This window comes from Phacochoerus africanus, chromosome 2, assembly GCF_016906955.1.
Source record: "Phacochoerus africanus isolate WHEZ1 chromosome 2, ROS_Pafr_v1, whole genome shotgun sequence".
NCBI classification, from domain to species: domain Eukaryota; kingdom Metazoa; phylum Chordata; class Mammalia; order Artiodactyla; family Suidae; genus Phacochoerus; species Phacochoerus africanus.
This window is the reverse complement of record NC_062545.1, coordinates 248,509,139-248,746,130: the sequence shown is the minus strand read 5'-3', so window position 1 is coordinate 248,746,130 and position 236,992 is coordinate 248,509,139. Positions and strand designations below refer to the sequence as shown.

Sequence of the window (236,992 nt, the reverse complement as noted above, 5' to 3'; positions counted from 1 at the left end):
CAGGCCTTGAGATGGATCATTGGGCTTCTTCCAGCAGCCAGGTCCATGGGGAGGGCGCGGGGACTGCAGGGGGGAGCTCTGGCCCTGGAGATACATCAGCCCCCATCCATCCTGAAAGCATCTGAATCTCTCCACACTAGCGTTGGAGGAGCAGCCAGGTTAGACCGGGCCCAGCGGCCCAGTGAGAAGCAAAGGGCTGGGAAAGGGATTTAGTGGAAACATGGGGAAAGCCTACAGGAATGTGACAGAAACTTGGGTAGACTGGAGCCTGGTAGACCTTTCCCAGATAGCCCCCTGGGAAATTTTGAGCAAGTATTCTCCCTGAGCCTGTTTCATCTTCCGTAAAATAAGAGAAATAATGCTAACTTTGCAAGAACATTTTGAAGATTAAATAACATAGTGGAAGTGCCCAATGCATAGTTAATTCTCAAAAATTACAGTTATTAGTGGAAAACTAGAATCTGCTCAATCTGGACCTAGGGAACAAAGCAGACTAGAAAGCTTGGGAAGGTAGGCTTGAAAATGTTCTTCCCCAAAGCAAACAGGCCTCATCCTGCATTTCGATGACTCCAGAGAGGCTCAAAAAAGTTCGACTGGGCAATCACGATAAATGAACAAAAGGGAAGTATATATTGAGTATCTATTAGGTACGAATTCAGTGGACTGAGAATCAGCAGTGACAAGCCATTATATATATATATATAATATATATGGTGCATTATATATATATATAAAATATATATGGTGATTAGAAGTTTTATAAAGAAAAATTACATGGGATAAATGGACTAAAAGAATTGTGGGGGCTCCACTTTCTGTAGGAGGGTGTGGGAAGGTCTCTCTCAGGAGTGACCTGAGTCAAGTGAGAGAATAACTGCACAAAGATCTAGAAAAAAACATTCTAGACAGAAAAAAATAGCAAATACAAAGGTCCTGAGAGGGCATGATCTTTATGTTTAAGAAACAGCCTTTATCCTACAAGGCCGTATTTATATTTGTACATGGGTCTCTCCAACTACTTTGTGGGTTGAGATTTATTTTACCTATGTCTGTATCCCCAGTACAGGGCCTGCCATCTAGTTCAATAAATCCTTTTTTAACTGGACAGACACATACAACAAATGGGATGAAGTGAAAAAAAGGAAAAACAAGGTCAGGCTTGAAGGCCAGGGTCCAGGGAACTCCTATGTGTACAATTTCACTCCTGCATCTGAAAGAAGTAGTGGCATGGGGTCTTCCAGAAAGATGCTCCCTCTCTTGGTACCAAGGGAAAGGAGCCTTCTCTCCAAGCTGCCCCAGTTCCATGAGGAGCTGTAAGAGCAGCCAGGCACTCAGCCACCAGCAGACTGCGCACTGCGTATGCACTGCAGCTGAGTCAGTTTCCCAAGAGGGAAAAATGCAACATAGGGGACGAAGAACATCAGAGGTCAAACCACTGATCGTGAGCTACCCAGCCCTGCCCCAACGTGCCACAGTGGGACCCGTGACTAAGGGGAAGAGACAGCATTTACTGCTGTCCCCAGTTATCTTGCTGCAAGGACTTCACCTCATTACTGTCAGAGGGCAACTCCTGGGCATACTATGACTGATGGGCTTAACCACAGGAGGAGGCAGAGAGAAGCTTTGGAGACAGTGAGTCACGGCTGAAATGTGATCGCCAGATTCTGTCCCAGGCCACATCCCAGGAGCTCACACCTGGCCCCTTGCCTCCGGGCTCCTCTAGTTCTTTCCCTGCAGCCTAGCCAAGAGCCTGCAGCTTTTTGACAAGAGCGCTACCCGATTTGACTTCTGCCCTCACCACATCTCTGTCTCTTTCACCAGCTTCCCAGACTTCTGCTTTCCCTCATTCTCACTCAGGAACAGCTCACAGTCTCTTCTAGCTGTGCCTTCTATCCTCCTCAGCGCATACAGCGGGCACACACCCAGCTGCCTGTTAAATCTGCACACCAACCCACTCTCGCTGCTCTGGCCTGTGGGCAAGTCCTTTGCCTTTTCACAGCCAAGTCAGCTTAGAAATATTCAAAAACAGCTTTTCTAATAAAGCCTTTGTTCTCAAATGTAATCCTCAGACCAGCTACATCAACACCACCTGGTAACTCAGTGGTGCAAATGCTCAGGTGTCATCCCCAGACCTACTAAATCAGAATCTCTGGGGGCCGGGGTCCAGTAATCAGGGCTTTAACAAGCCTTCCTGGTAATTCTGATGCCTACTCAAGGTTGATCATCATTGAGCTGAAGAAGAGCAAATTGATTTTTAAAAACAGGGAGGAACTACAAGAGGCATAAAAACAGATGGCTTTTCAACACTTGGGTTTCTGGTTCTGAGATAGCATATCTGGGCATAGATATTTATTTGAATGAGGTTCCTGGGCCTCCAGGACTGCATTTCTGACTAAATCTCAACTTAGGATAGCCTCAGGGTTGGCACTGCTGATTTAAAGAGTTTGGCAAAATTGTCTCTTCCAAAACCAGGTTTCCTGTTCTCTCTTGCCAGGCATTGCCTGCATCCCCGAGTTCCCTAGTAAGTTCTGGGATCCCCCATCTCCTGGGAGAGACGTTTTCTTCCCTTATGTTTTTTGCCAAGTCTTTCCCTTTAAGAGTCAGTATAGGGCCATCGCCTTGGAGTGAGCCTTCTTAATTTAAATCCTGACACTACCAGCTGTGTAGCCTGCAGTGAGTCATTTAACCTCAATAAGCCTCGATTTCCTCATCCATAACATAGCGATCATATTGGTAGTTGTTCCCAGTTAGGGTTGTTGTGAGGATTAGAGACTGTGAAGGCAAAACGCCTGCTGAGCCCACATTTCACAAATAGTAGCTGTTACTGTTATTACTCCCCTGTACAACTTATCCTTCTGTGCCACCCTGCCATGGCTTTCTCTCTCTTAATGTCTGGGGCCTTAGTAGTCCTAGTCTCACCCCTAATGCCACTTTTCACTGTTGTATATACCTGGCTTTTCTGAAGCGTCACTGGCCAGATGCTGCTCTTGGTTGAAGCCAAATCTTCACCTGTTGCTCCCTTCTAATAACTGGCCTGAGTCTTGGCATATACCACATATCCGGGGGAAACCCTGAGCTTCTCTAAGCCTCAGTTTCTTCAGCTGTGAAATGAGCATCATAATAGTACCACCTGTGAGGGGAGTTGAGTGGATTAAATGAGATCATTCATGTCAAGTGTTTAACACAGTGTCTGGCTTGTAATAGCAATAAAAAGTATATGGGCTATTATCATCTCTTCCCAACCACAGAAACCTAACTCATTCCTTTTTTCTGCCCCCTCCCCCTCTTCTGACTAAAACCAAACTCACCCCAAAGCTCTGGAATCCCTTGGAACAGAGGACCAATTTCTGATCCTAGAAATTCTCAGGGTACGAAAAAGATGGTTCTGGTCTGATGTGAGCTGGTGCTCTGTGGAGTGGTCTAGCTTCATACTTGGAGAGCTCTAAGCAAAGGAGGAAACAATCAGTGGACACAAATATGACAAAAGGCCCGGAAGGCGTTTGAGAAGAAACGCAGTTAAAGCCACTGTGAGTATTTAACCTAGAGAGGAAAAACTCGGGGAGGGCAGAGTCATTTACTTCAACTCTCTCTAGGGCTGTTGTATGGAAGAGAAAGCTGGCTTGATCTCTAGCCTCCCACAGGTAGAATTAGACCCAATTTGGTGGAAGCTACAGAAAGATAGATTTCCACTCAAGAACAACAGCAGCAACAAAAATTCAAATTTTCCAACAGAGCCATACAAAACCAGAGTAGATTTTTTTTATTTTTATTTTTATTTTTATTTTTGGTAATGAGGTCCCCATCAGTGGAAGTATCCAGTCAGAGGCTGGGCATTTGTTGTCAGAGCTGTCCTAGGGGGATCAGGCACTGGAAAGATATCTGGCAGAGATAACCTTTAATGTCTTTGTGAAACATGAGGTTCTTTCATTTGAATGTTCACCTTTGGAATGTGCTCTGAATCTCTTCTCCCCTCCCCCACTCTCATATGATCCATTGCCAGAGGTCCCACTCCTTCCTGGGGGAGGGCATGAGAGGGACAGTTAACTAAACTGTAGTCATTATGATGCTACTATGTCACAATCCCTTCTCCATGAATGATGGCCTGCTTTATGCTAGGCGCCCAGGGACAGTGAGATAAGTGAGGTCTGGAAGACAGGTGCTTCCATCACATCCTGCTCTGGCTCTGGAAATGCCCCTGGACTCATCGTGGAGAATGACCAAAGATACAGCAAACTTATCTGCCTCTTGATCCTCTCTTTGAGAAAGGATGCTGGCCCCCAGCCAGGTCTCTCCAGCACAGAGGAAAAGGCTTGCTCTTCCTAGTAAGAACACTCCTCAGCAGCCCCTCTCCCTCTGCATATACTCCAAAAATGGTATGGGCTGGATTGAGACTGGGTGATTGAAACTAGGGGGAGAAAGGGCCCTAGTTGACTGTACTTCTATTTCACTGGCTAAGCACCCGGGCTCTGATACCAGACTGTCTGAATTCAAATTCCGAATCTCCAACTTAGCAGTTGTGTGGCCTTGGGTGATTTCTTAACCTCTCCATACATCAATTTTCTTATTGGTACAATGAGAGATTAACAGTCCCCACTTGGAAGGGAAGTTGTAAAGATAAATGGCAATGTATGTAAAATGCTTACAATAATGCCTGATACATACATATATAGACATAATATATGTCTGCTATCTATTATTCTTTTCTAAAATAAACCATTCTCCTGAGTACAGCACCAGTAAATGATGGTTTCTGTGAACATTTGATACTGCAATGCCACTGCGTCAAGTTTAGATTGTACCATGTCAGCACTTCTAAGGAAGTAAGTCTCTTGAAATCCAACTCCTATTCTGAAGTTCAATCTATACTTCCCTCTAGCAAGGAGATTGAAGAAGGAAGGTGACAGGACTTAAGCTACAAGGGTGTGACTTAAGCAGACGGGAAGGGAAGATAAGGTCCCTTCCAAGCCAAGAAAACAGCCTGAGCAAAGGTGAGAAAGAATGAGAACTTGAGGAAATGGCGATAGGAGTTGAAACAAGTGGAAAGCACCCTTCAAAGCCCAAATACTGGGGCAGTATTAGGAAAACTCTGGAACATACAGGAGATGAAATATTCTGGAACCATGAAAAATTACCTTTATGAAAATTACACAGCAATGTGGGAGAAAGCTTACAATTACACAATTTAAAAACAAAACAAAAACTTTACCTGAAATTTTTTTTTGTAAACACAATTGGATAATGTCTACTGTCTAAAAGGAACTAGAACATTTATAATTTTTCTTTCATTTATAACATTTAGCTTAAGTGAAAGACATCATATATGAAAGCTCAGCCTTCCTACTATCGCCTACAAGTATTATATATTTTTCTCTTACATGAGAGTGAGTCAAAGATAAGTACATTGGCTTTGAAAGAGAAACTCAAATTGGATGTGACTTCCTTATGATTAAAAAAAAAAAGAATCAGGGGTGAGGAGCAAGATTAGTAGTGATCAGATTGTTATGGTCTCTAAATTTCATGCTGGGGGTGTTGGAATTTGAACGTTTTCCAAGTGGGAAGCTACTTACACAAGTTTATGAGCAGAATTATTTTAGGAAACTTGATTGGGCAGGGGAAATAGGAAGGACACGCGTGGGAGAGTCTGGGGTGAGGAGCAGACAAGGACCCAGAGGCCCAGACCTCTCTTAACCTTCCTGGGTTGGATTCCCCACACCCCCACCCCCGTTCCCCACTCCACCACCACCACCAGTGACGACCTTCGAAATACCAATTTTTAAGTCATTTTTCAGCCAAATGGAAAGAAATAATCAATTGGCCTTAATGAAACCTATTGGCTCTCTCTCAGGGTCATCTTTTTTTTTTTCTTTTTTTGCCTTTTCTTGAGCTGCTCCTGCAGCATATGGAGGTTTCCAGGCTAGGGGTCTAATCCGAGCTGTAGCTGCCAGCCTACACCACAGCCACAGCAACATGGGATCTGAGCCGCATCTGCAACCCACACCACAGCTCATGGCAACGATGGATCCTTAACCCACTGAGCGAGGTCAGGGATTGAACCCACCACCTCATGGTCTCTAGTTGGATTCGTTAACCACTGAGCCATGATGAGAACTCCTCTAGGTCTTCTTTTATTTTTATTAAAGTATAGTTGACTTATAGCATTGTGCCAATTTCTGCTGTATAGCATAGTAACCTAGTCATACATACACACACACGCACATGTATACACATACATTCTTTTTCTGATAGTATCTTCCAACATGTTCTAGCCCAAGAGATTGGATATAGTTCCCTATGCTATACAGTGGGATCTCATTGCCTATCCATTCTAAATGTAATGGTTTGCATCTACTAACCCCAAATTCCCACTCCATCCCACACCCTCCCCCTCCCCCTTGGCAACCACAAATCATTTCTCCATGTCTGTGAGTCTGTTTCTGTTTTGTCAGTAAGTTCATTTGTGCCATATATTTTATATTCCACATATAAGTGATATCATACGGTGTTTGTCTTTCTCCTTCTGACTTACTTAGTATGAGAGCCCTAAGTCATCATAAAACAGGTGTCAGCAAACTTTTTCTATGCAATCCTGCCATTGTGGAGAAAAAGCAACCATCAGCAGTACATAAAGGATTGAGTGTAGCTATGTTCCCACAAAACTTGATTTACAAAAAGAGGCTGGGGGCTGGATTTGACTCACGGGCCAGAGTTTATCAACCTCTGGTCTAAAAGGACACTGTGATATTTTTCTTAGGAAAGAATTCTGCAGTTCTTCAGTGCCTCTAAAGCCTCCCTGACCCTCCCTCTCAAACACTTCCAGTCACACCCACTGCCACCCACACCTCTATTTATGAGAGAAATGCCAGTGATGATATAATGGGCTAGTGACCTTTGGAGCAATGATAGGCAAAGCTGCATGTTAAAGCAGAAGGGTTTTGGATCTCATCTCAGTTTGAGCCCTGACTCTGAAAACTGTGTGACATTATACACAGTACACAACCTCTCTGAGCTTCCATTTGCTTGTGGGCAAAGTGAAGATAATAGGTGCAACCTTATAGGGCTTTTGTGAGGATTACATGTTTGTAAAGCAGCCAGCCTAACAATTGGCATGGACCTGGCACGCAGTAAATAGTTATTAACCCACTCTAGCTCTATAAATAGCAACCAAACAGAACAGACCCAGCCTGCATGAAGAGAATTCCACTATGGATCCAGCCTTCAGTCCAGTACTGGCACTGGAGTGAGAGGTGCACACAAAGCCAGATAAGAAGGCCACACTAAATTTGAAGCCGCTGCCACAAGACAAATTTGTATCAAATGCTTCTGATGAATCATTTATTAGGCAGCCCCACTATACCAAATCCACTTGGCTGTTGGTGGTTAGGAATATGGTCGCAGGCTTCCATTGAAGTAATAAGATCTTGCTCTTCATCCACAGTCTCTCAACAGCTGGTGAGTAGGAGAACCTCATGTAAACAGCCCCCTCTGAGTTCATTCTTCTGGGCTCATGGGACCAGTCACCTTCGCCTCAGCTGAAAAATAAACACATCAAGAAAATGAATGGGTCTCTCCTAGGGGAACTCGACACAATGAGAAGCAATCAATAACAAGAAATAGTGTGGGATCATCTTTAGAGAAGACATTGAAATGTAAGAAGGCTAAACACACACACACACTGTGCTTGCACGCATGCATGACACACACACACACACACTTTTAGGTTAACAGATAAGAAAGAGATCTGAGAGCCTGGGTTCAAACTCTGATTTCAACTCCGTATCAGCTCATTTCTGAGCAAGTTGTTCAACTTCGGTGCCCGTATTTCCCCACATATAAAATATAATCATGGTATGCTCCTTTAAGCTTGTTGTGAGGATTAAATGCATTAGTAGGTAGAAAGTGCTTAGAACAGTGCCTGACACATGGTAATGAACCCTAGTGTTTACCATCATTGATATCATTGTCACTCTTTCGCAAGGATGTTTTCAGAAGAGCTAAATAACTGAGTGAAACAAAATGAATCAAATTCAAAACTAATATGAAAAAAATCTGCTTCGGTGGTACCCTCAAAGACCCAAACTTGAAATTCCAATAAAACTTTGGATTTTTCACTCCCATGACTCAGCAGTGGGACAGGTCAGACCAGGATAATGCCTGCTCCCATAGTTCAATTCAAGAAACAGTGACTGAGTAAATCTTTCAAAGCTGACAGCTATACTGTGGTTTGTATGAGGATATCCTATTTCTTAGGAAATATACAATGAAGTAGTTAAGACTAAAGGGCCGCTGTGCCATATGTAAATTGTTCTTGAATAATTAAAAGTATTAGATGGTCATACATTCATATATATATATATTCATATACATACATAAAGTTTTTAACACTAGGTTAACAAGAGTCTATGATGTTCCGTGTACTAGTCTTATTCTTGAAGCTTTTCTGTAAGTTATGATCAAAAATAAACAAATAAACAAAAGCAAAAAAAACCCCATGGAGTTCCTGTGATAGCTCAGCAGTTAACGAACCCAACTAGTATCCATGAGGACTCAGGTTCAATCCCTGGCCTCGATCAGTGGGTTAAAGATCAGGTGTTGCAGTCAGCTGTGGCGGAGGTCACAGATGGGGCTCTGGGATCCTGTGTTGCTGTGGCTGTGGTGTAGGCTGATAGCTACAGCTCCGATTTGACCCCTAGCCTGAGAACTTCCATGTACTGCAGGTCCAACCCTAAAAAGACAAAAAGAAAGAAAGAAGAAATCGTTTCCAAATAAAAATTTTTTAAAAACCCATTCTGGGAGATTCTGTTGTGGCTCAGCAGGTTAAGAACCCAAAATAGTGTCCATAAGGATGCAGGTTCGATCCCTGGCCTCTAGCATTGCCATAAGCCATGGCGCAGGTCGCAGACGTGGCTTGGATCTGGTGTTGCTGTGGCTGTGCCACAGTCCTCAACTGCAGCTCCGATTCGACCCCTAGCCTGGAACTTCCATATGCCTCAGGTACAGCCCTGAAAAGAAAAAATAAATAAATAAATAAATAAATAAATATAAAAAAATAAAAACCCATTCAGAAGGGTTAAAAATAAAAAAGAAGCATTAACACAAGTTGGACTATCAAACAAGCATTGGACTGCTGCCGGACAAATGGAGGTGGCAAAACACAGTCCTGACAAGATACCAAGAGAGGATGGACATGGAACAAGGAAAGTGGTTCTACGAGTTCAAACATCTAATGGAGCTGAGCTAGGATCGCCTGATACACCTGTCTCCACAAAGGCTCTGCCTGTCCCCCTTGGTGCCTAAAACAGGTCGTATGTGGCACTAAGAATAACATTGCCTGAAACTTTTGCCATAAATTTCATTTTAGGGCTATAGTCTTGAGACTTTTTTCCACATGGCAGTATTGCCTGTTTGATGATCTCCCTGCCTCAACTTCTCTCCAACTTCAATCCATTTTGCAAACTGCTCATAGAATGAATCTCTCACCTATTCTCCCTACATCACTTCCTCACTCAAGAAATTACAAGGGCAGAGAAAGAGAAATATCATATGAGATCACTAATATGTGGAACCTAATCAAAATGATACAAAAGAGCTTATTCATGAAATGGAAACAGACCCAAAGACTTCAAAACCAAACTTATGGTTACCTAAGGGGAAACACTGGGAGAGGGGGGAAAGTGAGAGGTTGGGCTTGACATATACACACTACCACAAATGGAATGGATGAGTAACAAGGACCTATTGCATAGAGTGAGGTACTCTACTCAGTACTCTGTAGTGACCTATATGGGAAAAGAATCTGAAAAGCAATGGGTATATGCACATGTATAACTGAATCATGCTGTACACCTGAAACTAATACAACATTGTAAGTTAACTATACTCCAATAAACATTTTTCAAAAATAAATTACAATGGCTTCCTATTTTCTACAACTAAAATCCAAACTAAAATCCAAACTGTCTTAATCAGTTCCATGTTTTATGATCTTTACATATTTTGCTTTGCAGTTTCAACTTTTCTCCCCATAGCTGAAAATAACCACGCCTGGGATTCGACTGATATCTAAGAGTGGTTGCTGCTTAGGGCCTGCAGCCTGAACACTAGGCTTGTGCCGAAGATGTGATTTTTCTGAGATTCAGAAAATAGTCCTTTCCTCCTACACATCCATATTATCTGTCTATCTATCTATCTATCTATCTATCTATCTATCTGTCTGTCTATCTATGTCTGGAGGGGCACCCACAGCATGTGAAAGTTCCCAGGCGAGGGATCGAACCTGCGCCCAGGCAGTGACCCAAGCCACTGCAGTGATAACACCAGGTCCTTAACTTGCTGTGCCATAAGGGAACTCCCTATATATATTTTTTTTAATTTAAAGAACTTTAAAATTTTTAAATAGATTTAGGTTTACAGAAAAGTTGCAAAGATACTACAGACAGTTTCCATATTCTCCACACCTAGTTTCCCCTATTGTTAACATCGCTATGGTAATTTGTCACAATTAATGAACCCACACTGGTACATAGTTATCAACCAAACTTTACATTTTATTCATGTTTCTTTAATTTCCCCTAGTGTCCTTTTCTAGTCCAGGATTCCATCCAGGAAACCACATTACAGTTAGCGTTTCTCTTATTTTCAAATTTTCGAAGATTATTTTAAAAGCCAAATGTAAATGAATTGTATTATCTAACTAAGATTGTATATGACACTTTGATGCCATACCTTTCCTACTACACTTGAACACGAAACAATTCACAGCATCTAACTCATCCCAAGATGTGATTCGAACACTCATTTTGAAGCTTCCTGAATTTTCTCTTTGTGTCAGATCCCTTGGGAATCCGGAACACCCTTCTCAGATTTCATTTCCAAGGCTACATCTAATTTTTAGCTAGTTCAAGAAAACTTTGCTTCCTACACAGTATAAGGAAATTCTCTACATGGTAACTCACACGGAAAAGTCTGAAAACTTGTGTTTGGCACAAACACATGGTGGTAAACTGGGCTTTCACCACCACCTGTGGAAAGTTCCTCAGAGACATCGCCCCTGGAATTACTCCCTCAAGAGCCCACAGCATATGGAAGTTCCCAGGTTAAGGGTCAAATCGGAGCTACAGCTGCCGGCCTACGCCACAGCCACAGCAACATGGTACCTGCGACCTACACCACAGCTCACAGCAATGCTGGATCCTTAACCCACTGAGCGAGGCCAGGTATCCATCCTGCAGCCACACAGTTCCTAGTCAGTTTGGTTTCCACAACAGGAACTCCCTCTTTCTTTCTTTCTTTTTCTTTCCTTTTCTTTTCTTCCTCCCTCCCTTCTTTTCTTTCTTTCCTTTTTGGCCCTGCCTGTGGCATGTGGAAGTTCCCAGGCCAGGGAGTAAATCCATGCCACAGCATTGTCCCAAACCATGGCAGTGTGACAACACCAGATCCTTAACCCACTGCACTACAAAAGGGAATTCCTCACTGCTTTCTAGCCTCTGATTTGACACTGGATCTGCATTCTTCCAACATCCTCATCTTTCTCTGCACAGCTGGAGTACAAAGAAAAAAGTTCATCTAAGCAAGTGGCCAAGTTTTTCCCACCAGGAGTGGGTAATTTCCCATTCTCTTTCTTAAGGAAGAGAGATAATATCACTTCTTAGAAGAATTTCTTAGATGGCACCTGACTTTTAAGCACAATATCCTGGAGCATCCTGCTAAGGGCTAATAGGTATAAAGATTTCAGATAATAAAAATATTTGAAAAGCAACAGTAAATCCAAATGAAATACTTAGCATGGAATTTTAAACAGGCAGCATAGCATTTTTATCCATTTTATTTTAAAAAAATTTTGATGTTTCCCTTGTCTTTTAGAAAACCCAGTATAAAAGGGAATTTTGAAAAAAAATTAATTCATAATTTTGCCATCCTTGCATACCTGTTTTCGGGTTTATGACTTCCCTTTTGTCCACAGCAGGTATTCTTGTCATATTGCATTATATATATTTCCTGTGTTCCTGATGTTCACATATTTTTCAATGGTTACGTAATACTTCATCAAGTAGTTGTATAATTATTATTTAAACGTTTCCCTAATACACTGTCTGAGGGCAAAGACCTCTGTTTTCTTCACCACTGCACCCTCAGCGTTTAAAATAGTGCTGGCGAAAAGTAGACAGGATACATTTGTTAAATAAAAAGTAAATTCAAATGGTTTCAAATTCTTACTCTCATTTACTATTTTTTAAAAATTTCATTATGTCCTCTTTTGACTTGTTAATTTTTTCTCACTCTGCCTCCCTGAAATAAAAAGTTTATCATGATTATTTTTTCTTTCTTATGTAGAAAACATTTAGAGTGATCAATTTTTGTTGACTTTGATTGGTATGATTCCATGTGAATCCCTTGCATATCTGAAATGTTTTATTCTACCCTCACATTTATTTCATAGTTTGGATGGATGATAGAGTTCCACAGTGGAAATCATTTTCGCTCAGAATTTTGAAACTGTCTTTTCATTGTCTTTTAGCCGTCAGAACATTATGTTCTGATTATTGATCCTTTTTCTATGTATAATGTTTTTCCTCTCCTCTTCTCTTTCTCTCCCTCCCTCTATCCCTCCCCCCAACCTCTTTTCTGTGACTCTTCCTCTTTTAAATAACAAATCTTATTAATGAATACAATCTCTTCTGTTATCTACCCGAAGCTAGTATTATTTTTTTTAAGTGTTCTTCCACCATATAGTCTGTCTTCTCCAAGTCTTTTTATTGTCTCTTTGCTTTAATCTCTGTCTTTCAGGGTAGAGACTTGCCTCAAGGGTCTGATAATTCTTATTTAAGAATGGGCCACTATGGGAATCCCTGTTGTGGCTCAGTGGGTTAAGAACCCAATGTGGTATCTCTGAGGGTGCAGGTTTGATCCCTGGCCTGGCTCAGTGGGTTAAGGATCCAGTTTTTGCCACAAGCTGTGGTGTAAGTCGCAGATGAGGCTCCAATCCAGTGTTGCCCTTCTGGGGGTGGGTAGTAGTTATCTTGTTGTGGTTTTAATTTGCATGTCACTGATAACTGAAAATGTTAAGCATCATTTTATATGCTCATTGGGCATCTGACTTTCCTCTTTTGTGAAGTGTCTATTCAAGTCTTTTACCCATTTGGGTTATCTGTCTTTTTCTCACTGATTTGCAGACGTTCTTTATACATTTTAGCTAAGTCCTTTTTCAGATAAGTTTTGCAAATATCATTTTCCCAGTCTGTGGATTACCTTTTCTCTCTTTTAATGGTGTCTTTTGATGAACAGAAGTTCTTGATTTTTCTAACATCAAATGGAAGGCTCAATTTTAAACAACTTAAAAAGGAATAATTTCATTTAAAAGTCTGGTCCATCTTTCTGAGTTCACTTTAATGCACTGTAATAGAACTTAGGCTGAGCAAAAAACCATCTTTGTTCCAGGGTTCAGGGTGATGATTCTTGTTTCAGCTGTCATCACGACTGAACAATTACCAGACATGAACTATACTGTGCTGCTATAGGATCTCTGGCATCAGTAATGAGGAAGAGAGGCTCAATCTGTGGTTACTCTAGCAGGCCATATTGCAACAAATCTTTGATCCCTAAAGACAGACAGACAAAGCTTCCAGGCCCAGAGAATCACTCTCTCTGCCCCACTTCTTTATACATCTCCTGTTAATAATCTGATATCATCTTGGATTAGTTTTACGCAATCCTGCGGATTCCCCTTCCCCCATCTCCAACAAAGCAGAACAGAAAAATAAGTCTTTTATTATACACAATGATAAGACTTTATTACCTTTAACAAGGAGTGGCCTGAACAGATGCTGTAGTTGGCCTACTAGCTAATTATTGACAGAGAAGGGCTATAATCAACTGTTCACAAACTAGAGCCATCATTCAACTGTTTTTGACCAAAAAAAAAAAAAAAAAGGCAATTTCATACAGTCAACTTACTGTTTTTGGTAACTTTGCAAATAGTTTATGTTGGAGGTATGCCAGAAATAAAAGTCCTTAAATCGAAGCTACTTTATTGTGCATGGTACAGAGGAAGACTTCAATCAATATTTACCAGATCAATCTGAGGATGCTGAGATGAGTGTATGGAATTATATTTTCCTAAAATTGACTAGGCTTCAGAGTTCCCTCATGGCACAGTGGCTTAAGGATCTGGCATTGTCACTTCAGTGGCTTGGGTCCCTGCTGTGGCGTGGGTTCAGTCCCTGACCCGGGAATTTCCACATGCCACAGGCACAGTGAAAAAATAAATAAGTAAAATAAAAAATAAATAAAAATAAACTAAAATTGACTAGGTTTCAAATTCTTTTAGCCACACTATATGGGCTGGAATTTGGGCCTAATTCATCCGTTTGTCTCTAAGCAGACTCTTGGAATTAGAGCTCCAGGTTCTTTTCAGGTGCGTGTCCTTCTTATGCTCTTCATGTCTCAGAGGTCAGAGATGTCAGTCCTTACCCATGCCGGGTGACAGGTAAGAAGCATGGGCCAGTGTTCAACTATACTCCAAGTATTGTTAGAAAACAAAATGTACTCATTTCACTCCAGTATTTATCAAAAGGTCAGCTAAGACATAAAAACCAATGGAATAGAATTATAAGTCCAGTGATAAACCTATACACTAATAATCAATTGATTCAGACCTTGACAAGAATACCAAGCCCATTTCACGGGGAGAATAGCCTTTCAAAGAAGGGAAACTGGATGACTAGATAGCCACAAGCAAAAGAAGAAAATTGAACATATACCCCATACTGTGTACAAAATTAACTGAAAATAGTCAAAATCTGAATATACAAGTTAAACTATAAAATTCTTGGAAGGACAAAAAAGACTACATCTGTACAACCTTGGATTAGGTAATAATTTCTTACATATGACAAGAAAAGAACATGCAACCAAGGAAAAGATAGACAATCAGACTTCATCAAAATTAAAAAATTTATGCTTGGAGTTCCCATTGTGGCTCAGTGGAAACAAATCTGACTAGCATCCATGAGGACTCAGGTTTGATCCCTGGCCTTGTGAGCTGTGGTGTAGGTCACAGATGTGGCTTGGATCCTGCATTGCTGTGGCTATGGAGTAGGCCGGCAGCTGTAGCTCCAATTGACTCCTAGCCTGGGAACGTCCATATGCTGCAGGTACAGCCCTAAAAAACAAAAAGACAAAAAAAATTTTAAGACTTCTGTGCTTTAAAGGACACTACAAGGAGTTCCCGTCGTGGCGCAGTGGTTAAGGAATCTGAATAGAAACCATGAGGTTGCAGGTTCGATCCCTGGCTTTGCTCAGTGGGATAAGGATCCGGCATTGCCATGAGCTGTGGTGTAGGTCGCAGACACGGCTCGGATCCTGCGTTGCTGTGGCTCTGGCGTAGGCTGGTGGCTACAGCTCCGATTAGACCCCTAGCCTGGGAACCTCCATATGCCGCGGGAGCAGCTCAAGAAATAGCAAAAAGACAAAAAAATAAATAAATAAAAATAAAAAAAATAAAGGACACTACAAGAAAGAGAAAAGACAACTCACAGAGTAGAAGAAAATATGTCCAAATCATATACCTGTTAAGGATCCAGTACCCATAAAATATGAACAAAAACACCCAACAACAAAGAAGCAAACTACTCAAATGGAAAAAGACCTGAATCGACAATTCTCTTAAGAAGATATACAAATGGCCAATAAACATGTGGAAAGGTGCTTAAAATCAATAGTAATTAGGAAAATGCAAAACAAAACCAAAGTGAGATACTATTTCACACCCATTAGGATGTCTACAATCAAAAAGCTGACAAATGGAGTTCCCTTCCTGGTGCAGCAGAAATGAATCCGATTAGAAACCATGAGGTTGCGGGTTCAATCCCTGGCCTGGCTCAGTGGGTTAAGGATCCAGTGTTGCCGTGAGCTGTGGTGTAGGTCGCAGATGCAGCTCGGATCTGGTGTTGCTGTGGCTGTGGTGTAGGCTGGTGGCTGCAGCTCTGATTCAACCTCTAGCCTGGGAACCTCCTTTTGCTGAGGGTGTGGCCCTAAAAAGCAAAACCAAAAAAAAAAAAAATGAAAAATGACACATCGGCAAAGATATGGAGAAATTGGAACTTTTATACATAGCTGTTGGGAATGTAAAATGGTACAGTTGCTGCATGATATGGTTTGGCAGTTCCTCAAAAGTTAAATACAGTTACCATATAACCTAGCAATTCCATGCCTAGGTATATACCCAAGATAACTGAAAACATATATCCACACAAAAATTCATGCCCAAAAATTCATGGTGGCATTACTCATAATAGTTGAAAGATGCAAACAACCTAAATATCCACTAGTTGATGGATGAATAGAATAATATGTGGTATATTATACAATGAAATATTATTCAGTCATGAAAAACAGTGAAGTACTAGTATATAATACAACTTGGTTAAACCTCAAAACATTATGCTAAGTGAAAGAAGCCAGACACAAGAGTCTACGTGTTGTATGATTCCATTTACATGAAATAGCCAGAATAGGCAAATCCGTAGAGAGAAAAAGTAGATTGGTAGTTGCCAGATGCTGAGTAAGGGGAATAGTCATAGACTGCTAAAAAGTATGGGGTTTCTTTGGCAGATGAGGAAAATGTTTTGGAGTTAGATCACAGTCATTGTTGCACAGCTTTGTGACTATTCTAAAAAACATGAATTGTATGCTAAAATGGTAAATATTATGATATAGAAATTATATCTTAATAAAAAAGAAAGAAAATGAATGTGGCAAATTTTAATAAGAAATGATTTAACCCCACATGATAAGAATGGTAGTTCAGGCAAACACACACTAAGAGATAACAAAAAAAGATTTAAACAAAATTGAGATCACATCCAAGTTCTGCAGGGGAAGAATTATTGTAAAAAAATATTTTCTCCAAATTAATTTATACATAATGTCCTCATATTAAAATTGCATAGACTTTTTTGGAAGACAGTAAACAGTTAATAAGTGATTTTAATACGTCAAAGGATAACAAATACTATATAGGAAAAATAAAGGATATTAACCAAGACAGAGAATGTGGTGGTGGAGTTAGTTACCCTTTTGTATAAGTAGTTCAAGGAAGTCTCACTGATAAAGTAACATTTGTCCTGAGACTTTAAGCAAGTGAGTGCAGGAGACATGTGGCAACGAGGACAAAGGCCCTGAGATGTGCTTGTTCATAGGAAGAACAGCAAGGCCAAGAGGTTTGGTGGCTGGGGAAGCATGAAGGAAAGGAGAGTAGCAGGAAATGACTTGAGAGCGTTAATAGATAGGTGAGTGGATGTGAATCACGTAGGGACTTTGAAATTTATTCTGGATGAGTTGGCAAGACCTTGTAGACTTTTGAGCAGAGGAGTAATGGGATCTGACGTAGACTTTCAAAGGATTACTCTGACTCCTGTGTTGAGAATATATAAGGGAACAAAACTGGAATACGGAAGACAAATTGGGAACCTATTGCAATTACGCAGGCAAGAAATGAGGTGGTAGTCCTGAAGGAGGTGAGAAGTGATTGCATTAGGAATCTCTATGGAGTCCAGACTGCTGCTGGACTGGATGTGTGGTATGACAGGAACAGAGTAGTCAAGGATCACTCCCATGGTTTTCACTCTCAACAGATGGAAAGTCCATGTTGCTGTTTACGGAGAAGGGAGTCCAGTTTGGGAATGTTAAGTGGAACATGCTTATTATCCAAGTGGAGATGGCAGGTAGGCCATTGGAAAGGCCTAAAGTGAATCTAAATTTCATCTGGTAGAAAGGTGGGAAGAGTTGCTAAGCAAAATTTCAGGAGGAAGACTAAAATTTCAGATATGATATTGCCATCTAAAACTACAGTAAATAAAACTGGCACAAAAAAAATCCATGAGATGAATGAAAAAAGAGATATACTTTGAAATGGTTCCCAAAGGCCTCTCTACATTTGCAGATTTAAGTGTGATGCTTTCACTATTTATAATGAAATCTTGGATGATTAATCTCTAACTCTGTTGAGTTATGTACTTTTTTCCAGTAACATTGTTATCGTTTTTCCCTCAATATACATAATTATTGTCAAAATATTAAAGTGATATGGAAAACCCTACCTTCTAATCTAACCTTTGAGATAATCTGGTTTCGTATCCTTCCAGACCTTCCTTCTAAGGCGTGATATGAATCCTGAGCTCTGTGGATCTGGAAGCGTATCACTTAGCTGTGAGTGAGACAAGGTAATGCCCATTGTGGACGTGTAACTGCAGCTTCGTTTCGTTTTTCAATCAAATTCCCAGTAACGCGTTAAAGCCCTACACTGTTCAAGAACGTCAAGATTTACTAAAGTATGGAATACTTTTTATCAATACTATAGTCATAGTAGCTAATATGTACTGTACTGGATGTTTCCCAGGGGATATACCACAGCCAAATGCTCTATATGCACCATATAATAGAGTTCTCCCTATAATCTTTCTTTTATATATGGGGAAACTAAGGAACTGAGGATTTAATGGGCCAGGAACTTGCCTAAGGCCAAAAAAACAGCAGAGCCAGGATCTGAACCCAGATGTGCCTGATCACAAAGTCTAACCATTAGCTACCATATGTCTTGGAATATTAAGACTCTACTGCATATGATGAAATATCTTCAGAGGAGTTCCCGTCGTAGCTCAGGGGTTAACAAATCTGACTAGCATTCATGAGGATGCAGGTTTGATCCCTGGACTTGCTAAGTGGGTTAAGGATCCGGCGTTGCCTTGAGCTGTGGTGTAGGCCACAGATGTGGCTTGGATCCCATATTGGTGTGACTGGCGTAGGCCGGCAGCTACAGTTCCAATCTGGCCCCTAACCTGGGAACCTCCATATACTTCAGGTGCGGCCCTAAAAAGCAAACAAAACAGAACAAAAAACTTCACAAATCAATGAAAGAAGGGAGAAATTACTTTAAAAATTGGTGAAAACTTGTTAAATATTCAATACAGGCCTGACTTCATATTATACTCTAATATAATAATATATATTACCTTAATAATATATATCACCTTCGTCTATATCTCTGCCCATACTTAAGGATACATTCCTAGAAATTGAATGACTTATTAGACAAAAAGAAATGAACTTGTGACAGGCTCTTGTTAGCTAAATTATCATTTTTACCCTGCTCATTAAAACAGTACATTTCCAATTATTAATAAATATGAAAAATAGAAAGATAAAATCATTAAAATATAATATGAATTATACCTCATTTTTGAAAAGAAATAAACTGAAAAAAGCAAAGAAAACAGAAAAGTATTGTACTGATTTAGAGGGTTAAGGAAAGTATTTTGAACAAAAAGAAAGAAAAAATAAAAAATAATCAATTTGTTTATCATAAAATTTAAATCACTTAGAGATAAAATATCACTAACACTATTGAGACAAATTATATGGAATGAAAAATATTTTCCATAAATGTGACTGAAAAAGTGCTAATAGGAGTTCCTGTCGTGACTCAGTGGTTAACGAATCTGACTGGGAACCATGAGGCTGCGAGTTCGATCTCTGACCTTGCTCAGTGGGTTAACGATCCGGCGTTGCCATGAGCTGTGGTGTATGTTGCAGACGTGGCTCGGATCCCGCGTTGCTGTGGCTCTGGCGTAGGCCGGTGGCTACAGCTCCGATTAGACCCCTAGCCTGGGAACCTCCATGTGCCGCGGGAGCGGCCCAAGAAATAGCAAAAAGACAAAAAAAAAAGTGCTAATATATAAAAATCTTCTTTCCAACAGTAAGAAAAGTAGTAATATCTCAGTAATAAAATTGGCAAAGGACATGAACAAAGAATTTACAGAGAGGAAATAAAAGCGCTGATAAATAAATGCAAAATATTTGATTCACGAACAAAAAATGTAAATGAAAACAACCAGGGACTGTAATCTTTTGCTTAGGTGTATCAAACATAAATGAGAATGACATCATGAGTATTTGACAGGTGTGGGGAAACAGGGACATTCATACACTTTAGTACAAATGCAAAGCTGTAGAACCTTTCTAGAGAGTGATTTGGCAATACATATCAACCTTCAGAAAGAGATACCCTCACCTCTTGATCTAGCAATGCTATCTGCAGAAGTCTATTTAAGGAAATAATCAGCAGTTTGACAAATAAATCTCTACGATAGAAAGATTATAAGTAATCTAAAAGTTTAATAAAAAACATTAATATGAGACTATAAATCCACTAGTAAAAATCATGGGGTTTTTTTGTTTTTTGGTCCTTTTTGTTTTTGTTTTTTGCTTTTTAGGGCCACACCCATGGCATATGGAAATTCCCAAGCTAAGGGGTGAATCAGAGCTACAGCTGCTGGCCTATGCCACAGCTACAGGAACACCAGATCCAAGCTGTGTCTGCAACCTACACCACAAACTCATGACAACAGTGGATCCCTGACCCACTGAGTGAGGCCAGGCATCGAACCCTCATCCTCATGGTCACTTGTCAGATTTCACTGTGCCATAACAGGAACTCTTAAAGATCATGTTTTTGAAGAACATTCATTATGTGAAATGCTTTATACATATACAGACATATATAATGTTATACAATGTTAAATGACAAGGACAAGATATGGAAATTTTTGTATGTCTGTATTTTATTATCATCTCTGTGAAAATTGGTATAGATATATATATTATACACATATGGTAGGAAATACTATATATAAACACTATATATATATAGTAGGAAATACTATATACATACTATATATAGTAGAAAATACTATATATATACTATACATATGGTTGAAAATACTATATATATATACACACACTATATATAGGTAGGAAATACTATATATATACACACTATATATAGAGTAGGAAATTCTATATATGTATATGTGTGTGTATACACACACACACACACATTATATATAGTAGGAAATACACAAAAATCATAAAAGCAGTTATCTGGTTAGAGGGATACAGCATAGTTTTTCTCTCTTTTCTGGAAATACTTGCTACATATTTTAAAATGAAAGTGTGGGAGTTCCCATTGTGGCTCAGTGGTTAACAAATCCAACTAGGAACCATGAGGTTGCAGGTTCAATCCCTGGCCTCCCTCAGTGGGTTAAGGATCCAGTGTTGCCATGAGCTGTGGTGTAGGTCACAGACACGGCTCGGATCCCGTGTTGCTGTGGCTGTGGTGTAGGCCAGTGGCTACAGCTCCAATTAGACCCCTGTTCTGGGAACCTCCATATGCTGTGGGTGCGGCCCAAGAAAAAGACAAAAAATAAATAAATAAATAAAAATAAAATAAAGTGAAAGTGTGCTACTTTAATGATTGGGATTAAAAATGATAATTTAGCAAACAAGAGCCTTTCAAAAGTTCATTTCTTTTTGTCTAATAAGTCATTCAAGTTGCAGCAATGTATCCTTAACAATGGGCAGAGATATAGACAAAGATATCTATACAAAGATGATCACTTTAAGCATTGTTAATAATCCCCTAATTTTGAGATGCAACTGCTAAACTCAATTATAGAAGAAAAACAAATAAAACATAGTATATTCAAATGAAAAAAATAGTATTAATTTTTTAGTCCAGCTTCAAAGAATTTTTAATAGTACAGGAGAGATTCTCATATATCATGTCAAGCAGAAGACAGAAATTATTTAATAGATATCTTATTTACTATAACCTTTTATTTATTTTTATTGTAGTTGATCTACAAAGTTATATTAACTTCATATAACCTTTTATTTTTCGTATAATTTGAATCAGATAGATAGTAGACAGATAGGCAGGCACTTTGCTTATTTTCCAGTTTACCCATTTAACAATTTCTTTACAGAGACTGGGTTTGAATTCTGACTCTGGCAAAAAAATAACTGTGTGACTTTGGGCAAATTACCAATCATCACTTAGATTTTGTTTTCTGTAAAATGGGAAGCACATATACTTTTGCAAGAGTAAATGAGGGAATGTATATAAAGACTCAGCATGATAAGTCACTCATAAGAGGCTTTTAAGAAATAGAAGTTGTTATTATTTGATCATTGTTTTTAAAAATGGAAAAAAATTTTGGAAGCAAAGCAGTAATGAAGGAGGAAACCTCCATAATTTCCAGGCCAGGGGAATTATTTAAATTATAATTTAAAAACAAACCAAGATACCTACGGTCAAACCCAGACACCTAAAGTCAATTAATCTTCAACAAAGGATGCAAGAATAAAAAATAGGCAAGTAGTGCTGGGAAAACTGGACAGTGGCATGTAAATCAATGAAACTGGAACACACTCTCACATCATGCACAAAAATAAACTCAAAATGGCTTAAAGACTTAAACATAAGACAAGACACCATCAAACTCCTAGAAGAGAACATAGGCAAAACATTCTCTGACATCAACCTTACAAATGTTTTCTCAGGTCAGTCTCCCAAAGCAACAGAAACTAAAGTGAAAATAAACCAATGGGGCCTAATCAAACTGACAAGCTTTTGCACAACAAAGGAAACCACTGAAAAAAAACCCAAAAAGACAACCTATGGAATTTGAGAAAATAGTTTCAAATGATGCAACTGACAAGGGCTTAATCTCTAAAATATACAAACAACTTACACAACTAAACATAAAAAAACCAAAACCAAACAAACAAAAAATTGAAAAATGGGCAAAAGACCTGAATGACATATCTCCAAAGAAGTTATACAGATGGCCAACAAGCAGATGAAAAAATGCTCAACATCACTGATTATTAGAGATATGCAAATAAAAACTACTGTGAGGTACCACCTCACACCAGTCAGAATGGCCATCATTAACAAGTCCACAAATAACAAATGCTAGAGAGAGTGTGGAGAAAAGGGAACCCTCCTACACTGTGGGTGGGAATGTAAATTGGTACGACCACTACAGAAGACAGTATAGAGGTAACTCAGGAAACTAAATATAGAACTACCATTTGACCCAGCATATATCCACTCGGGCATATATCCAGACAAAACTTTCTTTGAAATAGACATATGCACCTGTATGTTCATTGCAGCACTATTAACAATAGCCAAGACATGGACACAACCTAAATGTCCATCACCAGTTGAATGGATTAAGAAGCTGTGGTATGGAGTTCCCGTTGTGGCGTAGTAGAAATGAATCCAACTGGGAACCGTGAGGTTGCAGGTTCCATCCCAGGCCTCACTCAGTGGGTCAAGCATCTGGCATTGCCGTGAGGTGTGGTGTAGATCGCAGATGTGACTCAGATCCTGTGTTGCTGTGGCTATGGTGTAGGCCGGCAGCTGTAGTTCTGATTAGACCCCTAGCCTGGGAACCTCCACATGCCGTGGGTGCAGCTCTAAAAAGCAAAACAAACAAACAAAAAACAAGAAAAAGAAGCTGTGGTATATATATATACACAATGGAATTTCATCCATAAAAAAGAACAAAATAATGCCATTTGCAGCAACATGCATGGAACTAGAGACTCTCATACTAAGTGAAGTAAGTCAGAAAGAGACAAATACCATATGATATCACATATCTTGAACATAATACATAGCACAAATAAATATTTTCACAGAAAATAAGCTCATGGACTTGGAGAACAGACTTGTGGTTGCCAAGGGGGAGGGAGTGGGATGGACTGGGAATCTAGGGTTAGTAGATGCAAACTATTGCATTTGAAATGGATAAACAATGAAATCCTGCTGTATAGCACTAGGAACTATACCTAGTCACTTATGATAGAACATGATGGAGGATAATGTGACAAAAACAATATACATATATATGTGTGACTGGATCACTTTGCTGTACAATAGAAAACTGATGGAACACTGTAAACCACCTATAATGGAAAAATTAAAAAATCATTAAAATTTTTAATATAAAATAATAAACTATAAAAGATATTATAAACCTGGGACATAAGAGGAATTTAAGTGTCAGTCTAAATCAAAGATCAAACATAAGGAAAAACAACATTAGGAATATTGCCGTGCACTAGGTAACCCCAACAAATTCTCCAAAGCTGTTTAATAACTATGACATTGCCACCTTGTGGAAATAGTGATGCATTACATAGCTCAGGAAATCATTATTTTGATGTGATGGGTATAGAAAGACTAAATTACATAAAGATTCTTACCAAAAAAAATTCACTTATAACAAGGTAAGATTATACATAAATTGTTCAAGCACATATTTTCTTTTTTCTTTTTGTCTTTTTGCCATTTCTTGGGCCGCTCCCACAGCATATGGAGGTTCCCAGCCTAGGGGTCCAATTGGAGCTGTAGCTGCCGGCCTACACCAGAGCCACAGCAATGCAGGATCCAAGACAGGTCTGTGACCTACACCACAGCTCACGGCAACGCCGGATCCCCAACCCACTGAGCAAGACCAGGGATCGAACCCGCAACCTCATGGTTCCTAGTCGGATTCGCCAACCACTGTGCCACGACAGGAACTCCATATTTTCTTTAACAATAAAAAATTTAAATATAGAAAGTGATGTTATAGGAAGTTTGATGAACAACAACAACAACAAAAATCACCAGAATTCTATTACTCCAAAGCCAGATATCATTTAAAAATTATTTCTATTATTTCAGCCCATTTTCTTTTTTTTTTGTTTGGCCACATCTGCGGCATATGGCAATTCCTGGGGCCAGGGATCAAACCCATGCGACAACAGTGACCAGAGGCAAAGCAATGACAACAGTGGATCCTTAACCCACTGAGCCACCAAGGAATTCCATTCATCACATTTTCTATTCATTCTTAAGTTAAAATCATATAATTGGAATTTTTCATTCTGTAACATCCTTCACAATGAATTTTCATAGCTGTCTAGCATTTTGTTGAATGGAAGCACCATACCATGGCTCAACATTCCCTTAATTCTGGACATCTAAACTACTTCCAAGTAAAATGTGAGTTTACTGTGATAGTTTCTGTATAGGCAGACATGAGTGTATTTATTTAGTTATAAAGGTTAAAATACGTTCTTTTGAAGATATAAAATTAATATGTGTGTATCTATTTATCTTTTTAGGGCTGCACTAATGGCATACGGAGGTTCCAGGCCAGGAGTCCAACTGGAGCTGTAGCTACCAGCCTGCACCACAGCCACAGCAATGCTAGATCCAAGCCATGTCTGCAACCTACACCCCAGCTCATGGCAGTGCTGGATCCTTAACCCATTAATCAAGACTAGGAATCAAACCCACGTGGCTTCCTCATGGATACTAGTCAGATTCGTTTCTGCTGAGCCATGACAGGAACTTCCATTATTTTGAAAGATTAGCAAAACTAAGAAAATAAACTACACTCATAATTTTCCAACCCAAATAATCACTGTTACACCTGGCAGATTTTTATTATTTTTTAATTTTTTAAATTTTTATTTATTTATTTATTTTGTCTTTTTGCTATTTCTTGGGCCGCTCCCGTGGCACATGGAGGTTCCCAGCCTAGGGGTCTAATCGGAGCTATAGCCGCCAGCCTACGCCAGAGGCACAGCAACGCAGGATCTGAGCCATGTCTGCGACATACGCCACAGCTCACGGCAACGCCGGATCCTTAACCCACTGAGCAAGGGCAGGGACCGAACCCGCAACCTCATGGTTCCGAGTCGGATTCATTAACCACTGCGCCACAACAGGAACTCCTATTTTTTTATTTTTTATATTTTTGTCTTTTGAGGGCCACACCCGCAGCATATGGAGGTTCCCAGGCTAGGGGTCTAATCAGAGCTGTAGCTGCCAGCCTACGCCAGAGCCACAGCAATGCCAGATCTGAGCCGTGTCTGTGACCTACACCACAGCTTATGACAACACCGGATCCTTAACCCACTGAGAGAGGCCAGGGATCGAACTCGCAACCTCATGGTTCCTAGTCGGATTCATTTCTGCTGTGCCACAATGGGAACTCCTACCTAGCAGATTTTTAAAACACACATATGTACATAAAATATATGCAAACATATGTAGTATACACTCACATTTTTAAAAGAAAAATGGCATTATATCATTATATAACCTTTTTTCATTTAAAATTATATCATGGGCAATTTTTTATGCCAGTAATATCCATAGGAAACATTATATTTATTGACTAAAAAGTATTCCATTATATAGATTAACTAGTTGCACACATGTACGATGCATTCTAAGTTCTGGTATATACATTATGAACACGGTGCTTACAATTTGATAGGGGAGGAATAGGCATTATATAAACAAATAGGGAAAAGAAATAAGAAGGCTGATTTGTCATGAATGCCATGAAGGAAAAACATGGATACTAGGAGAAAAAAATAGGGGTACTCAAGTTGGTTGCAGGTCTGCTTGAAGAAATAAATTTGGACTTGAAGGACGAAGAATCTGGCATGGGAAAACTGAGAAAGAACGTTCTAGACAGAGAGAACAGTGTATTTGAAAGCCCTGAGGTGGAAACTAGACACTGAAGGATGGTCACTGTGGTTTTCACTTAGCGAGGCTGGGACAGATGGAGCTGGAGGGCTTTCCTGCCATGACAAGGGGTCTGTACTGTACCTTCAGTCTGTGGCAGTTAACGTGGTCTGATTTCTGTTTCAGAAAAGTTACTCTGCCTGTTCTGGGTGGAAGGAGGGGTTGGGGGGCAGGAGTGTAAGATGAGAGACTCGTTAGGGGAGTGCAGTCAAACCCCAAGCAGGAGATGCTGGGCCTTGGAGTCATTTAGAGGTAGGCGTTGGATATGAGCTGTAATGGCGGGAGTAGTTTAGTCCCAATAGTCAGCAGTAGGCACTACATCAGGGTGGCTGCTAACATATGCTGGCCTGAGGCAAGAAGACAAATGTAAACCCTGCTCCCATTCTCTCCCCACCCCTTGCTCCAGCGCACACAGAGAGGGGTCTCTAACACTCGCCTATGGGACACCTGAGCCCACTAATCCAAGCTCCATCCACACCACCTGCCAGAGCCAGGCTCCACACTGAGAAGGAAGAACCTGGAGAAGAGACCCATGCAGGCCTGGGGGGAGGGGGGAGTTCTAGGGATCTGTGTGGTCTCAGGAGAAGGAAGTGGACTTTGGGGGGACTCCTTGCTCTGAAGGGGTCCAGAGGGAGAAGGACCCCAAGGCTCAGGGTCTTGGTGATAATGACCCCATCTGGTCAAAATTAACTTTGAAAAATCACCCATAAATTATAGTATTGCATATAGGTTTTATGTGTACAATCCTATATCACTGTTTTCTAATCTTCCTTGTCCATGTTTTGCTATGGCTCCCAGTTCGATTAATTTCATCTTCCATGATATTTGTGGAGCCATCAATACCCATTCACCTAGCTACTTAAGCAATGACTTCTGCAGCTCTTTCTTTTTCCCTAGTCACCTCCCAGGGATATGCAGAAGATACATCTTCCCCTATTGTGCTGAGTAAACCCTCGAAAGCATTCAACCTTCTTTACACATTGGCATTTAGGCTTGATGGCATCTATTACCTGCTTAAGTTAATACATCCACAAGACGATACCCCGTATATTCTGGAAAACGGTAGGACTCAGAATGACAAGTGGAAAGAGAGGAGGGAAGTTTTTAAATGATTCTAGGTTTCCAGCTTGAGGAAGGGGTGCTGTTTACTGAGATGGGAAAGACCTGGGGAAGAACAGGTTTTGATGTAATGTAATTTGTTGATCTGATTCCTGATTGTTGGATATTTAGGTTGGTTGCAAGATTTGATCATTAGGAACAATACTCTGACTTATGGAAAGATCTTTTCACACATCCTTAACTTCTAAATGCACAATTGCTGGGTGCACCTTCTTTAGATTTTTAATACACATTGCCAGATAACTTTAAAAAGAGCTGTTTCCTCACTCTGTTAATATTAGGGAAGACTTTGAATACTGAGGTTCTAAGCTTCCCTCCCTCTTTCTCTTTCCTTATCTCCCTCCCACTTTTCCTTTCTCCACTCAATAACTAAACTTGTGTCAAGTACCTACTGTGTCCCACACAGGGCCTGAGATAAATCCAGCTTTGTTCCTTGTTGGGGCTGGGAGGTGACTGGGAGAGGAAGAGCTATGGAATATTCTAGATTTTTGAATTTGGATGGCTTGGATATCCTATCCACAAACTTCTTCTTTCACTGTGGATGTCAGGCCAAATAAGTTAAAATTACTTCTTCATTTGGGTTGGTGATGCCACTCTAAGAATTTGGAAGAAAAAAATGTTTACTTTTGTGCAGACCACAAATAGGACCCTGAGACCAGGCTATAACCCCAGGGAACCATAACTTAGAGGGTGTGTTTCACAATGAACTTTTAAAATATTATGCAGGAATTCCCTTGTGGCATAGCAGGTTAAGGATCTGGCATTGTCACTGAAGTGGCCAGGGATGCTGCTGTGGCATGGGTTCAATCCCTCACCTGGGAACATCCACATGGTGTGAGTGCCACACACACAAAAATGCAAATTTTACACATTAGCCAATGGACACATCACCTCTCCAGGCCTTAAGGCCGGACTGCCCTAGCCAGGGGTCTGTATCCTGGGAGCTGATAGGGAAGGATGGAGCAGGAGACCCAAGGTCAGGGCAAGAGTTCCTAGCAGCAACCTCTTTGTGCAACCTCTTTGCTCCTAGCAGCAAGCTCCATGGTCTTGATTTGAGAGTACATTCCATACGACTTGGTTTGAACACCTGAGTGTCTAGATTTAACTCTGACCTTGAGTTAAAACAGGCACTGGTGGACTTCCTTATTGTTGTAACTCAGAGAGTCCAACCCAAGAACAATCTCTCTTCCCTTCTCAACTGGCACTTAGTGAAAGACTTCAGCGCACTCAACACCACATTCATTACCAGTTATTGGAAGACTTAGGCCCCTTGCAAGGCTGGAAAATAATGGCGTGTACCCATGTGCCGAAGGAATTAAAAGGAGATTGTCTGAAGTATTGTGAATCTAAGGCAAGACTTGATTATGAGTTTCATTGCTCTCTTGTTTAAACATGGGCCATTCTAAAACCCTTGTAAACCAGAGCTCTGTTGATGACTGTGGCTCTAACCTTTACTAAAGTAACTTTCTTGGAGACTCTTTGACCTCTAGTAAGTTACCAAAGTTTCTGAGTCATTGTGTTCTCATCTTTAGCACAGAAACAACATTTCTTTTATTTTTTTGGCTTTTGTCCTTTTAGGGCCACACCCACAGCATATGGAGGTTCCCAGGCTAGGGGTGGTCTAAACGGAGCTGTTGCTGCCGGCCTACACCAGAGCCACAGCAACGCCACATCCGAGCTGTGTCTGTGACCTACATCGCAGCTCACAGCAACCCGGATCCTTGACCCACTGAGTGAGGCCAGAGATTGAACCCACGTCCTCAGGGTTACTAGTCAGATTCGTTTCCGCTGCACCACGATGGGAACTCCGGAAACAACATTTCTAGTCTCATGATTCTTATGGGCATTTAAAGAGATAATGCACATAAAGCCCCTAGTTCAGGGCTTTCACTTAGTGCTTACTAAGTGGTGGCTGCTTCTAGAATAGAGCGCACAAGTATACACCATCCTACCATGTCTGAATTAGAAAATATTAGTGCATTTTATTAATCAGACTGTCTATTTGAAAGCCAGAAGAATCATTTCCAGGTATTGTTTTATAATGAAAAATAGAGTATAATTGATCTTTTTAAAGAATTAAGATCTGCCTTTTTAAAATACATGATATGGTTACATCTTTGGAACTCTAGATATTTGTTAGTTTATTTCACATTTACTGAACACTTTTTATTTACTAAAATCATGCTATCTATCTGTGTCTTTCTGAATGTGCTCTTGCAGTCCTTTGCTCAGTAGTATATTGAAGTGATACAGAAGCAGATCAATCTAGATCATCCCACTCAAATGAGCATTGCACTGACTATAATCAGCTCAACATTCTGGCACTTTGCATACTTCCTTACTGTGGAAGAAAAGAAAGAGATGTATTTAAAAAAGGAATATGGGATTCCCCAGGGGAAGGAAAGAGTCCTTCTAACTCTCTCCCAACCCACTGTGCACCCATCTCCAGGACAAATTAAAGGATGTTGTGATAACTTTAATTTTCAATTCTGGAGTTCCCATCGTGGCACAGTGGAAATGAATCCGACTAGGAACCATGAGGTTGCAGGTTTGATCCCTGGCCTCGCTCAGTGGGTTAAGGATCCGGTGTTGTCGTGAGCTGTGATGTAGCTTGCAGACACGGCTCGGATCTGGCATTGCTGTGGTGTAGGTTGCATCCGGCTCAGATCTGGAGTGGCTGTGGCCATGGCATAGGCCAACAACGATAGCTCCGACTGAACTCCTAGCCTGGGAACCTCCACATGCTGCAGGTGCAGCCCTAAAAAGCAAAAAAAGAATAAAAATTTTTCTCTTTCGATTCCCAACAGGAGGCCAAGATTTCTTAAATAGTAAAAGGTACAGATGACCATGGCTCTTATTTAACCAAGTGCCTTAACATTTTCCCTTGTCCTGGGAATCTAACAGGAAGTAAAACAGGTCATTCAGTCCCTCTGCTCTCCTCTTGCAAAAATGCTGGGGAGTGATGCAGGCAACAGGGTGTATTCCACCAGGGTCAGGGGCTCCTGGATGGGAAGGGCTCTGGAAATGGTGGCATCTGTCCTGAATAGTGCAGATCAAAGAGACTCCTGATCACATGAGGGAAGGGCTGTCAGAGAGCACAGGCACTGGCTGTTGCAGAAGACAGAGCAGGGAGCCCTGCACAGGGGGCAGAGCAGCAGACTCTGTTCTCTAACCAGCAGAGCTGCCAGCAGGGAAACAGGTCACTTCTGAACTGGTTAAAAGATAGGGGTTACTAAATTAATTTCTACTCATAATTAGCAGTTAGCTGTACTTGTGAGTTAGGAGATCCAAAGCAAACAAGAAGCTTCCTGGAGTATAGCCTCTAAATCCCAGATTGGGACAGATCATCCATCCAAAAGCTTTTTCTCTTGTGTATTTGTCGAAAGATATCCCCTTTGTAAAATTCCAATGTAGGTACAATTTTCTTTCCTACTATTTGAGCTTATTAAACACCAAACGAAAAATTACTTCAAACACACTTTAAAATTCTTTGAGTACAAATAAAGCAGAGTAATATGTATATATATTTTGTCCTTTGGGGCTGCACCCTCGGCATATGGAAGTTCCCAGGCTAGGGGTCGAATCAGAGCTGTAGCTGCCAGCCTACAGCATAGCCACAGCAATGCCAGATCCAAGCCACTTTTGTGGGCTACACCACAACTCATGGCAATGTCAGATCCTTAACCTACTGAGCATGGCCAGGGATTGAACCTGCGTCCTCATGGATGCTAGTCAGATTCATTTCTGCTGAGCCACGAGGGGAACTCCTGAAGCAGAGTAATATTTCGGCATCATCATGATCTCCCCAGATCAGTCACTGGCTTTGTCTTGCATCCACCCTTGGGCAGACATTGATGCCAGCGCTAGTCAGAAATACGAAAGATTTCCCATCACACATTTCTATGCTAAGACAAGGGTTCTTCCGCTTGTGGGTCTTTTTCTGTGTGTGTGTGTGGCTTTTCAATGTGTTGTCACTTGGCTCTTTTGTGACTGTCGTGTTCACTGCCATGCTGAATTTAGGCACAATTTGCCAATATATCAGCATGTCCAGTCAGAGTAGATGAGTACAATAGAGCAGAATATGTGCGGTGGGAACTGCCCCCCGACATGTCCCTTTAAGTCAAAGATTAACTTTGGACCAAATCTTTGGGAGTAATGTTCTTTAGGCTGTTGATGTCATTGAGTAAGAAACCTCAGTCTGTTAGGTAATATTTAGCAACAAGAAAGTCATGCTTCAGCACAAGTGGCTAAGAGCCCCTCTCCTGATTTGGGGTGGGGCCAGTAAGGCATAAGCTGCTTATCTGTGCAGATGGGGCAGCCCCGCCCACAGGTCAGGAGAGCCTGGCTGTGGGCATCACATCAGGGTTGTGGCCCATGACCAGTGGTTGAGCAAATATTGACAGAACTGGATTCCTTTCGGAACTGCAAGTATGTAGGGAAGGTAGGTGGCTAGTTAATAACCGTCAGACTCCATTATTAAAAGAGTTCAAAATCTTTATAGAGAGCTTGGGACAGAAAATCTGTAAGCTAAGAAAAGGTCTCTTATTTAATTAACCTGTTTCAGAGGCAAACCCCATAGAAGTGCACAGAACAGCATGAACTAATGGCCACTGACACTGTTGCAGTCTGAAGGCTGTGTGCTTCCCAGTCTTTTGATGACTCACTGGTATCAAGGGAAGGATAGAAAAAGAAGGGGAAAGCTAACATTTATTAAGCTCCTGCTGTGTGTTGGGCACTGGTTTCAGGCATCCTATACATAATTTTTCTCACTCAATCCTCAAAAGAAGCTATTATTAGCTCCCTTTGCCAGGTGAAAAAAGAGGAAAAGTGAAGTGACTTGCCAACATAATGGGGTGGGGTGGGGGTGGGGCTAGGGAAGGGCAAGATTCACATTCAAGACCTTCTGATTCCACATTCCATGCCAAGTGCGTAAGGCTATGCAGAGCATGGCTTAAGACCAAGCAGAAGGGGGAGTTCCCATCATGGCGCAGTGGTTAACGAATCCAACTTGGAACCATGAGGTTGCGGGTTCGGTCCCTGCCCTTGCTCAGTGGGTTAACGATCCGGCGTTGCCATGAGCTGTGGTGTAGGTTGCAGATGCGGCTCGGATCCCGAGTTGCTGTGGCTCTGCCGTAGGCCAGAGACTACAGCTCTGATTAGACCCCTAGCCTGGGAACCTACATATGCTGTGGGAGTGGCCCAAAGAAATAGCAAAAAGAAAAAAAAAAGACCAAGCAGAAGGGAGGGAGAAGAAACAAAGATATGGTTTGTCCCTCCTTCTTGAGGGAAGGTCTTGATTGTGTAGCATGACCTCAAGGTGAGCACCTCACCCTGTTTGAGAAGCAACATGAACACATATCCATTATTACTTATTATATTTTACTTATTATATTTTAAAGGTGAAAAATTGTGCACAATTCTGCACAATACATTGATGTATTTCATGCCTCAGGGTCTGAATATAAAGCAGTGCCCCGGCTTTGGGTCCTAATAAGGACACCTGGGGGATTTTCCTGGAACCTGTGTGATGGGCACTGCAGGGGGTGGGGGTGGGGTTCTTAGCACAGGAAAAGGAGGCAGTGCAGATGCTCCAAAATTAAAGACAGGGAGAGCCAGCTCTGCCAAATAGCTACATTAAAAAACAAACAAAAAAACAAAACCAAAAAACAACCCCCCCCCAAAAAAAAAACCCTGTTACAGCACTCAGGCTAAATCTAATTATCCAAATGCTAGAAGGCTTTTCAAATAAATGGGGACAGTTTTGGTGTTGCATCTGCATGAAATTCTCAAGTATTAGGTACAACTCTTCTCAGAAATTTGGACTCAGATTTGAGCACCATCAGATTAAAAGGAGTTGCTCTGCTTTATGTATTGATACTCTAATCGAATAAACAATCTGATAAAAAGCAGATATTAAATTTAAACTCTTCAGTGGTTCACCACCACCCACAGGATGAAATCTAATCTTGGCAAGTGGGTGAGGTTTGGCCTGACCCTGAAACCCATCACTTGCGGCCTCAAATTTTATGAGGACAAATTATCTGGAGGTTACCCCTTTGCCGGGGCATTCACCCCAAATGCTGCTGTACATTTCTGTTTCTGTGTTTCAGCACATACCAGTTTCTCTTCTGGGAACATGGGACCTGGTAATGTCTGTATAGGATTTGAAAGAATGAATTTTTCCCAGTTCTCACTTTATTCTTTGGCCACCACCTCCCCTACACACACACACACACACACACACACACACACACACACACTGCTTCTTCACATGACACACTCTTACTGTGCGGACCACGATTTTGCCCTCTCCATCCCTGAGCCATGAGTTCCCTGAGAGTCAGGTAGCTGGCATACAGTAGGTGCTCAGTAAAGAGAAAGTTCTCAGGTTCTCAGTAAAGAGAAGGAACCAAGATATCATGAAACATTTTTTCTTTACCTTGCCTGGAGTCATCAAGGAAAGATAAAAGTTGGCTTTTCATTATTTCTCTAAAGCAACCACAAAGAATAAGTTCCCTTGCCAAAGAGTTGGGTAAATCCTTTCAGAGGAAATCCAAAAGTTGGTAGTTTCAAGAGAATGAAAGTAAGACCATCTGTTTTAAGAAACATGTAAAATAATAGAAGAATAATATCCTTCAAATAGATACTGATTCTTCTTGCACCTAGTGAAAAGAGGATATAGACATAAGCATATCTCCCAAATACCTGGGGCTTTGGGTGTGTTAATCATCCCTGTTAGAACTCAAACACTGAAACGCAGCAGCACGCTCAGTATCTGGGCCCAGGAAGAAAAACCTCTTACGCAGTTTGAGGGGTTGAGTGTTTGCTAATTGTCACTCTCAACCAGCAGGTGTCGTTAGAGACAAGCGCATTTGCACTGGCTGCCTTCACCAAAATTCTGCGGGAATTCCTGCTGCCTCTCAAGACCCCATCCCTGGATGGAAGCTTCAGCTGGAAGAGTTACCCTACACACCTATAGTTCTCAAAATGTCTTAGAGAGGAGCATCAACTTTCAGGGGAAGGGTTCAAAAATGCAGATTCCTGGGCCCCAGCTGCAAAGATTCTGATTTGGTAGGTTTGGAGTGGGGCCCAGAGTAATTTTCATCTTAAGCACCACCTTCTTATCCTCCCTTCCACTCCCTTTGTGAAGCACTTGGAAAAACACTGATTTGCACCCACATACACTGTACAAAATCATTTCATAGCCTCAACTTAGAGACAGGCTGGAAAGGAACTCATTTGTTCATTCATTCATCAAACACCTGTTGAGTCCTTATGACCTGCCAATCACACGGTCACACAGCTTGTCTTCCTCTCTCAGGTTTGAGATCACCAACAAGAGCTCAACATAGAATCCAGTAAAGACTCAGCCTATCCTTTTTTATGTTCACACCATCAAAGAATTTGGCTTCCACCATGAGAAGGAAAAAGTCCCCTTTTCCAACAAAGAACACTACCAATGTTTACAGAAATTCTGACCATAAATTGATCCCTAATGGTTATTTTATAGGACGTAAACATTCCAACGATATAGTTAGGAAGGAATCTTGTTACCAAAATCCATTCTTTACAACACGGACAAAAATAATAAATCCATGGCTTTAAAAATACAGGCAATAATAATTAATCCATTAGTATTTGAAAATCAAAATGCTGCTTAGTGAAAGTTTCACTGCCGAGTTAACTTTGTAAGTTCAAGAGAAATAAAAGTCCTAGTAGTAATAGCAAGATAAGTTACATTACTACAATTAAAAGATAAACTAAAATTCCATTAGAAATTATGATACAGTTACATGGGGGGGGGGGGAAGCTTTCTTAGAAACTGTAATGAATATTGCATGACCCACTGTAGACTATAGCTGAAAAACACCATCTGTTGTGACCAAAACTTACTATGTCAGAGTCTACACATTTTTTTTTAAATTTCTGACCATTAGAAAAGTTTTTGTTCTAGAAAGGACTCTAAAGGTCATTGGATCCAGCCTTTCACTCCACACTCAATACTGCTTTGTAACATCTCAGCTGCAGAAGGGCACTACAGCCTCTGCACACATTCCTCTTGGGTCAAGAGGATCACTTCCTCCCTGGAGCTCCGCCCATCTTGGAATGGTTCCAGTTTTTAGGACATTCTACCTCACATCTTGCTGATAAGCAGGAAAAGCTGGTGGTTCCACAAGCAAGACTTTCCCCTCCTAGAACTGAGCAGGGTGCCTGAATTAAGACTGCATCTCAACTGCATTAACAAGAAACCTGTTCCAGTGCCTTGAACAAGGAAAGGCTTAATTCTTATGTAACAGGAAGCCCAGAAGACAACCCAAGTGAGAGAAGCTATGCAAGGATGTCCTCCAGAAACCAGGCTCCTTCTATCTTACTGTTCTACCATCTTTCACATGTAGTTTCTGTTCCCGTTTGTAGGATGACCACTGCTTCTTCAGCTTCACACCTGTGTTCCAGACAGGCCAGGGAGAGGAAAGCCAGGAGAGGTCATGACACCTGTATCCAGAAGGCAAAACCTTCTTGGATCTCCCCATTTGGCTTCAGCTTACATCTTGTTGGCCACAACTGTCACATGGCCACCTCAAACTTCACCTCAAAGTCACACGGTCACTTAGTTGGTGACCCGAACAACATCTGATATATTCATGAGGAAGAAGGCTGGGACAGATAATGGGGTGGCAAGGAGCAGTCACCACCACAGCCTGAGATTAATAACATAGGACAAATATGCCAATTGACTAATTGTCTTTCCAAACATTAGAACCCTTTAATAACTTAGGACAAGGTTATAGACACTTTTTTTTTTCTGTAACATCCCTTCAGATACGTGCATACAGTGATCATTTCATACCTTTTCCCCACCCCAAGGTGTCTCTTTTTCAAATGATGTCCTTTCCAGGCTTGTCTCTGAAAATACTCCCATTTGTTTATATTCCAGGTGTGGAATGACCTATAAAAAGTAATGCAGAGTCATCTCCTTCCTCCTGCTGTACACCATGCTATTATTAACAGAGCCTAAAATCCCTTGAATTGAAACATCCCACTGTCAACTCATATAGAGCATACCTTGAACTCAGATGATTGTGGGGAAGGAATGGGGCCAAGGCGACACACACCATGAATATCTACCCTGTGACAGGCACCCCACCATCTCCTTTATAGGACATCCATTCAGAAGACACCCGCCTCCAGGCCATACCAACCTCATTTGGCCATTGCAAGTCTGCTTTTATGGACCCAAGGAAGTTCTTTATATTCCCACAGCTAAACTCCATTCTCCATGCTGTCCGATTTTTTAGTTCATTCCTCCTGACCTCTGATTGTTACCTCCTGGACTACATATATCTTGCATTTTTAGCTCTAAGTTACCTTAAAATATATCTCTGGCATTAGTTAGGATTGTGTTCAACTGTAATGGAGAAAAAAAAAACATAAATAATAGTTGCTAATATAAGACAGAATTTATCCAAGATGTCTGGAAGTTTATAGCCCAGAGGTGACATGATGAGTCAAAGTATCAGAGATACAGGCACCTTCTATCTTCTTGTTCCATCATGCAGTCTCAAGGTCACCTTGTTGTCCAAAATGGCTGCTGAACCTCTAGCCATCACATCTGAAATCCAGCTGGCAGGGAGAGTAAATCCAGGAAGGGGCAATGACCTTTCCCTTTAAGGACATTTCCTGGTAAGTTACATGTCATTTCCATGTACATCCCATTGGCCAGAACTGAGTCACATGGTCATAACTTAGCTGCAAGGGGTTGGGAGGGGCTAAGAAATGTAGTCTTTGATCAGGATGGCTATATTTCCGATAAAAACCAGGTAACTGTTATCAGCAAAGACTGAGAAGAAAGATACTGGGAGATAACTTATAGTCTTGGCCACTCCTTCCATTCTTCAGTCACATCAGTGGTAAAAACAATAATAAGAAATAATATTTATTGACCATTTACTATAAGCCAGGCACTTCTCTATGTACTTTACAGGTAATAATCTAATCATCACAAAAATTCTCTTAAGTTGGGGACTATTATTACTATTATTACATAGGTGGAAAAACAGAGGCATAAAGAGGCTAAAGCCCAAGGTCATGTAGCTCATAAGGGATACAGGTGTGCTTGAATTGAAGCTCATACTCCTAATTAATCACTATAATGCATTGTCTTTGGGCAATGGGTGAAAGATGTAAACTTCTGTCTTATTTTAGCAACTGATATTTGGGGATTTTTGTTTTGTTTTGTTTTGTTTACTTGCATCTAGAGGCTGCCCTAGGGTTGAAATTAACTAGCAAGCCCTGGGCTTGGACTTTCAATTAATGACTATTCCACTTGTATTTCGTCTCAGGTCTACCTATCTCCTAAGAGCTTTTTCCTTTGTAATTTGGATAAAGAGGATTAGCTCCCAGATCCAGGCTTAGGCTGAAGAAAAATGGAAAATATGAGCTCAGAGAGAGGAAGGCAGGTGTGGCAGCCCACCAAATACCATCATGGCAGTGTGGAGTGCTGTATGTGGGAGAGTTCAAAGGTGTTGGGTTGTTTGTCCTTGTTGTTCAGTGTAAGAGTTCTTTATATATTCTGAATGACAGATCCTTATCAGATACATGATTCTCAAGTATTTTCTCCTATTCTCTTCCTTCTTTTTTTTTTTCTTTTTCTTTTTCTTTTTTGGCTACCTTGTGGTATATGTAAGCTCCCAAGCCAGGGATCAAATTTGAGCCAGAGCTTCAACCTATGACACAGCTGTAGTAATGCCAGATCCTTAACACTCTGTGCTGGGCCGGGGATTGAACTGGAGCCTCCAGAGACAAGCGGGATCATCAACCCACTGTGCCACAGTGGGAGTTCCCCTCTGTCTTCTCATACTTTAAAAAATAGCATCCTTTGAAGCAAAATTTTTTAACTTTGATGAAGTCCAATTTACCTATTTTTCTTTTGTTGTTTGTGTTTTGGTTTCATATCATATCCAAGAAACTACTGCCAAATACAAGATCATGAAGATTCTCCTGTTTTCTTCTAAGAGGTTTATAATCTTAGCTCTTATACTTACATCTTTGATCCATTTTAGTTAATTTTTGTATATGAGATGAGGTAGAAGTCCAGCCTCTTTTTATGCATTAACCAAGTTGTACAAGCATCAGTTATTGAAAAGACTCTTCCTTCCTCATTGAATAGTCTTGGAAATCTTGCTGAAAAGTCATTGACAACAGACATATGCTTTTTATTTCTGTACTTTTAATTCTATTGCATTGATTTCCATTTCCATTGATCTGTACATCAGTACCACATTGTTTCAATTGCCATAACTTTTGAAATCAGGACTTATTGCCATAAGTTTTGAAATCAGGAAATTGTAGCTCTCCAATTTTGTTCTTATTCATGATTATTTTGGCTATATGTGATTCCTTGCAATTCCATATGAATTTCTGAATTACCATTTCCATTTCTACAAAAAAAAAAAAAAGACCACTGGGATTTTGATAGGGATTAACGCACTAAATCTGCAGATCACTTTGGGTAGTGCTACCATCCTAATAATATTCTCTTCCAATCCACAAATGTTCATGTCTTCTTATTATGTCTTTATTCATTTCTTTCAATAGTATTTTGTAGCTTTCAATGTAAACACCTTGCACCTCCCTGGTGAAATTTACTTCTCAATATTTTATTTTTGGTACCCTTGTGAATAGAATTGTTTTCTTCATTTCCTTTTTGGATTGCTCATTGCTAGTGCACGGAAATAAACCTGATTTTTGTGTGTGTCTGTATGAGTTGTTATGATTTTTTATCTATAAGATGTCATCTGGTAAAAGAGATTTTACTTCTTTCTAGTTTGGGTGCCTTTCATTTCTTTTTCTTATCTAATTACTCTGGCTTGAGCCTTCAGTGCAATATCGAATAGAAATGGCTCGAGAGGACTGCTTGTCTTGTTATTGATCTAAGCAGGTGGGAGGAAGCTTTTGGACTTTCACAATGTTAGCTGTGGGTTTTTCCTAAACAAACACACTTTATCAAGTTGAGTAAGTAGCCCCTCGCACCCGTCACAGTGATTTTCTTTTCCTCCTGAAATGCAAAGATCATCAAGCATTTCTTTGTTAAAAATCCTGCAGTGAGTCCCCATTTTTCTCAGTATAAAATCAAGACCCTTAGTTCAGCACAAAGACTCTCAAGATCTGATACCCATTGGAGTTCCCTGGTGGCCTAGCTGTTAAGGATCTAGCATTGTTGCTGATGTGGTTTGGGTCACTGCTGTGGCATGGGTTTGATCCCTAGCCTGGGAACTTCTACATGATGTAGGCACAGCCAGGGGAAAAAAAAAAAGATCCGACACCTGTTGACTTCTCCAGTTTCATGTCCCCACACTCATTCTTCAGTACAGATTCATAGACATATCACCTCTTCACACCTGCTGTTCCCTCTGCTTGGAACACCACCTCCCTTTCTCAAAAGGCTTCTTTAAGTTATCACACACCTGTCTTCCTGCCCTCCCCACTTCAGGCAGTGTTTGTGTTACTCCTGAGTTAACTCTGTTAAAGCAGCTGGTACATACACTATATGACAATAATCTGCTTACCCCCTGCCTTCCTAAAGGGCAAAGACCAAGTCTCTCATTTCTGTATCCTTAGTGAATACAGGACTCCATGTATGTCTTTGGAATAAACAAAGGCTACATTTCTGTTTCATTCATATTTACAAACATGTCCTCTAAGTCCTAAGAAAGGCAGATCTGGATAAGGATGAGGAAACAAATTCAGTTAAAGAATCAGGAAGTTACATGCTCAGACTTTACCTGTTCAGCTCCCCCAAACCCTAATTTGAGAGTCATAGGTAGATTATTTTTTTTTCACAGTTACCTGAACAATGCATATTACCTCTATCCATCAAAGGATAAAATTCTATAAATTTTGTTGTTCTTTCGTTTTAGGTTGCTAGGAAGTTCAAAGCATTTAATGCTTCATTGTCCTGTAATCATATTAGTCCTGGAGTTTAGTATATTTGTTTCTTCCTGTTTATGTCTTTGCTTTTCATTTTAACAACCTTATTGTACACAAGCCTTTCTGGAAAAAAAGTGGAGCATAAATACGTATGTATATATGCATATTTTGTGTATATACTAAAAATACGCTGTATGTCTTTTTTGTTAGTAGAGAAGCTAACACAGATCGTTAAGTTGACAATGTAGAAAAGCAGAGTTAGAGCCACTGAGAAAACGTGTCTGTAGTTACCTTAGCCAGACAAGCCATTGTTAGGTTGGTGTCTCTTAAATGAAAATCAGAAAGCAGGTAGATTTCCTTCATCAGAGAGTGTGAAAAAAATTTGGTGGCACAGCGAAATATTTTCAGACCCTCAAAACTCTTTCCCACATGGCTCCTATCACTACAAAGATTTTGCATCTGGTGGCACTGAGAAGAAAAGGTGAACATTTCCAACATTCAGTGACTTAAGAGAATCAGAGCCTGGATGAACTTGACCATGTGGAGCAAGCCCCTATCTTTAAATGGCACAGCCCAGACTGAATGGAGGCCTCCACATTCCTTTTCTCCTCCCCTAGTCACCAGATCTGTAGGTTTTCCACTGGAATCTCCCCCTTCCCTCTTTCAAGTCTCCCACAGGCTCTTGACAACTCTGGATTTAGGTTGAAATGCCCATGTCCTCTCCAGGGTCACCTCTCACTGCCCATCCACGTGTTCTTGGCTCTGGACTTTATCTGAAGACTGCGGTTTCCTCGTGCCACTGTATGATGGCCCATGCTGCTCCTCTGGGTAGTCGTCTTTCTTCCCTCCTTCACTCTCGTCTCCTGGCTCGTTCCTGCTCATCCTTCTAGACTCAGCTCAGACAGTGTCTCCTAATAGCCCAGTGCTTCCCTGTGTGCTCCCAGCATACCCTCCCTGCTGTCCGTCTCCTTCATTAGGCTGTGAGTTACTTCAGATCAGGGAGGGAATATCTACCACTGAGTCCCCAGAAAATAAATCCTACTGACCAGAGGAGGTCTCAGGAAACGTTTGTTGAGTGGACATGGATAGGCTTAGCATACTGCTGCAGATGCGTTTAGGAAACACATCTGAAATGGGCCTCACTCATCACACTTCGCACAAAATGTGAGAGGTGGATCTCATAACTCCCACTAGTCTATCATTTTTTTTTCTCACCTGATTCTTCTAAATTTATTAAGATCTCCCCACTCCTTCCCCTGACTTTTCCCTTGTCTAACTTAAAAAAAAAAAAAAAATCAAGAGTTCCCATCGTGGCTCAGTGGTTAACGAATCCGACTAGGAACCTTGCTCAGTGGATTAAGGATCTAGTGTTGCTGTGAGCTGCGGTGTAGGTTGTAGACACAGCTTGGATCCTGTGTTGCTGTGGCTCTGGCATAGGCCAGTGGCTACAGCTCCCACTCGATCCCTAGCCTGAGAACCTCCGTGTGCTGTAGGAGCGGCCCTAGAAAAGGCAAAAAGACAAAAAAAAAAAAAAAAGTCCTTATTCCATTTGGATTTGACTTAGATTTGTTTTCACACTGAAGGTCAATTGTCCTAGACACCACTTATTAATCATTTGAGGTACAGCCTTAGTTTTTATTACATTCTTATAAATAATAGGTTTTGTTTTCTATCTATTGGCCTACTTTCACACAGCTTTAGTTACAGTCATTTTATTACACATACCTGGATATTTGCGTGGTTTTTTTCCCTTTTTTTTTCTTGTCATGACTGTTGCTTGCCGAAGTTTTCCTGGGCCAGGCATCCAACCAGAGCAGCAGCCCAAGCTGCTGCAATGACAAGGCCAGATCCTCAACCCGCTAGGAAACTCCTGGATATTCGCTTTTTAACTCAGCCATATTTTTTTTCATGTTAAAAACTACAGACATTCTCCTGTGGTGCAGTGGGTTAAGGATCCAGATGTTGTCACTGCAGCAGCTCTGGTCACTGCTGTCGCACAGGTTTGATCCCTGACCTGGGAACTTCCACATCATGGACTTGGCCAAAAAAAAAAGAAAAGAAAAGAAAAAAGAAACTATAGCAGTTACTTCAATTAAAAAAATAACTCTAGAGGGAGATTTTAAACATACAGAGAAGCAAAGAAAAAATTATATTACCCTGATGCCATATATTGCAGATAACATCATTATCATTTTGATGTAAAAATGGTGGCTTTCTTAGCTGACTTCAACTTGACCACCTTGACAGATTAACTGACATGTTCCAGTCCTCTGTAGAACGAGCTGGCTGATGTCCACAGAAGGCTGAATGGTCTGGGAGAGGGGCTTACCCACTCTCAGCATCAGTGGAATGCGCTTTTTGCCAGAGTCACACATATTTATTCCAACAGGTTATGCCAAGTGCAGTGGTTATTCAAATGGTCTGATGAAATATTATGTATATTTATAAAAACGAGTATGAAGAGAATAATTTCTATGAAAACTAAATTGTATGCTTTGGAAAGACTCTAAAGATAAGAAACTCAAACTATTACTCTTGAATTACTTGTGCATGAGACTTATAATCATTGGAAAGAAATTACAAAAATCTAGGAGTCTATACTCAGTTTACTTCATTATTGAGCATCTCTAAATCCCTTTTTTTTTTTTTTTCTTTTTTGGGCCACATCCACAGCATATGGAGGTTCTCAGGCTAGGGGTCAAATCAGAGCTGTAGCTGCTGGCCTACGCCACAGCCACAGCAATGTGGGATCCGAGCTGTGACCTACACCATTGCTCTCGGCAACACCAGATCCCAGACCCACTGAGTGAGGCCAGGGATTGAATCGGCATCCTCATGGATACTAGTTGGATTTGTCTGCTGCACCACAGTGGGAACTCCCAGAGCATGTCTAAATTCTTGATCCATTTTAGAGAAGTCAACATTTCACATTATTTCATTTTTTGGTGGTGACATTATTGGCATATTTAATGTCAAAAAAAAAAAGAAAATAAGACAACTTCAGATGACTCAGAGTCATAAATAGAACCAATGCATATGTCAAAGATTGGGCAATGATTATTTACTTGTAGTTTTAAAAAACATTTCATTTATAATGATTCTCCTCTTTAACCAAGCCTTTCAATTAACCGATCAACGACCAGTGCCTACAGAATTGGTTAAGAGCTTTAAATGACCTTCCGTCATTTAAAAATATATAAAAATATTGATTTTACATAAATGAGGTTATGCTATAAATACTGCTTTATCTCCTTGTGCATTGACTATACTATAGACATTACTCCAAGTCATTAAAGATTCCTTTTTTAATGACTGCCCAGTCCCTTCTGTAACATTTCCTTTTATTAGACATTTAAAACTACATACCATTAGTGGATACACACTACTATATACAAAATAAATACAGACTTATGGTATAGCACAGGGAACTATATTCAATATCATATATATATAAAACTGAATCACTTTGTTGTATCCTTAAAACACCATAAATTAATTTTACTTCAATTAAAAAATTTTAAACTATTAAGATGAAAAAAATAAGAACTGTGTACCTTTCTTCATTTCCTCTTTGCAGGGCTGACAGAAAACTTGGAGTTTAATCTTATGCCCTGAATCTCCTTTTCTCAATTTTCACGTGCCTATTTTTTTTTTAATTTAAATTTCTATGTTAAAATTCTTTTGGTTATAAGCTGTGAGAATCCCTTCTGGAGTAGACCAAACACAAACCCTTAATAACCTGTCTTGAAGTGTGAGGTTAGAGTATGAATTTGGTTGATTGAAAGCCGTTTTGTCTTTCCTTACTGTCACATCTCTAGTCTGACATACCTGGCTGGGATCTTTATAACTACTCAGAGAGCATTAAGTCTTGTAGCGAAATTGCTGATAAGTCCAGGAAATGGTCTAATAGCTTTGCTTTGCATCTTCTGGAATCCTAAATGTAACCTAGGCACACCTTCTAAAGTTATTTTTCTCAGGATTTGGACAGTAAGGGAGACCTACTATCAAATTAAAGGCACGAAGCATTACTTACTTTCATTGCTACTTGCCAGGACTAAAAAAAAAAAAAAAATAATGTGAAGAGACCTGGCCTCATGGGTTAGTTCCACAGCACCTGGTCAGAGATCTGAGGCCAAAGGGCCTCTTAGGACGCTGGCTTCTTTCTGAGCCACTTAACACCAGCTGAAGCTTTGAGCGCTATTTGAAGCTGAAATTTCAATCACAACTTATATATTATCCTAGAGTGTATAGGCAGTATGCCTCCTAAAAGAAACCCTCTAGATTTTTCTTTATTTTCTAAAATGTGAGGTTGAAATATAGATCATATTTTCATAGCCAAAGAGAGAGAATAGATTTCTCGGTACCTTTCAGATGTGAGGCTTTACACTGGCTTTTTAATCACTAGGTGGTCTGCAAGGACTTGTATAAATCTGCATCAGAACCACCCCCTAAAAAGAATTAACAGTCCAGATTCATTAACTTTCTTCAGTATTTCAAACACTTGGCATATTTGAGGACTTCTCACAAATCTTCCATAGCAGCTTCTTTGGGGAGGGTGGTACAGATGAACCACTAAGGCTATGATCTGGACATGACTCATATTGTTCAGGGAAAGCCATCTTTATAGCAGCCTCTTGAGAAAAATCCAAAATTACAAAACAAATTGGAGATTTATTGGTACTGTAAAAGGCCTTCCACTTAAGAACTCCTCTTCCTCAGTACTCAATATCATTTAAAAAAGGATTTGTTTTAAAGAAGATTGATTTTTCCAAATTTTAATGGGGGCAGAACAACTGCCTAAATTATGGCACACCACAGTTTCACAACCTCACCAACAGCACAGATCCAGGCTTCAAGTTATGTACAGGGCACTGCATCAAGCACAGCGAGTGCTTTCCATAGTAAACTTTACCTAACGGGTTTTCCATTCTGCCTGATGACTGAATTCAGCTGCAACCTTAGCATTTACAGGGTGACTCAGACTCCAGTGAGGAAGCCTGGCCAGTCAGTGGATGAACTTTGTACCTTGGAAATTAGATTTTCTTTAGTACATTTATGATTCATGCTTCAAGGATCCTAGAACATGCTGAGAGATGCTGGAAAGAAAAAACTGGGAAATTCTAGGGCACCCTTGCTGCAGCATACTGACCCAGTTGGAAAACAAGATGCTGCCCGTGATCACTTTCTATCGCAGAGCAGCAGAATATGCCACCCCAAAGGATAACTGCAGGAATTTAGGATGTGCCACCTCAAAAAAAACAAAAACAAACAACCCTCCCAGACCCCCGCCACCGCTTTATTACATTGATTATTTTGTACTGTAGGCTCTTGAAAAACGGCAAAGGCAGGGTGAGATATTCTCTGAACGCTCCTTATCTCCCTAGACAAATCCTGAAAAAGAACAAAAATGTCATAAATCTCCTCAGGAGTTTCATCAACCAAGGGAGATTGACTCTTATCACAGGAAAAGAGACTAGAAACCAACACCACATCCAGACACACTTTGTCACAAACTATCATGCTGCCCATCGATTCTTCTAAGGACCCATTTATCTTTTCTAAAAATCACTTGCTCTCCCCTAAGAGGCCTCCATCCTCTTTCCCCTTTCCCTATTAAGATGTCATTTATATTTGAATTCTAAGCACCTAAAGGATCATTTCCCCCTGTGTTTCTCCCACAGATACATAAGCTATACCTGTTAATAAGCATCTGTGTTTTCCACTAGTTAACCTTCTATTACAGAGTCACAGCTAAGAACTCAGAAGGGTTGGGTGTGGGGGCAGGGGAGAACGACAATTCTTTTTCCCCCCCTACACTATTCATCACCACCCTGGGCATGGGAAATTGTTACAACACAGTAGACAGTGACATTCTTTCCTATAAAATTTTATTTATTACATAAAAAATTCTATACATTTGTTAGACTAAAATACAATTTTCATTATAATTCTGGCAACTGAGTCAGTACACAGAAAACTTAGCATTAGATCAGCACTTTTTTTTTTCTAGTTCATATTTCTGCACAAGGAAAACATTTCAAAGCTCCATTTCATATAGGCTCATTGTACTCTGACGTCGGATGGTATTCCATCCAATTCAGAGCTCTTGGAAGTTAATTTCCCAGCAAGACTTGATAACTCCAGAAAGTTAATTGCTTAATACACATATTTTTAAAGTCCTCTGAGAGAATAACACTCTGTAAAGTCTGTACTGTGTCAATGACAGTCACAAATACTACATACAGGGCTACGACCGTGTCTGTGGGGCATGTTCAAGCACCTACATGTTTGTTTCCCCACCTGAACACAGTGTAGTGACACTGTAACAAGGAAAAACTGAAAAATCATGCTAAGATAGAAGATCCCAAAGCAGGGAATTCATGGAAGGCTCAACTGTGATCCTACAGTTCCTAATGGACAAAGACAGGGACCAGTATAAAATTCATTTTGACACTATGAAATAGGATGCAAATGGCAAAACAAAACAAAAACAAAGACAAAAAAGGCATCAGATTGAGAAATATGCGGCACCACAACATACTTCTCATGCCGGATTATACAGCAGTGAGAAGTTGAAACACACTGATGGGTTTTTCTCTTCCTATCACCCCGTACACTGGGCTGGATCTGACCTTGGATGTAAGGCTCAGAGCCTGAGAGATGAATAGCAGGTCCCTTTGCATTGACTGACCTTTGAAACTTGGCTGCTTTATTCTATCTAGGAGCCTATTCTGAACTTAGTTCAGAAAGGCTGTGCCAAAAAATAAAGTTGGACCTTTGGTCTTCAGAAGATATGCTCTTGTCTTTGGTTGTTTTCCCAGAGCCCCTGTCATTTTGTTAGGTGCCCTCCAGGCTTTTCTCCCCCCTTCTTGTTGTAACAAATCAAATCAGCTAACAACCCACTGAATTTCCTCCACTGGGTACAAGACCTATTAGAATCTGATCTATTGCATTCAATGGTCAAGAATGTTCTGAGACAGTATAGCTGAAATGTTGTTATGGAGCCCCCAGTACCCTTTTCTAGGATGGAAGAAATCAAGAGAACCTCAAAAGCAACATAATCTAATAGCACTAAGGCAACAGAGTAGAAGAAAAGTAGCTTCCCTGCTGTGATATTTGGAAACCAAAACTAGCCAAAACCAGAGGGCCAAAAAGAAGTTCTGAGAACATATTACTAGAACCCAGAGAATGCAAGAAATTTACTCAATAGTCTCTGTATCAAATCATCAGTCCCAAGGCTGTCCTATTATTGTTTCAGCCTGGTGAAGTACCTAATACAATTTTTTGAAAAAAAAAAAAAAAAAATCCCGACCTAAATGATCACCATGGTAAATGAAGGAGGTGATCACATTTTCGGGGGGCGGGGGGCAGGATGGTCCTCAGGATGCTGGCAGGAAGTTCATTCCAGTCCTGGGCCCATTTATTTCTCAAGACTTCCTCTCAATGCTTACTTTACTCATGCGGAATGATTTAACACATATTCCTCAAAAAATAACAAATTCCAACTAATTTCCCAGCTGATGGGGTGGTTGGATCAGATTCATGTGTCAAAGGCAGGACATTCCCTTGAGGGCATACACTTTTATAACAAAAAACATTATCACAGGTAGATACTCACACAACACTGTAAGTCAACTATAACCCCCCCCCCCCAATTTTTTTTTTTTCAATGTAGATACTTACACTGGAATTACTCTTTCCCACCCAATATGGGAACCCACCCTGTGGTCTCTCCCTTTGCCATTGTGGAAGGTTCAATCAGGCTTTTCTGGGGGTGTGGGGTGGGGAAGGGAGCTGATTTTTCTTTCTACTTTCTTCACCAGCCAAATATGGCATCTCTACTGCTTTCTTCAGCTTGAAAATGTAGGTAGTCATTTGATGCCTGATTATAAGTCATGGCCCACTGGAATCAAACCTTAGAACAACTTCAAATTCTTTGAGAATGTTTGCCTACTTTTTCAAGGGCCCAGAGGACCCTCCGTATAGTTGCAGCACCCTTACCTAATAGTAAGGTATAAATGTGAAGAAATCCACATGCTCCCTATAGAAGGAAGGTGAGGTGAATGTGGGAAGAGGATGCACAGTCACACTGGCAGTGGTCCAAGGCTGCTCTCATGGTAACTGGAAAACACTCAAAACAACAAGAAACACCTGCTGATTTATGCAGGGAGAAGAACAACTTTTGAATCCCACCCTCACCCCCAGCATCTGCTCCTTCAACTTTCCACTCAGTTTTTGTCAACTATGGACTAAACTGAGTTTGCTGATTTGCCATCATCTTGAAATGTTCCTGGTCATGCTGACTGATAAATTTTTAGATGGTAACCTACTGATGACACCATGCCACAGACATCATTACCTGAGTGACAGTAATAAAGGATCAAGTGTTTTTGATAGATGGATAATTACAGGGATTCCCTATTCATTTCTTCTTGGATTTTCTTGTTCCTTGTAAATAATTTGGTGCCTTGACAAAAATGTATCCCTGGACACACACATCCTCACACCTCCAAGGAAAGAAATGTTATCGTCTTGAAGATTCAGTGTTGACTGTCCTGTTTTTCATTCAGATTACTGTGGTTTCTTCTTCTTCTTCTTTTTTTTTTTAGTCTTTTTGCCTTTTCTGGGGCCACTCTCACGGCATATGGAGGTTCCCAGGCTAGGGGTCTAATCGGACCTGCAGCCATTGGCCTACACCACAGCCACAGCAACACGGGATCCAAGCCGCATCTGTGACTTACACACCACAGCTCATGGCAACGCTGGATCCCTAACCCACTGAGCAAGGCCAGGTATCGAACCCGCAACCTCATGGTTTCTAGTTGGATTCGTTAACCACTGAGCCACGATGGGAACTCCAGATTACTGTGGTTTCTATTTTCCACGCTGGTATTAAATTGAAGTTGTCAAGTTTTGAAAAATGATTCTAGGTCTAAAGTTGGCAAGTATCATCTGAAAAGTATCTTCAATGGAGGCCTAAGCATGACTTCATTTCCAAATACACTATCAAACCAGATTTAGAGCAGCCTGAGTGGTGATCATTAGGCCCCATGGGGGATGGGGTTGGAGGCTGGCAGTCCAAGGGCCTTGAAATTCTACTGTTATTTTAAATTTTCATAGATAGGTTATGTGGTATAGAGAGAAAGATAGTTCACTGCTTTCATTAGTTTCTCAAATGGGCCCTTGTTGCCCTTAAAAGATTAAGAACCTGCTTTTGAATATCAAATATTAAACTCAGGTTTTAGCAAATAAAAGTGAAAGATTTCTAAAACATTTGGAAATTAGGACATTTTCATGCTCAGCTAGATCTTGACTAGACCATAGGTAACCTAGAAGTTTTATTATTCTGAATTTCCTGGTCTATGATGTTTAGTCCAGGTCTAGATTTCTTCAGGAAATCACTTAGGTTGTAAGACTGAGTATCAAAACAGAATAAAATAGCTTAATATTTGGGTCCCTACCAATTTCATGTCTTGCACAAGTTTATTAATGAATTCCTTTAGAAAATATCAAACTTAAATCCTGCTCACTTAATTTAGAAAAGTGAGAGCTGTTCATGTTGATATTGAAATGAAAAGCATCATTTGTCTTTTTTTACACATATAAAAATCAAGAAGATGAAGAGTATTTCCACAGAAAAGAAAGGTTTTCTACAGGAATTCTCAAGTTTAAAAAACCTAGCATTGATGTTTTTATAAGAAAGACATTTTCAAAGATTTAAAACTTGGATTAAAATTTCACTCAAGTTAAAACTTGGAGAATAAGAATTTGGCTCAAATTTATGAAATGTGAATGGGGGAAAGGGCGCTATTCAAAAATTTTAGGTGTATACGACATGTTTAATTTTTAATTTTGTTTTTTGTAAGTTTGCTAGTTTTATATTTTCTCTTGGCACATTCAAGGGCCCAGCTTTTTCACAGTTTGGGCTATGTGCCATTAAAAAGATGAGCTAATTCTGAAAGTAGCTACTGTATATGAAGACTGCGTATTTTTCAAATGGACCAACATGTATTACTTAGTACATAAAGATGCATGAATATGTATTTAAAGCAAAAGTCATTCTACATTGTGAATATACAAAGCTCTGCTTTATGCATTTACTTATGAACCCACAATTTTCCAGTATATATTCACAGACCACATCTAACAACTCTAGGCAAGCCATTATAGTGCACTTTTATCTATCAGATGAAACACATGAAAAGAATACAGAAATCAAGTGTCAGGTGCACTGATAAGCCTCCAGACTCTGAGGACTTTTTTTTTTTTTTAAGTAGTGGTCAAAAAGCAGCACAGGACTTATTGAGAGGAAAGTGTACAAAGACCTTTCTGAAAGAAACATCTCAGAAACTATGTTAAGGCTACTGGAAACTCCAAAAATTCAACTGAGGTTACTGATCAAAAATAAAATAGGAAATTCCTTTACGGTGCAGCGAAATAAGGATCCTGCATAGCCACAGCTATGGCATAGGTCACAAGTATGGCACGGGTTCAATCCCTGGCCTGGGAAACTTCCACATGCCACAGGTGCAGCCTAAATAAATAAATAAAACAAAATGTTCAGGTTACCATAACTGGCAGCTCTAGTTTTGGAACTGACCCCAGAATTCTACTTTGAAAGCCGGGGGACCTCTTGAGATGGCCTTTATTAGCTAAAAGTGGTGCATGGTGGAAATAGTTGGGGTCTTGGGCACACTAATATGGCTTCACTAATATTGGGGGTCTGTCATTTCCACAGCTGTTTCAAGGAAGAGGGTGGGAGGAGCACTACTCTGGTTTCAAGCAGCTCAAGACCATGATAATGGAAGGAGTTCTCTCTGCACTACTTCCTACCAGGATGAAATCTTGAAGCTGAACCGGGAAGACAAGGGGGCCCTTAGCAGACACCCAGGTCAGTGGTATTGGGCTGAATGCCCTTTACTGAGAAAAAGAATAAACAAGAGTAAGGAAGCATCTCTACAAAGGAAAAACTTATTTCTGGCATACCATTTAAATAGACTCTGTGAGTATCCCCATCCTTAACCACTGTGGAAGAAGTTTAGGGACCAACATATAGTTAAGATACTTAAATTACAGTAACTTAGGAATTAATTATGCTATAGGATAGGATAAAACCCTTAAACATTAAACACTGCATTAAATGGTTTAAAGGAAAAACTTGCCTTGAGCTGTGCTCATCTGTGCAAGGATTATACAATCTCAGCGCTCTAGCTAAATTCCTAATGTTTACCTAACACACTGGTGAGCCGCCCATAGATGATGGGTCTCTTGGATTTATACTGAAATAGAATCTTTTGCCTTCCATATCACACACGGCAGAGCTTACTCTTGTGGCAGGAACCTAGAAAGTCTAAATCGGGCAACAGAGCTTGAATTTTCTTGTGGCAACCACCATCAGATCCTCTGCTCACTGTGGTCATCATGTACCGTAGAGGGCGCTTACTGTAACTCTGGAGACAGGAGTTCTGAACACAGTTTTGAAGATCCACCACAGAAAAAAACAAAAACCACAACATAGAGTCAATGGTTTATAAGAGTATTCAGGTAACCTCATTTCACAGATGATTTCTGTTCTTCATCTAGTCTTCTCACTTGGGCAGAGATGGAGGCAGTGAGCGAAGAGCAATAAGGCAGCCCAGAGCTAGCTGACGAATGACTCGCGATGAATGAAAGTGGCAGCAAGACCAGCTGAACATAACCTCAAAAACATTCGAATATTGCTGAAAGGCCTCTGTGAGCCTCTCTAAGATGAATCAAGGAATGAAGCTCATGAAAGAGTGATATTCCATAAACCAAATATCTCTCTGTGTGTGCCTGTGTGATATATATGCACATCTGCATATAGCCACCTCCAAGGCACACACATTTACTTAGCGGAAACAGCTGGCAATTAATTTGGAACTCAGATGACATGGTTACACATAGACCAACATTTCTAAACACAACGTTAGTAAAACAAAATTTATTTGTAAAACAGGACCTGTTATATAAAATGGCACACAATCAAGTTATACAAAAATACAAAATTTCTTTCGGATTACAGTTCTAGTTGCAAATGATAATTAGAAAGCATTCCTGGTGGTTTCCAAATAGCTGAGATTGCAAGCATATGGAACAGGGAGCGGCAAGAGTCCGTGGTGCTGGGATGTCCAAGTGAGTAGAACCTAATTTCCAAATTCAAGACTTCCATCAGGTCACTTTGGAGGAATACCTCCCAAAAGAACTAGCTCCCGGAATGTCTTCTCTTTTGATACCCATCTTCCAGACTTTTGCCAACCCTAAATTTAGTTCCCAATGTCTCTTGGGATGTCCAAAATCTGTGTGGCTATGAAATCGAAGGTATTCTGAATTTTCTTACATGATTTGCTCTCTCACCTATTTGGACAATTGTTAGTTAACATAATTATATTTATGCCATCTCAAGCGATTTAAAAGTGATACTGTTTAGAACATCAGATGTTAGATGTTAACTTCTGGAGAATTATTGTTTCAAAACAGCTACTCTTACAATGTTGTTTTCTGAGATCTTGCCAAGACATGAGCTCTTATTTATTTCTTAAAAAAAAAAAAAAATCCAGACTCTTATTGCAAATATTCTGAAAAATCAGAAATATTACATGAGCTTTGAAAAGAAACCAAGGCATTTAGCAAATTTTAGCCTAGCTAAAGAACACGGATACTTAAAAAAAAATACAATTTACCTTTTGCAGCAATTTAAAGGTCCAACCCTTTGAAAGGAAGCACATTAGCAAACAGCTGCTTATTAAGCCCTAGTGACATTAACTGTATGCATTTCCATAATGCCGGTCTAATTCACTGTCTAATTCTGGTAGGAGGCAATGCTTTCTTTCAAAAGATTGTCCTTCCATGGAATGATAAAATGCTGAGGCTTTTTTTTTTTTTTTGTACAGAGCCTGTATTTAGTGCAATAAGTTTAAAAAATCTGCTCTGAAATATTTACTTTACATTAACAAAAATAGCTTTTTTTAAAAAAATTGTAACAAAAAGGAGTTATCGCATAAACAGATCATGAATTATTCTTAGCAAATTACACTTTTTTTTTCTTAAAGCATTCACCATTACAATAAGCAGAACAATGGAATATTAGCCATTCATATCTGGTAAGCTTCAGGAATTAAAAAACCCCCCAAAACCCAAAACCCAGCCCTAAAGACAAAGAACGTTCAACACTTGAGGATTGAAACACTAACCAATTCTTCAGTTAAACACTGTAGGATTCTGGATACGAAATGAATTGCCAAGGAGAGGAGCACCTGCCAGTATGTTTTCAGATTTTATAGCAAGCGTTTGAATAAAATGGCCATGTAGCCCTAAGCCACTGAAGTTCCCATGAAGCAGAAGCCCAAGCACCGGAATTTTCAATGCTGTGTGTTCCATGTTTCTCTCCCTTTTTACTTCCTCCCAGCATTACTTAGTCTACAAACCAATACACAGAAACTTAAAGGCTAAACTCGCTGGGTGCCCCAGCCTCCTTTCAAATCAGGCACACAAATGTGTGAAGGATGCTACTAACATCAAAAATGAAAGAAAGACAAAATATAAGAAAAAAGTTTGCATAAGAAAGATTATCTACCCTTTTCTTTTTTACCTACTTTCTTATAGAAGCATTAGGGTAAACTACAAATACCTGAGGAGTTGGTTACTTTTTAATGTTGGCTGACAGATGCATGAGCTATTATGAAAATTCCCACATTGGGTCCACTTGTATGTTTTTAAAAGGAAAATGACATGGCTTCTTTGATTGGGGAAAACTGACTGGAGTAATTCCTTATTTCCCTGAAAGCATATGCCTAGTCTCATCCCGCTAGGACTTATGCATCAGTAAAATAAGGTCTTGATTTTATGCACACATCAGGGAAATCACCCCTGAATAAACTTTAGACAGAGATTTCGGTACAATAATTTTACCTAATTTAAATAACTAAAGTTAAAATCTCCTCTAAGTTATTAAAAATGTTAATCATATATGAATTTAACATTTCCATTAAGACAATTACAATTGAAAACATTAAATGACGGCAGTTGCCTTGTAAAAGCCACCCGTATGAAAGGAGTACATGTTTGACAAAAATAAGCATAAAAAAGGTATTAAATCCCTGTTCCTTTTCTCTGATTTTGGCTGATTATGTGTGTGTGTGTATATACATATACATATATATACACACATACATATACATATATACACACACCCACACACACAAATACATAGTTATGTGTATATATTGTTTTGGAATGTCAATGGGTTCCATAACGGTCGGCTAGGTTCAAGCAGAACTTGCTCCCGAAGCCTAGAAAACAAAGTCATACAGAGTATCATCTTAGACAATTTCCATTAAAAGGAAGATCATGAATGATGTTACAAATACACAGATAGTCACAAACAGAAATGAAGCAAAATGGATTGAGAATCTTTCTCCCCAAACCTGTATTCCCGGGGCTGAAATTCCCATGACTGTTCAAAGTCACACTTTCTTCTGGGTTATCTTTGAGATATGCTGAGAATATGTCTCTAGAGTATGTTGCTACAGTGCCCAGGTTTTTCCTTCCTTTTCTCTGTAAGTTTTTCCTGTATGATAGCAACCTGATGGCCAGAATGTCTCTTTCTTAAACCTCTACATCACCGTGGGTAAATTTTTCTCAAATAGCTTTGAGATGTACAGAAAGACCTCACAAATCTTCAAAGTTTCCTTAACTAGTGAGGCTCTCTCAAAAAATGTCTAAAAGGGAAACTGGAAGTAACTATATTTAGTTCAATGATCCCTTGTCAAAGGAAAATTTTAAAACCTTAGTTTTCTGAAGGTGATTTTACAGGCTAAAAATAAACCCTGTATTAAAATATCCCATTAAGGAGAAAGACTGAACTTAAAATAGCAGTGTTTCTACAGACACAGCCAAATAGTTACAATGCTCTGCTAACAGAACTCTCTTCTAAGGGAATAACAGGTAAATCAAACCAAGCAAATACAAATAATTTTAAATTCTACCAACCCCCAAACTTCAGGAGGGAATTTCTTAGGGACATATACAAGAAGGTGACGGCAGTAGAGGTCAACTCTTATCATGCATATTGAGAAAGAGAGATAAGAATGAGAGTAATGGAGGGCTTAAAAAGTTTAACTACCCTGTGAGGAACATTTCACACTTTGCTCATGGAGCATTTCTGAACCACTTAAAACATCATTCTTAGAGACCAAATGCTAGGAAGGTTCAAAGCACCAGAAGAACAATGCACAGAAGAGATGTATTTTGGGAGACAGCAGAGGGCTTTGACATTAATTAAGCAATGAACTGGTGAACAACATAAAATAAAAGCAAAAGTGGAATAAAGATTATAATGCATTATTTGAGTTAAAGGGACGTTAATTTAAAACTAAAAGTAATATGGGGGGAACACTTTCTACATTTTTGGCCTCTGGTAGCATGGCACAATAACCTAGGCAATTCTCATAGTATTAATACCTGTGAATTAGGGTTTTAGGTAAGAGAAAGTATATTTGTATTTTGGTTTACCAGAATTCAGCTATCTTTCCTTTAAGAATAATACAGAAATAGATGGCCATTCATGATCAAAGTAGCTAGTTCTAAACCTTCCAAAATTTCTCCCTGCCTTTAAATGCTTATTACTGAAAAAGGGATTTCATAGAAACTACAACCACTGAAAAGACAGAAAAGGGGGAAAGGATGGTTTACATTTTAAGGCTTTATATGTCTTTTAAAGTTATAGGTTTAGAACCTTATGTTCTGAACAATTGGGAAAACAAAGCATTGACAAAAAGAAAGCTTTCCTCCTTTTTCCAGACCACTTCTGTTTTGGCAGAATCTTCACTATCATCCCCTCGGCCTCTGAGAAGTAAGAGGGATGCAGTAAGAAGCGGGAGGAGATGAGGAACCTGACTGGAGAATCTGGGGATCAGTGCCCCTTTCCCACTCAATCCAGTTCTGGCTGATGCACACTTAAAACTAAGAGTTACATAGCCGTTCTATATCCTTTCACCTATGATTAGAGTGACCTGTGCCCTGGGAATAGAAACAATGACATCTGGATTTTATCATCATCAATGCTATTAAGAGTTAATACCAAAATAGGCACTGGATGGGGTTACAGGGAAGAGTTTATATCTAAACATTTGGTTGGGGCTCTAATGTAAGCTGAATATACAATTATTTTGCATATGCATAAGTGTGCCCTACCCCTTGCCAATTGAACCCATTTCCTTTATTCTTAAACACTTAAATGGGCTTGTTTTATACTATAGCTTTCTTAATTTGGAATTTTATAAATCAAACCATTTATTAATGTATAAAGAAGAAAAGAGAGTCCTCACCTCACCTTTTTTTGGACATGATACGCAATTAGAAGTGACATTTTAAATTAACTATTTAAGGATGTAAGCAATTATATAACATTTTGAAATAAACATGCTATTTAAGAACAATACATTTATAACATAGCAGTAATTAGACGAATATAACTAAAGACATCTGTTGTTACACAGCAGTAAGACTATCTATAGAAAAAGCTACTCAGGATTCTCTTAACACTGATTAACTTTAAGTTTCTTTCTCAAATGAAAGTAGAGTGATTTATATATATCACTGACCAGAGACGGTTTATCTTTCTCACAATTAAGCAGAGGCTGGAGAAGACCAGATTGTCTTATTGAGTGGGAATGTGGGTGTTGATGGAAATAGCCTTGTTTGCTACAGAAAAATAGCTTAAGAAACAAAAGTACAATCCAGGCAACAGAAGAAAGTCAGCAAAAGGGGAAAGACAGCCACATAAACAAATCAATATTTAAAAAAGAGGGAATGTGAATTTCAGTAAGTTGAAAGGAATTGCTATCATCACTTCTTAAAATGACAAGTATCAAACTGTCAGTTCAAGTGCACAACCAAATGCTCAGTCCATGAAAACTAAACACTGACAGTTAAAAGGGAAAAAATAGAAACAGCTTTACCTCAGGGACAAAAATATCCCCTACCCCGCCATGAACACTGTTCCTTTCAGCTTACTTTTACAGAAGGTGGTCTCAGCTGTGACAAGAATTCTGCCATCCAAGTGATGGGTAAACACACAAACAGAAAGAGCAGCACATCCTGAGTGATACACGTCACAAAAGCTTCTCCTGAAGAAGTGCAGTCAGTGAAGAGAGAGAGAGAGAGGAAGTGAAAGTGAAATTCTTGGAGGGAAGCCACCTCCTCATCTCCACCTACCATCGGTTTTAGCTCTCGGGCATCAGCTACGCCTCCCTTACCAGCTTCTTTCATTGCTTTCCTACTGTTTTCCACAAACTCCTGCAAAGAAGAGACAGAATTACATAAATTCTTGGGTCCTTTCAGGCTTCAGTGGATAGATGATTTCTAAAGAATATTTACATTTTTGGCTCAATAACAGTAAATAGATGGCTTAACATAATAATAAATAATAGTTGGCAACACACATAAGAGCAGCTAAATTTGGAAGGATGGACTGCAACCTGTTGATATAAAATCTTTTTTCCACCATTCCTTGTGACAATTCCACTTGAGCTCAAAGTGACAATGTTAATTTTATCTGAAAGAGAAAGTACCTTTCATTTGTTTTATTTTAAAATAATATTTTCCCACACTTAGAATATTGCTTTATTTGTTGTTTTACTTTTCCATATCAAACTTAAATGGACATTTAAACATTTTACTCTATAAACCTCCTCTTTAAAATAACCCTGGAGGGAGTTCCTTGGTTGCTCAGTGGGTTAAAGATCCAGCATTGAATCCTGGTTCAATCTCTGGCCTGGAAACTTTCACATGCCATGGGTGCAGCCAAAAAATAAGTGAAAATTTAAAAAAATAAAATAAAATAACCCTGGAAGGTAAAAGAAAGCATTGATACTACTGATCGTAATAAACTGTTTTTACCAAACCATAAATAAGCTACTGTGTAAAAAAAAAAAAAAAAGAAAAAGAAAAAAAAAGTCTATCTGGCCTTGAAATTACTTCATAAAATAGGAAGACACGGAGTAACAATCAGAACCAGTGGTCAGAAGTAGTTAAACAGGATGATACCCTGAAGGAAACATTTCTATCCTGTCAAAATTAATGGAGCACTTCCCCATTCAATATCCTCATCATTCTTATAGAGAAAACTAAAATAAGAAAAACTGTATTTTTTACTCTACTTTTCATCAATGGTTGAAAAAACAAAAACACTCCTCGTCAATGCCTTAATCACAAAAGAGATGCAATACTCATGAGTCAAATTCCATTACAAAAATAACCAGTTAGGGAGTTCCTGTCATGGCTCAGTGGTTAATGAATCCGACTAGGAACCATGAGGTTAAGAGTTCGATCCCTGGCCTTGCTCAGTGGGTTAAGGATCCGGCGTTACCGTGAGCTGTGGTGTAGGTAGGTTGCAGACATGGTTTGGATCCTAAGTTGCTGTGGCTCTGGTGTAGGCTGGAGGCTACAGGCTCCTGTGGTGTAGGTAGGTTGCAGACATGGTTTGGATCCTAAGTTGCTGTGGCTCTGGTGTAGGCTGGAGGCTACAGACCCCTAGCCTGGGAACCTCCATACACTGCGGGAGCGGCCCAAGGAATGGCAAAAAGACAAAAAAAAAAAGAAAAAGAAAGGAAAATAACCAGTGAGGAGTTCCTGTAGTGGCTCAGCAGAAACGAATCTGATTAGTATCCATGAGGACGCAGGTTCGATCCTGGCCTTGCTCAGTGGGTTAAGGATCTGGCGTTGCTGTGGCTGTGGTGTAGGCAGGTGGCTATAGCTCTGATTGGACCCCTAGCCTGGGAACTTCCATATGTTGCAGGTGTGGCCCTAAAAAGGCAAAAGACAAAAAAAAGAAAATAACCAGTTAGGATTATCATTGAGACGTTATGAAAATGTCCAAAATTTAGTTGGTGATGTTCTTAGTAAAAAATACAGTAAGTACCAACTAGGTCAGTTAAATCATTTGGAATTTTTGAGAGTGAAAAAAAAGCATCTAGATTATTTATTAATATATTTATTTTAGACTTAATAGAATAAAACATGTTCCTGGAAGATGGTTTGTTATTTTAATGGCTAATGTTTAATCTTCACTATTACCCATTCTTAAAACAGGAATATTTCACAGTAAAGTACCATTATTAAAAAGCATCTTTGGAGTTCCCGTCGTGGCGCAGTGGTTAACGAATCCGACTAGGAACCATGAGGTTGCGGTTCAGTCCCTGCCCTTGCTCAGTGGGTTAACGATCCGGCGTTGCCGTGAGCTGTGGTGTAGGTTGCAGACGCGGTTCGGATCCCGAGTTGCTGTGGCTCTGGAGTAGGCCGGTGGCTACAGCTCCGATTCAACCCCTAGCCTGGGGACCTCCATATGCCGCGAGAGCGGCCCAAGAAATAGCAACAACAACAAAAGACAAAAAAAGACAAAAAAAAAGCATCTTTAATTTGGTAGTATTTGACACTGATACTGGTATTTAAACCATTTTAATATAATTTATAAATTTTTTTAAAAATTTAATTGAGGTTCTAATATAGGGAAACTGCAGAGGCTACATAACTATGAAGAATCTGAATATAGTATCTGTGTAAAGGTTCAGATCTTGACTAATGGAAAACAATACAATCTACCAGTCATGGATCTGATCATTTGTATTCATTACAAAATACCTTCGGAGTCCCCATCATGGAGCAGCGGAAACGAATCCAGCTAGGAACCATGAGGATGCGGGTTCCATCCCTGGCCTCACTCAGTGGGTTAAGGTTCTGGCATTGTTGTGAGCTGTGGTGTAGATCCTGCATTGCTGTGCCTGTGATGTAGGCCGGGAGCTATAGCTCCGATTAGACCCATAGCCTGGGAACTTGGGTATGCTGCAAGTGCGGCTCTAAAAAGCAAAAAACAAACAAAAAAATGCCTTCAATTTGGCCTGGAATACTTAGGATAATGAGTTTTAACAGAGTTGACAGCAAAAATATCTGGAAAGGTAGTGGATGGAGAAATATGGGTAGGTCCTACAACCTAGGAAATAAGACTTTTTGTCTTTGAGTCCTGATTCAGGAAAAGGTATACAGAATATCAGTGGTCCAATGTTTTCAGTTCAAGGGCTTAAAAAGTCCATTCAAATCTATCTAACTGCAGAGACAGGGAGAGCAATATGGAATAGTGTGAACGCAGGACTGTTAGTGGAACCCTGCACTAGCTAGAAGGATTTGAAATGGCCCCATTATGCCAAGACTAAACTCATTCCTGAGTGCTACAGGTTTTTTTGGGCCTTTTTGTCTTTTTGCCTTTTCTAGGGGCCACTTCCGTGGCATATAGAGGTTCCCAGGCTAGGGGTCCAATCGGAGCTGTGGCTGCCAGCCTATACCACAGCCACAGCAATGCCAGATCCAAGCCGCGTCTGTGACCTACACCACAGCTCACGGCAATGCCGGATCCTTAACCCACTGAGCAAGGCCAGGAACCGAAGCCGCAACCTCATGGTTCCTAGTCGGATTTGTCAACCACTGAGCCATGATGGGAACTCCGAGTGTTACAGGTTTAATTCTGAGTTACTCAGCTGCAAATAATGGGAATCAAATAAATATTTATATTAGTATTTTTATTCTTAAAGCAGTAGGGGACATTTGAAGTACTTACCATCAGCACTTTATCCATATAAAATTCTCTGCCTGGGCTTCCATCATTGTATTTCGTATCAATGGCAAAACACAAGAATAATACATCCACTACCATTTCATAAATGGACAGGAAGCAATGAGCGACTAGGAAAGCAAAGAGGCAGACGATGATCAGAGGCAGCACCCATACTGTGTAATCTTGCTGGTAGTTGAGCAGCATTATCCCAGCCAAACCTGTGCTGCAGACTATCAGCACCTGAAGCAGAGAGAACAAAGACCACATGTAATAACCTACTGCAGAAAACCATTATTTCTTCATCATTTGCAGACTTAAAATCCTTTTTACTACTTATAAATGAGGATTACATGAGTCCATTCCACCTAAAATTAGAAAGCACAGTCCATAAATACCCATGCACATGTACATAACATAAATAAAATACCATCCTTGTTGACATTAAAAATAATTAAGTTTTCCAAATGTTATATTTATTCCCTAAGACTTCTCTTATTTAGCATCTGTGACAATTTTTAAAATAAATGTATACATAGCTTAGAAAAAAATTATACACAGTCTTAGCACTCAGAAGAAAATTACTGACATTTCAGGGTATTGCTATGTACCTGTACCTAATTTTTTTCTAAACATTTTTACATATATGAAATAGTATTACATAAACAAATCATTAAAAGCTCTTTATTAATATTTATATTTATAAATGTTTCATAAATAAATATTCAGCTACATAATTTCAGTTTATGGGCGATTTAAAATTTATTTAACCATTCTCCTTCATTTGGAGACTTACATTGTTTTCAGATATAAATAATGTTGCAACAAACATTTCTAGGAGCTTTTTCTTTGGTTCATATTTTATTTCACATAGAATATGTGATCAGTTTAATATGGTTTGCCACCAAGCGTTGATTTGGACTATTTGTGAAGAAAAGAGGCTGCTAAACAATTCACCCTGTAAGCATAAGAGAAATAGCCATTTGCTCACTGTCAAGAACCACCTGCTCTGATGCTTCATCACCACACATGCAGCACTTTTTTTGTGGTCCTTTTAATACTTTTTATTTCAGCTTTTCAATAACCCTATGAGTGGTTTATGGCAAACATAATCACTCTCATTTTATAGACTGGGAAACATGCTTAGATAGGCTAGCTGACCTGCCCAAGGCCAGAGAATAGAATAAAGAGCAGAATGTCACTCAAAAAATGGTCTTACAATGCCAACTCCAGTACTTTTTCCAGGTAAAAATTCAAGAAATATTTGGATACTAATATAACACAGTAGTAGGTTATACTGACTCCTAGACACACTCTCGCCCAACGGTAAAATAATTTCACAGAGCAGCAAAAAGAAACAAGATTTGGGGGAGTTTGGAGTATAGTTTTATTGGCAGAAATACACAATAAGTATTAAAATTTTAAATGTTTAAATAGCTTCGAAGTCTTTATTCTTAACCTTTGAGGACCCTATTGGCCAGTGATTACAGGTCACAAACAACTAAACTAGAGGCGTTAAGGTTTCTTCTGAATCTAATTTACCATTCCATAAAATCATTGGGGCTTCACAGTAATAGAATCTGTGATATTGTCTTTCCTTTTTAAAAATCAAGGTTTTGAGGATGTCCCATCTTGGCACAGCGGAAATGAATCTAAGAACCGCGAGGTTGAGGGTTCGATCCCTGGATTTGTGGGTTAAGGATCTGGTGAGCTGTGGTACAGGTCACAGACACAGCTGGGATCCTGTGTTGCTGTGGCTGTGGGGCAGGCCAGCAGCTGTAGCTCCGACTGGACCCCTAGCCTGGGAACCTCCATATGCCATGGGTTTGGTTCTAAAAAAGCAAATAAATAAATAAATAGTAAAAATAAAATCAAGGTTTTGAAAATTAAATTTTAAATTTTGAGATAATTATCAATTCATGTACACTTGTAAGGAGTTAATAGAGTAATTCCAGGTCCCCCATACTGAGTTTCCTTCAATGGTAACATCTTGCAAAACTAAAGTACAATATCACAACCCAGATACTGACATCAGTAAAGATACAGAACATTTCCATCATCACAAGCATCCTTCACTCTAACTTTTCATAGCTATCTCTGTTTCCCTTCACCTCCATCACTAACTGGGCAACCACATCTAGTCTCCATTTCTACAACGTTGTCATTTCAAGAATGTTATATAAATGGAATTATACAGCACTTAATCATCTGGGATTGGCATTTTTCACTCAGCATAGATCCCTCAAAGTTTATCCAAGTTGTTGCATGTATTAATAATCTGTTCCTGATACTGCCTTTTAATAATGTTTATTATGATCTGTCTAGTTGAGCTACCTGATTAAAAACTGTATGTGACTATTAGCACTTAAGTGCAGTGAAAAAAACTCTTCAAAAGATTCATTGTCGTCTACGATCAGAACTATATTTTTGAAAAAAGAAAACTAAAGAATGTTCTCAGTAAGTAGGAAATCCAGAATTTTTTTTTCTTATTTTTATCCTTTTTGGATTTCTCAATTAAGAAAAAAATGTTTATCTTTCATGGTTTTAAAAGTCTCTTTTAACAATACTTTAAATATTATATTCTTCAAAATTATATTTTTCTGGAAAGCAACTTGAAAATATATATCAAAAATCCTATTATGTACTCAAACTCATTAACTCCACTACTAGGATTCTGGCCTCAAGAAATAAGTATTAATGTGGGCAAGGATCTGTACACAAAAGTTTCACTGCAGCACATTTTATAATGGTAAAAAATTGAGAAAAGTTCAACTGTAAAAAGAAAAACCCAAGGGCTTTGTTAAGTAAATGATACAACAACTGTATGACCATGTTTAAAACATTTTTAATAAAATGAGAAATGCTCATAATATAACATGAAGCAAAAAGAGGGATATAAAACTGCTTTTTTCTACCAGATTTTAAATTCTTTTTCCTGGCTAGTATATAACCAGCATCCAGAATAGCCCCTAGCACATTGCTAGTGGATGTTCTATAAATAATTGTTGAATGACTAAAAGGTTGTGTTAAATCTAAAGAAAAAAATTTTGACAGGTCACTAGGCTGCTGAAAAACTCAAAGCCAATTTTAAAACACTATTTTATTGTGTACGTATTTTTTCATTATGAAAGGAATGCATACTTAATTTAGAAAACTTTATCAGATCATGGTAAAGCAGGAGAAAGGGTTTGGAATCACTCATATTTTCAATATCCAAAAACCAATCATTATTAACATTTTGAGATATTAATTTTTTCTTTTTCTTATGCACATTTTAAACAGTTCTGTGCTAGTCTAACGGTTTTACTCAGCCTTTCTCCTTACCACATTATACACATTATTACCTTATAAACTCTTAACAAAAAAAAAATGGTTTAATAGATGAATAATAGTCTGTTGACATTTATTTCCAAGCATTTTTCTATTGTTAGGCAGTAGATTGCTTACATTTTCTCACTATTATAAATAATGATGCATTTTCCTGTATTTAGAATTATCTCTAAGAGTAGTTTACTATCATAAGAATCACTGAATCAAAAGGCTTTAGGGGAAAAAAAATGGCCCAAGGACAAAATTTATGTCAGTTGAGACAATTATAGCACACAGTGATTAAAAACTTAGAAGTCAGACAGATCTGAGTTTGAACTCCAGCTCTGCCACATTCTAGTTTTCTAAATTTGGGCAACCTACTTAGCTCTCTAAACTTTGATTTCCTTTGCTGTGAGATGAATATAACAGTAGTAGTTCACCTTACAGGGGAGGACCAAATATAACACTTTACATAAAGCACTGCCCTCCATGCCTGGTACTCAGCAAGCATCTCAAGAGTTACTAAAATCATCATTGTGATCAAATGCTGCCACTTGGCATAATTTTCTCCCTGTTCTTCATATAGTTTCTTATTTCTCTTTTATTTTAATTGCTCTGGGTACATATGTTTTTAAGTTGCCCCATATCTTTCTTGGGGATAAACTATAAATATGAAAAATAAAATATCTGAGGCCTTCCTGAGTCATATAGCACATAAATAATGTAATAATAAGTAACAGTATCAGACACTGTACTCAGTGCTTAATATGAATGAACTCAATCAATTCTCACTATAAAATATTTCCTTCTGGAGTTCCCGCTGTGGTGCAATGGGACCACATCTTGGGACCACTGGGATGCAGGTTCCATCCCTGTCCCAGCACAGTGGGTTAAGGATCCAGGGCTGCTGCAGCTGTGGCTTAGGTTGAAACTGCAGCTTGGATCTGATCCAAATGTCCTGGATCTGAACTCCAAATGCCCTGGAGGGCCAAAAAAAAAAAAAAATTTCCTCGTATTGTAAAAACATGACAATAACAAATCCAGCAGTCATAATGTACATTTAATTATGAATTTTCAAAATAGCTATCTGTACAGTTCCCCCCCCCCAGGGCTGCACCTGCAGCATATGGAAGTTCCTGGGCCAGGGGTTGAATCAGAGCTGCAGCCACCAGCCTACACCACAGCCACATTAACAAGGGATCTGAGCCTCGCCTGTGGCCTACACCATAGCACACAACAATGACTGATCCTTAACCCACTGAATGGGGCCAGGGATTGAACCTGTGTCCTCATGGATACTAGTTGGGTTCATTACTGCTGAGCCATGACAGGGACTCCCTGTACAGTTTTATAATTTTTTTTAATCTTGTTTTTTATTAATTTTTTAATAATGATTTTTATTTTTTCCACTATAGCTGGTTTACAGCATTCTGTCAATTTTCTACTGTACAACAGGGTGACCCAGTCACACATACACATATACATTCTTTTTTCTCACATTATCATGCTCCCCCACAAGTGACTAGATAGAGTTCCCATTCTTTTTAGATGACAGTTGCCTGAGAACTTAAAACTATAGAGTGCTAACCAATGCGCCTCTATACCAAATATTTTTTTCCTTTTCAAACACATTTTAAAAGCACTGCAGCTGAAATAACCCAAGTGTTCAATAGTAAGAGAATGTTTAAGAATAGCATTTGATGGACTACTGGCCATCACAATAACAAATAACCATGAAGATTATTAAAGCAATGCAAAAAATATATACGATATAAATGTAAAGTGAAAAGGGCAGAATGGCCAGATACATATACTAGGATTGTTATACCAAAGAAATGTAAGCCTATGAAAAAACACTGGCAGGGAATATAAAAATAAATTATTAACTTATAGCAGTGGTATCTTTTTCTTAACTCAATTTTTCAGAATTTCTGCATATTTATAGTTTGAGATACAGATTTGATGAATCCCAATTATAATATTATCTTATATTTTGCAGATTTTAGTAGTAGAGAATAAATTACCTATACCAGACACTTTTGAGGATGGTTAAGTCTCATTCCCTAACAGCTCTGTTTTAAAGGAGTTTATATACAGTAACAATGACAACTAAGAGTCATCGAGAACCTGCAATGTGTCAAGCACTATCTTAGGTACACTATGTGTATTAATCAGTCTAATCCTTACAACTCTAGGGGTCTGGCACTATTATTATCCCAAATCCATAGCTGGGTAAACTGAGGCACAGAGTGGTTGTATAACCTGCCTCAGGTTACACAGCTAGTAAGGCTAGGATTTAAATCCAGTCAGGCAGGCTCCAGATGCAGAACCTTAACCACTACACAGACTATTTCTTAAGTCAAAATACATAAGAAGAAACATAGGCAAACTGTTTAACTGCTCCATCCCTCAATTTCTCCATCTGTGACATGAAGATAATAATAGAATTTTCTCTACAAATTTGTTACAGGGATTAAATGAGCACAATCCAAATAAAGTATTTAGAACACTGCTGGACACACAGAGAGGGCTTTATGAGTGCTGGCTTTATATCATGCTACTTCTCGTTTTTTTGGTGGGCTGCATATATTTTTTAAATTAAAGAGCAACTATGTTCATATGCAAATATTTACCGTATGTCTCAGATTATACACTTGGTCTTATTACCTTGCCTAGGAATAACATGAAATCCCCCACTGTGTTGATGGCAGCCACTCGCAAAGCATTCTCCACGAGAATGACAAAGGCATCCTTCGCTGAAGTGCAGAAGTTGGTGCTGTTGATAGCTGTGGCTGTGTATGCATTCTGGACAAAAGCAAAAACAATTTTTCATCAGTAAATGTAATCTTGAAGACTTAAACATCATTAAAGCATAGCTTATAAAAATATTTCACAATTAAATCCATGGCTTTGGTGAGGCACAGACTTAGATTAGCACAAGGTTACTATGAGATATTAAAAAGAAAAAGCCCCCTCATATGCTAAACACAGCTTTTCAGTCAGGCTAGTTTGGGGCCTTAAAAATATTGATATTTATTAAAACATACATAAACCTTTCCAACATCCACTAACTTCTTCCCTATCTTAGTAAATCAAATGTAATTTAACCTTTCATTGATATCTTGGGTTCATCACTGTGAATATCAGTGATGCATTATTACCATTTCAGGACTGATTTAAAAGCTACACACACATATAAAGGCATCAGATTGTTGTGCTGTTTTATGTGGAACACCTACTAACTTCTCCTTGGTGCTTTCACTTTTCATAGTTCTTGCAGGAGACAGATGCCTGTTGTTGATTTTAAACACCACCCTCCTGGGGCAGGAACCCAAGTCCCCTTTGAGAAAACAGTCCTTCTCCCTTCCCTTAGGGTCTGAGTGAGCAGCTCTGGAGGTGGGTCCTGATTGATGTAAGCCAAACAGCATGTTTTACCCACAATAACTGGTTCAGGGATTGGTACATAAACTAATCAAAGCCAGTGGAAGTAAAAGATGTTCCTTGGGGCTTCTGGAGGAAAAAAGGGAAGTTTCCTTTCTCTTCCATAGGTGATCCTGACAGAGCAGCCTCACATTCTCCTGAACAGCAAGGTGTGAGGGATCAAATTGCCACAGCTGTTTTGCCAACATAATGGGAAGTACCTGGAGCTGCTGGAGGTCACAGTGTGAAACTGAGAGGGAAACTAACATCAGGGTCCCAGAGCAGAAAAAAACTAGGTACCTGCACTTGGCAACAATGTCTGCATGATTGGGGAGTAGCCAGATTCTGGACTTCTCCCTTATAGAAGCTAATAAATCGCTAAGAATCTCTCCCCTCCCCTCCCTCCCCCACCCCCTTATCATCTTCTCCTTTTTAGGCCAGAGTGGGCTGGCATTCTGCCCCTTGCAGTACAGCTGACACACTTTTAGGCGATTATACCTGCTTCTGCTGCCCCATGTTTTCTTTGACCCACTACTCACTCTGATGTTTTTCCTTATTTTTTATATTACATTCTAGAAGAGCCCTGGCATTGTCTAGGAAATGTGAATAAGTACTATAACATGAAATATGTCTGAGTCTTAGGAAGGGAAAGTATATGGACTTTGTAACTCGAACTTATGGTCCTGAGAAATCTTTGGTTTAGTGCTGACCTAGGAAATTGTTGGTGAGCTCAGGAGAGAGAGTCTTTAATGTATGAATGTTCCAATTGTATGCTTGTTAGTTATTAGGAACTTGGTATAAAGATGAGGTTCAAGTTATCAAAGATTTAATTTGCCATTATATGATTAAATTCATTGATCAAAAATGCAGAAGACTGTAGGGTCAAGGAGAGGGTACTGTATGAGTAGGTCACTACTTGTGGTTCATAAACCTTTTTCGGTAATAGAGAAGCAGGCAATTATGGTGCTCCTTGAGAAACACAAAGGATTTTAATATATGAGATTCCATCATACAAATTGGCACAACATCACAATATATTACTATATTATGTTTGCAGGTCTTCTTATCTCAAAAGCTAATATGTACATTACTTTAAGGAAAGCATGCTATTAAACTGTCCCGGGGCATGCACTTATGCTCACATATACTGTCATCTGCGGGTACTTCTATCAGTTAAAAGATAGCAGGCACCGAAGAGTTAACTACCTAACTGCAGTGCTTCATGTTTCTTCATCTTCCACAAAGCTTCTTTTGAAACATTCTGCAGAATGCCTCATGACATCAAAATAAACTATACTTTTGATCTTGGGTAGCAGTAACTCAGGTGAACAATGAAAGAAAAGAACTTTCCAACCTTGATCTATTCTCAAAGAACTCAGATTAGTTCCCAGTTCTCACCAGTTCCCTCTGTACTCACCAAAAATAAGTAATAAGCAAACAAATAAACAATTTGTTCTAGAGCAGAACTTTTCCAACTACCACCTAGGAGCCAAATCCATACTTTGGCACATAAAGCTTTATTGGAACATAGCTGTGTTCATTTGCTTATAAACTTTTGGGGGCTGTTTTCATGTTACGATGGCAGAATGGAGCAACTGTGACACAGACTAATATGGCCCACAAAGCCAAAAATATTCACCATCTGATCCTTTAGAGAAACACTTTGCTGACCCTTGTTCTAGAGTAATGCCAAGGATCAATTCCAAACTTGTTTACAGTCTATGGGACCCACTATCTCATCCTTTTCAAAATATAAACCTCATTTGCTCATTTCCAGTCTTTTAGTACCTTTCTCCACAACTTCCCTTTAGCATTTTTCATTATAATTCTTCAGGTCAACAACTGATAAATGTCTTTAGCGATCTGCGATATTACTTCCCTGATAAGAAATACTTTTATTTCCCCTATTTTGAGCCATGATCCAGAGATACATGAACGAGTTATTTAGCAACAGGTTTCCAGGGGAAAATACTTTACCATATTAACTATATATATACACTATATAACATATTAACATTGATACAAAAAAGCATCATTGTGATGTCTGAAATCAAGGATACTGGACAACCCATTTAAATCAACACGGAGCTTTTTTTTTTTTTTTTTTTTGGTCTTTTTGCCATTTCTAGGGCCACTCCCTCGGCACATGGAGGTTCCCAGGCCAGGGGTCTACACCAGAGCCACAGCAACGCGGGATCCGAGCCGCGTCTGCAAACTACACCACAGCTCATGGCGACGCCGGATCGTTAACACACTGAGCAAGGGCAGGGACGGAACCCGAAACCTCATGGTTCCTAGTCAGATTCGTTAACCACTGCGCCATGACGGGAACTCCTTTTTGTTTTTGTTTTTTTTGGAGCTGTCTTAAATCCCACTCCCTCACAGTGAGGACCAACACTCTTAACTATGCTGTTCCCTGCTTTCCAGTTTGAAGGTAACTTTCCTTGAAAGAAGAAATAGAAGCGAAGAAGGACCCACATACCTGCAATTCCTTTCCTCTGTTACCATCCAACCAGCTGAGTCGAGGAGCAGACCCAATGCTTCCAAACTAAACTACGAAAGCTTTTTTGTGGCTCTCACTAATTTTCAGAAGTACTTCAGTTTATTTGAGAATTATTATTCCTCCTCTTCTGCTTCTTTCTTCTCCCCCGCACCTCCCCAGTTCCACCCATTCCATCTACTTTTAGAGCAAAAGGCTATTTATCTGTAGACATGAAAGGAGGCAGCAGTAATTTCTTTTCTCCACTCCTCAGTTCCAGGGTTGGATGTGCTCACAGAAATTTTTGCCTTCTGGGTGATATTCCTACAGATCTACGCAACTCCTTTATATTTAACCTAACTAAAAAAAATAAGTGGATATTTTATAAACTTTCTTCTACTTCTAAGGCAGGAAGATAAGCTGCAAGTGATACACAAAGCTCAAGATGACCTCTTCCGGAGGAAAAATGTGCTACAGATCATAGCAGGCCAGTGAAATTTCCCTCTGCTCCTATACCTCTTAGTCTAAAGGATTTACGCTAAGGTTCTCAAGAAATTCAGAGTCCTTTGTGGCTTTCCTTCATAACTGTTCTCTGAGCTTTCTGTAGACTATTTAGCTGAGATTTTTGGAGTCCACCCACCTTCTTTCCAGACAGTCTTCCCAATCTTGAGCTAAGCTACCCACAGAGAGGCATCAATGATTAATATTTAGCCTGTGCCCAACATCTGTTCAGCCAAGACAAAGGTCTTAAAGACTATTCAATTCTCGGAAGCAAGACAAAAAGATGATCACTATCTAGGAATCTCTTTAAAAGGATGTCTATTAGCCCAAGTGCTCCCTGGTGTATACATTTTTGTGTGAGAGGTTATTGTGAAAAAGTACTGGGAAGGTGGAAGAAAATATGTTAGGGCAGAGGGCTGCCATGCAGGTAACCCAGGCCTGTCTACAGAGCTTAGCATCTACATTTTTCACACCTTCTTTCTTTTCTTCACTTAAGGACCTAGACATTCTCTTAAAGCTTGAAATCTTTATGGAGTTCTCTTGTGGCACAGTGGGTTAAGGATCTGGTGTTGTCACTGCAGTGGCTTGGGTAGCTGCCATGACATGGGGTTTAATCCCTGGCCCAGGAACTTCTGCATACTGAGGGCATGGCCAAAAAAAAACCCAAAAAACAAAAAACAAACAACAACAACAAAAAAAACTTTACAGAATTACCCAATAGGGGCAAGCTAGACAGCAATGATAGGAAAAGGGGAAGAGGTATGTGCAACTCTTATGTGTGGACAGTTACAAACTAAATGAGGGAAATGGTAATGAAAATGATCCCTTTCCTATTCGGAGTGAAGGATGGAGAAGGCAGAAATTCCAATCTATATTTCATTCAGTTTGATTCTAAATACTTAGATTTTTAAGGGGCATAAGAATTAAAAATGTTACAAATCTAATTTTAATTTAAAAACCATCACTTGTCTTAGTTTACAGCATGGAACATGAAAGTTTGAGATGTTCGCATATACTTTATAGTAAATTATACTTTAGTTTTCTTTAAGTTGTACAAAAGCAGATTCAACCAACAGTGAACTGTGTAGCACTGGAGTATTTATTTTTAGAAATTCGTGTACAGGCAGACCCACACGATTTTTGGCCGTGCCCGCAGCATACGTAAGTTTCTGGGCCAGGTAGTGAACCCATGTCACAGCTGTAACCAGAGCCATGGCAGTGACCATGCTGGATCCCTAACCTACTGAACCATGAGGGAAATACTTTTTCTTAAAAGACACACAATTTAAAACTGTGTTGTTCAAGGGTTAAGTGCAGGAAGTAGTACATTATGGTACGATCTAGGCAAACTTAGACTTGGAACTTTCCTCTGCCTCTAGGTCATATTATCTGAACCAAGATACCAGGCTCAAGTTCCTCAGGTATAAAACAGAGGAAATGTGCCTTCCATACAGAGTTGTGGAGAGAAAGTTATAATATATATATAAAGTTCTTTGTGTAGTATCACAGATTTAAGTAGGTCCTCAAAAAATAACTCCCACTAATACTATATAGAGAGAAGCTTTATAATCTTGAGCTTATCAGCCAGAGAGCAGATAGCCTCCAGTGTTAAATGTACTATCTTCAAATAGTGTCTAAGTAAACCAAGGCCTGAGTAATCCAATGCCCTGTAGAAACAGATTCTAGTTGTAACAATCTCTCTACCTAAAGCAAATTCTCTATGTTAGATTAGATATATAATCACTGACCTATCACATTAAGATAAGCACCTGCAGAAACAAAGAGCAGTTCACACTTCACTCTGTATATTTGCAAAACTCCAGCACATATGCCATGAATACTTCATGGCTTATCTTTAAAACTTACAGCTCTTTTTTTGAAGCCAGCTGTATTTTCCACACGTTTTGGCACTGGAGCATGGTTTGGGATTGTGGAATTTCATATGGTGCTGCACAATAACTCATCTACTCTAGCTCCAGGTCAACATTCCTCTATTATCCTCTACATTCTCCAAAGCAGTGGCAACAAATTGGTGGCATATGGACAACTGACATTGTGTGGCCCAAAGACTACTCAGGGTCATTAATTTGCTCATTGTTACCACATCCAAAGAATACTACAAAACAGACTATAATGAGAGACTCTGCATGTTAAATGTGAACCACAGTGCCTGGAATATGTTAAGTGCTCAATAAGTTAGCTGGCATTATAATTAGTATTATTATTTCACTGGACTTTACTGAGTACTCAAGATAACCTCAGAGAATAAACAGGTGATTAGACAAGAAATCTTTGAAAAATAATGAGAGAGATTTGTACCCTGGGACACGTGAAATATATAATGAAGCCATAACACTTCTAGACTGTATACCTATAGCTTTTATAATATCGTACTTCAATTACACTTCAATAAAAATGTTTTTAAAATTAAAAAACAAAACAAAACAAGACAGTATTGGTAGAAGACGAGACAGATCAACAGTACAGAAAAGAAAGCCCAAAGACAGACTCAAGTATGATATGTAAGAATTTAATAGATGATTAAATTGACAATTCACAGCAGACGAAAAGATAGATTAACCATTAACTGGTCCTGGGACAACTGATTAAATCCCAGATAAACCAAAGAGTTAAGTATTTAGGAGTTCCCATCATGGCTCAGTGGCTAATGAACCCAGCAAGAGTCCATGAGAATGCAGGTTCGATCCCTGACCTTGCTCAGTGGGTTAAGGATCCGGTGTCACCATGAGCTGTGGTGTAGGTCACAGATGCAGCTCGGATCCTGCACTGCTGTGGCTCTGGAGTAGGTCGGGAGCTACAGCTCCGATTGGACCTCTAGCCTGGGAACCTCCGTGTGCCATGGGTGCGGCTCTAAAAAGACCAAAAAAAAAAAAAAAGTATTTTTAAAAAAGAGAAAAAAAGGAAACCTCTGAAGGACTGTAAGTAAAAAAATGCTAGAAAAATTATTTGACCTTGAGGTAGGGAAAACCTTTCCAGGTAGTAAAAAAAAAAAAAGAAAGAAAAGTTGAACAGACCTGACATGAAATAAATCTGCTGCACACTGTAAAAATGTAAAATATATTAACTGTGGAAAGTCCTGTAGAATGAATCAACACTCACTGTGTCTAGGTTTGTGCTCGGAGCATTGCAAACTCTCTTCATCCTCAAGATACTGGGCACTATCAATACTGCCAATACAGCCCCATTTTACAGGAGAGGTTTAGAGTTTATCAGACATTGCTACACGGAAGTCAAGTACTGAAAACTTTTTCTCAAAGTTATTTTAATGAAAGTTAAGTGTTAGGTTAGCATGATGAAATCATGTTTTTTGTTCTTGCCTTGGTTTTCCAAACTCTTCAATATTTTATATTACATTTATTTTTAAAGAAAACAGATACATTCTTAGAACAGCCTTATGAATGATCTTTGCCATATCCCTGTTATCTTAGAGTAAAACATGGGAGTTCTTTATAAAAAATTAAAATGGGGTTGGGGGAGAGCAATAACGATACTTACTAGGCGCCCGCCAAGAGCTAGACACTGTAAGAGCTGATTTACCTGCATTATATTTCATCCTTATCTAAAGCCTATGAGGGTAAATAAATTTTTCTCCACTTACTGAGGAAGGCAACTGAGAATCAGAGGTTCCACTGAGCTTGCCAAACAGTCACACTGTTGGGGAGTGAAACACACCTTCAACATCTGGGCTCTCTCTACTGTACAAATTATCCATTGTCCCTTCTCCAAAAAGGCTATAAAAGTGTGGACTCAATTCCATGTGTATGGAAAAAGGAATTTCATCTTCAGAAAGCAATGATAAATACAGGAGACAAAACCAAAGGTGTGAGCCAACTCTAGTATTTTGTGCCAGCAATAGCTTGCTCTCTAGCAGAGCACTCAGCTTATAACTGCCGAATGTGTGTGATAGCCCCTTCTTGCCCTAGGAGACCATACTCTTAGACCCTACTGTTTTCTCAAATTTTAGAAAAATCCCTGGAGTCCATTTATTCAGTTCCCCCATCATCTTGAATACTTCAAACAGATGATGTCCACTCAAACAGATGGACGCCCACCCAGCTCTGAAAAATTTCACGGGAACAAGAGTTTAAAAAAAATTCCATTGGCAACTGGTTCTCAGGCTTAACCTGTCGTGGCAGGAAGTTTTCTATTGTCTTCACTATGGTGACCTTATTTCAAATAAAATTTCTATGAAAACAGGAGACATAAAGTTCCAGTGGTCGTCAGTCCCCACATCGCAACACTTCATATTCCCAAATAGAAGCACCAAGTATGAGTTCAGAAATCACTTTCCATAAACCCTTGCTCACATATTTGATTTATGACTTTTTTTTTTTTTTTTTTTTGCTTTTTAGGGCCACACCTGGAGCATATGGAGGTTCCCGGCCTAGGGACTGAATCAGAGCTATAGCTGCTGGCCTACACCACAGCCTTGGCAACAAGGGATCCGAGCCAATATTCCACCTACACCACAGCCCACAGCAATGCCGTATCCTTTACCCACTGAGCAAGGCCAGGGATCGAACCCGAGTCCTCATGGATACTAGTCAGATTTGTTTCCACAATGGGAAGTCCGATTTACTACTATTTTGCTGCTTCCCTTGAATTGTCAAACATCATGCCTACCCAATGAAGCTCCAAAATGGACAAAACCTATACAAGAAAAACCAGTTTGTAGTTTGGATACACAACTCAGGATTGTTGAGACTAAAGTGATGACTAATATTTAGTTTGAAATGAGCTGAAAACTTTGGACTTTTCTACCTGGTTACTGACCATCTCGATATCACGTGATTTGTTTTCTTCCTTCAGTATAACTGTGCATCTCCTTTTTAAGATTTTTATAGTTTTATGTCACCTGTTTTTTTTTTTTAAATCCAAATATTTGCTGATTAAGGAATCATCCATTCAGAAAACATTTAAAGATCACCTATTGTGTACTAGGCACTGTGACAGTTCCTGGGGAGGCAAAAATAAGATCTTGCCTTTAAGGAGCTAAAAGCCAAAAGGATGAGATGAAGAAGTAAACAGAAAACTTCCATATAGCATTCTTAGTGTTTTCACAGAGGTATGAACTAGCCTTGTAGAAAGTCAGAGGAGGGGCTGGGGTAATAAGGGAAAGCTTCTCGGAGGTGATGCTCAGGCAGAATCATTAAGGATAGGTAGGAGTTAGTCAAGAGCTGGAAGGGAGTCACTCCAGGCATATCTGAAAAACTGCAAGAACAAAAAGTGCCTGTGGGAAGGTGACAGGAACTAAGAACAGAAAGCTGGGGTTAGCGCATATCTCTGAGAATAAGCTATTTCATGACGGATACCAAAAGTAATGATGATTATCTTTAGTGCATCCATCAACTTTGCTGATATAGAGAACTTGGCCCCAAAACAAATTTTAAAGAACATAATTTTTCAGATGGTTGTGGCCATTACTAATTATTTTAACAATGACCTTCTGCATACTTTGCATATGGATTGTGAGCAATATGAATATATTTTGCTAATGAAATGCCATCCCTCCTTTTTCATATCAACCATAGAACTCCAACAAAGCAACTCTGGGCAAGCTCAAAACATCGCCTCGGGAATCTCACCCGTTGACTACTCATGAGTGAATGGAAAATGCAATGCTACTCTTCAATCACTTAAAAGTAAATGGAGAGAAAGCCAATTTTTATCTTTGGTCTATTAGATGAGGGCATCAGTACATTAGAATTGATTTTCAGGGACTGAAGAAAAGTGGTTAAAAAAAACCCCAAGATGAAAAGAGTGCTTCACAGCAAGAGTCCTACATGCCTAGATACAGAAAGTGGACCAACCCACTCCCCAAAGAACTGTTTTCTCAGAAGTACCAATTCCTCCATTTGACCTTAGAAGAAAATAGCACTTCCGTTAACATTTTCCAGGCCAGTCCCATAGTTTTCAGGAGTTGGACAAAACAAAAACAAAAACAAACCAAAAAACCAAAAACCCACAGCATACAGAGTATCCTTTTTTTTTTTCTTTTCTTTTTTTGGTTTGTTTTTTGTTTGCTTTTTAGGGCCACAACTGCAGCATATGGAAGTTCTTAGGCCAGGGGTCGAACTGCAGTTGTAGCTGCTGGCCTACATCACAACCACAACAACGAGGGATCTGAGCCTCATTTGTAACCTACAGCACAGCTCATGGCAATGCCAGATCCTTAACCCACTGAGCAAGGCCGGAGATCAAATCCATATCCTCATGGATACTAGTCAGGTTCATTACCACTGAGCCACAATGGGAACTCCCACAACAACTTTTCACTAAAGCTTTAAAACAACATTAAAGGAATTAAAGAACTACAGCTAGAGTAGACAGATTCTTAGAGAAAATCAAAGATGAAAGGATGTGAATTAAGGGATAAAAGATAAATAAATGTCTTTCTTAAAAGATGGACCCTAATGATATTTTACCTATATATTACAATTAATTAATAAGCCTTGGAAAGAACATATATTAAAATGTTAATATAAGAATTTATTTTTAAAGAATTTTTTATAGTAAAGAATTCTTTAAAAATAAGAATATGATTGAAATAGTTGTATTTGACCAAGGTACAATGTACAACACCATGAGAAAAACAAAATATCTTTCAAATGAGCTCAATTAACTTTATCTTGGAAGAAGAAACAATGAACCTATCTTTGAAAGTGAATGTTAGATGTGTTTTTAAAATACTTTACCTGATTTAAATAATTTAGGCACTTTTCAAGACACCAAAGGCAACAAATGCAAGATTTCAGCACACAACGAGCACAAGCATTTTCCTGGAAAGAAAGAAAAATTGAAATAATTATAGACCAAAGGATTGAACCATATCATATAGAATCCTCTAAGTATTATAAAAATAAAAATTAGGTAGATGCAAACTATTACATTTAGAATGGGGAAGCAATGAGGTCCTACTGTACAGCACAGGGACCTATATCCAGTCTCTTGGGATAGAACACGATGGAAGATAATATAAGAAAAGAAATGTGTATTTATTTATGACTTGGTCACTTTGCTGTACAGCATTAATGGCACAACACTGTAAAGCAATTATACTTTAATACAAAAAAATTAAGAAAAATCAAAACCTATGCTTAAAAGCACCCACCCTCAACTTTTTTCCCTTAAAATATAATGGCTGAATTATTTTTAATTAGTTTGGTTTAACATTTACTTAGTACCTATTGCATATAAAATAGAGTAAGGTATATAAGACCAATAAGGGACTTATAACCTAGTAGGTGGAAAAAAAAAAAGCATGAAATATAACCAAGGTTAGAATCAGAATATGATATAGATATAGAGCTATGAGGGTGGGGAAGAGAGAGAAGACCTCACTTGGGAGGTGAGAGGAATCAGGGGAGGTTTCTAGGAAGAGGTGGCATTCGAACTAAGCTATGTTGAAATGCATGTTATTTCCACCATCAAGGATAGGAAGGAGGTTCCCAGGAGGAAGGAGTGTGAGTCCACACAGAGGAAGAGAAGCACAGGACATCTGGGGAAACCTGATGTCAGGACAGATGCTGTCAGGACTTACAGAGCGCAAGAGAGAGACGGTAGGGAAGAACCAGATCCTACTTGGCAGGGACTCTGAAGAAAACATTCACACTTGGACATAACATCTTTGGGAGCTTTGCTACATGTGAAAGTGAGGTCTAGAATGGCCCAGAGAAAGTCCAGAAAAATATCTTTCCTTACCTTTCCTTTGAGCTGACTGTGAATATACATAAGGATCATTCGTGGAATTTTGACTAATGTGATAATGAAAGATCCTTTTGCCACAGTACCAAGGTGGTAACGAATAAGGCGATTCACTGATGCCAAAATAGGTGCAAATGGCAAATTCCTTTTATCCCTATTTTAAAAATGACCAGAGAAAGACAATTAAAGGCTAGACCAGGATGGAAACACAGAATGGTCAGAGTCCAAGCAAGTTAAAAATTAGTTCATTTTTCTTATTCTAGCTCTGTGACAAAGATGGCAAATACAAATGCTACATATGTACCAAATGAAACTAATGTTTCATTTCTTTCTTTCTTTTTTTTTTTTTTGTCTTTTTAGAGCCACACCCACGGCATATGGAGGTTTCCAGGCTAGGGATGGAATCAGAGCTGTAGCCTCCTGCCTACACCACAATCACAGCAACAGCAACATGGGACCTGAGCCATGTCTGCAACCTACACCACAGCTTATGGCAACGCCAGATCCTTAACCCACTGAGCGAGGCCAGGGATCGAACCTGCATCCTCATGGATGCTAGTCGGGTTCATTAACCACTGAGCTGCGACAAGAACTCTTCATCTCTTTATGGTAGTTTCACAAGGTTCTTATGCTCTAATACTTTAAGTTAAATAAAACTGTGCTTTGGAAGCTCTTATTAGTAAATAGTTATGAGGTTAATTGTACAATCAGATAATGGAACGAAAAAGATGTTACACCTGGCACCTCATTGTAGTAGAAAACTATAAGGCCTATAGCGTATATTCAGCTCTGAAGTCAGGAAAGGAAGTCACAACACTTGTCCTGATCCACACAAAAGACTTGCTGGAGTTCCTGTCGTGGCTCAGCAGAAACAATCCAACTAGTAACCATGAGGTTGAGGGTCGATCCCTGGCCTCACTCAGTGGGTTAAGGATCCGGCATTGCCGTGAGCTGTGGTGTAGGTAGCAGACGCGGCTTCAATCCTTCGGTGCTGTGTTGTGGCACAGGCTGGCGGCTACAGCTCTGATTCCACCCTTAGCCTGGGAACCTCCATAAGTGGCAGGTACAGCCCTAAAAAGCCAAAAAAACAAAACAAAAAAAAAGACTTGTTATCCTTTGATGGATGTTTGTATAAAGCAAAAGTACAGAAGACATTACTATAAGATTTATTCTTCTGCTAAACATAATTTAGGTTATAGCATGACCTGCCACTCTAACTCATTTTTTAAGAAAGTTATAGAAGAGTAAAAAGATTAAAATAATAACCTCCCGGGAGTTCCCTTCATAGCTCAGCTACATCTCAGATTGGACCCCTAGCCTGGGAACCTCCCTATGCTGTGGGTGTGGCCTTAAAAAGCAAAATAAATATATAAATAATAATAATAACCTCCCATTGTCTTATCTCACAAAATCATTAACTACACATTTTGTCATATTCACTTCCAATTTATTTTTCAAAGAAATGAAACTCTTGCCAGCCTCAGTTCTATTTCTCTCAGACACAATCACTTAGATGATCTTAAGTTTTCTTTTGTTCTTTTTTAAGTGAAATTTAAATGACATATAACACTATGTTAGTTCTGGGTGTACAATATAGTGATTCAATATTTCTATACACCACAGAGTGATTCCCACAGTAAGTCTAGTTATCATCTGTGACCATACAAATTTATTACAGTATTACTGACTACTGCCTGTGGCATACTTTTCATTACCATGACTCATGTATTTTGTAACTGAAGGTTGTACTTCTTAATCTCCCTCACCTATTTCACTCATCCAACTCCCCCCCTACTCTAACAACCAACTGATTATTCTCTGTATCTATGAGTCTGTTTATTTGTTTTATTTTTTAGAGTCCACATATAAGTGAAAACATATGGTATTTGTCTTTGTCTGACTTACATCACTTAGCATAATGCCCTCTAAGTCCATCCACATTGTCACAAACTAAGTTTCCGGACAAGTATAAATGCTCACCTAGTAAAATAGTATGTTACCACAGCTCCCGCCACCGTCATCTGCTGACACGCTAGAATAAATTCACTGATCCAAATCAGGCCCACCACATGGTACCACCACATGTACTGCAGAGGCCCAGAAACTCTGAACTCCACAAAGCCTTGGTCGTTCTGAACAGCGCTGCCTAGGAAAATATCAAGGAAGAAAAGAAGCAGCACATAAAGTATAAATCAATAAATACGGCTATTAAATATAAGAGATTTATTTCATTAAGGGACAAAAATAATTAAAAAGTTGTGAAGCCAAACACTGTACAAATAAGCTTTTTTTTTTTTTTTTCCTTCTCAAAGGTATCATATATAGCTTTTAAAAGTTGTCCTATTTGGAGTTCTCTTGTAGCACAGTGGGTTAAGGATCCAGTGTTGTCACTGCAGTGGGACGGGTTTGATCCTTGGCCCAGGAACTTCCACATACTGCTCTATTTGAATATAGTTCTCACCACATTATCAGTTATTAACTTAGGCATGAACTTTCAAACACACTTCAATTTTTTCAGAGCTATTACTTGTTCAATAATTATAGACCTAAATCATTAGCCAAGTACAGAAATTAATATTATTTTTTAATATCCTTATATTACTCCTCACAATTAATCCCATTCAGGCATAACCTCTGATATTAAGTGTGGTTCCAAGCAAGTCTGAGAATCTATGAACTGTATCATCACTAGCTCTACATAGGTTCAGATCATTTCCAGCCAGAAAATCCCATGGAAGTAAGTTGATGTTTGGCTATAACTGGGGTCTGAGGCAACCCCAGAGCAGCACTGCCTTCATTTGTTCATCACAGAATGGACCCAAATGTCTGACTCAGTACAGGGTCTCACTTCAAATCCACAACCATCTCACACCTGAAACAATGTAAACGAACCATACCTCAATTAAAAAAAAAAAAAAAAAAGATCTGCACGAACAAACAAAAGTCCACAAACATCTCAAAACTAGGATGTGATTTCGCTTTGCTAGGATGATCTAAAAATCATGACTGGACAATGCGTTATTGAAGAGCTATAACCACTGCTAGTTCTGATGGCTACGAGACCTTAGGCAACACATATCTTAAGAATGATTACTTCTCTGATATTTCAAAATATTTTAATGCAAATCAGATTCATCACTAAAGGAAAAAAGCAACATGTCTTCTTACCGGTAGTGCCAAGAAAAAGAAGCGTCATGATCCAGTACACCCAAAACAGGACAAGAGCAAAGAAAGTCCAAAAGGGTTGGAAGACTAGCAGTGGCAAGTGAATGAAGACCTTGCCGGCCACGTGGAACAAGGCGATGGTGAGAGCAACCCGTTTGCGCATAACCAGCATGATGAGGAACAAGATAACCTGTACGGAGAGAAGGGAGGAAGGGGTTCCAGCCAATGTTTTAAGCAGTAAAAGCAGAACGTGAACAATGATGGAAGACTTTAACATAACTCCTCATTCCAAAAGGGGGAAGTATCGTTCTCTGAATCCCCATAATACTTTATCAGTCTGTATCTCTCTTGCAGCACTTATCATTTTAAATGACATATTGAAAACATCCTTTAAGGCTAAAAAATAAAAGGATTTTGCAATTTATTAATACATCCTAGAATTCTTCTACTTTTCACGCTTTATGAATCAAAATGTGTTGCTTATCATCACGATGAAACTCTTGATTTATTAGTCTATAAATATGCTCGCCACTCTGACGAAAGGGGAAAAGACCATGTACCATGACCACAAAGGCACAGGGTTATGTTGTACCTCATTTCCCTTATTGGACGAAGAGCAATGCCAATAAGAGCAGGGTCTGTGTCACATTTACCCTTTGCTACTTCCCAGTCTGTGCCGGCACCTGGCACAGAGAATTGTACTTAAAAGACAATTAATAAATATTTGTACAATGATAGCAAACAAAAATCTTTTGGTGCCTTTCTTTTTTTTTTTTTTTGGCTTTTTAGGGCTGTACCTGCACCATATGGAAGCTCCCAGGCTAGCAGTCTTATAGGAGCTACAACTGCCAGCCTACACCACAGCCCCAGCAACTTGGGATCTGAGGCCCCTTTGCAATCTACACCACGGCTCGTGGCAACACCAGATCCTTAACCCACTGAGGGAGGCCAGGGATTGAACCCATATCCTCATGGATTCTAGTCAGTTTTGTTACCACTGAGCCACGACAGGAACTCCCTCTTTTTAGTTTCAAATGCTCAATGCAAAGCTTAGGATTACTCTAAGAAGTGGACTGAGAATTTTATTTTTTTCATGTTTTTCAGAAAGGAGATGGAGATGAACCAAAAATATGAATATAGATTACTGAACCACATGTTAATTAATAATTTTACTGTAATTATTATAATAATGATACTAGTTAGTGAAGTTCACCTATGTTTTTGAAATGATGTTACTAAAAGTTAAAAAGAAATGGAGAAATGATTAGTGAATAAGTAAATGGAATGACATGAAATGGCCTATTTCTTAATATATTTTTCTAGGAGTTCCCATTGTGGTCCAGCAGAAATGAATCTGACTAATATTCACGAAGATGCAGGTTTAATTCCTGGCCTTGCTCAGTGCGTCAGGGATCCGGTGTTGCCGTGAGCTGTGGGGTAGGCTGGCAGCTGCAGCTCCAATTCAACTTCTAGCCTGAGAACTTCCATATGCTGTGGGTGTGGGCCCCTAAAAAAGCCAAACAAAAACAAAACAAACAAACAAAATATGTGTATATTTTCTACAGTAAAGAGAATTATTTTTTAAAAATAATTATACTATCTTATAACAATAATATATATGTTCTTGCTAGAAAATTATAATATAATATTCTCGGTGAAACTTCCCTCTCAAAAGCAGGCAGTGTTGAATAAAATGTTGTACCAGATAGCACTCGTCAATTAGGGAAGCCTTTTGAAGACTTGTGGGACAGAGATTTTATCTAACAGGGATTAGGGTTAAGCATGCAATAGCTAGGGGTGAGTTTCTGCATCATGATCTGTAAACAAAAACATAAACCTAAAAGATACACCTAGGCCTGTACTCACTGTGAACACTGTAGCTGCAATGGCATAGATAAGGAGGGCTCGAAGATTGTCTTCAGCTATCTGAAGCTGTTCAGGAATCACTGCCTCTTTGGGAGACTTTCTCTGTTTTGCATACAGCCACCACAGTACACCTGTGCCACCTGGAGATGAAAAACAATTGTTTTTGCAGTAATTAGCATAAGAAAATGTGTAACATAATACCTCAATTTTCCAGACCCTTCCTACATGTCACTGTGGACTAAGGCAGCAAAAATCCATTTGCCTGGGAGGTGTATGCCTCCTTTTTGCCAGCATAGCAGGAGTTCCATGACTCCACTATCACCTTCCACATTAGCCACTTATGAATCTTTCAAATAAACTTCCTTCAACCATATTTATTACCAACTCTGAAGCTGAAAGAGAGTCAGCAAGGAGAGATACCCCTGAGGGGAACTGATCACAAAGACAGCCTCCATGCCTGTTTAAGCTATGCAGCCCGTAGGAAGCAACTAAGAGTCATAGGAATCAGCAATGAAGCTGAGGCTGGCAAAGATCTTCTCTGTTATGTAACCCCAGTGCTTAGAGATAAAATATTTGTGCAATGAATAAATAAAGATCAAAAGGCGTTCCTGCTGTGGCGCAACAGAATCAGTGGCATCTTGGGAGCGCTAGCATGTAGGTTTGAGCCCCAGCCCGGCACAGTGGGTTAAGGATCTGCCTCTGCCGAAGCTGCAGCTTAGGTCACAACTGTGGTTTGGATCTGATCTCTGGCCAGGAACTTCATGTGCCACAGGGTGGCCAAAAAAAGAAAAGAAAAAAAAAAAAAAAGATCAAAGAGTATTTCCCACCAAAAGCAGAACTCAAAATGGGAAATCTTTGATAGCATGAAATGGTGGGTGCTACAGATGGGAAATTTTCATCTCCATCACTGGGTCAGAGATTCGGAGATCTAGACTGAAGAGGGAGGCGGACCTGCTTCCAAGTAAGAGAGATGAACCAGGCACCTTCATTAAATCCATTCAACAAAGATTTTGAGTGCCTGCAGCTCTACTGTTCCAGGTACCAAGGACAGAGCAATGAACAAAATCAAGTCTCCACTCTCACCTCTCATGGAGCTTACATAGTAATGGGGAAATTTTAAAAAATGAAAAGAAAAGGAAACAAATTAAAAAATAGTATATTAAGCCTAAGAAAAAAGCTGCCTAGTAAGTAGGATAGAAAGTGCTGGGATTGGAGGAGTTCCCATTGTGGCACAGGGTGTTAAGGATCTGGCGTTTTCCCTGCAGTGGCTTAGGTCACTGCTGAAGCACAGGTTGGATCTCCAGCCCAACACAGTGGGCTAAGGATCCACCGTTGCCCCAGCTGTGGTGTAGGTCGCAGCTGTGGCTCAGATTCAGTCATGGCCAGGAACTTCCACATGCTGCAGATGCAGTCAAAAACAAAACAAACAAAAAAGAAAGTGCTGGGGGTGGGAAAGCATTACAATTTTATATAAGATGAGTAAGAAAGGCCTCACTGTGGTGAGATGATTTAACAAGAGCTAAAACGTGGGAGAGGGCAGAAGGAGGTAGGGCTGGAGAGGAAGAAAAGTTTACGCTAAATTTAAAGAAGGAGAAAACTCAACAAATATTGCTTCATTTCAGCACTTTAATAATCATGATATTCAAGATTGAAGAATATTTTCTGAAAATGTATAGGCTACCAAATGTAGAAGTAAAAATAAAATGTATACCATCTGAAGCAGGGGTGAAAATAACCAGAAACCTAATTCATAGATCAAAGATAGGGAAAACAAAATAAGAAAGCATAAATTTAAGGGAAACATAAAGGAGATGTCAACAGTTAAGACTAAAGAGAGCAAGTAAATGTAATGGTGGCAAATTCTCCTACAGGAAAAGATTCATATGGGGTTAAAATGTTTAATATATGTTTGCATTACAAATGCTAACAGTGGTGAACTGAGGGGAGGCAGGTCCCTATGATTATAAGTTTTTTAAAGGCAAAAGAAAACACTCTTTTAAGAGAAGATGTATTATATGAAATAAATCATTTCTTTTCTTTCCTATTATTTCTATTTTCTACTATGATCAGGTATAACATTTATAGTTGGGAGGGGGAAATTTTTTTTAAGACAATAAACACAGAAAACCCAGAAGATTTCATTAAAAACTCTAAAACAGAAACAGAAACTACAATGTCAGTAGACAGATAATAGCATTTTAAATACACTCACACATACAGACACACCCATATGCGTGCATGTGCGCGCGCGTGCGCGCACACACACACAGAGCTATCCTGCCAGGAACACTTTTCAACCTGAAAGAACTTCAACGCCTTAGAATGGCTGACTCTGGCCTTAAAAAAGCACAAGATAAAAAGATAGGGTCCCTTCACTTGCCAGGCAGGGAGCACTGGAAGAATTAAGTGAAAATTCAAGAGCAAGAAGCAGAACAGAGCCTCAATCACTTTTTTTCTCTTGTGCTCTTCCCCTAAAACTGATACTGACAGAAAAATGTTAGCCCCCTTTTAAAAATATCCCCACTTGCTTTTATACTAAAGGCCACTGACCTTGCCATTTTACTTGATTTAATGATCTCAGTGAACCAACTTAAATATAATTCATTCACCAGTCTTTCCTTTTTATAAATGAATTCATGGGCTTTACATGAACATTATTGACAATAACCAAAATGGCACTGAACTGAGGGACTGTTAAAAGCAAATTCTAACTCTCAATTCTAATTACTAAAAAACAAAGGAATAAGCATCTTTCTTACCAAGTGAACCGAGGATGACCAGAATTGTTAAGATCCACACAAGTATTCTCGATATGTACCTGATTATCACCATCAAAATCATGGATAGAACTGCAGGGAAGATAAATAGAGAACAGACAGAAAATCATTTGAAAACATTAGAAAATATAAAGAGAAACTCTCTTAATTGTTTTATCCTAGGAAAGGAATTCAATGCTATTGACAAGTTCATGATCCCAATTTAGGTAAGAAAGGAAACTGGCTACTTTTGTACTTGGACTTTGGCACTTGTCATTTGAACAGCACCCCTTAAAACCAAAGGCACCTAAATGCGGGTTTATAAATGACAGAGAAAAATACATGCAAATGTACATGGTGACTCAAAAACAGCACAAAACTGTTGTGGATTCACCACCAGAAAACATCAGAGCTCACATGCAAACATATATGCCAACACACAAAGTGTAGAGAATGACATGCCATGTTGGTGATCAGAAAAAAATACCACAGGTAGACAGAGATCAGTCAAATTAGATGCTACACTTCCTAGAATCATCTATGTACTTCAGGATCAACTTCTCTGACGTTTGGTCAACAAGCTAGATGTTATATTATCTTTTTCTGGTTACTTTTCCTCTAAAACTCCAGGTGATAGTCTGACCCTATAGAATAATATCCTGGAAACTACTGAAGCCAAAATTCCTCTGACCTTACTTCTCAACTGGGGTCAGGGCTCCTGATTGAGAAGCACTTCAAAAAAGGAGTAAAGCTTAGCTTGAGTTGTTTAGCCAACTCCCCTATCCATTCCAAGCTAAATTCCAACATGCCAAAACGTTGAGTGAAAATCTCAAAAGAAACTGAGATTTAACCCTTGCATGGGGAGATTCATTTCTGAAATCTGTTCATCTTTAATTAGCTAAAGTACCATTTCATAAATAAATGAATACAGATATTAAACCTCAAAAGGGAACCGTGTTGATAAAAAAAAAATAGAAGTCTACTTTAAGGACTTTTTGAAAAGTAATAAAATATAAATAAAAATTTTAAAAAATGGCAGTCCAATATCCTAACAACATTATTAGGACTCTTTTTAAGGTTTGGATTTTTCTCTTCCTTGGTTAAAGTATTCATCTATTTCAGAAACCAAATAATTTCTATCTAAAGCTAGATTAGTAGTCTAGTTTCCCTGGGCCATTTGCAAACCAAATAAACAGTTGGGATCTGTGACTAGATAACATTATTAAGATACTCACATTTGCAATAAATGTACAGGAACCAAAAACAGATGGGAGTGTTTCAAATATCACAGAAATAGCTTTTCATATGGACAGCATTATTTCAACTGAGTCAAGTACTACCTAAGCAAAAAGAAAATACTCTCTAATGACAAGACAGAAATACAGCTAGTCTTCTCAATGACTATAGTTGGTGCTAAATGGGCACACATACTCATTTTACTTATATAATGAAATAGTTGTTTGGTTTCTACCACAGTTTACTTCTCCCAACTAAAAGTCTATAAGTTATAATGTGGCTACAGATAGTTCTAGGATAATACAGGGAGTTTACATCTTAAAAATAACATTTATTTTATTATCTATTTATTGACCAAAAAACCCCCAATGGCTAACAAGTGGAGATTTCCAAATTTTTTCCAGCAATACAGTGATATTATGAACTGTAGTAATGAAAAAAATTACATAATTTAAATGTAATATATCAGAAATCTATGTTCTTTGATGGAAATAAGTAAGAGACGATGTGGCCTCGTTTTATAAGCAAGAAAGCCTTTTGGAATCATAACTAAAAACAAAGGGGTGTTGACTCATTAAAGGAAGCCTCCTGTTATCGTATTAAAGGTTATTACAGACTTAGCAACCATAATTGGGGAAAACACCCATTTTCTCCAGTGAGAGAAAAAGAAGGGAAATGAGTTTCAGATATATATTTTTTAATATGTATATATGTATAACCATATATAATCTGAAACAATTATTTCGGTTATGGGAAGTTAACCAATTTACAAGTATCCCCAGCAGTATTCATATTTTGGTTAAAAGACAGAACAGTCTTCTACTGCAGTACTATGTAATAGCTAATAATGAGAAAAACAATTACCTAGTGACAACAAGCAAAGTCCCAATATAATTTCTTTGCTGGTCATTACTCCACTAATCAGCCTGTGTAAGACACTATTGTCACTGACAAAGGTGATCAGGGCCTCTGCAAACTTGGCATAGCAGGAAATGTTCACAGGAGCACAGCGATGGAAGAATGGAATAGGTGCACTGGTGACACAAGAAAAAAAATCAGAAAAAAAATTACTCCTACTTAATATAAATGCCACATCAAACACACAAATGAAAGGTGAATATGACTGCAATACACTCCACCCTCCACACACCACATGGGAGCTAAGAGCTGTGAGCTTAATGCTATGAAGATGACTGTCATGGGGCATGATGCAAATCTTACCACAAGCCTTATCAAAGAGGGTGGAGTGCATATTCCAACAGAAGACATTACCCTCCCCTTCTGAAAATAAACACACATACATATACACACACATACACAACTACCAAAAGCAAAACCAAACACTTAAACTCCTCCGCCTATACATCTATCAATCAAAGGGCAGACGACAAAACTTACAAACATATACTTCATTGAACTGAAAATGAATTTTTGCCATAAGCTATTTAAAAATAAAAAAAAACATGCTTTTTTTGCTTTAAGTGTAGCACCATTAATAGAATATTTCCTCTATCAGAACAGCATTCAAAACCTTAGATTAAAAAAGGTATTTGGGGCACAAGCTTAATAACTCTCATACAAAGTAGTCATACTGAGTCATCAACATATAGCATAATATGCAGCTGTTTGAAACAATAACTATGAATACTAATGCATGGAAGGACTTAGTACAAGAGAAATAGTACAAGAGAAAAAAATCCCCCAAATTTATATATAATGTGATGATTACATCTCTGTATAAAAGACATATATACATAAGAATAAGAACATAAAAATATAAAGAAGTGAAAGATCTCTGATTTGTTAGAGTAACAGAGTAATGGGATTCTGAACTATTTTCTTTTCTTTTTATATGTTATTATTATTATGAAATTATTTCTGTCCAAAAAAGAGGGAATCGATTATATCAGGCTTATGCCAACCACAGGTTTTACTTGTGAAGGAACATAGCTATGTATGAACTGTGCCATAAATATGGTTTGTTATAACATACTCCTACTTGAACTTCTGAGAGCATGTATATACACTTAATCATTAAAAGATTTTAAGTAAAGCTCTATGAACACGCCCTTGTGATTTGTTTGGATTCTAAAAGAGCATCCTCACAGATACTAGTCAGGTTTGTAACCCATTGAGCAACAATGGGAACTCCAATTGTCTGCATCTTCCTCTGCTTTATTTACTACCCTAATATCTCTGATGTCATCTCTGTTTAACTCACTTGCTTCCAACCTTGAACATAAAATACATCCACTTTAAGGATACTGACGTCTTGTTTATAATATCCACCAATTTTCTTGGCCCCGTTCCCCTCTTTCCTTTTTCTTGTCATATAACCATAAACTTTAATCTCTGTCCAGATGCTCCATCTAAATCTCCCATATCCTAACAGGATGTTGATTTGTTTTTATACTCAAAAGGAAATACTTATCATTTCCAAAAGAGAGGAGAACCTGTGATAAAGAAAAGAAACCTGGACTTGGGTTCAAAAGCCCTGGGTGATTCTAACATTACACAGCTGTGTGTCACTTCATCTCTTTCTCAGTCCCTCCATCTGTTAGCTGAAAGGGAAGGAGTAAGTCCTCTGTAAGTGCTTTTATTTTTTATTAAAAAAATTTTTTTCACAGCTGCACCTGAGGCATATGGAAGTTCCCAGTCTTGGGATCAAATTGGAACTGCAGCTGAGACCTATGCCACAGCTTACAGCCAGGCCGGGGATCCAACCCACATCCTCATAGAGACAACGTCAAGTCACTTAGGCACAATAGGACCTCTGACTCTAAGTCTTTCATATCTTAAATAAAAAATAAATAATGATAATAATAATAATAATGCTCACCCATAAATCAATGATTCTAAATTAATAGAGGCAGGATGCCCAGAAGCTTTACTATTTTTCTGCTTTTCAGACTTATAATGAGGATAGATGATTTGAAATGGGAAGGATTATAGTCTTTACATTCTAATCCTTCATTTTTATTTAAGAGGAAATGCTAAGTAATTTCAGTTTTGAATTCACCCTTTCAAGTCATTTATGTATAATGTATATAACCACTTGACCAATTGCAAAGAGTATTTTTACAAGTGTCCTTTAAAGAACCGGAGCAAAATAACAACAGTCCTATATCTTATAATTCAATCTGTCACCTGACAGCTCCGAATTTGAAGGTATAAAAATAGCACAAGCTGATTAACTACATTGTCTAGCTGATTGTCAAAATGGTCAAAAACTGCTCTTATTGGTAAGTAATATCAGAAATAAAAGGCAAACAAAAGAGAAGATAATATTTGGACACAGTATCAAAAATGAAATTAAATACCTGGCTTTAAAGTAAAAAGTACTAGATTCCCTTGTGATCATTCTTCCCAATTCAGCTTTTCCCCAAACAAAAACTAGTCATGAGTTTTAACACCTGAATTATTTTCTTATTTAAAAATATAAGTACTATGGCATTGAAATGGTTTGCTTATATTTTACTATTTAAATTCCATGATGAGTTCCCCGATTTTGTACACCTCTCAGACAATAATACTTTTGAGAACCAAGAATATGACATCATTTCTACTTGAGTATCTAACCTAAATGACACATTCTGTGCTTCTTAATTAAGAGCACAAGCATAAAGAATTCTATTTATAGTAAATTTTTGTACCTTTAGAATATTTATAGTAAATTTTTGTACCTTTAGAAGCCCATAGAATACTGAATCTTTAAGAAGTCAATGTTGTCCCATTAGGAACTGGTGGTGCTCCACATTATTGAAACAGTAGTCAATAAGAACAAAATGAATTTATAATGAACCTTTTAAAGATTTTTTTTTAAAATTAGCCATCCATAGGAAAATTGTGTCTTACCTTGACAAACATACTGTCCATTTGTCTCTAAGTCCAGACTAGCACAGTTAATGAGCTCCCTCAAAGTATGATGACAAACAAGGCCTACTATCTCTTGTCCATATGCCTTCATAAGAGAGGACAGGAGGTTTGCATCTCGCACAATTATTTTAATACTTCAGGTCATAAATAAGCAATTACATATGATTTCTAATTAAAAGGTTTATTTAAGAAAGAATAACAATAAAGCGTTCTAGCAGTATCTGTACAGCACAGCAAAGGCAAGAAATAAGTAACCAAAAATCTAATGGTAGTATGCAATGATTTTCACACATTTCATTTTATTTCTTTTCCTTCTTCTTTTTCTCCTCTACTTGTTTTATTTTTCCCCTTTAAACTAAATGTGGTATAGACTTTACAAAATCTTTAGTTTCAAATTCTGATTCCCAACAATTAGTTGTGTGACCTTGGGTAATCCATTTAACATCTCTTATCTTCCATTTCCTCATCTATAAATTAGAGACAATATCCTTTTTTTCTTTTTTGTGAGGGTTAAATGAAAATAATACGAGAAATTTAACATGGTGGCTGACAAACAAAGGGTGATTTATAAATGTTAGTTTACTTTGACTCCTTCATTTAAAAATATGAATACATAATTTTTCTCTTGGCTATTGGTTTCTCATTTCCATATCATGTTATTAATTCTCCAACACCTAGTATCCTTTCTGGCATCCAGAAGTACCAAAATAAATGTTTGATGAATAAACTGAACTTACATAATCTGTTTTGAATATTGCAGTTTTCCCTTGGTAATATCCAAACCTTTAAGTATTCTAAATATATGGGCTGGCTAGTTTCCTTATTACTACCATGCTTATTAGCATGTTGCCAATAGAGTTATGAATTTGGATGCAGTATGGCCCTTTCTAGGCATTTGCTTTTAAAATTCAAAAGTTCTTAGGAATAGTACCCATTTGGCAATTACGTAACACTAACATTTTACTACAAATTAGTTTATAACAACTTTTCTCTAAAACAGGCATTACCTTCAGCTGCAAAAGGTGCCAGTAAGGTTGGGGGAAAGGGGAGAAATAGAAATAATATTCCTTAAGCCAAATGCCAAGCACAAGAATGAGTGTTAATGTACGCTATCCTATTTAACTCTTACGACAATTCCATAGGAGAGATACTGATATTCCTGTTTTATATATGAGGAAATGTGGTTTACTGAGAGCTTAACAGATTTGCTTAAACAGACAAGCAGAAAGTGGTCGCAGAGATTTCAGCCCCAGGTCTATCTGGACTCAAAGTTTAGTCCTTTCTGTCTGCTGCTATGCTCCAAAAAAGACAGCAAAGGAGCCATAAAAGATACCATCTGCCTGCATCACAGGTGTCCCTAGTGCTGGTCTTTAGGTGCATGCAAAAAAGGCAACCAAAGCATAGTCCTTACTTTTTGTATGGACAAAGTTTCTTAAAGACAAAGACTAGACCTTACTCACCGTTGGAGATTTGGTATCTAGTACTATGGGTGGAAACAGATAGCGCCCCAAAATTTTTTATTAAAACTTATTCATTCTTGCTTTCTGATCCTTTCACTTTGTTTGCCATATACTAGATGATGGTATTTACAAAGTCCTGATTTGCTTTCTTTCTATCAACTATTCCTTCTCTTTTACTTTCCAACAGGCTGAGTTCAGACAAAAGTGTTGATACTTAGATGGTGAAATACTAAGATAAGTAAAACATGAGATTCTTTATAATATCAACATAGTATATAGCCAGTTTTCAGATGGCGAAGGTTCAGCATTACATCTTGGATTACTGAGACAGTGGATAAACCTTGTTAGAAGCAAATCCAAAGCCAGGCCTATCCATCTCTAAAACCAAAGCCCTCCCCACTCCGCACCCCCACGATACTACGCTTTGTCTCCTAGTGAATGCCCTTAGGATGCTACATGTGAGATGTAAGTGAGCATGCGGCCAGGACTGGATCATCCAGTATAACCAGAAATAGGCAGTCCTCAACCTGGTAAAGTCAGAGGTCAGAGGTGGAAGAGGAATTGCAGTATGAACTCTTTCCCACCCCCAGCCCCATATTACACAAGAGCAGAGCAACCTCATTCTCATACCATGGCCGTCTGGTTATCCTTTTATAACACATTTATCCTTATAATCGTGACTCTATATTCAAAGTATGCGTTTAAGACAGGCTTTGGCAATTGAACAGATACAAGAACAGAGATTTTCTTGTTTTTACACTGATAATTTTCTCTACTCAATGAACCTCCTTTCTTTACTGTCATAGCCTCCCTAATATTCTCGATTTTCAGGAATAGAGTCTCCCCACCTTTTGGTCTAAGCCTATAATTTGTAGGTCCCTCCTACGTAGTATCTTTTAAAACAGTCCCACTATTTTTATGACTGTAGGCTTTAAATTTTAATTTCAATAGCAACTTGACAAGACTAAAAGAGCTGGAAATCAATTAAACTGATATATCCTTTGTCGACTTTTCAACAGAAAATTTCAAATTCTGGTTTAATAAAGCACACGTAACACCCATAAGCAAGCTGAAGGAAAGGAAATACAAGATTAAGTCTCAGAATTTTAACTTGTTATAATGTACTGAGACACAATAAAAAGTGGTTTTGATTCAGTACTCCTGGGGAATATGCGTGTTCATGGTTAGTGATACATACTGAAGTTCTCAAGATCAGACATGCTCCAAATACTATACATCTAATTCTGAAGATTTATTCTACAATGCTTGAGAATTTCTTTCTTTTTTTTTTTTTTTTTTCTGGTCTTTTTAAGGCCATACTAGCAGCACATGGAGGTTCCCAGGCTAGGGACAGAGCCGGAGATATAGCTGCTGGCCTATGCCACAGCAATGCCAGATCTGAGCTGTGTCTGCAAGGCAACGGTGGATCCTTAACCCACTGAGCAAGGCCAGGGATCAAACCCAAGTCCTCATGGATACTAGGCAGGTTTGTTAACCACTGAGCCACGACAGGAATGCTAAGAACTTACTTCCTTTCTAAAAAATCAATTTATAATTTTAAAATCTGCTTTACTTATAACTCCTATGAGATCCTTCCAAACAAAAAACATTTCTTGTTTCATCTTTGTATCTACTACATGGAATAGGTACTTAACATTGTCTATTGAGTGAGACAAACAGCTTATTATAGACATGGCAAACAGTTTATTATAGAGAGTATACCTAAAGGATATAGCCTGAAATAAATAATGGAGAATAATCACTGGCATAATTTTTAAATTTACAAAGAACTTTTTAAAATAATCCCAGTAGGTTATTAGTACAATCAACTTCAAAGAATCTCTGGAGAATGAGACTTGGCTTTTAATTTTGTTGTAGATTTTATGATGATTCAGCACCTTTGTATACTTAAACATTATGGCATTAAAAAAGAAGAGAGCCCCCCAAAGAAATTTAAAATATCTGAGAATGAGAAAAATTGTTTGCCTTGTGTGTGTGTGTGTGTTTAAAAATGATGTGAAATTCATGTTGTCATTTCTATGACTATGTTAAAAATTTTATTGTAAAAGTACTGGACCTGAGCAACAAGTACCATCAAGTGACTCTTTTCTGAGAATAACATATACCAGTTTAAAATCTCCCTACAAAAACAAATGTCACAAGTTAACAAAACACAATAAAATTTACCTCGCTGGAACAGGTAGCTTGGGGCAAAGAACAGGAGCTTTTGAAGACGTGGTGTATTCAGAAGGCTTTAGGCTGTAGCTGCACAGTGCAGAGCCTGTTGAAAGAAAAGCTATGAGTTAGCTAGCAGGACACAGTCTAAATACATCCTTTTATTAAGTCACTTTAATTTTAAAGTTAATGTTAACAGATACAACTTTCAAACAGTAGAGAATTAATAAAAGTCTGATTTAGTCTATAGGATCAGTTCTCAATCATCTGCAGCAGATTGTTCTCTGGTAACTTAAGTACAAATTTTAATTCATAATATTAAAGGTAATAACAACAAGTACTAGAACTACCTTTACAGAGTGCCATATGTCAGGCCCTATACAAGATGACATATATATATGCACTTTTTTTCTTTAATAAAGCGTCAACTTTTCATTGAAACTAACCAAACTGTGTTTAGGAAAGTCTCCAAACAAGGGAACAAAAGAAACATAATAAAATTCTCCTCTAGGAGTTCTCTTGTGGCACAGCAGGTTAAGGATCCAGTGCGGTCACCTGTGGTTTAGGTCATTGCTGTTGCATGGGTTCAATTCCTGGCCCGGGAACTTTCACATGCCTTGGGTGCAGCCAAAAGAAAATTCTCCTCTTGAAGAAACCAAGGGTTTTTGCCAGCCCCAGTGCTTCTAAGGGTCAGACTGAGAGCAGCCAATTCCTAAGGCTAGTTGTGTTCCCCACACAAGTTTCTCATCTCAAGAGGAGGGCTGAGATAGGCAAAGGAACTATCCCCTCCTCCTATCATGCCAGGAACTCATTGGTGGGATGAGCCCCTCATCGTATATATAAATTATATCATTTACTGTAACCCTATTAGGCAGGCATTATTAAGCCCATTTTAAAGAGGAGAAAAGAGTGGCTAAGAGATAAAGCAGATAACCTGCCCACGATGACAGAGCTACTAAGCAGTAAAGCTGAGATCAAACCCTAGAACTCTTTGACTACAAAACCCATCTTCAACTGCATATGCCATCTCTCCTTTCCAGGCTTTCCATTACTAAATATTTAAAATAATTTGATATAGCACATATGTACTCAGTTAATGCATTACTTTTTTCTAATTTAAAAGGTATGAAACAGTAACTGTAAATAAACTGAACTAATTGATAAAAACCAATAAATTGGGAGTTCCCGTCGTGGCGCAGTGGTTAACGAATCCGACTAGGAACCATGAGGTTGCGGGTTCGGTCCCTGCCCTTGCTCAGTGGGTTAACGCTACAGCTCCGATTCGACCCCTAGCCTGGAAACCTCCATATGCCGCGGGAGCGGCCCAAGAAATAGCTAAAAAGACACACACACACAAAAAAAACCAATAAATTGATCAAAGGACTCCCAGGTTTCAGACAGTTAAAAGAGCTTACATTCAGTCCTGGATTGGTTATTCTCTATATGCCTAATATATTATCTAAATAATATATAAAATCTAGATGGATACAGTACATCAAATCCTTGTTAAGTCTTATTTAACCTGCTAATTTTATAAAACAGCACAAGAATACTGTAAAGGTCTATTGTACAACAGGTGCTATTAACTAAGGAGATCTAGGCTTTAGTTCTAATTTTGCTGGTACCTACTACGTTATATCATGTAAACTGTTTGTATTTCATTAAAGTTCCTACTAGGTTACTAATTTCATCAAATATTTTATTATTAAATACAAATAGAAGAGCTTTGCGTTTGTATTATAGCAACAACGAGATATTACACTATACTACTGTGGAAAATATTTAAAATATCATGTGGAGGCAGATTTTTTTCTTTTTTTTTTCTGGCCCCACCTGTAGCATATGGAAGTGCCCAAGCCAGGGGTCGAGCCACAGCCACTGTAGAAGCAATGCCGTGTAGTTATGTTGTGAGCCACAAGGGAAGTCCGGAGGCAGATTTTAACATTGAATTAATTATGGAAACATCATGTCGAGGATGTGAGAAGGAACTAAAAGGGAGTGTAGAAAAAAGATTTGGGGAGTTCCTGTTGTGGCGCCTCAGAAAGGAATCTGACTAGGAACCATGAGGTTGTGGGTTCGATGCCTGGCCTCGCTCAGGGGTTCGAAGATCCCGAAGTTGCTGCGAACTGTGCTGTACGTCACAGATGTGGCTCGGATCTGGCATTGCTGTGGCTGTGACATAGGCCAGCAGCTACAGCTCCAATTAGACCCCTAGCCTAGGAACCTCCATATGCCAAGTATGCAGCCTAAAAAGACAAAAGAAAAAAAAAAAGATCAAAAAAAAAAAAAAAAGAGAGAGAGAGAGATTTGGGAATTCCCATTGTGGCTCTGCAGCAACCAATGTGACAAGTATCCCTGAGGACACAGGTTCAACCCCTGGCCCTTCTTAGTGGGGTGAGGATCCAGCATTGCCATGGGCTGTGGTATATGTCTCAAACATAGCTCTGGTATTGCTGCAGCTGTAGCTCCAATTTGACCCCTAGCCTGGGAACCTCCATATGCCAAGGGTGCAACCCTAAAAAGACAAAAAAAAGAAAAGAAGAAAAAAGATTTGTTGGGGAGTTGCCACTGTGGCACAAAGGGCTAAGGATCTGGTGTTGTCTCTGTGGCAGAGACATGGCTACAGCTCAGATTCAATCCCTGGCACAGGAACTTTCATATCCTGTGGGTGCACCCACAAAAGGAAAAAAAAAAAGGAAAAAAGATTTGTTGGGACAATAAAATTGGCAGATGTTATTTCATTCATTTTGTCCTTTCAATCAAAAGAATTTTTAGAAAGCCACAAACCTGCATTTAACTCAGTAATGCTGCCCCCAAACCAGCAACTAACTTGCTAAGTGTGTGACCATGTGGGCCTTAATAACATATTTACATAAATACATGTAGCATCTATTTTTCTGAAAGAATTTTATTGTAGTTGACTTACAGTTTCAAGTGTAGAGCAAAGTGAATCAGTCATACATATACATGAATATACATATATTCATTCCTTTTCAGATTCTTTATCCATATAGATTATTACACACTATTGAGATTTCTCTGTAGTATCTATTTTAAATAAAAATAATTTGTGTAAAATATTTTTATTTATTTGGTCTTTTTAGGGCCATACTGAGGGCATACGGCAGTTCCCAGACTAGGGGTTGAATAGAGCTGCAGCTGCCGGCCTACACCACAGCCACAGCAATGCAGGGTCTGAGCCTCATCTGTGACCTACACCACAGCGCATGGCAATGCCGGATCTTTAACCCACTGATTGAGGGCAGGGATGGAACCTGCATCCTCGTGGATTCATTTCCACTGTGCCACAACAGGAACTCTGATAGTGTAAAATATTTCTAGACTCAATAAGAAACTAAGTTTCTGAAATTGTATTTGATCATGCTCTTCCATTTTAATGACATTTTTTTAAGTTAAACATGAATATTAAATATCTAAGTCTTCTAAAATTAGGCTTTCATGTTTAAAGATAATGCCACTAGGTTCTATTTACAGCAATTTTAAGAGAAAACATGATAGCAACGACAAGCAAACATGTTAGATTAATTCTGAAATAGTTGGGAGTCGTATTATAGAACTGCTTGTGAAAACAATAGCCACTGTGCCAATAACTACAGAGCACCCAATGTGATCAACTTCCTGATCTGAATTGACAACTTACTTCTTTCAGAGTCCAAGATGGAATCGATTTGCACAATATAAAAGGGCCTAACTAAAACATTTTGTGTCAGTCCTGTCAAACACAGGCTCCATCTGAATTCAGTGAGCATAATCCCCATCCCCGCCCCTTTTTCATTTAAAAAAGGAGGTCAGCAGGTGCAACAAAGTTCAATTTTATAAAGACTTTCTCAGGATGATGCTCAATGAAAGGATAATAGTCTTATCTCTGATGGTATTCTGGGACAGAGGCCAGTACTAAATAGATCCTGTACTAAATAGATTAAAGGAAAAAGATCTTTACAAAGTGTTAGTAGTAACAATCAGAAGAAACCTTATATTGCTTCCTGCTCAAAGGGTCGATGGGCAAAGAAGCCTCAGTGGAGGACATTAAAACAACCCAGAAAGGGTCAATGTTTTAAAGTTGTTTTGCTTTTCATGTTTATTAGCTAATGCATTTTCAGTGAACACTTTTAAGGTAGTATATGCTTTATTTTTGCAATAGTAGAAGTATAAGCAGTACTTAGCATAGAATGGTTATAAACAGGGAGACAACATTTTTCTTCTAATGCAAAAAGCAGGAAAAAACCATGCTAGAGTAAAGAAAAGTCTAAAACAAAAAAATAAAAACTTATCTAGGCCACACCAGAGGCAATCCATGCAATGCAGCCAATGTTATTCAAAGGCCATCAAAATGAGTGATCTTAGGAACCTAACTTGGGTATATAAACATTTATCTTGGTAAACGGTTGCTATTGGCCCCAGAATGTTTAACTACAACAATATTTCAAATGCCTTATAATACTCAATTATTTATTCTTTAGCTCAATATCACTTATAACAACTCCCTTAAGAAGTATGTTTCTATCACCATGCTCCAAACACTACAGATGAAAAAAATAAGTCATATTCTAGGGCCTTTTAAGCAATCACTGGCAAACTACAAAACAGAATTCTGTACTCCAAGGCCACAATGCTTCTTCTGTATCATTCTGAATAATCTTAATCAGACAAGTATTCAATAAGCTCCTGGGTTTAAAAAAAAAAAATCTATGTTTCATAGACACCACAAAGATAATATGTTTGAAAAAAATTTTTTTCCATCCCCCACTCTCCAAATCTGCTCTGCCTCCTCCCGCATTTGTTCTACCCTGCTTAACAGCTCCCCCATCCATGAAATCCCCACAATGAAGTGTGGGAGTTATCCTATATCTTATTTATCTTCGTCTTTCCATACTATTCAAGAATTCAAGATACCAAGTCCTGACAATCAGACAATTATTAGTTATTTCAGACAATCATGATCTCTTATTAGGTCAGTTAAACTACTCTCTCAAAGGGTTTCTTACCTCCACTCAGCACACAACCTTCAGAACAATTTCTACAAACTGGGCATTAGTTGTATTACACCCCTGCCCTCAGGATAAATTGCAACCTCCTTGGTTTCCAGGCCCTCCTAAAGCAGGCCTCTACCTAAACCTCCAGCCTCATTCAAACACAATAAACTTATAATTCTTGCTATTTAACAAGTTTCCAGGAGTTCGTGTTTTGGTTCCAAGGGTTAAGAACCCACATACCGTCCATGAGGATGCGGGTTCAATCCCTGGCCTCACTCAGTGGGTTAGGATCCAGCATTGCCGAAAGCTGTGGAGTAGGTTGCAGATGCAGCTTGGATTGGATCCCTAGCCCAGGAATCTCCATAGGCTGTAGGTATGGCCATCAAAAGAAAAGAAAAAAAAAAAAAAAAAAAAAAAAAAACAAGAAAAGAAAAAACCAAAACGAAACAAAACAAACTTCTAGGCTTTTCCACGTGCTGGTCCCTCTGCTTGGGCTCTCCTTTCCTAACTCGCACCTGAAGGAGTGTCCAAGTTTGACTGGAATTTCCACAAACTACTCAAGCTTCACCTTCTCCATCAAGTTTTCTCTGATGCATCCAGACAAAGCTATTTACTGCTTAGCTCTATTATAAAGCTTAGTATATTATTTCATAATTTTTTTTTAGTTTACATATCATCTCTATCTTTAGAATGTAAGTTCTTTGAGAACTGGGGCCTTATGCCTTCAAAATATCTCCAACTCCTATCTCCTGGCACACAGCACTCAAAAGCCATCTGCTCAAGAAAAGAGACACCCTGATTTTAAAAAAAGAAAGAAAGAAGTACCTATTTTTAATCGCATGTTTTTGTGTTACATGTTATATACAATGTTATATGCTTTTCACGATTCAATACAAAGAATACTAAAACAAGATTGCTAAGCCTTGGTATTAATAAAATTCTTAGGCAATTCTCAGTTGTAGGGGGGCTGTCCTGTGCATTCACAGGATGTTTAGCAGCAACCCTGGTCTCTATCCACTAGATGCCGGCAGCCTCCCTGCAACCTCTCAGCCAGCTGGGGTAACCAAAAATGTCTCCTGACACTACTCAATGTCCTGGGGGGGGGGGTGGGCACCACTGGCAGATGTAAATTTACCCTGAGTTAAGAACCACTAGTCTAAAACATCAAATTATTTGAAACAAAGAGTAGGTTAAGTAGAAGACGAAGTCTTGCTTTAAAATTTTGTTTGATTTGCTACCACAGTAATATTCATAGGATACACTAAAATTAAGAGAAAAAAGATTCCTTAATAAACATCCTTTAGAAAACTGTAGTTAATAAAAAAAGAAAATCTTTCAATGCAGAGAAGTTTCCATTATGAAAAACAAATTACACTACTATGTGAAGTTCAATGAATTTAACCCCTTTCTCTCTAATTAGGAAAGCATTATATATATTTATATGCCAGAAGAATGCAAGACAATTTTCCAGTTTCAATATCTAGTAACCAACTGGACAAATTTGCAATTTCTAAGAAGCACCATTAATCAGGTGGAGATATGACATCACCTGTCAACAACTACTGGCACATATTAGGCACACAGTAAATATTTGCTGAGTGAATTAACTGTGGATACCTATGCACAAGACTTCTTCTAGATATCGTGAGGACAAAGAGAAGTTTGACCGTCTCCTTGATACAAGTTCCTTAAACACGGGGACTATTACTTGTTTTTGTCTCTCTGGCAATATTTAATGGGTGCTATCTAATTATTTGTTGAATGAAGGAATTAATTGAAATTGTATTACCAAATTTAAGGATTTTTTTCCCTCCTTCCTCCCTCCCTCCCTTTCCCTCTTTCTTTCGTTCTCTCTTTCTTTTTCTTTCTCTCTCTCTCTCTCTGCCTCCCCTATGGCATGTGGAAGTGTTCCTGGGCCAAGGATCTAACCTGTACCACAGCAGTGACCCAAGTGGTTGCAGTGACAATGTCAGATCCTTAACCTGCTGTGCCACAAGGGAACTCCTTTTTTCTCTGATGTGTAGGCAACTAAATCAGTTGCAATTTCATTTACTTATTAATGATGGCAAGTCCAATCTTTTAATTCACTATGGCTAATAAGAATCCATACTAATTCTGTGGTTTAACTTGTAGTGTTACTGACTGGTTAAAAAAAAAAGGGTAATAATCTAATCATCTATTCCTACTAACTCTAAACTTACCAACTAGATAACAATAATCAAAAGGCTTGTTACTATTCACCTATTTTATCTGAACGGATCACACAATCTCTCAAGGTTTTCAACTAAAATCACTGAGTCAGTCACCAAGTTGCATGGCTCTACTCAAAATGTGAACCCAGTCCAAATGGCAGGCCAGAAGGCTCTCAGAATGTACACAACTACAGCACAGTGAAAAGCACTCTTCAATGGGAGTGCCTAGTTCACATGCTATGTATGGGACACGAGCAAAAGGAAAGTAAGATTTCTGCCATTTTACCCCTGTGTTAGGGAAAACAAAATACTCATTATACAATAGTTTGATAAGAGCAATAGAAAAGATAATAAGGAATTCCACATAAAATATCAGCACCAACTGAGAACATGCAGTCAGGATACAGGTTGTCCTCATTTCTGAGGATAATGAGAATTTAAACTGCATGTAGAAAGAATAAAATGACAGGTGAAGCATTTGGCACAGGGCATGGTACAAAGCAGGTACCAATAAATGGTACATTGGTTTACCTATTCAGACTCAGATACCCAGGATGAACAATGGGGACAGTAGAGTCAAGTGAATGGTGGACTATGGGCCAGAGGTGGTGGTAGGGCCAGAATCAAGAACGGGAGAGAGAGGGAAGGAACTCTGAGCAGGCATTATCTTCCCTTCTCTCACCACTGTTGTGATCTAGCTGGGCTGAGATCAAAGTCTCAAGTAAAACTGAAGTTAGCTTCAGAGGGAGGGCGATTCTTTGTCCCTCTAACCTCACTTGAGTTTTCAAAAATAATGATAATAAGGGAGGAAAGAAACTTATTCATCAGAAACTAGAAGGAAGGAAAGCTGATGGATTCATGCTCTGCTGAAAATGATGAGAGCTCCCACCAGATGGTTTTAGTTTCTTCTCCAGGGCATAAGGTTAGGAAGGAGAAAGAACAAGAGAGCTTAAGAGAAGAAAAGGCATGAATAATCACTTGGAGAGCATGTATAAGAGAGATAAATGAATGAATGAATAAGATGAATTATTTAGAGGTGAATAAAAATAGCCAATTTCACAGCAATTCTAGTTAGACTGTAGCTAAACAATTTACCTGCTGGTGGCAACTCACATGGACACAGAATTGAGCAAAAGACAGTGTGTTAAGAGAATGAGAAATTATTAAGTAGCAATAGAGATGAAGAGGGAAATTCAGTCTATCATTCTTGAATAGCTGCTATGTGAGGTCATATATTGGGGCTTGGATATTCAGAGATGAATAAAGCATGATACTGCCCCCTGGAAACGCATGCACCACTGCAGCAAGATGATACCGAGTCTTTGTGATATTTGACAGCTCTAATTTTTTAACAGCAACTATTAAATTGCTTCATTCTCTAGCATTGTATATTTATGATATTTGTGTCATATATACACTATGAACCAAAATAATAAAATGCACATTTGGATGCCTACCACTCAATTCATGTACTAAAACTTACTCTTTTATATGCATCTGAAATCTTCTGCCTGTCTTTTAAAGCTCTTTGGAATATGGCAGCATCTCCAAGCAACCAATCTAATTTCCAACTATTTTTTCCAAGCTTTCTATTCTAGTCAGACACACTTGACAGAAGCATTCCAAAAATTAAGTGTCCAAGAAAACAACTCCTCTTTCTTGTCCAAAAGAGACAAAGAATTAAGGAAATATTACTTGCCAAATAAATGCATTTCTTACATTACTATAGGAAATAAGAGCTTTCCCCTCTAAAGATTTCAAATAATTTGTAAAGGTAATAAAAGTTCACATGAATGGATGGTAAGTGCTAAAAGTACCTTCAGATGTTGTCATGGAAACTTAAAACTAAAAATGATTTATATTATCTTTCCATTCTGGTTTAAAAAAAAGTGCATTTTACAATAAGATTTAAAATTATCATTTAAAAAGTTAATACCTCAAATAGTATCTTTCTTTTTCATAAACCTTTTAACTGTCGTAAAATACACCCAACAACAAATTTACCATCTTAACCATTTCAAAGTGTACAGTTCAGTAGATCAAGTATATTCACTCTGTTGTGCAACCATCACCATCATCCATCTCCAGACCTTTACATCTTGCAAAATTGAAACTCTTATATATAAAACAGTAACTTCCCATTCCTCTCTCCCCACAGCCTGTGCCAACTACCATTCTACTTTCTGTCTCTGTGAATTTGACTCTAAGTATCTCATTTAAGGGGAATCACAGTATTTGTCCTTTTGTGACTGGCTTATTTAATTTAACATAATATCTTCAAGGTCCATCTATGTTGTAGCATGGGTAAGAATTTCCTTCCTTTTTAAAAAAAAAAGATGGTAAAAACACATAACATACAATTTACCATCTTAAGCATTTTTTAAAGTGTATGCTAACGTTAACTCTATGCACACTATTGTGCAATAGATCTCAAGTTTTTTCATCTTGCAAAGCAAGCAAAACTGAAATTCTATACCCACTGAACAGTGCCTTCCCATTTCCTCCCCCTCTCGGGCCCTGGCAATCACAGTTTTACCTTCAAAGAGTCTACTCTGTAGATATCTCATGTAATTATACAGTATTTGCTTTTCTGTTACTGGCTTACTTCATCCAGCATAATGTTCTCCAGGTTCATCTGTGTTACAGCATATGACAGGATTTCTTTATTGTTGAAGACTAACATTCCACGGTATGTAGAGACCACATTTGTATAGCCATTCAACTGTCAGTGGACATTTAGATTGTTTCTACCTCTTTGCAGAATAATGCTACAGGATTATGAGTCATAAGCGTGCACATATTGCTTCAAAATCCTGTTATCAATTATTCTGGATATATACCTAAAAGTGAGATTTCTGGGTCACAGAGCAATCTATTTTTTTCAACGATTTAATTTTTTTAGAGCAGTTTTATTCCACAGCAAAACTGAAGGAAAGGTAGATATTTCCCATATACCTTGTCCCCCCACATATATATGGCTTCCCCCATTATCAACATTCTCCCACTAGAGTGGTATGTTTGATACAACTGATAAATGTACATTGACAAATCATAATGACCCAAAGTCCATACTTTACAGAAGGGTTCATTCTTGGTGCTATACATTCTATGAGCATTGACAAGCATGTAATGACATGAATCCATCATTGCAGTATCATACAAAGTATTTTCCCTGCCCTAAAAAATCCTCTTCATAATTTCAGTTTTTAATTTTTGAAGAACTTCCCAGTTTTCCACAGTGGATGCACCATTTTACATTCCTACCAACAGTACACAATTTCTCCATATCCTCACCAACATTTGTTATTTTCTGGATTTTGTTTGTTTGTCTGTTTGCTTATTAGTACCCATCCCAAGGGGTGTGAGGTGGTACCTCCCTGTGGTTTCAATTTGCACTTCTCTTGTGATTAGTGATGTTCATCATCTTTTCATATTCTTATTATTGACCAATCATATATCTTCTTTGCAGAAATGTCTACTCAAGTCCTTTGCCCATTTTTTAATTAGGTTGTGTATTTCTTCTTGTTCTTGAGCTGTAGGAGTTCTTTATATATTCTGGATATTAACCCCTTATCAGATATGAGACTTGCAAATATTTCCTCCTATTGCATGTTGCCTTCCATTCTGCTGATTTTGTCTTAATATTTTGAGTCCAATTTATCTACTTTTTCTTTCATTGCCTGTGCTTTTGGTTCACATCCAAGAAATTGTTGCCAATTCCAATATCAAGAAGCTTTCCCTTGAGTTTTCTTCTAGGAGATTTACAGTTTGCTCCTACATGAGGGCTCGTTCATGGACTTATAAAAATTCTCTTACAGATTTGGAAATATTCCACTAAAACTCAAATTATCTCTTACAGATAGTCCTCTCTGGAATTAATGATTGATATCTATATACTTGAGGTCAAAGAACTGTATTTTCTAACAGAAACAGATAACAAGAAATAAGCACAGATAACAATAAAAATTATCTGCTCCTTCCAAATCAATTTGTTTTTTGTTTTGTTTTGTTTCGTTTTGCTTTTTAGGGCTGCACCTGCAGCATATGGAATTCCCCAGGCAAGGGGTCAAATTGGAGCTGCAGCTACCAGCCTACACACAATCACAGCAACGCCAGATCCGAGCCATGTCTGTAACCTACACCACAGCTTACCGCAACGCCGGATCCTTAACCCACAATGGAACCCGCATCCTTGTGGATACTAGTCGGGTTTGTAACCACTGAGTCATGACGGGAACTCCCCAAATCAATTTGTACTTCTAGTTTTAAGTCAGCAATCCAAACAATACAGGTTCTTTTGAGAAATTCAGAAATTTCAACTTAGGGTTGCTATTAAATTAAGATGTTTAGTACCCTACACCAAAGGCTCCCTCTCTACTGCAATTTTATTTTATTATTTTTTAAATTATTATTATTATTTTTTTTTGTCTTTTTGCCTTTTCTAGGGCCGCACCCACGGCATGTGGAGGTTCCCAGGCTAGGGGTCGAATCGGAGCTATAGCCACCAGCCTACGCCAGAGCCACAGCAATGCAGGATCTGAGCCATGTCTGTGACCTACACCACAGCTCACGGCAACACCGGATCGTTAACCCAGTGAGCAAGGCCAGGGATGGAACCCGCGACCTCAGGGTTCCTAGTCGGATTTGTTAACCACCGAGCCACGATGGGAACTCCACTACTGCAATTTTATAGTTTTCTCTTTGCCTTTTAAAATTAGTATCTTCTCCATCCTCCACTGCCGTGCTTTTTGATGCTGCCATTATTATTACTTTTTAAATGCCTAATCTGTTAACTTATTTTGTAAACAGCTGCCTTTGAAGCTAGATCTAATAGGTCTGTTTTCTGAAATAATATTTATTCATTAATATTTTTGAACACCTACTTTGTGCATGACACTATGGGTAATACAAAGCTATAAAACTTAGCAGAAGGGTCTTCTCAACAGGACCTGGTAAGGCCACACTCAGTATCATATTCACTTATAAGGATAGGGGCCTGGAAACAAAGTGTGAAAGCAGGGCAGAGTGGGGCATTTCTCCCTAATAGATCATTACAGCAGGCAATACAGCTGACAAGGAACTAGCTCTCTTCTGGCCCTCCAGATGATATGTCAGGTTCAAGGGATCAAGACTCACATTCAGTAGGTCCAAGAGAAGATGTTAGAAGCTAGTTCAATACTAGATCATACTTTTGAATGCCAAGGCAAGACATATAGAGTTGTTGGTTTTTTTTCCAACTAATTTCTGAACAAGAGACTAAAGCTCTAGGAATATTAATATGGCATCCATATATAAGGCAGCTAGAAGTTAGAGACTTGTAACTGTAAGAGTATTACACTCTACTGGTAGAATAACAATGACAACCATGACAATAATATAAAGCAGTAGCCAACACTTTTTTAAAAAATAATTTATATTTGCCAAATACTGTTCTAATCATTTTTCAATGCATTAACTCCTCATATCTACTCTATGAGGTAGTTCAGGTGCAAATATCATCCCTATTTCATAGATAGGGAAATTGAGGTATGGAGAGATCAAGTAACTTTCCCGGTGTCTCATAGATATGAAGTACTAGGACCATCATTTGAACACAGATAATCTGACTCCACAGTCTATACTTTTTCTTTTATTTTTTTTTTGTCTTTTTAGGGCCTCACCTGCAGCATATGGAGGTTTCCAGGCTGGGGTCCAACTGGAGCTGTATCTGAAGGCTTACACCACAGCCACAGCAACGCGGGATCTGAGCCGAGTCTGCAACCTACACCACAGCTCATGGCAACACCAGATCCTTAACCCACTGAGCGAGGCTAGGGATGGAACCTGCATCCTCATGGATACTAGTCAGGTTTGTTAACCACTGAGTCACGACGGGAACTCCCATACTCTTAACTATTCAACACCACCACCTCCCAGAGTACACTGAGTATGCTCACACTGTCCAAAGTTTTAAGAAAACCCTTAAGGAATAACTCATCCCTCCCTGAAACCTGATATGACAGACCTGAGAGTTCTAGTGTTAGACTCAGCAAATCAATACCTGTGAGGATATCATGTAGGACCAGAAAATGAGTATTAGATCACATCAGTTCTCTTCAGAGAAATTTTTTTAAAACCTCTCACAACAGTATTCTTCTTTAGGACTAATATCCTTCAGGCATCATTTCACTGAATCCTCACAACTTAAGAGAGAGGCATTATTTTAAATCTAAATTTTTTTTCAGATGAGGAAATCTAGGCTCCAAGAGGCTATACCTTCTGTCCTTCATTACAGAACCAGACAGTGACAGAAGGAGAGTTAGAATCTAGATCCGAGTCAGTCTCATGTTGGGAGTTCCCATTGTGGCTCAGTGGTAATCTGACTAGAATCTGTGAGGATGCAGGTTCCATCCCTGGCTTTGCTCAGTGGATTAAGGAGCCAGTGTTGCTGTGAGCTGTGGTGTAGGTTGCAGACGCGGCTCAGATCCCACATGGCTGTGGCAATGGTGTAGACCAGCAGCTGCAGCACCGATTCGACCCCTAGCCTGGGAACTTCCATATGCAGTAAGTGCAGCCCTAAAACAAAAATGAAAACAAAAACAAAAACAAAAACTAAATCAGTCCCATGTTCTTCCCACCATCCTATGCTGAGGACATGAAGTGATGGGACAGGAATACTGCCAGTCTGGAAGGCTGCAGTCCTGCTACCCTCAGAAGACTAGCACCCCAGCTGAAATGATCTGTAGCCATGGTGGGGTGTGTCTAGCCATGGCCCCAGGGTGTTCCAGCCAGACATTATACCTGGAGGATTCCTGAGTCAGCCCATGTTCCAAAGCTAGAACCAGCCTGTGAATCTGGGCGGGACTGAGGCAGCTCTGAGGATTCTTACACAAAATACAAACATGAAACCTCATGGAAAAATACAGGCTTGAAGGACTATCGCTATGCAGCCCTCCACAGAGAGAGGTTTTTAAAAAATTTCTCTGAAGAGATCTGATGTGAGTCATACAGAGCTGAAGACAGCACCTGGAGATTAGCAACCCGAAAGAAGAGAGCTAGGGTTCAGAAAACTGACAGGCTGTTTTCTCAGCTAATTCCCGTATGTTTAACCTCAAAGTTTCTCAAAACTTATTTCTTATAAAAATGTTTAAGACATAATGTCTAATTACAAAAGTAAAATTATATACACACTAACACATGAAAAATGGTGGAATTTTAGTTTTTACGTCATTATTATTTTCTAAATTTTTAAAATCTCCTGTAATAAATACATATTATATCCAAGGATAAAAATAAAATAAACTATTTTAAGTTCCCGTTGTGGCGCAATGGTTAATGAATCCGACTAGGAACCATGAGATTTCGGGTTGGATCCCTGGCCTTGCTCAGTGGGTTAAGGATCCGGCGTTGCTGAGAGCTGTGGTGTAGGTCACAGACATGGCTCGGATCCCGTGTTGCTGTGGCTCTGGTGTAGGCCGGCAGCTACAGCTCTGATTAGACCCCTAGCCTGGGAACCACCATATGCCACGGCAGTGGGCCCAGAAAAGGCAAAAAATAAAAATAAAAATATATAAAATAAAATTTAGGAGTTCCTGTCGTGGCTCAGTGGTTAATGAATCCGACTAGGAACCATGAGGTTGCAGGTTCAATCCCTGGCCTTGCTCAGTGGGTTGGGGATCCGGCATTGCCGTGAACTGTGGTGTAGATTGCAGATGCAGCTCAGATCCTGCATTGCTGTGGCTCTGGTGTAGGCCAGCAGCTACAGCTCCAATTCGACCCCTAGCCTGGGAACCTCCATATGCCGTGGGAGCAGCCCAAGAAATGGCAAAAAGACCAAAATAAATAAATTAATTAATTAATTAGATTAAATAAACTATTTTAAAATAACCTATGCTTAGGAATAGGGAAAAAAAAAAAACCCAAAATTTACACTTAGTCTAATAATTCCTAAATACTCAAACAGGCTATATCAAAATCACCTGAAATATTTGTAAAAAAAAAATGCAAATTTCCAGACCCCAAAGACCTACTCAGTCAGAATTTCCCTGGGAGGGGCCCAGATATCTGGAGTTTCAACAAGCTCCTTAGGTGACAATAGCAAGTTTATATCAAGGAAGTCCAAAAGTACTTTCACTTCTCTTTGTCTTTCTAAGGTTCTTCAATGATTTATTTAATGCTAGGACAAATTTATTCTGAAAGGCAAACACATAATATTTAACAGTGAGAATGAGGGACTGGGGAATAGAATCGGATGGCCTAATGTCTCACCATTTATCTCGGCAAACTTCTGAACATCACTTAGGGTTTTCAGTTCTTGTCTTGGACATGCTGCTACACACAGTGCTACAGACTTGATCTTCCGGTTTATCAAGTCCAGATTGCATGGATCCAAAAAGAATACATACCTAAACCATGAAGAAAAATAGTGAGACGTTATTTCACAAAACACAGTCTAGTTCACTGTGTATATGAAGAAACCTAAGAGCAAAGAACATCTTATTCCATACTCCTTCCAAATTCAATCACAGATGAACAACCACATCAAAAATATAATCATATATGAATATAAAAAATTGCTTATAAATATACTGTTAACAGTGGGGATGGAGGAACTATAGGACTCATATTTTTCATGATCTATTTTTCTAATTTAAAATTTTGTAATGTATATTTTATCATAAGATTATATATTTTGGTGTTTTTTTAAATAATTAATTTTAATTTTTTGACAAAGCTGTACCAAAAAATTACTGGAATACTGCTATATAACAAGAATTCTATTTTATACATAAACTTTCATTAATGAATATATAATCATATAAAAAGAGTACAATAAAAATGAACATATATACACACACATATAAGGTGTGGCCAAGATGACTGAGTAGGAAGACCCTGAGTTTGTCTCCTCCTATTGGCACACAAAGACTACAACTATTTACAGAGCAACTATTGATGAGAATGACCTGAAGACTAGAAGAAAAGATTCCCCACAACTAAAGATATAAAGAAGGAATCGCAATTAAATGAAATGGGAGGCAGAGACATGGTACAAGCAAGATCCACACCACTGGATAGGCAACCCACAAATGGGAGGATAATCACAATTGCAGAGGTTCTCCCCAAGAAGAGAGGAATCTGCCCCATAATAAGCCCCCAGCCCAGGGACCCTGTAGCAGAAATACAAGCCCCCAGAACATCTGGCTTTGAAGGCCAGCAGAGTCTGCACACAGGAGAGTCAGAGGGCTGCAGGAAACAGAGACTTCAGGCTTAAAGGATACACATAAAATCTCACATGATCCAAAACCCAACACAGATACAGTAATTTGACATGTGCCTGGGTCAGACCCACTTTCTTATTTCTTTTCATAGACAGGCAGGAGGCAGCTGTGACCCATCTGTGGACATGAATGCTGGCCACAGGCATTTTGAGGAGCTCGTCCTACCACAAGGACACTGTCACTGACATTCTGGAGTCCTTCCTCTAGACTACTAGTGCCAGAAGCTTACCCACCCACCAGAGGACGTCCTGGTTGCTCCAGTTGCCGGACGCCCCAGGACCAGCAGCCAGCCATGCATAGACACAATCTCACCATCCAGTGGGCCAACACCAGCCCCAGGCACCACAGAGATCTAACCTAGGACCCATTCCCACCTACCAGAGGACTGGAACCTAATGCAAGTGATGTTGGGACACAGACCCAACCACCAGCAGGCTGGCACCAGACCCAGGACTCAAATAGTGCAGCTGCTCAGGACCTAGCCCCACCCACAAAAAACATTAAACATTTCAGCAATGGCTGGAGGCAGGGTGGATAAGAGTGTGTTACAATGGCAAGGTTGTTAGAATGTCTTTGAGCTTAAGAGATCATCAACTTAAAATCATCATATATAAATATATGTTGTTATATATACATCTCATAACAACCACATGTTAATAATCTATAATAGATACACACAAAAAGAGAAAGGAATCCAAATAAGAATCTAAACATAACACTAAATGTAGGCATCAAACAACAAGGGAAGAGAGCAAAGGAAGAAGTGATAAAAACTAGAAAACGATTAAAAAAATGGCAATGAGTACATACCTACCAATAATTATTTAAATGTAAATGGACTAAATCCTCTAATCAAAAGACACAGTGTCTAAATAGATAAAAATAATAACAAACAAAACAAAACGAAACAAACAAAAAACCCAAGACCCAAATCCCACAAAAGATGCACTTCAGATCTAAAGACACAAACAGCCTGCAAATGGGGGGATGGAAAAAGGTATTTCATACAAATGGAACCAAAAAGAAAGTTGGAGTAGCAATTCTTTGGTCAAAATAGACTTTAAAACAAAGACCATAACAGGCTGGCAGCTTTAGCTCTGATTCAACCCCTGGCCTGAGAACCTCCATATGCTGTGGGTGTGGCTCTAAAAAGACAAAACAAACAAACAAACAAACAAAAAACCCACAGAAAGACTGTAACAAGAAACAAAGAAGCATATTACATAATGATCAAGGGATTAATCCAAGAAGCAGACAGAACAATTGTAAATAATCTGTGCACCCAACAGAGGAGCACTTAAATACATAAAGCAAATATTAACAGATAAAGGGAAAAACTGACAGTAATACAATAATAGTAGGGGACTTCACTCCACTTCTATCAATGGACAAACCATTCAAACAAAATCAGTAAGGATACACTCGCCTAAAATGACATCTTAGACCAGATGGACTTAACTGATATTTGTTTATTATTCCATCCAAAAGCTGCAGAATATATATCCTTTCCAAGGGCACAGAGAACATTCTCTAGGACAGATCACATGCTAGGCCACAAAACAAGTCTCAATAAATTTAAGAAGACCGAAATCACACCAAGCATCTTTTCCAACCACAGTGGTATGAGACTAGAAATCAACTAAAAGGAAAAAATCACGCAAAACCCACAAACATATGGAGGATAAACAATATGCTACTAAATAAGAAGTGAGTCACTAAAGAAATCAAAGAGGAAAATTTTAAATACCTGAGACGAATGAGAATATAAACACATCAATCCAAAATCTATGGAATGCAGCAAAAGCAGTTCTATGATACAAGTTTACCTCAGAAAACAAGAAAAATCTCAAAAAACAAAAACAAAAACAAACAAACAAAAAACCCCAAACAGGAGTTAACGAATCTGACTAGGAACCATGAGGTTGCGGGTTTGGTCCCTGGCCTTGCTCAGTGGGTTAACGATCCGGCATTGCCGTGAGCTGTGGTGTAGGTTGCAGATGCAGCTCGGATCCTGTGTTGCTGTGGCTCTGGCGTAGGCTGGTGGCTACAGCTCCGATTCGACCCCTAGCCTGGGAACCTCCATATGCCACGGGAGCAGCCCAAGAAATGGCAAAAAGACAAAAAAAAAAAAAAATAACCTAACCGTACACCTAAAGTAAAGGAACTGTAAAAGAACAAACAAAACCCCAAAGTTAATAAAAGGAAAGAAATAATAAAGATTAGAGCAAAAATAAATAAAATAGTGACTAAGAAAAAGAAAGAAAAGATCAGTGAAAATAAGAGTGGGTTCTTTTAAAAATTATCGAATTTGATAAGTCTTTAGCCAGACTAAGCAAGAAAAAAAGAGAAAGCTCAAATAAATCAGAAATGAAAGAGAAGTTACAACTAACACCACAGAAATACAAAGGATCACAAGAGATTACTAAAACAATTATATGCCAATAAAATGCACAAATTTCTAGAAACATAAAATCTCCCATGACTGAATCAGGAAGGAACAGAAAATAGACTGATTACCAGTAAGGAAACTGAATCAGTAAAAAAAACCCAAAAAACTCCCAAACAATCAAAGGCTAGAACCAGGTAGCTTCACAGCTGAATTCTACCAAATACTTAAAGAAGAATTAACATCCATTTTTCTCAAACTATACAAACTGAAAAGAAAAGAATGCTTCCAAACTTATTCTATGAAGCCAGCATCACCTTGCTACCAAAACCAGACAAAGATATCAAAAAAAAAAAAAAGAAAATTATAGGCTAATATCACTGTTGAACACAGATATTAAAATTCTCAACAAAATATCAGCAAACCAGATTCAATACATTACAAGGATTATATGCTATGATCAAATGGCATTTATCCCATGGAAGCAAAGATGATTTAACATCTCTAAATCAATCAATGTGATATACCACATTAACAATTTGAAAAATAAAAATCACATGGTCATCTCAATAGATGTGGAAAAAAAACTTTTGGCAAAATTCAACACTCATTTGTGATTTAAAAAAAAAACAAAAAACTGTCCACAAAGTGGGCATAGAAGGAACATACCTCAATATAATAAAGGCTATATATGACAAACCCACAATCAATATTACACTCAATGGCGAAAAGCTGAAAGCATTTCCTCTAAAATCAGGAACAAGACAAGGGTAGCCACTCTAAATACTATTATTCAACATAGTGTTGGAAGTCCCAGCTACAGAAATCAGACAAGAAAAAGAAATAAAAGGAATCCAAACTGGAAAGAAAGAAGTAAAATTGTCACTGTTAACAGGTAGCTTGATACTATGTACAGAAAATCCTTAAGATGCCACCAAAACACTATTAGAACTCATCAATGAATTCAATAAAGTTTCAGGATAATGTAATTAATATATAGAACAAATAATTCTAAAATTTGTATGAAAATACAAAGGGACACAAATAGCCAAAATAATGTGAGAAAAGAAGAACAAAGCTAGAGGTTTCATATCCCCTCATTTCAAATTGTACTACAAACCTACAGTAATCAAAACAGTATGGTACTTGCACAAAAACAAACAGAAAAATGGAACAGAATAGAGAGTGCAGAAATAAGCCTACACACTTATAGCCAATTAACTTGCAACAAATGAGGCAAGACTATACATTGGGGGAAGGTAGCCTCTTCAATAAATGGTGTTAGGAAAACTGGACAACCACATGCAAAAGAATCAAACTGGACTACTTTGTCATACCACATGTAAAAATAAACTCAAAATGGACTAAAGACTGAACCCATAAAACCTCTAAAAGAAAACGTAGGCACTATGTTCTTTGATATTGGTCTTAACAATTTCTTGGATATATCTCTTTAAGCAAGAATAACAAAAGGAAAATAAACAAATGGAACTATATCCAACTAAAAAGCTTTTGCACAGTAAAGGAATTATCAACAAAATGAAAAGGTCACCTACTGAATGGAAGAAGACATTTGAAAAGGAAGTATCCAATAAGGGGTTAAAATTCAATATACAGGAGTTCCTGTCGTGGTGCAGTGGTTAACGAATCCGACTAAGAACCATGAGGTTGAGGGTTCGATCCCTGGCCTTGCTTAGTGGGTTAAGGATCCAGCATTGCCATGAGCTGTAGTGTAGCTTGCAGACGAGGCTTGGATCCCGCCTTGCTGTGGCTCTGGCATAGGCCGGTGGCTACAGTTCCGATTCGACCCCTAACCTGGGAATCTCCACATGCTGCAGGAGCAGCCCAAGAAATGGTAAAAAGACAAAAAAAAAAAAAATTTCAACGTACAAAGAACTCATTTAACTCAACATCAGGAAAACAAAAAACCCAATTTAAAATGGGCGAGTACCTGAACATTTTCCTAAGAAGACATTCAGAGGGCCAACAGGGACATGAAAAGATGCGCAACGTCACTAATCATCAGTGAAATGCAGATCAAAACCATAATATATGGTTTTAATGTCAGAATGGCTATTAACACCTGTCAGAATGGCATTAACAGAAAGACAACAAGTGTTGGCAAGGATGTGGAAAAAAGGGAACCCTCATGCACTATTGCGGGATATAACTGAGCCACTATGGAAAACAGTATGGAGGCTCCTCAAAAAATTAAAAACAGGAGTTCCCATCATGGCGCAGTGGTTAACGAATCCGACTAGGAACCATGAGGTTGCGGGTTCGGTCCCTGCCCTTGCTCAGTGGGATAAGGATCCGGCATTGCCATGAGCTGTGGTGTAGGTTGCAGACATGGCTCAGATCTGGTGTTGCTGTGGCTCTGGCGTAGGCTGGCGGCTACAGCTCTGATTAGACCCCTAGCCTGGAAACCTCCATATGCCGAGGGAGCGGCCCAAAAAATGGCAAAAAAAGACAAAAAAAAATTAAAAAAATAAAAATAAATAAAAAAATTAAAAACAGGAGTTCCCACTGTGGTGCAGTGGAAATGAAACAGACTAGGATCCACGAGGTTGCAGGTTTGATCCATCGTTGCCATGAGCTGTGGTTTAGGTGGCAGATGTGGCTGGCTCAGATCTGATGTTGCTGTGGCTGTGGCTGGCAGCTGTAGCTCCGAATGGACCCCTAGCCTGGGAACCTCCATATTCCATGGGTGTGGCCCTAAAAAGCAAATAAAATTAAAAATTAAAAATTAAAAACAGAATTACCATATGATCCAGCAATTCCACTTCTGGGTATTTTTCCAAAGAAAACAAAATCATTAATTCAAAAAGATATATGCACTTCTATGTTCACGTCAGCATTATTCACAATGGCCAAGATATGCAAGCAACCTAAGTGCCCATACATAGACAGATAAAGAAGATGTAATAAAAATGTATATATAATGAAATATATATACTCAGCTATTAAAAAAGAACAAAATCTTGCCAGTTGTGACAACATGGATGAACCTAAAGGGTATTATGCTAAGTGAAATAAGTCAGACAGACAAAGACAATTACCATACAATTTCACCTACACATGGAACCTAAAAAACAAAACAATTGAACCAATAAAACAGAAATAGGCTCACAGACACAGAGAACAAACAGGTGCTTTCCAGATGGGACAGGAAAGGTGGGTGGAATGAGTGAAATAGGTGAGGGAGAGTAAAAGGTACAAACTTCCAATTATAAAATAAATGAGTCACAGGAATGAAGTGTATGGCACGGAGAATAGAGTTAATATTATTGTAATATCTTTGTATGGTGATAGAAAGTAACTGCTTATCATGGTGCTCATTCTGTAATGCACAGAAATATTATTACATTACGATGTTGTGCACCATGAAATAATACAGTGTTGTAGGTCGATTATAAAAAAAGAAAAGAAAAAATAGATAAAAAACAGATAAAAATAATCTTATTGTTTTAGCAGCATTTTTTATGAGTTCAAACATTATTTCATACATTGTTCATTTGCATTTTTTAAATTTTTTGTATCTTTTGCTTATTTTCAAAGTAGAGGTATTCTACTACTCACTGAATTACAAACACTTTGTATATGAAGGGTATTAAATTTCTGTTAAGGCTGATACAAGTATTTTTCATGATTTGCCAACTGTCGTTTGGGAAAAGTTTTCTGTTTTTGTCATCAAATCTATTCTGTTTTATTTTTGTGATTAGTTCACTATTTTTTTATGCTTCAAAAAGTAGCTCCCCATTCCCATATTAAATGTTTCATAGATACATTTTGGTGTGTGGAAAAGAGGGAAAAAATATGACTTTAATTTTCTAAGTAATTAACCAATTGCCCTAGTGCTGCTTTAAAAATATTATTTCTCATTCCTTCATAGTGTGTTGCCACTCTTCTACACTAGAGGAAACAGGTTTACGCTTTTTGTTTCACTGACTCATCTGAATATTCTAGTGTAAGTTAAAAAAAAAAAAGGACATGAGCTAATGAATATATAATTACAAAAATGCATTATAAAACTACATAAAATTTAATACATAAAGTTGAATGTAGACTAGAGAGAAATACACAGTTCAATTACAGTCATCACTGGGTGTTAGAAAAAAATGATTTTAATTTTTTTTCTTCTACTTTTTAGAATTCATATGTTCTAGAACGAAAGCAATTACTTCCAACTTGAGATAACTACAACATTGTTTACTAAAAAGGCCTAATTCATATTAACAAAATAATCCCCAAATCCTATATCATACTTTGTGTTTCCTGTATGTTTATATTTTTGGAATGGGAAAATTAATTAGAAATTACACTAAAACTTTTTTTTTTTTTTTTGGCTGCACCCACAGATTGTGGAAGTTCACAGGCCAGGGATCAAACCTGCGCCACAACAGTAACCAGGGCCACAGCAATGACAACACCAGATCTTTAACCCAGATCTTTAACCCACTGAGCCACCAGGAACTCCTGAAACTTTTTTTTAATGTTAGAATGTAGAAGAGATGACAGAGATTGCATTTACCTAAAGAGAAAGTAAGAGTCAAACACTCTTTTTTTTTTTTACTTCTGCTTTTTAGGGCCATACCTGCAGCATATGGAAGTTCCCAGACTAGGGTTTGAATTGGAGCTGCAGCTGTCAGCCTACAGCACAGCCACAGCAACGCAGGATCCAAGCTAAGTCTGCAACCTATACCACAACTCATGGCAATTCCAGATCCTCAACCCACTGATCGAGGCCAGGGATCGAACCCACATCCTCATGGACACTAGTCAGATTTGTTACCGCTGAGCCACACTGGGAACTTCCGCAGTCAAACACTCTTAACTGAGATAAGCAAAATCTAAGACTATGGTTTCAGGGAAAGAGCACAAGTAGGAATACTTTCTCCCAAGATAAGAGTTAACGAACCTCCAGCCCTGGGTTCTATTCCACTGGGTCCACAGAAAGTTTTATAAAATAATGTATCTTCCAATAACCTTTCCCATGTTGTTAAATTCTGTTGGTATACAAAACGTGATTCAAATCAGGAAATATAACAAAATGCAAGAATTGGGTGAGAAAACTGAAAAGCAAAAAAGTGAAGTCAATCTATGGGTAAGATGGACCATATAAAGAAACATCAGGTGGGAGTTCCCGTCATGGCTCAACGGAAACGAATCCGACTAGTATCCATGAGGATGTGGGTTCGATCGCTGGCCTTGCTCAGTGGGTTAAGGATCCAGCATTGCCATGTGCATGGCTTGGATCTGGCATTGCTGGGGCTGTGGCTGTGGCCAGCAGCTGTAGCTCTGATTCAATCCCTAGCCTGTGGACTTCCAAATGCCAAGGGTGTGGCCCTAAAAAGGGGAAAAAAAAAAAAAGAGAGAGAGAGATCAGAAAAAAAATTAGACAGGAAAAAAAAAAAAGTTGGGAGGGAGGTATGTCAGACCAGAGAGGCAGAGTAACTTACTGACCACTTTGGTGGAGCTGGGGACCAGGAACACAGCATGAAGGCCAAGTATAAGCTACAAACCACCAAACTTAAAAAAAAAATGAATTTTTTGTTATCCTGTTAGTGACTCCAATACCATTAATACATAGATAAAAGGAAAGAAAAGAAGTCAGGCAGAAAGATCTGGTTCTCTGATAACAAGGATCTAGGGCACAGAGAAAACTTTCTGGAAACCTTTGTGTAGAAGTAATCATCTCCTCACTAATTCTCCCTCCATCTGTCCTATACATCTTATAGAGCATACCCACCCCTGGGACCCTCTGCAATGAACTGCATGAAGCCAGCCCCTGGGCAGGGAACATGGTGGTCCATGAGGTAGGTGTCCTAGAATTGTTGAATCATTTGCTAACATTAGCGCAACCAACACCGCTAATAATAACACAATCAACAATGGAAATAATTGAGTACTTATTAGGTACCAGACACTGTATTAAACCACTTTATACATATGAACTCATCTGTTCTCACAACAACCCTGTTGTGTGTTTCTATGTGTGCTGGGGTGGGGTGGACAGTAGAACTGGGGTGGGATAGAGGTGTTTAAGTGTACAGTTCTAAGTGATGAGCAATGTCTTAAGAAATATCTAAAGACTCTTATGATAGTAAAAAAAAAAAAAAAGCACACGCCTGTGGAAAAGGAAGGAAGGCCAGAGGTTCAGGGACCTGCAGACAGCTGGGCCTAAGCTGGATCAATGACAGTGCCTTTTACAGCTTCCTGAGAACAGATGCCTTATCTGACTGTCCTGCAAGCTTCTGTCCCCTCCAAGGCCACAAGTGCCCTCTTTATTTCCAACTTTTTTATACCTTAAAGCACCACTCCCTTGAATTATACTAATGACTAGGCAGCAGCCTTACACCATACCTGGACCAAATGAATCTGAGCTTGCTTTCTGGTTCTCTTTCTTATTAGTTCTCTGACCTTGGAGAATATATTTATCCTTCTGAGTATCAGTTTCCTTACCTGTAAAACTGCATACCACCTGTTTTACAGTTTGTTATAATGTTGTTGATAATGTACACAAAGCATCTAAGATGCAGTGTATACTCAGGGATTTATATCATTAAGAAACCAACTTGCCTTTCCCAAATTTTACATTTCATAGTAAGGCACTAAATTCAACACTTTCTATGTGGGCATAAAATAAGACTATAATACTAGTATTTAGCTTTCATTTGGAAGAAAAATCTGTGTAGGTGTATTCATGACTGTTAAGGCATTAGCCTTAAGAAGCACTAAGTAGGTCTCCAGAACTGATCTAGCACAGGAAAACAATATAAGAAGGAAAGGAGAATTCTAAAATGATTATAATACTATAAAATTAACACTGCATATTTTTTATCCTGTGTATATTGTTTGGAAGAATCTGCTTCGATAGAACTACAAAAATAATTTTAAATGGTATCCTCAGGAAATACACTCACATACACACACACCATTAAATTCAAAAATCACCCACCTCCACAGTCTAAGAACACAATAAACTTAATTCCCTATGTATTTCCCATATTCAGATGCACACATACAAAACACGTGCACACGTGAACATATACACAATGTTTAAAATAATTTATTGGCCTTAGATTTACAGTCTATTAACACTTACTGAATGTCTGAATGGTGGGAACTGTCACATGAATGACTTTATTTGATCCTCACAACAATTTCATGAGACAAAGGCCTTAACCTTCCAGAGATGACTAAACAGAGACCCCAAGGGACTAACTATGTGGCCTAAGAGAGATAGTAGGTAGGTACCAGAGTTAAGAAGTCAAACCTATTCCTTCTGATTCTGAGTTTCATTCTATTTCCAACCTGCTCTATTCTCAAAATACTTCCCACAAATACAATTAATAATTTTAATTGTTCTATCTTAACTTTGAATATTTTTTCCAGCATTCTGAAGTTCATCTAACCCATGGCAACATGTCTACAAATAATTATACTTCAGCTAATTGGCATTTAACTGAATATTTACAGAGTAGGAAAAGTGCTTATATTAAACAGACAAATTTAGGATTCATTAAAACTGCACTTTCTTGCCTTTTGATTTGCAAATGCCCTTAGCCTGGTAAAAAAAATCCTTACATTAGTTTCAGTTTTCACTTTAAACAAAATGAACTATATGTGGCAATTTTGTTTTTTGAAATGAAACAAATAACCAACTCTCAAATAAGCATTGCCCTGGCAGACCAGAGTTTTATAACTAACAAATCAACAGGGGCAGAGTTCCTGTCATGGTGCAGCAGAAACGAATCTGACCAGGAACCATGAGGTTGCGGGTTCAATCCCTGGCCTTGCTCAGTAGGTTAAGGATCCCACATTGCCAATGAGCTGTGGTGTAGGCTGCAGATGCGGCTTGGCTCCTGCATTGCTGTGGCTGTGGTGTAGACTGGCAGCTACAGCTTCAATTTGACCCCTAGCCTGGGAACCTCCATATGCCACAGGTGTGGCCCTCAAAAGACAAAAGACAAAAAAAAAATCAACAGAGGCATGTTTTTCAACAGAGAGGAGGCAAGAGCTACTGGGTAAGAGACTGCAAAATATTCTAGAAAGGTTTCTTAAAACAGCCTACTTCCACTCTATCACCGGGCAAACAGGGGGGAAAAGGATGGGGCATATGAATTTGAGAAAGCATCTTAGGCAACTCTAATTACATGCTTTGGCTCATGCCCCATCCTTTTAGGATGGAAAACTGCCATAATAGATAACCTTTAAACCTGAGTTAAAAACAAATTTTCACTGTTATCCTCAGTGAATCTTTTACCAGACCTAGTATAACTTAAAAACAGCTTGGTATAAGCTTCCCACTCTTTAGAGGAGCTGGAATGACTAAAATAGCAAAAGTGGAAATGAGAGAAGCACCAAGAGAAAAATGCTCCACAAACGAAACAGCCAAGACACCTGCAGACACTGGCCTATACAACACGCACACAGCATGATCACATGATACTGAGAAGAACACATTTGCAAAGAGAATTGTAAAGCGGTCTAAGCGAGCTTTGAACTTAAAAGTGAGGGGGATGGATGAAAATGTTCAAACCAAATGGTAACACGAATATTAGAGACAGCAGGTAGGATGTAAATCTGTATCACAGACATGGCTTCTGACAATTATGAAGGAGAAAAAAAGATAAATCCATTTTAAACTGAAATTCTTGGAGTTCTTCAGTGGTCCAGTAGTTAAGATTCAGTGTTGTCATTTCTGTGGGTCAGGTTTGATTCCTGACCTGGGAACTTCTGCAACCAAAAATTTTTCTAAGAAATAAAGATACCAGATTGTCATTTAAGGGAAAAAAAAAAACAAAACTGAAATTCTTGACATATAATAGCAAGGTAGTCCCAAAAAGGCAGGAAAGGAGAGAAATTCCCTTGTGGTACAGTGGGTTATGGCTCCAGCATTGTCACTGTAGCAGCTTGGGTGGCTGCTATGGCACAGGTACAATCCCTGGCTCAGGAACTTCCACATGCTTTAGGCACAGCCAAAAGGAAAAAGGCAGAAAAGGAGAGATAACTAAATAAATTGTCTATCTACATTGTAAACTCAAGGGGACAGATGCACCAAAATTGAAAACAGGGCTCTGGGGCAAAGGAAGGACTAACACATGGAAGCTTAAGGAAAAGGGACAAAAGGCACAGAAAGGGGTGACTTTCAGAGCTCTGCTCAGAGCAAGAAGATGAACATTGAACGATCTGATGCAGATAAAGATGCCAAGGTTCAAATCTAATTTAAAATTCTATTTTGCTGTCATTTTCCTCCTGGAAGACAGGACAGGTAAGATTTACTGAGAATTTACTTTGGGCCACAAGGCATGTAGGCACTATCCTTACACATTCTAATTCAACAAGAGGGAACTAAGACTAGTTGGGCAAGTAACCAAAGGCTACTCTGATGTGAGCCCCAGGAAGACTGACACCCAAGTGTTGCTCTTCCTGCCACTGCTGTTTCAATTCAAACTGGAAAGTGAGAATAAAAGCAATGGACAGAATGGGAGAAAATCTTTGCAAATGAATCGACTGACAAGGGATTGATCTCCAAAATTTATAAACAACTTCTGCAGCTCCATACCAAAAAAACAAACAATCCCATCAAAAAAATGGGCAGAAGATCTAAACAGACAATTCTCCAAAGAAGACATACAGATGGCCGAGAAACACATGAAAAGATGTTCAGCATCACTCATTATTAGAGAAATGCAAATCAAAACCACTCTGAGGTACCACCTTACACCAGCCAGAATGGCCATCATCCAAAAGTCTACAAAGGGTAAGTGCTGGAGAGGGTGTGGAGAAAAAGGAACCCTAGTATACTGTTGGTGGGATTGTAAATTGGTGCAACCACTGTGGAAAGCAGTATGGAGATGCCTCAGAAAACTAAACATAGAAGTACCATTTGATCCAGCAATCCCACTCCTGGGCATCTATCCAGAGAAAACAACTCGCAAAGACACATGTACTCCAATGTTCATTGCAGCACTATTTACAATAGCCAAGACATGGAAACAACCTAAATGTCCATCGACAGAGGAGTTGATCCAGAAGATGTGGTACATATACACAATGGAACATTACTCAGCTATCAAAAAGAACGAAATGCCAGCATTTTTAGCAACATGGATGGACCTAGAAACTATCATGCTAAGTGAAGTCAGCCATACAATGAGACACCAACATCAAATGCTTTCACTGACATGTGGAATCTGAAAAAAGGATAGACTGAACTTCTTTGCAGAACAGATGCTGACTCACAGACATTGAAAAACTTATGGTCTCCGGTGGAGACAGTTTGGGGGGTGGGGGGATGTGCTTGGGCTGTGGGATGGAAATCCTGTGAAATCAGATTGTTATGATCACTATACAACTACAGATGTGATAAATTCATTTGAGTAATAAAAAAAATGAAAAAAAAAAAAAAAGCAATGGAAAGTGAATTATACAGCAATCAAATCAGCAGATTAAATCAGGTTAATCCTCTGGGATCCCAGAACAGAAGAAGCCCTACTTGGACATGACAGGGTTGGCCACTACATGGTATGTAAACCCTCCCTTGACAAGGATTAAATAGACTGATATGAAAACACTTCATTCATTCAACCAACGTTTAAGTGTTTACTATGTGCCCACTCCTGGGCCAGGGCCTGGGGATATGAAATTCACAAAAAGAAGCTCTTGAATGCAGACAAAACTACAGAGTCATTTCAAAATCAGGATATGTGGCAAGGTTGGGAGGAAACAGGGTAATTCTGCAGAGGATATGGGGTTCAAGGAAGCATAATAGAGCAGGAGGCTGTAGCTGAGCCACATTTTGAAAGTGAGTAGGAATTTTCCAGACAGATGGGCAAGGGAACATTCTAGCCAGAGGAAACTGCATGTATAAAAGCACAGAAGCATGAAAGAGCATATTTAAGGAACTGCACACAATTTGAGAAGGTAGACTACAGGATGGGCCATCAAAGGGCTATGCATCAAGGAGAGGCAGGTGACGGAAGAAGCAGCCATTCTCAGGCTCGGGAGCATCTTACAACTCTACTCCATTAGACAACATGCTTTCAAATGGCCCCAGCAGAGTGATGCTCTGGTATAACCAGCCTCTTGGGTTGAAGGCCAGAGAGGGGAAGGCTGGGATACCAGCAGCGCGCTGCTCCAGAGATGAGCCTTTACCATTAAATTCCCTCCCGCTGCCATGGCAACTCTCTGCGGCAAGGCTTTTTGGAGCACAAGGTGGCAAGCAGATACTAGGTCTGCTGGCCGCCTCCTGCCGAATTTGGCTTCTCTCTTCTCTAATCAGGATGGAAGCACCGCAGCACTAAAACTGGAAAGCCGGCTGAAAAATCCCTCTGTCACCTTCTGCTTTAGTGATTCCTGACACGTGTTTTCCCCAGAGGGGAATAAAAATGGAGTCTGATCATTTCTCCAATTATTACCTCATATCAATTTACAATTTATAGCCCCGTTCCAGAGAGTATGCTGCCAGAAGTGAGTCACACCAAAAGGAAAACACGACAGCCTAGCATAGGCTTCGGCTACTGCTAAATACAGAGTCCGAGAGCCCTGGATCTCTCCACTCACAGTGGAATTCTCCCCAGAGGAGATCTCTTATTTTCTGCAGGGGGTACCAGCAAGGCAAGTCTAGTCATCCCAGCCATTCAGGGCTGTGTTATACAAGGACAGAGCTATGTGGCCAGCACATTAACATCAGTGAAACCCAACCAACCTAACCTAACACAACTAAGTGCAACACACAATTAACTACAATTTTATTGGCCCTCAAGTTTCTGGGACACAGCTAAGGAGGGAAAGAGAAACAAGCTGGGAGCAATTTGTCTTTGAATTGTAACTCTTGATAGTAGCTGAGAGCTGTACAATCTTTATAAGGTCCCTGAGACTGCAGAGACACAGAGAGTTCCCATGTGGCCCAGGAGGTTAAGGATCTGGTGTTTTCACTGCTGCAGCTGGGATCACTTATGTGGCTCAGGTTCAACCCCCGGCATGGCCAAAGAGACTGCAAAAACACAGCTTAGAGAACAGAAGAGGACTAAGGTGAGTTGTGGGGAGCCTGACCTATGAGGCTGATGACAGTGTGTCCCACTCTCCCCCTGCCTTCTCAGACCTAATGAGGAAGAAGAGGTAGTACTTGTTAAAGAAATGCCTAAGCACGCACCTCACCAACCTCCAGAGAAGCAACTGAAGCCCCACCAGCATGGCAGCCTCCTATACCAGCTCCACTGCAGCCCTTGATTTGCAGGTCACTTCTAAGAAGAGAAATTTTCATAATCCTTTCTGGTAAATCCATAGCACTGAGAGTTGGAGAAAAAATTAAAACTAAGGAGGAAGCTCAGGGATTGGATTAAGGAGGAGATATTCAGAGAATACTTACCTCTCTGACCTCATTCACTTCCCCCTGGTCTCCAGTCTGTTCCTGAAATACTCTGGCACACTCTCACACTGGGCCCTTCACACTTCTGTCTGCCTGGAAGGTTCCTTCCCCAGACAGCAGGACGGCTATTGTTAGCTCCCACACTTGCTTCACCCTATCTAAAACGCCCTCTCTCTAGTCTAATGGGCCTTATCCATCTTTCTTGCTTTGTTTCTCTTCAGCACTTACACTCAACAACGCAACTTATTTATCTGTTTATTATCTGTCTCTATTGGTGGAGTATCAGCTCCCAGGAGGCAGAGATGTACATCTGCCTAATTCATCACTTCATCCTCAGTGCCTAAAATAGTGCCTGGAAGAACAAAAGAGCTCTACTCTTATTTGTTGAATTAACAAATGGATGGTATGTGTGTAAGATTTTACCAGGCAGGAGAGTGGTAGTGGGAAGGTAAGGAAGAAGATATTCTAGGTAGAAGGAAGTAACTCTCATTCATTCAACAGAAAATTTATTGAACACTCTGCCAGGTGCAGGGCTAAATACACACCAGCAATACAGTGAAAAATAAGACTAACACAAACAAGTGCCTCCCTTCTTAGCATTTACAGCCCAGACAGTGGGGAGGCAATTTCAAAACTGTGTGTAAATGCTTTCGCAGAGAAAAGAAGACAGCAGGGGAAGCATCATAAGGGCCCTATGAAGAGCGAGTCAGGATAGGAGTTCAGAAAAAGGAGTACCTAAAGCCAGGACCTAAGGAATGTACAAGAGTTCGCAAGGTGTGGAGGAAGAAGGATAGGAGCAGGGAGGGAACAGAGCATGCAGAGGCTTATGAAGTCAGAGACAGCATGGCCTACCTGAGAAAATGGAAAAGGTCAGGTTGGTTGAGATGGACTATGATGCAAGAGACAGACGGCTGGACAGGCAAGCTGGAACTACATCATGCAGTTTTGGTTTTGGTATTAAAGATGCTGGAAAGCTCAGAGCTCATTCTAAAGACACTGGGAAGCCATTGAAAGTTCACCAGCTGCCATATGGAGACTGAATTAAAGGTGAGCAAGAGAGATAGTATGGACACTGATCAGGAGTCTACTGAATACCCACCAACTGAGGCTACTATAACATAATATATAATTATACATATATTATGTATTTTACATTAAATATATAATTCAATTCATTATTTTAAAGTGTATTTTACCAAGGTGTTCACCCTTCCCCAATCTAATTTTAGAACATTGTCACCTCAAAAGAAACCTCATATCCCTCATCAACCACTCCCAATCTTCCCACACTCCCTAACCACCAGCCCTAGGGAACCACTTAATCTACTTTCTGTTTCACAGATTTCATTCCACATAAATGAAATCATATAATACATGGCCTACTGCAACTGGCTTCTTTTACTTGATATGTTTTCGAGGTTCATCCATGCTACAGCATATATCTGTACTTCATTCCTTTTAATGGCTAAATAACATTCCACTGTATGGTTATACAACATTTTACTTATCCATTCAATAACTGACACACATGTATTGTTTTCCCTTTTGGCTACTAAGAATAATACTGCTATGAGCATCTGTATGCAAGTCTTTGTGTGGACATACAGATTTATTTCTCTTGGCTAGATACCAAAGAGTGGAATTGTTAGGTCATATGTTAACTTTATGTTTACTATTTTGAGGAACTGCCAAACTATTTCCCAGAGTGAGTGACTGCATCATTTTATGTTCCTACCAATAGTGTACGAGGGATCCAATTTCTCTACATCTTGTCAACACTTGTAACTGCATGTCCTTTTTTTTTAAAATAAATTTTATTGGAGTATAGTTGTATGTCTTTTTTTTATTATAACTACTCTAGTGGATGTGAAGCGGTAACTGTGATTTCGATTTGTATTTCCTTGATGACTAAAGGTATTAGCATTTCTTCATGTGCTTGTTGGCCATTCCTCTCTCTTCTTTATAGACATATCCATTCAAATCCTTTGCCTATCATAGATTTCTTTTTAATCTTTGAGAAAGACAGAGTAAGGAAGAGATAACCACTAGATACTGTGACAACATTATGAAAAATTATATTAGAAGAAAAAAGAAGGGTAAAATTAGAGAAAGAAGAACACTTAGAAAGTACAGAAGTCAAAAGACTAAAGGCTCCAGTGGGCAAAGAAAAACACACAAGCTGTGGTGAGAATGAGGAATTCTTTTTTGAGGGGGATCATTTATTATGTTTCATATTAAAATATAATTGATTTACGATGTTGTGTCAAGTTCTGCTGTATAGCAAGGTGACTATTCTTTTTTTTTTTTTTTTAATATTCTTGTCCATTATGGTCTATCTCAGGAGATTGGGTAGAGTTCCCTGTGCTATACAGCAGGACCTCATTGCTTATCTATTCTAAATGTAATAGTGTGCAACTACCAATCCCAAACTCCCAGTCCATTCCACTTCCTTTCTTCTCCCTCTTGGCAACCCCAAGTTTATTCTATATGTCCGTGAGTCTGTTCCTGTTTTGAAGAATGTTTCATTTGTGCTATATTTTAGATTCCACATGTAAGTGATATCATATGGTATTAGTTCTTCTCTTTCTGACTTAGTTCACTTAGTATGATAATCTAGTTGCATCCATGCTGCTGCAAAAGGCATTATTTTGTTTTTTTATGGCTGAGTAGTATTCCACAGTATCTATGTACCATATCTTCTTCATCCGTTCATCTGTCCATAGCCATTTAGGTTGTTTACTATTGTGAAGAGTGCTGAAATGAACACAGAGGTGGGTGCGTGTATCTTTTTTTTTTTTTTTTTTTTTGGCTATACCTGTGGCACTTGCAACTTCCCATTGAGAAGAAACTAAAGCAGTTCTCAGGGCTAGAGTGAAAATCAATGAGATAGACCATGTGAAAGTGCTTTGTAAACTACACAAAAGTCAAGTTGGTTAAAATAGCTGTGTTTTCCCCAACTGGGTTAAAAAGGAAAGAAGCTTTGATAAGTAACTTTGAAACTTGTTTTGGAAGATGGTAATAATGAAGATGATTACAATAAATAGCAATTAACACTTATGGTTCCAGGCAATATGCTAAGTAGCATACATCATTTATCATACTTATGCCTCCAGAACAACCTAGGAAGTAGATGTTACTATTACCCTCACTTTACAAATGAAGATCTTTAAGCTAAACATGTTCATGTTACTTTCTCTAGTGTAAACCATCCTTGTTTATAGTGCAAACCATCACTAGTTACCTGCCTACTGGCTCTACCCTTATGGATACATCCCCATGACATGGAAAAATCTTACCCATTAGAAAAAAATTACAAATACTATTCTCATTGTATTGCTTTTAGCTTTATGTCAGAGAATCAAAGCTTCTGATAATCAAACATGTCTACCTTGGTACTATTTTATTTCTTTACTGCTTCAACAATGTATAAATATAAATGATCTCCCTTCCGTAACAAAGGTAAGTGTATAATGTTTGTTTAAAAATATTTAACTCATCTTGGAGTTCCCATCCTGGCTCAGTGGTTAATGAATCTGACTAGGAATCATGAGGTTGAGGGTTTGATCCCTGGCCTTGCTCAGTGGGTTAAGGATCCAGTGTTACCGTGAGCTGTGGTGTAGGTCGCAGACGCAGCTGGGATCCCTCAGCTGTGGCTGTGGTATAGGGTGGCGGCTACAGTTCCAATTAGATCCCTAGCCTGGGAACCTCTGTATGCCACGGGAGCAGCCCTAAAAAAGACCAAAAAGAAAAAAAAGAAAAAAAAATTAACTCATCTGGAATTTATTCTGCATGGTATGAGGTTAAAATAGATCTAAATATGGTTTTCTTCCACAGTGATCTTTCTTAAACACTGACTGCATTTCTCAAATATTAAACCACTATCAGTTTATTTCTGGTGTTTCTATTTTATTTCTATCATTGCTATTAACCCATATTCATTTCAGGTAGTCTTGTTAATAATACTCTGGAATAAGTAAACCAGCTATAATGGAAAAAATAAAAATCATTTAAAACAAAAAATTAAGAAAAAAAATACTTTGGAATAAGTTTTGGTCTAGAATGCCAAACTCCCTGTGTTCCCCTCTAAGCTACACAATCCTGAATTAGACAATGGCAACTATACACACAAAACCCTTCCTCAGACAATGAGTAACACCTCCTCCTACAGTTTGGCTAGTACACTAATTACCAGTACTTCAAAATCAGTAGATGATAGATGCTATGGTCTGTGTCCCCTAAAATTCATATGCTGAATTCTAGCCTTCAAAGGTTGATGGTATCAGGAGGTACGGGGGGTCTTTGGGGGTTGCTTGGGTCATAAGGGTGCCTTATAAATTTCTGGCTTCTCTTGAATAATCAGTATCATTGGGTCCCTGTACTCACATGCCAAAACTTATCAGCTAGAACCCAACAGCCACTAGCTCCCCTCCTTTTTATGGGCACACACATATATAAAATTCAAAGTGTCCAAAATCCCCTCAAGTCTCATTTCCAGTTGACCTAAGTGATGAACAGTGTCTGCCTAAAGGCCTTTGAACTGCAACTTCTGGCAAAAAACCTCTGCCTTCAAAACCAGAAAGTTCACAAGTAATTTGGTGATGAACTTCAGTAACTATATTTAACCTAGATTTCCGGTATAATCTCCTCTGTACTTCTATGGTGTGGCTCCTGATTTTTTTTTTTTTTTTTAATGGCAGCACCTGCAACATATGGACGTCCCGGGTAAGGGGTTAATCAGAGCTGCAGCTGTCGGCCTACACCACAGCCACAGCAATGCCAAATCTGAGGAGCACCTGTGACCTACATAGCAACTTGGGGCAACAGCAAGCCACTGAGCAAGGCCAGAGATTGAACCCAAATCCTCATGGTTACTAGTCAGATTCTTAACCCACTGAGCCACAGTGGGAACGCTGTGTGGCTTCTGATCTTTTATCTTCATTTAATTATCTTACAATGTACGAACTTAATTCTAATCCTCTCAAGTAATTTTGTGAACAAGAATAATTTTTAAAAACGTTTGCCACCTGAAGTTCTTGCCTGCTCCTTTACTGTGTGATTTATACTATCAATCAAGTTCAATTCAACATCCTATTTAGATCTTAACTGGTATTGTATTAAATCTGTAAATTAACTTTGTTAGTATTGTCATCTTCATTATATTAGGACTATCAACCATGAACAGATTATATTTCTCTTATTATTTGTTTTCCTTTTTTTCTATTAAAGCATAATTGTCTGAGTTTGGCCCTATATCTTGTTAGATTTTATTTTTTAATAAAACAAATATTATCTTTTTCATTATATTGTGTCTACTGATAAAATAAATGAGTGAATTCAGTTAGGCGTATGTTTTATAACCCATGATTCAAGCATCTCATTTCAGGATATGTTTTTGTTGAATCTCCTATAGCATTCCGGTTACAGTCCCTTTTCACTGACAAACAGCATTATTTTTCTCTTCTACTGACCTTCGCACATTTCATTTATCTCTTTTATATGATTTGTTGCAACTAGTTATTTTACAAAATGATATAAAAAGGTTACATCCTCATTTTGTTTGATTTTAAATAGACTACTTCCCCATAATATTGATACCTGTCACTACTAGAAACTCCATCAACTTTCTTTCACGTCCTCAGACTTAAAATGAAATCTGTTTTTTTTTTTTTTTTTGCTATTTCTTGGGCCGCTCCCGCGGCATATGGAGGCTCCCAGGCTAGGGGTCGAATCGGAGCTGTAGCCACCCGCCTACGCCAGAGCCACAGCAACACGGGATCCAAGCTGTGTCTGCAAACTACACCACAGCTCACAGCAACGCTGGATCGTTAACCCACTGAGCAAGGGCAGGGACCGAACCCACAACCTCATGGTTCCTAGTCGGATTCGTTAACCACTACACCACGACGGGAACTCCGAAATCTGTTTTTGACAAAGATGCCAAAGTAATTCAATGGGGGAGACAGTCTTTCAATAAATGCTGCTAGAATAACTGGAAATTTTTTTCTAAGGGCCACAGGTGCAGCATATGGAAGTTCCCAGGCTAGGGGTCGAATTGGAGCTACAGCTGCTGGCCTACACCACAGCCACAGCAACACCAGATCTGAGTCTGTGACCTAACCACAGCTCACAGCAAGGCCAGATCCTTAACCTACCAAGCTGGGCCAGGGATGAAACTTGTATCCTCATGGATATTAGTCAGGTTCATTTCCTCTAAGCCATGATGGGAACTCCTGACTTGATTTTTTCTGTGAAAAACAAATAAACTTTGACCTCTTCACACTGTATACAAATGTTTAAATATAAGTGCTAAATAAGAAAAACTTCTAGAAGAAAACAAAATATAAGTGCTGATTTGGGTACAGCAATGATTGCTTAGCACACAAAAAGCATGAACCATTAAAAGGACACATTTTGTGTGATGTTTTAAAATTTTATCTCAGGGATAAATTATAGACTTCATCAAAATTAAAAACTTTTTATTTGTGGAAAGATACCATGAAGAAAATAAAAAGATGAACCACCTTCTATATCAGAGAAATATTTACAAACCATGCCCAGCAAAGGTCTTTTACCTAGAATATATAAAGAACTCATAACTTATTAAAACAAACAAGCCAATATATTTACAAATGGGTGAATGATTTAAATACATACTTAGCGAAAGAAGTTTTATGGATGGAAGGAAAGAAGATATGTGGATAGTCAACTAACACTTAAAAAGATGCTCAACATCATCAGTCACTAGCAATATGCAAATTAAAACCACAGTGAGATACATCTATACATGCACGAGGATAGTTAAGATTAAAAAGAGTTACCGTTGTGGCTCAGCGGAAGCCAATCTGACTAGTATCCATGAGGATGCATGTTTGATCCCTAGCCTCGAGTTTGATCTCCTTGGGTTGGGGATCCGGCATTGCTGTGAGCTGTGGTGTAGGTTGCAGACACAGCTAGGATCCCACTTTGCTGTGGCTGTCACAAAGGCTACAGCTTTGATTCAACCCCTAGCCTGGGAACCTCCATATGCCAGGGGTACAGCCCTAAAAAAAAAAAAAAAAAAAAAAAAGACTGGAAAATAATAAGTATGGAAAAAAACATACATCCAAAAACAGGTGAATAGATAAACAAAATGTGGTATATGCACACAATGAAATACTACACAGCAATTAAAAAGGCACAAACCAAGATATATTTAACAATATGGATGAATCACACATTACTATGCTATATGAACAAAAGTGGCACAAAATACTACACCCTGTATGACTCCATGTACATGCAATTCTAGAAAAGACAAAACTATACTAACAGAAAGCAGCTCAGTGGTTTTTTGGGGACAAGGATGGGGCAAGGACTGACTGCAATGAGCATAAGGTAATCTTCTGGGGGCAAAAGAAGTAGTGATTATGACGGAGGCACAGGATTGTATACAGTTACCAAAATTCTAACGTACCCTTAAAAAGGGTAAATCACTATATATAAGTTATATCTCAGTAAGACTGTTAGATATTTTAAATTTCACCTTGGAAATGCATTTTATAAAATCTAAAGAGTGCCAGTGGGTTGTAAAAAATTTAATCCACTCAGAAGTTGGGACTTTGTCCTGGGCTTTTGCAAATTAATCTCTAAGTCTTGTAAAGAGGGTCTTTATTTGCCTAGGGATTTAGGTAGGTCATGGCAGGTGGTGTAACAAAGTGAAGGTAGGAGGTCAGGTTAGGGTGGAATCTGACCGCTCTTAGAAAGATCAGCAATGTTGGATCATATGGTGTCAGCCTGACCACAGTGGCTGAGATTGAGTCAGCCACACAGGCAATGAATCATGCTTGCATAGTTTAGAAGCCCTAGTAAAAATTCTAAATGCTGAAGCCTGGGTGAGGTCCGCAGCTGGCAATACTCATGTGTATTATCACACATCAATGCCAGGCAAGTTACATTCCCTGATTCCAGGGGGAAAGAACAAGACTGTACGAGTCTCGTTAGCTCCTTTTTTAATCTCTTTGCTTTTCCTTGTAATAAACTATAACTGAGTGTAATAGATTTCAGTGAGTTCGGTGAGGCTTTCTGGAAAATTATCAAACCTAAGAGTGACTTTGTGGACCCCTGAACTTGCATTTAGTGTCAAAGGTAAGGCTGATTTGCAATGACATGGATGGACCTAGACATTATCATACTAAGTGAAGTAAGTCAGACAAATAATCATATGCTATCACTTATATGTGGAATCTAATAAAATGATACCAAAAAAACTTTTTTTCCTTCTTTTTTTTCTAAGGCCGCACCCATGGCATATGGAGGTTCCCAGGCTAGGAGTTGAATCGGAGCTGTAGCTGCTGGCCTACACCACAGCCACAGCAATGCAGGATCTGAGCCCCATCTGTGACCTACACCACAGCTCACAGCAATACCGGATCCTTAACCCACTGAGTGAGGCCAGGGATCGAAACTGAGTCCTCATGGATGCTAGTCAGATTCATTTCCACTGAGCCACAATGGACTCCCCCCAAAAAACTTACTTAAAAAACAGAAACAGGAGTTCTCATTGTGGCTCAGCAGTAATAAACCCGACTAGTACCCATGAGGATGTGGGTTCGATTCCTGGCCTCGCTCAGTGGGTTGAGGATCCAGCCTTGCTGTGAGCTGTGGTGTAGGTCACAGATGAGGCTTGGATCCCACATTCTTGTGGCTGTGGTGTAGCCTAGCAGCTGTAGCTCTGATTCGACCCCTAACCTGGGAACCTTCACATGCCATGGGTGCAGCCCTAAAAAGACAAAAAAATTAAAATAAAAAAAAAACAGGAGCTCTCATCATAGCTCAGTGGTACTGAACCCAACTAGTATGCATGAAGATATGAGTTAGATTCCCAGCCTCACTCAGTGGACTAAGGATCTGGCAGTGCTGTGAGCTGGGGGGTAGGTGGCAGATGCAGCTCAGATCTCCGGTTGCTAGGACTGTGGCTGTGGCCAGCAGCTACAGCTCCAATTTGACCCCTAGCCTGGGAATTTCCATATGCTGTGGATGTAGCCCCAAAGAGACAAAAATAAAAGAAAAATAAAAAACAGAAACAAAGTTACAGATTTCAAAACCAATCTTATGCTGTAGGGGGAGGGAAGAATTGCAAGGGTGGGAATACATTCATACTACTGTATAAAACAGATGATTAATGAGAACCTACTCTATAGCACAGGAAAATCTACTCAGTAGTCTATAATAACTGAGCAATGTGAGAAAAAGGAATGGATATATTTACATGTACAACTGATTTACTTTGCTGAACCTCTGAAACTAATACAATATTGTAAATCAACTATACTCAAGTAAAATTAAATTTTAAAAAAGTGAGGCTGGTTATGTGTTAGAGGGACTGTGTACCCTCTAACTTCTCAGTTGTCTTCAACTCTCATATCCAGATATATAAAGAGGTGGCAAATTGATGACCATAAAATTCATAGTTGAATTAATAATTACCTAAAGTATATTACTAAGGTCATATCTATAAGCTGTGTACAATGACAAAACGACAAAAATTTTGCTGCTGTCTGGTTAATCTGGAACCAACCCAAGTAGTAAGACTCTGGATAAGTAGTAGTAAGCATATTTAACTTAGATATGTTAAGTATATAACCTAGGCAGGTAACACATAGAAAAACCAACCATCCCTTCCTTGTGTAGGTGCACAGCTATCATCAAATTCTGTTGGGTGGCTTTTTATTTCTTTATTTAGAATCTGCCTAACGTTTCAACTTTCGACTCCTGATTTTTCTATGTTATGCAGGTGGATCTCTTCTTTCAAACTGCTAAGTAGTAATATCCAAAGCAAGCATTATCCTAGAGGTAGAATCTTACTAGCAATACAGATGTTACTTTGTAAAAAGTTTTTGTAAAATTCAGGCTAAAGAGGGTGTGGTCATGAAAGGACAAAAAATATTTTCCAAAGATGCCTCCGTAAATTTGCCTTCTGAAAGAAAATTCAGCTGTGATTTTTACAACTTCTAACATAGTCCATGAAAGAAAAATGAAAGATTAGGAAAAACTGCATAAATAAACCAAAAAGTTTCCAGAGAGTATCATGAATGTTACTCTTCCCAAATGCTTGTAAATGAGTCCACAAGTGCAAGTTCTAGTGAAGTATTCACCAAGGCTGCTCTTTTTCATGTTGAGCCAAACTAGAGAGGCGGTAAGTTAATGTCAGAATCAGAGAGTGTTTGACAGGAGGGCAAACTCATCAAAGGCTCAGGGTATCTCTCTTTGTACAAACTTATCTCTAAGTGTGGGAAGGAGCAGACAATCTACTGGGCTGCTCTGAATAATACTCTGGTCACTGCAAAACTCAAACCAGCACAATGCATAAATGCACTCCCTCTGTTCTCCTAAGCCTGTACAGCTCCACAGAACAGAGCTGGGAGGGCCTTACTGTGTGCACCCAGCTTTTACCAGGCTAATTTAGGCTGTCCAGCAGAACTCCCTCCAACCTGCGGATGATGTTCTTCAGCCAAAAAGAACCAAGCTTGGCATTCTAATCGGAATCCCACCCTCATTTCAGATGGCCTCTTGGAGGTGCCTCTTGGCCCAAGAACCCACATGACCATCCACCCCCAGCTTCCCCCACCTCCAGCCCCCACCCCCCTGGCCTCATCACCACCATGCGTTCCCTCCTTCCACAGGGCTGCATGATTTGATTTTCCCCTGCTGGGATGCAGGTCCCTCACCTAAATGGGGCTCCAAATCTGGACTTTAAATGATTCTGTTCCTGAACCCCCAATCACTGGCTGAGAGATTCTTCAACCCACATGGACAATGCAACCCTCAAGAAGGGAAGGTCAAACAGACTGAGGCCTAAGAAGGTTCTGACTCACTGTTGTTGAAGTAATGGGACCATGAGCCACAGAATATAGGCTAGAGAATACATGGGTTGCCTCTGGAAGCTGAAAATGACCCCTGGCTGATAGCCAGCAAGGAAATGGAACCTTGTCCTACAGCCATGTGGAACTGAACTCTGCCACAAGCCTGAATGAACGTAGAAAAAGATTCATTCCCCAGAGTCCCTGGTAAGGAACACAGCCCTGCCAACATTTTGATTTCAGCCTTGTGACACCCGGAGCAGGAAACCAGCTGAGCCATGCTGTGCACAGACTTCTGATTTACAGAACTTGTTCTTTTAAGGCACTTAGTTTGTGGTAATTTGTTACAGAAGCAGTAGAACTGAACACCATGGTGGTTCCAGTGCTACCATCAAATTGCCTTATTTTCCTGTGCCTACCAGCCTGCAGTTAGGAACCCAGGAAACTGGAGTCACCCAGCTTTCAATATACATTTTCCCACACTGCAATGGAATAGTTTATCTATGCATTTTGTCTTCCTCACTAGAATGCAAGCTCTTCAACAACAGACAGTGAATGCCTCTTTTTACTCTCTAATTTTTTTATTGCCCAGATAATAAAGTGTGGAAAACTTAAGACAAAAAAAGAAATGAGTATAAAAGAAAATTGAAAAGATCCATAATTCAATAGTTAACTATACTGTTAATATTTTGATGTCATTCTATACTTTTCTAGGTACATGTGTATATATAAATCACACACTAAATATAGATTTTTAACTATTTTTTTCCTTAAAAATGTTCTATAGATAATCCACATCAATGGACATAATTCTATGCAATCATTTTATCATTCCATAGTACTCAGAGTGGGCCAGGTCCTGCATAACAGGAGGTACCTCTCTGGTACCCTTATATTTCACCTTTCATAATACTTTTGACAGCCTTATAACATTTGTGATCATTTGGTGATTTTAAGCTGTTTTCTCCACTAGATAGTCATTTCCATGAAATAAAAGAATGTGCCTATTTTTCCCAAGAGTATAGTCTCCAGGAGTTCCCATCGTGACTCAGTGGTTAACGAATCTGACTAGCATCCATGAGGACTCAGGTTCGATCCATGGCCTTGCTCAGTGGGTTAAGGATCCAGCATTGCTGTGAGTTGAGGTGTAGCTCGCACACTTGGCTCGGATCCTGCGTTACTGTGGCTGTGGTGTAGGCTGGCAGCTCCAATTTGACCACTAGCCTGGGAATCTCCCTATGCCTCAGGTGTGGCACTAAAAAGCCCCCCCCCCCAAAAAAAAGGGAGAGCGTATAGTCTCCATAGTCACCTCTTTTTTCAGCCATTCAGATTGTCTCCTAGTTTGTTATTCTTAATACAGGTTTCCAGCACACAGCAGATTTTCAATTAATGTTTGCTGAGGACTAAATAAATAATAAATAGAATTTTCAAGAATGGTAAAGGATAATCATCAGTAAGTAGTAATTTTATTAATGTCACTGGGCAGAAAAGAAACATGTTCTAGTCACACAAAGATGGAGAACTATTTATACGGCGCTGAAAAAAGGATTCTCAAAGTGAATATTCTAGGAAATTTTAACTTTACTTTTCTAAATCTTTATTTTTTTTTCAGAGACAGGTATGTATAATCAACAAGGTTTGATAACTCTTTAAAAGTCTTCAAAAGAGGTATGTTTACCTAAGAACTAATCTTTTTTTAAGTTCTTCCTAAAAACATGCTTATACAGTATTGGATAGGTCCAAAAAGCTTGGCAATCTGCTCAAGAGTACTTTAAAGAGTGAATACATTCTTAATGTTGGTATAACACCACTACCAGTCCCCTAAATAATAAATAAGTCAGAGTTCCTGTCATAGCTCAGCGGAAATGAATCTATCATCCATGAGGACGCAGGTTCGATCCCTGGCCTTGCTCAGTAGGTTAAGGATCTGGTGTTGCGTGAGCTGTGGTGTAGGTCGCAGACGTGGCTCGGATCCCGCACTGCTGTGGCTGTGGTGCAGGCCAGCGGTGTATAGCTCCAATTCAACCCCTAGCCTGGGAACTTCCATATGCCACAGGTGCAGTCATAAAAAGAAAAAAATTGTGGGTTAAGGATCAGGCATTGGTTGTCACTGTCACTGGAGTGGCCTGGGTTGCTGCTGAAGCACAGGTTCTATCGCTGGCCCAGGAACTTCCACATGCCAAAAAAATAAATAAATAAATAAAAAGAAAGAAAGTAACCAAAAATGGGGGAAATCGTAAACAAGCTAATTAGCAATAATGGGGTAGACTGAACAGACCCTAAACCTACAGAATTCTCAGCCTTAGGGAAGGTAATCAATGGCCACTAAAGTCGTATTCTGTACCTACGTAGAGATTATAAAAATAGAGTTTCTTGGAGATCCTTTTGCGGCTCAGCGGGTTACAAACCCAACTAGCATCCATGAGGATGCAGGTGTGATCCCTGGCCTCATTCAATGAGTTAAGGATCTGGCGTTGTTGAGAGTTTTGGTGTAGGTCACAGATGTGGCTCAGATCCTTTGTTGCTGTGGCTGTGGCATAGGCCAGCAGCTGCAGCTCTGATTCAGCCCCTAGCCTGGGAACTTCCATAGGCAGAAGGTGCAGCCCTTAAAAGTGTAGGAAAAAAAAAAAGTTTCTTTAAAGTAAAACTATTGCATATTAAGCAATCGTCTAAGTGAGTAACATTGTCAGTTTAAGCTACATGTTTTTGTTTTTCAATGTCTATTCGAAACCTATAAAATGGTAAAAAGTATCCAAATGTGAAATGAGAATAATGTATTTCACCATTAAAATTCATATTCTCTATCTGACAGAGAAAGAAATAGGTAAGACTACCTGCAAATTCTTCAGAGATTGTATAGGTGCTTTGGTTCCTCTCAAAGTTTCTTTAGTTATAAACATATTGATTTATATAACCTGACCTTTCTTCTCTGCATGTTCTAGTAAAAGTTTATTTCATCTTGAAATGCAGGGAGGGAGAGGCCCCAAAAGTGAAAATGCTGGGGAAATGGAATTACTGTGTAGCTTACCAGAGACAGTGTAGCACACAATGCAAAGGGCACTAGACTGAGCGTGGAGGGTGGAGGGCTAGTCTTGACATTACTGTCTTCGTCAAGTCACTGCTCCTTCCTAGACCCCAGATTTTTCACCTGGAAAATGAAGGGGCTCAGTGATCTCAAGGCCCTTTCAGTACCAACATTCAAAGCTCTGGATTTTTGGGGGATGAGACAGTTAAAGAAAAGAAGTACAACTCACACTAGACATTTTGCTAAAGGTTATGAAGGTAATTGAAAAAGGTCTCAAATAAAATGCCCCCTATAGATTTTACTCACACGTGCAAGCCATCAACTTCCTCACACCTCTACTTCCTGTACATCTCGTTAGCACTGATTTATGTGAGATCTGAGAGGCATTTTAGAGCCACAGAGCCTTTATCAGTGATTGGGACTTTAATGGCTTCCTTAGAGAAAAGACAAAAAGATAAAGAATAAAGTTAGATTTGCACACACAAAAAATACACCTTTAGAAGCTCTGTGGAAAAAAATCAATACTGATAAGTAAGATACACTAGGAAAATTTCTTAGAGTAACAAAGAAAGTGGAGCATTGTGTGTTAGTCCTAAGCTGTGTGTTAGGACTGTTTGCAGGATAGAGAACAAAGTTTTATTAATAACATAATACCTATATCATGGAGTTCCCTTTGTGGCTCAGTGGTTAATGAACCCAACAGGTATCCATGAGGATACAGATTCTATCCCTGCCCTTGCTCAGTGGGTTAAGGATCTGGCGTTGCCGTGAGCTGTGGTGTAAGTGGCAGACGCAGCTCGGATCCCGCATTGCTGTGGCTATGGTGTAGGCTGATAGCTGCAGCTCCGATTCGACCCCTAGCCTGGGAACCTCCATATGCCGTGGGTGCAGCCCTAAAAAAGACAAATAATAATAAAAATAATAATACTTATATCAAAAAGATTGAAAGCAGTTCCCTACATATCCTTACCCGGCTTTACAATAGCCTGTGTAACACTAAGAGCTACTGCCACCTTGCCCAAGCCCCTCTCATCCCAGGCACTCAGGAAAAAGGACTATCCATGTTAGAAACACAGTACCTCCCCCCTCCTCCAATCATCTCACCAGGGGGCAACAGAGCTAGATGCTTTGGCCCCATATAGACCTCATATACACTAATTCCAGTATCTTAGAATTAGAAGCCTCTCTGCTTTATCCAAATTGATATGGAAGAGGGAGCTTCCTTTCTGGGAACGATTTCTATAATAATAATGATTCTCTGTCTAAAAATTGGCACATATACTCTAACCATAAACCATAAAGCTATGGTTTTGAAAATGACAGGCAATCTAGAATGTGGCAGAAGAGAGATGTTTTTGGAATTGCCAATCAGAGTTCAAAATATATTATTACCATCTTACTCCTCACCACCAAAAAAAACGGGCTATACAACACTCCCATGTTCTATAGTACCATTACACCATGGCTCAGCTATAAATACAAGTCACTCTCTTCTCTGGGCTTCAGGTGGCACTCGCAAATAGGTGAAGCGATGCTTTAAGGAGGTTACATACTAGATAATCTTAAAGATCCCTTTCATCTCTGGCATTGTATGGTTCTAAGATAAATGAGCTTTCCTAGGTTGACCCAGCCTTAGACCCTTATTCATAGCCCTGGATCTAAGTGGAAAAGTTTTACGCATCTCAAGCAACTGACTTAAAAATCCACTTTGGCAACACAGTCCGTCTGAGGTTGGAGCCTTCTGGTATCTTATAAAATATTGGCTGCCATGTTCCTATACATCTTTATTACTGCAGGTAATATATTATCAGGTCAAAAAATTATTTGGAAAAAAACACACTATAATTAGAATGATAAAAGAAATAAAACACAGCCTATTATTTGCTACCAATACAATTCTTATTTTCACTTTATTTTTTTTCTTTTCAGGGCTGCAGCTGTGGTATATGGCAGTTCCCAGGCTAGGGGTCGAATTAAAGCTGCAGCTGTAGGCCCACACCACAGCCAAGGCAATGCTGGATTTGAGCTGCAGCGACCTACGCCACAGCTTGTGGCAACACTGGATCCTTAACACACTAAGAAAGGCCAGGGATCAAACCCACATCCTCACAGACATTATGTCGGGTTCTTAACCTGCTGAGCCACAATGGGGACTCCTACTGATAGAATTCTTATAGTCATCTTGGTATCTTAAATTTTCTGGTGAGAATAAGTGAAAGGATTCCTCTTCCCATGTCTCTCCTGACCTACCTCCTTATTTTATTGCAATTCATTAGGCCCTTACAAAGTAACCCTTGGGTGCTGAAATATGGGAGTTATAAAAACATGGTGCTCCAGGGAGGTAAGAATTGAGCAATGTGGCATTCAGACTCTAAGATGCCCCAATTATCCCTACCTCCTATAATTGAGACCCTTCCCCTTAAGTTTGGGTGGGACCCACGACTCGCTTTTAACCATTAGAATGCGGCAAAGGTGAGGGGATAGCACTTCCATAGCCATACTGCATAAGATTCTAACTTCCATCATGCTAGCAGATTCTGTATTGACACCCTCCCTGTTGGCTTTGAAGTAAGCCACCATATAGAGAGGCCCACATAACATGCACTGAGGATGGCCTCTGGCTAAGAACCAGTAAAGAGCTAAGGATCTTGGCCCAACAATCCTCAAGGACTATGTGCCGCTAATAACCACTTGAGCTTAGAAGTGGGACTTTCCCAGTAGCACCCCAGCTCTAACACCTTGACTGCAGCCTCATGAGAGACTCTGAAGCAAGAGTCCAAACTAAGTCACCTGCAGACTGAACTGAGATAATAAACACCTCCTGTTTTGAGCCACTAAGTTTATGGAAATATTGTTACCTAGCAACTGATCAGGAATACAAGCGGATGAGAAACACAATATAATTAGAGCACCACTTAAAGGCAAGAGAAATTCAAGTATAAGGTTCTGGGATAAAGTTAATTTTGAAATATTCCTTGAAACCCACATTAAGTCTTCTAAGAATTCAGATTGCAGAGAGTTAGAGAGACAGCACAGAGGTAGGATCCACTGACTATCACAGACAATAGTACTACCACACTGAGAAACAGTGAGGGGAGACTGAAGAGGTACAATGGGTCTAGGTCATGGTGGGGCTGTGTGGGCCTCTCTTTGATCCTATAGGCAACAACACACACAAAAAGGCTCTTGACAGGCAAATGACAGTAAAAAGTGTTTTCAAGAATTTAACCCTGTCATGGTATAAAGGACGGAGAAGATTAGAGATAAGAAGACCAAGAATAGATATGCTGGCACAACAATCTTCACAAGAGGCCAACAAACCTATGTAGGCAGGAGGGGATGGCAGAAGGTTCACACTCTGGAATAAACAAAGGCAAACAAATTAAGACTATAGAACACCATTTTGTGGTCGATCAAATTACTCATAATACTAGCAAAGAGAAAGCAATCTCAAACACAGTTGGTAGGAATGTAAATGGAATTGCCTTTATGGAAAGCCAGGCAGTGATATGCCTTAATAATCTTGAAATATGCATATTCTCAGGCTCAGAAATTCATTCTGAGAACATATTCAAAAACATAAATTTATGTATCAACAAACATTTAATTGAGTACCTACTATGTTCTAGGTACTGAGGATATGGCAGTGAACCAAACAGACCTCACCTCTGCTTTCAAGGAACTTAAAAGAGACAATCATTTAACAAATAATCACAAAATCAATGTATAATTACGGGACACATGAGACAAATTATAAGCTTAAAAAAGACCTTTCTGGGAAGTAACATTTATACTGAGAGCTGAAGAATGAATAGAATTTAGCCAAGTGAAGAATAGGAGGATTTTTTTTTTTTCTGATAAAGGAAATAATTATTGTGAAGGCAAGAGAGAGTTGTATTCAAGATTTTACAGGATTCTTTCATTAACTTATTCACCAACTACATATGGAGGTCCTAGTAAGTATCAGGTACTAGGGGCTAAGGGTAAAGGACGAGATAAAATGACTAAGGTCAGGTTTACCTAATAACAGACAAAACAGGTATAAAAAAATGCCATAGGAATGGAAGGGCATGATATCCATAATCATATGTGGAAAAGTAGGAAACCAATGCCTTTGGCAGGAAAAAGAAGAGGATGGAGTAAAGATAACAAAGACGTTCTATCTCCCTTCAAATTAAAATAGTATAGACTTACCTGAGAAATGTATGGGCCATTCATTTTTAAAAAATTATCATTTACAGACAGAAACATGTATATGGGTCACCATTAAAAGGCTCATTTGCAAAGTAAAAGTAGTAGAGACCAAAAATAAATGTCAAATATGTATACATGAGTTAAGGCAGAGTGATACCTGGGACAATACCCTACAGCTATCCATAACATGTCCCAACTATGCTAAGCATTCAGGGAGAAGGAACCACTTCTTTGGAATAAGAAGCAGGCTCTCTTTGCAAGAGGCCAAAATGTACATGGAATAATCCAAGGATGTGAAATTAAAAATTGACCAAATGAACCTCCATAAGGTTAAGTATGAAGTGACATTTACGCAAACCTTACAGTAAGAATACGCTTGGAGTTATTAGCAAGTTACAGCAAGTTAAAAAGGGAGCCATAAAAATGATCATGGCCTCATGTGAGCAGGAGACCTCAGGGAGGAAAGCCCTCTTCCTCCTGTCTCCTCGGTTTTCTACATGGCAATATTTTATCCTTGGCACATGTCAACAGCTTGAAAGAGTTCCAAAATATTTAATGCTACATCCAAAAGAAAAAAAGTATGTGGAAGGCTACTATTTTTGCAGCTACTGTGAATCTAAGATTATTTACAAATAAGTTAAAAAAATTCATGGGTAGATTTACTACAACAAATAACACAAAGCCTAAAATTGGTGTTGATTTCAAGAAGCAATCAAAAAGGACAGACGGGAGTTCCCGTCGTGGCGCAGTGGTTAATGAATACGACTAGGAACCATGAGGTTGCGGGTTAGGTCCCTGCCCTTGCTCAGTGGGTTAACGATCCGGCGTTGCCGTGAGCTGTGTTGTAGGTTGCAGACGCGGCTCGGATCCTGCGTTGCTGTGGCTCTGGCGTAGGCTGGTGGCTATAGCTCTGATTCGACCCCTAGCCTGGGAACCTCCATATGCAGCGGGAGCAGCCCAAAGAAATAGCAAAAAGACAAAAAAAAAAAAAAAAAGGACAGACGAAGCAATCCTCCAAATTACTCTCTGAGAGTCCAGTTTCATATCTCCTGTTAAGATATGCAGGTACCGAGAGTTCCCGTCATGGCGCAGTGGTTAACGAATCCGACTAGGAACCATGAGGTTGCGGGTTCGGTCCCTGCCCTTGCTCAGTGGGTTAACGATCCGGCATTGCCGTGAGCTGTGGTGTAGGCTGCAGACGCAGCTCGGATCCTGCGTTGCTGTGGCTCTGGCGTAGGCTGGTGGCTACAACTCCGATTCGACCCCTAGCCTGGGAACCTCCATATGCCGCGGGAGCAGCCCAAGAAATAGCAAAAAAAGACAAAAATAAATAAATAAATAAATAAGATATGCAGGTACCTATTAAGAGAAAAGCTCATGCATGGTCTCTGCTGGACTTTTGGAGAAGTCATTTCAATCTCTCTAAGCCTCTGCTACTCCCATCCAACAGGCTGCTATCATAATACTTGCTGACTATGGCATGCAATACAATTATTCATTAGCATGATTTAAATTTTTATTTATCTGAACTGCATTACTCCATTAAATGGAAGAATATCTCTAAGATATGATGAACTATTTGGATTTTTTTTCAAGATTTTAAATTTATTAAATTAATCTTCTTTCCAGTAGGGGCCCACATCTAACCAGCAGATTTACCTACCAATAAATATAATTATTACATTCTACAAAATATAATAGAACTACAGTCTAAAAATGCTTTCATCTGCTTTAGCCTTTTCCTATAAAGTTCATTCATGGAATTAATTAACCTGTTGCCTTAAAATCAGCTGAATTAATTCTAAAGACCTGTCTTTATTTATTAGACCTGTTTAATAAAGCTTGATGGGTATAAATATACAATTTGAACAAATACATTGACATTATACATAAAATATATTTGATAAAATATATTTTCCCCATAAACATTAAAAATGAAATAATAGCTCTGTTGAAGAAAAGATGTGATTAAAAATTTCATGAAATCCAAAAGCTGAACCTTGAGAACCCAAAAACTGAACCCAAAAGACTTTAAAGTCTGACAAAGAAAATACATCTTTTATGAAATTGGAAATTGATGTGTACTTATAAGTGATGCACCACAAATGTTTCATTATAACTTTAATGTATCAAAATCCATTATCATCCCTCTGTCTTTCATCAAGTACAATCTTAGGAAGAAAAACACTGTTATTTTCTGTGTTGAAACTTAAGTGTACAGCCTAAAGTCAAAAGAGAGTACAAGAGTAATTCGCTCAGATAATGTATTTACTCATTAAAACCTCAAAGTAGGCCATTTTAACATGCACCTAATTTTGCTTCCTGGAAATTGTATTTCTGGACCAAAACCGGAAATGATTCAAGTGGACAGTTAAAAAATAAATAAGTAAAAACACCAATGGGAGGCATACAGAACCAAAATTCAGTAAGATATTATCCTTATAACAGTTATAAAAGCAGGATGCCCCCTCCCCCCATCAACGTTTCCATAGTGTTCACCATTCAGCCACAGTCTACTCACTTCCGATGGGTGTGGTCCATGCCACTGTTTGGTATTGCTTCCAACTTTGCATTTTTCTGCCCACAGATATTTCCATAGCTGTCGTATCCTGACACTAGTCTTGCAGCTGCACCTGTTGCTACTGAAAAGCCACAAATAAATCCCTAGGGGGGAAAAAAACAGAAAAAAAAAAACATACAAATAAATCATTTCAATAGCAACAGTCACTACTTGATACGATATAATGAGCTTCTTTTGTCCACTGAAGGGAACAAAGAGCTATCTTTCCTTATTGCAAACACTATTCCACTGTTTTCCTGGGATTTCACATAAGCTGTACAAAGAAGTCCACAGGGAAACACGATTTACTACAATAACAAAACAAATCTCAACCTTTTACGTCATAAGATTGTCTTTACATTTTATAATAATCGTAGAGCTTCTCTGTTTCAAACATCTGTTCTGTGCCAGGATCTGTAGCAGATGCTTATCAAAATTATCTCTAATCCTCATGATGGGGAAACTGAGGCCCAGAGAGGGTAAGTATCCCAAGGCCACAGACACTAGTAAAGATCAGAGCATAGACTCAAACCCAGATTTCTTCATTCTTTAATTGCATTTGTTGTAAAGGAGTGCTGTTAAATGAACAACAGCAACAGATGAAAGAAAAAAATTCAAAGAACAAAAGGTATGTGGGTTTTGAATTATTATCACTTCAGTACACAAAACACTTCTGTTTCCTTCCTGCAATAAAGATGTATACAAGCCAAAGAATTATATACCATGAAACACCACCACACTCTTAATATTGGAGACTTGAGGACAGTGAGGCACTGGGTCTATGTACCACAAAGGTCACTTTGTTTCATGGGAATATGGTTCACCACAGGGCCAAAGGCAAATGGTCCTTGCCTCAGAACCACACTGTGCTTGCTAAATCAAGGATGCACTGACCAAAACAAAGCAGTAAAACCCTACACTACTATATATCATAAGGAACTATATTCAATATCCTGTGATAAACCACAATGGAAAAGAACATGAAAAAGAATGTGTGTATATATATATATATATATATATATATTTGAATCACTGAGCTATACAGTAGAAATTAACATTGTACATCAACTATACTTTAATAAATTAAAAAAAAAACAACCCTATACTCAACTGCAGGTTACTGAGCATAAGAACAGGAAGTAAGGTGAATCACTACTAATAAACTGAATTGAAAGAAAAGACTGGAGTTAAGAAATATTCTTGGAACTTGGTCATTAAGAGGCTAAGGTTCTGTTATCTTTTCATTAAAGTGATGAATGAAGACAGATTATCACTGTTTAACTCCTCAGAGCCAAGTATCATGAGTAGTACTTATCTAAGCAGTCCTGCTAGAGCTCAGGTCTACAGTGGTAAATACTCATATGCAATGCCTCAAAGAAAAGGCTCTCCCCCTAAATCTTCCTAAAAAGGCAAACAAACTCTTTTTTCTAAATAACTCTTCTGTTTATCACGCAGGTAGGGAAAATGAAGGGATAAGAGTAGAGAGCCTGGGTCTACTCACAGAAGCCTCTTGAAACTACACTTTGTAAGAATGTGGACTCGGAATAAAGACTACACCTGATTTGCAATGCTCTCACTCTTGGATCCTTGCCAAGTTACTTAACTCTCTGTGCCTCAATTTACTCACCTGTAAAATGGAGATAATGAATGTAGCTCTTCAGGTTGCTGTAAGGATTTTTAAAAATAATCTAGTAAAGAGATGAGAATCCTGTCTGGCACGTAGTAAGAGCTCAGTAAATGCTGGCTGTTGTGGTTGCTAGAAATGAGGACATGTTGTAAGGGAAAGACCACAGGCTTTGGGTTCAGATACACCTGCACTGATCACTGGAATCCTGGTGAGTCATTTTCTACTCCTGCGACCTTGGACAGACTTGCTTAATTCTCCATGCCTCACTTTACCCATCTACAAAGTTGGGGCTAAAACCACTTACCACAAAGGCTGCTGTGAGAATTACATGAGATAATACATGTAAAGTGTCTGTCTCAATAAACGTTAGTACCCTTCTGCCTCAGAGCACAGCTAATTGCTAGCACTAGGGTGAGGCAAAGGCTAGTGAATATTTACTCATTCACCTTCATCCTGGTTTCTCTCTCTCTTCTCTCCTCACTCCTCCAAGGAGACTACAGGGCCATCAGTCCCATCTCAGAACCTCAAGCAAACATTAAGATATGAGAAAAAATACCTACCACTTAGTACCTGTATAACTTTGATCCTTTTACCTACTTAGACTGTTTCCTCCTCATCCATGATACAAAGTAATATCAACTATCTCACAGCCTAATGATGAGGACTCAATGAGATAATGCATCTCTAACTTCTAGCAGGTCAGGTACAAGGCAGGTGATCGATATAGTGTGGCTGCTTAGTGGTAAACTTGAATGAGCTAGTCAGACTAAATAGACTGACAGCAGCGATTGGGGACTGACCCAAAACCCCTTTGGTTCTCTATTTTAGAACAAAAATTTCGGGGGGGGGGGGCGAGTGAGAAATATTGTCAGTAATCTTGTTACTACATAGAACATTCAGACCACAATTATAATCTTCTTTCACTACTAGTCTAAAATAGCAAAGCCCTTGCATAGTTAAAAGGTTATGTTCTTCTTTCACTTTTTATAGAAATTTTCTTATGGTTGATAACTACTTTGTGTTACATATTCCTTTAAATGGTTTCTGATTTCCCTTTATGACTATTTTTAACAGGACTGTTGGACATGTGGTTTTTATGTGTGTGTGCATGCGCATGTGTGCGTGTGTGTTTAATCATAAGCCACCTCAAAGCCCTCTGGAGGGTATAAATTACAAATGTTACATATATATGGTAAAAGGACACTGACATATTTTCACATAGGCCATTTAAACATCTTAGTAATTTCCCAAAGCATTAGAGCAGAGAGGGTGAGAAGCTGCAAGGGAGAAAGAAAGGAGAACAGTAAGCTAATAAGATAGGAGGAAACCATGACTGTTATCTCAGGGATTTCCCACATGGTATAACTAGTGACAAAAGAGAACTAGGCCAAATATGATTTAAAAGACAATCTCTTTTTTTTTTTTTTTTTAAGTGAAATCCAAAGGCAGGAGGTCAGTTTCATATGAGAAAAAAACATGGTACATGAAATTAGAGAGAAATTTTACAGAATGCACTCAAAACTTTAATGGTTCCACAAGGCAGCTGGTAGAGGAGTACTCAACAGAAGGAAATCACATTAATGAAACAAATGATAACGGGGGTGAGGAAAGCTTTTATACACCTATAGCAGGGAGTAATCACAAGAGAGAAAGTAAGCCTATTAGTAAGGAAGAGAATCGTGGCTAAAATCTTGAAATCACTGAGCTATTGAAGTGGTTTCAGAACTCTATTTTAAGAGAGAGAGCCTCTGAGAGAGAAAGAACCAACAAATCTAATCACAAACAGGAGGTGACTCAAATCAGATAAAAAGATACAAGGATGGTGGATCAAAGGCAAGATCTGGCAACTAATAAATGCGTATTGCCTACATGGGAGGAAGACAATTTGCTAATTAATGAACTGTGCTTATTTCGCCTTCACATCACAAGGTTTAGTTCAACTTAAGCAAGAGCTTTGGCTTAATTTCACTCACTCTTAGTGAAGAAAAGGGACACATTTTATTTCATAAGCCTGGCTGAATCTCACACATGAAGCCTTTACTGTGCAAGTGAGCAAGGCCAAAGGCCTTAGGTTCGCTTTAAAGAAAAAAAAAAAAAGTCAACAGAACATTCATATGGCATGGGGTTGGAGTAAGGATATGGCAACATATTTCCAGCTAAAAATATGAGGGGAGGGAGTTCCCATTGTGGCTCAGCAGAAATGAATCTGACCAGTATCCATGAGGTCACAGGTTCAATTCCTGGCCTTGCTCAGTGGGTTAAGGATCTAGCGTTGCCACGAGCTGTGGTGTAGGTCTCGGACACAGCTGGGATCCAGCATTGGTGTGGCTGTGGCATAGGCCAGTGGCTATAGCTCCGATTCGACCCCTAGCCTTGGAACCTCCATGTGCCTTGGGTGTGGCCCTAAAAAGACAAAAAAATATATATATATATATTTATATTAAAAAATTATATATATTTATATATTTATAATATATATATCATATATATATATGAGGGGAGGGGGAAGACTTAGGCTTACAGCCCTCTCCTAGACCTATCTTTAAGACTTTCTCCTCAGAGCTCCCTTCACAGCTTAGTGGTTAACGAACCTGACTAGCATCCATGAAGATGCGGGTTTGGTCCCTGGCCTTGCTCAGTGGGTTAAGGATCTGGCATTGCCATGTGGCGTGTAGGTCGCAGACACAGCTCAGACCCCAAGTTGTTGTGGCTGTGGCTTAGGCTGGCAGCTGTAACTCCCATTCAACCCCTAGCCTGGGAACTTCCATATGACTCAGGGTGCAGCCCTAAAAACAAAAAAGACTTTCACCTCAAAGACTACCTCCCTTATCTCAATTAACACTTGGAGTCAGTCTGCTAATTACTAATTTGTCAAACCTTAGAGTAATACTTGGCCTCTGTTCCTCTTCTGAGAACCCTGAGACAAGGAGGCTATTAAGACCCAGAAGACAGGGTGGGACTAGAATGCCTGATGAAGAACTAATACTTATGCAAACAAATTTCAAAAATAAAAGTTTTGCCAATTGGCCAAATTTCTAATTTCTTTCAAGTTTAATAGGATACACTATTCAAAGAAAGAACAGAGGAAAGAAAAAAAAAAGAAGTCTAGGAAATATCCACTCAATAAGCATTATATTAAGCACATAAAAACCCAAGATGCCACAGCAGGTACAAAGGGCTATAACACATAAAGTTCACCCTGAAAGGACTGAAATGTTCTCAAAAGGAGAAAAAAATAATAATGGGGCATGAGGGCAAAATCAGAGAAGCACAGTGTCATTTCAGCTCAAGCAATGAAAAAGAAAACACAGGCAAGGAATGCATACTGAGAACTGAACCTAGCTCTGCCACAAATACTCCTTATGATCCTGGGCAAATCACTTTAAATTCTCTGAGCCTGTTTCCTTACCCGTCCCTGGGAGTGGACCAGATTAATCTCAAAAGCCCTTTCCTCCTCCGAAATGTTATGATTCTAAGGGAAGGTAGATACAAAGTACATTTTTTTAAGATATACTTTCAGGGAGAAGTATAGGCCCATTTGATCCACTACAGTGACTGCATGGGAAAGAAAAAAAAAAGACAAAAGAGTAGATTAAAAACAAATGGATTTGGAGTTCCTGCTGTGGCATAGTGGGTTAAGAATCTGACTGCAGTGGAGGTGTGGGTTCAATCCTGGGCCCGGTGCAGTGGGTTAAAGAATCTAATGTTTCTGCAGTTGTGGCTTGGATTCAATCCCATGGCCATAAAATGGAAAATAAAAAAGTTGATTTACACAGGGAATGCCACCCAATATTCTGTGATGGTCTATATGGGAAAATAATCTGAAAAAGGAAGAATGTGTGTACATGCGAAACTGAGTAACTTTGCTATACAACAATTATCACAACATTGTAAATCAACTATACTTCAATAACACTGTTTTTTTTTGGGGGGGGGGGTCTTTTTAGGGCTGCATCTGTGGCATATGAAAGTTCCCAGGCTAGGGGTTGAATCCAAGCTGTAGCTGCTGTCCTATACCACAGGCACAGCAAGATGGGATCCAAGCCCCATCTGAGACCTACACCACAGCTCACGGCAATGCCAGATCCTTAACCCACTGAATGAGGCGGCAAGGGATGGGACCTGCATCCTCACGGATTCTAGTCGGGTTTCTTACCGCAGAGCCACAATGGGAACTCCCAATAAAACTTTAAAAAATGAAAAAATGAACAAATGGATTTAACTGAATGGTACATTTAAAAATAGTTACAAGAGTAAATTTTAAGTTATGTATATTTTCCCACACTGAATGAAAAAAGAAGAACCAAAGGACTTGACAGCAAGTAGGTAGTCATTTGGTCATTTCTGGCATGCTGTTCGTGCTGTTCTTCCTATTCTGTGATCCTGCCAAAAGCACAGCCCATCAGACAGGTGACTAAAGACTGCAGAGAGTCTTTGAGTCTTTCACTTTGTGCTGCATGCTCCACAATAGTTAATGAGGTAGAAACACTACGCTCTGAGAACTAGACTAAGGCTGTAAAATAAAAAAGGTCCTTGAAAGCAGTCTGAAGGGACAACCTATGCAATAGTGTCTCCTAAATCCAGTTCTAGTCCAGATCATTCTCCAAATTCTCACCTCTGTACTTCCAGCTGCTTATCCCTGTCTACACACTCCATGTGTCCAAAACTCATCTCCTTCTACATTTCCCCAAACCACTTCCCCTTCCCACATACACCCTACCTCCATCCAGCTGCACCATTACCAAGTAGACTGCACATCTAAGATATGGAGTGAGAAGGCTCCAGCTTCCTAACTCTGTACTAGAGGAAGCAGCAATGCTAAACTCTTTGTTCAGAGTCTGAAATATTGATTAGACCACATTTTACTGGCATGTGAGCTGACTGTGTCCTATAGGTCCCTTAATCTCAACAATAACTTCTGTTCTTCCCAATTTCAGGCAACAAGAAGGGACTATCTCTTGAGGCCTTGCCTTCTTCCTCTTCTCTCCTGGGTTCAACGCTGCCACTGTGTAATCTTAGACAAGTTATTTACTGTATCTCTGTGCCTCTGTTTCTTCACCTGTTAAAGAGAATAATGATATCAATAGTATCTAATCATTGAGCATCTGTGAAAATTAAATCTGTGTCAGTGGCAGAGAACAGTCTCTAGGCTATAGCAAGGGATAAGTTGTATTTTCCACAGTATGTTAGAACCATCCAGCCCCCTCTTCCTCCTGACTTTTGTGGTAAGATGATCTAGGCAGACTTGGTCCAAGTGGATCTCTTTTCTCTTCTCTTTTCACATATACCTATCCTTGGAACAGAATGAAGCCAGAATTATCAAGATGGGAAGAACCTTGAACCCATGAACCCATGTGGCCCAATCTTCATTAGTCATATTTACCAAGGATTTCTTTCTTTTTTTTTTTTTTTTTAAACTTCTTTTTCCCCCAGAGAATTCTTTACTGGGCATAATCAAATGACTGCCTGGTTACTAACAAAGTAGTATATGTTCATCCATTCCCCTCTTGTTCCTTCACATGCACAAAAACTGTGGTCTGGAACCTACAAGGAGCTGGAGTTAAGAACTGAGCTGAGGAGTTCCCATTGTGGTGCAATGGAAACGAATCCAACTAGGAACCATGAGGTTGCAGGTTCGATCCCTGGCCTTGCTCAGTAGGTTAAGGATCTGGCATTGCTGTGAGCTGTAGTGTAGGCCGCAGACACAGCTCAGACCCTGAGTTGCTGTGGCTGAGGCATAGGCTGGCAACTACAGCTCAGATTTGACCCCTAGCCTACGAACCTCTATATGCCTTGGGTACGGCCCTAAAAACCAAAAAAAAAAAAAAAAGAAAAGAAAGAAAGAACTGAGCTGAGAAAACTAACCCTGAGCCCACAACACAGGAATCTCTTGGTCAGGGTTCCCATTGTAGCTCAGTGATGAGGAACCCAACTAGTAACTGTGAGGATGCAGGTTCAATCCCTGGCCTCGCTTAGTGGGTTAAGGATCCGGCATTGCCAAGAGCTCTGGTGTATGTTGCAGACCTGGCGTTGCTGTGGCTATGGTGTAGGCTGGAAGCTACCGCTTCGATTCCACCCCTACCCTGGGAATTTCCATATACCACACACACGTGGCCCTAAAAAGCAAAAAAAAAAAAAAAGGAGAGAGCGAATCTCTTAGTCAATCTGAATCTGTTTCCCACTTGCTTGTAACACTGATGACACCTTTTTTTTTTTTTGTATTTTTGCCATTTCTTGGGCCGCTCCTGAGGCATATGGAGGTTCCCAGGCTAGGGGTGGAATCAGAGCTGTAGCCACCGGCCTACACCAGAGCCACAGCAATGCAGGATCTGAGCTGCATGTGCAACCTACACCACAGCTCACAGCAACGCCAGATCCTTAACCCACTGAGCAAGGCCAGGGATCGAACCTGCAACCTCATGGTTCCTAGTCGGATTCCTTAACCACTGAGCCATGACGGGAACTCTGACACCAAATATTATTGATCCCATTTTTTCAATCTCTCTCCTGCTCTGCTTTACTACTACCTTATTTCAGATTTTCTGCCTCTTATCTGGACTCATTGAACTATGACATCAACCTCCGAAGTGGTGGCCTGAAATCTCTCCCTCTTTTACAAAGCTTTACATCAACACTGGCTACCAGGGCCATCTTTCTAAGTCTAGTCAAATCGTTTCTGGCTTAAAACTCTTGAGTACTTTATCAGTGCCTACAACAGTGGGTCCCAGCCAGAGCTCAACATCAGAACACAGCGATTAAATCAGATTCACTGAGGTGGGACACAGGAATGAGCATTTTTAGTTTATTTTATTTTATTTTTTTGTCTTTTTGCCTTTTCTAGGGCCGCACCCATGGCATATGGAAATCCCCAGGCTAGGGGTCTAATGGGTGCTGTAGCCACTACCCTATACCAGAGCCACAGCAATACAGGATCCGAGCCACAACTGCAACCTACACCACAGCTCACGGCAATGCTGGATCTTTAACCCACTGAGCAAGGCCAGGGATCGAACCCTCAACCTCATAGTTCCTAGTCGGATTCATTAACCACTGAGCCACGACGGGAACTCCCTGAGCATTTTTATTTTAATCTCAGCTAATTTTAACATGGTGCTAGTGCTGAGAACCACTTGTCTGGCCCTTAATGAAAAATAGACATTTAGAAGTATAGTGTTACATGTAATTTTTTTAGAACAGGGTAAGACAATGTCCCATAATTTCAAAAGATTGAATAGGTTCAAATCTGGAAGATGATAGCTCTCAAGAAGGCTGATAGCAATTTACTTTTAAAAAAATACCCTAAATTCTACACCATTCAAGCATGGGAAAAGTAAGGGAAGAAATAAAAGAGAAATAGAAGTATTTATGACATGATGAACACCTGCAAATAAAAAGATTTCATGGTGACGATGAATGAAAGATGACAAGATCTAAATGTATTTTAGAACTAGAGAATAAATAGCAAGGAGTGAGCAAAGAATTGCAAGTAAGGGCAGTGAGTAAAGATATGATTTGAACAATAGGCTGCAAGAGGATTGAGAAAGAAGATGACCATAAAAGCAGAAGCAAGTGGCAGAAAGTTCCGGTTCCTGTTTTATCTTTGCCTCTCAGGGGCAGCAGTATATTTGTAGACAAGCTAGTATTTAACCTCACTATTCTTTGCGTGTAAATTGGGGATAAAAGCCCTTTCATAGAGTAATTGAGAGAATTTAGTCATATAAATATATATAGAAAGCATCAAGCCCATGATAATGCTCAAAAAAAAATGTGTTGAATGTTTCTCTTAAAGATACTACAGCATAAAATCCAAAGGTAAAGACAAAACAAAACTTTTAAAAAACATACCAAAAAAAAAAAAAAAGCCTTAGAAGACAAAAAAACTTTGGTCTACTGTTGTACCCACTTGGTGGGCAAGAGAATTTTGAGATCTCTCCATTTTCCACATGGCAAAATCTGATATAAGCTCACCTCCAAGAAGGTAACCCATAAAAAGAATCATTCCGAAGAAAATAACACTATGCCTGCATTGAAAAGTACACACAGTGGGTCTTAATTACCATCCCACTGAAATAACATTATATTAATTACCATTGCATTAAAACGTTTCAGTAAACAAATAGCTCCTTACTCTCTAGTCACTCCCAAATCAACCTATTAACATTAATGATTGCACTTTCCTGAGCTATTTTAGAAATAGCAAAAAAAATCAAAAGCACCTCGGGTGGCAGGTACATATTTTTATAAACATAATTTTGAAAGGTCAGCTGCTATTTGTCCCAGGGTGAAATTCAGGGGGCAGAAAGTCGCTGTGGCTAATTCTGTTAGCAAAGAATGTTCTCCACCCTCTGCATACTGCACTTCAGTTGCTACTCCATTAAACTAAGTAGCCTCTTGAACAGTGTCTACAAATCCTAAGGTAGGAAATGGATATTTTGATGCTTTCTAAATGTCCTAGAGTTGGTGAAACTGAGCTGTTTATTATCTTTAACTTTCAGAAGTTCCCGTTGTGGTACAGGAGAAACGAATCCGACTAGTATATCCAAGAAGACACGAGTTCGATCCCTGGCTTCACTCAGTGGGTCAGGGATCTGACATCGCCATGAGCTGTGATGTAGGTCACAGACGCAGCTCCGATCCTGCTTTGCTGTGGCTGTGGCACAGGCCAGCAGCTGCAGCTCTGTTTCAATCCTTATGTCACTGATTTATTATACCACATCAAAGTTCGCTGCTTTCTTTTCCTTGATTCAAGAGCTGGACTGGTACCTACACTTATGCCCTTTAGCCACGATGAGGGTTGTTCTGTGATTTTCAAATGACCTTGGTGAGGTGGGGCAGCCACAGACACGGAAAAAGATTACTTTAAAAAAAGTAATAATAAATAAAAAATAATAAGATTCCTAAAAAAAAATAATAAAAAGTATGGGGAAAAGCAGGTTAAATATACTCACACTGGAGTAACAAGAAGGGTGCCTAAAGTAACATAACTGCGTTTTGAGTCGCAAAGACAAAGGAAGGGCAAACAATACTGTCTGTGCAGCCCCCTCGAGGGAGAGGAAACAAGGTGGGAGGAAAGAGCACTGGCCTGGAAGGTAAGAGGCCTGAGCTCTGTCCCCAGCTCGGCCATTAACTAGCAGTGTGGCCTCGGGATGGTCATTTTCTTCTCCAGGATTTGATGTTCTTAATGTGTGTGATGAGGGTGACGCCTAGATGAGAATTTCTAAGTCCTTTCTAGCTCGAAATAATCAGCTAGCTCTAAAATAGCTGTTTTCTACTTTTTGTATAGTGTGCCATCACACTGGCAGTGACACGCTAAAGTCCCTGAAGCCTGTGGGGAAACTCCTACAGAGAAGAGTGGGAAAAAAAAAAAAATAATAAGCACAGCCCCAACACTTTGTACCAGAGATTCTGCTTCCCCATCCTCCACCCCACTGGAAAATCACGAGCTCCCTTGCCCTCCAACTGAGAGATCCACTTACTACAGTGGACACAGCAGGCAGCAGGAGCTTAGTGTGGGGTAAGAGAAAGAAGCAGTGAGCAACCAGCCTCCCCTCTAGGAAGAACTAAAAAATGTCAAACTAGAAGTACTGTAGATATCAGTGAGCAAAACCTCTAATTTTAGTAGTTCCCCATGTGGCTCAGCAGTAACAAATCCGACTAGTATCCATGAGGATAGGGGTTCGATCCCTGGCCTCGCTCAGTGGGTTACATATTTTGGTGATGCTGCAAGCTGTGGTGTAGGTCACAGATACAGCTCGGGTCTGGCGTTGCTATGGCTGTGATATAGGCCAGCAACTGCAGCTCCGATTCAGTCCCTAGCCTAGGAACTTCCATATGCCTCAGGTACAGCCCTAAAAAGCAAAAAAAAAAAAAAAAAAAAAAAACCAAACCAAACAAACAAAATAAAAAACCTCTCTAATTTTATAGAAAGGTCCACCAAGTCTCTGAAAGGAAACTGACTGACACAAAAATAAACATCACGTTCATGTGACTAGGTTGGATAAATACTCAGACTCCATAACCATCACTCTGCTCACCACCCCATCAAGATCACATTTCACAGACATCTATGTCAAATGACTTGCCTTTCTGAAATGATCTAGTCAAGAGACAGAGTTTCAATTGTTCCTTAACTTTGACCTCAGTTTTCATGCAAACCAAAAAAAAGAGGGGTGGGTACCAAACACCACTTAATTGTATGGGAAAAAAAAATTACCTGCTTCAATGGTATCCTTGGACTTCTAGTTATAAGCAATTCAAGAAGAATTATTTATTTACTTATTTTTGTAAATAAATATATTTGTAAGTAAATATTTGTAAGTAATATTTATTACTCACAAATACAAGTAAATAAATAATGAGCTCCCTCTTAAAGCCAACTCTCCCTCATACCCTTATATCATGAGTTCTGATTCTGTGAGTTTCTTACCATCCCAATGCAGAAGAGGATAAAAAGCAGCAGCCAAGGTATGTCTGTGCAGCTACGGTCCTCCAGTGGCTTCCATTCTCGTTTGGAGCTCTGATTGAAAATACAAAATAAGAGAGTGGTGAATGTAAATTTTAGTTAAGATTAGGAAGGCAAAAACACACCACTGCTACCCAGATCATCTGACAATTCCTACAATATCTTTAAGATGCAAACTCGAATATATGTCATTTTTCTGTGTATTTTACCCTAACACCCACTTCTCTTCCTGGCCAGGCAGAGTACTGATCCCAATGCTTTTCTGGTACCTCTATCAGAGCAGTTAGTATGCTGAGTGATTACTGATTGATCCATGTCTCCAACAGATTGTGAGCTTTGCAAGGGAAGAGACCCCTTCTCATTTCTCAGCATCTAACATGATGCCTAAGGATGCAAGGTGAGAGTTTTTGTTTTTGTTTCTTCCTTTTTGGCTACACCCTCAGGATGTGGACGTTCCCAGGCCAGGGATTAAATCCAAGCCACAGCAGCAACCCCAGCCTCAGCAGTGACAATGCCAGATCTTTAACCTGTTAAACCACAGAGGAACTCCCAGTAAGATCTTTTTAAAATGAATAAACAAAGGAACAAATTCTTCTTAACGTCAATCTTAGCGATAGCTTTTTCTTTGTGTGTCTAGATGCTAGACTTAAAAATGTAGAATGTTGATTTCTATATGCTCTCATCTGGGAAGGAAGCCCATTAAAATCAATTCCTATTGGGGGTAGAGTCATCTAAGTCTAATAAAATTCAGGAACAGAAAAACAAAATTAAAATACTTTTACTGATAGGTCTGGGCAACTCCTAAACCACTATGCACAGACTTCTTCTGTTTCTAGAAACTCTAGGGAGTTTCAGAGATTCCCTAACTAAATAACTAGAGGCATCCTAAAAGTCAACTTGCAAAGTATTGACTGAAATTCTGAGTGCATTTTTTTTTTCATACAGCAACAGTCTTAGACTTTCAAGTCAGCTCACAAATTCCCTTTTAACTATAAAGTAACTGATACAACACTCCAGAACTATCTAATGAACAAAAGTTCCTAAGTCTCCACCCTTTCCGGCAAACAGTAGACACAGAAGGGAGAGAGAAGGTACCCTTGGGAAACTTATGGTGAAAGTTCCTGGAAAAAGAAGGCTGGGGCCTCCAGTGGCTTCCATGACAAGATCCAAGAAGGCCTGTCAGCAGGAAGGGGGACCAGCAGAAGGCGGCTCTAGATAAGGAAGCCCCACAGTAAAATTGGTATTTAGAATTCAGGAGTAGGGACTCAATTCTCAATGAGGTTTGCTCAGCTTTCCCTCCTTCAAAAACAGTTTTTAACTCTGACAACCTGATAAAAGCTACTGATTCTTTTCTCAGGAGATAAGGACATAGTTGCATAATTTCCTTAAATGTTTAGGGAATTCAGAGCCCAGATTATGAAACTCAACTTTAAAATACCTGCCTATTGACATTGAGGGCAAAGAGCTGGAGCTACAACCACTCCTTTCTGACCCCTAAATGTTAACCAAAGGTCTTTTCCTTAAAAAAAAAAAAAACCACCACCCTTGAGAGCTTGTTCCCAGACACCCACACAAGCAAACAAAAGAGCACTAGTTAGTCATGGAAAAAACCTCACCCCCAGACTCTAACTAGCATTAAAAATCAAGAGTGAGTAGGCAGTTTTTTCCCAGAGGAATGTAACAGTGTGGCAAATGGATTAAGGATTCTGTTCTCCCCTTGGCCCTATCATTAGTTAGCGACATGCCTTTAGATAAATCACTTCATCTCTCTGGGTGGCAGGAAGGAGTGAGATTAAATCTCCAAGGTTCCTTCCAACTCTAAAAAATCTATGATCAGAAATGCAGTTTTGTGAACATTTTTGCTATGACAACAACAACAACAAAAACCCTGCAAAAATAATTTGACATTATTCCCTGTGTTATTCCAATAAGAATGCCTGTATTGTGGTCTGTGTTTTGGAAGATAGTTGCTCTCAGTTTGAATAAAGAATGTTTCTTTGTATTAAATAGTTTCAATCTTGAATAATCACCAGGACAGTAAAATTACTTACAAACATAGAACTTTAACACCCCTGTGGAATTAATTACATTTACTCTAAGATGATTTCTAGAACAACTGGCTACTCTGAAATACTGTATCTGTTTATCTTAACAAACAGTATATATGGGGGGAGGGGGAGAGTTCAGACTGATTGAGCATTTTCTTGTATTTTTACCTCAGACCAACATCCAGCTTTTAATGCTTACATTTTCACCTATACCATAAAGAAAGTAGAATTTCATTTTGACCAGAAAAACACTACAATTCAATATCTCAACGGTGGGCCACTCCTGGGCCAAACGCACAGAAAACCTTTCACTGAGGATGAGAAGTGGAGAAGGGGGGAGGGGCTACATATTAAGAAATAGTCACGGAGTACAAAGCAGAGCAGAGAAATACTAAGAAGGGGGTGGTCACCCCGACTCAGACAAAGAAAGCCTCTTTGAGAAGGATCAACTTACCTCACGGACTGTTCTGAGGATTAAATGAAGCACCTGTCACACACTGGGCATTAATTCCTGGTTACAGTTTTTATTTACCAATACTCAGTTTTCAGTTAAAATAACCCTATACCAGGTGGACCTTTTCACTAAAAGTATAAAAAGAACATTAAACTTACTGTTCCCCTTCTGTTTACTTAACTTTGAACTTAATGGTGGCATCTTTCACCTTGGCTGCTATTTTCAGTACTATTAATTATTGATTACTATTACCTAGGCACTATACCCAAAGCTTTACACACATTATGTTTTCTACCTTCAAACTGCCCTCTGATGTAGGGACCATCCCTATTCCACAGGTAAGGAAACTCAGGCTCCAAAGTTAAATAAGGTTTCACAGCTGTGCAACCAGGATTTGAACCCAAAATTGTGACTGCAAAGCAAAATCTGATGAGAATAAAAAGTAAAAAACTTCCATTAGTTTCTCCTCACACTGCAAAATTTGGGAGTCAACCCAATAATTTAAAATCCTATAGGCACAGAGAAAATGAGTGAGATGTTTGATGAGCCACGAAATTTCTCAAGTGAGTCAGGAAACCCAACAGTTGAAAAAATGTAATGATTCTTCAACAGACTTAACCAAGTGGTAACTGGATTTAATGCTGTCTGTTTCTTGCAATTAAAATCCACATAAACCTACCAAAAGTAAACTGTTTTGCAAAAGCACTTTTTAAATGTGATTTTTTATCCCTTTCTCAAATTCTTCATGAGGTTAATACAGGCTGTCAGTCAGTGTTAGGTCCCTTCCCACTTACAGAAACTTATAATCTAGAAACTAAATAGGATCAAAGTAATCATCCAGTCCAAGCCTTTCATGTGACCCAGGGAAGGGAAAGGAAGAGACCTGCCTGACTTACCCAAGGGACTTCATTTAATCTTCAAAACAATCCTGTTAGTTAGTATTATATGTTCCCAATTGTTCTGCTTTGTAAAAGAGAAATCTAAGGCTCAGAGAAAATAAGTGGAAAACTCATTACTGAAACCTAAGTCCTCAAACTCTAGCAGAGAGATAGAAACTTTAAGAAAGAGTTAAGGAAATGGTAAAAAATAAAAATTATGGTAACGGAGATGAAGAACGCCTTTGTCGGGCTCCTCTGTAGATTAAACATTGCCCAGCAAAGAATCAATAACCTCCAGGATAGGTCAATAGAAATTACCCAAAGTGAAACAGAAGGAAAAGGGAATGAAAATTAAAAACCAGAACAGAACATCCAAGAACTACAGGATAATATCAAATAGTCTAACATATGTGTAATTGGAATTCCAGAAGATAAAATGGAGCAGAGGAAATAGTAGAAGAAAAAAATGACTGAGAATTTTTCAAAAATGACAAAAGAAATCAAAGCACAGATCCAAGAAGCTCAGAGAACCCCCAAGTAGGATAAATACAACACACACAACGGTACATACACACACATACACACCCTACACATACTATATTCAGACTGTTGAAAACCAAAGATAGAGATATCATCAAGACAGCAGCAAGAGGGAGGGAATGGCACACTACATATGGAGAAGCAAAGACCAAGTAAACTTTTGGTCAGAAACTATGCAAAGCAGGAGTTCCCGTCGTGGCACAGCAGAAACGAGTCCAACTAGGAACTATGAGGTTGCAGGTTCAATCCCCAGCCTCACTCAGTGGGTTAAGGATCCGGCATTGCCATGAGCTGTGGTGTAGGTTGCAAACTTGGCTTGGATCTGACATAGCTGTGGCTGTGGCTGTGATGTAGGCCAGCAGCTACGGCTGTGATTAGACCCCTAGTCTGGGAACCTCCATGTACCGCGGGCACAGCCCCCAAAAAAAAGCAAAATAAAAAAAAGAAAGAAATTATGCAAAGAAAACAAACAAGCAAACAAAAACAAAAAAATGGACTGACATCTTTAAATTACTGAAAGAATTAAAAAAGAAAACAAAAAAATATTAACTCAGAATTTTACAACCAGAGGAAATGTCTCAGAAATGATGACTTTTTCATAGCTCCCCTTGTGGTGCAGCAGAAATGAATCTGACAAGGAACCATGAGGTTGAGGGTTCGATCTCTGGCCTTGAGCAGTGGGTTAAGGATCTGGCGTTGCTGTGAGCTGTGGTGTAGGTCGCAGATGTGGCTTGGATCTGACATTGCTATGGCTGTGGTGTAGGCCTGAGGCTACAGCTCCGATTCGACCCCTAGCCTGGGAACTTCCATATGCCACGGGTGCAGCCCTAAAAAGATAAAAAATAAAAAAATTAAAAAAAAACGAAATGACTTTTTCAAACAAAACCTAAGAGAATTTGTCAGTAGCAAACCTGAAGTACAAAAAAATCTTAAAGATCTTCAGGCAGAAAGCATGATACAAAACAAACACAGATGTACACAAAGACTTCCCAAAGTAGGTAAAATGAAGTTTTGAAAGTTTCCATAATAAAAGTATTTTAAAAATAAGGGTGTGGGAATTCCTATAATGGCTCAGTGGGTTAAGGACCTGATATTGTCTCTGAGGATGTAGGTTTGATCCCTAGCCTTGCTCAGTGGATTAAGGACCCAGAACTGCCACTAGCTGTGTTATATGTCACAGATGAAGCTCAGATCCAGTGTTGCTGTGGCTGTGGTGTAGGCCTCAGCTGCAGCTTTAATTCAACCCCTACACCAGGAACCTCCATATGTCCACGGTGCAGTCATAAAAAGAAAAAAACAAAGACAATAAGAGCGTGAATGTATGTGTGTTAAAAACATGCACATTATATAGTCTTCTTGCACACACTACAAAATTAATAACCTAGAAAACAGAATTACATTTTTCCCCTTTTTATCTGACTACACCTGCAGCATGCAAAAGTTCCCAGGCCAGGGACTGAACCCACACCAGAGCAGTAACCAGAATCACAACACTGACAATGCCAGATCCTTAATCCACTAAGCCACCAGGGAACTCCCAGAATTACAATTTTTAATACTAATATTACCAGACCTTAAAAAACTAAGTCGGACCACAGCTGATGTCTGCCTTATATTTGTATTATATTCATATCTTTGAAGTTAGGGAGGAACAATGTTTAACATTTTCACATTCCTTCCTACATTTTACACATCGTAGATTAAAAAAAGAAGAAAGCAAATCCTTCCATAGTATCTCTTACAGAAGTCATAGTACAGCCAGCTATATCCTAGACTCCACATTCATTCATGAGCCCTAATAGCTAAAACCAAGGCCTTATGGCAAATTTGATATATACTCTAGTAGGGGTATGTATTTTCTAGCAAATAAACCTATAAAAAGTTTTGTCTTAAAATTCTATTCATTTCTAATAAAGAAATAGCTGTTGAGTAAATGGATTTGTAGATAACAGTCATGCACAAAGGTTTTGACAAGTTCTATGTTACAACCAGTTAGTCAAATAAGGAATCACTGGAGGGCATCAATAGGGTAGGCAGGGTGGGCCAAGGCAGGGGACCAACCAGGTAGCAAGAAAAGGTCTGGCAGATGTGAATCTGGTTCTCAGAAGTAAGCAGGGCTGGATGAACTACGAATATGTAGCAAGACTAGAGAGGCAACAGGAATAATCCAGAATTAAGACAAAAAAGAGTCAGACAGGTTTCAAATGTGGAACCAAGTAGGGTCCAAAATCCAGGAAGTCAAAAGATCCAGTCTAATGGCAAAGATCAAATGCTCCCTGCCCCTTTTATACTCTGCATCCTGCCTGTGTGACTCTCTCCTAATTAAAACAGAACTTCAAAGATTCCTGAAAGACTCTCATTGTAATCCACTAACAGTATTACCTAACATTTTGAGTCATTCCTTGATAGACCAGATTTATTTGAAAATAATGAAAAATACACTTTAAAAATAGTAGAATCAATCATACTAAGTCAAATTAAGTTAATTTTTCAGGTAAGGCTCTTTCTTCTTCTTTTTTTCTATTCTTTTTTTTTTTTTTTTCTTTTTAGGGCTGCACCTGCAGCATATGGAAGTTCCCAGGCTAGGGGTTGAATCGGAGCTACAGCTACCAGCCTACACCACAGCCACAGCAAGGCCAGATCTGAGCCGCATCTGTGACCTACATGACAGCTGATGGCAACGCCTGATCCTTAACCCACTGAGAGGCCCACTGAGAGGGATCTAACCTGCAACCTTATGGTTCCTAGTCGGATTTGCTTCCGCTGGGCCACAACAGGAACTCCTCTTTTTTATTTTTAAAGCTACACACGCAGCATATGGAAGTTCCCAGGCTAGGGGTCAAATCGGAGCTGCAGATACAGGCCATAGCCATGGCAACATCGGATCCAAGCCGCATATGCAACCCACTCTGCAGCTTGCTTAGGTATCAATCAGTATCCTTAACCCACTGAGTGAGGCCAGGGATCTAACCTGCATCCTCACAGATACTATGTCAGGTTTTTAACCTGCTGAACCACAATGGGAACATTCCTTATTACTCTGTTGGTTCTTCAAATAAATACTGAGATCCAAAATCAAGTAAGACAACCCCTACCCTCACAGAGCTCTAGTTTAGTGAGGGAGGCAAAATAAGGACTGATAACGTGAGTGATGCCAAAATAAAGATGTGTAAAAAGTACTGCAGAAATAGAGATGTGAAACCACTAAGCAAACATTTGTAAGATTTGTTGAAATTACCTCATAAACTTCTGAAGTAAACACTAAAAAATGATCCTCTGTTGTCTAAAATAGAATGTGTTTTGTGCCCAAAACATACTAAAAATTCTTGCTAGCTATGAAGGAGAAATATTGACTGCCAAATAAGAATTATTCCTCTCAGAAATGTTCAGTAGTAAACAAACAGAACATTAAGTTGATGAAGAAAAAAAATCAGCCATTTTTCTCACTTCGTATCCATTAAGATTTCTTCATTCTGGATTTTACGGCTGCTCCAGTTAGAAAGGGACCTTTTGGTTTTGGAAAAGAAAAAACATATCTTCCTCTATTTTCTGGCATAATTATTGCAGGGCTATATTTACCAAGCTACTGGAATAATATTTTCATGTGGATGTCATTGGTGAGATTCCCACGAATGCTAAGTTAAGTATTATCTGGTCACATATATCCAGAGTTGCTATAGGTTGGAATTTCTGATGGGCTAAAGGACTACTGGCTCCCTTGTCATTTCCCCAGAGCAAGCAAGGGAACTTTGTTCTCCTTCCTTCAGGACAACAAACAATAAGTGTCACCGTGGGAGCTTGATCCAAAGAAAGAAAAGTGGGGGTATGGGCAATGTTAACCCTGCAAAGAAAGGACAAACCAGAGTCGATTCCAACACCATTTGAGCCAGCAATTCATAACTACAAGACTGCCCATACCTCTGTGCTTTTATCAGGTAGGAGGTATCCCCACAAGTATTCATCGCTAACAGTTAGGTACTGAAGCTTAGAAATGTAAGCAGAATCTAGATTGTCCTTACAAGGTCATCGACACATGTTTATGCTCCTGCAGGCCAGCAATAAGGAAAGTTAAACTGGTAAGTCAGGAAGTGCAGTAAACTGAAGCCCACACCAAATGACAGGCATACACATGCCATCCTTCCTGTGGGCTTACATCTCTACAGCACAGACCTATCCACGCTGCCTTTCCAAGACTCCAGTGAAAAGCCAATCTTGTGTGTAAAGGCTAAAGCATGCTAAGATGTGGTCTTTCACCCACCAGATTCCCAGGATGTATCCTTGGGAAGTGTATGGTAATTTTTGAAAAAAAATCAAACCCCTCCCTCAATTTTTTTTTTTTAATATCACAATCTCTACTCCCTGGGTAAACAGACTACCTCCAAAACAGGTTCATAGTTCCAGCAGCTCTACTTTAGTTTTCATTGTCACAACTACTCCTTGGCACAACCAGAAAGCCTCTGAATACATGTCCAAGGTCATTGCCCCACAGACATTTGTGATTTAAGTACATATGTTGGAAGGATTGGTCTATATATAAGGACTTTATTTTGTTCATGCCAATCTGTTTTACACAAAAACCTCCAGTATTAAAGACAAATAGTCATATACTTCAAATCTCCCTCCAAGGACATACTGGTTCATTAAATTCCCCAATATGCTTTTATTTGCACAGAGTAGCAACAAAAGTATAAAAGAGCTGATGTGTATCATTTTTGCCACAATTTTCAATAGAGTGAGCAGACCTGACGAAGTTGGGTAGCAATAAAACATGGAGGCTTTCAGCCTTCTGTTCATAGCACCTGAAAATAAAATCTCGTAATAGGATTTTGAAAGACATTGCCTGTCCTTTGGGAAAGCTCTCTCAAGGATTTGGAGTGCATAACTACTTACAGTTACCATAAGTAATCCGTTTCATTTGCTAAGCCTGGTGAAGGCAATTCATATTTGAAAGGTAAAAATAAAACCATGATTTTAACAGGCAGTTAAAGGTAATAAGATACATTGAGTGGAAAGATACAGGAATCTGTGTCCAATGGCTTTTCTTAGTTCACGAACTTTATGCTAAACCAAAAACACTCATCCGTTTAAGGAAAAAGGGGGAAATAGCAACTAGAGCTAAGTTACGTATTTATACAGTGACAGAAAGACCACGGAGAAAGATATTGCCAATGACTTCATTCTTCCCCAAATGCCCTAAAAAATAATTAAGTAAATAAATAAATAACTGTGGCTCTGTTACAAAGACATCCTTCTTATATCAGACTTCTCAGAGGTTGTCATTCTTACACATGAGCATGTGATAATTACTGGGCAGAGGCCATGTTCCCTCTGCCTGCAACATAGCTAAAAGCATCTTTTATCTCCATCACCAATGAAACATGATCAAAATTACACAGACAAGCCTTGTCTATAATTCTCAAAAAGCATTTCTAACTTGCCTTTCTTCTGAATCAGTGGTAAGCAATGTTTTAAATTTAAGATTACTATTTCAGTTTTTTGTTTATAAATCATACAGTTTTTATGGGCTTCATTTCTCCCTATCACCTTCTACAAGTGTGAGAACATCTTTAGTACTTCAGGACACCAAGGGCAGACTGATAGGACCAAAGCTGTACTTTGCACCTCATACCTGCTACAGTTTCCAGATGGCAAATGGATTTACCGACTTTTCTTGCTATACTGGAACCATTTCTTTCAAAGCTGGAATTCATAGGTACTCAAAATAGGATTCTCATTCCAATCTTGCTTTCTTTCCTTAATGGAATGGCTAAGAACTGACTTATGAAGAATATGATGACTTAGGGAAAAGAAACATGGGAACTACACTGACCATAACATAGCTAGTGAGTGAGTAAATTTATGTCTTAAATCAAAATTAAATACTGTCTTTGCCAATGAAGATGTTTTTATCCTACAGCAATTGTGCATAGAAATAAATATATATTCAGTTCTGTGACAGTGCCTAAGAACTCTTAAGGGAACAAATCCTTATTATAGCTAAACAACTTACAAAGATATAGATTACATTCCTTTCTTTTGTGTTCCTATAGCACATTATATACATACCACCATCACAATTATTATCATTTCACATTATAATTATTTGATTACCAACTCTGAGGATGAGGATGTTTCTATTTTTTGTTTAAATTAAGGATCAGTAAGCACTTAAAATTCTTCAAGTGAAAGCCTATTCCACAAGAAACAATGTGTACAGAATCTTCCCTTTAGTGGCTGAACATATAATGTCCATTTTTCCCACCTTACTGTCTACTTCTCGGCAAGGATGTGTTGGTTTTATTCACTGCTATATCCCCAGCAGATGCACAGTGTCTGGCACATAATAGGCTCTCAGTAAATTTATTTAATGGATGAATGAACAAGGCTCTTATTCGAGTAGCATAATGTTAAAGCAAACATCCTCACTGCCTCTCCTGCATGAGATCATTTCCCAAAAAGCATTCTATTGCATCACACGCTGGCTCCTTTTCCCACACTACAATGAGGAGAGCATTTCCCAAAGATGTTTGTCAGTAGGTTCCATGAGAAAAATAAATTGCAGATTTAAATAAGTTTTGGAAATGCTAGGTAACAAAGTCTATTCTTTTGAGTAGGCCTTCTCTGAGACCTTTTTGTGATCCTCTCCAAAACGTATCCAGTCACACACCCACTGGGAGACATGAATACAGACAGTGCCAGCCTCTCTCACAATACATTTCTGGAAACCAGAGCATAAAGGTTCATGGTTAGAATGATGCTATCACTGAAAAACACATTCAGAATAAAGGCTGGTTAAGACTATGCTGAAACTCATAAAAAAGAATGAAACTGCCATTTGCAACAACATGGATAGGTATTATGCTAAGTGAAATAAGTCAGACAGAGAAAGATAAATACTTTATAATGTTTATATATGGAATCTAAAGAATACAATAAACTAGTGAGTGGAACAAAAAAGGAGACACAGATATATAGAGCAAACTAGTGGTTATCAGTGGGAAGAAGGGAGGAAGGGGGCTGGAAATACCAATTGTTAGGTATAAAAAAAGCTACAAGGCTATACTGCACAACACAGGGAATATAGCCAATGTTTTGAAATAACTATAAATGGAGTACAACCTTTAAAAATTGTGAATCACTTCTATAATGCCATACATCAACTATACTTGAATTTAAAAAAAAAAGACTATGCTGAAATTGAAAGCAGTGTACACTGATTAGGCACTTTCGGAAAGTAATTTGGCAATACATTTTAAAAAACCCAAGGAAATAATCTGAAACATTAAAATAGCTGCATGTTAGAAGTCTCATATGGTACTATTATGAGAAAAAATTAGAAATTAACTATCTAATAGTAGAAAAGTTAAAAATAAGAATGGAATATTAAACAATCATAAGAATAATTATGAAGACTTTGCACAGTAACATATAAAAATGATAATGACAAAAAGTTGTGTTCAAAAACATGGTATGAAATTATACCATGTTCCAGTTATACTATTTATAAAAGAGCATTTGCAAATGCACAAGCAATAGAAGAGGATAGCGTAATTTTTAAATAGTTAGACTTATAATGCATTTTTCTCATTTTGAGTTCCATTAATGCTACTTAATTATGGAGGGTATAACAAAAAAGAGAAATATTAGCCCCCATTACTCCAGATTACGCTGTTTCTACTTCCTCAGTATAGTGTCAGCTATAAATAGATGAAGTATAAAAACTACCAGAAAATAGTCAAGTCATTCTATCTGACACTTACTGACAGGAGATCAGAACATTTCAAACTTCACTAAAAGCTGTATGCTAAGAATCACCTAACAGAAGCAAGATTTCTCCTCAAAAATGCAGAAGAAGAGTTCCCAGATCCACAAGGATGCAGGTTTAATCCCTGGCCTGGCTCAGTGGGTTAAGAATCCAGCGTTGTCGTGAGCTGTGGTGTAGGCTGCAGACTCGGCCTGGATCTTGCATCACTGTGGCTGTGGTGTAGGCTGGCAGCTGCAGCTCCGGTTCAGCCCCTAGCCTGGGAACCTCCATATGCTGCAGATGCGGCCCTAAAAAGAAAAAGAAAAAGAAAAAAAAAAAAGAGGAGAACTGGCAACATCAGAGAGGTAATGCATTCTAATAAACATTAGGGAGGAAATGGAAATACAGCAGAGTAGTGAGAGGGAGGAACACATACTGGGGTGTGACTCCTAGCTCCTCTTTTAAATGGGAGTATGATTAGCTAATATGAGCTTCCCAATTGTAAGGTAAAGATGACTCCCCCTATACTGTGTACTGTTGTTTCCAGGATTAAATGATTTTAAGTAAAGCTCCTGACTAGACCCAGGCCCTAAGCCATTAACAGCCTTTCTCAAAGGGCTATGAGAAAAATCTCTCCTATGAACCATCTTAAAAAGTAAATTCTCACAAATATTCATCTTATTTTTAAAATGCTCCCATACTGTATTCATTCTAAAATGTGTGCTTGAAAAGTGAAAAATAAGATATATAAGAATTACAGCTGGAAGATATTAATGAATGCACAGCTGTATAGGTAATCAAGGTAAACATAAGAAAACATAATAGAGTTCCATTGTGGCTCAGTGGGTTAAGGATTGGGTGCTGTCACTGACATAGCTCTCGTTACAGCTGTGGCATAGGTTTAGTCCCTGGCCTGGGGACTTACGCATGCCACAGACTCAGGCAAAATTTAAAAAAAAAAAATTTTTTTGAAAGAAGGGATGGAGGGCAGGGGAAGGAAGGAAACGAAGGAAAGAAAGGAAAACAATCAGAGTAACTTCTAAATGATATAAAAATAAGAGCAACTGAAATGACTTCCTATATCTTAAACTTTTTTGGCCATATCCACAGCATGCAGGAGTTCCACTTGAGATCGAACCCACACCACAGCAGCAACCCTAGCTACAGCAGTGACAATGCCGATCTTTAACCTGCGTACCACCAAAGAACTCTTTGTCTATCTTAAATTTTTAAAGGAGTTGAAGAAAATGTCAATTCTGAAATCCACAGTCAACCAAACTATAAAAAAAAAAAAAAAAGGGGGTTCCCGTCGTGGCGCAGTGGTTAACGAATCCAACTAGGAACCATGAGGTTGCAGGTTCGGTCCCTGCCCTTGCTCAGCGGGTTAACGATCCAGCCTTGCCATGAGCTGTGGTGTAGGTTGCAGACGCGGCTCGGATCCTGCGTTGCTGTGCCTCTGGCGTAGGCCGGTGGCTACAGCTCCGATTCAACCCCTGGCCTGGGAACCTCCATGTGCCCCGGGAGCGGCCCAAGAAATAGCAACAACAACAAAAGACCAAAAAAAAAAAAAAAAAAGTCTAAAGCCCATTCATTCAATAAATAATCATTCCACATGAAGAACTAACCTGGGACTCAGAAAGTCCATTAGTTTACTTGCACCTGTCTACTGTTCTCCTTTGGCTAATTTACTTTTTTCACCTCTATGTTCTACCTTTTCTCTCCTCCCCTTCTATATAATAAATTTATTTTTTATAAATTTATTATTTAAACAATTTGTTTGTGTTCAAACGTGAAGGTTGCTGAAACGATAGTCCAAAATGCACATGTTTACTGAAGGTGGAAAAAGGTCAAAACCTTAAGAAGATTACCAAAATAATCTGTTTCATTTGGAGTACTTAGTTAACGATTATAACACTAAGTGCAGACTACAACTACTGTTACTGAGCATAATCCACGTGTCAGATACTTTACCCATATTAACTCAATTAATTTTCACAGTGAGCTGATCCTCTTATGCTGTTCCCCTTTTACTGATGAGGAAACTAGACAAAGAGGGGTTAAGTAAATTGCCCAGGTCATACAGCCAATAAGCACTAAAAAAGCAGGGCTCTGAAGCAGGTAGTTGGGCCCTAGGGTCCATGATTACTCTGCTCTGCTTTGCTTACTGTCATTAACATATCCCATGGGGAATCTGGACAGATATACATGGGAAGGAGGAGGAAAAGGAAGAAAATGAGAATTACAGTTGACCCTTAAACAATGCAAAGGTTAGGGGCAACTCTCTTCACAAAGTCAAAAATCCTCATATAACTACAGTCAGCGCTTTCCCCCATCCATGTTCCCTCAGCCTCCAAGACTCCCAACTGAGGATTAAACATCCATGAATCAAACAGAACTGTGGTATTTACTATTGAAAAAAATCCAAGAATAAGTGGATCTACACAGTTCAAACCTGTGTTATTTAGGGGTTGAGAGTACAGCAAAAATACTATAGGACATTCTGGAGCTTACTTCATCTAATTGATTTTTTTTTTTTGGCATGGTTAATATTTCTTCTTACAGGAAAATTATAGGACATAACCAAGAATAACATATTATTAACATATTTTGTATTTTGCTTTCAAAGATCACTTCCAAATGTCCAAATATTACTGTTCGTATTTGAAGAAAACACCTGCAGTGGTGTTTTACAGGTGGAAACAAACTGTTGTTTCCTCCTACCCTTCTGTAACTTCTCTCTATAGTAACACTTGTTTAGATTTCAAAAGTAAGGATACTTAAAATGCTACTGTGCTATTAGGAAATCACATACAAATGCCCATCTACTAATGAAGAGATACATACAATGAGGTCCATCCATAGCATGGAATATATATTTTGTAATAAAAAGGAATGGATACTTATTATAACATGGATGAACACTGAAAACACTATAAGTGAAAGAAGCCAAACACAGTCCACATATTATATAGCTCTATTTAAATGAAATGTCCAGAACAAGCAAGTCTACAGAAACAGAAAGTAGATTAGTGTTTGCCAAGGGTTGGATGGGAGTTGAGGGAAAATGGGGAATGACTGCTAATAGGTATGAGGTTTCTTTTGCGGATGATGAAAATATTCTAAAATTGGCTGTAGTGATCAAAATTCTGTGAACATTCTCAAAACCAATAAATAGTACACTTTAGTTGGATAAACTGTATGGTCTGAATTACATCTCAATAAAGTTGTCATGTGCATAACAAAAATCACAAGAAAAGGGGGCCATTCTGGTCACTTCACATATGTTCTACTGACTGCATGAGAGACTCCACATGAACACTTTTACTACTGGCTGCATTCGGTATACAAGATAAAAAGCAGAATAGTTTAACTAAGATAAAGAGTTGGGTAATAGTGAAATCTGATAAAAGAAAACATTTTTTTCTGAGAAATCAGAAGTTACAAGAATTACTAGATAGGAGTTCCCGTCATGGCGCAGTGGTTAACGAATCTGACTAGGAACCATGAGGTTGCAGGTTCGATCCCTGGCCTTGCTCAGTGGGTTAAGGATCTGGCGTTGCCGTGAGCTGTGGTGTAGGTCACAGACGTGGCTAGGATCCCGCGTTGCTATGGCTCTGGCGTAGGCCGCTGGCCACAGCTCCGATTAGACCCCTAGCCTGGGAACCTCCATATGCCACAGGAGTGGCCCTAGAAAAGGCAAAAAGACAAAAAAAAAAGAATTACTAGATAAAGTGCTGATTTTCATAGAATAGTTCAATCCCTCCATGGGTAGCATAAGGAGAAAAGAGAAATAAGATTGCAGAAAACTGAAATAAAAGGCAAAACAGACCAAAGTTGAGACAGAAAGTCCTCTTTTACAAAGACCAAAGGACACACATGCCAAGGCAAAACTAGACTGTGGTATAAACACAGCTACAAAAAGGATGCACTTCTCAGAAAAAAAAAGGGGCCAAACAGGGAAGGCACACACAGCTACTACTTGTTTATTTAGCACCTCTTAGGTGCCAGGATCTGAAATCAGTTATGCTGAGAGGTAACTGTCTGAGAGATGTGCATTGGCATTGTCCTTCCTAACCATCTTGGGGAAGAGGTGCCAGGGCAGCAGACTCCAGAATGCTGAATAGACAATTCAGGTTACTGAGCGGCTGCGGCCCCGTGAGTCCCCTAGCCTACTCCCCTTCATTTGATTCCATGTGATTAGGCGACCTTCTCACTGTCCTCGGCTTCCCACAAGTTGACAAGCAGCATGCATAACATAACTAGAGAGTTATAGAAAATACAGCAGTGGAGCAATAAAGGTCATTGTATGTGCAAGGAGTCTGGATGAATATATACATACAGACTAAGCTGTGAGCAATTGCTATCTCATGAGGTGGGATCAGAAAGCACTCTTACTTATACATGTTCATATTTGGATTGGATTTTGTTAATAACCATACTACTTTTATAAGAGGAATAAATATGATAATTCTTAAATAATAATTTGGCTTTACCTTAATACTAGCTAAGCTGACAAAAATCGTCTGGCCTGTACATCAGTTTAATAAATTAGCCTCCTGAGTTGATGCATGTGTCCTATGCCTTTGGTTTACATGAATCGACTATTAAGAAAAGGATGCACTCTTAATGTACTAGCAAAATCAGGTTTCTGAGCCTCCACAGCCCCAGGGCTTGGTGATTTCTAAAAACAATACTTGGTCAAGTCTCCTGGCAGCCCTCAACGAGGCTTCCTTGGTAAAACCTGAACTACACTAAGGACTCTGCATACAAACTCTATAAGCAGAAAATATTAAAGAGCTGTAATTTTGAACCTTTACAAATAACTTTGCCTAGCATTTCAACATCATATATAAACAGGCAGCTCTGAGAACTGCAGACTGGCCTTAGCCAACTAACTTTGGAAGAAAAGAGACTGGTTCTATAGTACCACCAACCATTACCCTCTTCCTGCCCGTGAACAGATCAAAACCATGGAGTAAGCCCTGGGAACTGAATAGACAGCTCCTAGGGTCCTAGGTTTAGCCTGCCTTAGAGTCTGGGTGTCATGACCAACTACATTCCAGGGTTTAAAATTAAAGGTCAGAATACCTACCTGTAGTAGGTACCACTGGAAGGTGCCAACACTTCAGCATCAGGTAACTAGCTGGCCCTCAGCTACCCCAAAATATGGCCAAGTGGTTATCTCCAAATGACTGCTGGGTCTAAGAAGGTTTATATGGTCGCAAAGTCCACAAATCCTACTTCAGGTACATCTAACTACTAAAAACCAAGGTATCAATTTTTTAAGTCAGAAATGGAAAAGAACAATACAAGGAAATCAAGCATTAAATTAACTGTCTATTACAGTCCCTTCCAATCCTGAGATGCAATGGTTCCACAATCAGCAAAGGTTTTCAGGAGAAGCAGAATTAATGAAAGCCAGTTAAAGTAACTAAAGAAAACTCTGACAAAAAGGCTAGAAACACCCAAATAAGTGAGGAAGAACATTGAATCATCAAATCAACAGCCCTATAAATGACAGATACTAAACTTACTCTTAAAAAAAAAAAAAACCAACCAAGAATAATGAATGTTAATGGACCAACCTTGAATAAATAAATGCTCTAAAAACATGAGCATCTGTAAATCTTTATGCCCAATGAGTCATTAAAACTTCCCACTCATAAGAAACCATTTTTGGCCATCTCCAAAGCTGAGTCTCAAGCCCTGGCAGACCTCTTTTACATGTTACCTGGTTTGTATCTTTCTTTCCCATCAGCCAGGCCTCTATGCACCCGTTAAAGCTACTTGTCTCTGTACAATCTCTATGGAAAACAGTATGGAGGTGCCTCAGAAAACCAAATATAGAACTACCATATGACCCAGCAATCCCATTCCTGGACACATACCCAGACAAAACTTTCACTGAAAAAGATACATGCACCCCTATATTCACTACAGCACTATTCATAACAGCCAAGACATGGAAACAACCTAACTGTCCATCAACAGATGAATGGATTAAGATGTGGTATACATACACAATGGAATACTACTCAGCCATAAAAAGAACAAAATAATGCCATTTGCAGCAACATGGGTGGAACTAGAGACTCTTATACTGAGTGAAGTAAGTCAGAAAGAGAAAAACAAATACCATATGAGATCACTTATATCTGGAATGTAATATACAGCACAAATGAACCTTTATACAGAAAAGAAACAAACTCACAGACTTGGAGAACAGACTTGTGGTTGTCAAGGGGAGTGGGAGGGAGTGGGATGGACTGGGAGTTTGGGGTTAGTAGATGCAAACTCTTGCATTTGGAGTGGATAAGCAATGAGATCCTGCTGTATAGCACAGGGAACTATATCTAGTCACTTGTGATGGAACATGATGGAAAATAATGTGAGAAGAAGAATGTGTATATGTATATGTGTGTGTGTACATATATACACACATTACTGGGTCACTTTGCTCTGCAGCAGAAACTGACAGAACAAGGTAAATCTACTACAATAGAAAAAATAAAAACCTAAAAAAATCCAAAAAAGGAAGAAAAAAGCTACTTGTCTCATAAGAGTCATTATTTATTAGCCCCTTAAAAGTAACTACTTTTTTTTTTTTCTTCTTTCTCTATACCTCCACCAGTTGGCCCCCATGCCAACTGGTTCTTTCTGAGTTGCCCAAAGCAACAAATCTCAATTGCAGTCTTCAAACAACAATACAACTTCTAACAACATTCCTCCCATTTTCAGTAGACCTTCACTTCTCTGAAATCCAATTAAATCCTGCTTCTTTGCACAAAGTCGACATTATGATAGACCAATCTTCTATTAGGACTTGATATGATCACAAAGAAACAACCTAGCCTAAGATGGTACATTTAAAACTGGGCTTCAAAATGACCAGTTGGTAGTCCATTGTGGGACAAAAGGGCAAGCCCTGATAGAATCCCTGCATCCCACAAACACTGAGTCAGGACTCCAAGGCTCCATACTTTACAGCTTCCTATCCTGATAATATCATGGTTCCTTGGCCGCAATGAGACCCATCTCCCAGTCATCATTTGGTCATAAATATCATTTGGGTCACCTTATCACTGTCTAGACACAAGCTTTGGTGCTTTCACATATAACCACTCCTCTATGACTGATTTTTCTAGTGATCATACTTATGAAAATGATCATGGTAAGTAAACAGTATCAAAGAGAGAATAAAAAACAGAGAGATGAGAATACGAAAATGCAGAGATAGCAAAACACATGCACTACCGCCAAAAAGTATCATGGGCTTTAGAAGGAGAAGAAATCAAGGGAAAAAAAACACTCTCTGCTCTGGTCCAGCTGTTCCTTTTCTGCTGTTTGTCTAGTAACATCTCTCCCCTTCGTCCTCAGCCACTGGATGATTTGGCCCCAAACAGACTACTTCCAGGGTAGGCCCCAACCATCCCAGGGATCTTTCAACTCCAGAGACCCTTTGCAAGTCCACCTCAAGGGATCCTCCATGTTAGAATACTGTGTATTTTTATTCTCTACTCTGTGCTTTCCGGAGAAGGCAGCTTCAATCAGAAGTGTGCTCTGGCCTGAACTTGATCTCCAGGTGGTTCCTCAGCATGCTCTGCCATGTCTGTGCAAGGGGTGTGCTGCAGCTGGTATCTACCAGCTCCTAAGCACCAGCAAACACATCTCTTCCCAACTCTGCTCTCCGACTTCATGTTGGCAGCCTGATAGGAATATTTATACCATGGAAATCTGCAAACGTGACAAATCTGGGCATCTTCTTTCTTCCCTTGCAGAGCTGGTGGTTAAACATTTATCAGTACACCACTACTTGTGCCTCAGTCTGTCATCCAATTTTTGAGTATTTCTTTTATATAGAAATAAGTTTTTGTATCACCAAGTCAACTTGACTTTGGATGTTTTCTCACTGCTTTTAAACTCTTCAATTACTTGATAAATTTATTTTTTTTCTTCTGTTCGCTTGTGGTTTCAAGAAATTATTTTGAACTATGAGTTATCCAAAAACCTTTAATTACATATCTAATCAACTGTCTGTGATTCAAAAAGGCTCCTTTAACAAATAACAAATTCTTATTTATACTACGGTCTTATGTTTTACACTATTCTCTTTCACTGACCTACTCTACTCTTCTGTCAATAACAAAATAGCAGCTAACATTTTTTGAGTATTTCCCATGTACCAGCAATTTGCTCAATTCTTTAATTACATCATCTCATTTAATCTCACACTTCACAGGTAAGGAAACTCCTGCTTGGAGAGGTAAGTAACCGAGCCATAGTCGCACATCTTTTCAGGTCTCTGAAACCCAAGTCGTCTTACCTCCAACACCTAAACTCATGACCACTCTGCAACTGTAACACATTACTGATTCCTGTACCCTTATTATCTGATGTTAACCTCTCCTTTATATTTATTGCTTTGTCAAGCCCCTCTAAAAATATATGTATTTTTCACTCAGGCCATGTTAAATTTATAAATTAATTGGGAAAAAAGTGACATCATCTCAATATTCCACTTTTTGTATCCAGGAACAAAGTATGTCCCTCTAGTTCATTCAAGCTTTATTTTACAAATCAAGGAAAGTTTTATGGTTTTCTTCATTTCAATGGCACATATTTCCTCATAGGGCTCTTTCTAGGTATTTTGTATCTGCTGTTACCATGAGGAATGGGATATTTTTCTGATTATATGTTTCTAACTAGTTATTGTGGACACATGGGAATCTACTGGGTTTTGTATACGTACTAAAGATAGCCCTTATTAACAATTTTTAGTTGCTTTTCTTGTTTTTTTGTATTTTGTCTCCTTTCTGATCATTATGCTTTTTTCTTCTTATTATTATTTTAGGGCCGCAACTACAACATATGGAAATTCCCAGGCTAGGGGTCGAATCAGAGTTACAGCTGCCAGCCTACGCCACAGCCACAGAAACTTGGGATCTGAGCTGCAGCTGCCAGCCACAGCTACAGCAATGCCAGATCCAAGCCACATCTGCAACCCATACCACAGCATGTGGCCAGATCCTTAACCCACTGAGCAAGGCCAGGGATCAAACCCACATCCTCATGGATACTAGTCGGGTTCTTAACCCGATAAGCCACAATGGGAACTCCCATTATACGTATTTTTGTTTTATGGTTTGTTGCACCAGTCAGAACTTCTACAACAACGCTAATGGTGACAGAAGGCTTGCTTTACATTCTTGAAATAAACAGAAGATCTTTTCGTGTGTCACTGTCAAGTATGACATTGGCTCTTTGTTCAAATCAGAGGATGTTTTAAAGATGTAGTTTTTACTTTCTAGCTTTAAAATAGCTTTTAAAAGGAGGAGACATGAGTTTTCACATGATTTTGAACATACCGTTGAGATAGTTTTAGGGTTTTTCTTACTATCAGTAACAGAGAAATTCTATTCTATTTAATGAGGTAGGTTTGAGTTTGGTTTTAGGGTGTATGTCAGCTTTAAGGCAGTTCAGGTCAATAATACAGTCTGTTCTGCAAAAAAAAAAAAAAAAAAAAGTTTCTTGGACATGCATTACCTCATACACAATTGGCAAAGAGATGAATGATGTCAGTATAATGAAAAAGTCACATTGGCTCGAATGCAATTTTTCCCCATCATGTAAATGTTTCCAAGGAGCCAGACTCAAATTGTCTCATTATTTTTAAAGAGAAAGCCTTAGCAATATAAGAAGACCTTCAGCAGAGCAAAAAAAAAAAAAAAAAAAAAAAAAAAGCTGAAAAACCTACAGAAATAACTCTTAAATGGTGGATGATTCAGTGACTTCAAACACCATCACACTTTTCTCCTTTTAAGTGACCTGGCAAAGTTGTAAGTGCTGCTGAACAAGCTGCAGGGACATCTCTCCCTGTATTAAAACAATGGATTAATTAAGAAGGTTATATCTTGGATCAGATTTTCAATTCTGATTAAAAAAAAAAGTCTCTGTTAGAAGTAAATACGCTCCAAGACTTACTAAAGAAGAAAGCAAAAACTCCAGGATTGAAGGCTACAAGAATTTCTGAGATACTGGGTGCCAACACAGGTAAACTGTACTAGTTTTTTTTTTTTTTTTTTTTTTGTCCCTTAGTACTTCTACTAGGACCATACCTGGTTACAAAGTTCTTTTAAGTGGTCTGTCCCAACTTTATATTTCTCATCAGCCCTATTGTTTTTAGCACCTGAATTTTTACAACATGAGGTTATTTTATTTTTAAATTGTTAAGTTTTAAATCTTGCTCTGTTTTTCTTTTCTTCTATCTTCCAGGTTCACCTGTATGGGGTGGCAAAGAAACATCTGTATTCCTCCCAGAACCACTGGGTCTAATGCAACCTGCTTATCACAGTGCAGCCCACTCCAGATGGAGGTTTGTTTTTGTTTTTGTTTTTAACCCAGGCGGCTAATAGATACAAAGTACCTTTCATCAAGGAGTTTAAAATACTTGACATTTTTTTTCTTTTCTTTTCTTTTTCTCTTGGCCATTAGATCACCAGGAAACTCCCTAAGATAATTGATTTAACTACTGATAAGTGTAAATAATTTTTCACAAATGGAAGACCTATGAAGAGAGGGAGTGTGCAAATGTCTGAAGCAAATTTCTGAGGAGACTGCCCATACTCAAGTTTTCACTGTCTTGTTTACAATGCACATCCATCACCAAACTCCTATAATTCTTCTACACTACTTGCTCCACTAACAGCCTTTCCCTTCTCTGTAAACAGTAATTGCACCATCACAGGCATTCAGACTAAAAGCTTTACGGCTTCTCTTCTTCATGGTACCCCCTCATCAAGAAACGCTAATGTCTCAACATTCCAACTATGTCCAGAATCTGTCTCCTCACTTCTCCACTATTATCTCTCAACCTGAGTTACTGCAACAGTTTTCTGTCTGCTCCTATTCTTGGCCCCTAACCATTAGTTTCAATAAAATGAAACCCTCTTCCTCAGAAAGCCAGATCACATTATTCCAAAGTCTTCTCAGAACCCTCCAAAGTCTTCCAACCTCACTCAGAGCAAAAGCCAAAGTTTTTAATAACGGTCTACACCACCATACATGCTCTGCCACCTCCTACCTGTCCCCTTCCCTCCATACTCCTCCAACCACTCTGGTCTTACAGCCTTTCAGGTCTGCTTCCTATCTCCTAACTTTTGCACTGGCTGTTCTCTCTGCCTAGAACGCTCCTTTCCTAAGTATCCAAGCTGGCTTGCCCCCTCACTGCCTTTAGGTTTTTGCTTAAATGTCATCTCAGTGAGGCTTTTTCTGATCACTACTTTGTAAAGTGCAAACACATACACCCACACTCCCCATCCCCCTTCTCTAACTCATTTTTCTCCACAGCAGAACATAACTTCATCTGATAAAACAGTGCATTTCCCTTATTTGGGTACCTGTCCTATTCACTAAAAAAAAGAAGTCTGCTGTTCTGTGCTATATCCCCAGTACCCAGAAGAATTCCTGCTCAATAACTACTCACTGAACGAAGAAACGAGGTTCACTGTGTGATGTGATGAAGGAAGTAACAAAGATGGCTCAAGGCTAAGGCTTCCTCATCCCAAATTCAAGGAATACTTGCAAGGAGGTGAGCAGTACATAGAAGTTTACTTATTTTAATGCAGTCATATGCCTAGGTTGTGAAAACTTGTTTACTGAACTGCTTTCTCAGATCAAGGACACTTGAAATTAAAGGGTTTTGAGTGGCTCAACTTGTCAGACCCCCCAGCAACTCACAAGACTGTTCCTCTGTGATGTGAGAAGACATCTGAACACATTAAAACTGAGACTGCAGGGGGCAAAAAAAAAAAGAAGCACTGCTGATATAACCAAGGAAATATGAGCATTCTGACTCAAACTGGACATGCTAGCCAAGCAACTAGAGACAGCTTTCACCTTCCACAGCGGACCAGCCCCCACATTCCTCGGAATCACTGCATTTAAAAAGCAGAGAATTTTATAAATCAATTTCAGAAAGAAATTCACACATTTCTAAAAGAAGAAATCACACTTTCAGTATCTGTGGTTGCCTCTGAAGGTCATCCCTTGAGGATAGGCCTGAATCATCAAGCATGTGTCCCACCGGCATGGCTCACATTTTCATGAACAAAAATGCAAGAGCTGAAGGCAAAATCCAACCAACAAAAAGTTGATATTTATGACATTTTGAAGATGAATTTGCAAAGCTTAGAATAATCCCCCCCCCCCTTTTTTTTTTTTGCTTTTTAAGGCTGCACCAGAGGCATATGGAAGTTCCCAGGCTAGGGGTTGAATCAGAGCTGCAGCTGCCGGCCTACACCACAGCCACAGCAACTTGGGATCTGAGTATCATCTGCAACCTACACCACAGCTCACAGCAACGCCCAGATCCCCGACCCACTGAGCGAAGCCAGGTATCAAAACTGTATCCTCATGGATACTAGTCAGATGTTTCTGCTACGCCACAACGGGAACTCCCCCTTAGAATAATTCTAAAACCTCAACTGTACTCAACTCAGATGTATGTGTTTTCTATCCCTGATACTGTGAAAGCATATTATTTTTCACAAAAGTGCTGAAATCAACACTGGAGCTCCCATTTGTGATGTAAACTTAGAGTCATGATAAACTGAAATATGCCTGACTGTCCTCTTATAGTTGCAGAATATAGTTGCTTCTTAAGTGCCATTTTCCTACCATTTGTGATGTTACGTGAGTAGTTCCAAGCCTATAACTGTACTTTTGGGGTTAATAAGTTTATTAAATTATTTTTCAAACTGACTTTGAATTAATTTTGAAATCTGAATATTACAGATCTGTTTGACATCATTACCATTAAGAGTTTAAACTTACCATTGGTCCACAAAGGTGTGGATTTCAACTTATATAGTTGATTACTTTACAAGGATAGTGGCGTACTTTTCAGTAGGGACAAGGGAGTGAAATAGAAGGAATGCCTGAGAAATATAAGGAGTAAGGATTGAAGGAGTTAACTAAAGAAACATGATGGGAGTTCCCGTCATGGCGCAGTGGTTAACGAATCCAACTAGGAACCATGAGGTTGCAGGTTCGATCCCTGCCCTTGCTCAGTGGGTTAACGATCCGGCGTTGCCATGAGCTGTGATGTAGGTCGAAGACGTGGCTCAGATCCTGCGTTGCTGTGGCTCTGGCGTAGGCTGGCAGCTACAGCTCCGATTCGACCCCTAGCCTGGGAACCTCCAATATGCCGAGGGAGCGGCCCAAGAAATGGCAAAAAGACAAAAAAAAAAAAAAAGAAACATGATGGCTTGATGCAATGTGGAATCCTGGATTGAATCTTGGGGTAGAAAAAGGACAATCATGGAAAAATTAGGAAAAACTGAATGAAAGCTATAGTTTAATGGTATTTGTACCAATGTTAATTTCTTAGTTTTGATAAATGTACCTTATGTAAGATGTTAACATTAGGATGAAGGCAATAAAGGAACATTTAATACTCTCTGCAACTCTTCTGTAAATCTAAAATTATTTCAAAATAAAAATTAGAAAGGTGCTAATTCTAGAAACACGACAAAAATTTTAGCCATTTTAGGATGATCTATTAAAAAAAAAAAGTTATGGTTCCCATTGCGGCTCAGTGGGTTAAGAACCTGACTAGTATCCATGAGGATGCAGGTTTGATCCCTGGCCTTGCTCAGTGGGTTAAGGATCCAGCGTTGCCATGGGCTGTGTTGTAGGTAGGTCACAGACTCAGCTTGGATCTGGCATTGCTGTGGCTGTGGGGTAGACCAGCAGCTGCAGCTCCGATTTGACTGTTAGCCTGAGAACTTCCATATGCTGCAGGTGAGGCCCTAAAAAGAAAAAGAAAAAAAAGCCAATGCCACAAAGTTGGTTTCATTTTTTTTTTTATTTTTGTTGTTGTTGTTGTTGTTGTTGTTGTTGTTGCTATTTCTTGGGCCGCTCCCTCGGCATATGGAGGTTCCCAGGTTAGGGGTTGAATCGGAGCTGTAGCCACCGGCCTACGCCAGAGCCACAGCAACGCGGGATCCGAGCTGCGTCTGCAACCTACACAGCTCACGGCAACGCCGGATCGTTAACCCACTGAGCAAGGGCAGGGACCGAACCCGCAACCTCATGGTTCCTAGTCGGATTCGTTAACCACTGCGCCACGACGGGAACTCCTGGTTTCATTTATTGATACAAAATAAAGGCTATAGAAATCTGGAATTTCAGCTACTCTCAATATGTAAATTGTCAAAAATAGATTCAGTGAACAAAAAAAAAGTCTTCCACTTCTCTGTCACAACAAAATATAATACCCCAAAACAAATAAAGGAAAAGCACCTCAAGATAATAACAATGATCACATTTATACAGACTTGAAGTGACACTGAAGATTAGATTACACCGTTACTTCAACTAATTCCAAGCATGAAGGACACAGTAAATTTGGAAGAGACTCATCATATAGTGGTTGTTTCCATGTGTTGGAATTATAAAGGATTATCTTATTCTTTGAGCTTTTCTCTACAATGGGCATATAAAGATTTAGAATCTGTATAATAAGCATAATACATTTTGGTGCTGAGAGAAAGAAAAAGGAAGTTACTTCAGCTCCTGCAAGCTCTCACACTCTGGCTCCCCACCTGTCCCCTCCCACCTGCCCTGGCATGGGCTCTAATTAGTTCTCTCGTCATCCACAGCTTATCAACAGTCTCCCTATACCCTTCCACTCAACTTCAGTCTATTTCTCCATTCTTACAAGTTACTTCCTAAAATTCAGGTTATAACACATCAATTCTCTGTCAAAACAAAAACAAAACCTCCAATGGCTCTACCTAATGTCTAAAAAAGAGGAAACAATATTCTAAGGGTGAAATGATTCACTGAAGCCATAATTTCAAAATCTACCTTCCAAGGCTCAGCCCACATGCCCAATGATATTTAGTGCCAAAGAGACTAAATCCTTCCACAAACTCAATACCCACCATCAAGCTTCCTCCAAGCATGTTGATGCTTTCTCATTAATAAAATTATTGACCTCAGCTAATAGCTGCTGAGTGCTTATAATGTGCTAGGCACAATGCTAAGAAATTTACGTGTAATTGTTTCCTATAGTCAGTCTTCTCCCCAACCCTTAAGGGTAAGTACTATTAAGTGAAGAAAAGTCAAAGCTATTAGCTAATTTTTCCAAGGTTACCTGACTGGTAAGTGGTGGTGGAAGAACTTGAACTCCAGTCTCCAAGGTCCAAAGTGCAAACTCTAAACACAATCTTTTTGTCAATTTCTATCATTTCATCAGTCCCAGAACAAATGCTGACTTCTACAACCATCCCTAATTGCTCCAGTTGGAAATGATAATCTTTTCCAAGGATCCACATGCCTATTTAATTTCCTTTTATATGTCTTATTTCATCCTGCCTGGTATGTAGGAAATAATATACATGTCTGTATTACCCATTAGATTCAAAAGCTTTCAGAACAGGAAGGACTAAGTTACTATCCTTCACAATCTCGACTCATTATGTTGTAGGGTAGCAGAACTCACTACATGTCTGTCAAAGAAGAAAACCATGTTTGGAGAAACTGAGACTTCTACTTAATTCTCTACTTAAACGTGTTCATACTTCCCACACAAAAACATTCGAAATACAGACACCGAGAATTTTGCAGAGTACAAAGAACACAGGTTTTGAAGCTCAGAAAACCCGTTTACAAATCCTGGGTCTACTACAAAGAAACTATTACCTGAACTCGGAGGCAACTCGCTTAACGAATGTGTTTGGAATTCTTCATCTGTAACATTGTGAGACTAACAGTAATATGTGTAAAATACATAGCACTAAGTAAACTCTTTAATAGTTAGTGTCTTTTTTGAGAACTTGTTTCATGCACTAAGTAAACTCTTAATAGTTAGTGTCTTTTTTGAGAACTTGTTTCATGCCCAGAATGACAGGGCCTCGGGTTTTTACATAGATGACATGAAACACCTAAATAACAATACTCAGGAGAGTGTAAGATTAAGTGCTAGTTGTTCAGAGACGGGAATGATCAGTGTGGATCAAAAAGAAAGACTTCTTGAAAGAAAGGAATATGAGCTGGCTCATCAGAACAGGATTAGGACAGAAGGGAGAAAAATTCCAAACAAAAACACCGTTAAGTCAAAGCAGGGAGGCTGGAGTAAAGAGGCTTATTCAAAAAGTATGATCCAGTACAATTCTTGCTCGGTGGAATAATGCCAGATGAATAAACTCAGGGCAGGGTCCAGAGTAAACTTTGAATCTAATGCTGGTATAGAAGATATGCTACTAAACAGAATGAAAATGGGAAAGGAGAATCTTCATACTGCTTATACATGCAGTAAAATGAAAATCAGTGGTTTTTCTAATGAATGTATGAATAGGAGTTTGCCATAATGAACACAAGCAAGATCTTACTGGTATATATAAACTTTTTTATTAGCTTTATTCACTATTTTTATCTCTCACATCAATGCAGTATTCCCACCCAATCCTGGCTTTTAACACCATGAAGCATATGTGTATGAATACAGAAATAATAACTTAGAAAACTAGTGTATTCATTCACATGTGAGTACAGATAAAGTATGAAGACATGGGGCTGAGTGTTCCTTATAACTTAAAAATGCTGTTTGATCCTAAAGACCGTCAGAACCAGGAAAAGTAGTTTATTATGAATACCACTAAGAAAAAATTTAGGCACATTCAGTTGAGGGGAAAACAAAGCCATGCCCAGCTGTTAATAAGCTATGACATGGACATGTATGATAATATGCACTATCCCTGCTCTGTGATGTCAGGTAAAGAATCAGACAATATACAGAGAACGTAACACTTTTTCCAAATGGGCTCACACCTTCAAGACTCCTACTGCTTGAATGAAAGAAAACTCAGTTTTGCAATTTTACACATCATCCACCACGGAATGGTATTAAGAAGAGCCCAACATCCTGAGTTTTCATATGGATTTTTCAAATCAAAGGGAACCTGTTCAATCAGAACAGAAAAAAAAAAAAAGGAAATACCTGGCTGACAAGTATTAATAAAAGCAAAATATAATCCATTCATCTCCATAGTCCATATTAACCACACTGATAATGAGGAACAGCACCGCGACCTCTAACTCATCAACACTCCTGTTCTAGAAATAAATTTGGGGTAAGTCTTACTCTGATCCAAATTACTGGGAGTTCCCACTGTGGCGTGATAAAAAAAAAAAACCCGACTAGTATCCATGAGGTCGAGGGTTCAATCCCTGGTCTGGCTCAATGAGTTAAGGATCCAGCGTTGCTGTGAGCTGTAGTGTAGGTGGCAGACGAAACTTGGATCCCACATTGCTGTGGCTGTGGCTCAGGCCGACTGCTGTAGCTCCAATTGGACCCGTAGCCTGGGAACCTTCATATGACACAGGTATGGCCCTAAAAAGACAAAAAGGAAACAAACAAATTATCAGTGTACTGTTTACGCCAAGTGGAGAAAGCCCTTTTGAGAATTACAATGTTCAATGCTGAAAATATAGGAAAGAAATTTTAAATGTTAAACGAAATTACTGCATTTTAATATAGTATTTTTCTTTTTATTACTTTTTTTTTTTTGCCACATCCAGGGCATGTAAAAATTCCCACACCACAAAAGTAACACAAAGTGCTGCAGTGACAACGTCAGATCCTTAACGCTCTGCGCCACAAGAGAACTTCCTTTATTGCTATTTTCATTCATACGTCACAAGAACGGTCAGAGGCTTTGGATTTGCCTGTATCCCTTAGCAAATGGGGAATGCGTACTTTCAGCATAAGGACTAGCCAATGCTGCAAAAATTGCTTTTTTTTTTCAACTGGCTTATTGAAAAATAAGGTCGTTAACGAAATTTGGGATATCGAAAAAAACAGACCTGTGTTTTAATTCCCCATCATTTGCTTATCAGCTAAATCATTTTATTTTTTATTTTCTTTTTCTTAAGTTTTATTGAAGTATAGTTGATTTACAAGATTGTGATAATTTCTGCTGTAAAACAAAGTGATTCACTTGTACATGTACACATCCATTCCCTTTCAAATTCTTTTCCCACATAGATTACCACAGAATACTGGATAGAGTTCTCTGTGCTATACAGCAGATCCCTGTTGGCCAATCATTCCATATACCTCAGAGTGTGTATGCCAAAGCCAAACTCCCAGGCCATCCTTCCCACCCCACCCCCAAGTGTCCCCTTTGGTAACCATAAATTTTTCAAAATCTGTGAGTCTGTTTCTGTTCTACCAACACATTCATTTGTGTCCTTTTTTTTTAGATTCCACATTTAAGTGATATCATAAGATGTTTGTCTTTTCACTGCCTGACTTCCCTTAGTATGATAGTTTCTAGGTCCATCCATGTTGCTGCAAATGGCATTATTTCATTCTTTTTATGGCCAAGTAATATTCATATATATATTATATATATATATATATAATATACATACACACCATATTTTCTTTATCCATTCCTCTGTTGATGGACATTTAAGTTACTTCCATGTCTTGGCTATTACAAATAGTGCTGCAATGAACACTGGGATGCATGTATTTTTTTTATTACTTAATGAATTTTATTACATTTATAGGTGTACAACAATCATCACAACCAAATTTTACACCTGTGTTTTAATTCCTGATCATGTGCTTATCAGCTAAATCACTTTTAGCTGAGAGACATCTTTAGCATCTATCAATTGGTTTTCTCATCTGTAAATGGTACAGTTAATAGTGGCTCACTTTCTTCTTTGAAGGACACAGTGTCCCCACAAAAATCAGAGGCAGTTCTGATTGGAAGGGGCACATGAAGATTCCTCTGTACAGTACTACATTGAAAATTATGAGAATATTAACTGTCTTTTTGAGAAAGGGAACTTGACAGAGATACTGAGGAAACTAAATATTCCCCAGGCCCCTCCTTTGTCCTTTGATGCCAGTACTGCCAGGTATGGTGATCATGTATTTTACAGGGGAACAGTGATGTGGGAGATGCAAAGAAGACTAAAAAAAGGAAGATTCACAGTGTAAACTCACATAGGTATGCAATTAAAAAAAAATATATATATATTTATATATATGAGACATTTTTAAGGATTAATTCAACAGAAAAAAAAAATCTGGGCTTCTAGATTCCAGAGAAAATTAAATCCTCTCATCAGAATTCAACTCAACGTTGAACATCTGTGACATGCAAGCAACCATTCAGGTGCTCTTGAAGACAGGGGAAAAAAATTAAAAGCCCCTCACCACCGACTAACCAGTTTACTAAAAGAAAAAAATAATTCCTACACTAGAAATACAAAAATATCATGAGATGAGAATACAAATACTCCATAATCCTGAGCCCAGAATTTAAGGTCACAATCTACCTTTCAGCCAGACCTCACATTAAAGATAAACACGTACTCCAGTCATCCCAAACAACTTTTGCCAAACATATTACGCACTGTACACTTCTGTGCTTTTGCTCACGCTGTTCCTTCAAGCTATAATTCCTTTACCTATGTCCCACTGAAGTTATTATCCACCCTCAACACCAGATTCCACTCCTTTTGCTTCAAGAAGCCTTTCCCACGCCCAGCTGGAATTACAGGAGGTGATTAAAACAACAAAGGATACCAGGAAACATACAGAAAGAAGGAGAAGAATGCAAAATCTCTACCAGAGGAGCTAGAACATAACTCTAAGACTCAGAATTTGTCAGAATTTCTAGAAAACCATTATCCCACGCTACTGAGAAAATTAACGAGTCTAGGAGTTCTCGTCGTGGCTCAGTGGTTAACCAATCCAACTAGGAACCACGTGGGTTCGATCTGTGGCCTTGCTCAATGGGTTAAGGATCCGGCATTGCCATGAGCTGTGGTGTAGGTCGCAGACACGGCTTGGATCCCGCATTGCTGTGGCTCTGAGGTAGGCTGGCAGCTACAGCTCTGATTAGATCCCTAGCCTGGGAACCTCCATATACCGTGGGAGTGGCCCTAGGAAAAAAAAAAAAAAAGGCAAAAAGACAAAAAAAAAATGAACAAGTCTAACAAGTTCTGCCAGAAGGAATCCAAGAGGTAAGAAAAAGCCATCAAAATTATGGGATAACAGAGTTCCTGTTTTGGCTCAGCAGGATAAGAATTAGACTAGTATCCATGAGGATGCAGGTTCAATCCCTGGCCCCACTCAGTTAAGAATCTGGTGTTGCCACAAGCTGCTGATTAGTAGCACAAGCTGCAGCTTGGATCCCGCCTTGCTGTGGCTGTGGTATGGGCCAGCAGCTGCATCTCCGATTCAACCCCTCGCCTGGGAATTTCCATGTGCCACAGGTGTGGCCATAAAAAAGGGGGAAAAAAAATGGGATAACAACAACAAAAAAAACAAGCAGCAGAAACCTGAGAAATGTATCCAAGTATTATGAAACCTAAGGCCTTAAAGCCACAGCTGGTATTTTCATCCACTGTTCCAACAGGACTAAGACACATATGGAAAGGTAACTACTGCTTACATGGATGACATCGAAGAATGTCATCGAAGAACTTTTTTTTTTTTTTTAGTCTTAAGACACTGCAAAGTTTAAGCACTTAACTCTACCAGAGGGCACCTGATTAAGAAGAGAAGAATGCCTTTACCCAAACACTAGCTTATCTCATCAGAAGTCCTCAACAGAAGGGCCCTGAACTAAAACTGAAGGGAAAAAGAAATGATGTAAACTGATACTATCATGCAACATTCACTCAACAAACACTGACCATCTACCTCCTAGGTCCAGGCCCTACTATAACACTAGGGACACAGCAATCAAGAAAACAGACAAATCCCTGCTTGTGGAACTTGCACAGGGAGAAAGCCAATAAAAATACAGTAAGGACTTCAGCTGATATCAGCTTCAAGAAAAACAGAGCCAAGTAAAGAAACAGAAAATGCCAGAGTTGGGCTCAAAGGGCTGTTTCAGAACCAAGCGAGCAAGTCTGACAGATCTGAGGGTGGAGCCAGAGAGAAGAGGAAGGCTCTAAAAACAAGGAACTGGGCCAGAACATAACGAATTAAAGCCATAGTAAGAAGGGAGAAGAGGTAGGCAGAGCCAGATAAAAGCAGGGAGGAAGTCTCAAAGTCAGATTTAAGAGTGACACAAGTTACTGGAGGGCTCTAAGCACAGACAGATGGAATTTGAATTGGCTTTTTGATCACTCAGGCTGCAGTGCAGAGAAAGGACTGCAGGCACTAAGCACAAGATTGTGATTTGGACTAGGGTGGTGACAGCAAAGTTGGTACATGTAAAGACAAGAGACAGTCCTAGGAGAAAAAATCCTGGACAAAGGGAAGTACCACATAGATGACCTTCAATGTTGACCTTCAGTGTCAATACAACATGTGCACAGGGTGTGTCGTGCACAAACCTTGGTTAGTTCTTTAATCCTCTCCTCCCCACCACATGGTGTGCTCCCAGAGAACAGGAGCGTCTTTTTTTTTTCTTTTTTTTTTCTTTTTTCCTTTTTTCTTTTTAGGGTCTCACCTGCAGCATATGGAAGTTCCCAGCCTAGGGACTGAACCTGAGCTGCAGCCACTGGCCTACACCACAACCACAGTAACACCGGATCCGAGCCGCATCTGCAGCAATGCTGGATCCCTGACCCACTGAGCATGGCCAGGGATCAAACAGCATCCTCATGGACAGTATGTTGGGTTCTTAACCTGCTGAGCCACAACAGGAATTCCAGGAGCTGTCTTATTTGCTGCTGTATCTCCAAAACCCAACACAATGCTTGGAACACTAGCAGGTGCTCTGAAAAGACTTGTCAGTAAATCTTGACACTTTAAATATCAGAAAGTACAACCTTATGGTTATCATCAAAATTTAGTAGGATGAGACTCAACACTGGTCTGTAAACATTAAATAGGTGAATAAGTGAGGAAATTCAGAAAGAACACTACACTGTTTCAAACAAACAAGTTTACCCAAAGCTGACCGTCTTCTAGACCAGTGCAGTCCTGGGAGAACAGAGAGGAAAGACACTTCCTCTCCTGTCTCCCAGGTAAAAGTTCATACCCTGGAGATCCAGACAAGTTACATGCCCTCCAGAATGGCAGAAAACAAGAGGAATTCACACAGTAAGGAACATGTTAGCACCCCCATTTTTAGAAAAGAGAAGAGGGAGTTCCTACTGTGGCTCAGCAGGTTAAGAACCTGACTAGTATCCATGAGGACACAGGTTCAATCCCCGGCCTCGCTCGGTGGGTTAAAAGATCTGGCATTGCCACAGTTGTGGTGTAGGTTCCAGACACAGCTCAGATCTGGTGTTGCCGTGGCTGTGATGCAGGCCAGCAGCTGCAGCTCCAATTTAACCCCTAGCCTGGGACTTTCCATATGCCACAGGTGCATCCCCTGCCCCCAAAAAAGAGGAGAAAATGAACAAACTTTGAAATTGCGTAAAACTTCAACTCTCAGTAAATTCCAGAACAGATTATCAATGGAACGTTTGTGGACACTTAAGAAAAGGAAGAGGTAAAGAGTTAGAGCCAGTTCATGTACCCAAGTAAGCCATTCCTGGCTAATACCACGACCTTGATTTGACAGTTAAGAGAATGGAGATTGGAAAACCCTTGATACAGTGGAATTTTATTAAAATTTGTTTATCTCAGGAGTTCCCCAGTGGCCTAGGGGTTAAGGACCAGCACTGTCACTGCTGTGGCTCAGGTTCATTCCCTGGCCTTGGAACTTCTGCATGCAGTGGATGCAGCCAAAAACAAAAACAAAAACAAAAACAAAAAACAGCAACAAGAGCTTACCAACTAGAGAGAGTCTATAAAAAATGAAAAATAGTTTTAATAAATAATAAATAATACCAAGGCCAAAAGATAATGACACTAGGGGTTTCCAAAGGGAACAGACCAGCCAGACTACACTACAATGAACCCCACAATCAATAAGCCATTCCCCAAATGACTGTGAAGACATAATTGGCTTGCTGACCAAATTGTCAGATAATAAAAACTTGAGGAAGCAACAGCAAACAGAAGAACAGAAAATGAAGTCAGAATTCCCAACACTCATTCCAATCTGCCAAACTGGGCAAAAAAATCAGTAGCTTTACATTTCCTAGGGAAATTCAAGTTTCCTATTTATATCCTTAAAATTCAACATTACAAGAACATCAGGTTAGGGGGAGATGACTTAGAGCTTTTTGGTGGGCTGCAAGCTAATGAAAGTGAAGTTGCAGAAAAAGCTAGTTCAACCTTGGGCAACACTAAGAATCCAGACGAAAGGACTGACTACATCTAGTTTAGTGAGTTCCTTTCTGTACACTGCAATTTAATGAGACTATTAAACTAGAACTCACTCAAACAGATGAAAGAGACTTGGATAGTATCTCCAGTAAATGCTGACTAACTGAACATATGCATTGAAGGTTGCTCACTCCCAAGATGCTACTAAAATGACATTAGAAGGATTTGCAATATTGGGAGGGGGAGTTCCCTGGTGGCTTAGCAGGTTAAGGATTCCATGTTGTCACTGCTGTGGTGTGGGTTCAATCCCTGGCCCAGGAATTTCTTCACGCCACAGGCACAATAAAAAAGGGGGGGGGGGGACTGAGAAACAGGTAGAAGAGATATAATTGACCTAGCAGACTCCAGGAGGTATAAATCTGAGTCAACAGTAGGAAAAGCCAGGAAGCAAACTAATTTATGTCACAAAACTCCCAAACTTCAGGAATTAGTGGTACAGTATCTCTGAAACCAAAGGTGATGGTGGGCCCCCAAATGGGAGGATTAATGAAAGGCTGCTTAGGAGCAGTGAGACCCTCTGTTCAGGTGGGCAACTAACTGCCCCTCCCTCTACCCAGAAAAGTTGGTGGGGGAGGAGGAAAAAAAGAATTAAGAAGTTTACATATTAAATACCAAGACCAACTCCCACTTCAATGTTCTTTTCCTGCTTATGTCCCAGGACTCCAGCATCCAGATTAATATGCTCCAGGAGACTTCTTTGGAAAATCTTGGCAGACCTCCTTGCCTGCCCGTTTGCACCTCTCACAAGTGCCTAATCTTAATAAATTTATTTCTTGTGTAAAAGAAAAAAAAAAAGAAAATCTGACCAGTCCAAGAAAAGAGAACAAAAGATGGTGACACTGAGTGTTTCCCAAAGAAAAAGGGCAGCCAGCTCACCCTATAGTGAACCCCACATTCAACAGTCCCATTCCCAAATGAATACAATGCTTTCAAGCAAACTTTTGGAGCCCCACACTTAAATGACCAGATAGCTAAGATCACCAGACATTTAAAATGAATGCAGAGACGAAAAACAGAAACTAAATTGGGGGAGTTCCTGTCGTGGCGCAGTGGTTAACGAATCCGACTAGGAACCGTGAGGTTGCGGGTTCAATCCATGCCCTTGCTCAGTGGGTTAACGATCTGGTGTTGCCGTGAGCTGTGGTGTAGGTTGCAGACGCGGCTCGGATCCCTCATTGCTGTGGCTCTGGCGTAGGCCAGCCGCTACAGCTCTGATTGGACCCCTAGCCTGGGAACCTCCACATGCCGCGGGAGCGGCCCAAGAAATGGCAAAAAGACAAAAAAAAAAACTAAATTGGAAGAAGCATATAATGCAGATACAGAAAGTGAACTTAAAACAAATGCACACGCATATGCTCAGAGAAATACGAACAATGATGCAAAAACAGAAAAGAATTTTGAAAAGAACAAAATAAAACACCCTAGAAAATGAAGAACTCATAGCAAAAATGAAAATGCAGTTGAAATACTGCAAGATAAGTTGAGGAAATCTACCAGAACAGGGGGGTAGAAGACAAGGAGTTTATAAACGAAAGATAAGAAAATTAAGGGGGAACAGATGGGAAAAAAATCAAAGAAAGAATTCATGCTCCCTTATGTTTATAGTAGCACTATTTACAATAATTAAGACATGGAAACAACCTAGACGTCCATCAACAGATGAATGGATTACGATGTGGTATATCACTGTGGAAAACAGTGTGGAGATTCTACACCAGAAAACTAAAAATAGATCTACCATTTGATCCATCAATCCCACTCCTGGGCATCTACCCAGAGAAAACCATGACTCAAAAAGACACATGTACTCCAATGTTCATTGCAGCACTATTTTCAATAGCCAAGACATGGAAACAACTTAAATGCCCATCGACAGAGGAGGGGATCAAGAAGACGTGGTACATGTACACAATGGAATATTACTCAACCATTAAAAGGAACAAAATACCGGCATTTTTAACAACATGAATGGACCTAGAAATTATCATGCTAAGTGAAGTCAGCCATATAATGAGACACCAACATCAAATGCTTTCACTGACATGTGGAATCTGAAAAAAGGACACAATGAACTTCTTTGAAGAACAGATGGGAAAAAAAATCAAAGACTGATTTGATTCACAGACTGAAAACCTTACAGGTTCCAAAGGAGACAGTTCAGGGGGTGGGGTATGCACTGGAGTTGTGGGATGGAAATCCTATAAAACTGGATTGTGATGATCACTGTACAACTATAAATGTAATAAATTCATTGAGTAATAATAAATAAATAAATAAATAATAAAAAATAAATGAAAATAAATAAAATATTTTAAAAATTTAAAAATTTAAAATTAAAAAAAAAAAGACGTGGTATATCTACACACAGTGGAATAACACCTAGCCAAAAAAAGAATTAACTAATGCCTTTTAAAGCAACATGGATGGGGGAGTTCGAGTTTGCGGCTCAGCAGAAACAAACCAGACTAGTATCCATGAGGACTCAGATTCAATCCCTGGCCTCACTTTGGGTTAAGGATCCAGCGTTGCCATGATCTGTGGTGTAGGTCACAGATGTAGCTTGGATCCCCCGTTGCTGTGGCTGTGGCACAGGCCAGCAGCTACAACCCCAATTCAGCCCCTAGCCCGGGATCCTACATATGATGAGGGTGCAGCCCTAAAAAGCCCCCCCCCCCAAAAAAAAAGCAACATGGATGGACCTAGAGACTGTCATACTAAGTGAATTCAATCAGACAAAGACAACAAATACCATATGATATCAGTATATGTAGAATCTAAAACATGACACAGATGGATATATTTATAAAACAGACTCACAGACACAGAACAGACTTGTGGTTGTGGGGGGCAGGGAGAGAAATAGATTGGGAGTATGGGATTAGCAGATGCAAACTATTATATATAGGATAGATAAAAAGGTCCTATTGCAGAGCACAGAGAACCACATTCAATATCCTATAATAAACCTATATATAATGGAATAGAACATATACATATGAATAACAATCACTTTGTTGTAGAGCAGAAATTAATACTGTAAATCAACTATACTTCAATAAAATAATTTTTTAAAAATAGCCCCCCAAAAAAGAAAAATTTTCCCAACCTCAAAGTGTAAATTTCCAGACCCCATGGTATCCAGCATAATGAATGAAAATAGATCCAGAGGAGGAGTTCCCTTTGTGGCTCAGAGAAAACGAATTTGACTAGTATCCATGAGGACACAGGTTCAATCCCTGGCCTTCCTCAGTGGGTTCAGGATCTGGTGAGCCATGGTGTAGGTCACAGATGGGGCTCGGATCCCACGTTGCTGTGGCTGTGGTGTAGGTCAGCAGCTATAGCTCTGATTCAACTCCTAACCTGGGAACCTCCATATGCTGCTGGTGCGGCCCTTAAAAAAAAAAAAAAAAGATTCAAAGAAGGCATGTCACTGAAAAATGTCAGAACATGGGTCACAAGGAAGATTCTGAAAGGTTCCTGAGAAAATAAAACAAGTTTAACTAAAAAAAAAAATCAAGAATAAAGAGCTCCCTGGTGTTGCAGCAGGGTTAAGGATTCGGCATTGTCACTGCAGCAGCTTGGGTCACTGCTGTTCCCTGGCCCAGGAACTTTCACAGGACACAGGCAGACCAAAACAAAAAATATAATAATCATAATGGCATCAGGAACAACACATTTTAAATTCCGAGAGAAAATAACTTCTAATCTAGGATTCTAAATCCAGCCCAATATTAAATATGAAGAATAAAAATATGCAAGGTATCAAAAAAATTACTTCATGTATCCTTTCTTAGGAAACTACTGAAGGAGGTTTTTTCCAAATCAAGGGAATAAACCAAAAAAGAAAACACTAGGACAGGAACACTGATGAGAGCAATCAAAGGCTAAATAAAATAGAGAACTATGCCACATTCACATATTGGAAGACTCAGTATTATTTGATAATTCTTCCCTAATTGGTCTATAGTTTCAACACAAGCCCAATCAAAATCCCACCAGGATTTTTTGGGGTAGATATTGATAAGTTGATATTCAAATGTATAAGGAAAGGTATAAGAACTAGAACCATTTCAAACAAGAAAAATGAGGATTCACACTACCTGATATCAATATATACGATAAAGCTACCATAATTAAGACTCAAACTGAGCAGAGCCCTGTGGGGTTCCTGGGCACAAAAGCCTTTCTTCCTCCTCCTTTTTTTTTTTTTTTTTGTCTTATTAGGGCCCCACCCAAGGCATATGGAAGTTCCCAGTTGAGGGGTAAAATCAGAGCTGGAGCCACCAGCCATAGCCACACAGGCACAGCCACTCAGGCTCCAAGCCACGTGTGCGACCTACACCACAGCTTATGGCAACACCAGATCTTTAACCCACTGAGCGAAGCCATGGATTGAACCTGAGCCCTTGTGGATACTAGTCAGAAGGGCTAACTGCTGAAGCAACAATGAGAACTCTCTCCATTTCTTGTTTTTAGGAATAGGCCTTATTTGGCCTCCATGACCTTTTCTGAGTTCAAAAGGGAAGGTTCAAATAGTTGCTGATCAGGGAAGGGAGGGGATGCAGAGACCAGGGAGGAGCAGTCAAGAAACAGGAGTGCAGCCTTGGGGGTGGGTCCTGGTTCATCCTCAAGGAATATATATAACAATATCTTTGAGTTATTCCACAGAAATAAACCCCCCCCCAAAAATGAAAGATTTTATGAAGCATTATTCATTCCAGAAAGGAAGACCACCACAACCTACCCTGGGATTACTAAACACCAACTTTGAAGAATAAAAGCTTGCATCTACCTTAATCATTATCTGCGGCCCTATTTTCCACTCCCAAAATTGTCACACTACCTAAATTCTCCCTTAGCGCATTAGCCTGCTGTGGCCTCCTTTGCCTGGCAAAGCAATTTTTTTTCTCCTTCTCCCAGAACTCTGTCTCTGAGTTTCTACTTGGCACTGGTAGACAGAAGCCAGTTTCAGCAACAAGACCAGGTGGGAATTCTCTTGTGGCATATCAGGTTAAGAATCTGGCACTGTCACTGCAGCAGCTTGGGTCACTGCTGTGGCAAGAGTTCAATCCCTGGCCCCCAAACTTCCATATGCCATAGGTGCAGCAAAAAAACAAACAAAAAAACCATGTGGTATTAGTTTTAAAACAAAAAGATCAATGAAAGAGAATAGAAAATTCAGAAGTAAACCCACACATATATGGTTGATATTTGGAAAAGGTACAAAGGCAATTCAATTAAAGTATAAACTTTTCACCAAGCTGTACAAGGCACTCATATGCACACACACACACAAAAACAAAATTCCAACCAACCTCAAAACTTATAGAAAAATGAACTCAAACTGGATCCTAGACTTGTGTCAAGTATGAAAATAGAGTATTTTAGGGTAGTAGGTTACCTGTTTGGTTGGGGAAGTGATCTGAGAGTCTAGTTACTCCTGATTCAGACCATCAACCAGTTCTGCGGTTTTCAGCCTCTCCTCTCACCCACGCCCTCAGAGATCCCTGGTGATCTGGGTCTGTATTTATGCTTTGCCAAGAAGTTCAGGGAAGGAGCAGAGCTAAGCCCCTGTGTTCAACCTACCAAGTTGACTAGATTTGTTGGCCTCATTCCAAACACACAGTCGTTCTGAACTCTCACCAGACCTTCCAGTTTGAAGGCGGAACAGAGGTTTTCTTCCTCTAATTCTACTTCACCCTCTTTCCTTTCCTCCTTTCCCTCCTTTATTTTCCTTACACAGATTTGTAAAACAAAGGAAGCCACATAGCCATTTCTTTTTTAAAGTTTTTTAAATAAATTTTTTTTAAGTACACGGGATCCAGATAACCGGGAAACCAATACAAGAAAGATGAAGGGAATCCTTGGTATGATGTGAAGGGAGATCTCAAACTGACAGCTTTGCAGCAGGCCTGAAAAGCTGCTAGTCCAGACTGAAGCCATGGGAGAGATCCCATCAGGAAACTGAAACAATATCTAAAGGATCTGTGCTGACTCAAAGAAATTCACATAGGCGTTCCTGCTGTGCGGCAGTGGGTTAAGAATCCGATAAAGGTTAAGTCATGGCAGAGGAGCAGGTTTCACCCCCAGCCCGGTGCAGTGGGTTAAAGGATCTGGTTGCCAGAGCTGCAGTATAGGCCACAGTTGTGGCTCAGATTCAATCCCTGGCCCAGGAACTTCCATATGCAGCAGGCGTTGCCATAAAACTTTTAAAAATTAAAGAAAAAAAAATCAGCCAACCAAGCAAGAAGCTAGAGGTCAATTAGCCTTCAGTAAGTACACAGAAAACCAGGTAAGCAGCGAAACAAGGCAATGATTATCTCCAAGAGCAACAAAAGATTACATAGGAATGATGAAATATTACATGGCTCAGCACGAAGAGCACTTACACAGTCATAATGTAAAGCCTGAACATCGATTAAAACAAAACTATAGAAGTATGTACAGGGATGGGGGCAAAGAATCATTTGGAAGAGAATGCAATGGATATCTTTCATAGCGGAGGCCAAAAATGAAGAATCAGGTGGTAACAATATAAACATGTTTAGAGATACCAAGGAAAACAGCAAAAGATTTCGTTCAAAGATTTAAAAGTGATGGCCTCAGGGCAGCAAAAAATGGGTTGAGGCTTTTAAAAAATAACAAGTCTGCCACAAATGTTTGACTCTTTAAAAATATGTGCATGCAGTAGTTCCTATCGTGGCTACGGAAACGAATCCGACTAGGAACCATGAGGTTGCAGGTGTGATCCCTGGCTTTGCTCAATGGGTTAAGGATCTAGCGTTGCCATGAGCTGTGGTGTAGGTCGCAGTCGTGGCTTGGATCTGGTGTTTCTGTGGCTGTGGCATAGGCTGGCAGCTCCAATTAGAGCCCTAGCCCGGGAACTTCCATATGCCGTGGGATCAGCCCTCAAAAGACAATATATACACATATATATACACATATATACACATATATATACACGTATATATACATGTATATACACATATATATACACATATATACACGTATATACATGTATATACATGTGTACATACACATATATACATATATACATATATGCATATATAGCTTTGATAAAAATTAAATAAATGTATAAAATCAAAGCATAATAGGAAAAAAGGGGAGGGCTAGAGTAGTACAGCCTCTGGAATCATGACACTCGGAAATGGTTGTATCAACTAAGAGTTTTTAAGTTTAAAACACACACACACACACAAACCTGGCTCACATTCAAGGTTGATTTAGTTATTCTATCTCGCCAGGGGGTGCAGAATCAGGACCGACAGAGAAGTTAGATGGACACAGGTGAGCTGTGCAAAAAAAGAGGAAATTTCTAATCACCTAAAAGTGCTTACCTGTCCTAGGAAGCAGTGAGTTCTCTGCTGATGGGGGTATTTAAGCAGAGCCTGAACCAAACCACTTAGTGGATGTGGATAACTCGGTGGGTCCAACTACAGACCTCTAATTCCCCACCAGTTGTGGGATTCTGTAAAAGATCCCAGGTTATCATCTTTGAATTAGTACCTTCTAGAGTGGTACAGCACTGGGAGGTGAAGCAGCTTAGGCACTTCGGACACACACGCTTCTTCCTCCTACCCCAACTCTACCTCCTCTTGAGCTTTGAGTTTTTCATTTCCAAAATCTTAAATATATTTATATTTGATTACACATCACCTATAATATTTTGGAAGCAGATGAGATATAAATACTTGATGAGTAGAAGAGAAAATGCATGTCTGAGTGGGAGAATGTTGGAAAGGAAACAAGATAGTCTGACATGGTGGTAAGAAATGAACTGAAGAAGCCTCTCCGGGTCCTTTGGTTCAGTGGCCGTGAGACATTTAAACGTGTCAAGAGTGCTGTTAGCTAAGAGATTCAGGGACCATGACAAGAGCACCTGGACTTCCTGACAGGTGAAAGGGGAGAGATCTGTGGTTCAGGATTTAGTCACCAGATATAGGTGGGCAGTAAGGAGCCACCTGAGATTAGTGAACAACAGGAAAGGAACACTTCTGATCTTTCTTTCCTTCTTTCTTCATTTATTTGGTTGCACCCTCAGCATGTGGAAGTTCCTGGGCCAGGGACTGAACCCTCACCACAGCAGTGACCCAAGCCGCTGCAGTGACAACACCAGATCCTTAACCCACAAAGCTACCAGGGAACCCCCATGATTTATCCTACTTTAAATGAAGTTTCTAGAACCTCGCACCATCAAAGAACAAAAATCACAGGTCAGCTTAAATGTTGGTGATTTCAACTCAGAAATAAAAATATTAATCACATTTAGGTCCCATCTTTTGTACAGGCCTATCTCAAGGGTTTGACTCGGTCACAGGCTCCAGTAAAGGGAAGCTTTATTTTATTTTCTACTCAAGGGCAGTATTTTTTTCTTTCACTCTGTGTAATAAAATACTGTCACGACTATAGAGACAATAAGTTTATCCCAAAGTTTCCTGAACTCCATCCTTACCAGTAAGTAGACATGGATTATACTTCAAAAGTAATGTTTACGTTCCCCCTTTATACTTCTCTTAGTTTTAAAAATTAGTTTAGGGAGTTCCCGTTGTGGCGCAGTGGTTAACGAATCCGACTAGGAACCAGGAGGTTGCGGGTTCCGTCCCTGTCCTTGCTCAGTGGGTTAATGATCCGGCGTTGCCGTGAGCTGTGGTGTAGGTTGCAGACGCAGCTCGGATCCTGCGTTGCTGTGGCTCTGGCGTAGGCCGATGGCTACAGCTCCGATTCGACCCCTAGCCTGGGAACCTCCATATGCCGCGAGAGCGGCCCAAGAAATAGCAACAACAACAACAACAACAACAACAACAAAACTAGTTTAGAATATACCAAGAAACTTTTTTTTTTTTTTTAATTTTTATGGTCACACCCACAGCATATGTAAGTTCCTGGGCCAGGGACTGAACCCACACCTCCGCAGTGATCCAAGCAGCTGCAATCAGATTCTTAACCCACTGCACCACATCGGGAACTCCAGAATCTCCCAAGAAATTACTTTGCCCACTGGAAGCGCTGTGATCTCTGGCTCCTTAAGAAACAGAAACTCAGGTGCGCTGGCACACTCTATGGATGTCCCTCCTCCCCTCCGGCTCCCCACCTTTAACAGACTGCACAGTTCTACAGGGGAGGTCTTCTCCTTGGTTGAATCAGTACTTAGTAGCCTCTGCAGTACACAGGTCAGTAAATGCTGCACCAAACTAAAGCATGTGACTGGCCTGGCATTTTCTCTTTATTCTACCAACATTCTTGATTCTTTCACTTTTTTCTTTTCAGTGTCTTCCTCTCACTGCTGAGCCCCATTCACTGGTAGGGGGCATTTCTACAAGCTGCTCTCCACCTTTCTGGTCACACTTTGAACAAACTAGGATCTGTAGCTGTATCCACTCTGCTCCAAGGCTGTTACAAGGTAGATGGGCCAGAAAAGATTTCACTCACCCTGCCCTGTGGCCAGTTTAAAAAAAAAAAAAGCAGCAGCAGCAGCAGCAGCAGGAAGCAGGTGGCAGCAGGGAAGGTAAGCCTTAGTTCTTATAAACCGGCTGTTGCTGACTACCTAGCATACTTAGGTGCTGACGAGGCCCTAGCTTAGGATGTGCTTTTTTTTTTCCTGACTGGCTAATATTAATGTCTTCACAAAGATTTCATTATAATGTGGGAAAACAAGCTAACAAGGTCAAGTTCAAAATCACCAGAGTGAAAATATTTTGAATAGTGGCTTATTTTAATTTTTAGACTCATCCCCATTTCCTTCCATTGACAAGCTACTTTTTTTTTTTTTTTTTTTTTTTGCTGCCCTGCAGCATATGGAGTTGCCTGGCCAGGGATCAGATACCAGGCTCAATTGCCACCCAGGCTGCAACTTCGGCAACACCTGATCCTTAACCTACTGTGTGGGACTGGGGATCAAACCTCTATCCCAATGCTCCCAAGACACCACTGATCCACAGCACCACAGCAGGAACTCCAAGTTACATTTGTTTTAATAGTAATTTTGACAAGAATCATTAACATTGTAATTTAAAATTCTAGTCTCTGAATACCCCACTCTCCCACCACCTATATTCAATGAATATATGTTGAGGGTCTACTATCTGCTTTGCCCTTGTAATATCTTCATTGTCCTGGATTCCTTTTCCAACATAAGACAGTCATCATTCAATCGGCAGGTCCTATCTCCAGATATCCATTTGGAGCACTGAGTAATAACTGTAACTGCCCCTAGAGTCTTGCCTGCTGCAGACCCAGGAGAAAGGAGAAAACCCCCACATGCAGATGTCTGGTTCCCTCTCTTGCTGTTGGCCCAGCAGGCCTCACAGAGGGTCTCTTCTGAAGTGTCGAAGTTGAGGGATCCTTTTGTAAAGCACTTACCTTTCTTCCTGGAGATCTCAAACTACAAATCTAGGAAATTATTCACACAAAAGGCTTTTACCTTATACTTGAGTGATGTGAAATTTATTCACATTGGTTTGTCAAGATGGTAAAGAACACGTTGACATTTGTGATGTGCTCAAACTCAGTTTCAGATCTGCTAAGCACTTCCTACTAAGGGTAACCTGATCAACATTCTTGATCCACACTTACTTCTGTTTTCACTTTAGGACACGGAGAAGGAATCGTCCCTCTTTTTTTTTTTTTGGCCACACCTGAGGCATATGGAGGTTCCCAGGCTATAGGGATCTAATTGGAACTCATGGCAACGCCAGATCCCCAACCCACTCAGTGAGGCCAGGGATTGAACCCACAACCTCATGGTTCCCAGTGGGTTTTGTTTCCACTTAACCACGACAGGAACTCCAAGAAGGAATATTTCAAGCATTGCTTTTCAAAGTCTGTCCTACAGGAGAAAATGTCCTCAAGATGTAATGGGGGGAAAAAGTAAATTTTAAGGACAAATGAACTGAATGAAGGCCCGTTAAGCCAAGTTAAATTGTTTTCCAGGGTGTGGGATAATGAATCTTTAATATGCTGATATACACTGTAGCTCCACAACTGGAGGTAGAGGGTATGGAACGAGCAAGAACTTCCCAAACTTTTCTGACCTCAGAAGCCTTTCTTGGAAGATCATCCTGTAGCCCTGGCATTACCGGGATGCAAACTTGGGGAAACCCTGCTTAAGGTATTCTTAGATAAGTAACATTTGTATCCTTAAACCAGAGCGCATGTGAACACCACTTACAGGGCAGAGAGCCTGGTAAGCAGCAGGTCCTGTGGAAGTATTCCCTCCTCCCAGGAGGCTCGCTACTCTGCTTGTCTCTAACTCAGCAGGAACATGTGTTTCTGCTTGGTCTTGGTTTAGTTTCTCAAATTGAAGTAAACTATAAACTTTTTTTTGTTTGTTTGTCTTTCTGTCTTTTCTAGGGCCGCACCTGTGGTATGTGGAGGTTCCCAGATTAGGGTAGGAGTCTAATGGAAGCTGTAGCCACCGGCCTACACCAGAGCCACAGCAACGCCAGATCTGAGCCCCATCTGCGACCTACACCACAGCTCAGGGCAACGCCAGATCCTTAACCCACTGTGTGAGGCCAGGGATCAAACCCGCAACCTCAGGGTTCCTGGTCGGATTCGTTAACCCCTGAGCCATGACAGCAACTCCAGTAAACTATAAACTTTTTAAAAACAATTACCAAAACTAGAATTACATTCAATTTTAAAATAAAGTCTTATAAAAATATTATTTCTATACCTTCACAACTGAAATCACTTCAACCACCAATGCTTATTCCAAAACGGTCTTTTTAGGACTGCACCCACAGCATATGGAGGTTCCCAAGATAGGGGTCAAATAAGAACTGTAGCCGCTAGCCTACACCACAGACAAGAGCAACGTGGGATCCGAGACACGTCTGCAACCCACACCACAGCTCACAGCAATACTAGATCTTCAACCCACTGAGCGAGGCCAGGAATCGAACCTGCATCCTCATGGATGCTAGTCAGATTCATTTCCACTGAGCCATGACAGAACTCCCCAAAGTGTCCTCTTGATTTTAAAGTTAAGACTAGCTTAAAATAGATTTAAAATGCTAGACCTTAAAACTTGACGTTTTTAGAATTTATGAAAATACAAAATCACATGTAAAACTGATTTTAAAAAAACTGAATTTTTAAAGCACAGATTATTTAAAAAAAAAAATTCCAGCTTTTGCCCCAGTGGTAAAAATCTCTGCCTTTGTAAATCGATGGTAATGTGCGTGATTATCATTTGTGCTACAGAGTCTAAAACTTCACCGTGGCCATTTTCTTCACCCATTCCTTTCTTTCTTTCTTTTTTTTTTTTGTCTTTTGATGGCTACACCCGCGGCATATGGAGGTTCCCAGGCTAAGGGTCCAATTGATTGGAGCTGCAGCTGCTGGCCTACACCACAGCACATGGCAATGACGGATCCTTAACCCACTGAGCGAGACCAGGGATTAAACCCGCAAACCTCACAGCTCCTAGTCGGATTCGTTAACCACTGAGCCACGACGGAAACTCCCATTTTTTCTTTTTTGTCCCCATTCCTTTCTTACTGCTCTCCTGAGCCTTAATGGCACTCAGTATTAAATAATGTCATCTCTGAAATGTTAACCCTTTCAGAGGTCATGGATCGCCCAAGACTGACTACAGAAATATATATTCCTTATTTGAAACTGCATTCTTAGGAATCTAAGTTACGGGGAAAGGACACAATTGCAGTCACGTTTAGTAAACTGACTGCCATGATAGACTTGTTCAGACTTAAGTTCTTAGAAGAAAATGTAGACAGGCTCAGGAGGAAATGCACCACAGTCAAGGGTCCCCAGAGCCTCAAGTTTCTAACTACCACTTATATAGACTCTACTCCAGATTGTCATACCCTGACCTCTAGTTTGGGATGCCCTGATTTAAAACCAACACCTTCCCCACCACCACCATGACATACACACTTCAAAAGGAAGTGTAAATAATACACACTATCTCTGAATTTAAATGAAAAAAAGTATTATCTAAGCGACATTTAATATACTATTTAATTATAGTCCTCAGTACAGCAGAGGGATGGGAATGCAGTGCAGCAGGAAAGGCAAAGGCTTTGAACTACTCCAGGCTTTACACTTGGAGGACCTTGCACAAGCTGCCTAAACTTTCCCAGCCTTTGTTTCTTCATCTGCAAAATGGGGCTATCGCTGGTACCCATCTCAGAGTTGCGAGAACAAAATGAAATTTATTATATGAGAGCAAACAACTAGGGAATGAAGGCAGGGAAAAGCCAGTGGTCTGCTCTCATATCCCATGTCTTCCCCCGGGAGACAGCTTATCCTTTGAGCACCTCCATTACACAAAGGACAGAGCATCTTTCTGAAATACAATTCTGGATCTTCAATTGCCTATAGGAAATTGCTCCATGGAGGTAGTAATATCGGTATCACCTCAAACTCAGTTCACACAAAATTAAATTCATGTTCTTCTCCCCACATTCTAGTCTCTATCTCAACTCCCATGTCTACTCTAATACCCTTTCCCCATTATATAGCATCCTGAACCGGTTTTATCCCTCTGCTTCATCCCACATATCCAGATTAAGTCAGGAAAATCTGTCCTATTTCAATTTCATAATGTCCCTTCTATTTCTCATTTACTCTGTTAGTCTGAGTTACTACATGGCTTCCAGGGTGGCCTCTTTCCCTTTCTCCCACTTGAAGCACAGAAAGACTGAAAAACCCTTCATGGCTGCCCCTTAAATAGTCAAGTCTTCCCTACAGGTAACACTTCTAGCCAGGTCGCCTTTCCAAGGCAGCTAAGTTAAAGGCTGCCTTGCCTTTGTTCAAGCTGCTCCTTTAACTACAATGTCCTCTTTTGTCCCTGCTTTCTACAAAAATCTGTCTATCCTCCCACTTGCTAAACCCATCCTTCAAAGCCAAATTAAGAGTGATTTTCCGGAAGCCCACTAACTAGCCCATCCTTTCTTGACTTCTTCATCTCCTAAACTCCTAACGCTCCAATTCAGCATCTCATTATCACTGTTATTCATTTTACCCTTAACACTCATCTTCCAGACACAATTTAAAATTTTTTGAAGTCAGGGCCCCTTTTCCAGAACCCAAAAGCAGAATTTTTTAGGGGAGTAATAATGGGTAGAAGACCTGAGAGATTTAATTTACATTAATAATATGTCTGAGATATTTTCATAGGTTGTGCATGGGTTTGCTACAAGCCTGCGAGACAGGTTTTGTTATTATTGCCATTTTATAGCAATAAACCGAGGCACCAAACATTAAAGAATTTGGCCCAAATAACCCAGTTGATGACTTTAAACCCATAAAGTCTAGCTCTACAAGCCCATACTCCTGCCAGTATAAGATGTATATTAGTACTCAGATTCCACTAGCCCTTCACAGCAGCAGTAGGGAAAGGATTTCTTACAAGGATGGCAGAAAGCTACTTATCCATTAGGGAAGAATCATTTAGTTGGGGTTGGTAAAGTGAGAAACATATAATTAACTCAATTCAACTGAATTTTAAGAAAATTTTACACCAGAAATATGTTTAAAATTAAACTTTTTAGGAGTTCCCGTCGTGGCTCAATGGTTGACAAATCTGACCAGGAACCATGAGATTGCAGGTTCAGTCCCTGTCCTTGCTCAGTGGGTTGGGGATCCGGCGTTGCCGTGAGCTGTGGTGTAGGTTGCAGACGCAGCTCGGATCCCGCGTCACTGTGGCTCTGGCGTAGGCCGGCAGCTACAGCTCCAATTGGGCCCCTAGCCTGGGAACCTCCATATGCCACGGGAGCAGCCCAAGAAATGGCAAAAAGGCAAAAAAAAAATTTTTAACTTTTTATTACAAATAATGCCATTATTATGATGCATTATTATACTAAATAAAGGGTGTCAACTTTTTTTATGGCTTTCAATGTATGTCATCAACACTGTCCCAGGAGGGTCATTCCAATTTATTCAGCAAATCAATAAAGAATACTTGAGACAAAATCACAAGAGTAATTAAAATTATTCTATTAACTTTTACTAAAGTTACAGACAAAAAGGGTGTCTATGTGCCCTTAATTTGATCAGCAAAATTGAACATATTTACATTTTAGTTCATTACTTCTCCTTCTGTAAATTAGATATTTCTGGCAAAGATGCAGTTTTTATTTGTACTGTGAGAACTCTTTATTTATACTGTGAGAGCTCTTTATATCATAGATATTCTAAATAACGACGTGGATCTTTGGTTTTATTATTGTTATACCAAAAAACAAACATAAAAACCCCAAAATTAAATAGAAGGGAAACCAAAGACACTCTCTTTCTACTTTTCTGTTCTAGAATATTCACTACTATGATTCCTTAAGTGCATCAGGTAGGGGTAGAAAGAAAAGGAAGGAAAAAGAAAATTTTAGGGGGAAGGGACCAAAAAAGAAAACATGAATACCAGTCCTACAGAGATAAACACACAAAGAAGCAAGAAGAGGTAGCAAAGGAAATTGAGAGCTTGAACAAGTCATGCTAGACCCCAAGGTTCTCTCAGGGCCCAAGGGTTGTGGGAATACTGATTAGCTACTTAACCATCATCCCAACCTTAAACGTTCTTCTTTATCCAGAAGCTATCCTCACCTCAGAATGGGAAAGAGGCAGTGGGGGTGGAGAAAAGAGAAAAATAGCACTTGGGCAGTGACTAGAGCAGTATCTGTCACTGGGAAAACAGGAAGATAACTGTGTGACTTTCAACTATGAACTGTGAAAAGTTTTATAATGGAGCTATAAGTGAAACATTAGGAAACTTTATAAAAGTGTGATTTCATAGGCAGAGAAAATAGCAAAACTAGGTAGTAGGTACTACCAGCTGCCTACCTAGTCCCAGTGCTCCCCAACCCTCCTCCGCCTCAAGCCTTGCCAGCAAAGTCCTAAGTTTGTCCTGGTGTGGCTCCACCCTCCACTTGACTCAGAGGGAAATCCTGGTTAGTCAAGCCAATTACGGTGCCCTAGCCTCCCCCTCGCTTGACATTGTTTAGGGATGAGTAGGCAGCCCTCCCTAACTCCTATTAAAGAAAAACCACTGGATGGAGGCAGTCAGCTCAGCATAACAAGAGTCTCTGAGAGAGTCACATCCATCTTCAGATCAGGAGTCGACCTACGTGAGGAAAAGCTACCTTCCTTAAATAACAAAAAGAGACAACTCAGGTCCTTATTGACAATACCAAGCTACTGAACTAACCAGGCTGGAAGCCACCCTACCTCTCAACTTACATAAAAGTTTTCCTTAATGTTTTAACTATTTAGATTTAAGGTTTTTCATTTCTTAAAGCAGAATCATCTTTAAGTGGTTCCTAATGAAAAATCTTACAAGATCCTTATTATCATCATTACCATCATCAGAATGCTACTTAAAAGGAAAAAAAAAGAGCAAACTTTAATACTTTCCCTGCTACTTAAACATCTTAAAGTAACCATATATTTCAATTTTTCCACCTTTTTGCTGTTCTCATTTTACATTATACAAATGTATCCAGAAATTAAACACTTCTGTTCAAGTTTTCAGCATATCTAGCAACCTTAAAAATTAGGATAGGGAGTTCCCATCGTGCCTCAGTGGTAACGAACCTGACTAGTATCCATGAAGATGTGGGTTCGATCCCTGGCCTCACTCAGTGGGTTAAAGCATCCAGAGTTGCAGCAAGCTGCAGTGTAGGTCGCAGACACGGCTCAGATCCTGTATAGCTGTGGCTGTGGTGTAGGCTGGCAGCTGTAGCTCTGATTCAACGCCTAGCCTGGGAACTTCCATATGCCCCAGGTGCAGCCCTACAAAGCAATAAATAAATAAATAAATATTAGGATAAAAATAGCTCTTAATACTTTCCTTACTAAAGAGATGTCTAAATAGTTGTGGGATATTGTAGTGAGCAGCTAAAAAGAGTAATAATATTATTTTCACAAAAAAATAAATTCCAGCATTTTATCAACAAAATGTTTCTTAAATAAATCCTATTATACAGCTGATATGAAATCAGAAAGGAGTCCACCAAGGGGGAAAAAAATACGCCCAAACGTACACCTCTACAAGTACACTTGCTTCATATGTGAGATGTATACGTGCCACAGAGAAGCTGCTTAAGATGCTGCTAAAAATTCAGCTGAGAATCTTCCTCAAAATTATTTGTCCTTTTAAAAAGATTTTACACTGAATTTTAAAATATCAGAGTCACTAAGGTAAGAGTTCATCCACATCCATCCATGAAAGGAAAAAGAACAGCTTATTAATTCAAAAATTTCATGAACACCTACCATGTACCAGGTACCAGCTAAGCACAGAGAGTAAAAGCAATGAACAAAGCAGATGTGGTCCCTCTCCTCAGCAACTCAGTCTAGACCAGGGGTCAGCAAACATTTTCCCTAAAGAGCCACAGAATAAACATTTACACTTGTAGACCATAACGTCTGTCACAACTAACTACTCAACTCTGCCATTGTAGCATTAAGAGCAGCTACAGACGATGTGTAAACAAATGAGAGTGCATGTATCCAGAAAACTTTATTTTCAGGCAAAGAATTCAAATTTATATAATTTTTATGAAATACATTTCTCATGCAAAAATTTCTTCTAATTTGTTCAACCATTTAAATATACAAATACCGTCTTTGGCATTCTTAGCTCACAAAGTCATACAAAAACAGGTACAGCTGTAGTTTTGCCAACCCCTGGTCCAGGGGTATAATGATTTGTTTACTGCTTTAAATGTTCAAAGGGCGAATGAGAATTTAATGAGGACACATGGCTTGGGTTGAAGAATTAAGGAAGCCTTTTTCAAACAAGTGATTTGGAGGCTGAAACTTAAAGGAAGAGCCGGCCCAGGGAGAAAAGCAAAGAACATTCCAGACAAGTTAAAAGCATGTGCAAAAGCTCGAAAAGAAAGAGGAATACAGTCTCCTGAAGAATCTGTGAGCCTGAAACACAAAGAGTAAGGAGAAGTAAGGTATGAGTGGGCAAAGGCTGGGGACACAGAAAGGGACTACACCCACACAGTGTTCTTCTCCTCTTTGTCCTAAGAGCAAAGAGAAACCATTAAAGTGTTTCAAGGAGGCAGGAACAAAATTAGCTTTGGATTTTTTAGAGACCACTAAGACTGCAGTATGGAGAAAAATTAAAAGGAAGCATGAATGAATAAGGGGAGATCTGGAAGCACAGTTTTGGCTGGACATGACAGAAGCTTAGACTAGGGGCTGGGAGTGGAGTGTACAAAGCAAAAGAGGCAGGATCTGGTGACTAGGTACCTGAGAATGAAAGACAGGTTTCCTGCACGCCTCAAGTTTCCACTTTCCCCGGGAAAATACCACTATCATTCAGTGAACCAAAGATGCTGAAAAAGACGTGTGTGTATGTGTACACAAATTTTGAGTTTAATTTTTGACATGCTGAGTTTGAGTTGCCTGCAAGATATTCTAGTGGAAGTGCTAAGTAATCAGTGGATATAAGGCTCAGAAGCCAGGACAAAATTGGTTTCAGTTCAGTAATTCAGTTTGGAATTATCAGCATATGGATAGTTACTGAAACCATAGGAGATGGAATTAACTAAAGAAAGGGTATGTAACAGTGGTTTTCATCCTTGGCCAAACATGAAAACTGAAAAACACTGATACCCAGGCAGTACCCCTAAACCAATGAAATCACAATCTTTGGGAGGAGAACCCAGACATCAGTGTCTTTAAAGCTCTCTAAGTGTTTCCAATGTGGAGCCAAGGTTGCAAAGATAAGAAGATTTAGGACATTAAGAATTAGCAGTAACTATAGAAAGATCAAGAGATTGAGACTAAGTAGGTTTCTAGTCCTAGTTACCTCATAATGTATTTCTCTGACCTCAGACTACTTCATATCTCTAAATTCTAGTTTAGCTCAATGGAAAAGTGAGATCGTAGGCTTAGTTTATCTCTAATATCCCCTAGAGTCCCCAAAATCAGAGCCAAAGTTACAAAATTGAAATATTTCTTTCTTCTTGGATGGTTTGGGGGGGAAGGAGATAGAAAAATAGCTATTAGCCAATTATCAGTAGTATAATACAGAATATATTGCTATAAATAAATATCCTCCAAGCCGGTAACATTTCTAATGACAGGATTAACACAGCAAATACTATTTGGAAGTATCTGTTAAACCTGGGAACATTCTAATTGGACTAGTTTTGCTGAATTACGTTGTTCTACAGCTAGTAACTGCAGCAAGTTCAAAATGCCATGAATTTAACTTGGACACTCCTTAATTCAAAATGTTATTAAGTGGACTTTTTCTAAAGATAAAATGAGCTGCAGTTTAAGATTTGGGGAGCATGTATGTGAACACAGAAAGTAAAGCAGTCAAAAAACCTGAAGTAAAATTTGGATTAGTAGTATAGCTCTGAGATTTCAGCCAATTTTGTGAATGTCCAAGTCTCAACTTCCTCAGCTACAAAATGGAAGTCAAGTCAACTTCAGAATTATCAGAGAAATTAAAACATAAAATGGCTGTGAAAAAGAGCTATACATGGAGTTCCTCTGCAGCTCTGTGGGTTAAGGATCCATCATTGCAACTGCTTCCGCTCAAGTAGCTGCTGTGGCTAGTGCTCGATCCCTGACCTGGGAACTTCCAGGGATATGCCACAGGTGCAGCCAAAACAAGAGGAAAAAAAGAATAAAGAAAAATAACTACACAAAAGGTATCACCATTTTTACATTACTTTCCAGCCAATTTTAAATATTAACTTTGATTTACATTTTTGGAGGAACAGATCTTCTATGCTAACAGCACAGTATTCAGAAGAAGAAGAAACTAAATTGTCTTCAGGCTTTGACTTTTCTGTTCCAGTTAAAGCAGGTGTACTTTACTGGACATATTTTAATAGAACAACTAAGTCTCTGTTGGTTATTCCCATTACACTCTTCAAATTTCATTTTTACCCTCTGACTTCAAATTCCACAAAGCAGGAGACTACAGTACTATTAAAATTCTGTTAAGGAAGAGTTAACATACTCAAAAGTTAATCAGTATTTGTGAACCAACTGATTGTTTTTCACTACTCCCAAGACAAGATACAAGAGCTAGAAAAATACAGTTAAATATATAGCTCTCAATTTGAAGACATGGACAAGAACACAGACAAGAACAATCTCTCCTAATGTCAGAGAGATGAGGGGTTTGTTCAACCATAAAAATTCTCCTCCTTCCCTCTCACAATTTCTAAGGTTAGAACCAAAGGACACAGAACTACAGAACACTTGCGAAATCTCCAAAGTACTGCTGTGAGAAATAATGATCTAGCCATTAACGACAAAGACTTTAGGCAATTTGCTAAGTAATCTTTCAAAAGCCTCCTTCATTCAAACTGGTTTGTCAATGGCAAAGAACATTTCATAAATCTGAAGATTTACAAGTGAACTTTGAAGTTTAACATTATAAAAATAGAAATTATGTCAGGTTATAACAGAACAAACGAATTATGGAGAGTTGGGAATAAATTTTAAGAGTCTTAGGGAGGATTAGTGCTGTAAAAAGAAACTCAAGACTATCTCACTTTTATGTTCCCTTCAAAGAGATTTTTAGGCAAAGGCTACCATGTACTGGCTTGTTTTGAGCAATCACTAATAGTAGCAAGTAACTTGTAGTGGTCACTAATAAAAAAAAAACATAATTAAGAATTCTATAAGCATCCTATTAATATATGTAAGAGTTCTTAAGATTCTCAGATACACATATCTGACACAGCAAAAATAATTTCCCCAATAATTTCCTCCTTCAACAATGAAATACTAGTATAGAAGGTGACACTGTTCTTTTATCTAAGTCCAAAAACAGGATAATTATTTTGATGGCAAATTATGATATCCAGACACTGCCAAGAAACTGAAAATAATACCAGGACTACAAGAGATGAAACAGTTTGGAAGACAATAAACTCTTTTATGAGAGTCTACAATATAGCAAGAGACTATGAGGGAAAATAAATTGTATTTCAAAAGTGAATCCCTACTACAAAAAGGAAACACACTATATTTACATTGATAAAACATACCAGGGCTTTAAAGTTGCTGACGATACCACTGAGAAAGGCTAAGCTAAACTGCAGATTACCTCAAAGCACATTGTTTTGATGTGCTGTGCAGGTTATCATTACAGTTTGTAGAAAAGCTCTTTTAAGATGTTATAGCCACTGCTCCAACTAAAATATAAGCACTGAGCAGAGCACCAGAAGAAAAAAACCTGCTCAATTTTGCAAACTGATGGTACCCCTGACAGAATTAGAAGCAATGTGGGAAAGGCAGATGATTTTTAAATTAAACAGTTCAAATTTTTAAACTAAACAGTTCTTAGAAGAGGATGGGCTTGGTGGAGTTGGTCAACCAGCTCTTGGAAGAGAAACAGCACATGGTTCAGGGCTGGATTCACAGTCAATGGTACTTGCCAACTAGATGTTGGAATCTGTGTTATCTATATATTCTGTGACTACTGAGCAACTATTATGTACAAGGTATAGTGAGGCACTGCAATGGATACAAAGATGTAGAAAACCAAAACAGTTCCCATATTCAAAAAGCTTACAATCCAAGAGAAGGGATGAAAGAAACATTCAGGTTAAAAATACAATGGAGGCCTCTAAGAGAAGTTCAAAGTGATGTGGAGGTTCGCAAATAGAGAAAATGTACAGCTGCATCCTTATTTTGTTTCAACACAACACATACAGATACTATATTATCCTAACTGGTAATGCTCCTGAAAGGAACATTAAAATGCAGCAGATTGGTAACATCTCACAAACGAAAAATGATGCCAAAATTTTAAATAAGAAAAAGAAAAAAATGATGACCAGCTCTTTGGCACAAAACCTGCTCCTCAATGCTCCACTGAACACTACAAGTCCCTAAAGCTGAACTTAAAGGCATGTGACAGCTGTTGATTGGTTATAGGAATTCACAGGGAAAAAAAAAAAAAAAAAGCACCCCTGGGGGTGCATGACATGCATCTTGTCGGAAGAACATGGCATGAAGGAAACAGTTGCTGCAACAGGAAGAAAAAGCAAGGAAAATATGTGTGAAAGCATTCTGAAAAGTAAGATATGGAGCTACTCAAATGCAAGACATGTTATTAAAGCAGAGTTTTAACAGGTCCAACATCCACCCCTCTCAAATTTAATTGTTCCAAGAGGGAACAAGCCATCCATAAACTATCCAATATTTTCCTGTCTTAAAAGCATTTCACCACCAAAAAAGGATGCAAAGTAACCCAGTTCTTAAAAGAAAGGCAACAGGAAAGCCACCTTTTTGTTGAAAATAATATTTAAGAAAATACACTTAACGTGATTCCTCCTACTCCCTCCAAACGCCTAACCAATTGAAAGGTATTGTGTGATTTCACACCTTTATCTGTTAACATGAAAACCGTGGTCTATCGACCCTTGGTAACACTAGTACATATAGTTTTTCTTTGTTATTCTAACTGAACAGGAAGGTTTAACTAAAGCAATCCGTCTGACTGTGATCCTAGTAGGGAAAGAAAAAAAAAAGCACACGAGTAAGCAAACACCCAAAAAAGAAATGGACAAATAGGATGGATACTCAATAAAGCATAAATGTCCTCTGCAATTCTAGTCATTCTCTCTCTAACAGATCTCAGATTTTCGGAACAAGTATGCAGGTTATTTAAAACTGAGTTATATATAGTCATTTAGCAGCAGCAAAACACTTCTGGCATTATCACAGATGCCAGATCTCTGAAGGAATTATTTTTCCAAACTAGCATTTTTCTTCACCAAGAACCGACCCTCCTTTATTTCTAAAAACAAGAGCCCTTGTCTTCCCCCAAAACAAACAAATCAAAAACCACAGTTAAATTCTACGCTAATGAAACTGTGAGATTACATCCCAGGCGTTGTCAGAGCCTATTTTTCATACACCACCACCAGACAGTTTGATGCAGTATTCCTGATTGCTTTTTATCGTATTTGTAAATACACTCACTAATCCACTAAATTAGGTAATTTACAAACAGGTCCTCTCAGTTATTAGTGGCCATCAGTCAAGTCCTATTACATTTGATCCTTATACAGTTGTCTAAACATTTCTGTCCAGGTTAAGGGCTCGGATTGGCGAGAGGGAGGTTAGCGAAATTTGGATGGGGGCAGGGTGGAAGCTGAGAGAAATCTCTGCATCTCAGCCCTCAGCGACAACATTCAGCCAGTGCCCACAGAAAAACTAAATTCGGCACCTCTTTCTCCTGTTACACTGGCAACAAAGAGGGAGTTTCCGTAACGCTCCCGTCACCCACCAGGTGCCCAATCTCCTTCCCTACCCAGTCCCAGCGCTCCCGCAGGGGCCTCGGTTTACGAAGAGGCCGCGGTGCCCGGGGTCAAGGCACAAAGGGGGGATGGGGTAGGAGGCAAGCGACTAGAATTGGGGAAGCGGATCGAAGAAGGGCTCTGGGACTCGCTTAAACACTTGAACCCGGACGGGGGGCGCTGGCAAGAGAAAGGGGACACAATATCGAATAGAACAGAAACTGTAATAAGGTGGGAAAGGGGTAAACAGCCCATACTGGGGGTACTCCTTCAGGAAGCACAGAAAATAGTCAGTGGATGGGGCGAGGGAAGTCTCCAAGGAGGTGGGAAGAGAGGAGCCAGGCCCACAAGACGAGGGAAGGGGTGCCACCTGGGGCAGAGAGCAGGCGCCCTTGTTGCCAGTACCTGCAGGCTGGCGGGACGGGGCCGCTCAGGTGTGACTGGGAGGAGGCTGCCAAGTCGGAAAGGGGCCGGGCAGAGCTAGAGGCGCCCTGGGGGCCGCGCAGAGGCGCCTGCGAGTCGGCAGCCTCGGGAGCCAGCGCGGGGGCATCTGCGGGACAGAGGGAGGCAGGAGAGGGAGGCGGAGGTGGGGGTCTCTGGAGTGCACCGTGGGCCGAAGGGAGGCTTGCGGGTAGTGGGAGGCAGCGGGCGCCCGCGGCGCAACGCGGTGCGGGAGAGGCAACCGGGCGGGCGGCCGGGAGGCGGGAGCCCCTCACCTGCGCGGCTGAGGAGGCGGAGCTGCAGCAGCCCATGGCGGGGCCGGAGGAGCCCGGAGGCGGCGCCGGGCGCGCAGCTACGCCCCGGAGCCCCTCGGCATGCGAGCCGGCGGGCGCCCGGGGAGGGCGCGGCCTGGCCCCGCACTGCTCGGCGGTGGCGGCGGCTGCTCGGGCGGCGGCAGGTACTCAGGAGGCGGCGCGACTCGGGGCAGGCGCCGGCCACATCCCCCGGCGGCGGCGGTGGTGGTGGCTGCGTGGCTCCTGCTCCGCTCCTGCTGCTGCAGCTGCTCCCCAGCGGAAAGGGGCGGGCGGCGGCGGCGACGGCACCTCCCCCTGTCCCCCGCCTCCCGCCTCCCGCCTCCCGCCTCCCGCGCCCAGTCCCTCTCCCGCTCCCTCTCCCGGGCAGCCGCCTCCTCAGCGCCGCTCGCGTCTCCCATCAGACTCCCCGCCCCCAGTGCAGCGCCGCGCGGGCGGCCGGGCGGCTGCGGCCAAAACGAGGCCGGGCCCTTCAGCGCGCGTCGGAGCCTGCGCGGTGCCGAGCCCATTTAACTGTGGCACCGAGGCAGAGCGCTACCTCAGGGCAAGAGGGCGCCTGAGGCTGGGGCGCCCGAGAGTTGAGCAGGCTCGCTGCTGAAATGGGGCCGGGTTGCTTCCGGAGGCGTGGGCGAGGTGCGCAACCCGAGGGGTGGCTGATGTTAATCCAGAGGAAAAGGTACACAATAAATCCCTGGAGAAGGAGTAGATGATAGAAGACGAGGATCATCTGTTGCTACTCGCCCCATTTTGCTGATGTGGAAACTGAGCCTTGAAGGGCACCAAGAGCCTAAGGCAACTCACTCAAGGTCGAACTTATTATAAAGAGCTGAAAATAGGGAAAGGGCAGAAAGTTCTCCAGGTCTTTCAATTCAGAGACATATCGGATCTGGACGATAGATACTTTTTGTGCAGAATAGACCACAAATACAATAAACGAGTATTAATTAATTGTATTGACATATATATGCTGAGGGTATACTAAATTACAGTAGTTTATAGGCACTAAGAACAAAAAGGTGAACAAAAGAGCCAACGCTTCTGCTGTCCCCATTGCTACATACATACGCAATGCATTATCGACAGAGTAGGCGTGGTCACCACCTTCAAGAAATTTACAACCCTAAGTCGCTGAGAAATGGTATGAGATGAAAACAGCTAAAATGTAGCAAGAATAAAACCAAAAATCATGCTTAATATTAAGAGAACCACTTACAAGGCACTATTACAAGCCCTTTACATGTTTCCTTTAGTCCTGTCAAAGAATGTCTTAAAGACAATCAGAAAAGACAAAAAAAAGTTTGCAAATGAAAGGCATGAAGTTTTAAAGACTACTCAGGGAGTTCCCTTTGTGGCATAGCAGAAACAAATACGACTAGTATCAATGAGGTTGCAAGTTCGATGCCTGGCCTCAATCAGCGGGTTAAGGAGCGTCGCTGTGCTCGGATCCTACTTGCTGTGGCTCTGAAATAGACTGGCAGCTAAAACTCCTATTCACAGTCTAGCCTGGGAACTTCCATATGCCTCTCCAGCTGCCCTAAAAAAAAGAAAAGAACAAAAAAGACTACTCAAAGTCTGAGGTGGGGGGAAATAGCACAGAAGTAAATTGACTTTATGTGCCTTGAAAGGGAAAGCAAAGTCACAATGGGAACCTGGGGACAGCCAAAGAAAAAGCCAAAGAATTTCCAGTTGTGTGTTTCAATTTCTTGGGTCTGTGACCAGAATATGTCACTTCTCTTAGCCTCTTTCTCCGCTTCTGTGAAAAACAGATAATAAGGTTAACCAGGAAGAGTGGGTGTCAAGATTAAACAATATATGAAGTTCTCTGGTGGCTTAGTGGGTTAAGGAACCCACATTGTCACTGCTATGACTTGGGTCGCTGCTGTGGCGTTGGTTGGATGCCTGGCCCAAGAACTTCTGCACATGGAGGGCACAGCCAAAAATAAATACATAAAATAAAATAAAGATTAAATAATAAATGAAAGTAACTAGTAGGATAGTAAGGATTCATTAAGTACTGCTTGAGATCATTAATTCTTCCCCTGTATTCTCCCTGTGTTCCTTTACAATTTGATCAGAGGGTTCACCATACCACTGGGCTGGTGAATCCTAAGTATGTTACCAATAACCATTAGGCCATTAATGGCTCTGGTCCCAACTCTGATTGTAAACTCCACCATTAGATTGTAAACTCCCTGAGAACAAGGAAAAGCATTTTCTCCTTTGTATCTGTTTCAGCTCTTTCAAATGTTTGTTGAATTATTCAATACACCAGAAATAAAAAAACCTTCCCTTGAGATTTTTCTCTCAGAGCCTCAAAGTACATCTTGTTTTTAACTGAGGGAGGAGGCTGAAAGTAAAATTACAGTCTTAAACAAGAAGCCATCTGTCTTCCCTCTTTATAATCAAGGAAAGGGGAGTTGTTTCTCTTAGCAGAGTCAATATGGGAGCATTTCTCTCAGATTATAAAAATCTTCTTGGCTAGTGTAGTTATTCTATGTAGTAGCTAGTACTTATTTTGTAATTAGAACTGCAGAAGCAGATAACAGACTGTGGCGGTGCTTCAGGGGAAAAAAAAAAAGGCATTTCATTTTTTTGGAGGTCTCTTTCCTAGACGCGGATGCTGAATGAATGTAACTGAAAGGGCACACATTCTGTTGCATTTGACTGATCTGAACTCATTTTCTCTTTAAGGGTTAAAGGAACTAAGAGTTCTAAGGTTCTGCTAGGCGCTTTGTAAATATACTAATTATGTATGTATGCACCATGTCTGCATATGAATGTGATGTTTTTAAGTTATACCTAAGTCTTTAGCATGAGAGAAACTAACAGCTCCTGAATTGATATTCTGTACCTGAATTGATATTCTGTACCTTCTAAGAATGAGTCCCTTTCCCATCCTTCCCATACCCAAAGAAGCTTCATAAAAGGAATGATTTAGAGGGGGCAAAAAAGCTGTTCCTTTTCACTTTTTCTCATAAACAAGCACACACAGCATTCAATGAAATTAAACTACAGCAAATTCAGAAATGACGAAAGGGATTTTTTTTTTTCTTTAGCTAGTGATCAGGGTACTGATCTTACCACCATGAGGTGTCATCAAGGCAAAGCCACTTGGGAAGGGCTTAGGTTAGTTTCTGTCTTTCTTTTGAGAAAAACTGTTTAAAAAAAAAAAAAAACTTATAAGAGAACAGCTTCTGCACTAACCAGGATAAAATTATAAGGTCTATCAACCTTGGTTCTGCAGGGTAAAATCAGATCACCAGCTGAGCCAGCCAGAAATGCTTCCCAGTGGTCCAGTATTGTATAATTGGCCGTGTGAATTCCAGGGTTTCCAACTTCAAATGGAGGGCTTGGTGCTGGTCACTCATGGAGGGAAAACATTGAACTAAGGGTCTTTCCAAGATTTTAATGAAGCCAGACTCAGTGTTCACATGATTTCAGGTTTGGGATAACAGAAATATAAATACATATATATGTGTATATGTCTATAACTACTGAGAAGAGTCCTCTTAATTTCTTTCTTTTAAGCTGGGTATTTGGTTCTTTGGTTGTGTTATTTACATTTTAGCACATACTGGGTTCAGAGCTGCATCCCACGTGAGCACATTTGCCTCAACAGAGCCTGAGCTTCCAGATCCTCCTCGAAGCATTCCACATATCACCCCTGGGAAATGCTCCAAAAGTGAAAACTAATTGTAACCAAGGGCTGTAACTGTTCATTCATTACCAGAGCAGCAGGAGCAGGTCTCTATTTGAGAAGACGGAAATGTATCCCACCCTAAACTCTGAAGCTAGAAACCCCTGAAAAGAGCTTCCCTTGAACTTATACCTGCGACAGAAAAAGACATTGTTCCCAGCAAGAGTCTGGTGAGAATCATAATCCTTTATCTTTGCAACTTTGCTCCTGTCCACAGTTGTGAGTTAGTTGATGTTTCTCCAGTGTTAATTAATAACTCTGACTTTTATTTATAGTTTCACTTAGATTTCCATTGCAAGTTCAGACAATGCATAAAGTTCTCTAAAAATGCTTGCGGTGAACCCGTGTTCAGAGGGGTGTGGCACTTCCTTATTGCTTTTCTGAAAGCAACCTTTTAAAATCTGTATTCATTTATTCAATTTTTTAAATTGAGTCCCTCCTATGAGCCAAGCATGTTTGATTAAGTATCTTGTATGCAAACATGAGTTCCAAGGGTTTGACCTGTTTCTAACATAAAACTAGTCCTGGTTTTCATTTTAGTGTGGTGGATGAGAAAGAAGGGGAAGGAAGACAGGATTATGAATATTCATTTGAGAGAGAAAGAGGCAATTTGTAAAATAGAGAAATCCACTTATTTAACAATATAGTTTTTGAGTCATTTTAATGAGCCAGATAGTAGCTAGATGACATGGATTCAAAGATGAATGAAGGACATTTCTTGCCCTTAAATCCCTTACATTTTAGTGAAGTGGAAAGGCATTTAAACCAAGATTAGAGTATATTTCAATATAATGAGGAGAATGAGTCCACATGCTATATAAACTTAGAGGCCACAGAGATTGATTTATTTTGTTTGTAAAAAATGTTACATTCTGTTTTTTCCCCTGTTCACCCTTATGTTCTTACTTCTAGTAGGCAAGTTCCCACTGTGTAACAAAGCCTAGAAAAGAGCTTGGTACTCAGCAATGTGTCATAAATATTTCTTCAATGAATGAATGAATTTTCTTGAGCTCCTAGAAATTTGGATTTGTAAATCAAATGCCTAGAATATCTCAAAGGAAAAGTTACCTGAAATATTCAATGATCACTTTAAAAAAATTTTTTTGGCTTTTTTTCTGTAAAACTGGAATAAAATATATTTACTTATATAAAACTGGAAGTATGCAAGGTTTTTCTTTGGAAGATACTACCTTAGTAAAAGACAGATAGGATTAACTATATAAACCTTTTAAAACTCCTAGATGCAAAAATTTTCATAAATAAATATAACCAACAAACAGATATGTTAATACTTATAAAGCAATACATAAAAATTTTACTGCCATGGTCTGAATGTGTCTCTCAAAATTCATGTGCTGAAATCCTAATCCCAAAGATGATAGTTTTAGGAAGTAGGCCTTTAGGATATGCTTGGGCCTTGAGGATGAAGCTCTCAAGAACAGGATTAGTGCCTTATAAAAGAGGTTCCACAAAAATCCCTAGCTTTTCCTCCATGTGAAGACAAAGCAAGAAGTTCTGGTCTGAAACACAGAAGAGAGCCTTCACCAAAACCTGACTATGCTGTCACCCTGATTTTGTATTGGCAGACTCCAAAACTGTGAGAAACAAATTTCTGTTGTTTATAAGCCACCCAGTCTATGGTTATTTTATTACAGCAGCGTGAATGGACTAAGCCATTTATTATTCATAATATTCAAAAAACTCCTACTTAAAAACAAAAACAAAAAAACAAACCCAGTAAAATTTTAAAAACTGTAGAAAAATGGGCAAAGGGAATAGCAGACAAGATCCACAGTGAAAGATATACAAAGATTAATAAAATGTGAAATGCAGGAGTTCCCGTCGTGGCACAGTGGTTAACGAATCCGACTAAGAACCATGAGGTTGCGGGTTAATCCCTGCCCTTGCTCAGTGGGTTAACGATCCGGTGTTGCCATGAGCTGTGGTGTAGGTCACAGACTCTGATCGGATCCCGCATTGCTGTGGCTCTGGAGTAGGCTGGTGGCTACAGCTCCTATTAGACCCCTAGCCTGGGAACCTCCACATGCTGCAGGAGCGGCCCAAGAAATGGCAAAAAGACCAAAAAAAAAAAAAAAGAAAGAAAAAAAAAAAGAAATGCTACTCAGCTTCACTAATATTAAAACTGCAAGTTAAAAACTAGCCGTTATCATTCCTTAGCTAAAAAAATGGCAAAGATTGAAAAGCTTGATAGGGAGTTCCTAGTTGTGGCTCAGTAGAAATGAATCTGACTAGCATCCATGAGGATGGAAGTTCTATCCTTGGCCTCGCTCAGTGGGTTAACGATCCAGCATTGCCATGAGCTGCGGTGTAGGTCACAGAAGCGGCTTGGATCTGGCGTTGCTGTGGCTCTGGTATAGGCCAGCAGCTACAGCTCTGATTTGACCTGCAGCCTGGGAACTTCCATATGCCCTGAGTACATCCCTAAAAAGACAAGACAAAAAAAAAAAAAAAAAAGAAAGAAAGAAAGAAAGAATTTATACCAAAGCTTAAAAGGTGAAGTTCTTTTTTACCTCAATAATTCTCCCAGGAATGTTTGCAACAACAATACAGTCCTGTTTTTAATAAATTTTTTTTTTTTGGCTGCACCTGCAGGATGCAGAAGTTCCTGGGCCAGGAATCAAACCCACGCCACTGCAGTGACAATGCCAGGTCCTTAATCTGCTGTGTGAAAGGGAATTTTGGTCTTGTTTTCAATAAGGAAAAATTGCAGAAAACCTAAATTTCTATAAAGAAAAATATTGGTTAAATAATTTAAAAATACTATGTAACTATTAAAAAGTATGAGATAGATTGCTATTTACTGAAAGATAACTGAAATATACCATTAACTGAAAAAGCAGCTTATAAAAGAGTATTGTGATAGAATCCTGTTTGTGTGAATAGTGTGTGTGTGTGTTTATAGAAGAGGTTGTAAGGAATATATACCATTCTGTTAAAGCAATTTCTTTTGGCAAGAGGATGGGTTTAAACTGGAGTGAGATAGAGCAAGACAGAAGGGAGACACTTTCTGAATTATTGACTTCGGTTTTATTTGTACTTTGACAAAAGTAGACATATTTTTTAAACCATATTAAAATGTAACTGCAGGTGGATGGGGTTCTCCCAAATGACATATTAATCATGGAGAATGAACAGATGTCTATCAAAGAATATTTGAAAAGTATTGACCGTATGATCCAGCAATCCCACTCTTGGACATCTATCCAGAGAAAACCATAATTTGAAAAGATACATACACCCCAGTGTTCATTGCAGCACTGTTTACAATAACCAAGACATAGAAACAAATTGTCCATCAACAAAGAAGTGGGTAAAGAAGATATGGTACATATATACAATTGAATATTACTCGGCCATGAAAAATAATGCAATAATGCCATTTGCAGCAACATGGTTGGACCCTGAAACTATCATACTAAGTGAAGTTAGTCAGACAGTGAAAGACAAACATCACATGATACTACCTATAAGTGGAATCCCCAAAAAAAGGACACAAATGAACTTTTTTTGAAGAACAGAAACAGACTCACAGACTTTGAAAAACTTACAGCTACCAAAGGAGACAGGTGTGTGGGGGCATAGTGAGAAGGATGGACTAGGGGTTTGGGCTTGGCATATGCACACTGAGGTATATGGAACAATTGGCCAACAGGGACCTGCTATACAGCACAGAGAACTCTACCCAGCATTCTGCGATATCTATGTGGTAAAACATCTGAGAGAGTATATATATACACATATACATGTGTGTGACTGGGTTGCTTTGTTGTATAGCAGAGATTATCACAACCTTGTAAATTAACTATACTTCAATAAAACTTAAAAAGGTGTGGGGAGAAGAAAGGTATTGAGCTGGTCCTTGAACAGTAGGTAGGTTTGAAGGTGCAAAATGACTTAAGCAAAAGTATAAGTTTAGAAATGAGTAAGATCAGTTGGCTGTTCCAGTTATCCATTGTTTTATCACATACCACACTCAAGCTTGGTGACAACAATAATCAGGTGTTTTCTTGTGATGCAGTGGATTAAGGATTTGGATTAAGGATTAAGGATTTGGCACTGTCACTGTAGCAGCTTGGGTCAAGACTATGGTGCAGGTTCAATCCCTGGCCCAGAACTTCCACATGTCTTGGATGAGACCTAAAACAACAACAACAACAGGTATTTATTATTACCTCTCATAGTTCTGGGTACTGAGTAGGTTCAGCTGGGCATTTCTTACTTGGGGGGCTCTCACAGTTGCAACTAGACAGTGGATGGGGCAGGAGTCATTTCAAGGTCTTCTCACTCACATGTCTGATGTAATTGATGCTGTCTGTTAGCGATCAGCCAGAATACTCACCTTGTGACCTGAGATTCCTAGCAGCATGGTGGGTTCCAAGATTGAGCATCCCAAGAGGGCCAGGCTGACACCATGTTACCTTTTATAACCTCACCTCAGACAGTAAATTGCAGGACTGCTGCTGTAGTCACAGTCTCATTCAGATTCAAGGGAAGAAACCATAGATCCCACCCACCCCCCAACCCCTGACTGAAGAAATATCAATGCCACGTTGTAAGGAGAGCATATGGAATGGGAGATATTGCCACAAGCTCTCCAATTTGCTATTATTTCCACCATTCTCTAAAGTCTCTTCTGACAGGAGCCAGCTTCTCACATCTACATTACCTGCAGGCATCCAGAAGCCTTGGAGTTTGGACCTCCTACTGACAAGAGGATCAGGGGATTTGGAGCAAATAGGTAATAAAGGGAGCTCTTTGGTTTAAAAAGATGACTATGATGATATCTTACAAAGAGGTCTAGAGGAAGGAGAGATTAAATAATAAAAACAGTAGGCGCTGAAGCTGTTGCCCCTACTCATCAACTCCCCTGCTCAATTCAGCAAAATGCTGCCTAAGTATGATTGACAGGAGTCCTCCATATTCTTGGCAAAGCATTCAGTCTTCAGGATGCTCTCAATGGGCCTCAATTCTAATAGAACCAGATACTCCTATGCCTGGCAGGAAATTACCTGGGAAGTAATTGAACTTTTTGAGAATACCAAGGTACCACTTCAGGGATACTAAGTGATATTTCTCCCACTGAGCAAAGGACATGGGCTACCCAGGAATGATGCCTGACTTGACCACCAACTCACTCCCATCCCAAGCACTCCAATAGTTTGTCTTTTAGTGTGGTGCTGCTGAGTGAAGTAAAGGAGAATGAGGATGGGGGGATGCTGTGAGGTCTGCTGGACTAGAAATTGGAAGCTCAGCTAGTGTCATTCCCAGCTTCTCTCAAGTCCTGTTAAGAGATTTGTATCAGGCAATAAAAATTGTAGCATTAGCCTGGTTTTTAAAGTTTTCTCCCCCAACTATTATTATTTTATTGGACAAACTGTCAAAATCCACCTGTTCTTTTTCTCAGAGCTCCTTTCTTCCTTTCTCATTGGCATTAGATAGAGTCATTTTCCCTAATACTATGTAATTTAGAAGAGGCTGTGTCAATTGCATAAAATATTTCTAATCTCCATAATTAAGATGCTGCTGGTCTGACAGCTTTGCTCTCTTACTCCCCTTCAGCTAGTTGCAGGGATGTAGAAAGACATTTAAAGACAGTACTAAAGCAAAAATGACATGCTGTTCCCTTCCTGAAGGGCCATCTCAACACTATCACCAGTCTCCCCAGACTTGCTCCTGGTTCAATTATGGCTTCTTCATAAGAAGGAAAGAGAGATTCTGCCAAGGTTCTCCAGACCATCTCTTCATCCTCAGAAAATGTATGCTCTGTCCTCAGTTTGGATTTAGAGCAGATTGCCCCTTCTTAAGACCTCTTCCTGAGGCCAGCTCCCAGCACAGCATTTGACAATAGCATAGTCACCAATAATGGGGATCAAACAACTGAATGACCAAATTCTGAGTCAGAGAGGAATTTATTTATTTATTTATGGCCACACTAGCAGCATGCAGAAATTCCTCTGCCAGGGATCAAACTCGAGCCACAGCAGTGACAATGCCAAGTCTTCAACCTCTATGCCACCAGGGAACTCCAGGTGCAATTTAGACATGAGAAATAGCAAAATATCGTAGTTGGTGGCAAGGAGTCTTTGGAGATCATGCAGTCTATTTTCTGTCTTTCTTTCTTTCTGTCTTCTTTCTTGCTTGCTTGCTTGCTTTCTTAGGGCCGCACCCACAGCATGTGGAAGTTCCCAGGCTAGGGGACAAATCAGAGCTGTAGCTGCAGGCCTATACCGGAGCCATGGCAACACGGAATCCAAGCCACAACTGCGAACTATTCCATGGTTCTCGACAACACTTGATCCTTAACCCAGAGATTGAATCCACATCCTCACAGGTGCTAGTCAGATTCGTCACCATTGAGCCACAGCAGGAACTCCACGCAGTCTATTCTCCTTTACTTCTGGAAACAATAGAGAAACAATGATTCACTATGGTTGCCATACATTTCATTCTTTCCTCCTGCCTCTTGCTAGTTTGACAATGTATTCAGGTGTAGCCTATAAAAAGTCTCATTTCATGCTCACAATAATTCTAAGTCAAAATTATTATCACTATTTTAGAGTTTAGGAAAATGAGGTATTAAAAAATTAGTCTTGATAGACTGGGTTATGCTGCTGCAATAAATTTACCCTCAAATCAAAATGGTTTCATAGGAAAAAGTTTCATTTTTCCCTCCCAGTTTGTATGGCACAACAACTGACCTGGCTGGGAAGAGAGGGATGGTAGTGTCAGTTCCATACAGTCATTCAGGTACCCAGGCTTATGGATGCTCCAAAATATTGTAACTGTATCCTCTATAACTTGAGGTGTTTCGACCTCTCAGAGATGAGAAGAATTGGATAATTACATGGATTTTTCACTGCTTCTGCCCAGAAAAGGCACACATTGTATTGGGTGCATTTCATTAACTAGTAGTAGTCATGCATTTCACATATCAGTAAGGGGGAGTAATTGTTGCAGAAATAGAATATTTGTTAAGCATTACTGTTGCCACTTTATAAGGTAATACTTTATCCATCATCCTATATGATGACGCTATGGGATGCCATGATAGCTAAGAGATCTCCTATTAAGTGGCAGATCTAAGCTGTCTGACTCCAGAGTCCATGCTCTCAACTATAGCATTTTCTTTTCATAACTTCATAATGCCATTTTGGGGATAGAAGTGGCCATTGCATAGGAGACAAATGTAGCATAATGGAAAGATCCCTGGACTTGAGGGAGGTGGGTTTGCATACCCATTTGCCACTAGTTGCAAACACTAGTTGTGAGGTCTTGGGCAGGTTCCTTAGCCTCTCCGCCAAAAGCAGTTTTCCCAACTTTAAAATAGGTGTGAATTACTGGAGTTCCCATTGTGGCTCAGTGGGTTAAGAACCAGACTATTATCCATGAGGATGTGTGTTTCATCTCTGACCTCGCTCAATGGATTAAAGGATCCAGTGTGGCCATGAGCTGAGGTGTAGGTTGCAAATGTGGCTTTGGCTTTGCTGTGGCTGTGGTATAGGCCGGCAGCTGCAGCTCCAATTTGACACCTAGCCCAGGAACTTCCATATGACACAGATGTGGCAGTAAAAATAAAAATAAAATGAAATAAAATGGGCTGAATTAAACTCAAATCATTGTGAAATTGAAAGGGTGAGAAACTTTGTGACCTATAATACCCTCAACAAATGGTCTTCTTGTCCCTCTTTCTGTCATACAGGTGCCTTCCTAGGATGGAAGTCCTTCCATAGTAAGAGCTTTCGCTGAAAGTGGTAGTTGAAATTTTGCCAGAGGAAAGACTTCAGTAACCTGATCTAAATAAAACACTTCCAGCGGTAAAGTTCTGATTCTATTACCAGTGCTTTCTCTGACATCAGCAATTTCCTTCATGTGTTGCCAAGCACAACTCATTCATGACTTCAGGTAAAGGAAAGGCTAATGTCACAGTAAAATTAAAAGTTGTGGCTTGAGAGCAGTTTCTCATTTAAAAACAGTGGAAATGTTGGAGCCTCTCTAGGAAGTAAATGTCAAGGCGTATTAATGTAGAGTAAGCACCAATGCCTTCAGGTATTAACCTATTGAGAAAGCCCATTTGGTTCATCATTGTAGCCTCTCCTAAACTCTGAAAACAGGTCCTCTATATTATTTTAATGTTATTTAAAAAAAAGAATTAAACATCCATTAGATCACCCATGTATTAGGGAAAAAAAAATGGTTTTTTTAGAAGCCTACTGGGCTCTCTTCTCCCGGGAAAGAAAAATAAATAGTTTCCTACCTGTAGGTGCATTAACTCTTTCAGGCCCCTGGGTGATTGCTTAGGAGAGTATTGGTGGAGATAATTTATAACCTTAGGTTCCAAGGTTCACGGCAAAAATAATGAACTTCACAAAGCAAGTTCCTTTTTCAAAAGGAGCCTGAAGCATTTAACAATTTTTATTTCTTACTTTCCTTTTCTTGTTAGTAACTCAAACATCCTGACACATGGGTTGCACTCTTGGGCTCTGGAGCCCAGACAAACGTGGGTGTGATAACCGGCTCAACAAATTATTAGCTGTGGGACCTTGTGCAAATTACATAAGCTCTCTGAGAGCCCGTATCCTCACCTGTGACATTGCATCATGTTATTAAATGAGGGAAACTTAACTTTGCCGGTTTATAGTGGTGTACCTGGCACATTTGATGTCTGCAACAGTTCATTTTTTTTTGTCTTTTTTTTGTTGTTGTTGTTGTTGCTATTTTTTGGGCCGCTCCCGCGGCATATGGAGGTTCCCAGGCTAGGGGTCTAATCGGAGCTGTAGCTGCCAGCCTACGCCAGAGCCACAGCAACGCAGGATCCGAGCCGTGTCTGCAACCTACACCACAACTCACGGCAACGCCGGATCCTTAACCCACTGAGCAAGGGCAGGGACCGAACCCGCAACCTCATGGTTCCTAGTCGGATTCGTTAACCACTGCGCCACGACGGGAACTCCAACAGTTCATTTTTAACTCACTCCTCTCGATGAACAAATGATCAATTATAATCATTTTCTTAATTTATTCTTTAGTTTCAAAATGATTAACAATTAACAGAGTTTCCTGGTGGCCCAGCAGTTAAGGATTCTGTGTTGTCACTATTGTGGCTCTGGTTTGATCCCTGGTCCAAGGCCTGGAGTGCCACTCCCCTAAAAATAAATAAATAAATAAATGAATAAGAATAAAAAGAATGAATTTATTAGTTCTCTTGCGGTGCAACTGCAGTGTTGTCACTGCAGTGGTTCGGGTGGCTGCTGTGGCGCAGATTTGATCCCTGGCCCAAGAATTTCCATATGCTGTGGGGGAAAAAAAAAAAGAAAACTAGGAAAAAGAATAAATTTAATTTTTAAGAATTAAAATATATGTTTTGTATGAACTTAAATACTAAAAAGGGTATTACACCTTACAGTTCACCATTTTACTGTTTTGTTTTAAACTTTAATTTAAAAATAAAATAATCACAGAATAATTGGATAAGGAGTTCCCGCTGCGATGCAATGGGATCAGTGGCATTTCTAGAGCACTAGGACACAGGTTCAATCCCGGGCACAGTGGGTTAAGGATCCGGAGTTGTAGCCCACTGCAGCTCAGATCTGATCCCTGTCCCGGGAACTCTATATGCAGCAAAAAAAAAGAAAAAAATATAGCAAAAAGGAAGAATAGTTGAATTTAATTAATTCTTCTTCTTCTTTTTTTTTTTTTTTTGGCTTTTTAGGGGCCGCACCCATGACATATTAAAGTTCCCAGGCTAGGGGTTGAATTGGAGCTACATCTGCCAGCCTCCACCACAACCACAGCAACTCGGGATCCAAGCTAAGTCTGTGAACTATACCACAGCTTATGGCAACGCCAACTACTTAACCTGCTGAGTGAGGCCAGGGATCCAGCTTGAGTCCTCATGGATGCTAGTCAGGTTTGCTACCTTGGAGCCCAGATGGGAACTCTCTATTTCTTTGTCTTTAGAACCACTAAGGTATAATTGTTTATTCGTATTTACTGGTGGGGGGGTGGGGGGCAGGTGGTTTTTCGTTTGTTTGTTTTTGTCTCTTTTTTTTGCTGGCAACTCTTTTTTTTTTTAAATTTTTTTAATTGTTATTTCCCCAATACAATTTTTTTCTCTGCTGTACAGCAAGGTAACCCAGTTACATATACATGTATACATTCTTTTTTCTCACATTATCGTGCTCCATCATAAGTGACTAGACATAGTTCCCAGTGCTATACAGCAGCATCTCACTGCTAATACATTCCAAAAGCAATAGTTTGCATCTATTAACCCCAAGCTCCCAATCCATCCCACTCCCTCCTCCTCCCCCCTTGGCAACCACAAGTCTGTTCTCCAAATCCATGATTTTCTTTTCTGTGGAAAGTTTCATCTGTGCCGTATTATTAAATTCCAGATATAATGTTTTTGTCTTTTTAGGGCAGAACCCGTGGCATATGGAAGTTCCCAGGCTAGGGGTCAAATTGGAGCTACAGCTGCCAGCCTACACAGCAATGCCAGATCCAAGACTCTGCGACCTACACTACAGTTCTGGCTGGATCCTTAACCCACTGAGCAAGGCCAGGGATCCGACCCGAATCCTCGTGGATAGTAGTAGGATTCGCTACTGCTGAGCCACGACGGGAACTCCCATGTTTACTGTTTAAATATAGGGTATGTATCATACCACAGGGCTTGGAGACATGAACTAAGTGAGCTTGAACAATTCCTAGCTATTACGAACTTACTCTTGAAGCAAATCCATGAAGCTGTGACCACATGTGTCCAGGCAGACTGTGTAACTGGGAGTTTTCTGGATTTACTTCCATGTAGAATACAATGCACATTAAGAGAAAATTTGAAATTTGCATACTCACAGAGACACATATACATATTATATAAGTATATACATATTATATAAAAAAGTTATAATCTATAAGTTTGTATACATACACATGCATACAAATTATATAATATGTATATATTATTGAAACTCAGCAGTTTAGAAGATAGATCAATCAAAGATATTTTAGGGAAGAGCATTTTATCACTAACATTGTTTAAAATTGTGAGCACATGGTGATAATAAAAAGCAGACAGGCTAGGCTTGAGTGGTTTTTAAAATTCTCTCCAGACATTGCTCCCTCTATTGTTGCACTGGGGCAGCCACTCCTCCTGCCCCGCCCTTGGCACACCACTGAAAATTTCTGGGCTCAGTCTTTTGAAATGAGAAAGATTTCTAGGGTTCTACTTTTGTATTGCAGAGAAAGAGGGAGAAACAAAGACATAGAAATATGACTTAATTCCCCAATAAAGAAGTAGAATTATCTTTTAAAAAGAGTAATGTTTTTCTGTGATAACATCAATAGATGCTTTTTAATTTAGAACACGTATAAAATATTTTTAAGTACACAAAAAGCAAAAACCCTTGTGGTCATGTTATCCAACAACACTCATTTATTGATCCCTTACTGTATCCCAGAAGCTGAGCATTCAGTCCATTATTTTAATCTTTACTATGAACCTAGGCAATAGATTCATTTTTCACATTTTGTTTTTTTCAAATTCTTTTCTTTCTTTCTCTTTTTTCTCTTTTTACATTATGGGTCATTGAGACGTAATGAGGTTATACAAGTAGCACAATCTCATAAGTGGTAAAACTGGGATGCAAATACAGATCTGTTTGCCTAAAAGTCCAATCTCTTGACATCTCTGCTATTTTATACCTTTATAATCTCTCTTCTAGGGATTTATTCAAAAGAAATAAACAAAATTGTTTTCAAAGATTTATGAACCAGAACATTTATCAGAGTGACAGTTATAAAAACATCTATGTATGTACATGGGAGAAAGATGAGACGGAAAGAATATTATATCAACAATGGCTAATTCTTAGCTATTGAATTATTGATGATTTTCATTTTTTTGTATATACACTTCAACATTTTCTGAAATTTCTCTAGTGAGGATATGTAACTTCCAAAAATTTGAAAAGATTTTGTTTTATAAAGTGCTGGTAAATTGTTGGTGAATCCTCAGCTTCTCAATAATTGAATCCCGATCTTTCATACTAAGTTTGATTAAAATGTTCTGTACAGCTTACACTTTCCAACAATGTCTAGATGAGGCTAGAATTAAATGTCACTTTGTTGTCTTCTCCCTTTTTTTTTTGTCTTTTTGCCTTTTTGCCTTTTTGCCTTTTCTAGGGCCGCTTCCCACAGCATATGGAGGTTCCCAGGCTAGGGGTCTAATTGGAGCTGTAGCTGCCGGCCTACGCCAGAGCCACAGCAATTCAGGATCCAAGCCGAGTCTGCAACCTATACCACAGCTCACGGCAATGCCAGATCCTTAACCCACTGAGCAAGGGCAGGGACGGAACCCGCAACCTCATGGTTCCTAGTCGGATTCATTAACCACTGAGCCACGACGGAACTCCTCCCATAACTTCTTTAACCCTCAGCTGTAAGTGGCTTTTATTCTACCAATTCTTCATTGCTCCTAACCTTCCCAGAGGAATGGTATTCATTTACCTCTTTGACTGCTTTTTAAAAAAGACATCCAATTCCTTTCTCTCATTAGGAAATTAAAGAAAGAAATATTTACACAGCCTGTCTTTCTCCAAACAGATGGAATATTCTCCCCCTCATCCCCATCTTTTAAAATTTTTTTCCTCATAGCTAAGCTCTCTCCAGAAATTTTGGACATGGTTAGCAGTTTTCATTACAAGCATAAACTTTCTGGATAGCCAGGCAACAATATGTTAGCTTGTGGGATCTTCAACATTTTCTTCACTTTGGACTCATTTTTCCTCACTTATGAAATTGAAGACATGGAGTTCTCTTCTGGTGCAGCAGGTTAAGGATCTGGTATTGCCACTGCAGTGGCTCAGGTCACTGCTGTGGTGAGGGTTTGATTCCTGGCCAGGGAATTTCCACATGTGGAGGGTACAGAGGAGGGGAGAGCGAAAGGTGATGAAGACACAAAATCTCTGAGATCTAAAATCCCTGCCTAGGAGTTCTCATGGTGGTGCAGCAGTAACAAACCTGACCATTATCTATGAGGACATGGGGTTCAATTCCTGGCCTCACTCAGTGGGTTAAGGATTCCACGTTGCTGTGGCTGTGGTGTAGGCCTGCCGCTACAGCTCCAATTCGATCCTTAGCCTGGAACCTCTGTATGCCATGGGTGCAGCCCTAAAAAAAATAAAAAATAAATAAAATAAAATAAAATAAAATCCCTGCTTAGTCTTAATGCTTAAGTAAAGACAGACCAGTAAAGACTGGGTGTTAGTTCTGGTCCCAGTGCTGAAAAAGGATGCAATGTATCAACTCTCTGAATGGTGCCTGACCAAGGGTCTTATTGTATAGAAGTGTGAGGTAGTATTGAGGAAAGATGCAGAATTTACAAATAAAGGACCTGGAAAAGAGGCTACATGGCTTTGAGAAAGTTATGTAATCCCAGGTTGCTTTCCAGACTTTGTCTGTGGTTTCTCTAATGTTCAGATGTGGATTTCTTTTTGTTTATCCTACTTGGGGATGGTTGAAATTCTTGAGTCTACGTAGGTGGTGTTTTTGTTGGTTTTGGAAAATTCTCAGCATTCAATATTCAAATATTGTCTTTGAGGGCAAAATTATATGAACTCCGGGAACTGCTTTAAATGCATCAATATGGATTTCCTTTGTGACACAGGTTAAGGATAAGCATTGTTACTATATCAGCTAGGTCACAGCTGTGGCTTGGGTTAAATTCCTGGCCTGGGAACTTCTGCAGGCCATGGGCACATCCAAAAAATAAAAAATAAAATAAAATAAAGTAAAATGCACCAACAAAGACAGACACCAAAAGAAAGAAAAAAAAAAAGAACGCATGCGGTCAAATCTTGATAATCATAGAATCTGGATGATGGGTTTACAGGGTTTATAGTACTATTCTCTCTACTTTTTTCTTTCATGTATGTTTAAATAATTTTTAATAAAAATAAGGTGATACAAGAAGCATATCAACCATTTTGTCTCCTTTTGGAGCTTCAGTGGAGCATACATCAGATCTTATTTCCATCCTCCATATCTCTTAATGCTTTTATTTTTCCATATATATATACACGTATATTTTGGTCTTTTTGTCTTTTCTAGGGCTGCACTGGTGGCATATGGAGGTTCCCAGGGTAGGGGTCTAATTGGAGCTGTAGCTGCCTCCCTACGCCACAGCCACAGCAACGCCAGATCCAAGCCATGTCTGTGATGTACATCACAGCTCAGGGCAACACCAGATTCTTAACCCACTGAGCGAGGCCAGGGATCGAACCCGAAACCTCATGGTTCCTAGGTGGATTCATTAACCACTGAGCCACAACGGGAACTCCTTATTTTCCATATTTTTATCTTTCATGTGAAATTCTGGGTAATTTCTTCTGGCTTATTTTTAGTTCATCTATGCTGTATTCAGTTATATTAATCTGTTACTGAGTACTTAATTTTGGTTATTGCAATTTTATTTATAGACTTTTTTTCAAGTATACTTGGTTGCTTTTTACAGTTTACTGTTCCTTATTTTTTTTCCCTTCAATCAGAGGTGAGTTTTCACCAGGAATTTTTTCTTTTCTTTTTAACTCTTCCTGGGAGTTTCCATTGTGGTGCAGTGGAAATGAATCCTACTAGTATCCATAAGGATGTAGGTCCGATCCCAGGCCTCATTCAGTGGGTCCACGATCCAGCGTTGCCATGAGCTGCGGTGTAGGTCACATACTCAGTTCAGATCCCATGTTGCTGTGGATGTGGTGTAGGCCAGCAGCTATAGCTCCAATTTGACCCCTAGCCTGGGAACTTCCATATGACGAGTGTGCAACCCTAAAAAGGAAAAAAAAAACCCAAACTCTTCCTTAGTTATTAAAGCAACAGCAACAACAACAGCAACAATAATATAGTAGGCATGATTGTTTTATAGTCTGTGTCTCATAATTCAGATATCAGAAATTTGTGAAAGTCGTTTTACACTGTCAATTTGTTCTATTGCTTTTAAAGTTTCCTGCTCATGGAGCATTGTGTATTGATTATTTTTGACTGTATGCTTCTCATATATCTGAAAAATTATATGTGGAATCCTTCGTGGTCTAGGAAGGAGATGTTTCCCTCTAGGGAGAAGATACATTTGATTCTGCCAGTGCTCAAAGTCTTTGATATGAGTTCCCATTGTGGTTCAGCAGAAATGAACCTGACTAGGATCCATGAGGATTAGGGTTCAATACCTGGCCTCTCTCAGTGGGTTAAGGATCCAGTGTTGCCGTGAGCTGTGGTGTAGGTTGTAGGCACGGCTTGGATTCCGCATTGCTCTGGCTGTGGTGTAGGCTGGCAGCTGCAGCTCAGATTTGCC

General features: G+C 39.5%; 1 protein-coding gene across 3 annotated transcripts; it reads right to left on the bottom strand.

Moving 5' to 3' along the window:
• Positions 1-7,318: 7,318 nt before the first annotated feature.
• Positions 7,319-218,179, bottom strand: SLC44A1 (solute carrier family 44 member 1). 3 transcript variants are annotated; one of them, XM_047768089.1, is made up of 16 exons: positions 217,893-218,177; positions 158,950-159,039; positions 146,858-147,000; positions 110,505-110,641; positions 95,084-95,177; positions 88,425-88,594; positions 86,328-86,417; positions 83,569-83,708; positions 81,706-81,892; positions 80,518-80,683; positions 78,535-78,691; positions 77,529-77,612; positions 67,080-67,217; positions 61,110-61,346; positions 57,716-57,796; positions 7,319-7,529 (listed from the first exon to the last, which is right to left on the bottom strand). In XM_047768089.1, exons 1-16 carry the CDS (start codon positions 217,926-217,928, stop codon positions 7,515-7,517), a joined length of 1,965 nt encoding a protein of 654 aa, XP_047624045.1. In that variant the 5' UTR covers positions 217,929-218,177; the 3' UTR covers positions 7,319-7,514. The 3 variants fall into 3 exon arrangements, with proteins under 3 accessions (XP_047624045.1, XP_047624044.1, XP_047624043.1); XM_047768088.1 differs by lacking the exon at positions 7,319-7,529 and adding an exon at positions 52,428-54,789; XM_047768087.1 differs by lacking the exon at positions 7,319-7,529 and having other exon boundaries at positions 57,434-57,796; positions 217,893-218,179.
• Positions 218,180-236,992: the final 18,813 nt, after the last annotated feature.

Excerpts from the sequence above, each read along its gene's own strand:
- SLC44A1 (XM_047768087.1), bottom strand. The coding sequence starts at position 217,928 with ATGGGCTGCTGCAGCTCCGCCTCCTCAGCCGCGCAG. Across the intron at positions 86,418-88,424 it reads ACTTTGCTTGTTGTCACTAG|TTCTATCCATGATTTTGATG; the intron begins GTAATTGTTTTT and ends TCTTCCCTGCAG. Across the intron at positions 57,797-61,109 it reads ATATGGATAAAGTGCTGATG|GAGTTTGTGGAAAACAGTAG; the intron begins GTAAGTACTTCA and ends TCTTCTTTGCAG.